This window comes from Bombyx mandarina, chromosome 02 (assembly GCF_030267445.1).
Source record: "Bombyx mandarina strain Sakado chromosome 02, ASM3026744v2".
Classification (NCBI taxonomy): Eukaryota; Metazoa; Arthropoda; class Insecta; order Lepidoptera; family Bombycidae; genus Bombyx; species Bombyx mandarina.
The window spans coordinates 1,843,065-2,096,179 of NC_143209.1; the positions used below are offsets into that span (position 1 = coordinate 1,843,065).

A 253,115-nucleotide genomic window follows, 5' to 3' on the forward strand; every position below is an offset into this window, starting at 1 on the left:
AGGCAAAGGGCTTAGCCCATACAGCCTTATAGTAAACCTATATGCTGCCAAACGAAAGAGTTGCCTGTGACTTGAACAACAAATAAAAAAATAATAGCTAATGCTTATAATTCACAGACTTTTTAGTTTATTTTTGTTCAATTAAATATTTATATATTGTTATAATAATTATTACTTAATACCATGAATTATTGAATATCTTTAGATATGAATGATTCCATTGGTAAAAATATCAATGGCCTACCATTACTCTATTCTTATTATAATAATATATGATGAGAGTTTTGGCAGCAATCCGAGTGAAGCGTCACTTGAAGTTTTATTTTAATGTTTTTTTAATAGTTTATTGTGATGATAATATATAAATTGGGTGTTGTTTTGTGTATTAAACGTCAATAATCGTTGTTCACGATTAACGACATAAAAAAATATAACTACGACAGATTAGGCTGTATAGGCTACTCTCTTTGCCTGCTTATTGGCGAATTTAAAAACAACAACAACAATATCGTTGCCGACTTCCGGATTTCATTTCATTTTATTATTATTATGAGGATATAATAATAATAAAATGTATGTAAGGGCTTATTTCTAGCAACATTAACCACAATTAACTTATTTAATACTGTAAATAATGATGAGAGCGATTATTGATTTCGAAGAAAACAATTAACAACTTAATTTTAGCTGCAGAAAAAAACAGATTTCTCTTAAACCCGGATGAGAATATAAAAATCGTTTTCTGAATATGAAACGATATTTCTTGGTCTATCAAATTAAGTTAAAACCATCATGACACGACAACTTTTTTTAGGGGCCCAAACGCCCATAGAAAATGGGCATTGTCCTTTGCCAAATTATAATTGTTATATTATCACCAAACTTGGCAATTTAATAATTATCCTAATTCCGCTGAATTGATTTCGTAACCCGGAAGGCTAGTTTACGCCGCTAATTGTAAAGTCTTGTAGATAATCTGTCATCGAAGAATATACAGCGTCATCTCTTTTAAATAAACAAATTGCATTTAGCTTTTGTTATTTATGTACACGGTTCACAGTACGGTACTCAGACAATCGAGACTAAATACTAATTACATAAGATTACATACATAAATATATTCGGCATTCTGATTATTTTTTAAATCAAAATTTTATTTTCAGTCCATCGCAGCACAGTGTTTGCAATTTGGAGAATGTGACTGCCAGAGAATCTCAAATCGACAACAGTCGAATGATATATTAATGCTAACAAATACAGTTGAAGACGGAAGACGCGTGCTATACGACAACAATAATCATATTAAAATCAATTTTCCGGAATATTTATTGCGAAGACTTATAAAGAACATAAATTCTATGGCCAATGACAACGGCAATATGAAAACCATCGGTTCTGATATAGCAGTGATTAATGAACCTTATATAAACAGGTATAGAGATGCTATTGAACCTAGCGATATGAATTCATTAAGTCGTTTCGTAAAGCAAACTGAAGTAACAGATATAGGAATACCTAAAGTAACTCAAAATCATTACGACAATGAACGCTTAATTCTTAATAGTTTGAGAGAAAACAATTATAATAATCTTAATAATGGTAATAACAGAGTTTCAGATGAAAATATTCAAGCTAGTTTTTTGAATGCAATCCCAGAATATTCCAAGCTGTTTATCACAAATTACGAATTAAACGGAAAACCAAATGTCAATCAACAGATTTTGGGACCAAACAATCATAATAACGATCCTTTGAATTACGTTCCAAGTGTTAATACTCCATTTGTAAATTACGTAGAAAATAGCAATAGAGTTCCTAGAGAATTCCAGCGAAATCGCAACGATTTAACTGGCAAGCTGATAATCGATGCTTCAGCTGGCAACAAACCAGTGTATGATGTACCAGCTACTGGAATGGCTGTTGCAAACGAAGCCGTAATTATGAATAGTAAAAATCTGACTCCAATGCTTGGAAATTTTAAGTATCAACCTCTTAATTTTGATGACACATTCAACAACGCTCATAACAGTCCGCGTTACATAAAAGATATATCAAATATGAACGTAAATTTCATACCTAACATATTTTTGGAGACTGCAGATGAATCAAGCATATTTGATGAATCGAGTCTAATGAATACGCCTCACATCAACACGTTGAATTTGGGCAAGTATGGAAGTTTGCCGATCATAAATGGACTCCCGGTTGCTGGTATAACCGAAACAGTGACATTACTAAATGCTTTGTAATTGTTTAAAAAGATTGAATCTGTCGACTGCTTGTATAAAATATGTATGTGATTAAATGAGTATTTAAATTTTGTTGATTTTTTTAAAGCAACATTTTTAGATCAAAGCTACTTAAGTAATTGATTGATTGAAGCTCAGTAGCTTTCGTCGTGTGTTTGTAGCTCACTCCCTTATTTCCCTCAGACACAGCATAAATCTACTGTTTGTTTAATAGAAAATAACCCTCAGATATGGCCCATTGAGTTTCTCTCCGGATGTTCTCAGTGGGTAGCGTTTCTGATCCTTTGGTAGATTCTGCGAAGCACTGCTCTTGCCAGGCCTAGTGTTAGCAACTTGTCAGGTTATAGCCCCATGAGCTTACGTATTCGCTCGATGAAGCTGGCATAGTCCCCAGAGACTACCAACATATGTAGGAAAAAATCCCTTATTTCTATTGTGTTCAGGAACATTGCAGAAGAATATAGTGAATAATTTCTTTTTATTTCCAATAGAATTATGATTAAATTGAAATCAATCGAACGACATCAGTAGAATGTGCCAAAATATATTCTTTTAGAAGACTATAAGCAAATGAAATTTTTTTTTTTCTCAATTAATTACTATAATCTATGGTTTACGGTAAATAATTCAAGCAAACAGGCCATGAGCATCCATCTAAATAAATATCTAATATTGAAAACGCAATTAGTGATCGCTTATGGCTATTCCACGAACGCTATCTTATTTATAATAAAATATAAATCTTCAGTTTTGGCTCTCTCTGATTATTATAATTATTAGATGAGTTTCAAAAGTATTATAATAAACTAGCGACCCGCCTTCGCTTCGCTTCGGAAACTGTAGTTTATTATTGATTTCTCCACTATTTAATGGATGTTATTATACATATAAGCCTTCCTCTTTAATAACTCTATCTATTTAAAAAAACCGCATCAAAATCCGTTGCGTAGTTTTAAAGATTTAAGCATACATAGGGACAGAGAAAGCGACTTTGTTTTATACTATGTAGTAATATTAAAAAAAGGCTTACTTAGTAAAACTGGTTGGGAAAGTGAAGGGTTTGATATCAATGCAAGTAGTCCATTCCAGACCCAAGATTCAGCGTTGATGATTTCATCACTCAATACATTAGCTTTAGGTGTTACAGCATGATTATGTGGGTGGAGTTTTCGTTGAAACATGCAATCCCAATCATTCGCTGTTACGTGGTCACGTCAATAGTAACATTGTAACAGAATGAAGTAAGTAAGAAGAAAGACACGTCAATTGATAACCTGAAAAATTGGGTTATTCTAATTTAGTAGAGACCAAAGGATGAAAATAATGTGTTATAAAATTAAGAATTGTATTCAATCATAGAATCCTTCATGATAATAAGCGCATTTTTCAGTGTTCTGATAACGCATTTTTGTTTCCATTTAAAAATGTATTATTCGCTACATCTATCCTGCTCTATCTAATAAAGAGCAAACGAAACAGACACAAGGAAGTAATGTTTTTTTTTGCTCCTTAAACATTTTTTTGATTGTATATTTTCCAAAATGTCACGTTTCATTTTTTATTGAATCATAAATTAGTATTAAGCTAATGGTTTTGCTTGTTGATTAATTACCGTCTACGAACAAAGAAATGATTTTTTTTACTCATTTACTAAATTTGGACCGGTGTTAAGTGGTTACTGGAGCCCATAGAGATCTACAAAGTAAATGCGCCACACACCTTGAGATATAAGTTCCAAGGTCTCAATATAGTTACAGCGGCTGCCCGACCCTTCAAACCGAATATATATTATAGTAATGAATGGAGAAGAACTGCTGCCCCACCCTTCAAACCGAAAGTCATTACTACTTCACGGCAGAAATAGGCGGGGCGGTGGTACCTACCTGTGCGGACTCACAAGATATCCTACCACCAGTAAACAGTAAGATAGTTACACAGTACATGTATCTACATAGAAGAGATAGTGAAATGGAATGATAATCGGTTTTTAGGGGTTTAACATTGACCTCATGTATAGAGTTGCCGGATTTACGTTGGGCGTTGAGAACTTAGCATTGGGCATGGTACGGGTAGTTAGCTACGATCAACTACTGCTGACGAACAAACACAGCCGCTGAATCGTTTTAAATAGATTCAATTTTTAAAAAGATATTCGAGAATAAAACTATCAAGCCATATGGGTAATTAAGAAATATTATAAATAACTAATTTAAATGGGTCACGTATTTCATTCAAATGTATACTCAGAGATGCACGTACTCCAAAATGTTTCTAATCGTTTTAATTCTGCTAAAGGAAATCGTTGTGACTCAGGTATGTATCATATTTTCTTTATCTTTTTTGTTCTTAAGTAAGAAAAAAAGAAGAAGTAATCACTAAATTTAGTTTGGTACCCTGAAGTGAAGTGAGTAATGAAGCCTCTGGATCCAGTACCATTAGTGTTGCTGCTCCTTTTAAGACAAGGTAAGGGATACTTGCTTGGTTGTAGAAATAAACAGAACATCGAATAGCAAAATAAATCGCTCCAGCAATAAGTGGGTGTTAATTTCCAACCTGCCAAGTTGCTGCCATAATAGAAGTAGTATTTATTCGGTGAATCTGCCAATGGCCTTTTTTGACATCGATTGGTAGAGATATGCTGGTGCTGTTTTAGGCAAAACCATTCGTTCGGATTGTCGATAATCCTATTCTCACGGATCGTTTGGAACCTCTGGGTCTGCGGAGGGACTTCGGTTCCCTCTGTATTCTGTACCGTATGTTCCATGGGGAGTGCTCTGAGGAATTGTTCGAGATGATACCGGCATCTCGTTTTTACCATCGCACCGCCCGCCACCGGAGTAGAGTTCATCCATACTACCTGGAGCCACTGCGGTCATCCACAGTGCGTTTCCAGAGATCTTTTTTGCCACTTACCATCCGGCTATGGAATGAGCTCCCCTCCACGGTGTTTCCCGAACGCTATAATATATAATAATAATGTTTTTATTGCAAGTAACCATGACTCATATAAATTGTTAATAAGACTTAGACCTATGTTAGTAGTTATATTTACATCACAATGAATTACTGTCGTAACATCCCATGGGAGATGGCACCACAGCGACCCATGTATACACAGTCCAGCCTGCTTGCGATCATGTTCAGGATACTGTTGGAGCTGGCCCTCACTCTGCTTACCAGAGATGCACACCTCTTACGCATGGTAGCGTAAAAACAATCTATGTGCGCGTCTGCAAACATCCCTGATGCGCTACAAAAGCGGGGCAGCACCACCAGCACCCTAAACGCGTTATTATATTGAACATGGAGAGCGTTGTACGATCTTTGAGTATATCTTTGAGTATATATATAATCCTTCTTCAAACGAGGCTTGTGGAGAGTATTAAGCGGTAGGCAGCGGCTTGGCTCTGCCCTTGGCATTGCTGAAGTCCATGGGCGACGGTAACCACTCACCATCAGGTGGGCCGTATGCTCGTCTGCCTACAAGGGCAATAAAAAAAAATATTTTCAAAACCTTGTACACTATCGATTTTGCTTTGTTTCACTTACTTGCAATTTCTCCACAGCAAACAGAGACGGCCGTTGATGACGGAGACGTGGCAGTGGTCGCCGAAGATTCGGTTAAAGACGAAGTGATCAAGAAAGCCTCTGTACCTAAAACTGTATCGTTTTCCGGTCGCGCACACGCCAAAGGAAGTGTCAGAATCGTCACTCATTTTGGTAACTAAAACTGTTAGATACATAACTCGAAATATTCTGCATAAATCCGATTTAAGCTTTCGTATTGTCTAGAATGTGTCCGTTGCCCATTATGCATTAAGTGGCTCTCAGGGTCTACAGACATTTCGACTTAAAATGCGGTCGACGACCAATTTTCGGGCCATTCCGATTTCTGTACAAACATTGCAATAGTTTTGTAGCCAGTGAAATAGAAATGAACTGTATCAAATTAACAGTCAATAATAATTTATTTATTTTTGTCTAGGACCAAACTACGGAAGAAAACCGTGGCCTTTTTTCATGAGAACTGGCCCGCTACCACGCTACATAAACTCGCCGTACATATGGCCGTTACGTGTAATTGAAATCCAACCCCAACCTTGTTACCGGCCATTCCGGATGCAACGGTTCGGGCCAAAATTTGCACCGTTTTTCGATTTCGTGCCAAGAAGGACGATGTGGCAGCGTTCCGTGGCAATACCGATGTTGAACGTGCCACGTTATCAATGTGTTCCGAGATTGCAAAATCTGAAAGGAGATGATACTACGGATGACTGATTGGCATCATTTGGCGGCAATCTTGATATTGGTCATAACTTAACATAACCGCTTTTATATATATATAAAACAATATAAATAGGCTATATATACTATTTCCTTTTTTTATGGCTTAGATGGGTGGACAAGCTCACAGCTAACCTGATGTTAAGTGGTTACGGGAGCCCATAGACATCTACAACGTAAATGCGCCACCCACCTGATCGACACCGGCAAAATACTTGCAACATAAGTAGATAACAATATTCAATTACTAAGTTAAAAGCAAATATTTGGGCGTTTTAGTAGGACCGCTTTTTAATACGAAATTTAGAACTAATTTCATAAAATGTTCCACTTAATCTCAAGAATGTGGATCAATTGTCAGCAGCCATCAATAGTGTCCCATTTAGAGAAGTATGGGAAAACACAATTCACCATATACAATTGGTCTCATCCTAGAATCATTGTCTTTTTGCACTTCAACGGGTGGTTAGTTCACCGCCTATCTGGTGTTAAGTGGTTACTGGAGCCCATCGACATCAACAATGTAAATGCTGCCACCCAGTTTGAGACAAGATTTCTAAGTCTCAGTTAGTGGCTATCCCACACTTTAAGCTGAAACTGCTTCACGGCAAAAATAGGCAGGGTAGTGGTTCCTACTAGGGCGGACTCATTAGACGCCCTAAAACCACTAATAAAGCTTAAGACGGTTCTGCTAAGAATTTTTGTTGCTCTGAAATAAGAGCTATCATAGAAATTTTGTATCTTATATTTGGTGGTTTCTTAAGAAGTCTTATCAACGGTAAAACTTCTGTTCCAACCTCTCTTTACCACTTCGGTAATGGTTTAATCCATTCTGCATTAAAAAAAAACATCGACCTTAATCACTGACACCACAAGACTTAGATTCATATGATATATTTTTATTACGTTTCCTCTTTTGTTTTGTTGTGGATATTATTTCTTGCAAATAAGTGCAAAAAGTGCTATCGATTTTCTTTTTGCAAAAGATTATGTTCACCAATCGGTTCCAAGGAAAAAAATCGGCTGTCAAACAAGGGAGTAAAATGTAGTGAACTGTTTCTTTATATATATACCTATTTATATTTAAGGGTTATTGGAAATATGAAGTAACTCTGCTAGTAAATTTCAGATTAGATTAAAAGTAATAGATTTTGTCGTAGAAACTTTTAAAATATCTAGTTTTCATGATTTTTAATTTACAATAAAAAGTTGTTCGTTTCTGGATTTTTCGAGAGAGCATCAGTTAAATTGTGAACATAATATCATAGTTTCATGATTGTCTTCATATTTTCTTCTCGCCGACAGGTGGTAACCTTTATTATGGTTACGTCATCTATCCAGTAACCCTGTACAGACAAAAATGTAACATTATTATCTTACCATTAAAAAACATCTTATTTTATTTTAGCACCTTAAAGATATTGTTTATTTAGCAGCTGTTATTCATAGGCATTTTCTTCTTAACCTTCTTTCTCATTATGTGTGGTCAGAGCAGCATGTCTTCTTATCATGCTGCATAGGGTCTTGGCATTACCTACCTCGATCGGTCACCTACCATTCAAGCCTCCTTGTGTTATATCTCCAGTGGCGTATCCACTGTGACGTGCCATTGGGCTTTTTCTCTTTCTTTTTTTGTTTCTTCTTTTACTTCATCTTTTTTTGTTCTACGCATTCCGTTTTAACTTTATAAAATATATAACATAAAAATTTACATTTTTCAAATACTAAATTATGAAAATTTTAATCATTTCATTCATTTTTCAGTATTTTCATAGAAAAGTCAAAATTACAGTTGTAATCCATACGGACTGGAGCATAAACGATTTCAGATCTGAAATATGACATTTTACAAAAAATTGGTCTCTCTAGAATACTGGATTGTTTAGATCTGTTTTAATTTTAATTGAGCCTAAACGGTCTCTAGTTGACAGTGACGTCATTGTTCACGTGCTTAATACTTAAATTTACATAAACTCATACTTAAACGTTAAAAAGTTTTCAGTATTAAGCATTTGATTATGTTTGTCACTAAATGTATTAATATAAACACAATTGGACAGCTATATTATTAATGCAACGCCTTTCACCTTTTACTGGTGGTAGAACCTTTTGTGAGTCCACCACCCTGTCTATTTCTGCCGTAAAACAGTGATGCGTTTCGGTTTGAAAGGTAGGGCAGCCGATGTAACTAGACACTAGGCTGAGACCTTTTTTTTTCTCGTCCCCTGACTACACTATTCTCAGGGTACTTTTTCACCCTTACCTAATTCACCCTTACCTAACTATTTACAACTATCTTTCTTAACTTAAATAATTTTTTCAATGCCCTTTATTTTTGTGAGTGAGTACTAAAGTACTCATTTGAGTTATTTAAAGTTATTTTGCATACATTTTCTACTGGAACCTTGGAACTCATGTCTCAAGGTGGGTGGCGCATTTACGTTGTGGATGTCTATGGGCTCCAGTAACCACTTAACACCAGGTGAGCCGTGAGCTCGTCCACCCATCTATGCATTAAAAAAAACAATGAAGCATGTTGCAATTATCCGGGACGAACAGAAATGTTTCTATCACTTTTTGGTTTTAAAAAACTATTAGTTTAATTCTAAGTCCGTTGGTACATAAATCACCAACTAGCAGATACATTATTGTATTTATTATAGTAGATCTAGACGGTGTTACTCGGATCATATATTTTACTGTACTAAAAATATCCGATGTGTTAATTTTATTATAGATTATAATATTTTTTTTTTTTTTTTTTTTTTATTGCCTTTGTAGGCAGACGGGCATACGGCCCACCTGATGGTGAGTGGTTACCGTCGCCCATGGACTTCAGCAATGCCAGGGGCAGAGCCAAGCCGCTGCCTACCAAATATACTATCAGTAACGTGTTTGTAATGTAACATATTTAGTATAGATTTTGAGATATCGTTATAAATTATGACAATGGTAAATGTATTCAGCTATCAAACTCTAATTAAAAATAGAGATTTAGGAAAGTAATTAAAAAAAAAAATTAAAAAGGAAAAAAAAAACATTTGTAAAAAAAATTAGGCAATACTAAATACTGATTTGGACTTTACAATTGATAGTAATATCATGACCGAGTGATTATTTGTTGGTTCCGTGTTTCACTCTGAGCAGTTGCAAGTAGTACTCATTTTTACATGAAACATTTGAAATTCACTTATCCTTTTTAGGGTTATACTTTATTACTACACTTTTGCGAATCCCTTAAGCTCATAGCGAATGGACGCGTCGTGTGCTCTTTCCCTCCACGCGGGGGGTTACAGTAAATTAGCAGATGAAAGGGGGTGGGTTTTCAGAAATGCAATTTTTTTTATTGCTTAGTTGGGTGGACGAGCTCACAGCCCACCTGGTGTTAAGTGGTTACTGGAGCCCATCGACATCTACAACGTAAATGCGCCACCCACCTTGAGATATAAGTTCTAAGGTCTCAAGTATAGTTAAAACGCCTGCCCCACCATTCAAACCGAAACGCATTACTGCTTCACGGCAGAAATAGGCAGGGTAGTAGTACCTACCCGCGCGGACTCACAAGAGGTCCTACCTCCAGAAAAAATATCTGCAACTCCCTTGTAATCATCGTTGTAGCGTCTAAACTGCTTCAGGGATAGATCTGGGAGAGGTTGACGGAGCAACCGTGGACAGCATCGTCACTAGAAACATTGTCACCCTACTTGAAGACTTTTTGAACTATCATTCATTCTTTTGCCGTTTTTATTATTAACTAGCGGCCCGCTCCGGCTCCGCTCGGGTCTTTAACAAAACATTTCAACGATATTTGACGTTTTTTATTTTTTTAAATAAAAGAGAACACTTACTGCGGCATAACTATAATAGTAAGACATACGCTGTTGCTATACTTTTTGTAAATAATAATGTGTTCTACCAAGTCGTAATACATTATTTTATTCTATCATGAATAGTTTTCGCAGGGCATGCGACGTTAAGAATATTTTAGGTAATTTTTTTACACCTTGGGTTACATTATTATAGTTTAAGTAAGGATCCCTAAATTTTTTTCAAAAAATATTGTAGCCTATATCACTCGGGAATAGTATAGCTTTCAAACAGTGAAATATTTTTTCTAATCGGTTACAATACAAACAAACAAACAAATCTTCTTCTTTGTAATATTAGTATAGAGTATAGATAAACAAATAAAGTATTTATAGTTACTCTTATATCTGTTTTTTATTGTACAACATGGCGTACGCATCTACTCAACGTGTAATGTAATTCGTGGTCATAATAGACGACGAATCAATAACGAACCGGGTGCATTCCTAGCAGATTTATCTGTTGATTGACTGTTGACGCGTATAAGAAAACTGAACCAAAGAATGTAGCTAAAAAGCGATTAACCACATATTTTCTTTTTTTTTTTATAGCTTAGATGGGTGGACGAGCTCACAGCCCACCTGGTGTTAAGTGGTTACTGGAGCCCATAGACATCTACAACGTAAATGCGCCACCCACCTTGAGATATAAGTTCTAAGGTCTCAGTATAGTTACAACGGCTACCCCACCCTTCAAACCGAAACGCATTACTGCTTCACGGCAGAAATAGGCAGGGCGGTGGTACCTAGCCGTGCGGACTCTCAATAGGTCCTACCACCAGTGATACCGCAAATTATAATTTTGCGGGTTTGATTTTTATTACACGATGTTACTCCTTCACCGTGGAAGTCAATCGTGAACATTTGTTAAGTACGTATTTCATTCGAAAAATTAGTACCCGCCTGCGGGATTCGAACACCGGTGCATCGCAACAACGAACGCACCGGACGTCTTATCCTTTAGGCCACGACGACTTCAAATACCACATATGACGTCATACGATGTTCGATAGTGATTGGCTGATCATTTTAAGACGAAATCTCTTTTATTTGCCTGCTTACCTACCTATTGTGAGATTGGGAATAGTTTTAGGTCCCTATTATTTACATACCGACGCTTGAAAGGCAAACGTGACTAAGCGACAATGCGTGAACTTTACAGTAGACTAATTTAAAGTTGAAATACCTGAAAACAAAATTTATTTAAACGAATCTAGCTGTCGTAGAATCTGGCTAGTAGCTGTAGGGTTGAAATGATATTAATAGACCTAGAAATATATATTTTTGCGCATCGAATATGGTTATTGCCTATCATTTATGTACAAAGCAGTTATTGTCGCTTAGTCATGTTTGCCTTTCGAGTGTCGATACATTTTTTGTAGAGATACGACAAAGGAAAGATCTTCGACCAAGCCCAAGATATTGTTCAGTAATCGAAGGACCGGAACATCTACTGCTGCAGTATTAAATTTTATTTTTCTTCCCTGCCTATTCGCTGGCAATTTAAAGGTATTTGCTGGTAAGGGTTATTCTCAGGGCCGGATTTAGGGGAGGGCGATCGGGGCAAAAGCCCCGGGGCCTCCACAAACGGGGGGCCCCCACAATAGAGACTGGAAATGTTTTCTTTCAAATGATGACAAGTTCCTTCTCATGTTGCTCTAAGTTTTGGCAATTTTTTTATGATTCCCTCCTTGGGAATGCTTTTGTTGACCTTGGGCTGAGGTTTTATTGGCTTTGGTCTGGCTTTGGCTCTTAGTCGCCTTCTACGACACCCATGAGCTAAGTTTGGGTTGGAGGTATTCTTAGGCGCCCACCACACGCTTTTTTGTGTGAAAGACGATATGGGTAAGAGGAGAGTGAGCGAAGAAATGGTATATGATAGAAGAGTATGGAAGGAGAAAACATGTTGCACCGACCCCAGGTGACTGGGAGAAGGGCAGGATAATGATGCTGACAAGTAAACACTAGTAAACATCTCTTCATTCCTTCGAAATTAAATTTTAGATAATTCTTATCTTCGATTATATTTATGTGTGTTTGCTAAATACTAGAGAGAGAGTAACGTTAAATACGAGAATCTACGTGAGTTCACAGTAAATTTTTTATTGTAAAACTAGACTGAAAAAAATTGTTCTATTTATTTAGGAAACATTTGAAGGCCAGTGGTCCTCCGCCTCTGTTGCCCTGAGGCCAGACCTCTAAATCCGGCCCTGGCTATTCTCGCTACGCTGTGACTGGTAGGTGAGCTCAAGTACGTCAACCTGAAAGAATGTGCTCACACTGGCCCTAACAAGAGCAGTGCTTTGCAGAACCTACTAGTGAATCGGTATCGCGACCCACTGAGAAGTGGGTTGTGCCTATGCGTCTACAATGCGTCTACATCAATTCGATCATGCTGCTACACATCATTGTGCTCTGTATCAGCAAGCATTGCAGTAATGCTTCAATGCGTAACATGTTCTCATCCGTACTAGATTACCTAATTTTGGATTCAGCTAATAAAGAACGAAGCCCAGGAAGTATTTTTCCTGATAGTACTCTTGATATACTCGAAATTGGAAAATCCACGAGCACCTGGAAATCCCAACCATATTTGATGGTGTTACTGGTGGTAGGACCTCTTGTGAGTCCGCGCGCGTAGGTACCACCACCCTGCCTATTTCTGCCGTGAAGCAGTAACGCGTTTCGATTTGAAGGGTAGGGCAGCCGTAACTATACTGAGACCTTAGAACTTGTATCTCAAGGTGGGTGGCGCATTTACGTCGTAAATGTCTATGGGCTCCAGTAACCACTTAACACCAGGTGGGCTGTGAGCTCGTTCACCCATCTAAGCAATAAAAAAAAAGTTAAACGATACTCAGCCATCTTTAAGAACCATTTGACAGCTCACCAAACCCGTTGTCCGGTATACTCTTGCAGCCAAATCCGATTAGACTCAAGAGAGCCGACGTGCTACCCTACTAAGGTGAGACGGAGCATTGGCTCTGCCCCTCCAAACCATAACCTCTTGAAACACATCTGTCAGAGTCATGGCGACTGACTGCAGGTGTTACAGTAGAAAAAGAAAAAAACAATTTTGAAGCAAGCGATTGATAAAAGGGAAATCTTGAACGCGGTCATTTTAAAGACATTTTTTTTATATTTTTGATGTAAGTCGCAAAAATTATAATTTGTGTAATTACTGGTGGTAGGACGTCTTGTGAGTCGGCACAGGTAGGTACCACCACCACTCTGCCTATTTCTGCCGTGTAGCCGTTGTACTGTTAAAAGTGAGACCTTAGATCTCATGTCTCAAGGTTTTACGTTGTAGATGTCCATGGGCTCCAGTAACTAATTTAACACCAGGTGGGCGGTGAGCTCGTTCACCTATCTAAGCAACAAAAAAAATTGAGACTTCCACTCGATTTAACGACCGTCCACGTAATACCAGACTTACACTGAAACAGACTGCACAGAAAAATACATAAAAAAAAACAGCGACAATATCTCACTAAGTTTATCGCACAGAGCTACCATGCAATCTCATCTTTCTTCCGCAAAATGATAAAGAATAAATGATAATAAATTCGTATTGAAATTACTCAAGAACGTCACGTCTCATTACAACGACGATTATAAAAGAAATCATTACGTTTCTTTTTCTTCAAACTTTCAATTGTTTATTAATATGGGTGGTCTTCGTTGTGTCGTTTATTTAAGTTTAGTGCAGGTATTATAAGGCAATGAATCGAGAGATGTCTGTCTGTCTTTCTATATAAACGGTTTTAGAATTTTTTACATTCTATCTCATAATTTGCAACTTTTTCATCGCAAGCTTTTATGGTCGCTACTGTGACTATGGTTGTCTATTTCAAAGCTTAATATCGGGCCAGACTCTTATTGCAAATTGTGGGCAAATGAGTCAATAGTTATAACTGGTTTTGAAAAGTTAGTGGAGCCCTTAGACTCACTACATTACTGCCATGAGATCAAATTCTCAATTGTGTTGCTTAACTTTCACTTTTGAAACTGGGACGCCAGAGTGTTTTTACAGAAATAATCTGGAGTGCGGTATCTATAATATTCTCTACTAAGAGTAACTTTTTATAGGACCCGACTGTCTATAGTTACCAAACAATTCGTCTAAATTAATGTGTTTACAATTTCAGATCGCATTCACACAAGGCTTGAAAAATCAAAATCAACAAAACTGGATGAATTTTGGGAATCAGAATGCACAGCTGTCATTGAATCCAGTTTTAACCAGAGGATTCGGTACCGGCACCCCCATTTTTAATCAGATTGGCATGGGCAACGTACCAGGGAACATACCAAATGGAATTTCAAACGTTAATTTGGTAAATTCTATGCTAAGCAATCCGTACGCTACTAGAACTAACTTCAACTGTGCCAATATGGTCAGCAAAAATGTCAATAGCAATGGAGGCTTCATGAACAATTTAGCAAATTTCTACTCGAAAATGCCACTATCTTTACAAGATATTACCAAATCAAGCGCAATAATAGGAAGTCTAGGTGGCACTAATACTTTGAATAGTTTACAAAACGTAGCTACACAAAATTTACTTAATGCTAATTTAATGAACGTAGATTCAGTACAACCAGGCTCAGCTAATCTAGAAGGCAAGCAACTGGTGCCACTGTATGAAGCTAAATCAAACATAGTGACAGCAACAAGCACGCCTGACAACATAAACCATTTATTCAATGCAAATTTTCCGTCGGTACTTGCGTTAAAATCAAGCGCAATTGCAGGGAATGCACCCAATTCTAATGTTCTTAGCAACTTGCAAAATGTAGCTGCACATAATTTAATTAACACTAATTTAGCTAACATGGACGCAGCTCAATTTGGTCCATCTAATCTGATCCAAACAACAAATTTTCCTGACCACTTAAATAATTTATACAATAGCAATGTACCGTTGGCAATTAGGGATTTGCCAAATCAACCATTTGGGCTTCATGTTCTGGCGGATGGCTTGAATATTGGCGGGACAGTTTCAATAGCTGGCAATATGCCAATTTACGGATCAGTCGCGCTAAATGGCAACTTGCCGACAGACGGGTCCGCCATTGTGAATTACGGTTGTTCTTGATCCTAATAAGCATTTCCCTTAAATTCTAAGCTATTTAAATTATTTATGTTATGAATTAGATAGTAAAAAGTGTTTTGAAGTTGTTGTCTTTCATTTTCTTTTGTCAAACGTCGTATAAGAGCTCTTGGTTTCTAGAACCTGTTGAATTTTAGTTTCCAAGACATGTCGTTCTGCATCGTTTCAATGATAATCGTCAGGTCTAGTGTTTAGGAGGTCTGAAAGAGTACCAAGGAGTACCAGAGGGATTCCTAGTACTCCTTGGTGGTCTGAATGTACTTGGTCATTTCTCATAATAATATGTGTTTGATGGTACGGTAGGTAGCGGCTTGGCTCTGACCCTGGCATTGCTGAGTAGGTGCTGAATGGCTGCCATGGGTGTCTGCCTACACGGGGAATAAAAAAAAAGTATATAAAATATTTTAATTGCTTCACGACATTTTCTGTGGCGAAAGTAGAAACCAAATTGGTTAGTTTTATTAAACACTAGCGACCCGCCCTCGCTTCGCTCCGGAAACATTAAAACACACATGAAACTAAAAAAAAAAAAAAGTAGCCTATGTTCATCAGGGACAATGTCGGCTACTAATGGAAAAAGAATTTTTCAAATCGGTCCAGTAGTTTCGGAGCCTATTCGAAACAAACAAACAAACAAATCTTTCCTCTTTATAATATTAGTATAGATCAATTTTAAATATCAAGAAACTGTACTTGTCATATATCATATTTCATTAAAAATGTGTATTTGGTAACTAATTTACTGTCACGTAAGATTGCGCATATCATAGTATTTTAAAATGTTTCGTAATCCCGTTTATGAAATTTTCACTCGTGTATATGTTAAGTTGTCGAACATGGAGAGATAGGAAAATATTCCCATTTGAGGGGAAGTTAGGGTCCATAGAAGGAGAAAAAGGGGAAGAAATTAAAAGGGGAAATTGCGGGAAATCATGGGTAAATGGCATTTAGTGTAAATCATATTATCATAGTATAGTATCATCAGAGGCGTGGGCAGGTAGGAGGCAGGCAGGAAAAAAATCGATAAAAAGAAAAGTAAAAAATACAGCAGAATTTTTTTTGGGAGGAAGGAACCCTGAGAAGGGAAATTTGAATGGAGGCGTGGGGAAAGGCAATAATTAAAGTGGAAACACTGGCTGAGACGTGGACTCTCAGCTGATCACCACCGCATTGATGCATTCGAGATGTGGTGCCTCAGGAAGATGCTACGAATCCCGTGGACAGCATATCGGACTAATGCATCCACATTCAGATAGCTCAATATCCAAACCAGGCTCACTACCATACGCCCTAAGAGAATATTTGAGTTCTTCGGTCACATTGCCAGAAAGAGCGGTGAAAGTCCTGAAAAATTGATAGTAACTGGCAAGATTGTAGGCAAAAGATCTTGTGGCTGCAAATCCAATGGTGCGCTGGTCCGACCCAATCTGCACCACTCTGGATGCCACCGTCTACGATGCCATACACACCACCGAGAACAGAGGAAGATTGGGAAACATCATCCAAAGAAGGATAATGGGAGGAAATGGTTACGACCCTCAGACATGATGAATGCGGCGCAGGGAGGAGGATATGTTAACGCACGGGTATTAATTATTATCTGACAGAAAACTATTTAGTTATCGGTCTCATTCCAACTATGAATAGGAGTATCCAAAGTTATTTTCCGTTGATAGGCATACAACGAGGGTACCATACTTCAACGATACACATCAACAGTGGAATGTAATTATCTTTTTATTAATTTATTATAATTATGGGGTCGATGACGCTGAAGATGAAAGGAGATTGTCTTGCCTTACGGAGCATTTAATGTTTTGGAGTTTACAGCAAAAGCTCGGCAACAATAAATAGTGCTTTATAAAAATCAAACCCACAAAATTATAATTTTCGTAATTACTGGTGGTAGGACCTCTTGTGAGTCCGCACGGGTAGGTACCACCGCCCCGCCTATTTCAGTCGTGAAGCAGTAATGCGTTTCGGTTTGAAGGGTGGGGCATCCGTTGTGACTATACTGAGACCTTAAAACTATATCTCAAGGTGTGTGGCGCATTTACGTTGTAGATGTCTATGGGCTCCAGTAACCACTTAACACCAGGTAGGCTGTGAGCTCGTCCACACATCTAAGCAATAAAAAATAAATAAAAAATGTGTACTCTTAGGTTCTTGTTTTTTCTATGACTTAAAAGACCAGCTCACAACCTGGCATTTAGTGGCCACAAGAGCAGCACAATTGCATTGAGATGTGATAGAAAAATTGTACCGAATCTTCCTTACACACAACCCGGTCATTACAAGAGACTACATACATTATCTATAGTTATATATTAATACGTGAAGCAAAAACTTTGTATCCCTTTTTACGAAAATTGCGCGGACTGAGGAGTGTGAAATTTTCCACACTTATAGAGAATATAGAGAAGAAGTGCACAATGCTAATATTTTTTAAAAATAATGCATAAAAGATACATAAAATCAATAAAGAAAATATTACACACACTACTACATACCATGTATTTGACGCACACACGCATGCATACTATTTATTGTCAAACTTTTGTTCTTGACGTCTGTGGTCAAATTGAGAATAGATTAATTGTGTAGTCTTGGCAAAATCTGTGACTATAGAAGTATAATAAATAGTCTTTGATAATAGAACCCTAAAAATGTTCAAACTTATAATTTCAATTAATTATAGTCGAATTTCGACTACTACGGGTCCACTAGTTACAGGAATTATGTCACAGACGTTGAGATTTCAGGTTGCTCATTCCAAACAGACATACGAAAGCAGAACATACCAATTGAAAGCGGACAATAGTGTTTCGGGGTATTGGGAGAATACATAGCATCCAATATGTAAGGCGATTTAAAAAAAATGGGAGGGACAAATTACCTATGATCATTTGAAGACCGCCTCTGATATATATATCTAAATATGATCCTACAGACATTACACACCCAGAGATAGGTTTCTAAAAAATCAATCATACATTTGTTTCAATGAAGTCGTCGTGGCCTAAAGGATAAGACGTCCGGTGCATTCGTGTGTAGCGATGCAACGGTGTTCGTATCTCGCAGGCGGGTACCAATTTTTCTAATGAAATACGTAATTAACAAATGTTCACGATTGATTTCCACGGTGAAGGAATAACGTCGTGTAATAAAAATCAAACCCGCAAAATTATAATTTGCGTAATTACTGGTGGTAGGACCTCTTGTCCGCACGAGTAGGTACCACCAGCCCGCCTATTTCTGCCGTGAAGCAGTAATGCGTTTCGGTTTGAAGGGTGGAGTAGCCGTTGTAACTATACTGAGACCTGAGAACTTATATCTCAAGGTGGGTGGCGCATTTGTAGGTGTCTATGGGCTCCAGTAAGCACTTAACACCAGGTGGGCTGTGAGCTCGTCTACCCATCTAAGCAATAAATAAAATAAATAAAAAAAGGAAATTCCAAACGCCGCTTATAGCTATTTATAAATTTAAGAATAATTAATAATTCGAATTTGAAATTGATAATTTGAAAAGTATTGTTAGCTCCAAACCTGTATGTCACGTCAATACATGCCCAAAGTGTGAATCAAATCTACAACCCTAGGCCCAGTTGTCAGTGCTTGGTTAAAAGTCTGACAGATTTAAATCCGCAAGCAGGTGTTTTGGCGTTAAGGCAATGGCACGAAGGACCATCATTTGTCAAAGTATCGAGCAATATACTGCACGGTCACTAAATGTAAGATAAGGAGTCTTTAATATAATTATCTGAACGCTGATGCAAGAGGTAAAATATTTGCGATATATCATTTAGTAAGACTGTTTTAAAACCGATCTGTACTGATAATAATTATAATTTACAAAATCATTTTTATGTTGTGCGCGAACGTTGTAGATTCGGTCATCTAGATAATCTAGGTAATAGATTAACAAACATAACCTCCTCAGAGAGGATAACCTCAAAGCAAAACAAAGAGACAAGACAATGATTTATCTGTACTAATGTCACAAAGAGGAAATATTTGTTTGTTTGTATTGAATAGGCTCCGAAACTACTGAACTGATTTGAAAAATTTGTTTGGAAGCTACACTATTCCCGAGTGACATAGGCTATAAATATGTTTTGGAAAAAATTAGGGATCTTTACTAAAGCTCCAATAATGTAACCCAAAGTGTAAAAAAAATTAGCTAAGATATTCATTACATCGCGTGCCCTGCGAAAACTATTGATGATAGAATAAAATAATGTACTACGACTTTATAGAACACATTATTATTTACAAAAAGTGTCGCAACAGCATATGTCTAACTATTATAGTTATGCCGCAATAAGTGTTCTTTTATTGAAAAAATAAGACAACGTCAAATATCGTTGAAATTTTTGTAAAAGACCCAAGCGGAGCCGGAACGGGCCGCTTGTTGAGTTAATAAAAGAAACGGGTTATTATCAATTTATTTTTTTAATATTTTATTCATTTAAAGAAAAATTAATACGCAGGACCGTTGCATCCGCAGTTGTTGGCCACGCTCACCAATCCTCCAGCCGGCACTGTACCCTCGAACATCACATACCCCACTACAGGAACGTTCCCACAGACGCCAGTGTTGCCACCCACGGGCAATTCACCCGACACGGCCACATCGCCGTAGCCAACTGGACCACCGCACGGGGCATTGCACCCCACATTTCCAGCATATGGCTGACGAACGTTGCAAGCGCAACCCACGTTTCCAAGTACCTGGCAAAGAGCGTTCTGGAAAAACATTAAAAGTGTCATACGAATTAACTTGAATATGGTTGGTTCACTTGATAAAGGTTGATAATCCTAACTCCAATAACTATATAGAGGTTATAATTTCCTTAATTTGCATAAATATATCATTGGCATCACTCCGATAACGCAGATGTCGCAGCGCCATCTAAGAATTAGGTCTAGAAACTATACTTACACGAATTTTTTTCATGGCATTATCTGGCTTGTTGGATCTCAAATGCTTTTTGAGTCGAATTTGAATCTAGACCAGACTATTCTAGATACTCAGCTATTGATTTATACAATAGTATTTATTGTACAATTTTCTTTTGTTATCACCGAATTTCGATACAAACCACAAAATATTGGATCCTAAATATCTTTGACATGTGTTATTTCAAATAAACAACAATTAGTGGAACTGCGTTAAGGTTTTTTGCTAGTGGTAGGGTATCTTGTGAGCCCGCATGGTTAGGTACCACTAACCCGCTTACTTCTGTGGGGAAGTTTTTTTTGCCCCAGTACACAGACAAGCGCACAGTCCACCCGATGGCGAATGGTAGCCGTCACTCATGGACTTCAGCAATGCCAGGAGCAGAGCCAAGCTGCAAGCTAATCTCCGCAAGTCTCGTTTGAAGAAGGACATGTCATAGCGCACGAGAAAAACCGCGGAAGAGAGCCGGATGGCACGTAGCGAAAAAGGTCTCTGGAAACGCACTGTAGTTATAATAAGTCGTAATGCGATTCGATTCGAAGGATAGGGCAGCCATTGTACTACAAAACTGATGATGTCAATAGGTTCCAGTTACCACTTAACACCAACGATAGGCATAAGCTCATCCAGTCATCTGAGCCATAAAAATGTATTAAATTGAAACTACATACCTGAGCCAAAAGACCCAACAAACACATAAGGTACCAGCGACCCATCTTGCGGACGAAAACGCTGTTGTTCAATAACATTTTTTTATCAAATCCACCTTCATTTATAGCTTCGATTGCGTAATATATAACGCGGTTATGCAAAACACATGTTACTCAGAAATTCTAACATATATTGTTTAATTAGCGATAAACAATATTGAACATTAGCAAACGATCACGAACTTGACGATAATGGAATCACAAAATTGCCATTGCTTTGTCAGTCGCGTCTTAATTGCTTTTAAGACGCTTGATTGTATGGTCAAAATAGATAATAAATAATAATAAATATTTACTAACAATCACACCACGTTAACTGGTCCCGTGATAAGTTCGTAAAGAACTTGTGTTACAGGTGCCAGATAACGGATATAAATGTAAGATTTTTATTATACACATACATATATTTAACATACATCCATAACCCTGGAAAGGACATTTATATTTATCATACAAATATCTTCTCTTGGCGGGATTCGAACCCGCGACCCCCTTGTGTAGTGACCATGTCACTTACCACTACACCAGACGGCCGTTGAATGGCTTTGAAATATTTTTAGCTAGAAAGAGCTCGCTCATAAGATTTTCTAGATTCCTAACTAATTTTGTATGTAGTAATACCATCTATTATATGCAGGACAGAAAATCAATTTATTCAAAACCTACTAAAGAATGAGAAATATCTCTATCTTTTTTTTTATTTATTTTTTATTGCTTAGCTTTGTGGACGAGCTCACAGCCCACCTGATGTTAAGTGGTTACTGGAGCCCATAGACATCTACAACGTAAATGCGCCACACACCTTGAGATATAGTTCTAAGGTCTCAGTATAGTCACAACGGCTGCCCCACCCTTCAAACCGAAACGCATTACTGCTTCACGGCAGAAATAGGCGGGGCGGTGGTACCTACCCGTGCGGACTCACAAGAGGTCCTACCACCAGTAATTACGCAAATTATAATTTTGCGGGTTTCATTTTTATTACACGATGTTATTCCTTCACCGTGGAAGTCAATCGTGAACATTTGTTGAGTACGTATTTCATTAGAAAAATTGGTACAAGCCTGCGGGATTCGAACACCGGTGCATCGCTTCAACACGAATGCACCGGACGTCTTATCCGTTAGGCCACGACGACCACTGTACTAATATATAAATCTACAGTGGTTTTTACGGATGTTCCGTTATAACTTCTGAACCATGCATCCGATTGACTTGAAGCTTGGTATCCATGTAGAAAATACATGTACTTTAGGGATAGGCTAATATTTATATGAGTCTTAGGTCTTCCTTATAATAATGACAATAAAACAATAATGTTAATTTTAAATGCCCAGCGAAGCGGGCGAGTATGGCTAGTATTTGATACTTCTGTCTGCTTTATTTATTGCGATTTTTATTAAATTATATTTTCACTTTTCAACTGGCTATTTGGTATTTGATCCTAATTTGTAATTTGATTTAATACTGTAGAGGATCTTTCATTTTTACCAAACGTCACCAGAATAGTATATTCACATGATATATGACCTCTGGGATTAGCTTCCTTTACCCATAGTGGATCGATTACTAATGTGATGTTTATTAGTAAAAGCTATCCAGGATTATACTAGACAGGAGAAGAATGCCAAAATGATGAATGAATAAGGATACCAGAGTTCTCTAACTTTAAACACGCCGAGCTACTTTTGTTTCCTAAGCCGCAACCAAGCTAATGCTACACATCCACAATATCGATGCCAATAATTTTGATCATATACATTTTTATTGCATAGAAATGTATACAGATTGAATCGTGTAATATATAATTATATAAAAATTTATGACTTTAAAACGGTATAAACGCAAAAACAATAAAACTTAACATTTAAGATCCCCTAGACTTAAGCTCATTGGAACGTTTAGTGGTTCAAGGAAGAGTAGACGGTCAACGCTCTCGCGGCCGATCATCCACAAGGTGGACAGACTTGGTTAAGTTATCTACGAAGTGTTCCCTTACTGAGTGTACACGTACCGCCACAAATAGAAAAAGATGGAGAAGTCTCTCAAAAGCCGCAACCAAACATTAAGACTTACGTAACCACGATCACTCCGCCAGGAGTGAACGGCTGAGAAGAAGAAGAAGAAAGACTTAAGTGTTTTATTTTTATTATTTATTGTTAACATAGAAGTAGAAACACAAGCATAATGTGCATCTGTGCTTGAACTAGGTGATAAAACCTGTATCTCAAGCAGCAGTGCTATTCGTACAAAGAATACAACAGCTTTACTTCACAGAAACAGAAAGTTAATAGACAAGAAATACATGTGTTGATATAAATATGTGCTGATGATGAGATAAGCCCTAAGATTAGTTTGAACTGTTTTTTGGGTTGTTTCTGTATTTTTTTACACAAATAAACAAATAGATAATAGACAAAAAGAAATTGTTAGGGCTTAACCTTAAAAATGAAGATATATTTTTTCAAACAGGTCTAGTTAGTGGTTATTGTCTTAAGTTTCAAATAGATGATGATTCAGATAGAAGCATATTAGTTAATTCTTGGTTCTGCGTGTTTGTAAAATATCGGGGTTTGAATACTGTTCTTTAATGCGGCCTTTTCATGATCATGTAATTAATCTGTATCCGTAATCTATATATTAATGCGTGAAGCAAAAACGTTGTATCCCTTTTTACGAAAATTGCGCGGACGGAGGAGTCTGAAATTTCCCACACTTATAGAGAACTAGCGATCCGCCCCCGCTTCGCTTCGGAAACATTAAATTTTATTATTGATAGGCGAAGCCCGCCATGTTGCGCGCGGTACGACAATAACTGCGGTTGACGCCGCGGGGCGAAGCTAGTCTAAAAAAAGTAGCCTAAGTTACTCCTTATATCATCAGCTACCTATTAGTGAAAGTCTCATTAAAATCGGTTCAGCCGTTCCAGAGATTAGCCGGAACAAACAGACAGAAAGACAGACAAAAATTGTAAAAAATGTTATTTTGGTGTATGTACCGTAAATATTATTCATAAGCATGTAGTAAAAAACGGTTACTACAAACAGACACTCTAATTTTATTTATGTATATAGACATAGAGAAGGAGTGCAGAACACTACACACACTATATTTGACGCACACACGCATCCATACTATTTATTTATTGTCAAACTTTTGTTCTTCACGTCTGTGGTCAAATTCAGAATAGATTAAATATTGTTTGTCTTTATTAATATTTTTCTATAGCGCAGTCTTGGCGAAATTTGTGATTATAGAAGTATAAAAGTCTTTGAAAATAGAATCATAATAGTGTACAAGCTCTTAATTTCAATTAATTATAGTCGAATTTCGAGTTCCGGGCGACCACTAGTGTTAGTAATTTCTCGCCCAACTCCAAGAAGTGGTCCTAAACACGTCATTTCGGATCCTCCCGATCCACTAACGGTGCTTTTAGGTACCTCAAGCACCGGTCATCGTTTTCGTCGAACCCTGCGCCATGTCAGGTCTGAACTCCGTGAGCTCACCTACTTCTTAGGTTACGCTGACATAGCCTCTTAAGCTTAGGTAGAAAAAAAAAACAAGAAGCTACCCAAGTTTTACCCGGATGTGTGGGTTTTTATTTATTTGTTTTTAATTGCTTAAGTCAGTGGACTAGCTCGCGGTCCACCTGATCTTAAGTGGTTACCTGAGCCCATAGACATCTACAACGTAAATGCCGCCACTTATCCTGAAATATGAGTTCTAAGGTCTCAGTATAGTACAACGGCTGCTCCACCCTTCAAACCGAAACGCATTACTGCTTCACGGCAGAAATAGGTAGGATGGTGGTACTTTCCCATGTGGACTCACAAGACGTCCTACCACCAGTAATGACGCAAATTACCATTTTGCGGGTCTGATTTTTATTATACGATTTAATCCTTCACCGTGGAAGTAAATCGTGAACAATTGTTAATTAAGTACGTATTTCATTAGAAGAATTGATACCCGCCTGCGGGATTCGAACACCGATGCATCGTTAGATACCGAACCGGACGTCTTATCCTTCAGGCCACGGCAACTTCAACGGTATTGATACTGAAATGTAACTATACTGAGATCTTAGAACTTATATCTCAAGGTGGGTGGCGCATTTACGTTGTGGATGTCTATGGGCTCCAGTAACCACTTAACACCAGGTGGGCTGTGAACTCGTCCACCCATCTAAACCAAGTCAAGTCAAGTCCTTCGTCAGGGAAGGCACTCGTGAATATTTTATGAGTACGTACCACTTTAGTAAAAATTGTTTAGTAAAAGTTGGTATCTGCATGTGAGATTTTTGAAGGCATCGCTTAATACAAGAATCCCGAGCGCCTTAGCCATTAGGTCAGCGCAACTGGACTATCCAAGAATCTCAGCTATCTTGCTTTTTATTTTTTATTTATTAAGCCTTTTATTCCATATTTTTTTTCGGGTAGAAGGCCGAACCTCCTACGAGGTCCCCGCGCAAAAAGGGCGCGCGGGGTATGTGAGACTCAACGATCTGCATGGTGTTGTGAGCAGACCGCGGGCCCAAGGATTTTAGGACCCACCCACTAAACGACTCCCCTGCACTCTTACACCCGACGTCCGATCCCCTCCGAGGTCAGAACCCGGATGAGGTAGGGGGGCTACCGCGGTCAACACTACAACCAGACGGCGCGGCTCACCCCAAGGACGCCCAGCCGACGGAGCCTTCGAGGCGAATCGAAGGCTCTGAAACGTCGGCCGTCTCGGTACGGCAGCCCGTCGGGCCGCCCAGACGGTGCCGCTGGTGTCCCGGAATACCCCGCTGGACCAGAACCAGCCTGCCGGGTCGGGACGCGATACACCGTCGACCGGTCGCTCTATTCACTCCACGGCAGCGCGCTAGAGTGCTGGTAGCGCGCCGCGCGGCCTCACCCCCTCAGGTCGCCCCTTGACCTTCACCGGGGGGAGGCCGCTAACTACAGGGGCCGGGACGTACGGGCGTATTCCCGTCTCCGGCCCCCGGCTCGATGGCGACGGATCGGTGCGGAAAGGGAAGAGCTCTCACTCTCTCGCTCCGCCGCCTCCTTCTGCGAGATGGTGGACTCGCAGAAGTCGAGCATCGCCTTCCAGGACGCGTCGCTGCCGAGCATCGTAGCCACGACGCGCGGCAGCGAGAGGTCCTCACCTATGACCGCGACGAGGGCGGCGTGTTGCTCGTCGAAACCAGAGCGATTTTTTTTTTAAATAAGTATTGATCACTGAAAGTCTATTTTCAAAAGCAAAATCTAATAATCTTTGACCTCTGTCATTTCTATCTCCATATCCATATATTCCTGTAACGATATGTTCTTCTTTTAGTGGTTGACCTATTTTTGCATTAAAATCTCCAATAATTATAAGATTTTTTGAAGATATATGAATTGCTATGTCCAAACTTCGATAAAATTCTGTTATTTCTTCTTCACTTGAAAGACTTGTGGGGGCATAGGCTTGTATAATGCTTTTAATATATCCTTGAATGTTGAGGTTAAGCAGGGCGATTCTTTCCGTGAAGCCTATAAATCGTTCAATATAAGGTTGTAAGGATTTCTTTATTAAAAAACCCACGCCGTAAAGTCCTGGCGTGTGGCCTACATAACATGATATCGTGCTCTCATATTCTTCTATTTGACAACCCATTCTCCTGACTTCTGAGAGACCAATGACGTCATACTTTATTTCTTTCAAGGTTTCTTCGAGCTCTAATAGTCTTTCATATGAAGAGAGTGTTTTCACGTTATATGTTGCTATGTATAACTTGTTTGTTGATAGATTTCCGGATTTTGGGCCAATTTCTAATTGTTTCTTTGAAGGGTAGTGGTCAATCTCTTCCACGGTGACCAGCCGGCTTGGAAGATGGTTTTCCGTGTTGTGTTTTTTATTATTTTTGTTTTTGAGAGGGTGTGCCGATTGCTATTGGTTCGGATTATGTTTTGGCAAAACTTGTTTAGTTGAATTTTTATTCGCCAAATAGTTGAAGATCCCTGCCTTGACTACATTTTCAGAACAACTAGTTGTGCCCTGTGAGGTGTTCAATGCAGGTTTGTTTTTCTTTTTTGGTTGAGTTCTAGGTGATGAATCAATGCGATTATCGGTTTCTTGAGGCGATGTCGGGAGAGATCGTTTACTCTTTCCTAATCGATTATTTATTTCTTGTTTTCCTATTATAACTATTTTATCGTATTTTAATATAGCTTTGTTACCCTTATCTCTTTCAACTTTTACTTGTTCCTGTAGCATTCTCCGTTTCTCTAGAATATGCTGTGGGTAATCTTCCTTAATGTAGTAGTTTGAATCCTTCAATAGCTTCTTTTGTTTGAGAATTTCAATTTTTCTACCAACTGTGGTCAGTGTCATAACAATAGGCCTAGGTTTCTTTGTATTTTTCCCTATTTTTCTGATTTCTTGAATTTCTTTTCGGTCTAGTTTGATTCCCAGATATTTTGATGTGAAATTAATAATTTCCGTTTCTAAATCCGAGTAAGAGTAGATTGAGTTGTGTTCTTTAATGCCAAAAAATACAATATTTCGGTTTCTTGCCTGTTTCTCCAATATATGAAGTCTTTGTTCCTGCATTTCAAATTGTTCTTCTAGGGTTTTATATTTTTGTTCAAGTTGACTTAGTTTTTCGTCTAAAATCAGATTCACATTATCCGTAACTGTTTTTGCAACTTATATACCGCTTTCCTTTATTGCGATTTTTTGGTCTTCGAGATCTTTTTGAATTAAGCGTAGGGTGGTTATTATTTCTTCCATTGTTATAATTCACTGGGATTTATGAAGCAAACGACGATTCCAAGAAAATCTTATCTTTGTTTTCAAACAGGCGGTGCCCTCTTTTGAGCACAAACAGAATTTAGGTATGAGAATGCCGGTAATTATTGACAAAATGGTTGATTATCTAAATATGTGTTTGTGTCGTCCGCTGGTAGATGGCGCTGATTACAGCAATATAACTCCGATGTTTAGTTTTTTATTTCCAAGGCTGTAATTATTAAGATTTTTCTTTTTAGGTTCACTATTCACTGTTTTTAAAATTGTATTCACTAGTTATTTGCACGTCACCGGTTATTGCCGGACCACAACAATCCACTTTGTTTTTTGAAGGTATAGCACCGGCTTCACAATGTTCGTCCAATTTTTCTATTTTTCGGTTCTTTTTTCAAGTCTACTATTCCACTAATTCTATTAAGTGTAAAGTGTCACTTTTATTCACTTTTTCAATAGTTTAGTACACTTTTTTTATTTTTAATCACTTATGAATACACAGTCGATGTAATCGTGGCACTGCTTCGCCTACCCTCTCCATCTTGTTTAGCACCTAACAAATTTGGTACACCAAAAAATAAAAAGACCAATCATTTCCTTTTGTTAGTTTAAATCATTTATTAAGTATACATATATCCCTATGATCAACATCATTCACGTTCTAATTCTCACCACTAGCAACGACTATAGCGCTTCAACAATAAATCAGCGCCATTTGATACAACATACCAAATACCACAAATATATTTTTTATTTAGATTTAGTAGACACCCCTACAACCGCAACCGCCTTTCCTAAAGCCGCCCCATAAGCCACGTGGGAAGGAAGTGAAACCAACTGGAGTCACCGAGGGAACAATAAAATCGCCAATGATCGGTGAGATAAAGCTTTCTGAAACAATGCCAACGGTGCCATCACCGCAACAGCTCGAAATGGCACCGGTCCCAGAAGTGGGAAAAGATCCATCGGTCGAGACAGCGCCCAAGAACGGCAGACTGCCAATGACGGTGACTGCTCCTTCAATGGCGTTCTCTGAAGTTACTACGAGTCCGGTAGGGGCGACAGGAGAGGAACTGGTAACGGTGAAACCGCCGCCAAAAGATGATGGGACGCCTCCGTAGCCGCAGCCGCATATTTGGCCGAGACCATGCCTGCCGAAGAGCGACAGCCCATCGTAGCCCCGACCACCAAATGGTCTGAGGAATCCATTTTTATAAAGGGCATGACCGATGCACTGGCTGGATATGGCCTGAAACATAATTGACATCAATTATAAGTTAGGAAATTTAATGATAGTGGTTTTTGAGGATATTAATCAGAAGACTTAAGGATTAACTCCTCAGCTTTTTTTTATTACTTAGATGGGTGAACGAGCTCACAGCCCACCTGGTTACTGGAGCCCATAGACATCTACAATGTAAATGCGCCACTCATTCTGAGAAATAAGTTCTAAGGTCTCAAGTATAGTTACAACGGCTGCCCTACCCTTTAGACTGAAACGCACTACTGCTTCACGGCAGAAATAGGTAGGCCGGTGGTACCTATCCTCGCGGACTCACAAGAGGTCCTACCACCAGTAACAAATCAGCTGCTTCATCTTCCTTCTACGAGAAAAGATAATGCTAATCGAGGAATACACATATTTTAATGTTTCTTTTTGCGGTTATTACTTTGACATTATCCGATAACTCAAAATATTCAGTACTAGATTAAACATAATATTTTGTAAAATTTTGAAACATATTTTGTTTTTAGTAAGACATTTAGGCTCGAAGCTTTGTTAAGCGTCCCCAGAGATCCTCATTTCTTCATTGATGCGGTTAAAAAGGAGATGATTCCAATTCACTTAAGTCCGGACTTTCTCTAACTTAACTTAATGATTCTCTATCTTAATCTCTCTCTCTCTCTCTTAATCTCTCTCTTAACGAGTCTCTAACTTAATGATTCAATATTAACAAAAGATCCTGTGTTGGTCAACTGATTCGAAATGAGTATAATCTTTCTCGGCTATAGTGAGTAAATGCGATACAATCCTTTATTTCTTCCTTCCATTCCTTTAGTTACTAACTAATACGCTCCTATCGATCTTCTTCTTACTTAAATAGTAATTCACAATTTAGGAAATGCTCGTTAAGTGAAAACAAACAAACGAATGCCCAAAAACGAGGAGCATTGGTTTTTAGAAAAGCTTTTTCTTCGTTCAAAACTTCTCTCATAAAACACGTAAGAGGTAATTGCAACTTATACTGTATAAACTTTGAAAGTTGAAAAAAGTTTCTTTTCCTCTGTGTAGCTCTTCTGATAGTAGAACTTTAAAAGTAGTCTGGGTTCAAAATATATTGGTTTTACATTATTATGTATGAATTGGTTGGAAGTGTGAAAGTAGCAGTTTGTCAGGAGAATATTTTTGTATGAACCAAATGCAGTTCCAATTTCTTGCTCATCTATCATTCTCTCTTTCTCTCAGGGATCAGATCAGATCAGAGTCTCATTTATTATTTAAAATGTTATACAAAAAAAATAAAAATAAAAACATTTCTATTAAATTAACTAACTATAATTAGTTTATGGGAACATCAACACACTCTGAATGAGGCTAAACTAAAAATTTACGTACTAAATAAATCATGTTACCTAAATAGCCACTCAATTTAAAAATTTTTTTTTTTAAACCATTCAATGTCCATATTAATTAGTTTTGACCTAAAAAGTAACAAGAAAGATTCACACTAGCATCTTGAGCATCTTGACTGCTCAGAATACGTCCTGTTACCATTTAAAGCACTTAGATCGAGCCTACCTAGCTAGCCTAGCACGAACTCACAAAGACTTATATAAATTAAAAGCTCGAGATTGAAGAAGAAAAACTTACCTGCACAAAACTGGTTAGGGCGAAGATAAAAAGTTCCTTGGCCATGTTCAATATAAAGACAATTAATACGCCTAGCTCCGCTACTTGCTTCCCCTTTTATATACTAGCCGGTTTGACACTTACCAAAGCGTTCTCATTTTAACTCGGATAAAGGCTACGTGACTTCACTTGTTGCAGTTTAAAAACATCGCAGTCATTCAAAGTTGGCTCTTACCCAAACTGAGAAAGATGTGGTGAAATTCAATCGTTTCTGTTATCTTAATGTCCGTCTTTGATTTTAAGAATAGCATTGACAAGGGAACAACCTACTGATCAGTAATGTTTTCAAATCTCGTCCCAAAAATGATATGTCATAGCTCTCAGGATACACTGACAGGAGGGCTTTTCCCAGAGCTTATTTATAAGTTTGAATAGTCCGACTTACGAGATAGCTTTACGATCATTCTAAATTTAGTAACAAACTTACGTACTTGATGCTTCATCATCGAAATTGTTCCATTAAATTCGCACTAATAGGTACATGATTCGATTTTGAACAGACGCTTATAGTATGCAGGTACTAATTAAAACACTCTATTATTCTGTAAAATGAAAAGTGAAAGAGTTGGTTAATTAATTTACTTTATATTTTTAGCATATTAAATAGGTAAGAAAGAAATCATTTATTCGCCAAGCATAGTGAAAATTAGTTATTACATAAGTTAAAAGCAGCGTGTATGCTTTGTCATTATTTGACATGCGAATTTTAGTGCAGTGCAAGATATTATAATATTATATAATTTACCATTCATTCATCCATAATTCAACCAATAATTAAAAAATCCATTTATTTTCAATGTCGTCCCTAAGAAAACCATTTATGTCATAATAATTTCCACTAATAAGATTACTTTTTAGTTTTTTCTTAAAATGAAAATCGTCTAAGTCTCTTAATTTCTTTGGTAGTTTATTAAATATCCTAACTCTCATACCTAGTATACTATTATTCTTCTTTATATTCCTTTTTGGTGCCTTAGAAACTTGATCTTTCTACTGCTAATTATTTCCAAAAATTATCAGTCTTTTAATCACTCAACAATAAATCAACACTCAACAACAACAAAGAAACGGCCTATACAAAGGCCGTTTCTTTAAGATTACAAGTACTTTCAAATTGTACTCCCAGTCTATAGCACAAAAAAATAGATACATCCATACGCAAATTCTGGTCATATCTCTTGGAACCATTGTGTCCGTCCGATAATTAATGTTGACCTTAATTGCCACCTACCAGTTCATAAACAAATCTTCCCCTACGGCGTTCCTTGAACGATTTTTCCTTTGCCCTCATAGGCAGACAAGAATACGGTTCTTCTCAATGCAATGCTTTTTGTAAATATAAAGCTTATTTTCCGTAAACAGGTTTAAGCTTTTAACGCACTTAGTAGAGATTTTCGAGACCTCATGGTGAAAGAAATGTGGTAATAGACCGGACGCTTAGTTAAATATTTTTTCATCATTTCCTCCTTGCATCGTGTTCCTCAGTGAGGAGGGTCGTGAGCTTTACGAAGACCTTTAGTTTGGACTATGTTTCTCCATTCCTTGGATGGATGGACAGTGATATTGATGCTGGAGTTCAGTTTCGCTACCCACTACGACTTATTTATTTATGGTAAAATTTGACCCGAAGATCCTATTAATTCGTCGTGCGTTCGTTAATTCATGTGTCTTTCTCCACCACGAAAGAAGTTAAGCATTCAAAGTGTTAGAAATAATATGAAGCGTCTCGCGACAACCAAAGAACATATTTAATGTATCGTATTTTATATATTTTTCGCTCGTATCGATCAAATATGAGTATATTTGTTTGTTAAAATTGACTAGACGATACTTACATCGCCGTGACTTTCTCTACACCACCTTTCGTGGACAATTTTTTTTCTACCTAAACCTTGAGAGGCCATTTCAGCGTAACCCTAACAAGTAGGTGAGCTCACGGGGCTCAAACCTGACGACGTTGCTAACACTAGCAAGAGCAGCGCTTTGCAGAATCTAACACCGGATCGGAAACGCGACCCACTGAGAAGATCCGGCGAGAAACTCAGTGGGCTGTGTCTGTGGGTTAATTTACTCGCAAGCGACGGGTTGGACGAGAAGATGGATCGGTAAGGAGTGTCTAAAGTAAACAGTACGCCAAAGCACAAAATAAAGTATGAATAAAATAAACCATCAACAAGGAATTATTTAGATGAGTTGAGTAAAAGCTTAAATGATTTGGGCCAGTCTTCAATATGTACTTAAACATGCATAATTGGTCGCAGTTTTTGTTTGTCCTGAAGTAAGGGTTGCTTAGGAGCTAAAATACACGAGAATGCGATCTAGCAACCCTTGCTTTGACTAGCAGCTTTTGAAGTCGTCGTGGCCCAATTTTTCTAATGAAATACGTACTCAACAAATGTTCACGATTGACTTCCACGGTGAAGAAATAACATCGTGTAATAAAAATGAAACCCGCAAAATTATAATTTGCGTAATTACTGGTGGTAGGACCTCTTGTGAGTCCGTGCGGGTGGGTACCACCACCCCGCCTATTTCCGCCGTGAAGCAGTAATGCGTTTCGGTTCGAAGGGTGGGGTAGGAGTTGTAACTATACTGAGACCTTAGAACTTATATCTCAAGGTGGGTGGCGCATTTACGTTGTAGATGTCTATGGGCTCCAGTAACCACTTAACATCAGGTGGGCTGTGATCTCGTCCATCCATCTAAGCAATAAAAAAAAAGCTATTAACTAATCGCGCTTCATCACTCAGAACTTCAGAACTTCTGACACTCCAACTGTTTTTTATTTATTCCTGACTATGTTTTTTGGTATTTCTAATTATCTCAGTATAAGCTAATTAATGTTTTAATTTGATCATGTTTCGTACACAATTTTCGTGGTCACCAAACTAATCTAAAGATTAAGGTATTTGTTAGTTAAAATAAACTAATTAGGTTTCAATGAGTGAAATGTATTTAAAAAAAAATTTAATGCATTTGTCAAACACGTCTCTTTTACTGTATCTGTATATAATTAAATCTATACTTAAGTTAAATGATTTTAAAAGTTATTTTTGCTAAACACATGCGTTTCGTTAAAAGTTACGTAAATGTGCATATATTCTTTAAATTTTATTAAATACATTTTTAGATATGCTCTTTTAAATATTTTTCACATCACTACATTATTGACGCTCCGTCCTAAAATCTTCTTCTTTAAATTCTTCTTGCTTACTGATGGTAGGAGTAGGATCTCTTGTGAGTCCGCACGGGTAGGTACCACTACCATGCCTATTTCTGCCGTGAAGCAGTAATTCGTTTCGGTTTGAAGAGCGGGGTAGCCGTTGTAACTATACTAAAACCTTAGAAATTATATCTCAAGGTACCCACCTTGCATTTTATGTTGTAGATGTCTATGAGCTCCAGTAACCACTTAACAACAGGTGGGCTGTGAGTTCGTCCACACATCTAGGCAATAAAAAAAATTATTTCAATTGTTTCATAAAATACTTAGAAAAGTTCTATCTATTCTTCTATATCTTTACTGTTCCATCTTAAAATTTTCGGGTAGTATATTTGTCGGCACGGTTTTAATTATTATTTTTCCCTACCTATGCTGATAGCCTTCAGCTTCTCCTTGACGTGTAGGTAAGCTCACGGGGCTCAAACCGGGTGTGTTGCTTACACTGGCTTTAGCAAGAGTAGTGCTTCGCAGAATCTACTAACGGATCGGAAACGCGACCCACTAAGTAGATCCGGCGTGAAAGTCAGTGAAGGTAGGCAGCGGCTTGGCTCGGTAGGCAGCGGCTTGGCTCTGCCCCTGGCATTGCTGAAGTCCATGGGCGACGGTAACCACTCACCATCAGGGGGGCCGTATGTTCGTCTGCCTACAAAAGCTATAATAAAAAAAAAAACTGTGTCTGTGGGTTAATTTACTCGTCGAGCCCTTCGTCGCAAGCTACGCTACGACGGGTTCCGCGAGGGCGGTGACCGGTGCTTGAGGTATATTACTGGTATATTACTGGTGGTAGGATCTTTTGTGAGTCCGCGCGGGTAGGTACCTCCGCCCTGCCTATTTCTACCGTGAAGCAGTAATGCGTTTCGGTCTGAAGGGTAGGGCAGCCATTGTGACTATACTGAGATCTTAGAACTTGTATCTCAAGGTGGGTGGCGCATTTACGTTGTAGATGTCTATGGGCTCCAGTAACCACTTAACACCAGTTGGGCTGTGAGCTCTACCACTCATTAAGCAATAAAAAAAAAGGTACCTAAAAGCACCGTTAATGGATCGGGAGGACCCGTAATGACGTGCTTAGGGCACGGTTTTAAGATAAGTATAGATAGGACCCGATTAAGAAATTTGAAATAGTATATTTAGTTTAAAATCTAAAAAGTACATTAAAGATATCAAGCGTACTAAAAAATGTACATTTATATTAAACAGGTGATCCCAGTGATGATGATGAATTTTCATCGGTCCTTGCTACGTGCCAAATTCGAAGTCCATCAGACAATTACAAAGATAAATACTTACAGATCATAGCTGGATCCAAACCTTACTCAAAAAAAAATCTATACTATAAATATGGAAGATTATTGGATTTTGATTCTGAAGATGCAATGCAGAAGTATAATTCTTATACCGATCTTGAAAAACCTCAGAATTTTAATTAATATCTAACTTTCAAAATTATTAGATTCAGCTTCAGAATTAACTGACTGCGATTCTTTTCAACTAAGTCGAATATTCCCGACATCCGAACTCAAGATAAATCGTTGTTGTAATTAATTACAAAACTGAACTTTGAAAACTGCATTTTGTAACAAAACGTGTTCGAAATAAAATAAAAAAAACACCTTTCAATTAAGAAATTTTCGTAAAACCTTATAAAATTTGGATTGGATTAAAAGGAAAATTACGAAAATAACAATCAGAGAGAGGTATAAATTTGGTTTTCTCAGTGTCTTATGTAGTATCAGCAAAACTTTGTTTTTAATACGAGATGTGTGCTATTTCTTTCATCCTACTCTTCATTCAGGCTTGCCTGATCCAAGTAAGTTTTCTTATCTATACTAATATTATAAAGAGGAAAGATTTGTTTGTTTGTTTGTTTCGAATAGGCTCCGAAACTACTGGACCGATTTGAAAAATTCTTTTTCCATTAGATGCCGACATTGTCCCTGATGAACATAGGCTACTTTTTAAAAAAAAAAATTATGTTATTTTTTTGGTTTCATGTGTGTTTTAATGTTTCCGAAGCGAAGCGAGGGCGGGTCGCTAGTACTGTTATATATCAAATCAAATCAAATCAAAAGCTGAGGCTGAGGTACACAGCACAATTGTATATTGTGCAATATATATTTAAATATACATCTTCTCTTAACAATCTGGTTCTTCATTTATTTTAATCCTACTTTTACTGATTTCACATCCGCATATCCGTGGGAAGTAATTTATTTGTCGTTGGAATATTAATTAATTAGTAGGTGCAGGTTCAAAAAGTCGTCGTGGCCTAAAGGATAAGACGTCCGATGCATTCGTATCGAGCGATGCATCGGTGTTCGAATCCCGCAGGCGGGTACCAATTTTTGTAATGAAACACGTACTTAACAAATGTTCACGATTGACTTCCACGGTGAAGGAATAACATCGTGCAATAAAAATCAAACCCGCAAAATTATAATTTGCGTAATTACTGGTGGTAGAACCTCTTGTGAGGCTCTTCTGAGGTATGTATAGGAATTAATGAAGCGACATTAAAAATAGCGAGAATAAAAACGTAAAAGCAATTTTTAATTATACCTTTAAATTATTTAAAACAATTTACGATCTCAAAATATAATTCTGTTAATTGATCTCAAAAGTCTTGCTTCTGATTTTTTAGTTGTGATTTTGTTTGTGATTAGTTTATCGTGAATTGGTCACGCTCAAATATATTATATTTAGTTATTAAAGTTTTGATTCTTCATACAGATGTATAGTATCTATAGTGTTTCCGATTGTTGTTTGAATTCTTTCACAACCAAGATCTAAGCAACGAAAATTGTTATATTTTCCTCGGATTATCTTAAAAAATATATATTCTCCTATTTCACCTTCCAAAACTACGTTAATTTATATTATAATACACACTTAGCCTTTCTGTTAGTCATAAAATGTGATAGTCGATCTAGAAGTTATATAAACAGAACACCAGTTTCTGAAGGGTAAGAAAATTCTTTGATTCTCTTATCTCTTGTCCCAAAGGCTATGGTTACTTTGTTATGTGCGTTAGCTTCGAGATCTGGAGGCTTGCAATCGTCTGATTTACCCAACATTTCGTACCGACATTACGTTCTTACGAGCTGTATGAATTAAGTAATCAAAATCTATATATTAATACGTGAAGCAAAAACTTTGTATCCCTTTTTACGAAAATTGCGCGGACGGAGGAGTATGAAATTTTCTACACTTATAGAGAATATAGAGAAGAAGTGCACAATGCTAATCTTTTTTTTAAATAATGCATAAAAGATACATTAAATCAATAAAGAAAACATTACACACACTACATACCATGTATTTGACGCACACACGCATGCATACTATTTATTTACTGTCAAAGTTTTGTTCTTGACGTCTGTGGTCAAATTGAGAATAGATTAAATATTGTTTGTCTTTGTTAATATTTTTTATAGTGTAGTCTTGGCGAAATTTGTGATTACAGAAGTATAAAGTACAATCATAATAGTGTACAAACTTACAATTCCAATTAATTTTAGCCGAATTTCGACTACTACGGGACCTCTAGTAATTATAATTAGCGGATTTTTTAAAACAGAAAATTTGGATATTTAATAAAAGAAAATGTTATTTATTTGTTTCAGAATGCTGTCGGTGTCTGTTTAGGAAAGACTGGTATTAACAATGCTGTTGCTGCACCGTTGGCTGGCGCCGCCATTGCCCCTGGTAGACTTGGCTACGAAGGCTGCGGCAGCTATGGCGGTGTTGGCGTTGGTAACATCCGCGTGGTTGGCGAGCTGCCCGTGGTCGGTATCACCTCCGTCGCTGGTCGCGTGCCCATCGTGGGTACTGTTAAATTCGAGGGCCCCGCTTGCGCTGGTGGCTGCGTAACCATTGCTGGCCAATGCACTCCCGTCTGCGGGTGCGGTCTTGCTTATTAAACCTAATATTGTTTTGGATAAAAATAAATGTTGATTGATCAGAATTTCTTTTGATGCAAATTCTCCCTTTACTTCCTTATATTTATTGAAAATTTTCTAAATCTAAAGTACTCTCCAAAGACCATGGACAGACTCTCAAAAAGATCTGAAGATCACAATATCACTCCAACTGGTCAGGGCACTGGTATTCCCCATCTGGTTGCATGGAGTTAAGATCTGGACTGTCAAAGAAAGAGAAAGAAAAAGGATCGATGCACAAGAAATATGGTGCTGGAGAAGGATGCTCCCTATATCTTGGACTGAGCATCGCACCAACGTCTCGATCCTAAAGGAACTTAACATATCTCAAAGGTCTGTCGTCAACAGTACAACAACAATCCAGGATTCTCCAATATTTTGGACACGTATCGCGACCGCCAGCAGAGTCTATCGAAAATCTTGTTGTTCAGGGAAGACTTGCTATAGAGTCAATGGTAAAATACTTCGTAGACGAAGTCCCATGCGCTGGACCGATAAAGGACCGACTATGATGATGAAAGTACTCTTGGCGTTTAGATGTGTTCACGGCGAATTATTCATTATAATCCTTTAGAGAGAGATACATTGTGTATTCATGAATCAAATAATGTGATTATTACGATGATTAGTACTGGTGGTAGAACCTCTTGTGAGTCCGCACGGGTAGGTACCACCACCCTGCCTATTTCTGTCATGAAGCAGTAATGCGTTTCGGTTTGAAGGGTGGGGCAGCCGTTGTAACTATACTGAGACCTTAGAACTTATGTCTCAAGGTGGCTGGCGCATTTACGGTGTAGATGTCTATGGGCTCCAGTAACCACCTAACACCAGGTGGGCTGTGAGCTCGTCCACACATCTAAACAATAAAAAAAAAGCTGCCAATTAGAAATAGGGTTGTCGAAATCCCGCAGGTACACATCGTTTTTTTCAAAGAACCAGATTCGCGACGGAGCTACAATATTACTATCGGGTGATGTAAATTAAAAGCCGTTGAGTTTGAAATTTGCGAAAGTACTGGTACGCATTTAACTGTTACAATTTTTTTTATTCGAAATAGTGAAGTGTTCCGTTTTGAAGGCTGAGTCAAGCCTGTTAATACACACTCGACATTTCGTCCTCAAAGTGTGTGAAAACATTCACATTGGCATTTCTATCGATTGGGTACCTTCTTTGAGATGGCTATGGGAGGAATTTGCCTACTCGGTGTTACCCGAGCTTTGAGTCTTTCTTCAAACGAGGTCTGTGCAGAGTGCGCAATGGCAGGCAACGGTATGGCTTTCGGCGCGCACTTTGAGGTACCGAAGTTTCCGTTCAGCCGGAGTGATGGAGTTCGAAGGGGCTTAGTCAATAGTCTGGGAGGCGGGTCTTTCATGGATCATGCCTTGTGGCATCTCGCGCACTTTTCCCAAGGTGCCGTCACCTAAGTGGAATTTGGAACACGTCCTTACGGATCCATCAGATCCAATAACCTTTGCGTTAGACGTCTTCAGCTCTAACACTAGGAGTAGGCTTAGGAAACCGGTAACCGTACTCGTCGAGCTCGACAAAGAGGTCGACGTGCAACCTAACCCATGCATCAGCCCGCTGAGTTTCTCGTCGGATCTTCTCAGCGGGTCGCGATTCCAATCCGGTAGTAGATTCATTCGCGAAGCAGCTGCTCTTGAATTGTTAGGCTTTCTTCGGAGGCGCTCGGGCAGTTGTTAGCAAATCCCACCCCTCCTGGCTGAGCCTTTGCTCGCCCACCTGTCCTGGTGAAACTGGAAAGGCCTCCAAGCCATCTTTCAATCATAAAAAAAGGGACTCGGAAGAGGAGGGGATATCGGTCCTACATCATCTATACCTTAAAATTACCCCGGAAAAGGTGTAGGTACGATATGAGTCGACTATTATCAAAGGCGGCAATCTGACTTTTGGACAATGATTGGTAAATCAGAAAAACGAATTATTGACTTTGTATTCCATTGGCAGTCACAAAACTCTTCGGAACGACATCTTAGATAAATAACAGGCTAACTATTAACCTTTATTTAATGCAGGTTTTGAACCGTATTCTTTGAAGGAGACGATTATATTCAAATAAATCTGTATTGACATATCAATAAAAATTTTTTGTCCAAATGTACAGATTGCCGCCTTTGATAATAGACGACTCATATATGATATTTTTTAATAAACCACATATGGAAAAGATATGCAGTTTAATATATTTCATATTTACATAATAATCCGATATCTCATATACGATGTGATATGTATGTATACGATATCTCATAACCTTAAAAATGTTTACAATAGGCCTAACACAAGAATAGTTTCGATAAAAATCCGATAACGCGAACCAATGAAATGCATTACAAATGTTTATCGTTTTGTCATATTTATTATCATGTCTACATAATCGTATGATACGCAGAGAAAAATTAAGTAATTAAGAGAACTGTGTTGTATATATATACACGATTTTATTTTAATCATAACAGAATCAAAAGCTACTCAGATATCTGTTCATCATGAAAGCATTTTGTTTGTATTATATCGCAGCCTTACTGGTCACGGTAAGTTATTTTGAAAACATACACGGAAGTTAATAGGTTTTAAGGCGTTGAGCGCGGAGGCTCCACTCTCGGCGGTCCGTGCTGGAGGCGTGGTCTCGCCGCTTGGCGGACCCGTCGGCCGGCATCCGTACCGTCGAGGCGGTCCGCCCGGTTCTCGCGGACTGGGTGGGCCGCGACCGCGGATGCCTCACCTTCCGGCTGACGCAGATGCTTACCGGCCACGGATGTTTCGGCCGGTACTTGTACAAGATAGCCGGAAGGGAACCGACGGCGCAGTGCCACCACTGCGCGGACCGCGACGAGGAAGACACAGCGGAACATACATTGGCGCGTTGCTCTGGATTCGACGAGCAACGCGCCGCCCTCGTCGCGGTCATAGGAGAGGACCTCTCGCTGCCGCGCGTCGTGGCTACGATGCTCGGCAGCGACGCGTCCTGGAAGGCGATGCTCGACTTCTGCGAGTCCACCATCTCGCAGAAGGAGGCGGCGGAGCGAGAGAGGGAGAGCTCTTCCCTTTCCGCACCGATCCGTCGCCGTCGAGCCGGGGGCCGGAGGCGGGAATACGCCCGTACGTCCCGGCCCCTGTAGGTGGCGGCCTCCCCCCGGTGAAGGTCAAGGGGCGACCTGAGGGGGTGAGGCCGCGCGGCGCGCTACCAGCACTCTAGCGCGCTGCCGTGGAGTGAATAGAGCGACCGGTCGACGGTGTATCGCGTCCCGACCCGGCAGGCTGGTTCTGGTCCAGCGGGGTATTCCGGGACACCAGCGGCACCGTCTGGGCGGCCCGACGGGCTGCCGTACCGAGACGGCCGACGTTTCAGAGCCTTCGATTCGCCTCGAAGGCTCCGTCGGCTGGGCGTCCTTGGGGTGAGCCGCGCCGTCTGGTTGTAGTGTTGACCGCGGTAGCCTCCCTACCTCATCCGGGTTCTGACCTCGGAGGGGATCGGACGTCGGGTGTAAGAGTGCAGGGGAGTCGTTTAGTGGGTGGGCTCTAAAATCCTTGGGCCCGCGGTCTGCTCACAACACCATGCAGATCGTTGAGTCTCACATACCCCGCGCGCCCTTTTGCGCGGGGACCTCGTAGGAGGTTCGGCCCTCTACCCGAAAAAAAAAAAAAAAAAAAAGGTTTTAAGGCGTTGTCAAATGACGATTCAAAATAAGCTCTACGCCGGTTCACTGGCCTGGAACTGAAGTTCAAAATCGCATATCAGAATTGATGTTGCACATGCTTACAAATAATCTTCATAACAGAGAAGAGAAGATGACATTGTACAAGTCTGTTTCGCACCAATGATATCTATCAGATAAGTTTGTCGTTCCTAGTAATTACAGTCTTGATAGATTAGTCTTGAGCGTCACATAGGTGGTAGGCAGAGGCTTGGTTCTTGGCATTGCTGACGTCCATGAGCGACGGTAACCACTCATCATTAGGTGGGCCGTATGCTCGTCGGCAATAAACGGCAAATAACGGCAATAAAAAAAAACGTAGCATTGCAGAGAGCAGACTTATTTAATTAAATAGGTACCTATCAAATGTTCACGATTGACTTCCACGGTGAAGGAGTAACATCGTGTAATAAAAATCAAACCCGCAAAATCATAATTTACGTAATAACTGGTGGTAGGACCTCTTGTGAGTCCGCACGGGTAGGTACCACAGCCCTGCTTATTTCTGCCGTGAAGCAGTAATGCGTTTCGATTTGAAGGGTGGGGCAGCCGTTGTAACTATACTGAGACTTTAGAACTTATATCTCAAGGTGGGTGATGCATTTACGTTCTAGATGTCTATGGACTCCAGTAACCACTTAACACCAGATGGGCTGTGAGCTTATTCACCCATCTAAGCAATAAAAAAAAGATCCACCCCACGATGTCCCCTCATATTTGCATGATCAAAGTCATCATAATGTAGTAATTCAAAGGACCTCCAACTGCAGACTTGATTTGGTCGGACCACCTCATGTGAGACCACAGTCTTGCACTGTCCAATCTTCATTGCACGATTAGGATGGACTAGTTATCTCATCGCAAAATGAATCCAAAGACAGTTTTCATCTGAGATTCTTCTGTAAAAATTAGATGCTCTATTATGCCGAGCTCTTGAAGTACAAGACGTGATTCGGATACTTGATCCACGAAATACTAAGCATTCTCCTTCGCCCACCTTTTATATATAGATGAGCTCAAATATACAAAAATTTCGAACAAAATAACAACATTAAGACAATTGGAAGGCCAGGCAATGACACCTGGTCAGTAAAAGACAAAGTCAGTATAAAGAGTCGGTCGGACTCTTTGTAGTAGTCCCTATGAAGTTAACTTTAGCATCTTAACTCAAAAACTTGAACTTGTATATAAATTGGATAGATCTTCTGACAATTGAATTAAATCGTAAGCAAATCTAAGTTAAATTCAATATGAGTTTTATTTCAATCGATATTTCGGAAGGCGGTAATGTGTAGTTTTGGGGATAAACGTTTTCATGCTTAAAACCCTTCCTTGATTTATTGAATAGGACTTAAAGGAATATCGGTTCTTTTTAATAGAAAAAGGCAATGCTTTCTCAGTAGATTTCGATCACAAACTGCTGGAAATTGTTTAAAAACCTTAAAATAGTTCTTAAATTTGTTTCAGGTTGCAAACGGCCAGTGTCTCGGTCGCGAACCACTCTTACCGACAGGTCTCAGTCCAGGCTGGGCCGGTTTCGATGGTTCTGTACCATTCGACTTTGGATTCGGCGGTCCAGGGATTGGCTTTAATACATTCGCACCTCCAAACGGCTTAGCTGCTTCTTATGGCGGAGGACTAACCGTTACCAGTTCCTCGCCCATTGCTCCAACAGGATTGACAGTTACTTCTGAAAATACTATCGAAGGCACGCTGTCTCTTACCGGACAGCTACCATTCTTAGGTGCTGTGTCTGCCGAAGGTAAATTCCCTTCTGTTGGCGTCGGATCTGTAACTTATGGATGTGGAGACGGTGTTATTGGTATCACCGCAGAAAACCCAGTCATTCCCTTAGCTTCAGGGTACGGAAATCTTGGTGTTCCATACAATAGCAGAGGCTATGGTCCAGTTTATTAATATTGGTTTGTTAAGTTGTCACAACTAATTTAGATTTGTAAGAATTTTGTTAATTTTTCTTAGATGACAGATAATTTAAGATACTAGTGATTATTTATAAAATATTCGTAATAAAATTTTATTTTATTTAAAAATACTTTGGTATTATTTGGTCGTATGTGATTACAAACACAGTATTCAATACTTTAAGTATTGCTTAACGAACGCAAGGTTGCAACATAACATTTTTCAAAATTCAATATAAATTTGGAAATGATTGGCAACCAATATAGGCTGATTGCTTAATCTAGTTAGTGCTCTTTGATGGTATATTCGGAGCTAATACAGATACAATACAATAATACAATTATGTTTCCAATTGATCTGAAGTCTGATGTGATTTTCCAAGTACGTTGAAAAACATCAATGAAGCTAACTGACTTGCTATAGAGTTATACTAGTAGCAATAAAAAGCTACTATACAACTGCTTCATCACACAATAAAACTCTCAACAAAACCAACAAAATGCTCTGGCTGAAGCAATAGCGACAGGGTAGCGAAGATCCTACTCTTAAAATTTTCAAAATCTTGTCTACTCTACTGCTAGCATCAAAAACAATCAGAACGGTAAAAACCTCTACTCACAAGGGTTACCCAATCCACTTTTTCAATGTTAAATATGTAGCAAGATTTATCAACTTTGTATTGGTAACCCATGTGAAGCAAGCTTTATCGTTAATACTAAGGCACGTTACAAAAACAGTTATTACAATTGAGTTCTTTAACACATTTTGTAATTGATTCCATAAGTCTAGCAAGGCCTGACGAATCTTGACTAAATTTTTGATGTAATAGTCATTTGCATATATCTTTAGCGTAATAATGATTTCGTGTCGTAAGGTATTATGTATGTGGAGTAATTTAGTAGGTTAGACCGATACTGGACGTAGCAGGAAATTTCGTATGAATTCTGCCAATGTTTCTCTCTAGCTTGGATTTTTATTAGGGTGCAGAATTTTTTCGTGGTCTGGAGATGTTTCTAGCTTAACGAGGACGTGTGGGTCAGCTCGGATTCAGGAAGGTGGGGTGAGATTTGCTAAAAAATGCCCGAGAACCTCTACATGAGGTCTAACAACTCTAGGCCAGCTGATTTGCGTACGCTTTGACTATCGGATCGGAATCACGACTCACTGTGAAGATCCGGCGAAAAACTCAGTGGGCAGATGGGTTTAATGTCACATCAAACTCTTTGTCCAGTAGACCTGTTCTTTGACTGCTCCTAGAGATAGAATTAGAACATTACGATATTGTTCCTGCTACTGCTGTCAGGGTTGTTATAGCGGCCGCCATGATCGCAGCGTTTACATATAATTTTGCGAGCTTACAAAACTAAGGCCTTATTGGCGTTGGAGTTTGAAGTTACTGATTGCTCATACGAATCCTTCTTCGTATTTTGCAACACACAACAGAAGAGTTGGGGTCGCGTTATTTTACTGGTGGTAGGACGTCTTGTAAGTCCGCACGGGTAGATACCACCACTTCTTGGTGCTTTCTGCCCTTTTTCGTATTTTGCAACACACAACAGATAAGAGTTGGGGTCGCGTTATTTTACTGGTGGCAGGACCTCTTGTGAGTCCGCACGAGTAGGTACCACCACTTCTTGGTGCTTTCTGCCGTGAAGCAGTAAAGCGTTTCAGTTTGAAGGGTGGAGCAGCCGTTGTACTGTAAAAACGGAGATCTTAGAACTTATGTCTCGAGGTGGGTGGCAGCATTTATATTGTAGATGTCTATGGGCTCCGATAACTACTTAACACCAGGTGGGCTGCGACCTCGTACACATATCTAAGAATAAATATTTGCAATATTTGTATCATCAACTACATTAAGAGAATTACTAACTAATATACAAAAAAATATACATGCGCCTTATTAAATGTTAGAAATAAGAAATAGAAGTGACGTTAATTCATTTGTATAATTTAAGCTCCTTATTCGCGGGGTATATGTTTCGCAAATAAACCGCGAACTCAGAAACCGTGAATACCTAATGGTAATTTTACATATATCGGATTACAGGGATACGTTCCTACGTGACAAAATAAAAACATACTTTATGCATAGTTGTAATAAGGTCTATTTTACTTTTTTATTAGTTCGTTTAACGATGCGCTTACAAAAGCTATTCAGTTGGATACCTACATATTGGAATCCTTTTTATCAATGTACGTATCGATTTACTGATAAGATCCTCGAACAAATTTTATTATATTTAGCCGCGAATATTTTTTTTATTTTTTTTTATTGTTTAGATGGGTGGACGAGCTCACATCCCACCTGGTGTTAAGTGGTTACTGGAGCTCATAGACATCCACAACGTAAATGCGAAACCCACCTTGAGATAGATACAAGTTCTAAGGTCTCAAGTATAGTTACAACGGCTGCCCCACCCTTCAAACCGAAACGCATTACTACTCCACGGCAGAAATAGGCAGGGTGGTGGTACCCACCCGCGCGGACTCACAAGAGGTCCTACCACCAGTAATTACGCAAATTATAATTTTGCGGGTTTCATTTTTATTACACGATGTTATTCCTTCACCGTGGAAGTCAATCGTGAACATTTGTTGAGTACGTATTTCATTAGAAAAATTGGTACCCGCCTGCGGGATTCGAACACCGGTGCATCTCTTCAACACGAATGCACCGGACGTCTTATCTGTTAGGCGGAATAGGATAGGAATATAGGAATTGGGTCGCGAATAGTGAAAATACGAATGAAGAAAGCGCCAATAAGGAGCTTTAAGTGTAATCCATTTGCTATTTGGTGGTAAATTCAGTGCGTTATTCTCTGGTGGTTGGGTGTACCGTGAGTTTGCCAAAGCGATACCTGCACTCTATATCTTCCACAACACAACCTTACTTCTCAGGTTGATAGGTGGGGCAGTCTTATACGATGCAATTGAGGCTTCAACCTCATGACTCAAAGCGGATTGGAGACGTCAATGAGCCCCCAAAACCATTTAGCGGGAAAAAAATAATAACTTATTCGTTTTATGTCTATATATAAAAATGAATTGCTGTTCGTTAGTCTCGCTAAAACTCGAGAACAACTGGACCGATTTGGCTAATTTTGGTCTTGAATTATTTGTGGAAGTCCAGAGAAGGTTTAAAAGGTAGAAAAATATGAAAATGCTCGGAATTAAATTAAAATAACAATTTTGTTTTCTCTTTGATGTGTCCCCGTGGGACGGATTCCTTTTGTTTGTTTTAAGTTTAGTTTATACAAAAGGGTATTTTATTTATCGATTGAGGCACTACGAAGCTTGCCGGGTCAGCTAGTACAAAATACAAAAGCCATAAGGTGATTTAGCAAACTAAACAATGTTACTATCTAACATCTAATAAAAATATAATCAGTCTTTAACAATAGTTTACAAGCGTTGTACTTATCACAGTTAGCTTTAGTTAATCTTAGTTAAGTAAATACCAGTACTGTACTGATATATACATACATAAATATATAGATAATAAGCACCCAGAGCAAACAAAATTGTTCATCACACAACATTTACCTGATGTGGGAATCGAACCGACGTCCTGAATATCTCAGGCAGTTTTTCCCAAACTTTCTTGCGCTATGCCCCACTGTAAAATTTCAAAAATGTTTATGCCCTTCATACATAATTATTAACAACATAAAACATTAAAAAATTGATTTGTTCACTTAAGAAATAGAAATGATTGGTTTTAGGAAGAAATCACTATAAAATTGTTATCAAAACACAGTAAGTAATATTTCAAAACATAGAATAAAAAAATTTAATTAAATTTCAAAATTTTAATACATATTTTTTATATTATTTTTATATCATTTAGACTATCTAGACATCATCATTGTTTTAAAAACATTTCAACAAGTATACCGCCCGACATTTCTAATATCTATACTAATAATATTATAAAGAGGAAAGATTTGTTTGTTTGTTTGTTTCGAATAGGCTCCGAAACTACTGGACCGATTTGAAAATTTCTTTTTCCATTAGAAGCCGACATTGTACCTGATGAACATAGGCTACTTTTTTAATTTTTTTTTAAATTTTTTTTTTTGGTTTCATGTGTGTTTTAATGTTTCCGAAGCGAAGCGAAGCGCTAGTAGAGGAGTAAAGATAGAACTCGTTAGAAGTTGTTGTGACCTAAAGGATAAGACGTCCGGTGCATTCGTGTGTAGCGATGCACCGGTGTTCGAATCCCGCAGGCGGGTACCAATTTTTCTAATGAAATACGTACTTAACAAATGTTCATGATTTTCTTCCAGTGTGAAGGAATAACATCGTGTAATAAAAATCAAACCCGCAAATCTATAATTTGCGTAATTACTGGTGGTAGGACCTCTTGTGAGCCCACACGGGTAGGTACCGCTGTCCTGCCTATTTCTGCCGCGAAGCAGTAATGCGTTTCGGCTTGAAGGGTAGGCCGTTATAATTATACTGAGATCTTATATCTCAAGGTGGATGGCGCATTTACGTTGTAGATGTCTATGGGCTCTGATAACTACTATTTTGTAACTTCTCTCTAATATCTGGAAATAGCATGCACGTGACTAGGAGAAGTATGGAAATAGTGGTGCAAGGTAGAGGGAGAAGAGGTCGACCAAAGAAGTCATGGATGGAGTGTGTGAATGACGATATGAGAGAAAGAGGAGTGAGTGTTAGAGGAGGAGTGACTCTACCGACCTCACCTAGTGGGCTAAGGTGGAGAAAGAAGAAGATTCCAACCGGTTTGCACAGGATAAAAAAAAGATGAAATTAATCGTTATTTTGGTTTACTGCTAAGTTTTAGCTTTTAAACTACACATAAATGAATACATATTTATAAAAATACTAACCATATGTTAAAGTTAAGATGGTCAGTGTCCCACATATTTAGATTATTAAATAAATAATAGTTTCAAAAAACAAAAAAAAATACGCTTTATAGTGAGGGGTAGATCTCAGGGGTATTTAAAACTATGGGTTAGTCACCAGTATCGAACTTCGAATTTTAATCTTCCTTTAACACAAACAATTTTCAATTTTATACAATAAATACATTTAGACGCGGGCGCACGCTATTCACACTCAAAACGGAAGCGCCCGGAACATAGATTATACACTGTTAAAAAGATCGACATAGATGCTAACTATGTATAGCGAGCGGGCATACAGCCGCGAGAGTGACGTACCGGTCGGTTTGCTACAGCTTTATATAAAATTCAACTAAAAAATAGAAAATAAATTTTAATAAATTTAAATTTTAATGTAAGAAAATTGTAAGAAAATAGAGTAAAAAAAAAAATTTTATTGTAAAAAAAGCGTGGGGTGTTATTAGTTATGAATATTTTTCTGACAGATATGAGTAGAAGAATTATTATTTCAATAATATCTTAAAAAGCACCCCACGCTTTTTTTGAAAGCGTGTAAAAAGAACTAATTTCGATAGAATTTATTCACGATGCATGGTAATTTTGGATTTGTTCTGTTAATTGTTCTGCAGGTGTTACTGCAGCCGCAGCCGCAGCCGCAGCCGCAACCGCATCCGGCGTAGCCTCCATAGGGGCTCCATAGAGACCGTATCCAGCGCCGTAGCCGAGCCCGCGGTCTTCGGCGATGATGCCAACGCCGCCGTCACCGCAGCCGTAGTTGATGCCACCAGCACCAACAGTGGAGAATTCGCCGACAACAGCAGCAGTTTCGAGCAAAAGTTACCGCAGACCCCGACAGTACCCTTGTGCTTGTCATCGGAAGATACACCTAAGCCAGTAGGAGTGGCAGAAGCGGTGATGAAGAAGAGACCTCATTCGTTGGAAGTTCTGAGAGCGGACGCAGAAGGATTGTCATCCAGACCCCCATTGCTGTAAATGCCGTAGCCCCAACCTCCAAAGCCACATCTACCGAGACTGGCGCCGATGCCATCTAAACCAAAACTTAAGGCAGCCTATAAAGAAATAGCGGGTGATATTAGTTAAAATACATCTATTTCATCACAACTTCGAGTATAATTAGCTTTAAATGTTACAAGAGTCCGTTCATATCACAAACACACATGCCTCCATTTTTAGAGACGAATTCGAAATCCCAATTTGATATGAGGAAGAGAAGAGTGAGTGTTGAGATGACGGCTGATAGAAGAGAATGGAATTGAAAAGTTGTGCCGACCCCACCTAGTTGGATAAGGTACAGAAAAAGAAGAAGAATTGATATAACAGCTATGTAACTTTTCGATCTGGAATGCTCGATTGCTTTGCGTCAGAAATAGGTAAAATGGTGGTACTAATCTGTGGTTGCTCAAAACAAATCTTACCACCAGTAAATAGTTAAAGAATTATAAAGATGACTAGAAATTTCATTAGAATATTCGGTAGCCCCAACCAACTGACGATTTGATTAGTCTAAGGTCTTATTCGCTTGCAATGACAGTGGTTTTAATAATATCTATGAATCCTGAAAACCAAATTGAATCTAGTTTGCTTATTGTCTTCAAACGAATTTACTGTTGAGTACAAATATCCTATCTGAATAGAAAAGAAATTTTAATAAATTTGAATTAAAAATAGTGTAAGAAAAAATGATTTTAGTGTAAAAAATTCTATTTTTTAGTTCCATTTTCTATAAAAAGCGTATTTTGTTAGTTTTTTTAAACTATTATTTGTTTTTAATTTTTTAGTTGAATTTCAATTTTTTTTTCAAATTTTTGTTTAATATTGATTTGTCATTAATCCTTAATAAGTATACCAATCCGACGTTTTGAAGGGGGTCATGTTCAAAGATTCCGTTACATACTAACATACATACGTTTGAAGCTAATAAAAGCGTATTAAAATGGACGTCTCCCAAATGTTTTTTTTATTTTTATTTTAACCTACATACTCTCTGGTAGCCTAAGGGACTATTTCAGCTACGCGCGGAAAAGTGAGTTCACGGGCTCAACCCGACAGAATTTGCTAGCAAGAGCAGTGCTACACAAAAACGGTAGCCCCAGCAGAGTCGCATCGCTTCAAAGTGTGTAACTTCAAATCGATTATCATCACAATCATTTACCAACCTGAGCAAAAGCGGAGATGCAAACGGCGATCATGAGTTTGGCGGCCATTTTGTTTGGCGGCCATTTTGTTTGGCTGTCAGACTTCAGAATGATATCATCGGTATTTCGGTCTGCTTTTATACAGAGCACTTTTGGTATCCTATCTTATAGACGTGACTTAGATGCACGAGAATAAAAAGCCTTTTTCGGAACGATGTTATCAGAAGAATAAATGTTGAAACCCATCTAGAAAATTCGAAGAAAACGTGTCGATTCAATACGAAGAGTCTAATTTCTTCATCATCGGCCCAATTATTTCAAAATCATAACGAAATCGTCCCTAAAACCAGGCATCGTTACGGTATATAACATTTGTTCTCGTAGTACTAAAATTATTCTGCATCCAGTACGCGAATACATCATCATGTCTACCTTCGCCTTCCTCGCCCTCTGCGTTCAGGCTTGCCTAATCCAAGTAAGTAAAAACTAACAAAGAATTTTCTGACTATTTCACTACAACACAAGATTTAAATTCGCTTAATCAGATACTAATCCAATGCTTTAGTCCCACCGCATCCATCCACAACAAATACTTATAAATACAGTAAAAGCTCTGTAAATATGCCGCGAGACTTTGAATATGGAAAAAAGCGCGTTTACAAAGGATATTCAGTTGGATATCACATATTGGAATCATTTTCATCAATCTGTATATACCAATGTACCGATTAGATCCGAGAATAAACAAATCCTTAGCCGCAAACATAAGTACTGGGTCGCTTTTTTTTAATCCGCCAATAGTGCAAACGCGAATGAAGGAAGCGCGAATAAGGGAGCTTTTACTGCAATCCATACCTAGGAATGATACTGCACCTTTGTAAGGGGTGGGGATAATTAACAACACTTTCATACTTTAATATCGTTTTTTATATTGTCACTAGCTTTTGTCCGCGACTCCGTCCGCGTGGAATAGTTACTTTGGCATAACGCTAAAAGTTACCCCCCACTTCATTTTCGTAGAAAGTAAAAGTATTTTTTAATTATAGAATGTGTCGTACCTATAACGAACTGGCAAGGTCGTCACCTGAGTTAGATATTTTTACTTGTAGGTTAGTTACGTTTAGAAAAATGTTCAAGGGCATCCTCCACTTTATTAATAGGTAGGTTAATGTAATTGTTTAATGTATTATATTGTGAATATTTTTTTTTTCCTTACATTATTCGTTAGATTAGTTTTTGTTATTGTGTTGTTTTGTTATAATTGTAAGGAACATTGTTATACAAATTCAGCACTATATGTCTTGTTTTGTCGTGCGCACATAACTTATGTTGCAAGCCAGATTTTGTTTCTTTTTATTTGTGTTTTTTATGTATCTTTAGCTTGTGATGTGTGTTGTGAGCCTAATAAAAAAAATAAAAAAAAGAGCTATTTAAACCTCTATTTTGAAACATTCTTTATTGGTGCTCCACTTGTATTGGCTTTACCGTGATGTTATAGCCTATAGCCTTCCTCAATAAATGGGCTATTTAACACTGAAAGATTTTTTCTAATTGGACCAGTAGTTCCTGAGAGTAGCGCATTCAAACAACGTTTGTTTGAACTCTATACTAATATTATTATTAGTATAGATTACATTATTACCGACGCGACCTTTCGAAAGCTGCACAGTTTTCGTGGTCGCTGACGATTGTCGTCCGTGTGCGTTTCCTATAAAAAAGGGTGGCAGACAGTAGGGAGAAGGTGTGGGCAGAAGCGTCGTTGTGCTTTTGGCATTGCCGGTGTCCATGGACGATGGTTATCTCTTTCTATTGGGTGGGTCATATTCCTGTCTGCTAATTGAAGCAATACAGAATGGGTATGCTCATCAAGGTTTCTTAACTGTCTCTCTGTCTGTCTTTTTTTTATCTTATCCTTAGTAATAGTTCTAATGGAATCATATTGTGAGGAATATACCAACATTTGTACCTTGGCACCGACCTTTTGACCAATTCCCAATTCATGGTATGGTTAGCATATGTGGTTAAAGGAAATTTACCTCAGATTTTATCGAAGTTTAAATCACTAGGTGTAATGTTTGCCGATCTAAACATGTGTTTGATTTTTTAGAGCGTATACGGCCAGTATTGGGGTGGTCTGGGTGGTTGCGGCTGTGGCGCTGGGTGGGGCGGCCGCGGATTCGGCTATGGAGCTGGCTGGGATGGCTTTGACGCCGGATATGTAGGCGAGTACGGAGGCACTGGAATCGGTAACGTCGCTGTTTTTGGAGAACTGCCCGTCGCCGGTATAACCGCCGTCTCTGGTCGAGTACCCATCATCGGTGCTGTGGAATTCGGAGGCCCGGCTTGCGCCGGAGGTGCTGTGTCTATCTGCGGTCACTGCGCTCCCGTCTGCGGTTGCGGTCGTGGGATCTATTAAGAACGCTTCCTATCCGAAAAACTTTCACGAATCCGACAATAGAAGGCTACGAATAAGCAGATCTAGTTTTATTTCATTACCCACTAATATACCCATACACGAAAGAACAAGTTAAAATTTAAGAAAACAATTGAATTATAAAATACATCGAAATAAAATGGGATCTTCGCGTGTCTCACGTGGGATCCTATAATCCACCCGCCTCTGCACTCTGGTCCAAGAGTCCGACCTCTCCCGATGTCAGAACCCGGGTGGGGTAAAGAAGTTATCGCGATCATCACTGCCACCAGACGCGCAACTACAAAATCCCCCAACATGATAGCTCTTTTAACATATTCCTCGTCCTAGGGTTCTGATAATTGTAATAATACATTAAGAAAGGTTCTGTAATCAATATTGAATTTACTGGTGGTGGATTAATATTATTAATCGCCCCCAAAACCAACACGATTCAGCTTATATCCACGAAGTGCTCGTGAGTTTCGGCTTAAAGAATGGGCCAGTTATTTCATAAAACAATCGAGGCTACATCTTTTTGTTTCAAGGCGGGTTTTTTATTTTCTTACTACACGATGTTATTCCTTCATGGTGGAAGTCAATCGTGGACATTTGTTAAGTACGTATTTCATTAGAAACATTGGTACTTGCCAGTGGGATTCGAGCACCGGTGCATCGCTAGATACGAATGCACCGGACGTCTTATCCTTTAGGCCACGACGACTTATGAGTGGTGGACATTCATTCACCTTTTGATGTTTAAGGGATTCGGTAAGCACAAGGACTGTAACTTTGTTCATCTGTGCAACTAAAATTGCTCGTGTCTGAATTGGCTTTTGATTGTTTTTTTTTATTACTTAGATGGGTGGACGAGCTCACAGCCCACCTGGTGCTAAGTGCTGAGACACGAAAAGATGCTGATAACAAATAAACCAAACAATACTCATATTTCTCGTTTTTTTGTTGTTCACAAAATGCTGTTTTGTGGTTGGAACTCAGCCGTATGACAAACTATTTTTTGTCCAGTTTTGGAAATATTAGAAAAAGCTGCAAGGGGTTCACCTTATCTCATTTTTTGAAAGTGGTTTATGACCAAAAAATAGTCTGCGAACCTCAGCTGTTCTAATCGAAATATGATTTGTCCTGTAACTTTGAACGAATATCTTAGAATTTTGCATACTATTTGGTATAAGTGTATTAAGGTCATATGACTGTATTATTACGGGCCGTAATTAAAACGAAGTTAATTCAGAAATAATAATTTATAATTTGATTATTCGTTGATTTTTTCAAAGCACGCGTTCTATTTAAAAGTACCCACGGCCGCAACTACAGGTAGGACCGCAATGTCCAGCTATGCAAACAGAACCGCCAGCGCAGGCTTCCCCACCGAAGCTAACAGTACCGATGACAGGCACGCGGCCTATAATAACAGTGGTACCAGCGACGGGCAACTCGCCAGCGACGCCTAAATTCCCGAAGCCTTCGCCGCCGTATTCGCCAATGTCGTATCCGCCGTCAATACCATTCCAGACAGCGCCAAGGCCGTTCCAACCGGCACCGAGTCCGTACCGACCAGCGCCGAATCCAAGACCACCCAAACCAGCTCCGCAGCCACAGCCGCCCAGAACGCCCAAGTACTGGCTGGACACGTTCTAAAACAAATGGACATGCTATGAGATTTAAAGATACTAAAAGATGTTACAGTAAACTAATTACTGGCGATAGGACCTCTTGTGAGTCCGCACGGGTAGGTACCACCACCCTGCCTATTTCTGCCGTAAAGCAGTAATGCGTTTCGGTTTGAAGGGTGGGGCAGCTGTTGTAACTATACTGAGACCTTAGAACTTATATTTCAAGGTGGGTGGCGCATTTACGTGTCTATGGGCTCCATTAACCACTTAACACCAGGTGGGCTGTGAAACGAAAACCGAATCTTTTCATTTTATTTATAGCGTCTTATTTGCAGTAAATACTTACTTGGATCAGATAAGCCTGAATGCAGATGAGAAGGAAAGCGAAGATAGACATTTTGTTTTGTTTTCTCGTCCAGATACAGAATGAAGGCTCTTTTAAGAACTAACGCTTTTATACTAGTCAGCCTAGGATCATTTTTTTTAAATTCCGTAATAGTAAATATTTAAATTACAAAACCTCTATTCTATTAAATAGGCACGTTCTATTAGAAAAAAAAAATAGTACAAAAAACGTTGATATTACATCAGTTTTCTAGATTATCTTTATTGAGCCTTACATAAGGAAGGACCTTAACAGAAAGTCACGTACCTTGAATAGGATACTTGGTAACAGTTTTGTATAAAATGCCACGGCAGAAATAGGCGGGGTGGTGGTACCTATTCATGCGGACTGACAAGCGGTTCTACCACCAGTAACTATTATTACCACCTGTAACCGCCAGCTATTACTGCCGTTACTGTATGTCGGTAATCCTAACGACCTTTCTGTCTTGGGGGGGTTTTTACTGTTCCCGAATTGGTCCACGGTCCATAGCGAAGTCAATTATCACCACTACGGACTATTTTCCCACCGATAAAGACATGACATTTAATAGCTTCAGGGAAAAACCGTGCAGTGGAATTAGTCCCAGAGCGTATTAATACGTAGAAAAAGAGATATTTCAATATTTAGAAACACATCGTCCCAGCCAATGCCTTAGAACTCCACTCCCAGGTAATATGGTGCGATTGTGAGATAGAGAGGGTTCATTTAAAATACAAATAAAAAAATGCATCTTTATTTCGCAATCTTTGTATACGTAGCTAAAAATCCTGCACAACATGAATGAACTGACCCCTGCGCTTCCCCGACCTTGGACGTCATCAATCTGACCTATCCCTTTTTATATTTACCTTACCTTACCTTTTATATATTATTAGCTGACCCGGCAGACTTCGTTTTGCCTCAATCGATAAATAAAATACCTAAACTTTTGTGTAAAATAAACTTAAAACAAACAAAAGGAGGGGGGTCCGACGGGGGGGGGGGGTGACGGTGGACACAAAAAAAGGAAAACAAAATTGTTATTTTTATTTCATTTCGAACATTTTCATATTTATCTACCTTTTAAACCTTCCTTGGACTTCCACAAATAATTCAAGACCAAAATTAGCCAAATCGGTCCAGCCGTTCTCGAGTTTTAGCGAGACTAACGAACAGCAATTCATTTTTATATATAGAGATTTAAAATCTATTTATTCTAGTTAAATGGGACAGAAGTACATGGAGACAGAGCGACCCTCATAAGTGCGAGTACTGACAAAAAATAATAAAATTTTAAGGCAATAAATGATTTGATTATTATTTACAAGTTCATCTCCTGTCTTTTTTTTATAGTTTAATTCTATATAGCTCCAAAATTATTCTTCGTAGCTCATAGGCATCAGAATGTTATAAATATTATACGCTGGATCTGTCGTACTACTTGAGATTCCAAGTGCTTTTGACTGTCATTCTATCCACACGTCCACAAACGTTTGACATAACCCCCTCCCCGGTCAAACCTCGCCAAAATGATCTATCCTGCGTTGCTTACATCCAGCAGATAGATCTTAGTGAATCTCAACAGTTTGTCAATCCACCTGGTGTCAGGACTGTCATTCGCTTCTATAAAAATATAATCATACGGGCGGGTAGTAGAAACAGAAACACAGCTTAAAGCCTGAACAGGATTTTGAGATATTTCCGCTCGAGAGGAGCTCAGATCATACAGTACTACCCAGAGTTAGATGATCAGGCACGTGTAATTTTTTTAGGTTCTCTTGAGAGCTCCCTTAAATATTTTACTTTGTATTCTCAAACACCTGGTTTGGATTCTGAAGCAAATTATTACAAAATTTACGATTTTGGAGTATCTATTTATCTATCTATCTTTCAGCCCGCAGGCATCTACTGGTGAGCATAGGCCTGCCTAAGCCTCGCTACAACGACAGTTTCTGCGCTGTCTCTTTCTTTTGTGTTTTAAACAGATCATCAGTCGACTCCTACAATCAATTCTTCTTCTTTTATTTTACAGGTTTTCTTTTGATCAGGACCCACGAATTTGGTCAAGGTGTTGCATGCACCACAGTCAGTCAAGGATTTTCCATGGCTCTCCATAAGAATTAAGCTTTAGGTTTATATTTATTATGTAACCAAACGCTACGTAATTAACACCACTCACGAACATAGCCCAAGAAGATCCGGAACAAACTTCTTAATTGATCAAACATAGCTATTATTCCGCGAATATGGCTTCAGTGTTTTTTTTTTTTTTTTTCTTTATTGCTTTAGATGTATGGAAGATATCACACCGCACCTGGCATTAAGTGGCTACTGGAGCCCACAGACATCAACAACGTAAATCCTGCCACTCATCTTGAGACACAAGTTCTAAGTCTCAGTTTTAGAGTACAACTACAGATATATGCGGTTTGTCTCATTAAAAGTTGATGATTATATAAGGATTGGCAACAACGCTTATTGTATGCCCACACCTATAGATTCCACAAACCCTTATAGTCCTGCCGCTAAATAATGCGTTCCGGCTTGAAGAGCGCGACAGTTATACTATACGATTGAGATTATAAACCTTATTTCTCAAAGGCATCAGTAACCACATAAAACCAGAGGGGCCGTCAATGCTCTGGGTGAGAGCATTATACAAAATTGATGGTCTAGACGTAACTTCATGATTACTATTGGTATAAAAGACGATGATCGCGACACATAAAACAAGCAATCATAGTTGTTCGCACATTGCTAACATTGACGTAATGTATGCACGAATTACAGATTTTTTTATTTATTTTTTGTTGTTTAGATGGGTGGACGAGCTCAAAGCCCACTTGGTGGTAGCTGGATAATGAAGCCCATAGACATCTATAACGTAAATGCGCCACCCACCTTGAGATATAAGTTCTAAGGTCTCACCTATAGTTACAAAGGCTGCCCCACCCTTCAAACCGATCCGATCCCTTCGAACCGATATGGATCATGATTGAGTGAGATATATAGGAGAGATCGTTTTAGAAGGGTAAAGAGACAGCGAATGGGTGTTGGGCATATAGTTTTATTTTTATACTAAGAAAGAATTATTAAGAAAGACGGAAAGTTTGTGTGAAGCCATCAACTGTTTTATTGGCCCAAAACGAATAGAGGATCCCACTATATCTACCATATTTTTTTTTTTTTTTTATTGCTTACGTGAGTGGACGAGCTCACAGCCCACCTGATGTTAAGTGGTTACTGGAGCCCATAGACATCTACAACGCCACCTAAACTAAATGCGCCACCCACCTTGAGATATAAGTTGTAAGGTCTCAAGTATAGTTACAACGGCTGCCCCACCCTTCAAACCGAAACGCATTACTGCTTCACGGCAGAAATAGGCACGGTGGTGGTACCTACCCGTGCGGACTCACAAGAGGTCCTACCACCAGTAATTACGCAAATTATAATTTTGCGGGCTTGATTTTTATTACACGATGTTATTCCTTCACCGTGGAAGTCAATCGTGAACAATTGTTGAGTACGTATTTCATTAGAAAAATTGGTATCCGCCTGAGATTCGAACATCGGTGCATCGCTTCAACACTTATGCATCAGACGTCTTATCCATTAGGCCACGACGACTACTACCATTCTAAAGACTTACCGATATCGATAAATGCCTAAACTAATTAGGGTATGGAATAAGGTCACTAGCAACCTGAACTCAAAAGCATGGAGATCACATGAAACCCTTAAAGCTTTTTGTGTGTTGTCAGATGAGTAATTCGTTTCTATCTAGTTGCATATTTTTATCTGGTAGTAAGGTTCTCTAGTGAGCCCGCATGGTTAGGTACTACCACCCTGCATATTACTGCTGTGAAGCAGTGATGCGAGTCGGTTTGAAGGGTGGGGGTGCCACTGTACTGTATAGCTGGGACTTAACAATCATGTCTCAAGGTGATTTGTGGCATTTACGTTGTTGTCGTCTATAGGCCTCAGTAATCATTTAGCATCAGATGGGCAGCTCGTCCACCTATGCAAGCAATAGAAAAAAAGACGGTTAGGAATATAAAAGCATAATTGTATAAAAAGTTTGTTATATTTATTTTTGACTAGTTTTGCTGTACATCTATTCATTAGACACCACCACATCCACATCCCCATCCGTTTCCAGCGTAGCTTCCGTAGCCGAGACCTTAGCCAGCGCCGTAGCCGAGACCGGCGCGGCGATGATGCCAACGGCGCCATTACCGCAGCTGTAGTTGATATCGCCAGTGCCATCAGTAGCAAACTCGCTGCCGACAACTGCAGTTCCGAGGATAGGCAGGTTGCCGCAGATGCCCACAGTTCCTTCATACGTGTTCTCGGAAGACACACCCAGGCCAGTGGTGGCAACAGAGCTGGTGACAACAGCGAGGGCTCCTCCACGGGACGCTCCGAGAGCAGAAGCAACGCTGATGTCATTGGCCAAACCGCGATACCCAAGACCACCGTAGCCACAGCCTCCGCAACCGGCACCAGCGCGACCCAGACCGAGGTACTGACCCAGAGCAGCCTGAAGTCACAAATGACATTATTCAATCTTTTAACAATACTGATATCTAGAAAACATTGATATTAAATTTTATTAACTGAACTGCTGACCTGAGCGAAAGTGGCGACGCAGACGAAGAAGATGAGCTTAGCTACCATTTTGGTTCACTGAATAACCTCGGGATGGATTCAGTGTAAGCTCCACAGCTTTTACAGAGAATACCGGGTACTGTCATATCTCACACACGTGACTTGACTGTGAAAGGTACAATAATTTTCGAAATACCATTATCTAAGAGCGGTAATAGAAAAGAATACTTTAATGTACGTGACCTATATTCGATGAAAAATAACATTTCTAAATTGTATAATTGTTATTACATAACGTTTTCGTAGTATCAGCTAACAAATGACTATAAAACAACTGAAATATGGAAGTAAAGTCATTCTGTATTCAATCGGAGTATTCTCTACAGCAACATGTCTACCTTCACATTCTTCCTGCTCTGTGTCCAGGCTTGCCTGATCCAAGTAAGTTGTTTCTTTTTAAATTTAATTTCATGTCTATGCATGCGTTGTTGTCACATTCAATTGGTTTCTGAAGATATTACCCGATATTTTGATACAGCTGTTACTTGAAGTTACTTTCTCTACTCCTCGGGAACGATAGGTTGTTCTCAGAAAGAGGCATGGCAGGTTTAGTAGTTAATTTGGACGTGGTCTACTAGACATGGCCACTAATATTCCGAGTAGACTATTATCTTGTAACATCCTGTGATCCGATAAGGTAGACACTATAATTTGAATATTTTTTAATTTTGTAGAACGTGTACAGCCAGTACTTGGGTAGTCTGGGCGGCTGCGGCTGTGGAGCTGGTCTGGGTGGCCTCGGACTGGGCTATGGAGCTGGTTGGGACGGCTACGGAATCGGATGGAATGGTCTTGGCGCTGGCTGGAATGGATTCGACGGTAGATACGGCGATGGCTGCGGCTCATACGGCGGTGAGGGTATCGGTAACGTTGGAGTCGCCGGTGAGCTGCCCGTCGGTGGTGTTACCGCTGTGGGCGGCCGCGTGCCCATCATCGGTGGTGTCGAGTTCGGAGGTCCCGCCTGCGCAGCTGGTGCCGTCTCCATCTGCGGACACTGCGCCCCCACCTGCGGATGTGGACGTGGTATTTACTAAGCGGAAATCAGTTTGATTTAAAAATCTATACAGTATGTGAAAATAAAATCTTTCTGAGACTGTATTTTGTTGTTTCTCATCCCACTCTCTATTGCCGTCTCTAAATTATGATTCTGCAAAAAAAATTCAAGACTATCTTATCAATTAAATCTAGACATAATTCAATTTACTTCTACTGCTTAAGCTGCCGTTTTCCATGACCAAGATAAATGTAAATTATTCAAAAAGTCAGAAATAATATAATGACATTAAAAAAAATAAACTAAGATTAGATTGCAGTCGTCGTGGCCTAAAGGATAAGACGTTCGGTGCATTACAGTGCATTGAAATACGTACATAACAGATGTTCACGAATGAATTCCACGGCGAAGGAATAACATCGTGTAATAAAAATGAAACCTGCAAATCCTATGTAATTTGCTTAATTACTAGTGGTAGGACGTCTTGTAAATTTGCATGGGTAGGTACCACCGCTTCGCCTATTTCTGCCGTGAAGCAGTAATGGTTTTCGGTTCGAAGGGTGGGGTAACCGTTGTAACTATACCTTAGAACTCATATCTCAAGGTGGGTGGCAGCATTTATATTGTACATGTCTATAGGCTCAGGTAATCATATTACACCAGATGGGCCGTAAGCTCGACCAAAATAAATAAATAAATAAAATAATTAATAAAATAAAATAAAAATTAATAAAATCTAATAAAAAAATTTAATTTAATTTAATTTAATTTAATTTAATTTAATTTAATTTAATTTAATTTAATTTAATTTAATTTAATTTAATTTAATTTAATTTAATTTAATTTAATTTAATTTAATTTAATTTAATTTAATTTAATTTAATTTAATTTAATTTAATTTAATTTAATTTAATTTAATTTAATTTAATTTAATTTAATTTAATTTAATCTAAGCAATAAATAAAATAATTAAGATTATATTATAAAATTAATTTAAATTTCAAATTAAAATTGTAATTCTACTTCATAATATACATACTCCGTGTATATTATGGAGTAGAATGTTGTTTAATACAGGCTGAGGTATTTTAAATTAATTCATGAAGATAATACGTCAAAGACGTCGCGTCATCATACTGTGGGTGCTGGCGGTCACTTCATATCATATGCCGATAACCATTATAATGTCAGATAGATCGCAAGCTTATTTGCAAGTCTGCCAAAACACAAAAAGTCAGCTAATACCTGTCTGGTTGCAGTGTTGGCCGCGGTAGTTCCCTTACCCAAGCCTAGTTCTGGGGTCGGGGAGGATCGGACGCTTGCAGAGATGTCGTTTAGTGGGTGGGGTCCTAAATTCCATCCCTTGGGCCCGCGGTCCGCTCCCAACATCTGCGGACCTTGCAGTTCCACATACCCCACGCGCCCCATAGACGCGAAGACCTCATAGGAGGCTCGGTGCCCGGGCGAAAAAAAGAAGCTAAATAGATATCTGACGAATGAAGCTTTAGTAGGCATATACCCGCACGCAACTAAGCGCGACTCCACATTAAATGGGGCCTACTTCATATTACCTGACATTTTGTACCGCTCAGTATTATTGTCGATTAGTTTTTGTATATAAGTGCCTGTTGTTTATTATTTTCATTCAGTGATCTTTGCTTAATTGATCTGACCAATCTATATAAAATATATAAAAATGAATTGCTGTTCGTTAGTCTCGCTAAAACTCGAGAGCGGCTGGACCGATTTGGCTAATTTTGGTCTTGAATTATTTGTGGAAGTCCAGAGAAGGTCTAAAAGGTAGGTTTAAAAGGTAGGTCTAAAAGGTAGGTATATGAAAATTAACAATTTTGTTTTTCTTTTGATGTGTCCCCCGTCGGACGGATTCCTTTTGTTTGTTTTATGTTTATTTTGTACAAAAGTTTAGGTCTTTTATTTCTCGATAGAGGAACTACGAAGTCTGCTGGGTCAGCTAGTAAAGTAATAAAAATCTCGCCATTGTTTATCTTACGTGCACTGATTCACATCAGATCTGTTTTGAACATTATTTACCGAACGGTAAACTGTAATTGGCTGAAGGCCTGGTACAACCAGCCACTTAAACGCATAGTGACTCTAATACCATCCCTTAAGAATTCTGGCTAGTTATTTCTTTATTGGCTGTATGCAGACGAGCATACGGCCCACCTGATGGTGAGTGGTTACCGTCGCCCATAGACATATACAACGTAAATGCGCCACCCACCTTGGGATATAAGCTCAAGATATCGAGTATAATTACAACGGCTGCCTCACCCTTCAAACCGAAACACATTACGGCAGAAATAGGCGGGGCGGTGGTCCTTCCGGTCGGACTCACCAGACATCCTCTCTATCACCAGTAATTATGAAAAATACATAGAATTTTGCAAGTTTGAGCTTTATTACACGATGTTATTCTTTCACCGTCGAATTCAACCGTGAACATTTAATTTTGGCAGTACGTATTTCATTAGAAAAATTAGTACCGGCCTGTGGGATTCGAACACCGGTGCATCGCTAGATACGAATGTACCGGACGTCTTATCCTTTAGGCCGCGACTACTGTAATCTGATCTTAGTTTTTTTTTTAATGTCATTATATTATTTCTGACTTTTTGAATAATTTACAATTTTTTTAGTCATGGAAAACGGGTAACTTAAGCAGTAGAAGTAAATTTAATTATGTCTAGATTTAATTGATAAGTAGTCTTTAATTTTTTTGCAGGATCACCATTTAGAGACGGCAATAGAGAGTGGGATGAGAAACAACAAAATACAGTCTCAGAAAGATTTTATTTTCACATACTGTATAGATTTTTAAATCAAACTGATTTCCACTTAGTAAATACCACGTCCACATCCGCAGGTGGGGGCGCAGTGTCCACAGATGGAGACGGCACCAGCGGCGCAGGCGGGACCTCCGAACTCGACACCACCGATGATGGGCACGCGGCCACCGACAGCGGTGACACCACCGACGGGCAGCTCACCGGCGACTCCAACGTTACCAATACCCTCACCGCCGTATGAGCCGCAGCCATCGCCGTATCTACCGTCGAATCCATTCCAGCCAGCGCCAAGACCATTCCATCCGATTCCGTAGCCATCCCAACCAGCTCCATAGCCCAGTCCGAGGCCACCCAGACCAGCTCCGCAGCCGCAGCCGCCCAGACTACCCAAGTACTGGCTGTACACGTTCTACAAAATTAAAAAATATTCAAAATATAGTGTCTACCTTATCGGATCACAGGATGTTACAAGATAATAGTCCACTCGAAATATTAATGACTATATCTAGTAGACCACGTCCAAATTAACTACTAAACCTGCCATGCCTCTTTCTGAGAACAACCTATCGTTCCCATGGAGTAGAGAAAGTAACTTCAAGTAACAGCTGTGTCAAAATATCGGTAATATCTTCAGAAACCAATTGAATGTGACAACAACTAAGTAACGCATGCATAGACATGAAATTAAATTTAATAAGCAACAACTTACTTGGATCAGGCAAGCCTGGACACAGAGCAGGAAGAATGTGAAGGTAGACATGTTACTGTAGAGAATACACCGATTGAATACAGAATGACTTTACTACCATATTTCAGTTGTTTTATAGTAATTTGTTAGCTAATACTACGAAAAAGTTATGTAATAACAATTATACAATTTAGAAATGTTATTTTTTATCGAATATAGGTCACGTACTTTTATATATTCTTTTCTATTACCGCTCTTAGATAATTGTATTTCGAAAATGATTGTACCTTTCACAGTCAAGTCACGTGTGTGAGATATGACAGTACCCGGCATTCTAAAAGTTGTGGAGCTTACACTGAATCCATTCGGAAGTCTTTCAGTGAACCAAAATGGTATCTAAGCTCATCCTCTTCGTCTGCGTCGCCATTTTTGCTCAGGTCAGCAATTCAGTCAATAAAATTTCATATCTGTGTATGAATAGAATGTGTTTCAGTTTACAGTATTGTAATAGATTAAATAATGTCATTTGTAACATCAGGCAGCTCTGGGCCAGTACCTCGGTTTGGGTCGCGCTGGTGCCGGTTGCGGTGGCTGTGGCTACGGTGATCTTGGGTATCGTGGTTTGGCCAATGACATCAGCGTTGCTTCTGCTCTCGGAGCGTCCCGTGGTGGAGCCCTCCCTGTCGTCACCAGCTCGGCCGCCCCCACCGGCCTGGGTGTGTCTTCCGAGAGCACGTATGAAGGAACCGTGGGCATCTGCGGCAACCTGCCTTTCCTCGGAATTGCAGTCGTCGGCGGTGAGTTCGCTACTGGTGGCACTGGCGATATCAACTACAACTGTGGCAATGGCGCCGTTGGCATCATCGCCAAGGACCGCGGCGCTCTTGGCTACGGCGCTGGTTACGGTCTCGGCTACGGAGGCTACGCTGGAACCGGATGTGGATGTGGTGTTTACTAATGGATAAATCTACAAATAAGACTAGCCAAACATAAATAAATATAATAAATTATATTCGAAAACACTAAGTATTTTTCTTGAATTTCAATTTATTATGAATCTAATCCAATGGATTTTATCTAACTGAAGTCGTCGCGGCCTAAAGAATAAGACGTCCGGTGCATTCGGATCTAGCGATGTAACGGTGTTCGAATGGCGGGTACCAATTTTTCTAATGAAATACGTACTTAACAAATGTTCACGATTGACTTCCACGGTGAAGGAATATCAGGAAGGAACATCATGTAATAAAAACCAAATCCGCAAAGTTATAATTTGCGTAATTACCGGTGGTAGGACCACTTGTGAGTCCGCACGGGTAGGTACCACCGCCCTGCCTATTTTTGCCGTGAAGCAGTAATGCGTTTCGGTTTGAAGGGTGGGGCAGCCGTTGTAGCGATACTTATATTTCAATGTCCTCGATCGAAATTAGTATTTAACAGATAAAATACATGAAAATTATGCTTGCCTTAGATCTCAAAAAAAAATTTCTTGCCAAAACATCGAATATTCGCTATCTTTTAGGGTTTTTTGCAATTTACTTGAAATTGAAGGCTGGACGGCCTAAACTGACTTAAAATTCGTATTCAGCGGGTCGAAAAACATGCCCGTAGATAGGTGGCGCCCGGTGTACAGATATCTTTTTTTTTTTATGTGTCGGTGTAATGATTTTATTCCCATATTTCAGTTTTATATACTGTTTTGATCCATCCAACTTGTTTACCGTTTCAAAACAGTGACTCTTGTTATTATGAAACTTTTGATTTTCTTGTATTTTGACACGTTTTGTTCCAAATTTCATCAACATTCAAGATAACCTTAATTTGAAGAAAGCTATCGTTCTGATGCATTTCAAAGTACTTTTTAATGTAGATCATATTTTTTTAGCACATAGTTCTTTATAGAAGCTGATATAAATCACAATATGGATTCACTAGAGGCCGTTCGACTATTGATGCAGGTGTAGATCTTATTAAAAATATTTTTCAGGCTTGGGAGGAATCGCATAATGCCCTTGGGGTATTCTGCGACTTATCTAAAGCTTTTGATTGTGTTGAGCATAATACATTGTTGAGGAAATTACACCATTATGGTATTAGGGGCGTTTCATTAGAACTTATTAAATCTTATTTATCCGGAAGAATCCAAAAGGTAGACGTTAAAGGAAAGAGATCTTCCGGTGTCTTACTTAATATGGGTGTTCCTCAGGGTTCCATATTGGGTCCCTTCTTATTTCTTGTGTATATCAATGATTTACCAAAGTTTATTGAAACCCGTCACGAGGTCGTATTATTCGCTGATGATACATCCTTATTGTTTAAAATTAAACGACAATTGGAAGATTATGACGATGTGAATGATGCTATCTCGCGCGTGGTACATTGGTTTAGTGTTAATAATCTGTTATTAAATAACAAAAAAACAAAATGTATAAAATTTACCACACCTAATGTTAGACAAGTAGACACTAATATCATTGTAAGTGGAGAGACACTGGAGCTTGTTGATTCGACAGTTTTTCTTGGTATAACAGTTGATTCCAGGCTGCAGTGGGGTCCTCACATATGCAAGTTAGCGAATAGACTTAGTTCTGCAGCGTTTGCGGTAAAAAAAATACGAACGTATACTGATGAAGATACGGCACGTCTAGTTTATTTCAGTTATTTTCATAGTGTTATGTCCTATGGCATTTTGCTATGGGGCAATGCTGCCGATGTCGAAACGATTTTCATCCTGCAGAAGAGGGCTATTCGTGCTATTTATAATATGCACCCGAGGGAATCCTTGAGGGACAAGTTTAAGGAAATCAAAATTCTAACTTTAGCGTCCCAATACATTTTTGAAAATTTATTGTACGTGCGTAAAAACATTGTAGAATTCCCCAGAGTCTGCGATTTGCATAATGTGAACACTAGGAACAAACATAGGCTTGCGTTGCCGGCGGCTCGAATTAAGAAAATAAGCAACTCTTTCAGGGGGCTGGGTGTACAGCTTTTCAACAAGATCCCACAAAACGTTCAACTACTACCTGTTCATAGATTTAAGAAAACTGTCAAGGAACGTTTGTGCAACAAGGCATATTATAAAGTTAAGGATTTTTTACTAGATGGCACTACGTGGGAATGAGGCGTTCGCTCCTGGCCTTTTCATTTTTCATTATTATTATTATTTATTTGAATTGTATTTTTTTGACTTGTTTTTTTGTATACTGTAAATATGTTTTCTTGTTTAAAAAAAAAGAAAATAGTTGAGAAAATACAAAAAAAAAAAAAAAAAGCCCGCTGAGTTTGTTTCGCCGGTTCTTCTCAGGACTGTGGCTTTTTTTGGAACCGGTGGTAGAGTTAACATTTTCTTTTACATTTTGACATTCAACAAGTGTGTTTTTGATGACATCCAAGTTGAAATAAATGATTTTGAATTTGAATTTGAATTTGAATTTGAATTTGAATTTGAATGAAGATATTCTGTGGTAATTCAGTGGTATAGCATAAGTCCATCCTCTTCGTCTGCGCATCTGCCCTTGCTCAAGTTAAAGCTTCTCAATGCTTATAAGCTGATCTTTATTTTGAAATGTACATCTTCACGTATCTTTAGGCAGCCGTGGGTCAATATTTTGACCGCATCGACACTGGCTTCGGTGGTTGTGACGGCAGTCGTGGTTATAGAGGTCGGGCCAACGGTCAAGGCCATCTGCGCTGCTTTCGCTCTTGGTGCTTCTAACGGAGGAGGTTTCTCCGTTGTCACCGCCTGCTGTCGGTGTTTGCGGTAGCCTGCCGTTTCTTGGTACTGCTGATTACGCCGGAGAGTTCCCCACTTATGGTGCTGGTGGTATCAACTACGGTTGCGATGACGGCGGCGTCGGCATGGCATCACCGATGAGAGAAGCATCGGCTACGCTGGTCGTCTCTGCTACGGTGCTAGATATAGTTTCAGTTATGGAGGCTACGCCGGAAACGGATGCTGATGTAGATGTGGTAGAATCTACTGATAGTATGAACTGATACTTAATTGGAATGAGAGAATATAATAAAATTGCAGCCTACACCGTAACTTTTGATTACAATGTACCAATTATTAAAGACAGGTTTTTTTTGTGTTGCTATATTTGGCTTGCTGGGTTGTCAAGTAATTCATTGCCAGAGATTTAGAAGAGCACGGCAATAATCTATTTTTTATTTAAAGATTTATTATCGCGCATTGTGATAATTTTAGCGTAGATATAATATTTTTTTATGAAGAACCCCACCACGTAACACCACGTATTCTTTTCAGATAATTTCTCCATGATAGATACACAGTGTACAGACGTAAAGGAAACCAAGCAGTGTCTAAGAAAAGAAAAAAAACTGTAAACGGGGAACACCGTCCACCTGGTGTTTAAGTGGTTACTGGAGCCCATAGACATCTACAACGTGAATGTCGCCACCCACCTTGAGATATAAGTTTTAAGGTCTCAGTATAGTTACAACAGCATCCCCTCCCCCCTCTAAACCGAAACGCATTACTGCTTCTCCTCAGAAATAAGCAAGGTGATGGTACCTACCCGTGCGGACTCACAAGAGGTCCTACCACCTACTAAATAAATAAAACACATAGAATAATGTTATTACATTAATAAATTTGATTATAGATGATGAGGTCTGATAGCCATTTGTTAATTTCAAAACTTTCACTTGTACTAATTATCTGTAAAGGCTAGCCTCATTAGAAGCATGTCAAGGTTTGCCTCAATTGATTTTGCTAAGCTAAAAAAGAATTGGAGCCATGAGGCTATGACTACTCTAAATGATAAGTATTGAAGAGACTAAGAGAGAACAGATTAGTATCTCTAGAAATTCGAACATCAAGGGCTCGTCTTATGGATATGTGTATCAATTCGATTATTTAGCTTGATTCTTATAACATGGCCAAGACGTTTGTTTTACTATTATCTTGATATATCGTTGCTTTTCAAACCGGATTTGACCACAGCTCAAGAAGCTGTCATCTATAATGACAGATCATTGCATCAAGACTTGTCGGTGATTTTAATGTTGGAAGAACTCTGAGTTCGACATTTCATTAGAGCTAGCAAAATAACACGCTACTCCAATGATCACAATTAAAACAACAGCGTATGAATCAAAATATTTTTATTGTATGCAGGTTTTATTGGTGCATGATTGGTTGGTTATTCACCAGATTTCACCATAGCCGCAGCCGCATCCGTTTCCGGCGTAGCCAAGACCGTATCCAGCGCCGTAGCCGATGCCATCATATCCGGCACCGTAGCCGAGACCACCAGCATAGCCGTTGCCTCTCTCAGCGGTGATGCCGACGAAGCCATCGCCGCAGCCGTAGAAGATACCGCCAAGACCCGCAGTGGGAAAGACGCCCTCTACTAGAGCGGAGCCTAGGAAAGGCAGGTTACCGCAGACAGCGACAGTACCTTCGTATTCGTTTTCGGACGCGACACCCAGACCAGTAGGGGCGGCAGAGGAGGTTGCTACAGGAAGGCTTCCACCTGAGAAGCCTCGGCCACATCCTCCTCCGAGACCGCCGTAGCCACCATATCCGAGCCCACCATATCCGAGTCCACCGTACCCAGGTCCTCCGTACCCAAGACCTCCGTAGCCACGTCCACCGCAGCCACAACCGATGCCCATAGCAGACTACAAATGACAGAAAACATATTGCTCTTAGTGGACAAATGAATTCATGAGAACCGTACTCCACAGATATTTCAATATCACCCTTCAGATGAAGGGTTAAAGTCTCAAAAGCACTATATCACGCTCAGCCCAACTTTCAAACTGCAACGCATGCCACAACTATCCCTGAGCGCGGTAGTGGTGTTTACTGTTGTCACTAATACCGTAGGATATAAAATTTGGGTGCTTTAATTGCTAACACATGAAGTTCCTTCATGCAAGTTGTTCGTAGGCACGTGTTAGGAGTTATTGGATACACTTAGCACCTCGCGTCTTATGTGTTAGACCGTGGACACATCTGATTAAATATAATACAGTTTTAGCATACAGAATTAGCAAAAGAACAGTGTATAAGAAAATTTACCAACCTGAGCAAGAGCTGCGATGCAGACCAAGAGAATGAGTTTAACGGCCATGTTGTTTCGCTGAATGACTACACAATGAGTTCAGTGTAAGCTATTCCTCGTTTTATACGAATATGTTTCTAATGCATCCATTATCTATTTACTATACGTGACTCACACTCATCGGAGTTGTAAACCCTTTTCACAACAGTGTTATCTAACGATGGTGAAATTGGGGCGAAAATATACAACGGTACGTGGTAATTTACACAAAAAGAAAAGTATTGTACTATCAAGAATTACTATTTCGAAAACCTAATGAAATTGTATTAAATGTAGTATAAAAAAAGGCAGTATAAATATGTAGATACTACATATTATTTGAACGTAAAATCATTCTGTAGCCAGTTCGTGAATATCATACAGCAACATGTCTTCTTTCTTCACTTTCTTCATCCTCTGCGTGCAGGCTTGCCTCATCCAAGTGAGTACCTTGGTTCTGGACTGTTTTTGCTTACGCACTACATACTCGAGTTGGCTGTGAAATTTCGGCCCAGAATATCACCACCTTACTCTCGCATTCTTCCAGTAAAGTAATTCTTCCAGTAATAAGTAGCGACTAAAGGATCCGGCGCTGAATGGGCAGAAGCGTTCTCTGTGTTATTTTACTTATTTTGTGTGATATATGTGGAGGAGCTCACAGCCCACGTGATATTTTAGAAGTCATCGTGGCCGTTCTGACGGATAAGACGTCCGGTGCATTCGTGTCGAGCGGTGTTCGAATCTCAGACGACTACCAATTTTTGTAATAAAATACGTAAAGGAATAACATCGTGTAATAAAAAATCAAACCCGCAAAGTTATAATTTGCGTAATTGCTGGTGATAGGAACTCTTCTGAGTCCACGCGGGTAGGTACCACCGCCCTGCCTATTTCTGCCATGAAGCAGTAATGCGTTTCTGTTTGAAGCCGTTGTAACTATACTGAGATCTTAGAACTTATATCTCAAGGTGGGTGGCGCATTTACGTTGTAGATGTCTATGGGCTCTAGTAACCACTTAACACTAGGTGGGCTGTGAGCTCGTCCACCCATTTAAGCAATAAAAAAAAAAAAAAACTAAGTGATTACCGGTAGCCAAAGATATCAACGTAAAATGCTGACGCTGGTGTAATTTGTTAAGAAGCTGTGACGAATAATACCGACACTAGACCACCAACAGTGAACGTGGCTGTTTAGGGGTAAACTTCCGTTTCGGGCATTGCTTAGATGCTGCACCAGTCTACCCATCACGACGACTGCTTACTATTATCATAACGTATCCATTTTTCATCGCAAATGACAATGCGGTTCGAAATCCCTTCGTTTCTTTTGCCCTTTAAGCAACAAAAGGCATACCTTAGCGCGTTCGTCGCGCTGGAGATCGTTCAGATCTTGCGGCAACCACTTATCAATTTTTTTTTACCTTACAAATTTGACGCAAATGGACCAATATTATTTTGCTGCTAAAGTTGAAAGCTGATGCTAACACAGCGTTGGCTGAGTATCGTCAGCTTCCACTTTCACCCTTAATTCTTTGTTGTTGACTTTAGATTTCGGGCGACAACAGGGTTCGTCTTTCAGATTAAAATATCCATGTCGGAATCGGTTAAAACAACAAAGGGTCATGCGTTCTTCTGCACTATTCACTCCATACACTAAGGTTGAAAGTCTCTGTGTGGCATTGCTACGGTGATGACACTCTTTCTAGATCATTACACGTATTTCTATCATGTCCATAGTGATTAGGTGGTAGATTATGAAGCGAGATAATGGATTGAAATTCAAACAGAGGTACATTTCATGTTTATAGAATGTCTACGGCCAGTACTTGGAAGGGTTAGGCGGTTGCGGCTGCGGAGCTGGTTGGAACGGCTGGAACGGACTCGGAGCAGGCTGGAATGGACTCGGTGCTGGGTGGAACGGAATCGACGGGGGATACGGCGCCCGCTGTGGCTCATATGGCGGCGAGGGAATCGGCAACGTGGGTGTTGCCGGTGAGCTGCCCGTCGCTGGTACCACCGCTATCAGTGGTCGGGTGCCCATCATCGGTGCCGTCGAGTACGGAGGTCAGGCCTGTGCCGTTGGTACCGTTTCTATCTGCGGACACTGCGCACCCATCTGCGGATGCGGCCGCAGCAGTTTCTACTAAGAAATGTCAAGTTGCCGTCAGTGAAATTGGAAAGAAAAATGATCCTAATATAATATAATAAAACAAATATTTTAATTTATTTCTTGTTTTTCTGTAAGTCCTTTCGCTTACTTTGCTAAGAAGGTTTAGTACCATTTGTGATACCGGAGCTCATTTCACAACTTGGAAACCGCCATCCATCTTGAAGCACAAGATTTAAATCTAAATTGAATAGTAGTATACCGGCTTTACCACCCTTCGAAAAGTAACGCTAGACTGCTTTATATCAGGATCAGGCAGGGTGGTGGAATCTACCTATAAGGGTAAATCCATACGCTTTATTATCAGTATTTGCGATGCTTTTCCATTTTATTACCACACCACTCTCCACTACGCCATGTAATTCTCCACTGCGTTCATGTGCAATGCGTATGCATATATTTCTTACCACATGTCAGGTTCTAAATGAACTCCTTTGCTCGGTGCTACCAGACTGCTTGCTATAAGGGGCCTTTTTCGACAACGCTACGAAAAGCGTCCTAACTGACAGCGGTTTTATTATGCCCCTGTCAACTGTGGATTTGGACATCTTGACATTAAATAACATAAAAAACTTCAGAGGTGTCAAGGGACACCCGGATGGAACGAAGTTCCTTTCGATTAATTAGTGAAGGAATTGTAATATTTTTTTAAGTTATAATAATAAATTACGGCATTATGAAGAAGAAAAAAACAATACTATGAACTAAATTACTATTGTTGAAACGCTATCTCGAGAAACTGTACTCATTACGCGGACCAATCGGATACGAGCAATGTCACGCGATAAGCGCCTACACGTTGATTGGTCAGAATGACGGATCTAAAAAGTGTCGTGACAACTTTTCGTAAGAATTTATAGCAAAAAGTGTCGTGACAACTTTTCGTAAGAATTTTTTCCGTCTAGCCCCCTTTCACAACGCGCGATAAGGAACTTCGTTCCAATATCGCTTAAACATTAAATATTGCTTTTTCACTTCCGTCTGATTCCTATGCCGAGTTAGACCCGGTAGGGTGCTTGTCTCCCAAGCTATTTATCATCTCCATCAGACCCAATAACTCTTGCATTAGACACCTTCAGCTCTAACACTAGGAGCAGGCTTAGGGATCCCGGTAAGCGTACTCGCCGTACTCGTCGAACTCGGCAAAGTGTTCGACGTGCAACCTAACCCATGTATCAGCCGACTGAGTTTCTCGCCGGATCTTCTCAGCGGGTCGCGATTCCGATCCAGTGGTAGATTCATTCGCGAATCAGCTACTCTTGAGTTCTTAGGCTTTCTTCGGAGGCGCTCGGGCAGCTATTAGCAAATCTCACCACTCCTGGCCGAGCTTTTGCTCGTCCACCTGTCCTGGTGAAACTGGAAAGGCTCCCGGGCCACCAGAAATACTTTAAACATAGAAAAAAGAGAAAAAAGACACTTGTCAGGGACTGCCGCGGTAAAGCATTTTTATCAACTTATGCAATTATAATTAGACAATAATAATTTAATATTAAAACAATAATAAAATAAGATCACTCTATATTTATAAACATTAAAAAAAAAAACATTAACTGTCCCCTTCACACTCATAAGCTAGACCGTGCGAGAGAGAGATGGACAGACTTTTCATGATGCGCATGCTGTGTGACGTCACTCCGCGCGCTTATTCACAAATACTACACAAGCGCAACGTGTGAATGTGTTGAGCTCGAGCTGCATGATAGGCGGAGTGGGGGTGTTAGGTTTTATTTTGTTACGGAATTTCTTGATTCGGTCGCCGCGCCCAAAGTCCGCGATAAAAGCTATGCAATAGCTTAATAATAATCTGCCTTTAAGATTTGAACACCGAAAAGTCATTTCATTTCATAGGAATATACACCGGGCGTTTCCATTAGGTTACGAAGTCTTGTATGTTTTCCTTATAATAATTATGTTTGGATTATGAAAAAAAAGTGTCGTGACAACTTTTCGTAAGAATTTATAGCAAAAAGTGTCGTGACAACTTTTCGTAAGAATTTTTTCCGTCTAGCCCCCTTTCACAACGCGCGATAAGGAACTTCGTTCCAATATCGCTTAAACATTAAATATTGCTTTTTCACTTCCGTCTGATTCCTATGCCGAGTTAGACCCGGTAAGGTGCTTGTCTCCCAAGCTATTTATCATCTCCATCAGACCCAATAACTCTTGCATTAGACACCTTCAGCTCTAACACTAGGAGCAGGCTTAGGGATCCCGGTAACCGTACTCGCCGTACTCGTCGAACTCGGCAAAGTGTTCGACGTGCAACCTAACCCATGTATCAGCCGACTGAGTTTCTCGCCGGATCTTCTCAGCGGGTCGCGATTCCGATCCAGTGGTAGATTCATTCGCGAATCAGCTACTCTTGAGTTCTTAGGCTTTCTTCGGAGGCGCTCGGGCAGCTATTAGCAAATCTCACCACTCCTGGCCGAGCTTTTGCTCGTCCACCTGTCCTGGTGAAACTGGAAAGGCTCCCGGGCCACCAGAAATACTTTAAACATAGAAAAAAGAGAAAAAAGACACTTGTCAGGGACTGCCGCGGTAAAGCATTTTTATCAACTTATGCAATTATAATTAGACAATAATAATTTAATATTAAAACAATAATAAAATAAGATCACTCTATATTTATAAACATTAAAAAAAAAAACATTAACTGTCCCCTTCACACTCATAAGCTAGACCGTGCGAGAGAGAGATGGACAGACTTTTCATGATGCGCATGCTGTGTGACGTCACTCCGCGCGCTTATTCACAAATACTACACAAGCGCAACGTGTGAATGTGTTGAGCTCGAGCTGCATGATAGGCGGAGTGGGGGTGTTAGGTTTTATTTTGTTACGGAATTTCTTGATTCGGTCGCCGCGCCCAAAGTCCGCGATAAAAGCTATGCAATAGCTTAATAATAATCTGCCTTTAAGATTTGAACACCGAAAAGTCATTTCATTTCATAGGAATATACACCGGGCGTTTCCATTAGGTTACGAAGTCTTGTATGTTTTCCTTATAATAATTATGTTTGGATTATGAAATCTATTGTGGTCCTTTTTGCCATCAGTTCACTCTGTAATACTAAAATAAAGATGTATGTATGTATGTAAAGTGTGTTTATTTTCATAATTCAGGGAGCTAACGAAAGGATACCTTTCTAAAATGAATAGTATCAAACTACATTTGCTGCAATTAAATTTTATTTCTCAATCAAGTCGAGTAAATTCAGCCGTAAGTCACGTTATCATATTTAGTATCCGCAGCCACATCCGCATCCGCCGTAGCCTCCATAGCCGAGACCGTAGCCGCCTCCGTAGCCCAGACCATAGCCAGCACCATAGCCGAATCCATCCTCTCGGGTGATAGCGACAACGCCATCTCCGCAGCTGTAGTTGATATCACCAATACCACCGGTGGGGAGCTCGCCAGCGACCTCAGCGGTACCAACGAAAGGTACGTTACCGCAGACACCGACGCCACCCTCGTACCTGTTCTCGGAACGTACACCTAGGCCAGTAGGAGCAGCCGAGGCAGAAGACACAACGAGACCGCCACCGGAGAAACCACCACATCCAGCGCCGAAACCCCCGAATCCGTAACCACCGTAACCCAGACCACCATAGCCCAGACCACCATAGCCCAGACCACCGTAGCCCAGACCACCGTAGCCCAGACCACCGTAGCCCAGACCACCGTAGCCCAGACCACCATAGCCCCAACCGCCACATCCGCAACCACAACCGATGCCCAAAACGGACTGTGAACAAGAATAAGGAACAATTTAATATTTACGGTTTGAGGAATTTTTTTTTTTTATTTTATTACTTAAGATTGGTGGACGAGCTCACAGACCACCTGGAGAAGTGGTTACTGGATCCCATAGATATCTAAAACGTAAATGCGCCATCCACCTTGAGACATAAGTTCTAAGGTCTCAGTATAGTTACAACAGCTGCCCACCCTTCAAACCGAAACGCATTACTGCTTCACGGCAGAAATAGACGGGGTGGGTCCTACCACCAGTAAGTATCTCATGTTTCAAATAATAAATTTACTGTAAAAAAAGCGATAATTGACAGATATGAGTAGAAGGATTACGATTTTGACATTATCTTAAAAAGGACCTCTCGCTTTTTTACAATTGATTAATTATTATTTTTTGTTGGATTTTCTATAAAAGCGTATTTTATAGTTTAATTAAACTATTGTTTATTTAATATCATGTTACAGTTAAACATCTACATGTCAATAATAAGCTATTAATTTGTACAGCGGTTGAATTACGCTTTGTTAGTATTGTGGAAGAGCTGTCATAGTCCCAACAAAACATCGCTAATTGTTGATATTATTGAATTGTTGTTGATCGCTTTTATGACAAATTTCGAGTTAATCTAACATTTTTAAGGGGAATAAAATGATGTTCAAACTTTCTGTTACATATATACATACTAACATACGTACGAAGCTAAGAAAAGCGTATTGTAAAGACGTACCTGTGCCACGAGGGCGGAGGCGCAGACGAAGAGAATGAGTTTAGCGGCCATGTTGTTTCACTGAATGACTTCAGAATGAGTTCACTTGAGCTGCTTCAGCTTTTATACACAACTATTTGCCTTATCGTTCTCGTAGAGTTTATCTTAATGAATTATTGACGTGACTTTTGACATTATTTCCCAATTTTTGCCTTCAAAATCAACATTGATTCTATGAAATTTTGAAATCCTTTCAGAAGGCTTGAATTAAACAACGATTAGTACAACGGTGCTACGTTACAAAATGTTCTGTTATCTCAAGGTGACCACGACCCTCGGCTGCTATATAAGGTGATGTTCTGTAGTTGGAAACATTCTAGATCAAGTATCTGAATACATTGCAACATGTCCACCTTCGCTTTCCTCCTCCTCTGCGCTCAGGCTTGCCTGATCCAAGTAAGTATTTCATTTATTTTCTATTTAAGGTAAATTTTACGTTCCGAAAAGTCTTCTGTAACTTTCTCGGTTGTATTTAATGTACTAGTATGCGATTCTTTTCAAAATTTTTATCTGTGTGACTGTTTTAGGACGTGTGTAAAAGTCAAGATCTATTTATTATAGACACTTTATTTGATTTTCCACCAAAATTTTATAATATTTTCTATGTAAATATTTTAGAACGTGTACGGACAGTGCCTGGGTAGAGGACTGGGAGGCTGCGGCTGTGGAGGCGGCCTGGGCGGTTACGGACTCGGCTACGGCTTGGGTGGATACGGCGGCGGATATGGCTATGGCGGATACGGCGGTGGTTACGGTAGCTATGGCGGTGAGGGCATTGGTAATGTGGGTGTCGCCGGTGAGCTGCCCGTCTGTGGTGTCACCGCTGTCGGCGGCCGCGTGCCCATCATCGGTGGTGTCGAGTTCGGAGGTCCCGCCTGCGCTGGCGGCTGCGTCTCTATCTGCGGACATTGCGCCCCTACCTGCGGCTGCGGATACGGTGGTCGCTTTTACTGATGACATCAACTGGCATGATGCAACAAGATCCTGAAATTGAAAAATAAAGATTTGCAAAGCATCAAAATCTGGTTTTAGTTTAATATGAGGTTGAAGTAGCTGTTGGCATTGTTAGTAAAACAGATTCCTGGTGGTCCCAAAAAGTTCTCGATTATCGAACATACACCGGAAGGCGCCGCGAAGGTAGGCCTCCTACAAAGTGAACAAACAACCTGGTTATGACGAAGACGCTGGCTGCAGGCATTGCATGACCCGTCACTCTAGCAAGCCTTGGGGATGACGACAAGTGTGTCTCTTCAGCACTGTGACATGTCCATTTTAATTGCGATTAAAATGTGTATAGTCTTGGCTGTACCACTGGCTTGTTCATATTCCAAGGAGATGGGTGACCGCCAACAAATCGTTTGACTGTAAATGCAATTAATAGTTTTTTCAAAGGTTTGCTGCTTCTTGCGTTAGAACTAAAAGCGTCCAATAGTATTGGCACTTGATCGAATAGATTCATCAGGCGACTTATCTAGGGCGACGACCATTACTAGTTGCTGCTAAGATCTGGTGGTAGGACCTCTTGTGAGTCCGCACGGGTAGGTACCACCGCCCTGCCTATTTCTGCCGTGAAGCAGTAATGCGTTTCGGTTTGAAGGGTGGGGTAGCCGTTGTAACTATACTGAGGCTTTAGAACTTATATCTCAAGGTGGGTGGCGCATTTACGTTGTAGATGTCTATGGGCTCCAGTAACCACATAACACCAGGTGGGCTGTGAGCTCGTCCACCCATCTAAGCAATAAAAAAAAAAAAGATCAGGGATGTAATTACGGCGTCAGGATTAGGAATTTACTTTTTCAGGTCGCTGTCTCGATGTTGATTTTATATGCTCTCTAAGTTCGAGACGCAGATTATCGTCCAAAGGATCCACGTCCCACACGTCCAATGGCACACTAACGTTTATTCTACAAATCGGATATGTAGTGTTTGTAGGGCATTTAAGTAATTAACTTTTATGGCATTTAACGCAACAAAATTCAAATTCAAATTCAAAATCATTTATTTCAACTTAGATGTCATTATAACACACTTGTTGAATGTCAAAATATAAATAACAATGTTAACTCTACCACCGGTTCCAAAATAAGCCACAGTCCTGAGAAGAACCGAACCATAGAACCGAAGAAACGATTGGGAGCTGATGTGCCTGCGTCTACAGCGGAATGAGATACGGATTAAGGTCCCCTTTTCTCACCACCTTTGCCTTATCCAGATGCTCTTGATAGGGTTAATCTTGCTTAACCACTTAAAATGTTCGAAAGATATGACCGAGGTAACAGCTGCTCCTTCAGTGCCTTTGGATAGCTGGGTCAGTGGTGACCCATGAATGTCTTTAATGTAATGACTGTACAGGGTGAGGCGAGGACGGAATCTTGCGGAATTCTACAATACTTTGGCACGCTAAGAATGTAGTTCTCTCAACTCAATATCGAAGCGAACGACACAGGCTCGACACGTTTGAAACCCATAATTTATAAATCAACCGTTGCTGTGTCAGACATGGTAACTACGCATCGTCGAAGAAAACGGTTCTGATGATTGTTGGGAGAGTCTCGTGCAGTTTACCTAAAGACACGAGGAAACTAATGGAGCGGTAGCTAGCGCGGTGGGCTTTAGGTTTCTCGGGCATCATCTAATGATTTCTGCGCCGAAACATATTGGCACTTCGTCATAGCGGCATTTTGAAGTCGTCGTGGCCTAACGAATAAGTCGTCCGGTGCATTCGTATTGAGCGATGCACCGGTGTTCGAATATCACGCGGGTACCAATTTTTCTAATGAAATACGTACTCAACAAATGTTCACGATTGATTTCCACGGTGAAGGATTTTTTTTATTGGTTGGACGAGGTTGGAGGAGCCCACCTGGTGTTAAGTGGTTACTGGAGCCCATAAACATCCACAACGTAAATGCGCCACCCACCTTGAGAAATAAGTTCTAAGGTCTCAAGTATAGTAAGAACGGCTGCACCCTTCAAACCGAAACGCATTACTGCTTCACGGCAGAAATAGGCAGGGTGGTGGTACCCACCCGCGCGGACCCACAAGAGGTCCTACCACCAGTAAAACCTTCCTGTGTTTTTTCACTACTCGAGAATTTATTTACCCCAGTCAACATCAGAATCTGTCCTACTAGCAATGCAGACTGCCGACAGCCACTTCAATCTCACGATTAAGCTAACACCAGATTTAGATGCTTGCAAAGATTTATTTTTCAATCAATTGTCAATTTTCAATGTTTATATTTCATGAGAACAGGACCTCGTTGCATCGTGCCATTTAATGTCTTCAGTAATAGGGACCACCGTATCCGCAGCCGCAGGTAGGGGCGCAATGTCCGCAGATAGAGACGCAGCCGCCAGCGCAGGCGGGACCTCCGAACTCGACACCACCGATGATGGGCACGCGGCCACCGACAGCGGTGACACCACCGACGGGCAGCACACCGGCGACACCCACATTACCGACGCCCTCGCCGCCATAGCTACCGTAACCACCACCGTATCCGCCATAGCCATATCCGCCGCCATATCCACCCAAGCCGTAGCCGAGTCCGTAGCCGCCCAGGCCGCCTCCACAGCCGCAGCCTCCCAGTCCACTACCCAGCCACTGTCCGTACACGTTCTAAAATATTTACATAGAATAATATTTTGGTGAAAAATCAAATAAAGTGTCTATACTAGATCTCGAATTTTACACACGTCCTAAAACAGTCACACAGATTAAACATTTGAAAAGAATCGCATACTACTACATTAAATACAACCGAGAAAGTTACAGAAGACTTTTCGGAACGTAAAATTTACCTTAAATAGAAAACAAATGAAATACTTACTTGGATCAGGCAAGCCTGAGCGCAGAGGAGGAGGAAAGCGAAGGTGGACATGTTGCAATGTATTCAGACACTTGATCTAGAATGTTTCCAACTACAGAACATCCACCTTATATAGCAGCCGAGGGTCGTGGTCACCTTCGGATAACAGAATTTCATAATGAAAAGTTGTGAAACTAGAGTAATCTTTACTGCGTTCAAGTATTTTTAGTTTATTTCAAAATTACACGAAAATCACTATTGATTCAGAAGGTTACAATTTGGAAATCCTCAAAAGGCACGTCAATAATTCATTATGATAAATTCTACGAGAGCGATAAGGGAAATAGTTGTGTATAAAAGCTGAAGTAGCTCAAGTGAACTCATTCTGAAGTCATTCAGTGAAACATCATGGCCGCTAAACTCATTCTCTTCGTCTGCGCCACCGCCCTCGTGGCTCAGGTACGTCTTTACAATTAAAACTTACATTTAATGTAAATTGCATTCTAATATTAAAAACTCCATAGAGCAAACAGCTGCTCGCTTTGCCGATATTTCGAATAAGTAGGTACCTAATAATAATATTAATATAATATTGAATTACTTCACATTGTTCACAGTCCGTTTTGGGCATCGGTTGTGGTTGCGGTTGTGGAGGTCGTGGCTACGGCGGTCTGGGCTATGGTGGTTTGGGCTATGGTGGTCTGGGCTACGGGGGCTATGGAGGTGGATGCGGCCGTGGTTTCAGCGGTGGTGGTCTCCCTGTAGCTACTGCCTCTGCTGCTCCCACTGGTCTGGGTGTAGCTTCTGAGAACAGGTACGAAGGTACCGTTGGTGTCTGCGGCAACCTGCCTTTCCTTGGTACTGCTGATGTCGCTGGCGAGTTCCCCACCGCCGGTACTGGTGAAATCCTCTACGGCTGCGGAAACGGTGCCGTTGGTATTACCCGCGAGGGTGGACTCGGCTATGGAGCTGGCTACGGAGGCGGCTACGGTCTTGGCTATGGAGGCTACGGAGGCGGCTACGGTCTCGGCTATGGAGGCTACGGTGGATGCGGATGTGGCTGCGGCTACTGAACAAATTGTCAACACGACGCTTGTCCTTTTATAATCTGAACACTCAAAATATATTTCACTCCAGCATCTAATTGTGTTTCAGTGTAATAATTTTGCTCCGTGGCGATATGATACAGAGATAGAATATTACTTACTGTCATTGTGGTTTAAAGGATAAGATGCCCGGGATACTCACATCAGACGATGCGACCACGCCGGTGCTCGAATATAAATTAGTATCCACATTGAACAACAGTTATAATAATTTAAAGTGGTAAATTACTAGGCTGCACTAAAAGTATCGAGAATGGAATATTTCTATTGTTCCTGTCATATTAAAATCTTTTTAATTGATAACTCCTTGGTTTTAAAAATCGAATACCATTTATTTATTTAAAAAAAGATTCTCGGTCTTGTCACGAGGTTTTGTCAAACTTGTTTAGTCGTTGAGAAAATGGAATTGACTCGAGAAAATTCAAAAGCGATGATTTCTTATGACTTTCGAAGTGGTTTAACACTTTTACACAACTTTAGACATTAGCATGAGTCAAATACAAATAATCTTGCATGAACAATTAGGTGTAAAAAAGTTGTTTTCCCGATGGATACCGCATTCGCTCTGTGAAGAGCAAAAAGCGGCTCGCGTGACTTGGTGCATCAGAACTCTCGAAAGATGCCACGCAGGATCCTCAAATGCTGTATACAACATTGTATCAGGTGATGAATCCTGGATATACGCGTACGAACCCGAAACAAAAAACCAGTCACGAGTTTGGGTGTTCGAAAATGAGTTAAAGCCAACAAAAATTGTTCGTTCACGGAGTGTTGCAAAAAAAATGGTGGCCACGTTTGTCTCCAAAACCGGCCATGTTACGACTATTCCTCTTGAGGGATAAAGAACGGTTAATGCAGAATGGTATGCTAGCATTTGTTTGCCACAGGTCGTTTCTGAACTCCGTAAAGAGAACTGCAACCGCCGCATCATCCTCCATCACGACAATGCGAGTTCTCACACCGCGCACAAAACAAAAGAGTTTTTAGAGCAAGAAAACATAGAATTATCAGACCATCCGCCGTACAGCCCCGACCTAAGCCCTAATGATTTCTATACTTTCCCTAAAATAAAGAATAAATTGCGTTGACAGAGATTTTCATCACCTGAAGAAGCTGTGAACGCCTACAAAACGGCCATTTTGGAGACCCAACTTCCGAATGGAATGATTGGTTCAACGATTGGTTCCATCGTATGGAAAAATGTGTCAAATTTCGCGGAGAATACTTCGAAAAGCAATAAATACATTTTTAAATAGTAATGTTGTGTCACTTCGTGAATTCCCGAAATTTTCAGTGCCGCCCTCGTAAAAAGAGTAATTGAACATAAATCCGAAAATTTTAGTATTATTTTATGTCTGACTTTTTGAACTACTAAACAGTATAATATGAGCTTTGTTGAATTAAAATCGAATGAAATCAAAGAAGGTTTACCATTCCATATATTCTCAGATGTTGTTGCAACAAATAATAATAGTGAGATAGTAGTCCTGTTTATTACTTTTATTGCATGCAGCAGTTTTTGTTAGTATATTCCTATCACTTAATCTCTTTGGCGGTAAATTTAGTAATGTCTCAGATTATATACCTTTTATTAGCGGTTTCAAACAAGAATTTATAACAGCACATCTTGGGGGAACGCGAAGAGTGTATTTGGGTGAATTGTTCTATTTTGTTAATTTAGTATTTCGTCAAATTTGTTAGCATTTATGGAAGTGCACAAATGACAGAAAACTAAACCAGGCCGCTGCACGCGACTTCTTGGGTTTTTTCAAAAACACCACTAAGTTTCAGTAAAAAAAAAACACCGCCTTACTGATCATTTATTTTATCTGATCTCATCTCGCTTCATTTATTTTTCCCAATTGATTGTCAAATAAGTCATAGTGATTGAAGATTTTCGTGAAAACGAAACTGGCAACAATAGAGTCGCACAAAGCCAATAGCCATGCTTAAAAAACGAAGAAGAAGAAGCTCATTAATCTTCTGCGGTATCGTAACTAGATGGCGCTATCGCTATAGTTCGCTTATCAATTGCTAAGTTATCGCACGTGATTAAAAAATCTATTAACCTAATTCAATTTTGATGGATTGTGAAAGAAAAAATTCTATTACTTTAAGGAGAAACAAAAGGTAAACACCCAACGAAACAACTTACACATTCACACTAAGACAGCCAGTCACCGTGGGGGAATAAGAACAAGAAATAGAACAAGAAAGGGATAAGAACAAGAAACTAATAGAATTAGCTATTGAAAACAATATAGTCAATTCAAAAAAATAACTTCCAATAGATGGACATGAATATCGCCAGATGGTCTGTACAGAAAGGACACAGACTGCACCTTAACGGTCAGACCCAATTTTTTGACGACTGCGACACCATCACAAATCTCAATTTTAATAGCAACCGTAGAATGCTTAGAACATATCTGAACACATCATCAGCTTTAAAACCAAGCCGGCCTTTCAAAGCGATAACAATGATAATACAAAATAAAGAAAGAATAACTACTTAGCTACGATAAAATAGAATCTCAACTCTGTGACAGAATCATCTCTAAAACATTTAAGAACGGAACAGAAATATGATACAATGCAAGAAATACTAACAGCATGACCAAATCCAATATTGAAGGCGAATCAAACATTAAGAGAAAAATACCAGAAAAATCCATCGAACTCCTAGAAAAAATATCAAAATTAATCAGTACAACAAATAAAACAAAAATAATCAGAAATGAAATAGAAATTTTAATAGCGGTCAAAAAAATGGAAACTTTGACCTCAAATGGGGAAGTGATTTTCACGTTCTGGCAGCTATAGGTTAAGTACTAATACGGAAGTACGGCCTACAAGACAGGTCATGAGTCCATCTGCCCGTGAACAGGAAATACACTGTGCCTTGAGTAATGAATGACCAATGATTTTACAAACTACGGAAAATCGGAAAATAATAGACAAAGTTTTGATGCCAAACGAACTGCTTATTACTTTGATCAGGTTATTTGGATTTCAAGCTTTTGTTATTGATTTCTTCTCATTAATAACCACCCCATCCGCAGCCGCAAGTGGGGGCGCAACGTCCGCAGATAGAGACGCAGCCGCCAGCGCAGGCGGGACCTCCGAACTCGACACCACCGATGATGGGCACGCGGCCGCCGACAGCGGTGACACCACCGACGGGCAGCACACCGGCGACACCCACATTACCGACGCCCTCGCCGCCATAGCTACCGTAACCACCGCCGTATCCGCCATAGCCATATCCACCGCCGTATCCACCCAAGCCGTAGCCAAGTCCGTAGCCGCCCAGGCCGCCTCCACAGCCGCAGCCTCCCAGATCTCTACCCAGGCACTGTCCATACACATTCTGAGATAGTTACACAGATTAAAACTTTGAAAATAATTGCATAACTACTACATCAAATAACACCGAGAAAGCTACAGAGGACATTTCGTTATGTAAAATTTACTTTCAATAGAAAATAAATGAAATACTTACTTGGATCAGGCAAGCCTGAACGCAGAGGAGGAGGAAAGCGAAGGTGGACATGTTGCAATGTATTCAGACACTTGATCTAGAATGTTTCCAACTACAGAACATCCACCTTATATAGCAGCCGAGGGTCGTGGTCACCTTAGGACAGTCTTTCTCAAAGTGGGCGATAACGCCCCCTGGGGGGCGTTTGAAACCTAGAGGGGGGCGTTAAGGGGCCGAGGAAAAAATGGGGGGCGTTGATGTGGGTTAGGGGGGCGCTGTAAAATTTGTAATTTCATTTACTTAATTTACCCATTACCGTCCAATGTCAAATAGTATAGTAAGCCTAAACAGCTCACTTATTGTAAACATTGTTTACTATTTTATTTCTATATAATAATAGGTTGGGGAAAAAGTTTCTTCGCATTTTTTAAGAACATTCACAACATTTTTTAATATAGTTTATTCGCATTTAAGTAAAGTATGTCGGTACCATTTTGTTCGATAACTTTTTGCCATCTTGTAGGTAGGGACATGATCCTATTGCTATAGAAAATTTGGGGCTTCTGATCAAAATACCGCGACAATTGGTTTTGGCAGTCCTCTCGTGATGTTAACCTGACACTGCCTAAAGAATTCTGAAGAGACCGAAACAGGTAGAAATCTGAAGGTGCAAGGTAACACCTCCCAGCCTAGCTCTCTTAATTTTTGCTGAGTGGCTAAAGATGTGTGAGGTCTAGCGTTATCGTGATGAAAAACCACACCCCTGCTGTTGATTAATTCCGGCCGCTTTCTCTCAACTTCTTGCTTTAATCTCATCAGTTGTTCGCAGTAGAGTTCAGAATCGATGGTCCTGCCTGGTGGTAACAGCTCATAATGTATAATGCCCTTCCAATCCCACCACACACACAGCATCACCTTGTTGCGAGTTATCCCGGGTTTTGCCAGAGTTGGGCACTGAAGCGCCTGAACAAGGTGCTTGCGGTGGAGGCGGCCACAGTGGCCGCGTGGGCGCCGATGCCCGCGCGTCTAGTGGACGTGGAGTTGGAGGCCGAATGGTTCCGGAGTACGATGCGTCGCGTCTGCGATGCTGCGATGCCCCGGGTCAGCGGTCGCGCTCCGCGTGGCGGTGCGTATTGGTGGACGCCCGAGATCGCGCTCCTCCGAGAGGAGTGCGTGCGGGCGCGCCGCCGAAGCGCCCGCCACCGCCGCCGCCGCCTTCGCGATGCGGACTTCGCGGAGGTGGCGACCCGCCTGCATGCCGACTGCCGTCAGAAGCAGGAGGCACTGCGGCGGGCCTTCGGCGAGGCCAAGTCTCAGAGCATGAAGACGCTCCTGGAGACGCTTGACCAAGATCCTTGGGGGCGCCCGTACCAAACGGTCCGCAAGAAATTGCGGCCGTGGGCGCTCCCGGTGACGGAACGTCTCCAGCCTCAGCAGCTGCGGGAGATTGTCTCCGGGCTGTTCCCGCGGATGGAGAGGGGCTTCGAGCCCCCTTCCATGGGCGCGCCACCACGCAGTAGCGTGAGCGGTGATGCCCCTGCTGAGGTGATCCCTCCGAGAATCTCGGAGGAGGAGGTTCGTGCGCCCGTGTCGAGGATGCGGAGGAAGGACGCGGCCCCCGGCCCTGACGGTGTTCACGGCCGGGTCTGGGATTTGGCCTTCGGTGCCCTTGGGGACCGACTCGTGCGGCTCTATGAAGCCTGCCTCGAGTCGGGACGGTTTCCGAAGCAGTGGAAGACGGGCAGACTTGTTCTGCTAAGGAAGGAGGGACGCCCCGCGGACTCACCTGCGGGATATCGTCCCATCGTGCTGCTGGACGAGGCGGGAAAATTGCTCGAGCGGGTGGTGGCCGCCCGCATCGTCCAGCATCTGACGGGGGTGGGTCCCCATCTGTCAGCGGAGCAGTTCGGATTCAGGGAGGGCCGCTCGACCATAGACGCGGTGATGCGCGTGCGTGCCCTCTCTGATGAGGCTGTCGGCCAGGGCGGGGTTGCACTGGCGGTGTCCCTTGACATCGCCAACGCGTTCAACACCTTGCCCTGGTCGGTGATCGCAGGGGCGCTGGAGTATCACGGCGTCCCTGCGTATCTCCGTCGGCTGATCGGGTCCTACCTCGAGGACAGGTCGGTCGTGTGCACCGGGCACGGTGGGGCGGTGCTCCGCTTCCCCATCCAGCGCGGTGTTCCACAGGGGTCGGTCCTTGGCCCTCTCTTGTGGAACATCGGCTACGACTGGGTCCTGCGTAGCGCCCTAAGTGCTCCTCTTCCGGGTTTGAGCGTAGTTTGTTACGCGGACGACACTTTGGTCGTGGCCCGGGGGAGGGACTTGCGAAAGTCTGCCCGTCTTTCCTGCGCGGGGGTGGCCTTCGTCATCGGCAGGATCCGAAGGCTGGGTCTGGAGGTGGCGCTCGATAAATCCCAGGCCCTGTTGTTTCACGGGGCCCGGAGAGCGCCGCCTCAGGGGGCCCACCTTGTGATCGGAGGCGTTCGCGTCGAGATCGAGGCGACCGGATTACGGTACCTCGGTCTCGTACTGGACGGTTGTTGGAGCTTCCGCACTCACTTTGACAGATTAGGTCCCCGATTGATGGCGGCCACCGGCTCGCTGAGTCGGCTGTTGCCGAACGTCGGGGGGCCTGACGTGGTGGTGCGCCGCCTCTACACGGGGGTGGTGCGGTCGATGGCACTGTACGGGGCACCTGTGTGGTGCCACTCCCTGACCCGCGACAACGTTGCGGCGTTGCGACGTCCGCAGCGCGCGATTGCGGTCAGGGCGGTACGTGAATACCGCACCGTCTCGTTCGAGGCGGCGTGCGTGCTAGCTGGGACGCCTCCCTGGAACCTGGAAGCGGAGGCGCTCGCTGCGGATTACGCGTGGCGATGCGATCTCCGCTCCAGGGGGGAGCCGCGTCCTGGCGCGGTGGAAGTTCGAGCGCGGAAGCTTTAATCTCAGCGTGCCGTGCTCGAGGCGTGGTCTCGCCGCCTGGCGGACCCCGCCTACGGGCGACGGACCGTCGAGGCGATCCGCCCGGTCCTCTCGGACTGGGTGAATCGCGACCGAGGACGTCTCACCTTCCGAGCGACGCAGGTGCTCACGGGACACGGCTGTTTCGGTCGCTACCTGCACCTCGTCGCCCGGAGGGAGCCGACGCCGAAGTGCCACCACTGCAGTGGCTGTAACGAGGACGCGGCGGAGCACACGCTCGCGTACTGCCCCGCTTTCGCGGAGCAGCGCCGCGTCCTCGTTGCAAAAATAGGACCGGACTTGTCGCTTCCGACCGTCGTGGCTACGATGCTCGGCAGCGACGAGTCCTGGCAGGCGATGCTCGACTTCTGCGAGTCCACCATCTCGCAGAAGGAGGCGGCGGAACGGGAGAGGGAGAGCTCTTCTTCCCTCTCGGCGCCGTGCCGCCGCCGTCGGGCCGGGGGTCGGAGGAGGGCGTTTGTCCAGCTCCAGCCCCTATGAGGAGGCAGTCTCCTCCCGGTGATGGTCACGGGGCGACCTAAGGGTGTTGAGGCTGCGCCGCACGCTATCGTCACTCTAGCGCGCTGGCACCAGGAGGACGGGACGGCGCGTCGGCGGCTGCGGACTGCGATGCGGTCCGCATTTTCGTCGTCGCTGTCGTCGCCGAACATACTGTTGAAGAGCAACCCGGTCGGCAGTGTATCGCGTTCCGACCCGGCAGGCTGGTTCTGGCCCAGCGGGGTATCCCGGAACACCAGCGGTACCGCCCGGGCGGCCTGGTAGGGCCGCCGTACCGCGGAGACTGACGTCGTTGGTCGTCGACTATCGCCTCGACGACCCGTCGGTCGGGCGTCCTCGGGGTGGCGCCGCGTGTCTGGTTGTAGTGTTGACCGCGGGAACCCCCCTACTCTGAACGGGTTCTGACCCCGGACGGAGATCGGACGTCGGGTGTAAGAGTGCAGGGGAGTCGTTTAGTGGGTGGGCCCTAAAATCCTTGGGCCCGCGATCTGCTCTCAACACCTGCAGATCGTTGAGTCTCACATACCCCGCGCGCCCCCTAGGCGCGGGGACCTCGTAGGAGGTTCGGCCCCCGGCCCGAAAAAAAAAAAAAAAAAAAAAGAGTTTTGCCAGAGTCTGTGAAGCCTAACCGGCCTTTGACTACAACCTTTCTCGTACGTTCTTGTCGTACGTGATCCACTTTTCATCACTAGTTATTAGCTTCTTCAAAAATGGTTCGGTTTCATTACGTCGTAATAAACAATCACAAATGAGTACATGGTTCATTACGTTTCTTTCAGTGAGCTTTTTTGTGTACCAGTTTTTTTCAAATGCGCCATAACTATTTTGTGGTCAATTCCCAGTTCTTCAGTTACGTCGCAACTACTGATATGCCGATCTTGCCCCACTTTTTCAAAAATGGCATCGATTTTATCCGTAATAGGGCGACCAGAGCGATGTGCACCTTTGACATCAAAATTTTCGGATTGAAAACGCTTAAACCAAATTTGTGCTACTCTCACAGACACTGCACTAGGTCCATAAACATCGCAATATTTTTTCACGGCTGGCGTTGCTTTTTTACCTTTTTTGTAGTAAAATTTTAAAATGTATCGAATATCTTCATTAGATTCACTCATCTTGACAGTACGAAAAATAAGTAAAATCACACATCTTCCTAATTTTAATTTGGAATTATCTTCTTTCGAACTTAAACTTTTAATGATACCAAAACCAGCCAGATACAAAAAGTATAGCCAAGGAGATTTTATTACAAGTTCATACATTTTTAAGCTATTGCATAGCTTTTATCGCGGGCCTTGAGCGCGGCGACCGAATCATGAAATTCCGTAACGAAAAAAACCTAACATCCCTCACTCCGCCTACCATGTAGCTCGCGTTCAACACATTCACACGTTGCGCTTGTGTAGTATTTGTGAATAAGCGCGTGGCGTGACGTCACACTGCATGCGCATCATGAAAAGTCTGCCCATCTCTCTCTCGCTCTTTAGCTTATGAGTATGAAGGGGACAGTTAAGGTTTTGCCTTTATTAAGGTTTAATATAGCGTGGTCTTGTTTTATTATTGTTTTAATATTAAATTATCATTGTCTAATTATAATGTCATAAGTTGATAAAAAAGCTATGCAATAGCTATACCGCCGCAGTTCCCGAGTGCCACACGTTTTTTTTTTTTTGTCAAGAGGAAATCGCCGGACTTCCGCCCTTCACTGGGGATGGAGGGCGGGGCATGTCGGAGTCGAACCGACTAAAACCTCTTGTCGCTCAACAACCAGCATCTAAACCTCGCATGAGACAGAGCTCATGAAAAGGCAAACGAGGGAAAGTGAAGCGTTTAGTGCGGAGCACATCTCTCCCATCACCCTCCCCCTCGGGACGCCGGACTGGTGGTCGTCGGCGCCACGACCACCAGCCCTCTCGGTCGGCATGCTGTCCGAAGCCCGCCTAGATGGCGCCGGTTAGAATGGTCTATCCTACGGAATACCCCGCTGGGTCAGAACCAGCGTGGGTTAAGGATAGCCGGCCTTCCATCACCCGGATGCTCATGCGTAAAACGTGTGCAGATCAGCTTGCACATCGTCTTCTTAGGCCCCCTTCGCCGGTCCCCAGGCCGACATGTGAGGGAGATCCGAAACACTCAGAGGTCCAAATTGGCTTGGGCGAGATTCGCCTCCCTGGACCCCGCTCGATGGCGGCGGGCCTGTGCATCTCTCACGCGCCCCGCCGCCTCCTTTAGCGAGATGGTGCACTCGCAGAAGTCGAGCATCGCCTTTCACGACTCGTTGTCACCGAGCATCGATGCCAGAACAGTCGTTTCCTATTTTTGCGACGAGGATACGCCGCCGCCCCTCCCATGCGGGGTAGGCGACGAGCGTATGCTCTGCCGTGTCCAAGTCGCAACCACAATGGTGGCACTCTGCCGTCGGCTCGGCTCCGATCCGATGCAGGAACTCACTGAAGCAACCATGCCCAGTGAGTACCTGCACGAGCCGGAAAGTGAGGCGTCCTCTGTCACGATTTACCCAATTCACAAGAACCGGGCGAATCGCCTCGACGGTCCTACGACCAGCCGAAGGATCGACCAGCCGCCTGGACCATGACTCCAGCACGGACCGCCGAGATTGGGCCCTCCGCGCTCTGACCACACCGGGGCTGGGACGCGCCACGCCCCGGGCATGAAGGTTAGCCCGCCACTGATAGTCAGCGGTGGGCGCCTCCACCTCCAGGACCCAAGGCGGCGTCCCAGCCAGTACACACACCGACTCGAAAGAGATGGTGCGATAACCACGGATGATCCTGACCGCGATGGTGCGTTGCGGCCGTTGCAGCAACTTCGCTACCCCCAAGGCCAGTGACTGGCCCCACGCGGGCGCCTCGTATAAGGCGCGTCACCTGGTCAGGCCTCCCGATGTTGGGAAGAAGCCGGCTTAACACGCCGGCCACCCCCAACAAACGAGGGACCATGTTCTGAAAGTGAACACGGAAAGTCCAACGACTGTCCAGATACTTCAACTGCACCCCGACCCGATACGGACGCCTCCAACCACGATATGGGCATCGACAGGTGGCACTCTCCGCGGCCTGTGGAACCACATGGCCTCGGTTTTACTGAGTGTCACGTCGAGGCCTAATTTCCTGATTTTGCCGATGACATGCGCCACCCCAGCGGTGGCAAAACGAGCAAACTCAGCAAAACTCCCCCCGGGACATGACCAGCGTGTCGTCTACGTAACAGATTAGGCTTAGGCCCGGGAGGAGGGCACCTCTCAGTACCCAGTCATACCCGATATTCCACAAAAGGGGGCCGAGCACCGACCCCTGTGGAACACCGCGCACGACCGGGAACCTGTGCACGATCCCACCGTGCTCAGTACACGTGACCGATCTGTCCTCCAAGTAGGAAGCCACCAGTCGGCGAAGGTAGGGGGGCACTCCGTGTCTTACCAGGGGCATTTTTTTTAATAAAAGAACACTTATTGCGTCATAAATATTATTATGCTGTCGCGACACTTTTTGTAAATAATAATGTTTTTTACAAAGTCGTAGTACATTATTTTATTCTATCATCAATAGTTTTCGTAGGGCACGCGACGTAAATAATATTTTAGGTAAATTTTTTTTTACACCTTGGGTTATTGGAGTTTTAGTAAGGATACCTAATTTTTTTCAAAAAAGAATATAGCCTATGTCACTCGGGAATAGTGAAGCTTCCAAATAGTGAAACAATTTTTCAAATCGGCTTAGTAGTTTCGGAGCCTATTTAATACAAACAAACAAATCTTTCCTCTTTATAATATTAGTATAGATATTAATTATTACAAACGCTGACTTAGGCGGCGGTTTTTATTTGAACCAGTTCTACATTATAAACTAAAATTCTATGAAAAATTACCCATATTTATCTATAATACGAAATTATATTAATTTATTTTTCGTAGTTTCCTTCCTTCTTGCGTCGATAATCCTCAGTGCTGAGGGTCGTGACCTCCTTTAATAACTTTCTCCTGCATCATCTTGCGCCATTCCTGCCTGTCCTCGGCTGTGTTGATAGCAACGTAGATTAAGGTATTGAGAGTGGAGCGTATTTGGTCCGACCAGCGAATTGGATTTCTGCCACTGTGCCTTCTCCCGCATACCTTGCCTGCTATCAGCAGCTTTTTCATATTGTCACCTCTCTTTCTGGCGATATGTCCAAAGATCTCGAAACTCCTCCGCGCGCATGTAGTGCGGAGGTGCATTGGAATCTTGAGCTCGGTAAGAATGGATTCGTTGGTTCTGTGTTCTGTCCAACGAATCCCGAGCATTTTCCTCCAGCACCACATCTCAAACGCGTCGATACGTTGGCGGTCGGCTTTCTTGAGGATCCAAGTCTCTGCGCCGTAGAGAAAAATGCCACCCAAACTAGGTCCATTTGGGACATAGCTCTCTTTGCCATACTGATTCGCCTTCTGAGGTCCTTTTCGGAGGATCCATTACTGGCTATGACGGAGCCCAGATAAATGAAATCCTCTACAACTTCCAGGTTTAGCTTATTCGTAGTTTAATAAGTTATTATTGTTAGTAGTATTATTTACTAGTCGAAATATAAATTTTTAATTATCTTATGATGAGAATCTTATATTAATGAGAAAGATATTCAACAAAAATAGTTTCGTTCTAATAAATTAGCATAGTAATAGTACAGTGAACTAGCAATTTATTTTGGTAATTCTGAATTTAAACAAACATATTGATGAGAAGAATTCATTTTTACTTTGCAAATTTGTAAATACAGGCTCTGTAGCAATGTACGGACATATAATATATTGAAGAAACAATAATAGCATCTACAAATATATATGTACTACGTGGTACTACATTTACTAAAATTAATACAACATTTATTAATTAAATTAATGAAATTGTGGTTTTAAAGTTTTAGGGGTGTATAAAAAATGGGGGGCGCTGAAAAATTATTGATTTTCAAAGGGGGCGGTAAAAGAAATAAGTTTGATAATCACTGCCTTAGGATAACAGAATTTCATAATGAAAAGTTGTGAAACTAGAGTAATCTTTACTGTGTTCAAGTATTTTTAGTTTATTTCAAAATTACACGAAAATCACTATTGATTCAGAAGGTTACAATTTGGAAATCCTCAAAAGTCACGTCAACAATTCATTATGATAAATTCTACGAGAGCGATAAGGGAAATAGTTGTGTATAAAAGCTGAAGTAGCTCAAGTGAACTCATTCTGAAGTCATTCAGTGAAACAACATGGCCGCTAAACTCATTCTCTTCGTCTGCGCCACCGCCCTCGTGGCACAGGTACGTCTTTACAATTAAAACTTACATTTAATGTAAATTGCATTCTAATATTAAAAACTCCATAGAGCAAACAACTGCTCGCTTTGCCGATATTTCGAATAAGTAGGTACCTAATTATAATATTAATATAATATTGAATTACTTCACATTGTTCACAGTCCGTTTTGGGCATCGGTTGTGGTTGCGGTTGGGGAGGTCGTGGCTACGGCGGTCTGGGCTATGATGGTTTGGGCTATGGAGGTCTGGGCTACGGGGGTCTTGGAGGTGGATGCGGTCGTGGTTTCAGCGGTGGTGGTCTCCCTGTAGCTACTGCCTCTGCTGCTCCCACTGGTCTGGGTGTAGCTTCCGAGAACAGGTATGAGGGTACCGTCGGTGTCTGCGGCAACCTGCCGTTCCTTGGTACTGCTGATGTCGCTGGCGAGTTCCCCACCGCCGGTATTGGTGAAATCCTCTACGGCTGCGGAAGCGGTGCCGTTGGTATTACCCGCGAGGGTGGACTCGGCTATGGAGCTGGTTATGGGGGCGGCTACGGTCTCGGCTATGGAGGCTACGGCGGATGCGGATGTGGCTGCGGCTACTGAACTAATTGTCAACACGACGCTTGTCCTTTTATAATCTGAACACTCAAAATATATTTCACTCCAGCATCTAATTGTGTTTCAGTGTAATAATTTTGCTCCGTGGCGATATGATACAGAGATAGAATATTACTTACTGTCATCGTGGTTTAAAGGATAAGATGCCCGGGATACTCGCATCAGACGATGCGACCACGCCGGTGCTCGAATATAAATTAGTATCCACATTGAACAACAGTTATAATAATTTAAAGTGGTAAATTAAAAAGAGTAATTGAACATAAATCCGAAAATTTTAGAATTATTTTATGTCTGACTTTTTGAACTACTAAACAGTATAATATGAGCTTTGTTGAATTAAAATCGAATGAAATCAAAGAAGGTTTACCATTCCATATATTCTCAGATGTTGTTGCAACAAATAATAATAGTGAGATAGTAGTCCTGTTTATTACTTTTATTGCATGCAGCAGTTTTTGTTACCATATTCCTTTCACTTAATCTCTTTGGCGGTAAATTTAGTAATGTCTCAGATTATATACCTTTTATTAGCGGTTTCAAACAAGAATTTATAACAGCACATCTTGGGGGAACGCAAAGAGTGTATTTGGGTGAATTGTTCTATTTTGTTACTTTAGTATTTCGTCAAATTTGTTAGCATTTATGGAAGTGCACAAATGACAGAAAACTAAACCAGGCCGCTGCACGGGGCTTCTCGGGTTTGACCAAAAACTCCACTCAAGTTTCAGTAAAAAAAACACCTCCTTACTGATTATTTATATTATCTGATCTCATCTTGCTTCATTTATTTTTCCCAATTGATTGTCAAATAAGTCATAGTGATTGAAGATTTTCGTGAAAACGAAACTGGCAACAATAGAGTCGCACTAAGCCCAATAGCCATGCTTAAAAAACGAAGAAGAAGAAGCTCATTAATCTTCTGCAGTATCGTAACTAGATGGCGCTATCGCTATAGTTCGATTATTAATTGCTAAGTTATCGCACGTGATTTAAAAATCTATTAACCTAATTCAATTTTGATGTATTGTGAAAGAAAAAATTCTATCATTTTAAGGAGAAACAAAAGGTAAACACCCAACGAAACAACTTACACATTCACACTAAGACAGCCAGTCACCGTGGGGGAATAAGACCAAGAAATAGAACAAGAAACGGATAAGAATAAGAAACTATTAGAATTAGCTATTGAAAACAATATAGTCAATTCAAAAAAATAACTTCCAATAGATGGACATGAATATCGCCAGATGGTCGGTACAGAAACGACACAGACTGCACCTTAACGGTCAGACCCAATTTTTTGACAACTGCGACACCATCACAAATCTCAATTTTAATAGCTACCGTAGAATGATATGTGAATACATCATCAGCTTTAAAACCAAGCCGGCCCTTCAAAGCTATAGCAATAATAATACAAAATAACGAAAGAATAACTGCTTAGCTACTATAAAATAGAATCTCAACTCTGTGACAGAATCATCTCTAAAACATTCAAGAACGCAACAAAAATATAATACGATGCAAGAAATACTAACAGCATGGCCAAATCCAATATTCAAGGCGAATCAAACATTAAGAGAAAAATACCAGAAAAATCCATTGAACTCCTAGAAAAAATATCAAAATTAATCAGTACAACAAATAAAACAAAAACATGATTGTTTTTATTGTTTTATTGATTGTGTTTGTTTCTCTGTTGAGATGAAATAGGAATTTTAATAGCGGTCAAAAAATGGAAACTTTGACCTCAAATGGGGTAGTGATTTTCACGTTCTGGCGGCTATAGGTTAAGTACTAATACGGAAGTACGGCCTATAAGACAGGTCATGAGTCCGTCTGCCCGTGAATAGGAAATACACTGTGCCTTGAGTAATGAATGACCAATGATTGTACAAACTACGGAAATTCGGAAAATAATAGACAAAGTTTTGATGCCAAGCGAACTGTTTATTACTTTGATCAGGTTATTTGGATTTCAAGCTTTTGTCATTGATTTCTTCTCATTAATAACCACCCCATCCGCAGCCGCAAGTGGGGGCGCAATGTCCGCAGATAGAGACGCAGCCGCCAGCGCAGGCGGGACCTCCGAACTCGACACCACCGATGATGGGGACGCGTCCGCCGACAGCGGTGACACCACCGACGGGCAGCACACCGGCGACACCCACATTACCGACGCCCTCGCCGCCATAGCTACCGTAACCACCACCGTATCCGCCATAGCCATATCCGCCGCCATATCCACCCAAGCCGTAGCCGAGTCCGTAGCCGCCCAGGCCGCCTCCACAGCCGCAGCCTCCCAGTCCACTACCCAGCCACTGTCCGTACACGTTCTAAAATATTTACATAGAATAATATTTTGGTGAAAAATCAAATAAAGTGTCTATACTAGATCTCGAATTTTACACACGTCCTAAAACAGTCACACAGATTAAACATTTGAAAAGAATCGCATACTACTACATTAAATACAACCGAGAAAGTTACAGAAGACTTTTCGGAACGTAAAATTTACCTTAAATAGAAAACAAATGAAATACTTACTTGGATCAGGCAAGCCTGAGCGCAGAGGAGGAGGAAAGCGAAGGTGGACATGTTGCAATGTATTCAGACACTTGATCTAGAATGTTTCCAACTACAGAACATCCACCTTATATAGCAGCCGAGGGTCGTGGTCACCTTCGGATAACAGAATTTCATAATGAAAAGTTGTGAAACTAGAGTAATCTTTACTGCGTTCAAGTATTTTTAGTTTATTTCAAAATTACACGAAAATCACTATTGATTCAGAAGGTTACAATTTGGAAATCCTCAAAAGTCACGTCAATAATTCATTATGATAAATTCTACGAGAGCGATAAGGGAAATAGTTGTGTATAAAAGCTGAAGCAGCTCAAGTGAACTCATTCTGAAGTAATTCAGTGAAACATCATGGCCGCTAAACTCATTCTCTTCGTCTGCGCCACCGCCCTCGTGGCTCAGGTACGTCTTTACAATTAAAACTTACATTTGATGTAAATTGCATTCTAATATTAAAAACTCCATAGAGTAAACAGCTGCTCGCTTTGCCGATATTTCGAATAAATAGGTACCTAAAAATAATATTAATATAATATTGAATTACTTCACATTGTTCACAGTCCGTTTTGGGCATCGGTTGTGGTTGCGGTTGTGGAGGTCGTGGCTACGGCGGTCTGGGCTATGGTGGTTTGGGCTATGGTGGTCTAGGCTACGGGGGCTATGGAGGTGGATGCGGCCGTGGTTTCAGCGGCGGTGGTCTCCCTGTAGCTACTGCCTCTGCTGCTCCCACTGGTCTGGGTGTAGCTTCTGAGAACAGGTACGAAGGTACCGTTGGTGTCTGCGGCAACCTGCCGTTCCTTGGTACTGCTGATGTCGCTGGCGAGTTCCCCACCGCCGGTATTGGTGAAATCCTCTACGGCTGCGGAAACGGTGCCGTTGGTATTACCCGCGAGGGTGGATTCGGCTATGGAGCTGGCTACGGAGGCGCTTACGGTCTCGGCTATGGAGGCTACGGAGGCGGCTACGGTCTCGGCTATGGAGGCTACGGCGGATGCGGATGTGGCTGCGGCTACTGAACAAATTGTCAACACGACGCTTGTCCTTTCATAATCTGAACACTCAAAATATATTTCACTCCAGCATCTAATTGTGTTTCAGTGTAATAATTTTGCTCCGTGGCGATATGATACAGAGATAGAATATTACTTACTGTCATCGTGGTTTAAAGGATAAGATGCCCGGGATACTCGCATCAGACGATGCGACCACGCCGGTGCTCGAATATAAATTAGTATCCACATTGAACAAAAGTTATAATAATTGAAAGTAATAAATTAAAAAGAGTAATTGAACATAAATCCGAAAATTTTTGAATTATTTTATGTCTAACTTTTTGAACTACTAAACAGTATAATATGAGCTTTTTTGAATTAAAATCGAATGAAATCAAAGAAGGTTTACTATTCCATATATTCTCAGACGTTGTTGCAACAAATAATAATAATGAGAAAGTAGTTCTGTTTATTACTTTTATTGCATGCAGCAGTTTTTGTTACCATATTCCTTTCACTTAATCTCTTTGGCGGTAAATTTAGTAATGTCTCAGATTATATACCTTTTATTAGCGGTTTCAAACAAGAATTTATAACAGCACATCTTGGGGGAACGCGAAGAGTGTATTTGGGTGAATTGTTCTATTTTGTTAATTTAGTATTTTGTCAAATTTGTTAGCATTTATGGAAGTGCACAAATGACAGAAAACTAAACCAGGCCGCTGCACGGGGCTTCTCGGGTTTGACCAAAAACTCCACTCAAGTTTCAGTAAAAAAAACACCTCCTTACTGATTATTTATTTTATCTGATCTCATCTTGCTTCATTTATTTTTCCCAATTGATTGTCAAATAAGTCATAGTGATTGAAGATTTTCGTGAAAACGAAACTGGCAACAATAGAGTCGCACTAAGCCCAATAGCCATGCTTAAAAAACGAAGAAGAAGAAACTCGTTGATCTTCTGCAGTATCGTAACTAGATGGCGCTATCGCTATAGTTCGATTATTAATCGCTAAGTTATCGCACGTGATTTAAAAATCTATTAACCTAATTCAATTTCAATGTAATTCAATTTCAATTTAAACTTTTTACTGGTGGTAGGACCTCTTGTGAGTCCGCGCGGGTGGATACCACCACCCTGCCTATTTCTGCCGTGAAGCAGTAGTGCGTATCGGTTTGAAGAGTGGGGCAGCCGTTGTAACTGTAACTATACGTGAGACCTTAGAACTTATATCTCAAGGTGGGTGGCGCATTTACGTCGTAGATGTCTATGGGCTCCAGTAACCACTTAACACCAGGTGGGCTGTGAGCTCGTCCACCCATTTAAGCAATAAAAAAAAAAAGTATTGTTAAAGAAAAAATTATATTACCTTAAGGAGAAACAAAAAGTAAACACCCAACGAAACAACTTACACATTCACACTAAGACAGCCGGTCACCGTGGGGGAATAAGAACAAGAAATAGAACAAGAAACGGATAAGAATAAGAAACTAATAGAATTAGCTATCGAAAACAATATAGTCAATTCAAAAAAATAACTTCCAATAGATGGACATGAATATCGCCAGATGGTCGGTACAGAAACGACACAGACTGCATCTTAACCATCATACCCAAAATTTTTGGATGACTGCGGCACCATCACAAATCTCAATTTTAATAGCAACCGTAGAATGCTTCGAACATATCTGAATACATCATCAGCTTTAAAACCAAGCCAGCCTTTCAAAGCGATAACAATAATAATACAAAATAACGAAAGAATAACTACTTAGCTACTATAAAATAGAATCTCAACTCTGTGACAGAATCATCTCTAGAACATTTAACAACGGAACAGAGATATGATACAATACAAGAAATACTAACAGTATGGCCAAATCCAATATTGAAGGCGAATCAAACATTAAGAGAAAAATACCAGAAAAATCCATCGAACTCCTAGAAAAAATATCAAAATTAATCAGTACCACAAATAAAACAAAAACAATCAGAGATGAAATAGGAATTTTAATAGCGGTCAAAAAAATGGAAACTTGACCTCAAATGGGGAAGTGATTTTCACGTTCTGGCGGCTATAGGTACTAATACGGAAGTACGGCCTATAAGACAGGTCATGAGTCCGTCTGCCAGTGAATAGGAAATACACTGTGCCTTGAGTAATGAATGACCAATGATTTTACAAATTACGGAAAATCGGAAAATAATAGACAAAGTTTTGATGCCAAACGAACTATTTATTACTTTGATCAGGTTATTTGGATTTCAAGCTTTGTTATTGATTTCTTCTCATTAATAACCACCCCATCCGCAGCCGCAAGTGGGGGCGCAATGTCCGCAGATAGAGACGCAGCCGCCAGCGCAGGCGGGACCTCCGAACTCGACACCACCGATGATGGGCACGCGGCCGCCGACAGCGGTGACACCACCGACGGGCAGCACACCGGCGACACCCACATTACCGACGCCCTCGCCGCCATAGCTACCGTAACCACCGCCGTATCCGCCATAGCCATAACCGCCGCCGTATCCACCCAAACCGTAGCCGAGTCCGTAGCCGCCCAGACCGCCTCCACAGCCGCAGCCTCCCAGTCCTCTACCCAGGCACTGTCCGTACACGTTCTAAAATATTTACATAGAAAATATTATAAAATTTTGGTGGAAAATCAAATAAAGTGTCTATAATAAATAGATCTTGACTTTTACACACGTCCTAAAACAGTCACACAGATAAAAATTTTGAAAAGAATCGCATACTACTACATTAAATACAACCGAGAAAGTTACAGAAGACTTTTCGGAACGTAAAATTTAATTTACCTTTAATAGAAAATAAATGAAATACTTACTTGGATCAGGCAAGCCTGAACGCAGAGGAGGAGGAAAGCGAAGGCAGACATGTTGCAATGTATTCAGACACTTGATCTAGAATGTTTTCAACTACAGAACATCCACCTTATATAGCAGCCGAGGGTCGTGGTCACCTTGAGATAACAGAACATTTTGTAACAGAGCACCGTTGTACTAATCGTTGTTTAATTCAAGCCTTCTGTAAGGATTTCAAAATTTCATAGAATCAATGTTGATTTTGAAGGCGAAAATTGGGAAATAATGTCAAAAGTCACGTCAATAATTCATTAAGATAAACTCTACGAGAACGATAAGGCAAATAGTTGTGTATAAAAGCTGAAGCAGTTCAAGTGAACTCATTCTGAAGTCATTCAGTGAAACAACATGGCCGCTAAACTCATTCTCTTCGTCTGCGCCTCCGCCCTCGTGGCACAGGTACGTCTTTACAATACGCTTTTATTAGCTTCATACGTATGTTAGTATGTACATATGTCACAGAAAGTTTGAACATCATTTTAATCCCCTTAAAAATGTTAGATTAACTCGCAATTTGTCATACTTATCAAGGACCGACAACAATTCAATAATATCAACAATTAGCGATGTTTTGTTGGGACTATGACAGCTCTTCCACAATAATAACAAAGCGTAATTCAACCGCTGTACAAATCAAATAATTAATCAATTGTAAAAAAGCGTGAGGTCATTTTAAGATAATGTCAAAATCGTAATCCTTCTACTCATATCTGTCAATTATCGCTTTTTTTACAGTAAATTTATTATTTGAAACATGAGATACTTACTGGTGGTAGGACCCACCCCGTCTATTTCTGCCGTGAAGCAGTAATGCGTTTCGGTTTGAAGGGTGGGCAGCTTTTGTAACTATACTGAGACCTTAGAACTTATGTCTCAAGGTGGATGGCGCATTTACGTTTTAGATATCTATGGGATCCAGTAACCACTTCTCCAGATGGGCTGTGAGCTCGTCCACCCATCTTAAAACAATAAAAAAAAAACGATAAATTTCCTCAAACCGTAAATATTCAATTGTTCCTTATTCTTGTTCACAGTCCGTTTTGGGCATCGGTTGTGGTTGCGGATATGGCGGTTGGGGCTATGGTGGTCTGGGCTACGGTGGTCTGGGCTACGGTGGTCTGGGCTACGGTGGTCTGGGCTACGGTGGCCTGGGCTACGGTGGTCTAGGCTATGGTGGTCTGGGTTACAGCGGTTACGGCTTCGGAGGTTTCGGCGCTGGATGTGGTGGTTTCTCCGGTGGCGGTCTCGTTGTGTCTTCTGCCTCGGCTGCTCCTACTGGCCTAGGTGTACGTTCCGAGAACAGGTACGAGGGTGGCGTCGGTGTCTGCGGTAACGTACCTTTCGTTGGTACCGCTGATGTCGCTGGCGAGCTCCCCACCGGTGGTATTGGTGATATCAACTACAGCTGCGGAGATGGCGTGGTCGCTATCACCCGAGAGGATGGATTCGGCTATGGTGCTGGCTATGGTCTGGGCTACGGAGGCGGCTACGGTCTCGGCAATGGAGGCTACGGCGGATGTGGATGTGGCTGCGGATACTAAATATGATAACATGACTTACGGCTGAATTTACTCGTCTTGATTGAGAAATAAAATTTAATTGCAGCAAATGTAGTTTGATGCTATTCATTTTATAAAGGTATCCTTTCGTTAGCTCCCTGAATTATGAAAATAAACACACTTTACATACAAAAATACAATCTATATTTTAGTATTATGGAGTGAGCTGACTAATTTGCAAAAAAGACCACAATAGATTGCAAAATTGAAACATAATTATTATAAGGAAAACATAGAAGACTTCGTAACTTAATGGAAACGCCCGGTGTATATTCCTTTGAAATGAAATGACTTTTCGGTGTTCAAATCTTACAGGCAGATTATTATTAAGCTATTGCATAGGTTTTCGCGGTTTCGCGGGCTTTGAGCGCGGCGACCGAGTCAAGAAATTCCGTAACGAAAATAAAACCTAACACCCCCACTCCATGTAGCTCGCGTTAACACATTCACACGTTGCGCTTGTGTAGTGTTTGTGAATAAGCGCACGACGTGATGTCGCACTGCATGCGCATCATGAAAAGTCTGCCCATCTCTGTCTCGCGCAGTCTAGCTTATGAGTGTGAAGGGGAAAGTTAATGTTTTGCTTTTGTTAATGTTTATACATTGTCAGATAGCGTGGTCTTATTTTATTATTGTTTTAATATTAAATTATTACTGTCTAATTGTAATTGCATAAGTTGATAAAAATGCTATGCATAAGTTGATAAAAGATGCTATGCAATAGCTTTACCGCGGCAGTCTCTGAGTTCCACACGTGTCTTTTTTTCTTTTTATATGTTTAAAGTATTTCTGGTGGCCCGGGGGCCTTTCCAGTTTCACCAAGACAGGTGGGCGAGCAACGGCTCAGCCAGGAGGGGTGAGATTTGCTAACAGCTGCCCGAGCGCCTCCGAAGAAAGCCTACTAACTCAAGAGCAGCTGCTTCGCGAATGAATCTACTACCGGATCGGAATCGCGACCCGCTGAGAAAATCCGGCTAGAAACTCAGCGGGCTGATCCATGGGTTAGGTTGCACGTCGAAAGCTTTGCCGAGTTCGACGAGTACGGCGAGTACGGCTACCGGGATCCCTAAGCCTGCTCCTAGTGTTAGAGCTGAAGGTGTCTAATGCAAGAGTTATTGGGTCTGGTGGAGATGATAAATAGCTTGGGAGACAAGCACCTTACCGGGTCTAACTCGGCATAGGAATCAGACGGAAGTGAAAAAGCGATATTTAATGTTTAAGCGATATTTATGATATTTAATGTCAAGATGTCCAAATCCACAGTTGGCATAATAAAACCTCTGTCAGTTAGGACGCTTTTCGTAGCGTTGTCGAAAAAAGGCCCCTTATAGCAGTCTGGTAACATCGAGCAAAGGAGTTAATTTAGAACCTGACATGTGGTAAGAAATATATGCATACGCATTGCACATGAACGCAGTGGAGAATTACATGGCGTAGTGGAGAGTGGTGTGGTAATAAAATGGAAAAGCATCGCAAATACTGATAATAAAGCGTATGGGTTTATCCGTATTGGTAGGTTCCACCACCTTGCCTGATCCTGATATAAAGCAGTCTAGCGTTACTTTTCGAAGGGTGGAAAAGTCAGTATACTATTCAATTGAGATTTGAATCTTGTGCTTCAAGATGGATGGCGGTTTCCAAGTTGTGAAATGAGCATGGTAGCACGTGCGATAACTAAGAAAACTGAAATATTTATTTACCACATGCAAATGGTGTTTCAATGGTATCACAAAATGGTACTAAAGCTTCCTAGCAAAGTATGCGAAAGGACTTACAGAAAGACAAGAAATAAATTAAAATATTTGTTTTATTTCATTATATTATGATCATTTTCGTTTCCATTTCTATTGAGGGCAACTTGACATTTCTTAGTAGATAGTGCTGCGGCCGCATCCACAGATGGGAGCGCAGTGTCCGCAGATAGAGACGGTACCAACGGCGCAGGCCTGACCTCCGTACTCAACAGCACCGATGATGGGCACGCGACCAATGATAGCTGTGGTACCAGCGACGGGTAGCTCACCGGCAACACCCACATTACCGATTCCCTCGCCGCCATATGAGCCACAGCCGGCACCGTATCCTCCGTCGATTCCGTTCCACCCAGCACCGAGTCCATTCCAGCCTGCTCCGAGTCCGTTCCAGCCGTTCCAACCAGCTCCGCAGCCGCAACCGCCTAACCCTCCCAAGTACTGGCCGTAGACATTCTATAAACATGAAATGTACCTCTGTTTGAATTTCAATCCAATATCTCGCTTCATAATCTATCACTGTGGACATGATAGAAATACGTGTAATGATGTAAAAATATTGTCGTCACCGTAGCAATGCCACACAGGAAAGTTTACGCCTAAACAGCCACGTTCACTGTTTGTGGTCTAGTGCCGGTATAATTCATCACAGCTTCTTAACAAATTACACCAGCGTCAGCATTTTATGTTGATGTCTTGGGCTACCGGTAATCACTTATTTTTTTATATTTTTGTATTGCTTAGATGGGTGGACGAGCTCACAGCCCACCTGGTATTAAGTGGTTACTGGATCCCATAGACATCTACAACGTTAATGCGCCACCCACCTTGAGATATAAGTTCTAAGATCTTAGTATTGTTACAACGGCTTCGAACAGAAACGCATTATTGCTTTACGGCAGAAATAGGCAGGGCGATGGTACCTATCCGCGTAGACTCACAAGAGGTCCTACCACCAGTAATTACGATTAAATTTGCGAGTTTGATTTTTTATTACACGATGTTTTATTCCTTCACCGTGGAAGTCAATCGCGAACATATGTTGAGTACGTATTTTATTCATATAAATAAATAATTCATATTAGAAAAAATGGTACCCGCCTGGGATTTGAACACCGGTGCATCGCTCAACACGAATGCACCGGACGTCTTATCCTTTAGGCCACGATGACTTCTAAAATATCACGTGGGCCAAGAGCTCCTCCACAAAGCATGTCAAGAAATAAGTAAAATAACACAGAGAACGCTTCTGCCCATTCGGCTTCGAATCCTTTATTCGCTACTTGTGACACTTACTGGAAGAATGCGAGAGTAAGGTGGTGATACTCTGGGCCGAAATTTTACAGCCAACTTGTGTATGTAGTGCGTAAGCAAAAACTTTTAAGAAACAAGGTACTCACTTGGATGAGGCAAGCCTGCACGCAGAGGATGAAGAAAGTGAAGATATTCACGAACTGGACGCAGAATGGTTTTACGTCCCAACAAAATGTAGTATCTACATATTTATACCGTTTTTTTTTATACTACATTTAATCCAATTTCATTAAGTTTTCGAAATAGTAATTCTTGATAGTACAATACTTTTCTTTTCGTGTAAATTACCACGTACCGTTGTATCTTTTCGCCCCAATTTCACCATCGTTAGATAACACTGTTGTGAAAAGGGTTTACAACTCCGATGAGTGTGAGTCACGTATAGTAAATAGATAACGGATGCATTAGAAAACTTATTTGTATAAAAGGAGGAATAGCTTACACTGAACTCATTGTGTAGTCATTCAGCGAAACAACATGACCGCTAAACTCATTCTCTTGGTCTGCATCTCAGCTCTTGCTCAGGTTGGTGAATTTTCTTATACACTGTTCTTTTGCTAATTCTGTATGCTAAAACTGTATTATATTTAATCAGATATGTCCACGGTCTAACGCATAAGACACGAGGTGCTGATCGTATCCAATAACTCCTAACACGTGCCCACGAACGACTTGCATGAAGGAACTTCAGTGTTAGCAATTAAAGCACCCAAATTTTATGACCTACGTTATTACTGACAAGAGTAAACACCACTATCGCTATCAGGGATAGTTGTAGCATGCGTTGCAGTTTGAGAGTTGATCTGAGCGTGATATAGTGCTTTTGAGACTTTAACCCTTCATCTGAAGGTTGATATTGAAATATTTGTGGGTACGGTTCTCAGCAATTCATGTTTTCTGTAATTTGTAGTCTGCTATGGGCATCGGTTGTGGCTGCGTTGGACGTGGCTACGGAGGTCTTGGGTACGGAGGACCTGGGTACGGAGGACCTGGGTATGGTGGACTCGGATATGGTGGGCTCGGATATGGTGGCTACGGCGGTCTCGGAGGAGGATGTGGCCGAGGCTTCTCAGGTGGAAGCCTTCCTGTAGCAACCTCCTCTGCCGCCCCTACTGGTCTGGGTGTCGCGTCCGAAAACGAATACGAAGGTACTGTCGCTGTCTGCGGTAACCTGCCTTTCCTAGGCTCCGCTCTAGTAGAGGGCGTCTTCCCCACTGCGGGTCTTGGCGGTATCTTCTACGGCTGCGGCGATGGCTTCGTCGGCATCACCGCTGAGAGAGGCAACGGCTATACTGGTGGTTTCGGCTACGGTTCCGGATATGATGGCATCGGCTACGGCACTGGATACGGTCTTGGCTACGCCGGAAACGGATGCGGCTGTGGCTGTGGTGGAATCTAGTGAATAACCAACCAACTAATCATGTACCGATAAAATCTGCATACAATAAATATATTTTGATTTATCCGCTGTTGTTTTAATCGTGATCATTGGAGTAACGTGTTATTTTGGTAGCTCTAACGGAATGTCAAACTCACAGCCCTTTTGAGCAATAACATCACCGGCAAGTTTTTATGCAGTGATCTGTCGTTGTGGATGACAACGTCCTGAGCTGAGGTCAAGTCGAGATTGGAAAGGTCTGACGCGACGACTAGTTAAGCATTTAGCAATTCTGTTGCAGAAGGTCTACCCTATATCCCACGTTTGTACATGTATTATTTTGTATGAATCATCTACCGTAACTAGTTTGGTTATTTATATGTTTCTTAATATAATAAGTATAGATTTCATTTTATAATAGCATATTACTTGTCTTAATGCATGGTGGTAACGAAATGATATTAGTAAGTACTATTGATAATTTTTTATCCTTGAGATTATTCTGAAAGAACTTGTCCTGTTTTATCTACCATAAATACTGGTGTTGTAGCTACAAAAGTAAAAAAGCGACCGGTAGGAGCTTGAACGTACGTTCGGAGCGATTCAACCTAGTTAAGTAAAAAGTCCATGACCTATGAAATTACACTACAAAGTTTTAACGAATACAAAATTTTATTTCCTGATATCTTTTCATCTGAATTGGGTGGTGGTGGATTGTTGTGAATTTAGTTTTGATTCATGGACGTCATCACAAAAACAATCGGTGGGCTAAATATGCCAACTGCCCCGTGACCAGAAACCGTGAGCTACGTGTGCATAGAATTATTGTGGGGACTTAAAATTCATATTCCTGTATATCCACCAATTGGAAACAATACGAGTATGAACAATAAGAACCCATCAAACACAATGAAACTAATTTTGTTGCAAGCGAATTTTATTCTTGAACCAAATCAAGGAAAATCAGTCTTAACTCATTTTAAAATATTTAGTATCCGCAGCCACATCCGCATCCACCGTAGCCTCCATAGCCGAGACCGTAGCCGCCTCCGTAGCCCAGACCATAGCCAGCACCATAGCCGAATCCATCCTCTCGGGTGATAGTGACCACGCCATCTCCGCAGCTGTAGTTGATATCACCAATACCACCGGTGGGGAACTCGCCAGCGACATCAGCGGTACCAACGAAAGGTACGTTACCGCAGACACCGACGCCACCCTCGTACCTGTTCTCGGAACGTACACCTAGGCCAGTAGGAGCAGCCGAGGCAGAAGACACAACGAGACCGCCACCGGAGAAACCACCACATCCAGCGCCGAAACCTCCGAAGCCGTAACCGCTGTAACCCAGACCACCATAGCCTAGACCACCGTAGCCCAGGCCACCGTAGCCCAGACCACCGTAGCCCAGACCACCGTAGCCCAGACCACCGTAGCCCAGACCACCATAGCCCCAACCGCCATATCCGCAACCACAACCGATGCCCAAAACGGACTGTGAACAAGAATAAGGAACAATTGAATATTTACGGTTTGAGGAAATTTATCGTTTTTTTTTTATTGTTTTAAGATGGGTGGACGAGCTCACAGCCCATCTGGAGAAGTGGTTACTGGATCCCATAGATATCTAAAACGTAAATGCGCCATCCACCTTGAGACATAAGTTCTAAGGTCTCAGTATAGTTACAAAAGCTGCCCACCCTTCAAACCGAAACGCATTACTGCTTCACGGCAGAAATAGACGGGGTGGGTCCTACCACCGTTACGTTACCGCATAATGAATTATTGACGTGACTTTTGACATTATTTCCCAATTCTCACCTTCAAACTCAACACTGATTCTCATGAAATTTTGAAATCCTCTCAGAAGGCTTGAATGAAACAAGAGATACGAAAGAGATACGACGGTGCTATGTTACAAAATTTTCTGTTATCTCAAGGTGGCCACGACCCTCGGCTGCTATATAAGGTGGATGTTCTGTACTTGGAAACATTCCAGATCAAGTATCTGAATACATTGTGGCATGTCTACCTTCGCTTATCTCATCCTCTGCGTTCAGGCTTGCCTGGTCCAAGTAAGTAACATTTTGTTTAAAAAACTCTATTATTGTTTATTTTTTTTAGTGCTTAGATGGGTGGACGAGCTCACAGCCCGCCTGGTGTTAAGTGGCTACTGGTGCCCATTGACATCTACGACGTAAATGTGCTACCCACCTTGAGATATCAGTTCTAAGGTATTAGTATAGTTACAACGGCAGCCCCGCCCTTCAAACCGAAACGCAATACTGCTTCACGACAGAAATAGGTAGGGTGGTGGTACCTACCCGTGCGGACTCACAAGAGGTCCTACCACCAGTAGAACTAAATTTTAAGTACGATTAAATTTTAAGGTCCAATAATCGTTATAGATAGGCAGTGGCTTGGCTCTGCCCCTGGCATTGCTGAAGTCCATGGGCGACGGTAAAACCCCACCATCAGGTGGGCCGTATGCTCGTCTGCCTACAAGGGCAATAAAAAAACTATAATCCGATTTAAGAAATTTGAACCAATGCAATAGATATATCTGGGAGAAAAAAACCGCGTACAGAAAAAACTCAAAGCAAAGGACAATGCCCATTTTCTATAGGCGTTTGGGCCCCTAAAAAAAGTTGTCGCGTCATGATGGTTTTAACTTATTTTGATAGACAAAGAAATATCGTTTCATATTCAGAAAACTATTTTTATATTCTCACCCAGGTTTAAGAGAAATCTGTTTTTTTCTGCAGCTAACATTAAGTTGTTAATTGTTTTTTTCGAAACAAATAATCGCTTTCATCATTATTTACAGTATTAAATAAGTCAATTGTGGTTAATGTTGCTAGAAATAAGTCCTTACGTACATTTTATTATTATTATATCCTCATAATAATAATAAAATGAAATGAAAATCCGGAAGCCGATATTGTTGTTGTTGTTTTTAAATTCGCCAATAAGCAGGCACAGAGCGTAGCTTATACAGCCTAGTCTGACGTAGTTATATTTTTTTTGTCAATAAAAAGCCGGTGTATCTCTTTTTATTGCTTTTTGGGAGTTTTGACGTCAACTCGATGAATAGCTCATTGAGTGAGCATGAATTTCCGCAGACCTTTTATCTTGAAAAAAAAAAACATTAACTGCTATGTTAGCCACAGTTTTATTCCAATGCCTCAATAATCGTGAACAACAATTATTGACATTTAACACAAAACAACGCCCAATTTATATATTATACATCACAATAAACTATTAAAAAAACATTAAAATAAAACTTCAAGTGACGCTTCACTCGGGTTGCTGCCAAAACTCTCTGATCATAATATAATATAATAAGAATAGAGTAATGGTAGGCCATTGAGATTTTTACTAATGGAATCATTAATATCTAAAAATATTAAACAAAATAACTCGTGGTTTTAAAAGTAATAATTATTATTACAATATATAAATATTGAATTGAACAAAAATAAACTAAAAAGTCTGTAAATTATAAGCATTACTTTTTTTTTTATTTGTTGTTCAAGTCACAGACAACTCTTTCGTTTGGCAGCATATAGGTTTACTATAAGGCTGTATGGGCTAAGCCCTTTGCCTATTGGCGAATTTAAAAACTATGGCACTAAGTTTCGGGATATTATGAAATAAGTAATTTATTTTTTTGTAAAACAATGCCAGGGCGAAAGAAATGTTGATACATAAACTAAACAACGTAAAAAAATAAGGCATAGTTTTTCAAGTACAAATAGTTTTGACATAAAGTTGGCCCACTTTTGGGCATTGTCCTTTCGAGCTCTATTATTGACACTATTTGATTTTCCACCAAAATGTTATTTTATGTAAAATTTGTAGAACGTGTACGGACAGTGCCTGGGTAGAGGACTGGAAGGCTGCGGCTGTGGAGGCGGCCTGGGCGGCTACGGACTCGGCTACGGCTTGGGTGGGTACGGCGGCGGATATGGCTATGGCGGATACGGCGGTGGTTGCGGTAGCTATGGCGGCGAGGGCGTCGGTAATGTGGGTGTCGCCGGTGAGCTACCCGTCCGTGGTGTCACCGCTGGCGGTGGCCGCGTGCCCATCATCGGTGGTGTCGAGTTCGGAGGTCCCGCCTGCGCCGGCGGCTGCGTCTCTCTCTGCGGACGCTGTGCTCCTACCTGCGGGTGTGGTCGTGGTAGCTACTACTAAGAAGGCATATTTTTGCTGTGTCGAAAAATTTCGATCAGGCGATAAATAAATGACTTAATTGAATATATTCTTAACTGTTTTGTTTACTGGCACATTATCGTGCTGCGAAGCTTTCTGACGCTGTCTTCTGATCTTACAAAATGGTTCGAAGTCTATATCGTTATGAAGATTTACTGCATTCCTAATTACCAAAATGACTAAATTCCTCGCAAACCGTGGCACTCCGACGATTTTCCAATAAAAATGGGATTGTGTGATGTGAAGGCTCTTAATGTGACTTCAGGCCGCATGAAAACGCTACACTTACAAAAGCCCTCACTCAAAATACTGTATTGCGATGCGACTTTGAATAAACTAAGCTGGTGCAAAATGGGAATTACTTGGAAATAAATACCAGACTTTCATGTTTACCAGATTTTATTTGAGCAAATAAGTTTATTTTATTATCATCATTATCATGTTCTACAAGTAGACGTCACCGCAACCACAACCGCATCCAACGTATTCTCCATAGCCTAAGCCGTAGCCAAGTCCACTAGCGTAGCCGAGTCCACCAGCGTAGTCAAGTCCTCCAGCGTAGCCGAGACCACCTTCAGCGGTAATGGCGACTGCTCCATCGCCGCAGCTGTAGTTGATCTCACCAATGCCTGCAGTGGGGAACTCGCCTGCGACATCAGCGGTGCCCAGGAATGGAATGTTGCCGCACACATCGACAGCGCCTTCGTATCTGTTCTCGGAAGCTATGCCGAGACCAGTAGGCGCGGCAGAGGAGGTGATGACGAATAACCCTCCTCCGTGGGAGGCTGCAAGAGAACTAGCAGCGGTGAGACCACAGCCAGCGGTGTAACCGAGGCCACGGTAGTTGAGACTCCCGCATCCACAACCATTGTTCACGCGGCCAATGTACTGACCAACTGTGGACTAAATGAGAAGTATTTTAGTTTACAAAAATCACTTTTATTTATTTATTAAACCTATACTCGATTGCTTTTGTTTATAATACAGTATATTCATTAAAAGTACAGTATATTACTAGTGGTAGGATCTCTTGTAAGTCCGCACGGGTAGGTACCACCACCCTGCCTGTTTCAGCCGTGAAGCAGTAATGCGTTTCGGTTTAAAGGGTGGGGCAGCCGTTGTAACAATTTTTTTTTTTCGGGCCTGGGCCGAACCTCCTACGAGGTCCCCGCGCATAAGAGGTGCGCGGTGTATGTGAGACTCAACGATCTGCATGGTGTTGTGAGCAGACCGCGGGCCCAAGGATTTTAGAGTCCACCCACTAAACGACTCCCCTGCACTCTTACACCCGACGTCCGGTCTCCGTCCGGGGTCAAAACCCGGTCAGAGTAGGGGGGTTCCAGCGGTCAACACTACAACCAGACACGCGGCGCCATCCCGAGGATGCCTGACCGACGGGTCGTCGAGGCGATAGTCGACGACCAACGACTTCGGTCTCCGCGGTACGGCGGCCCTAACAGACCGCCCAGGCGATGCCGCTGGTGTTCCGGGATACCCCGCTGGGCCAGAACCAGCCTGCCGGGCTGGACCGTGTTGCTCTTCCACAGTATATTCGGCGATGAGAGCGCCGACAAAAATGCGGACCGAATTGCAGTCCGCAGCCGCCAACGCGTCGTCCCGTCCTCCTGGTGCCAGCGCGCTAGAGTGACGGTAGCATGCGGCGCAGCCTCAGGTCGCCCCGTGACCATTCCCAGGGGGAAGAGACTGCCTCCTCATAGGGGCCGGAGCTGGACAAACGCCCTCCTCCGACCCCCGGCTCGGCGGCGGCGGCACGGCGCCGAGAGGGAAGAAGAGCTCTCCCTCTCCCGTTCCGCCGCCTCCTTCTGCGAGATGGTGGACTCGCAGAAATCGAGCATCGCCTGCCAGGACTCGTCGCTGTCGAGCATCGTAGCCACGACGGTTGGAAGCGACAAGTCCGGTCCTATTTTTTCAACGAGGACTCGGCGCTGCTCCGCGAAAGCGGGGCAGTACGCGAGCGTGTGCTCCGCCGTGTCCTCGTTGCAGCCACTGCAGTGGTGGCACTTCGGCGTCGGCTCCCCCCGGGCGACGAGGTGCAAGCCGTTGTAACTATACTGAGACCTTAGAACTTATATCTCAAGGTGGGTGGCGGCATTTACGTTGTAGATATCTATGGGCTCTAGTAACCACTTAACACAAGGTGAGCTGTGGGCTCGTTCACACATTTAAGCAATAAAAAAAAGATCGACCTTACCAGTAACATTATTTTAGACATATCTGTGAGTATACTATCCCAAAATGGGTATATATATAAAGCTGAAACGTGGATATAGGATCATGGGCTCGTCATATAAGAAATTAAAAAATCTTAATGTATTTACATTTAAAGAAGTACACTCACCTGAACCGCGAGAGCAGATACGGACAAGAAGAGAATAATCTTGGCTGCCATGTTGTTTTACTGAGGTATACTTGTATACGCTTTCAACTACCAAATTTCTGTTTTTATATAGTTTTGTTGCCAACCGCTATCTCTATTACGTGACAAACTAGAAACTGTGTCCCTTTATATAAAATCATTAGGTAATTTCAGTAATAATTACGTAAACACAGATATGTGATTTAGGACTAAAGCCTCAATTATTATTGAATTTGTATTTTATTTTATATTTTTAATTTGATGAGTTACTTTAGTAATTCTCTATTTTGAAGTTCGACGGTTGTGAAAATGACTAATTTTAGAATGATAGACAATATGGAATTCGTTTTTTTGATTTTTTTTTTGTATGCGGGTCGTTTCTCGCTACCCACAAGAGGGAGTGTGGAAAAAATTGGTGGCACGTGACTTTAATCTTTTTTTTTATTGCCCTTGTAGGCAGACGAGCATACGGCCCACCTGATGGTGAGTGGTTATCGTCGCCCATGGACTTCAGCAATGCCAAGGGCAGAGCCAAGCCGCTGCCCATCAAGGTGGGTGGCGCATTTACGTTGTAGATGTCTATGGGCTCCAACAATCACTTAACACCAGGTGGGCTATGAGCTCGTCCATCCGACTAAGCAATAAAAAAAAAGGTATTACGTTCTGCAAAGCGGTCGGAAATTAATTCAAACCAATTCAATCTATCATTCGGCTGGAAACAGGATAACCCATCTAAATGGATTCAACCAACGATTGGTCCTTTATGGTGTGGTTCAACAACGAATGTGTCCAGTCCCAAAAATGAGAAATTCACTTCAGATATGACAATTCGGAGAGACTGAAGAATTCGTGATTGCTTTCAAATCGAAAAGGATACATCAGATTTCAAGCTGCTGCCGTTGATAAATTAAAGATTTAGAGATTTTACTTTATATTATTATGATTTACAATTCACAATCTTTTTATGATTGAGGGATTACTGGTGGCCCGGAGATCTTTCTAGTTTCACCGGGACAGGCGGGCGAGCAAGGGCTCAACCAGAAGGGGTGAGATTTGCTAACAGCTACCCGAGCGCCTCCGAAGAAGGCCTAGCAGCTCAAGAGCAGCTGCTACGCGAATGAATATACTATCGGATCGAAATCGCGACCCGCTGAGAAGATCCAGCGAAAAAATCAGCGGGCTGATATTTAGGTTAGGTTGCACGTCGAACTCTTTGCCAAGTTTGACGATTAGGATTACCGGGGTCCTTAAGCCTAAGAGTAACTAGGTTAAGAGTAACTAGGCTGGCCGGGTCGGCGGTGACCGAGGAATATGCGCAGATTGAGTGCTGGACGTGTACTGGTTTTGCAATGTATCGGCCAGCAGTTCTGCTTGTTGGTCGTTATTGTAAGCCGTGAGTCGGCCTGAGGGGCCTACGAGGGGAGGCATAGTTACTACCGTATCCGATTTGAGAGTACGAACTAAACCATAGTAACACCGTTCTGAGGACACGAGTCCTTCTAAGATATTAGACGGGCGGAAATATTGGACTTCGACGATGCGAGGTTTTACGTCCCGTTGTTAGGGCACGAATTGGAATACGATTCTCCTCGGTAGGATACCTATTGTAGGCATGGATCGAGGCGTTTTTGCGACAAAAAGCCAAGCTAACTTATTCAATGCAGGTGCAGGCAATGGACTGGCACGATACAAAAATAATCGGTGGAAAGTCATAACATCAGAGTGGATAGAGCCAAAAGGAAAAATAATAGCAGGCAGACCGAAGAAAAGGTGGGCTGACGACATAACAGATATAGCAGGCAATGACTGGCTGATTATTTGCAATAAATAGGGACAACTAGGAAAAAAAAAACAGAGAATCCGTATCCCAAAAAACGAACTATCTTAGATTAAAAGAAAAACATATATTTATATAAACATTAACAAATGAAAACCAACATTTACATCTTGCAATATAGCATTTACTATGTTGTTTACAGTAAAATGAGGAATATAGGCTTTTTATTTTATTTTTATTTTTATTTATTTACTAGACTTGATGTAAAACTTATATTGGCGGACTTAATGGCTAAGGCATTCTCTACCAGTCAACCAAAGGTAGGTAGGTAGTGCAGAGTAAATAGTAGTATTTCTGAGTTCATGAGCCCCCTTTTTCGCTCACATATGGCGAAGACTTCCTTGAGGGTTTTGGTCTATGGGCTGAACAGGACCATATCGTCTGCATAACTAATGTTGCTTATAAAAACATCCTTAATCGAACAACCGGCTCTGCTGAGCTCAGGGACTAGGTCATCGACATAAAAGGTGAAGAGGTTCGGTGATTTTAGCCCACTCCTAACACCACATTGCAGCAACATATCCTATAGCGTCTCCGACCATACCACCACATTATCCTGATTCCCGTATCAATACTGGTTGATTGGTGTCGGTATAGTTGGTAGTGACATAAGTTCGACTGGGTAAAATACTGGTGGTAGAATCTCTGCGAATCCGTATGAGAACTATCATCTCCCTGCCTATGTCAGCCATGAAACATTAACGCAATGCGATTTGAAGAGCGAGGCAGCCATTGTATTTACAAAACTGAGATTTGGAACTCATGTCTCAAGATGGGTAAGGCGGCAGCTACGTTGTTGATGTCTATGTGCTCCCGTATACACATTACATCAGGAGGATCGTGTCGACTTGATTAAGAAATTAGAAAACGTAACATGTATTGAGGAAAATAGTTCACACGTTCAAATAATATACAATTTTGGTACTAAACACACAATGAGGATTATTACTGAATGTAGGTTTTATTGATTTTTTCACTAATATTCAGCTCAATGAGCCTCAACAACTTTGTCCGCATCCGCATTCTCCGCAGTCACCGCAGCCTCCACAGCAGCATTTACTTCCTCCACAACCTCCACAACCGCATCCGCATCCACCGCAGCTTCTACAGCAGCATTCACATCCTCCACAACCTCTACCGTCGCATCCGCATCGTCTACAGCATCCACAGCTGCCTCCGCATCCACCGCAGCCTCCGCTGCCACATCCGCACCCGCCGCAGCTTTGGGTGATACCGACGCAACTGTTTCTGCAGCCGTAGTTGATTCAACCACAATCTGAGCTGCACTTGTCGCCACAGATAACAGCAGTACCAAGGAAAGGTACTTCACCGCAGACACAGGCATCACCATTGTACCAGTTCTCGGAACATATACCAGTAGGAGCAGTCGAATGGGAACACACACGGAAACAGTTACAACAACCAGAGCCACAACCGCAGCTACAACCGATGCCCAAAACGGACTATGAACAAATGTAACAATTAAATATTTTTAAGTAATCATTTTAAATCCATTTAATTCAATTTAAAATTAAAAGACTTACCTGGACCACGAGAGCGGTGGCGACTTCAGAATGAGTTGACTCTGAACTGTGTCAGCTTTTATACCGAGCAGTTTCCTTGAAAATCCGCCTGCTTCATATCTAAATAGCATATAGACGTGACTTTGGAGATATTCTGCAGTTTTCGTCCTTCGGGCGGTGTAATCAGGAAACAATTACGGACACCTGTTTGATTATAAACTAAATTGTTATTGTTTCTCAATAGTCTCATTATAATCTTAGTTGAGAAGGCCTAGTTGCTTATTTATGTAACCTTTACCTTAATATTTTTATGTTTACCTGTTGTAATTTAATTTTGATTTTGATGTTTTTTATTTTTTATTTTTTTTTATTGCTTAGATGGGTGGACGAACTCACAGCCCACCTGTTGTTAAGTGGTTATTGGAGCCCATGGACATCTACAACGTAAATGTGCCACCCACCTTGAGATTAAGATCTCAATATAGTTACAACGGCTGCTCCACCCTTCAAACTGAAACGCATTACTGCTTCACGACAGAAACAGGTGGGGTGGTGGTATCTACCCGCGTGGACTCACAAGAGGTCCTACCACCAGTAAACTAATTATACAGTTACTTAGTGCTATTAATTATGAGAAGATTATTTAAACATTTTTACTGTCATCGACCTTGTTGATATTACAGCCACATTTCGCCTTGATATACCCATCGCGGAACACTCTGAATACAGAGAAATGAAGATTTCATTCTTAGCTTTTAATTGGACTGGTGCCTGGGTAGATGTTTGGGAGGCTGCAGCTGCGGATGCGGTGCTGCTTGCAATAGTTATGGGAACGAGAGCGTCGGTAATGTTGGTGGAGTCGGTGAGATGCCCGTGTCTGTTGTTACCGCTTTCGATGCTTGATTGTCCAAAATCGGTACTGTCGAGTGCAGAGGTCCCGCCTGCGCTAGCGGTCGTGTCTTTATCTGCAGACGTTTCGATCCTACCGGTAGCTGCAGCTGCGGATATAGATGTCGTGGCTACTGAAAAGAAAGTTGAAAGCAAAGGTCTTTGTGCAAAACAATATCGAAATTGGGCTTTCAATAAAAATGAGTTAATAATTCGTCGTAAAGCATCTATTAACAAAGTTTCCACGCTCGTTTCGCACGCACGAGCTCCCACGGCCGCTAAAATTAGCAAAGCCGCGAACGCGTCGCGACCCCGACCTCAGACTCCCGTTGCGCCCCCAGCCCGTGCCACTCCGTCGCCGCGTCCGGTGGCACAAAATAAAACCGAGACCTCTCCCCCGGTTATCCTTCAAGAGAAGGCAGCTTGGGATCGAGTTTGCCTGGCCCTTAAGGCCAAAAATATCAATTTCACGAATGCCCGTAACCTCGCGAACGGCATTCAAATTAAGGTTCAAACACCCGACGACCATAGGGCCCTCTCTTCTTACGCGCGTACGAGTAGCGCGAACTCCGCGTTGTAATACGCGGAATCCCTAAAGAGTTAGATGTAGAGCTCGTCAAGGCCGATCTGTTAGAACAGGGCTTACCAGTGAATTCTGTGCACCGTATGCACACCGGTCGCGGTAGGGAGCCATATAATATGGTTCTAGTCGCCCTCCAGCCTACCCCCGAGGGTAAGAAAATCTTCAACACGCAGACCGTCTGTAGGCTCTCCTGTATCGCCGTCGAAGCCCCCCATAAAAAAGGCACTCCTAGCCAGTGCCATAACTGTCAACTGTAGGGGCACTCTTCCCGTAACTGTCACGCGCGCCCCCAATGTGTTAAGTATTTGGGCGATCACGCCACGGCCCTCTGCGCTCGCGACCAAATAACCGCGACGGAACCGCCTAGCTGCGTCCTGTGCCGAACACAGGGTCACCCGCAAATTACCGCGGATGCCCCCGAGCCCCGAAAATAAATCGCCGCGTCGCCCGCCAAAACCGCCTCCGAGCTTCCGGCCCAGACATCAAAGCCTCGGCACCCTCTGCGTCGCAGGCTAAGCCAGCATTCGTTCCGGCGGCGATGCCCAGTGTCTCGGCCTGGGCGAAACCGCTGCCGTACACGAACACGGCTACAACTCCCTCCTCCGCGATTCGTCCCGCCCCCGCGACTCGTCCCTCTCCTGCGACTTGCCCTCCGACGGCGTCCGAAAATCTCGCTTTAGCGATCGACTTCTTTCAGTCGATCAACTTTGAGCGCGTTTACGCTTTGGGCGACGCTATTCGCGCTGCCTCCACTGTACAACACTTTATCGCCGTTGTGCAGGAATACGCCGACGTATACGCGTCACTAAATACGTAGGTCCTCCCCTCACTCCGCCGGTAATCAATGGCGTATATAAGTAGAGTAAAGCCCCTATCCGTAACGATAGGATTTTTTAACGCTTACGGTCTCGCAAATCAACGTGATCAGGTTTCTAACTTTTTGTGTGACCATCAAATTGATATATTTTTAGTGCAAGAGACCCTACTTAAGCCCGCGCGCCGTGACCCTAAAATCGCGAACTATAACATGGTCAGGAACGACAGGCTCTCTGCTCGTGGTGGTGGTACCGTCATTTACTATAGAAGAGCCCTGCATTGCGTCCCGCTCGATCCTCCCGCGCTCGCTAATATCGAATCATCAGTGTGACGAATCTCACTGACGGGACACGCGCCGATCGTTATCGCGTCCGTTTATCTTCCACCGGACAAGATCGTTCTAAGCAGTGATATCGAGGCGCTGCTCGGCATGGGAAGCTCTGTCATTCCGGCGGGCGACCTAAATTGTAAACACATTAGGTGGAACTCACACACTACAACCCCGAATGGCAGGCGGCTTGACGCGTTAGTCAATGATCTCGCCTTCGATATCGTCGCTCCGCTAACCCCGACTCACTACCCGCTAAATATCGCGCATCGCTCGGATATACTCGACATAGCGTTATTAAAAAAAGTAACTCTGCGTTTACACTCGATCGAAGTAGTTTCAGAGTTAGATTCAGACCACCGTCCCGTCGTTATGAAGCTCGGTCGCGCTCCCGATTCCGTTCCTGTCACGAGGACTGTGGTGGATTGGCACACGCTGGGCATCAGCCTGGCTAAATCTGATCCACCATCGCTCCCATTTAGCCCGGACTCTACCCCGTCTCCTCAGGATACCGCTGAAGCCATAGCCATCTTAACGTCACACATCACCTTGACATTAGATAGGTCATTGCAACAAGTTGTAGCGGAGGACTTCCTTCACCGCTTCAAATTGTCCGACGATATTAGGGAGCTCCTAAGAGCTAAGAACGCCTCAATACGCGCCTACGACAGGTATTCTACCGCGGAAAATCATATTCGAATGCGTGCCCTACAACGCGACGTAAAGTCTCGCATCGCCGAAGTCCGAGATGCCAGATGGTCTGATTTCTTAGAAAGACTCGCGCCCTCCCAAAGGTCTTACTATGGCTTTGCTCGTACTCTCAAATCGGATACGGTAGTAACTATGCCTCCCCTCGTAAGCCCCTCAGGCCGACTCACGGCTTACAATAACGACCAACAAGCAGAGCTGCTGGCCGATACATTGCAAACCCAGTGCACGCCCAGCACTCAATCCGTTGACCCTGTTCATGTAGAATTAGTAGACAATGAGGTAGAACGCAGAGCCTCCTTGCCGCCCTCGGATGCGTTACCACCCGTCACCCCGATGGAAGTTAAAGACTTGATCAAAGACCTAAGTCCTCGCAAGGCTCCCGGTTCCGACGGTATATCCAACCGCGTTATTAAACTTCTACCCGTCCAACTCATCGTGATGTTGGCATTTATTTTCAATGCCGCTATGGCAAACTGTATCTTTCCCGCGGTGTGGAAAGAAGCGGACGTTATCGGCAAACATAAAGCCGGTAAACCAAAAAATCATCCGACGAGCTACCGCCCGATTAGCCTCCTCATGTCTCTAGGCAAACTGTATGAGCGTCTGCTCTACAAACGCCTCAGAGACTTCGTCTCATCCAAGGGCATTCTCATCGATGAACAATTCGGATTTCGTACAAATCACTCATGCGTTCAACAGGTGCACCGCCTCACGGAGCACATTCTTGTGGGGCTTAATCGACTAAAACCATTATACACGGGAGCTCTCTTCTTCGACGTCGCAAAAGCGTTCGACAAAGTCTGGCACAACGGTTTGATTTTCAAACTATTCAACATGGGTGTGCCGGATAGTTTCGTGCTCGTCATAAGGGACTTCTTGTCGAACCGTTCTTTTCGATATCGAGTCGAGGGAACCCGCTCCTCCCCGCGACCTCTCACAGCTGGAGACCCGCAAAGCTCTGTCCTCTCACCCCTCCTATTTAGCTTATTCGTCAACGATATTCCCCGGTCGCCGCCGACCCATTTAGCTTTATTCGCCGACGACACGACTGTTTACTATTCCAGTAGAAACAAGTCCCTAATCGCGAAGAAGCTTCAGAGCGCAGCCCTAGCCCTAGGACATTGGTTCCGAAAATGGCGCATAGACATCAACCCAGCGGAAAGTACTGCGGTGCTATTTCAGAGGGGAAGCTCCACACGGATTCCCTCCCGGATTAAGAGAAAGAATCTCACACCCCCGATTACTCTCTTTAGACAACCCATACCCTGGGCCAGGAAGGTCAAGTACCTGGGCGTTACCCTGGATGCATCGATGACCTTCCGCCCACTTATAAAATCAGTCCGTGACCGTGCCGCATTTATTCTCGGTAGACTCTACCCCATGATCTGTAAGCGGAGTAAAATGTCCCTTCGGAACAAGGTGACACTTTTCAAAACTTGCATAAGGCCCGTCATGACTTACGCGAGTGTGGTGCTCGCTCACGCGGCCCGCACACGCATAGACACCCTCCAATCTCTACAATCCCGCTTTTGCAGGTTAGCCGTCGGAGCTCCGTGGTTCGTGAGAAACGTTGACCTACACGACGACTAGGAGCAGGCTTAGGGACCCCGGTAACCGTACTCGTCGAACTCGACAAAGAGTTCGCCGTGCAACCTAACCCATGAATCAGCTCGCTGAGTTTCTCGCCGGATCTTCTCAGCGGGTCGCGATTCCGATTCGGTAGTAGATTCATTCGCGAAACAGCTGCTCTTGAACTGTAAGGTCTCCTTCGGAGGCGCCCAGGTAGCTGTTAGCAAATCCCACCCCTCCTGGCTGAGCCTTTGCTCGCCCACCTGTCCTGGTGAAACTGGAAAGGCCTCCGGGCCACCAGCATTCCTTCAATCAATAAGAAAAAAAATAACTTGTTCATTTTAAGTGGTTAATAGCACAAATTAATTTTAACCCAATATTTTTAATACTGGTTTCATAACCTTAAGACCGGAATGGTCTAATATTGTAACGCAGAAGTCAGTAGAGTTATCCACTCTTATAGGTGATCTGCACGTGTCCCTACCACTAAAATCAGGGGTAAAACAAGGGCAAGCTTTGCGCAGTATTTGGAAGATAAAACTACATTACTGAGGCTTAAGACCGTATTAGGAAATGAATAGACTATTCAACTAGCCACACTTATTGGCTTCACTCACCACAGCCACATAGTGTCGAGTTGTCGTGATTTATAAGTACTATAAGTACTATAAGTACGCGAACATTGTACTGTTTGCGAAGAGATAGAATTTAATTGTTATGGAATAATGCCTGTCCTTGTGCATTAAATTGGAATACATCAGTTATGCCAGGGGCATACGACCAAGCTACTATCTGTATTGAAAAAATAAATTAATTCTAATAATCTATCGTTACATATTTTAACCATTCAGTTTTTTAGACTATTAGTTTTTCTGAAAAAGATTGTAAGCTCCAATTGCCTAATTAGTTATATTTGATATCAGATTTGACCGTGATTCTTCAATATATTTTCCGGCCAAGTTTTATTCAACCATAAAATATACTGGGATGTCTCATGGTTAAGTATCAACACCCCGTCCATTTCAGCCTTGACAAGTAACACATGGCTATTTAAAGGGTGGGGCAGCCATCTATACTAATATATAAATCTACAGTGGTTTTTACGGAAGTTCCGTTATAACTACTGAACCATGCATCCGATTGACTTGAAACTTGGTATTCATGTAGAAAATACATGTACTTAATGGATAGCCTAATATATATGTGAGTGTTGGGTTCCCTACACCAGTTCCGGGGGCGTTAATGATGAGAATTTTTGTGAGGGTGAGATATAATAATGTTAATTTTAAATGCCCAGCAAAGCGGACGGGTACACCTAGTTGTACTATAAAACTGAGATTGGGAACCTTTATCTCAAGACGGGTAGGGCGGCATTCACGTTGTTGATGTCTATGGACTCTGGTCAACACATAACATCAGGTGGGCCTCGTCCACCCAATTAAGCAATTAAAAGAATAAGCAATTAACACGTATTCAGGAACATTTCACACATTACAATAAAATACAATTGTGGTACTGAAAAGACAATGAGGATAATTACTGAAGGTGGGTTTTATTGATTTTTTCAATAATACATAACTCAATGAGCTTTTTAATAGACGCCACAACATGAACGTCCGCAACTGCATCCTTAGCAGCAACCGCAGCCTCCACAGCCGCATCCGCAGCCTCCACAGCCGCATCCGCAGCCTCCACAGCCGCATCCGCACCCACCGCAGCTTCTGGTGATACCGACGCAACCGTTTCCGCATCCGTAGTCGATACAACCACAACCCGAGCTGCACATGTTGCCACAGACATCAGCAGTACCAAGGAAAGGCACTTCACCGCAGACACAGACATCACCCTTGTACCTGTTCTCGGAACATATACTTAGACCAGTAGGAGCAGCCGAATTGGAACATACACGGAAATTTTCACAACATCCACAGCCACAACCTCCACAACCGCAGCCACAACCTCTACAGCCGCAGCCACAACCGGTTCCCAAAACGGACTATGAACAAATGAAAAAATTTAATATTTTTAAGTAATCATTTTAAGTCCTTTTAATTCAATTTAAAAATTAAAAGACTTACCTGAGCCACGAGGGCGGTGGCGCAGACGAAGAGAATGAGTTTAGCGGCCATGTTGCTTCACTGAATGACTTCAGAATGAGTTGACTCTGAACTACATCAGCTTTTATACCGAGCAGTTTCCTTGAAAATCCGCATGCTTCATATCTAAATAGCATAAAGACGTGACTTTGGAGATATTCTGCAGTTTTCGTCCTTCGGGCCGTGTAATAAGGAAATAATTACGAACACCTGTTTGATTAAAAACCAAACTATCATTGTTTCTCAACTGTTTGTCATTGAATTGTTTCTTATCTCAAGGTGAACATGATCCTTAGTTACTATATAAGAACGAAGTCTTGAAGCTTAGAGTATTCAAGATTAAGTGCCTGAATATCCAGCATCATGTTTACCTTCGCTATTCTCCTTCTCTGCGTTCAGGGCTGCCTGATCCCAGTAAGTTTTATTTTTTAAAAGCTTCCGAATGTAAGCAATATTTTTAACTTAATAGCAGTAGACCTCTTTTGTACCCTTTCATTGTTCTCTGATTATCATCGTAATAAAAACGAAAACATAGAGGATTTCGCAGATCTTGAGACATGAGGTCGAAATCTGATTTGTTCTGTAAGTGCTGATTTGTTCTGTAAGTAATTTAATCATTACACGATATTATAACTTCACCGTGGAAATAATTATTAAAAACGTGATGGGTACGTAAATGATATATTTATGTACGTCTACTTTTTCACTCCAATACTTTAGATACATTGTAATTGAGGTAGATACTTACTCAAATTCTACAATTGACGAAATTGGTGGGTTATGTACCGAGGAACTAAGGTGTCAATATTTAATTTTAATTTATGTGGTTGTTTTAGAATGCGTACGGTCAGTGCTGTGGCTGTGGATGCGGTAGTGGTTGCGGTTGCGGTTGCTATGGCGGCGAGGGCGACGGTAATGTGAACGTCTGCGGTGAGCTGCCCGTGTGTGGTGAAACCTGTGTTTGTGGCCGCGTGCCGATCTGCGGAGGTGTTTGCTTCAAGGGCCCTGCCTGTGCTAGTGGTTGTGTCTCTATCTGCGGACGTTGCTGCGGATGCGGGTGCGGCTGTGGAGGCTGCGGTGGATGCGGATGCGGCTGTGGAGGCTGTGGAGGCTGCGGTGGATGCGGATGCGGCTGTGGAGGCTGCGGAGGATGCGGATGCGGACGTAGATGCTGTTGCTGCTAAAAAACTCATTGAGTTATTTATTATTGAAAACATTAATAAAATCCAGATTCAATAATAATTCTCATTGTATTTTCAATACCACAATTGTATTTTATTTAAGATTGAAAGCAAACATCTTTGTGTAGTAAAAAATATCTAAACTGAGTTTTCAATAAAAGCGAAATTCATAATTCGTCTATTTTCATTAGATCTGTAGCATGTTAAAAATTCTTTGTTACGTAATATTATTATTATTATTACATTTACATTATACCTAGTCAGGTCATAAATTCTGTCACATGTTTAATGAAAAATAATTGAAACAAGTTTATTCATTATGTAACCATTCATATACCAAAATGAACTTAACAAAACATAGATTCTTATGACACTAAAGCTTATTCAATATGACCTCCGTGATTTTGAATACAGGCCTTCAATCTGCGCGGCCTGTAGTCTATCGCAGCACGAACGAGGTCCATGTCAATATCGGCGGCTGCCTTAATCAAGAATGTCTTGTGCGGGTGGTTTAATTTTACAACACTTCATTGGTGACCTCTCATACAGAACGCAATATGAGTGTGGAAAAAACAATTGCAAGTGGCAGTAGTGACCTTGGTCGTGTGGGTGTAAGGGTACCACCGTTCTACCCGGATAAACCTGCGCTCTGGTTTGCACAGCTGGAGAGCCAGTTCCTGTTGTCGAGTATCACCGCTGACTCGACAAAATTCCACTATACCTGCAGCCAGTTGGATGAAACCTACGCCTCGACAGAGGAGGGTATCATCCCCAATCCTCCAGCCAGTGGGAAGTACGAGCGACTAAAGTCAGATTTGATTAACCGTGTTTCCAAGTCCCGTGAAAAGAAAGTCCAACAACTCCTGCATCACGAGGAACTCGTTGTGTCTCAAAAGTGAGAGAGATTCAGTTCAGATATGACAATTCGGAGAGACTGAAGAATTCGTGATTGCTTTCAAATCGAAGAGGCTACATCAAATTTCAAGCTGCTGCCGTTGATAAAGTAAAGATTTAGAGATTCTACTTTAAAACAATACAATATGGGTTTACAATTCAAGATTTTAGAAGGATTACTGGTGGCCCGGAGGCCTTTCCAGTTTCACTAGGACAGGTGGGCAAGCAAGGGCTCAGCCAGAAGTGATAAGATTTGCTAACAGCTATCCGAGCTACGCTGGCGTGGCTACTGTGTGCAACTCTATAAAGCTCCCAATGAATCTACCGAAAGCCGGTTCGACTGGAAAGATCTTGAATTGGAGCCTAATATCCTGAGATCAGAGGTAACGGGTGCAATCGACCGGCTCAAATCAAAGAAGGCTCCCGGACCTGACGATATCACATCGATATCGATGACGATATCGCAGATTGAGGGCTGGACGTGTACTGGTTTTGCAATGTATTGGCCAGCAGTTCTGCTTTTTGGTCGTTATTGTAAGCCGTGAGTCGGCCTGAGGGGCCTACGAGGGGAGGCATAGTTACTACCGTATCCGATTTGAGAGTACGAGCAAAGCCATAGTAAGACCGTTGGGAGGACATGAGTCCTTCTAACATATTAGACGGACGGACATATTGGACTTCGACGATGCGAGATTTTACGTCCTATTGTAGAGCACCAATTGGAATACGATTCTCCTCGGTAGGATACCTATTGTAGGCATGGATCGAGGCGTTTTTGCGACAAAAAGCCAAGCTAACTTATGCAATGCAGGTGCAGGCAATGGACTGGCACGATACAAAAATAATCGGTGGAAAGTCATAACATCAGAGTGGATAGAGCCAAAAGGAAAAAGAATAGCAGGCAGACCGAAGAAAAGGTGGGCTGACGACATAACAGATATAGAAGGCAATGACTGGCTGATTATTTGCAATAAATAGGGACAACTAGGAAAAAAAACCAGAGAATCCGTATCCCAAAAAACGAACTATCTTAGATTAAAAGAAAAACATATATTTATATAAGTACTAACAAATGAAAACCAACATTTACATCTTGCAATATAGCATCTACTATGTTGTTTACAGTAAAATGAGGAATATAGGCTTTTTATTTTATATTTATTTTTATTTATTTACTAGACTTGATGTAAAACTTATATTGGCGGACTTAATGCCTAAGGCATTCTCTACCAGTCAACCAAAGGTAGTGCAGAGTAAATAGTAGTATATGTGAGTTTGTGAGCCCCCTTTTTCGCACACATATGGCGAAGACTTCCTTGAGGGTTTTGGTCTATGGGCTGAGCAGGACCATATCGTCTGCATAACTAATGTTGCTTATAAAAACATCCTTAATCGAACAATCGGCTCTGCTGAGCTCAGGGACTAGGTCATCGACATAAAAAGGTGAAGAGGTTCGGTGATTTTAGCCCACTCCTAACACCACATTGCAGCAACATATCCTAAAGCGTCTCCGACCATACCACCACATTATCCTGATTCCCGTATCAATACTGGTTGATTGGTGTCGGTATAGTTGGTAGTGACATAAGTTCGACTGGGTAAAATACTGGTAGTAGAATCTCTGCGAATCCGTATGAGAACTATCATCTCCCTGCCTATGTCAGCCATGAAACATTAACGCAATGCGATTTGAAGAGCGAGGCAGCCATTGTATTTACAAAACTGAGATTTGGAACTCATGTCTCAAGATGGGTAAGGCGGCAGCTACGTTGTTGATGTCTATGTGCTCCCGTATACACATTACATCAGGAGGATCGCGTCCACTTGATTAAGGAATTAGAAAACCTAACATGTATTCAGGAAAATAGTTCGCACGTTCAAATAAAATACAATTTTGTCACTAAACAGACAATGAGGATGTTTGAATTCGGAACGAAAAAGGTGTCAACGAGCGACGTCCGCTATGACGCCTTACCCCTTTTTCCATTTCCAGCCGTCAAGGGCGATACATCTGTTTCTAATTTCTTATAGTCATTAATTTTAAATTCTTTATTTTGTCACTTATAGATAAATAAAAATATCAAACTAATAATACAGTCCACTCTTATTCACTACAACGCAACATATGGTCCTTCGAGCCCGATTATTACTGAATGTAGGTTTTATTGATTTTTTCACTAATATTCAGCTCAATGAGCCTCAACATCTTTGTCCGCATCCGCATCCTCCGCAGTCACGGCAGCCTCCACAGCAGCATTCACTGCTTCCACAACCTCCACAGCCGCATCCGCATCCACCGCAGCCTCTACAACAGCATCCACATCCTCCACAACCTTCACAACCGCATCCCCATCATCCATAACCACTACCGCGGCATCCGCATCGTCTACAGCATCCACAGCCGCCTCCGCTGCCACATCCGCATCCGCCGCAGCTTTGGGTGATACCGACGCAACTGTTTCCGCAGACGTAGTCGATTCAACCGCAACCTGAGCTGCACATGTCGCCACAGATAACAGCAGTACCAAGGAAAGGCACTTCACCGTAGGCACAAACTTCACCATTGTACCGGTTCTCGGAATATATACCAGTAGGAGCAGTCGGTTGAAAACACACACGGAAACAGTCACAACCTCTACAGTCGCAGCCACAAGCGATGCTCAAAACGGACTATGAACAAAATATAAAACAATTACATATTTTTAAGTAATCATTTTTAATCCATTTAAATCAATTTAAAATTAAAAGACTTACCTGGACCACGAGGGCGGTGGCGCAGACGAAGAGAATGAGTTGACTCTGAACTGTATCAGCTTTTATACCGAGCAGTTTTCTTGAAAATCCGCTTGGTTCATATCTAAATAGCATAAAAACGTGACTTTGGAGATATTATGCAGTTTTCGTCCTTCGGGCGATCTAATAAGGAAACAATTACGAACACCTGTTTGATTAAAAACCAAACTGTAATTGTTTCTCAATAGTCTCATTATAATCTTAGTTGAGAAGGCCTAGTTGCTTATTCTTTGTTTATTTTATTTTGTTTTTTATATGTACCTGTTGTAATTTAATTTTGATATTGATGTGTATGTAATTTGATGGATTATTGCTATCTGATAAATAAATGAATTGAATTGTTTCTTATCGGTTTTGTAGAGTGTCACCTTGTTCCGAAGAGACATTTTACTCCGCTTACAGATCATAGGATAAAGACGGCCGAGAACCAAACACTTAACACATCGGGGGCGCGCAGTTGGCAGTTATGGCCCTGACTAGGAGTGCCTTTTGTATGAGGGACTTCGACGGCGACACCGGAGAGCCTGCAGACGGTCCGTATGTTAAAAATTTGCTTACCCTCGGGGTTAGGCTGGAGAGCGACTAGAACCATATTATATGGCTCCCTACCACGGCCGGTGTGCATGCGGTGCACGGAATTTACTGGTAGACCTTGTTCTAGCAGGTCAGCCTTGACGAGCTCGGCATCTAGCTCCTTCGGGATTCCGCGTATGACAACGCGGAGTTCGCGCTCCTCCTGGAGCGTATAAGTGTGGAAACTTACTTTAGTGTGGAAACTTATACGCTCCTCGCGGAGGTAACTTGAAAAGAGCCCTATGGTCGTGGGGTGTCGTTACTTTTATTTGAATCCCGTTGGCGAGATTACGGACGCTGACAAAATTGATATTTTTGGCCTTAAGGGCCAGGGAAATTCGGTCCCAAGCTACCTTCTCTTGAGGGATAATCGGGGGAGGGGTCTGAGTTTTATTTTGTACCACCAGACGCGGTGACGGTGTGGCGCGGGCAGGGGGAGCGACGGGGGTCCGAGGCCGGAGGCGCAACGCGTTTGCGGCTTTACTTACTTTAGCGGCTGCAGGAGCTCGAGACTCCGCGATGTGTATCTTACCCTTTTGTACGAGGTGAATCCGTCCGTCAATGAGACAGGGGCAATGTCGACCTCCATATCTGTGTCAGAATCGGAGGACAAGGAGGCAGGCGCGGACGACATGTGGGTGGGTGCAGGTAGTTCAGAAGTCGCGGGAGCGGCGGGCGTGACGGAGGCCGCGGACGATCGCACGGAAGGAACGGGGGCCGCGGCGGTTTTACGCGCCAGTACAGGCGACGCCGGAGCAGAGGGCACGACCGAACCCGCCGTGTACGACGCGGGAGCTTTGCGTTCGGGTACCGAGGACACGGAAGCGGCGAGCGCGACGAAATCCGCGAGAGAGTTTGCGGCGTGTTCAGCTTTGAAGGCCAGTAATTCCGTGGTTAGTTTCCGGTGTCGTAGGCGGAGAAATTCTCTAAATAGAGCTTTAGTCGACTCCCGTGCGGACTCACAAGACGTCCTACCAACAGTAATTATGCAAGTTATTCCTTCATCGTGGAAATCGATCCTAAACATTTGTTAAGTACGGATTTCATCAGAAAAATTGGCACTAGCCTGCAGGATTCAAACACCCTTGTCTCGCTACATACGAATACACCGGGCGTCTATATAAGTGCCCAGGGCGGCAAATTTTTGAAGTTAGAAAAAAAACAAATATTTGTTTATGTTTTTGGAATATATAACATCTTTTAGGGACCACAAATGTCCCCATAGCAACTATTAATATGTATGTGTGAGCAATAATTATATTGCAGTAATGCTACGTCAGTCTCGGGACTGTCGGGGCTGTCGATAGCACGTTAGGTTGTAATCCCAATATACTTTAGTCACTTAACTGAACACGTGTCCTATTAATCCTTGCCCTATATGGAGACTCAGCAATCTAATGAAGTTTCTGCAATAAATAACATATTTTAATTTTGAAAAATAAAATATGTTGTAAACTGTAAGCTTAAGTAAAATTCCAGTAATGGGGTGGATCTTTTTCCGGTGCCCAGGAGCGGCATTCAGTTTAAATCCGACCCTGAGTGTCTGGGAGGCTACAACTGCGGATGCGGAGCTGCTTGCAATAGTTATGGGGGTTAGGGCGTCGGTAATGTTGGTGGAGTCGGTGAGATGCCCGTGTCTGTTGTTACCGCTTTCGATGCTTGATTGTCACAAATCGGTACTGTGAGTGCAGAGGTCCCGCCTGCGCTAGCAGTCGTGTCTTTATCTGCGGACGTTTCGATCCTACCGGTAGCTGCAGCTGCGGATATAGATGTCGTGGCTACTGAGAAGAAAGTTGAAAGCAAAGGTCTTTGTGCAAAACAATATCTAAATTGGGCTTTCAATAAAAATGAGTTAATAATTCATCGTAAAGCATCTATTAACAAAGTTTCGCTTAACTATCTGGCAATAACATCGGTACTTGTAAATAAATGATATTAGCATAATAATTACATTTTTACTATTTTTCTTTTTTGAGCAACCCTTTTTTGAGGGCAATTGTACAACCTTGTACATTTGTGACCGGTAGCGTAAGTACTTAAAGGTGCACCGGTGTCGTCCGATATAAAAGTATGCTGTATAAATATTTCGATTGTATAGACTGCAAAACTGTGACACTGTGGATGAACGCACTGGATCTAAGTAGCAGGGATGAAGTCTAATTCAGCAGTCAGCAGATTATGAAATCATTTCAAGCAAGTCCTCAAAATATTTTCCATGGAACATAGGATACAAAAGACAGTGGAACTAAGATATCTTCATATACCCAGAGACTCAGAGTTCTAATGCAGCAGATGGGAAGATACTAGTTCATTTTAAGTGGTTAATAGCACAAATTAATTTTAACCCAATATTTTAATACTGGTTTCATAACCTTAAGACCGGAATCGTCTAGTATTGTACCGCAGAAGTCAGTAGAGTTATCCACCCATACAGGTGATCTGCACGTGTCGCTACCACTAAAATGAGGGATAAAACTAGGCCAAGCTTTGCGCAGTATTTGGAAGACAAAATTACATCGAGAACATCACGAATGAATCGAAGCCTTGAGGCTTAAGACTGTATTAGGAAATTAATAGACTATTCAATTAGCCACACTTATTGGCTTCACTCACCACAGCCACCTGGAGTCGAGTTGTCGTGATTTATAAGTACTATAAGTACGCGAACATTGTACTGTTTGCGAAGAGATGGAATTCAATTGTTATGGAATAATGCCTGTCCTTGTGCATTAAATTGGAATACATCAATTATGCCAGGGGCATACGACCAAGCTACTATCTGTATTTAACAAATAAATTAAATCTAATAATCTATCCTGACATTTAACCATTCAGTTTTTTAAACTATTAGTTTTTCTGAAAAAGATTGTAAGCTCCTATCGCCTAATTAGTTATATTTGATATCAGATTCTGATGTGACAGTGATTCTTCAAAATATTTGCCGGCCAAGTTTTATCCAACCATAAAACATACTGGAATATCTCATGGTTAAGTATCAACCCCCGTCCATTTTAGCCTTGACAAATAACACATGGCTATTTAAAGGGTGGGGCAGCCATCTATACTAATATATAAATCTACAGTGGTTTTTACGGAAGTTCCGTTATAACTACAGAATCATGCATCCCATTGACTTGAAACTTGGTATTCATGTAGAAAATACATGTACTTAATGGATAGGCTAATATTCATATGAGTGTTGGGTTCCCTACACCAGTTCCGGGGGCGTTAATGATGAGAATCTTTGTGAGGGTGAGATATAATAATGTTAATTTTAAATGCCCAGCAAAGCGGATGGTACACCTAGTTGTACTATAAAACTGAGATTGGGAACCTTTATCTCAAGACTAGTAGGGCGGCATTTACGTTGTTGATGTCTATGGGCTCCGGTCAACACGTAACGTCAGGTGGGCCTCGTCCACCCAATTAAGCAATTAAAAGAATAAGCAATTAACACGTATTAAGGAACATTTCACACGTTACAATAAAATACAATTGTGGTACTGAAAAGACAATGAGGATAATAATTACTGAAGGTGGGTTTTATTGATTTTTTCAATAATACATAACTCAATGAGCTTTTTAGTAGACGCCACAACATGAATGTCCGCAACTGCATCCTCAGCAGCAGCCGCAGCCTCCACAGCCGCATCCGCATCCACCGCAGCCTCCACAGCCGCATCCGCATCTACCGCAGCCTCCACAGCCGCATCCGCCGCAGCCTCCACAGCCGCATCCGCATCCACCGCAGCCTCCACAGCCGCATCCGCACCCGCCGCAGCTTTGGGTGATACCGACGCAACCGTCTCCGCAGCCGTAGTCGATACAACCACAGCCCGAGCTGCACATGTCGCCACAGACATCAGCAGTACCAAGGAAAGGCACTTCACCGCAGACACAGACATCACCATTGTACCTGTTCTCGGAACATATACTTAGACCAGTAGGAGCAGCCGAGTTGGAACACACACAGAAACGGTCACAACATCTAGAGCCACAACCTCCACAACCGCAGCCACAACCTCTACAGCCGCAGCCACAACCGGTGCCCAAAACGGACTATGAACAAATGAAAAAATTTAATATTTTTAAGTAATCATTTTAAGTTCAATTAATTAAATTTAAAATTAAAAGACTTACCTGAGCCACGAGGGCGATGGCGCAGACGAAGAGAATGAGTTTAGCGGCCATGTTGTTTCACTGAATGACTTCAGAATGAGTTGACTCTGAACTACATCAGCTTTTATACCGAGCAGTTTCCTTGAAAATCCGCATGCTTCATATCTAAATAGCATATAGACGTGACTTTGGAGATATTCTGCAGTTTTCGTCCTTCAGGCGATCTAATCAGGAAACAATTACGAACACCTGTTTGATTAAAAATTAAACTATCATTGTTTCTCAACTATTTGTCATTGAATTGTTTCTTATCTCAAGGTGAACATGATCCTTAGTTACTATATAAGAACGAAGTCTTGAAGCTTAAAGCATTCAAGATTAAGTGCCTGAATATCCAGCATCATGTTTACCTTCGCTATTCTCCTTCTCTGCGTTCAGGGCTGCCTGATCCAAGTAAGTTTTATTTTTTAAAAGCTTCCGAATGTAAGCAATATTTTTAACTTAATAGCAGTAGACCTCTTTTGTGCCCTTTCATTGTTCTCTGATTATCTTCGTAATAAAAACGAAAACTTAGAGGATTTTACAGATCTTGAGACATGAGGTCGAATTCTGATTTGTTCTGTAAGTGCTCCCTTCAAGCCGGAGAACAATGTTTCCTGTCCGTAGCAGCTCATAATAGGCCATGTTGCATTTAATAATCATTACACGATATTATTCCTTCACCGTGGAAATTATTATTAAAAGCGTGATGGGTACGTAAATTATATATTTATGTACGTCTACTTTTTTACTCCAATACTTTAGATACATTGTAATTGAGGTAGATACTTACTCAAATTCTACAATTGACGAAATTGGTTGGTTATGTACCGAGGAACTAAGGTGTCAATATTTAATTTTAATTTATGTGGTTGTTTTAGAATGTGTACGGTCAGTGCTGTGGCTGTGGATGCGGTAGTGGTTGCGGTTGCGGTTGCTATGGCGGCGAGGGCGACGGTAATGTGAACGTCTGCGGTGAGCTGCCCGTGTGTGGTGAAACCTGTGTCTGTGGCCGCGTGCCCATCTGCGGAGGTGTTTGCTTCAAGGGCCCTGCCTGTGCTAGTGGTTGTGTCTCTATCTGCGGACGTTGCTGCGGATGCGGGTGCGGAGGTTGCGGTGGATGCGGATGCGGCTGTGGAGGCTGCGGTGGATGTGGATGCGGCTGTGGAGGCTGCGGTGGATGCGGATGCGGCTGTGGAGGTTGCGGAGGATGCGGATGCGGACGTAGATGCTGTTGCTGCTAAAAAACTCATTGAGTTATTTATTATTGAAAAAATCAATAAAATCCAGATTCAATAATAATTCTCATTGTATTTTCAATGCCACAATGTATTTTATTTATGATTGAAAGCAAACATATTTGTGTAATAAAAAAAAACTAAACTGAGTTTTCAATAAAAGCGAAATTCATATTTCGTCTATTTTCATTAGATCTGTTGTCTTGGTCGCATCCAGCAAAGCGCTAATGCTAACAATATGCTCTAAAGAGTATGGATTACAAGTGGCCTACGTGTGTGGCCCGAGTGTCCCAAGTTGTTGAGGTATACACGCATGGCCACTTCATACTAGTTGGGATGTGAGCTCATAGACCCGTCTAAGTAATAAAAACCCCATACTCTGTCCTACACCAATAATAATAATTATGCGTTCCTTTGCAACATTTGATACTCACCATTTATATAAAACAAGTTAGTCTAGTGTCATTATCGAAGGAGCAAAGAGGGTGATACGTCTAAATGGATTTAAAGTAGCCCACGTGTGGTCCTATATGGAGATGTTCAACAACGAATAGGTCCAGTCCCAACAGTGAAAGTTTCAGTTCAGATACGACAATTCCGAAAGACTAAAAAATTCGTGGTTGCATTAAAATCAACAAAGATAGGTCCTAATTGGGAAAGGGCTGCATCAGTTTTCAAACTGCAACAGATTTAATAGAGATTCTACTTTGTAATGTTTACAATGATTTATTATGTTTTTTTTATTGCATTTGAATACACAGAACTTATTTAAAATCAGTTACCAGTTTTTTTTTTTGCTTAAATTATCTTACTGAAAGGACAGTGAAGTTTATTATTGAATGTTGATTTTATTTCATTTCTCATGCACTTAATTTAATAAGCTTTTTAGTAGATGCATCACACATCTGCATCCACTGTAACCTCCATAGCCGCATCTGTATCCTTTGCATCCACCGCAGCCTCTACAGCCGCCTCCGCAGCCGAGACCACAGCCAGCGTCATAGCCGATTCGTTGATTCGTTCGTCGAGCTGAGTAGTTGAGACTACTAGCACTAGCGGTGGGGAATTAGTTAGCGATATCAGCAGTGCCTAGGTAAGGCACGTTACCGCAGACACCAAACAACCCTCGTACACCCTGGGCAGTAGGAGCAGCCCAAGCAGAGACACTGAGACCTCCAACGGAGAATCTATCACATCCAGCGCTGAGACTCCCTAAGTCCCTCCATAGACCCAGAGGTCCCAAGCGATCCGCGAGAGCGGGACTATCGACCATCCGAACAGCCCGTTTCTGTATGGAGTCAAATTGAAGTAGCTGGTATTTGGGAGCCCCGGCCCAGAAGTGAGAGCAGTACTCCACGCGAGGCCGGACCTGCGCTTTATAAAGCGCAAGTCTCTGCCCAGGCGTGAAATACCGCTTCGCGCTGTTGAGGACTCCCAACATTTTAGAGGCCAATTTGGTTTTACCTTCCAAATGACTCCGATATTGGACATCGTTCGAAATATCGACTCCTAGAATCTTGATACTCGCAGAAAGCTGCAAGGATACTCCTTGAAATTCCGGCGCCATGACAAAAGGGTCATTCCACGCAGTGAACGCGCAAACCTGTGACTTCAATGGGTTGAACTGAACTGAATTCAATTCACCCCACTTGGAGACCCGCCCCAGAGAATTCTCCACTTCAGACACAAGTTTTAATCGCCTCTTGTGTACAACGCCTCGAGAGAGACTCTGATGGCCGATATATCGCGCATCCCCCGTGGTTTTTACGGATGTTCCGTTATAACTACTGAACCATGCATCCGATTGACTTGAAACTTGGTATCCATATAGACAATAAATGTACTTAATAGATAGGCTAATATTTAATATGAATGTTGGATTTACTACACCAGTTCCGGGGGCGTTAATGATGAGAATCTTTGTGGGGGTGAGATATAATAATGTTAATTTTAAATGCCCAGCGAAGCGGACGGGTACAGCTAGTTGTAGTATAAAATTGAGATTAGGAACTTATATCTCAAGACGGGTAGGGCGCCATTTACGTTGTTGATGTCTATGGGCTCCGGTCAACACATAACATCAGGTGAGCCTCGTCCACCCAATTAAGCAATTAAAAGAATAAGCAATTAACACGTATTAAGGAACATTTCACACGTTACAATAAAATACAATTGTGGTACTGAAAAGACAATGAGGATAATAATTACGGAAGGTGGGTTTTATTGATTTTTTCAATAATACATAACTCAATGAGCTTTTTAGTAGACGCCACAACATGAATGTCCGCAACTGCATCCTCAGCAGCAGCCGCAGCCTCCACAGCCGCATCCGCATCCACCGCAGCCTCCACAGCCGCATCCGCATCTACCGCAGCCTCCACAGCCGCATCCGCCGCAGCCTCCACAGCCGCATCCGCATCCACCGCAGCCTCCACAGCCGCATCCGCACCCGCCGCAGCTTTGGGTGATACCGACGCAACCGTCTCCGCAGCCGTAGTCGATACAACCACAACCCGAGCTGCACATGTCGCCACAGACATCAGCAGTACCAAGGAAAGGCACTTCACCGCAGACACAGACATCACCATTGTACCTGTTCTCGGAACATATACTTAGACCAGTAGGAGCAGCCGAGTTGGAACACACACAGAAACGGTCACAACATCTAGAGCCACAACCTCCACAACCGCAGCCACAACCTCTACAGCCGCAGCCACAACCGGTGCCCAAAACGGACTATGAACAAATGAAAAAATTTAATATTTTTAAGTAATCATTTTAAGTTCAATTAATTAAATTTAAAATTAAAAGACTTACCTGAGCCACGAGGGCGATGGCGCAGACGAAGAGAATGAGTTTAGCGGCCATGTTGTTTCACTGAATGACTTCAGAATGAGTTGACTCTGAACTACATCAGCTTTTATACCGAGCAGTTTCCTTGAAAATCCGCATGCTTCATATCTAAATAGCATATAGACGTGACTTTGGAGATATTCTGCAGTTTTCGTCCTTCAGACGATCTAATCAGGAAACAATTACGAACACCTGTTTGATTAAAAATTAAACTATCATTGTTTCTCAACTATTTGTCATTGAATTGTTTCTTATCTCAAGGTGAACATGATCCTTAGTTACTATATAAGAACGAAGTCTTGAAGCTTAAAGCATTCAAGATTAAGTGCCTGAATATCCAGCATCATGTTTACCTTCGCTATTCTCCTTCTCTGCGTGCAGGGCTGTCTGATCCAAGTAAGTTTTATTTTTTAAAATCTTCCGAATGTAAGCAATATTTTTAACTTAATAGCAGTAGATCTCTTTTGTGCCCTTTCATTGTTCTCTGATTATCTTCGTAATAAAAACGAAAACTTAGAGGATTTTACAGATCTTGAGACATGAGGTCGAATTCTGATTTGTTCTGTAAGTGCTCCCTTCAAGCCGGAGAACAATGTTTCCTGTCCGTAGCAGCTCATAATAGGCCATGTTGCATTTAATAATCATTACACGATATTATTCCTTCACCGTGAAAATTATTATTAAAAGCGTGATGGGTACGTAAATTATATATTTATGTACGTCTACTTTTTAACTCCAATACTTTAGATACATTGTAATTGAGGTAGATACTTACTCAAATTTTGCAATTGACGAAATTGGTTGGTTATGTACCGAGGAACTAAGGTGTCAATATTTAATTTTAATTTATGTGGTTGTTTTAGAATGTGTACGGTCAGTGCTGTGGCTGTGGATGCGGTAGTGGTTGCGGTTGCGGTTGCTATGGCGGCGAGGGCGACGGTAATGTGAACGTCTGCGGTGAGCTGCCCGTGTGTGGTGAAACCTGTGTCTGTGGCCGCGTGCCCATCTGCGGAGGTGTTTGCTTCAAGGGCCCTGCCTGTGCTAGTGGTTGTGTCTCTATCTGCGGACGTTGCTGCGGATGCGGGTGCGGAGGTTGCGGTGGATGCGGATGCGGCTGTGGAGGCTGCGGTGGATGTGGATGCGGCTGTGGAGGCTGCGGTGGATGCGGATGCGGCTGTGGAGGCTGCGGAGGATGCGGATGCGGACGTAGATGCTGTTGCTGCTAAAAAACCCATTGAGTTATTTATTATTGAAAAAATCAATAAAATCCAGATTCAATAATAATTCTCATTGTATTTTCAATGCCACAATGTATTTTATTTATGATTGAAAGCAAATATCTTTGTGAAAAAAAAAAAATCTAAATTGAGTTTTCAATAAAAGCGAGTTCATAATTCGTCTATTTTCATTAGATCTGTTGTCTTGGTCGCATCCAGCAAAGCGCTAATGCTGACAATACGCTCTAAAGAGTATGAACTACAAGTGGTCCACGTGTGTGGCCCGAGTGTCCCAAGTTGTTGAGGTATACACGCATGACCACTTCATACTAGGTGGGATGTGAGCTCATAGACCCGTCTTAGTAATAAAAAACCCCATACTCTGTCCTGCACCAATAATAATAATTATGCGTTCCTTTGCAACATTTGATAGTCACCTACACCTACACCTCTACAGCCGTCTCCGAAGCTGAGACCATAGCCAGCGTCATAGCCGATTCGTTGATTCATTCCTCGAGCCGAGTAGTTGAGACTACTAGCACTAGCGGTGGGGAATTAGTTAGCGATATCAGCAGTACCGAGGTAAGGCATGTTACCGCAGACACCGACACACCCTGGGCAGTAGGAGCAGCAAGCAGAAGACATTGAGACCCCCACCAGAGAATCTATCCCATCCAGCGCCCAGCGCTCAGACTCCCAAAGCTGTAACCGCCGTTGCCACAACCTCCACAACCGCAACCACAACCAATGCCCAAAATTGAACTGGCTGGACTGCGGAACGGTTAAGTATTTACCGCTCTATGTCCACTTATTCCAATTTTAATTTTGAAAGACTTACCTGAACCACGATGGAGGTAGCGACTTCAGAATCAGTTGACTTTGAACTGGATCAGCTTCTATACCAAGCAGTTTCCTTGAAAATTCACTAAATTCACACAATTGCTCTGTATCTAAATAGCATATAGACGTGACTTCAGAGATATTCTGGAATTTCGTCCTTCGGACGGCGTAATCAAGAAACAATTACGGACACCTGTTTGATTAAAAATCAAACTATCGTTTTTTCTCAACTGTTTCATTATAATCTTAGCTGAGAAGGCCTTTTTTTTTTTTTTTTTTTTTCGGGTTGAGGGCCGAACCTCCTACGAGGTCCCCGCGCAAAAGGGGCGCGCGGGGTATGTGAGACTCAACGATCTGCATGGTGTTGTGAGCAGACCGAAGGCCCAAGGATTTTAGGACCCACCCACTAAACGACTCCCCTGCACTCTTACACCCGACGTCCGATCCCCTCCGAGGTCAGAACCCGGATGAGGTAGGGGGGTAGTTGAGAAGGCCTTTTTTTTTTTTTTTTTTTTTTTTTTTCGGGTAGAGGGCCGAACCTCCTACGAGGTCCCCGCGCAAAAGGGGCGCGCGGGGTATGTGAGACTCAACGATCTGCATGGTGTTGTGAGCAGACCGCGGGCCCAAGGATTTTAGAGCCCACCCACTAAACGACTCCCCTGCACTCTTACACCCGACGTCCGATCCCCTCCGAGGTCAGAACCCGGATGAGGTAGGGGGGCTACCGCGGTCAACACTACACCAGACAGCGCGGCTCACCCCAACGCCCAGCCGACGGAGCCTTCGAGGCGAATCGAAGGCTCTGAAACGTCGGCCGTCTCGGTACGGCAGCCCGTCGGGCCGCCCAGACGGTGCCGCTGGTGTCCCGGAATACCCCGCTGGACCAGAACCAGCCTGCCGGGTCGGGACGCGATACACCGTCGACCGGTCGCTCTATTCACTCCACGGCAGCGCGCTAGAGTGCTGGTAGCGCGCCGCGCGGCCTCACCCCCTCAGGTCGCCCCTTGACCTTCACCGGGGGGAGGCCGCCACCTACAGGGGCCGGGACGTACGGGCGTATTCCCGCCTCCGGCCCCCGGCTCGACGGCAACGGATCGGTGCGGAAAGGGAAGAGCTCTCCCTCTCTCGCTCCGCCGCCTCCTTCTGCGAGATGGTGGACTCGCAGAAGTCGAGCATCGCCTTCCAGGACGCGTCGCTGCCGAGCATCGTAGCCACGACGCGCGGCAGCGAGAGGTCCTCTCCTATGACCGCGACGAGGGCGGCGCGCTGCTCGTCGAATCCAGAGCAACGCGCCAGCGTGTGTTCCGCTGTGTCTTCCTCGTCGCGGTCCGCGCAGTGGTGGCACTGCGCCGTCGGTTCCCTTCCGGCTATCTTGTGCAAGTACCGGCCGAAACAACCATGGCCGGTAAGCATCTGCGTTAGCCGGAAGGTGAGGCATCCGCGGTCGCGGCCCACCCAGTCCGCGAGAACCGGGCGGACCGCCTCGACGGTTCGGAGGCCGGCCGACGGGTCCGCCAAGCGGCGAGACCACGCCTCCAGCACGGACCGCCGAGAGTGGAGCCTCCGCGCTCGAACTACACCTTCGCCGGGGCGCCCTTCCCCCCTAGAGCGGAGGTCGCTACGCCACCTGTAATCGGCAGCGAGCGCCTCCGCCTCCAGGTCCCAGGGTGGCGCCCCGGCGAGCAAGCACGCCGCCTCGAAGGAGACGGTGCGGTATCCTCGGATCGCCCTGACCGCGATCGCACGCTGCGGACGTCGCAGAGCCGCGACGTTCTTGCGGGTCAGGGCGCGGCACCATACGGGAGCCCCGTATAGTGCCATCGACCGCACCACCCCCATGTAGAGGCGGCGCGCCACCTGATCGGGACCCCCGACGTTTGGAAGCAGCCGGCTCAGAGAGCCGGCCGTCGCCATCAGTCGAGGGCCCAACTTCTCAAAGTGAGCGCGGAAGTTCCACCGACTATCCAGTTCGAGGCCGAGGTACCGAAGACCGGTCACCCCAACCCCGACGCGGACGCCTCCGATCACGAGGTGGGCACCCACAGGCGGCGCTCGTCCCGGCCCGTGAAAAAGCAGGGCCTGGGTTTTATCGAGCGCCACCTCGAGCCCCAACCGTCGGATCCTAGTGACGACGTGTGCCACGCCTGCGCACGCCAGACGGGCAGACTCCCGGTAGTCCCTCCCCGGAGCCACGACCAACGTGTCGTCGGCGTAACATATTACGCTCAGCCCGGGGAGGGGACCCCGAATGACGCCCCGCAGGACCCAGTCGTAGCCGATGTTCCACAGCAGGGGGCCCAGGACAGACCCCTGCGGAACACCGCGCTCGACGGGGAAGCGGTACATCGTCCCACCGTGTCCGATGCACTGGATCGACCTGCCCTCGAGGTAGGAGCCGATCAGTCGGCGGAGGTATGCGGGGACGCCGTGATACTCCAGCGCCCCCGCGATCACCGACCAGGGCAGGGTGTTGAAGGCGTTCCTTACATCTAAGGATAGCGCCATCGCCACCCCGCCCCGGGATACGGCTTCGTCGGAGAGGGCCCGCACGCGCAGAATTGCGTCGATAGTCGAGCGGCCCTCTCTGAAGCCGTATTGCTCCGCCGAAAGATCGGGACCCGTCTCGGTCAGGTGCCGGACGATGCGGGCGGCGACGATTCTCTCGAGCATCTTGCCCGCTTCGTCCAGCAACACGATGGGGCGATAGCCCGCGGGTGAGTCCGCGGGGCGCCCGTCCTTCCGCAGAAGGACCAGTCTGCCCGTCTTCCATTTCGACGGGAACCGTCCCGACTCGAGGCACGCTTCGAAAAGCCCCCCGAGCCGGTCCCCTAGGGCCTCGAAGGCCAAGCTCCAGACCCGGCCGTGAACGCCGTCAGGGCCGGGGGCCGTGTCCTTCGCTCTCATTTTGGACACGGCCGCATGGATCTCCGCCCCCGTGATAGGGGGAGGGGGCTCCTCGGCAGCGGGAACGCTGGGGCGACGTGGAGGTGTGCCCCACGTGGCGTCCATCTGGGGGGGCTCAAAGTCCCCCCCCGCTGCCGGCGGGAAAAGCGCGGAAACTATCTCCCGCAGCTGCCGAGGCTGGAGCCGCTCGGTCACCGGGAGCGCCCACGGCTGCAGTTTCCTGCGAACCATCTTGTATGGGCGCCCCCAGGGATCTTCGTCGAGCGACTCCAGGAGAGTCTTCATGCTCTGCTTCTTGGCCTCGCCGATGGCCAGCTGCAGCGCCGTCTGCTTTTGACGACAGTCAGCGTGCAGCTGGGCCGCCGTCTCCGCGAACGCAGCGTCGCGACGACGGCGGCGGCGGTGGCGTGCGCTCCGGCGGCGCGCCCTCACGCACTCCTCACGGAGTCTCGCGATCTCGGGCGACCACCAGAACGCACCCCCACGTGGTGCTCGGGGGCCGACCCGGGGCATGGCGGCATCACAAATGTTTGCCATGGTGCCCCGGAACCAGTCGACCTCCGCATCCACGTCCGCGAGCCGCGCGGGTTTTGGCGCCCACGCAGCAACAGCGGCCGCCTCCATCAGCAACTCCTTGTTCATCCGTTTCAAGGCCCACCTGGGGAACGAACGGGGCGCACCTTGCGGGAGCTCCTCCTCGCCGCGGGCGCCCGCGGCTGACGACGACGACAAGGAGGAGGCGGAGAGCTCGAATCGGACGTATCTGTGGTCCGAGAGCGTCTCCGCCCCCTCGAGTACGCGCCAGCCGCGGGTTCGGCATGCGACGGACGGGGACGCGAACGTCACGTCCACATGAGACTGCCCGTTCCACCGCACGCAAGTCGCAACCGAACCTCTGTTTATGAGAAAGAGGCTGGTCGCGATCGCCCACTCCGAAAGGGCCTCGCCTCGCGCATCCGTGCGGGGGGAACCCCAAGCCGTGCACTTGGCATTGAAGTCCCCCGCGACGATGACAGGGCGGGACCCGAGGCGGTGTAAAAGCGCCTCGAGCCCGCCCAGAAACCGTTCGAATTCGGCGAGGCTCCTGTTCGGAGAAAAGTACGCCCCGATCACGACGGTCCCGTCGATCCTAGCCGCAACGTACCCGGGTCCCCTGGCCACCATATCCAAGGGGGTAACGCCGCGGACTGTCGTAATATAATGGCCACGGAGCCGTCGACGTCCCCGATCCAGCAGTCCTGGTCAGTGGGGACGAAATACGGCTCCGCGGCGACAGCAACATCGATTGACCACTCCGCCATGGTGTGGACGAGGAGATCCTGTGCCCTGGCGGAGTGGTTCAAATTACATTGGAGGAAGCGATGGACGCAACCCATTACGGGGCTACGTCCATCGCTCCCTCGTCTGTCCCGCCCTGCGGCTCTTCTGGTGCCGCGGCGGGAACTGACTCACCGGCTGCCCTTTTTGCAGCCGGCTTCTTTTTCTTTCCGCCCCTCCTCGTTTTTGTAGAGGAGGGGGCGGACTTGCACGCCGGGCCCCCGGCCCGGTGGTCGGCCTTCCTTTTAGCCGCGTCGCACAAGACACAGTGCGGCGCGGCTGCGGTGCAGGAGGCTGCCTTGTGCCCCGGTTGGCCGCAGCGGAAGCACAGGTCGCTGCGGTCCACTGTCGAGGGGCACTTGGCGAGGCCGTGGCCGGTGCCGAAGCACCGAAGACAACGCCACGGCCTGCTCTCCTGCAGTTGCACGTGGGCCACTACCCAGCCCACGCGCAGCCATCCTGGGCTGTCCGAAGGCCGACCCTGTGGAGGGGTGGCCAGGAGGTTCGCCGTTGCTACCGGGCAACGCGCCCACGTCGTCCGGGTTCCGGAGTACGTCGCCCGGAGCTCCCCGACTTTGACGTCGGCGAGGGCGCAGTTGCCCTGCGACGCGATGGCCGCGGCGACCTCCTCTTTCGTGGCGCACTCGTCGAGGCCCGTAATCTTCACCTCCGCCATCTTTACGGGCCGCGCGATGCGCACCACCTCGGGGTCCGGCAAGATTTCCCGCAGACGGACCGCCAGTTTTTCTGCCGCGGCGCTGGAATTCGCGCCGGGGCATTCTACCAGGCGGGCCCCGTTGGCCGTCTGCCGAACCTTAAGGCCACCCTCCACGCCGAGGGCGTCCACATTTACGCCGCCGCGCGCCTGAGTCATCACGTCGTGGTACGTGATGCCCCGTTCTTTGGCGGCCGGCAGCAGCTCCACGACTACTGCAGCCGACCGCGGGGCGCGCGGCCTCCTTCGTCCAGTTCGGCCCCTAGGCTCCGCTCGACCCTCTTGACGGGGAGCGGCGGCCGTAGGGGCGGGCTTGGGGCGCGGCACGACAGGCGCCGCAACCTTTTTGGGCCCGCGCCGCACCACCGTCGTCCAGGCCTCGTCCATGTTGGCCGGGGCTGGGGGCAGTGGGCGGGGCTGGGGGGTCGGTGCCGGTTTGGCGGCGTTGGTCCGCCCCTTCTTTTTGTTTCGGCTCCTGCCAGGCCCCGCCTTCGCAGGCTTGGACGGGGCAGGAGCGGACACCGGTTTTGATGCAGGGGCCGTGGGTGCCGGCGCCCCTACAGCCGCGGGTTTAGGTGCAGCCGCAGCGGGAGCTCGCGCGGGTGTAGCCTTCTTCTTCCCGCTGTATGCTTTTACAGCGGGCTGCAAACTCCTGCGGGGTGCCGGCACAGGCGTACTTCCGTTAGCCTCGTGAGCGAGGGGCGGTCTCGCGCGCTCCACTTTGGAGCTGCGCGCCTCCTGTATGAGGAGCTGCCGCCTCAACTCGTCCACCTCACTGAGGCCTTCCGCTTCGGGCGGAGGAGGGGCAGGGGCCGAGCTGCGTTGCCGCTCGATGAGGTCGGCAACCATGGTCCTCAACTCGGCCATGTCCACTCGCAGCTGCCCATTCTCCGCCCGAAGTTTGCCATTCTCGTTCGAGAGTTGCTCGAGGCGGGCGTGCTGCAGGGCCACTTCCTGCCGCAAGCCCGCCGTCTCCGTCGTTGTGGTGCGGTCTACCACTTCCCTCAGACGTTCTTCTAGGGTGGCCGCTCCGGATTTTAAGGCCCGCACGCAGTCACCCTTGAGTCCACCGCCGGATGTTGCCACGACTGCGGAAACTAATTTTCCGACCACCTCGAAAGCTCGGAGGGGGTCAGAGGGACCCACCTCCGTTAGGGAGCGCTCTAGGCGCTGAACCACTCCAATCTCAAATTTTTCCCGGGCCTCACGGCAGGCGGCCCTGGACTGCGCCGAGGAGGCAGCGTCCAGTCCGCAAGAGGAACTTTTTTCGAAGCCGGTGGCGGGCGACGCCGCAGCAGTCGCCGGCCCTTCCGCCAACGCCATATATTTGGCGCTGGCAGGCTCACCCTCGGACGAGTCAGACGGAGCAGAGGATGCCGGCTGTCGGGCCGACTTCCGCTTCCGCCGAGTCCGCTGTCGCGTGTCGGTGAACAGCGCCGGTGTCTCCCGCCCACTGGACGCGTCGCCCCTCGCGGAGCTCCGCGCCGAGTAGAGCGAGATAAGGCTCTCGCAGCGCTCGAGGCGCACGGTGGGGACCCTGTCCCTTACGCGACCCGTGCTGTCGCCCCCTTCTGCGTGACAGTGTGTGCCCCCCCAGAAACGGTGGGGCAGCGTGCGGCCGATCGCTCGACCGCACGGAGGGATTCTCCCCCGCGGAGCGGGAGGTACCCTCCTGGGGTATTACTTTTCTCACAGATGTCATTGTTTCATTTTTCCTTTTTTATTAACCAGGGGTCGGTCCCCTGGGGTCTGGTTGGTACCCTTGGGACTGGACTCCCTCCAGCCATTCATCCCATCGCCGGGCACCAGAGCTTAGGATTGGGGCATTTTTTAAAGAGGTTTACGTCCTCGCGGCCCCGTGCCTCGCGGCAGCGGCCCCCGTCCCCCACGCGGTGAGGATTACGGGTTGGCCGGCGGCCCGCCGAGTGCAACGAGCAACACGACAGACCACCGCCCGACGCTCAAAAGAGCAACAACGACGAAGCCACGCCGGTATACCGGTACCCCCCTCTGGAGGGCGTGCCCCTGTAGCCGAAGCCGGGGACATGGCGACCAGCGGCCGGAAGATGCGTAAGCAACGCCGGCTCACTTCTCCATCGAAAGGCAGGCCAAAAGTGGCCCACCATCACCCATGGGTTACGTCCGAAACGGGTCGGACGTGACCCGAAGAAAAACAAAAAAAAAGGGAAGAAGGGGGAAAAGAGAGGGAGCCCGAGCGTCTCCAGGAGGAACACCCTTCAGCGAGTGAAGGGCGTGGAGAGCCCGCAACTCCCCTTGCTGGTTTTGGTCCGCGTCATCCGATCTCTTTCGTTGCAAAGCCTAACTAGGCTACCCTACACCTACACCTAACCTACCTCCCTAACACCTAAGAATCCTTGCAACGAAAAAGATCGGACGATACCCCTGGGAGTGGGACTGTTCCCAGAGGATCCCGTTATCCGCCACCTACGGACGCGCCCGGTGGAAGTCCAGCAAAACTCCCCCACAGACGGAGCCCCCGGCCACGCAGAGTGCGCGCCGGGGGGCCCGCCCAGGTCCCTCGGGTAGTTGAGAAGGCCTAACTACTTTTTTTTTTTTTTTTTTTCTGGTAGAGGGCCGAACCTCCTACGAGGTCCCCGCGCAAAAGGGGCGCGCGGGGTATGTGAGACTCAACGATCTGCATGGTGTTGTGAGCAGACCGCGGGCCCAAGGATTTTAGGACCCACCCACTAAACGACTCCCCTGCACTCTTACACCCGACGTCCGATCCCCTCCGAGGTCAGAACCCGGATGAGGTAGGGGGGCTACCGCGGTCAACACTACAACCAGACGGCGCGGCTCACCCCAAGGACGCCCAGCCGACGGAGCCTTCGAGGCGAATCGAAGGCTCTGAAACGTCGGCCGTCTCGGTACGGCAGCCCGTCGGGCCGCCCAGACGGTGCCGCTGGTGTCCCGGAATACCCCGCTGGACCAGAACCAGCCTGCCGGGTCGGGACGCGATACACCGTCGACCGGTCGCTCTATTCACTCCACGGCAGCGCGCTAGAGTGCTGGTAGCGCGCCGCGCAGCCTCACCCCCTCAGGTCGCCCCTTGACCTTCACCGGGGGGAGGCCGCCACCTACAGGGGCCGGGACGTACGGGCGTATTCCCGCCTCCGGCCCCCGGCTCGACGGCGACGGATCGGTGCGGAAAGGGAAGAGCTCTCCCTCTCTCGCTCCGCCGCCTCCTTCTGCGAGATGGTGGACTCGCAGAAGTCGAGCATCGCCTTCCAGGACGCGTCGCTGCCGAGCATCGTTGCCACGACGCGCGGCAGCGAGAGGTCCTCTCCAATGAACGCGACGAGGGCGGCGCGTTGCTCGTCGAATCCAGAGCAACGCGCCAGCGTGTGTTCCGCTGTATCTTCCTCGTCGCAGTCCGCGCAGTGGTGGCACTGCGCCGTCGGTTCCCTTCCGGCTATCTTGTGCAAGTACCGGCCGAAACAACCATGGCCGGTAAGCATCTGCGTTAGCCGGAAGGTGAGGCATCCGCGGTCGCGGCCCACCCAGTCCGCGAGAACCGGGCGGACCGCCTCGACGGTTCGGAGGCCGGCCGACGGGTCCGCCAAGCGGCGAGACCACGCCTCCAGCACGGAAGGCCTAACTACTTGTTTATGCTTTGTTTATTTTATTTTTCTTTTTATATTATGTACCTGTTGTAATTAAATTTTGATTTTGATGTGTACGTGGATTGATGGATTATTGTTATCTGATAAATAAATGAATTGAATTGAATTGTTTCATATCTCAAGGTGAATATGATCCTCAGTTACTGTATCGAGGGGTGTATGGCTATTTGATGTAAGCGACGTTGCAACTTTACAGGAAAGCTATTAATAGTTTAAAATATGAAAAAGCTGTCATCACCGAAAAGAACTTCTTCTGCCATTTGAATGGGTTAAACATAATTGAAGATCAGTTAAAAACATCGAATTGTTAAAACGCGCCTTTAATTACAAAGGCAAATGTTGTGTATTGGGCGAAATGTCCCGTAAACCAAATAGTCTGTGTCCCCTCGATATAAGAACGAAGTCTTGAAGCTTGAAGTATTCAAGATTCCCTAAATTCTGAGCGTTGTTACCTTCTGTGCTATCTATTCTCCTTATCTGCGTTCAGAGTTGTGAATCAGAATCCAAATATGTATAACCTTTTTTTTTTATTGTCTCTGTATGCAAACGAGCATACGGCTCACCTGATGGTAAGTGGTCACCGTCGCTCATGGACGTCAGCAATACGAGGGGCAGAACCAAGCCGCTGCGTACCATTAAGTTCTCTCTGCAAGCCTCGTTTGAGGACATGTAATAGCGCTCGGAAAACACCGTGGAGGGGAGTTCATTCCAAAGCCGGATGGTACGTGGCAGAAAAGATCTTTGGAAACGCACTGTCGATGAACGCCCACTGCGTTCCAGATAATATAGATGAACTCTGCTCCGATGGCGGGAGTTGCGATGATAAAAAGGAGATGAGGGGATCATCTCGAATAATTCCTTAGAGCATTCCCCATGGACCATACGGTATAAAACACAGAGAGAACCGAGGTCCCTCCGTAGACCCAGAGGTCCCAAGCGATCCGCGAGAGCGGGACTATCGACCATCCGAACAGCCCGTTTCTGTATGGAGTCAAATTGAAGTAGCTGGTATTTGGGAGCGCCGGCCCAGAAGTGAGAGCAGTACTCCACGCGAGGCCGGACCTGCGCTTTATAAAGCGCAAGTCTCTGCCCAGGCGTGAAATACCGCTTCGCGCTGTTGAGGACTCCCAACATTTTAGAGCCCAATTTGGTTTTACCTTCCAAATAACTCCGATATTGGACATCGTTCGAAATATCGACCCCTAGAATCCTGATACTCGCAGAAAGCTGCAGGGATACTCCTTGAAATTCCGGCGCCATGACAAAAGGGTCATTCCTCGCAGTGAACGCGCAAACCTGTGTCTTCAATGGGTTGAACTGAACTGAATTCAGTTCACCCCACTTGGAGACCCGCCCTAGAGAATTCTCCACTTCAGACACAAGTTTAATCGCCTCTCGTGTACAACGCTTCGAGAGAGACTCTGATGGCCGATATATCGCGCATCCCCCGTGGTTTTTACGGATGTTCCGTTATAACTACTGAAATATGCATCCGATTGACTTGAAACTTGGTATCCATATAGACAATACATGTATACAATACATATTATTTAATATGAGTGTTGGATTTACTACACCAGTTCCGGGGGCGTTCATGATGAGAATCTTTGTGGGGGTGAGATATAATAATGTTAATTTTTAATGCCCAGCGAAGCGGACGGGTACAGCTAGTTGTAGTATAAAATTGAGATTAGGAACTCATATCTCAAGACGGGTAGGGCGGCATTTACGTTGTTGATGTCTATGGGCTCCGGTCAACACATAACATCAGGTGAGCCTCGTCCACCCAATTAAGCAATTAAAAGAATAAGCAATTAACACGTATTCAGGAACATTTCACACGTTACAATAAAATACAATTGTGGTACTGAAAAGACAATGAGGATAATTACTGAAGGTGGGTTTTATTGATTTTTTCAATAATACATAACTCAATGAGCTTTTTAGTAGACGCCACAACATGAATGTTCGCAACTGCATCCTCAGCAGCAGCCGCAGCCTCCACAGCCGCATCCGCATCTACCACAGCCTCCACAGCCGCATCCGCATCCACCGCAGCCTCCACAGCCGCATCCGCCGCAGCCTCCACAGCCGCATCCGCATCCACCGCAGCCTCCACAGCCGCATCCGCACCCGCCGCAGCTTTGGGTGATACCGATGCAATCGTCTCCGCAGCCGTAGTCGATACAACCACAACCCGAGCTGCACATGTCGCCACAGACATCAGCAGTACCAAGGAAAGGCACTTCACCGCAGACACAGACATCACCATTGTACCTGTTCTCGGAACATATACTTAGACCAGTAGGAGCAGCCGAGTTGGAGCACACACAGAAGCGGTCACAACATCTAGAGCCACAACCTCCACAACCGCAGCCACAACCTCTACAGCCGCAGCCACAACCGGTGCCCAAAACGGACTATGAACAAATGAAAAAATTAAATATTTTTAAGTAATCATTTTAAGTTCAATTAATTAAATTTAAAATTAAAAGACTTACCTGAGCCACGAGGGCGATGGCGCAGACGAAGAGAATGAGTTTAGCGGCCATGTTGTTTCACTGAATGACTTCAGAATGAGTTGACTCTGAACTACATCAGCTTTTATACCGAGCAGTTTCCTTGAAAATCCGCATGCTTCATATCTAAATAGCATATAGACGTGACTTTGGAGATATTCTGCAGTTTTCGTCCTTCAGGCGATCTAATCAGGAAACAATTACGAACACCTGTTTGATTAAAAATTAAACTATCATTGTTTCTCAACTATTTGTCATTGAATTGTTTCTTATCTCAAGGTGAACATGATCCTTAGTTACTATATAAGAACGAAGTCTTGAAGCTTAAAGCATTCAAGATTAAGTACATGAATATCCAGCATCATGTTTACCTTCGCTATTCTCCTTCTCTGCGTTCAGGGCTGCCTGATCCAAGTAAGTTTTATTTTTTAAAAGCTTCCGAATGTAAGCAATGTTTTTAACTTAATAGGTCAGCTGTAGACCTCTTTTTTGCCCTTTCATTGTTCTCTGATTATCTTCGTAATAAAAACGAAAACGTAGAGGATTTGACAGATCTTGAGACATGAGGTCGAATTCTGATTTGTTCTGTAAGTGCTCCCTTCAAGCCGGAGAACAATGTTTCCTGTCTGTAGCAGCTCATAATAGACCATGTTACCACTAGTAATTGTGCATTTAATAACTTCGTCATTACACGATATTATTCCTTCACCGTGGAAATTATTATTAAAAATGTGATGGGTACGTAAATGACATATATATACTTTAGATTTTACTTTTTTACTCTAATACTTTAGATACATTGTAATTGAGGCAGATACTTACTCAAATTCTACAATTGACGAAATTGGTGGATTATGTACAGAGAAACTAATGTGTCAATGTTAAATTTTAATTTATGTGGCTGTTTTAGAATGTGTACGGTCAGTGCTGTGGCTGTGGATGCGGTAGTGGTTGCGGTTGCGGTTGCTATGGCGGCGAGGGCGAAGGTAATGTGAACGTCTGCGGTGAGCTGCCCGTGTGTGGTGAAACCTGTGTCTGTGGCCGCGTGCCCATCTGCGGTAGTGTTTGCTACGGGGGCCCTGCCTGTGCTAGTGGTTGTGTCTCTATCTGCGGACGTTGCTGCGGATGCGGATGCGGCTGTGGAGGCTGCGGTGGATGCGGGTGTGGCTGTGGAGGCTGCGGAGGCTGTGGAGGCTGTGGAGGCTGCGGTGGATGCGGATGCGGCTGCGGAGGATGCGGATGCGGACGTAGATGTTGTTGCTGCTAAGATACTCATTAAGCTACTTATTATTGAAAAAATCAACAAAATCCAGATTCAAGAATAATAATTTTTATTGTATTTTCATTACCACAATTATAATTTATTTATGTTTAAAAGTAAACATCTTTGTGTAGTAAAAAAATCTAAATAGAGTTTTCAATAAAAGTGAGTTCATAATTCGTCTATTTTCATTAGATTTGTTGTCTTGGTCGCATTCAGCAAAGCGATAATAGCGGTTTTTAAACTCCGGATGCAGCTAATATGTAGATGCAGAAATACTTAACATATGTTTACGAACGACTTCTACTGTGAAGAAATGAGATTGTGTAATAAACATGAAACTCACAAAAATTGTATTTATTTATTTATTTAAATAAGTACTGCCACATCACAAACATCTAACATTGAAAATAAATTTAAACTATTCAATTTATAGCCTGATGCATGTGACAACAATGGCGTACATAGCATTGGCAATTCATCGGCTCGAAAATGGAATACAATAATAATAATAATAAAAAAAAAACACTACTATTTGTTGAAATATTAATAAAAATGTCTAAAAATGTCATGTCATATCGAAAAGAAGAAAAGAAGAAATGTTAATATAATGTCAAGTAACAACAAGTCAGTTATAGAACAAGAAATGATCAACGATTAAAGTTAAAGTTAAGGTCCCTTTTCCTTTCTTTTCCTATTCTGTCCTTAAATACACGCAACTTGTCGTGGAACACATCAAGATCGGGCATCACTGTGATAAGGGAATGATACTCATCAATTATTCTACGGAGAGGTGCCTGCCGTCCCAAATTAGATTTTACAGGTGGGGTGTAGAAAATATATTTGAGTTTCCCGCGAGGATAGGTACGGGGAACCCTTAAAGGCATGTTCTCTAGAAAGTAGCTACACTGATATTGACCGCTTACGACTTTGTGGAAAAAGGACATGTCCAATAAAAGTCTCCGTTCACGAAGAGAACACATTCGAAACCTAATTAGGCGCTCTTTGTAAGGATTTCTGTGCGAAAAACCGCTAGAATTATAAGCTAAATGCCTAGTGAACGCTCTTTGAATGCTCTCAACGCGTTGCGAGTGCACGGCATAATACGGATTCCATACAACGCTGGCGAACTCAAGATGACTGCGCACCAAGGTTTGGTAAAGCAAGATTTTGGTGCGCTGACGCCTAAATCCGCAAGAGTTACGTTTCAAAAATCCGAGCATTTGAGCTGCTTTTGTGACAGACTTGTTAATGTGCGAGGTGAATTTAAGTTGACTGTCAACTATCACGCCAAGATCTCGGATTTCGTTAACTTCTGCCAGTGCTGTACCATCAAGCTTATATTCCGTAGCAAGTTGCTTTCTTTTTCTAGTGAATTTAATGTGAAAGCATTTATTTGCGTTGAGTGTCATACTGTTACAGCGACACCATTGTAGGATCGCATCTAGGTCACTTTGCAATTGGCGACAGTCGACAACAGAAACTATGGTTTTGTATATCTTGAGGTCATCGGCAAATAGTGACACCTTACAGTGACTTACTTTATCGACTATGTCGTTAATAAAGATTATGAAAAGAAGGGGTCCCAAATGTGATCCCTGGGGCACACCGGTATCTGCAAAATAAGTTTTTGAGTTAAATCCATTTACAGACACCGACTGAGGTCTCTGTTGCAAGTAAGACTCGAACCATTTCAAAAGTGGGCCATCCACACCGAACCCATATAATTTCCTCAAAAGAATTGAATGGTTAACTCGATCAAAAGCACTGCTAAAGTCGGTGTAGATGGTGTCAACCTGCCTGCCTGAGTCAACTTCATTAGACACATTGGAAATATAAGGGACCAAGTTAGTGACGATTGAGCGACCACGTCTAAAACCGTGCTGTGAATCCGAGATGCTACTGTCCACAAGCCGAAAGATTACAGGATAGACAATCGATTCAAATAGTTTAGAGAAGCAAGACAGGATGGAAATAGGGCGATAGTTTTTAACGTCAGAATTTTCTCCTTTCTTAAAGACTGGTACAATGCGCGCTTTTTTCCACTCGGGCGGAAATGTCCCATCCGCTAATGATCGGTTAAATATTAAGGACAGAGGCAGAGCTACAGCAGAGCCGCATCTTTTCACAAATACCGGCGGAATCCCATCTGGGCCAGCACCCTTCGCAGAGTCGATCTTTTTGATCGCTTTAAGCACCTCAATTTCTTCGATAGCCAATGAACACAACATCCGTTGTGGGGACCCGCAGCACTGAGATTCAAGCGTAAAGTTATCCGGAGGCGTTGAGCTGGGCAAGTAAATTGAGGCAAAATGTTCTGCAAAAAGATTCACAATGTCAGGGCCTGTTTTTACTACCTGATCTTTCAAGTTCATAGATGCAGGTATGGATGAGTCACTACCTCTTTTATGTTTAATAAAGCTCCAGAAAAGCTTAGGGTTTTTAGGGATATTAGCTTCGATGTTATTCCTATAATCTGAATAGCATTTATCGTACATTGCGTGGCATCTAGAGCGGAGCAGACGGTATTCAATTTCGTCTCTAGGGTTTCTGTATTTTTTGAACCATTTCCGAATTTTTTCCTTTTCTTGTAATAGTTTGATGAAGGAGGTGCTGAACCATTTAGGGAACTTAGATTTATTAAGGGTTTGTTTCGGCACATATTCTTCTAAGAGATCGTCCACTATTTTGTAAAATTTTATCAGCATTAAATCAATATTTTCACAGCCCGATAACTTTGTTTGCCAATCAACACCTTTCAGATTTTTAACTATGGATGGATAATCTGCTCTATAGAAGTTATATCTAGGCTTGCATTTGGGCTTGAGATAGACAAGTTTATTGTAGGGCAAATTCAACAGTAGATTAGGATGCTGCTTATAACATTTGCTCAGCTCGCTCGAAGGGCTCACAACATATGCATCTCAGCAGCTGGTTATAACCAAATCTAAAAACCTGTTGTCACTATTTGCAATTGCATTGACTTGAAAGAGATTGTTAATGAAAACAAAGTCAGTAATAGAATGTCCCAGAGGAGAGTTATGGTTTGAGGGTACCATATAATTACTATCCTTATGAGGGTCCCAACTAATAAAACCCAAGTTAAAATCACCTAAAATAACAAGATCATCGGCCCGATCGGCAATATTATCTGCGCTATCTAAAAAATACTTGAGAGTTTCGGTTTTAATTGTAAATTGTTAATCAAATATATAGGTAGGATCATCCTACCAGCATTGTGCCACGAAGTAGATACGCATTCCGGTGTGTAAGGGGGAGCAGTCAGTATGCAATACAATGCGATTGAAACTCGTGTCTCAAAGTGGGCAGCCGCATTAAAAAACGGCAAATCTGTCTAATAGACCGCTTCCTCGCCTTCAAAAACAAGGAACTTATCGCAATAAGCCTGTTACTCAAGAGGACCAACCGATCATCCTGCGTGTAGATACGGTGCACGTGGTCTTCAACCCCAGATTGGGTGAAGGCCTCCTCTAGTGATGTCCATTTGATTCTGTCTTCAGCTACTTTTTTCCAGTTTGGACCAGAATATTTAATATCGTCTTTCCATCTTGTTATAGGTCTACCTCTTGCTCTTTTGCCTAGGAGACCATTCCAGAAACTAACTTTTTTGGTCTATCTGTGATCAGTCAGTCATGCAACATGTCCCGCCCACTTCGATTACAATTTTTGAGCGTAACTCAGAGCGTTTGTTGCTTTCGTTATATTTCTCATTTAAGTGTGTCGTATTTTGTCCAGCTTCCTTATCTTTAGCATGCTTCGTTCAAGTCCTCTCTGACGGACGCTTATCTTTTTTCTTGTTTCAGCAGTGAATTTCTACGTTTGGCAACCATATGTCAAACATGGCAAGAGGCTTTCAGGCAAAATTCATGACTTTTGATTTAATGGCTTGTGGTAGATTTCTTTTAAAAATATCCGTAAGACCCCAGTACTTGTTCCATGTTGGTTTCATTTTTTCTCTATTTCTGTTTTTATTTTTCCTGTCAAAGCTTATAGTTGGACATAATATATTTTTCCACATATTCTAATGGTCTACTATTGACTGTTATTGGTCTTTTCAAGTTATTTATTATTGTCTTAGTATTTGTAACATTCATCTCTAATCCCACCTTTACACTAGCTAGGTGTGGGGTTTTTACCATGTTCTGTAGTTGTTAGGATGACTCGGATAGCCGAACTAGGTCATCAGCGAATCTCAGGTGGCTTAAGCAGGTGCCATTTATGTATATTCCTCGTTTGCTCCAGTCTAGCTTGTTTATGATCGCCTCGAGGACAGCTATAAATATTATATAGCTAAATATATTGGAGACAGCGGATCGCCTTGTCTTACTCCGCTTTCTATTGGGAAGCTAAGGCCTGAGGTTTTAAGTTTAATGTTACCGTTGCTGTTTTTATAAATGGATTTGATGATTTTTACATATCTTTCCTCCAATCCTTGTTCCTTGTTATGCTTTCCCAGATACTTGTATGTACTCTTACCGTATCAAAGGCTTTCTGGTAGTCGATGAATGATATTTATAGTGTTCTTTCGTATTTCTGATACTTTTCCATTATCAATTCAAGAGTATGAATGTGGTCAATCATTGAAAAACTCTTTCTGAAGACTGCTCGCTTCACCGGTTAGACGTCCTTTATATTAAGCATTAATTGTGTAACTGCAGTATTTATTATGTAAACACGGAAGACAAGTCGTCGTCAGTCTACAAGTTTGTAGTCGTCGTGGCCTAACGGATTCTTATCCAAGTGAGTACCTTGTTTCTTAAAAGTTTTTGCTTACGCACTACATACACAAGTTGGCTGTAAAATTTCGGCCCAGAATATCACCACCTTACTCTCACATTCTTCCAGTAAGTGTCACAAGTAGCGAATAAAGGATTCGAAGCCGAATGGGCAGAAGCTTTCTCTGCGTTATTTTACTTATTTCTTGACATACTTTGTGTCATATATGTGTAGGAGCTCATGGCCCACGTGATATTTTAGAAGTCATCGTGGCCTAAAGGATAAGACGTCCGGTGCATTCGTGTTGAAGCGATGCACCGGTGTTCGAATCCCGCAGGCGTGTACCAATTTTTCTAATGAAATACGTACTCAACAAATGTTCACGATTGACTTCCACGGTGAAGGAATAACATCGTGCAATAAAAAAGAAACCCGCAAAATTATAATTTGCGTAATTACTGGTGGTAGGACCTCTTGTGAGTCCGCGCGGGTGGGTACCACCACCCTGCCTATTTCTGCCGTGAAGCAGTAATGCGTTTCGGTTTGAAGGGTGGGGCAGCCGTTGTAACTGTGGCGGGTAGCCATCATACAACGCAAGATAATTGACAGATGCCTGAATCTCGCTTACGACATTTTCAAGTTAAGCTCGCATATATACAAGTTCCGAACAACAACGTACGGACCGTCGGTCTACCGAGCAATATCATCCGCTCAGTGGAAGATCTTCCCTTTGTCGTTAATCAGCTCCAAACTGGTCACCTGCGACGAGATGTGAACATGCAACCTTCTGATTCATCTTCAGCACATCAAGAACTTCGGCTACCACAATCCCCGCATTCTCGCAGATAAAAGCACGTCGTTGACAGTCGTCCCACAGCAAGCCAGCATCGCAGCCTCAACAGGACTATCGCAGCCGACTCACCGCGCTTCCTGGTCCTACGGCACGCAACTTCACTGCCTCATCACGCCGCTACAGTTCATCGCAGCCCACGTCCGGATCATCAATGCTTGGGGTCACACATCTCCGGCGTGGAAGCTCTGCATCACATGGACTACGCATGACACGCTCGCAACATTCAAGCTCAGTCTCGACTCACCGCAGAATTCGAGCAGCACTGGCGACATTCACGCAGCATTCAGCTCAGTTTCGACTCACTGCAAACTTCGAGCAGCACTGGCGACAAGCACGCAGCATTCAAGCTCAGCCTCGACTCACCGCAGGCTTCGAGCAGCACTGGCCCTTGCAAGCTAATCTCAGCACGGACAACGTTAATTAAAAATGACACGACCTCCAGTCTCGGAGGGGAGTGATGTGGCGGGCAGCTATCATACAACGCAAGATAATTGACAGATGCCTGAATCTCGCTTACGACATTTTCAAGTTAAGCTCGCATATATACAAGTTCCGAACAACAGCATTCGGACCGTCGGTCTACCGAGCAATATCACCCGCTCGGTGGAAGATCTTCCCTTTGTCGTTAAGCTTCCCAAATAACTATAGTTGAGACCTTAGAACTTGTATCTCAAGGTGGGTGGCGCATTAACGTTGTGGATGTCTATGGGCTCCAGTAACCACTTAACACCAGCTGGGCTGTGAGCTCGTCCACCCATCTAAACAATAACAAAAAAAAAAACTAAAACAAGCTTCTAAGTTTGGGAAGAGGTATCATTTCAGAATAATAAGCAATTTGTTTAACAAAAGAACAAGTGTCTTCAACAATCAGACATTACCCGGCTAATTTTTTAATTTTTTATTGAAGTGTTACTATTGGCTCGGGTGCCTTTTCAGTTTCACCAGGACAGGTGGACGAGCAAAAGCTCAGCCAGGGTGGTGGGATAAGCTTACAGCTGCCCGAATGCCTCCGAAGGAGACCTAACACTCGGGAGCAACTGTTTCGCGAATGAATCTACTACCAGATCGGAATCGCGACCCGCTGAGAAGATCCGGCGGGAAACTCAGCGGGCTGATGAATGGATTAGGTTGCACGTCGAACTCTTTGCCGAGTTCGATGAGTACGTTTACCGGAGTCCCTGAGCCTGCTCCTAGTGTTACAGCTAAAGGTGTCTAGTGTAAAAGCTATTGGATCTGATGGATCCGTAAAGACGTGTCTTGGGCGTCGACGGTGACTGGCTCCTGCGTGATCAGGATTCGGGGAGAGTCAGCAGCGGCAACGAAAAGGCGATTATCCTGACGCATAGCCTGATCGAAGTAACGTTCCGATGCTGACTAGTTCATGTGTTTTCGGATTGATTCGAGGCCCAGGTCATCGACTTACTTGCGGGACTCCAGCTAAGAGCGATCGCAGGGAGGGGCGGGTTCCTTCGACTCGATATCGAAAAAAGCGGTTCGACAAAAAGTCCCCTAGGCTTAGGGACCTCGATAACCGTACTCGTCGAACTCGACAAATCTTTATTATCTAATCAAAATCTAGTACAACACGACCCTTACGGCATACGACCCTTTTTTTCTTCACTGATCTATGATTCTGACAAAAACTGAAAGTTTTATCACAGTCGCCCGATGTTTCGTTATAGTGACCTATAATTACTGTACTATTTGAGAATTCATAGAATTCAGTTGTTATGGAATGATACCTGTTATTGTGCATCAAATCGAGATACATCAACTATGCCAGGGCATAATAAAGCTACTATCTGAATTTTATAAATAAATTAAATCTGGCAATCTGTTCTGACATTTATACATTCAAATATCTTGAAAATTTTATAAAGCTTCTATTGTTAAATTATATTCGATATCAGATGTGACCGTGTCGCTACAATATATTTGACAGCCACGTTTCTTTCAACCAAGAAACATACTGGCGTCTCTGAGCCCTCGTGGTTAAATATCAACACCCCGCCTGTTTCTGCCTTAACAAGTAACGCATGGCTATTTAAAGGATGGGGCATCCATTGTACTATAAAACTGAGATTGGGAACTCATTTCTCAAGACGGGTAGGGTGACATTACCGTTGTTGATTGATGTCTATGAGCTCCAGTAAACATATAACATCTCGTCCACTCAATTAAGCATTGAAAAACCTAACACGTATTCAGGAACATTTCACACATTAGAATAGAATTCAATTGCGGTACTGAAAAGACAATGAGGATAACTACTAAATGTGGGTTTTTATTGATTTTTTTAATAATACATAACTCAATGAGCTTTTTAGTAGACGCCACAACATAAACGTCTGACACCACATCCTCAGCAGCAACCGCAGCCTCCACAGCCACATCTGCGTCCTCCACAACATCCACAGCCGCATCCGCATCCACCGCAGCCTCCACACCCACATCCACATCCACCGCAGCCTCCGCAGCCACATCCGCATCCGCCACAGCTTTGGGTGATACCGATGCAATCGTCTCCGCAGCCGTAGTCGATACAACCACAACCCGAGCTGCACATGTCGCCGCAGACATCGGCAGTACCAAGGAAAGGCACTTCACCGCAGACACAGACATCACCATTGTACCTGTTCTCGGAACATATACTTAGACCAGTAGGAGCAGCAGAGTTGGAACGGACACAGAAACGGTCACAACATCCAGAGCCACAACCTCCACAACCGCAGCCACAACCTCTACAGCCGCAGCCGCAACCGGTGCCCAAAACGGACTATGAAATAAAAAAAAAACAATTAAATATTTTTAAGTAATCATTTTAAGTCCATTTAATTTAATTTAAAAATTAAAAGACTTACCTGGGCCACGAGGGCGATGGCGCAGACGAAGAGAATGAGTTTAGCGGCCATGTTGTTTCACTGAATGACTTCAGAATGAGTTGACTCTGAAGTACATCAGCTTTTATACCGAGCAGTTTCCTTGAAAATCCACCTGCTTCATATCTAAATAGCATATAGACGTGACTTTGGAGATATTCTGCAGTTTTCGTCCTTCGGGTGGTGTAATCAGGAAACAATTACGAACACCTGTTTGATTAAAAACCAAACTATCATTGTTTCTCTACTGTTTGTCATTGAATTGTTTCTTATCTCAAGGTGAACATGATCCTTAGTTACTATATAAGAACGAAGTCTTGAAGCTTAAAGCATTCAACATTAAGCGCCTGAATATCCAGCATCATGTTTACCTTCGCTCTTCTCCTTCTCTGCGCCCAGGGCTGTCTGATCCAAGTAAGTTTTATTTTTTAAAAGCTTCCGAATGTAAGCATTTTTTTTTAATTTTAAATCGGTATACCTTTTTTGTACCTGTTCATTGTTCTCTGATTATCATCGTATTAAAAACAAAAACATACAGGATTTCATAAATCTTGAGACATGAGGTCGACTTCTGATATTGTGTTCTCTAAGTGCTCCGTTCAAGCCGGAGAACAATGTTTCCTGCCCGTATCAGTTCTCTGTAGACCATGCTACCGCTAATAATTACGTGTATGTTAATAATCATCACACTATATTGTGCCTTCACTTTGGAAGCTGCTATTAAAAAACCTGATGGGTACATATGAGATACATTTTTGTGACATACGTACATATGTACGGTTACTCTTTAACTCCACTACTTTAAATACATTGTAACTGAGGTAGATACTTACATTAATTCTACAATTGACGAAACTGGTGCGTTATGTACAGAGGAACTAAGGTGTCACTGTTTAATTTTAATTTATGTGGTTGTTTTAGAATGCGTACGGTCAGTGCTGTGGCTGTGGATGCGGTAGTGGTTGCGGTTGCGGTTGCTATGGCGGCGAGGGCGACGGTAATGTGAACGTCTGCGGTGAACTGCCCGTGTGTGGTGAAACCTGTGTCTGTGGCCGCGTGCCCATCTGCGGTAGTGTTTGCTACGGGGGCCCTGCCTGTGCTAGTGGCTGTGTCTCTATCTGTGGACGTTGCTGCGGATGCGGATGCGGCGATGGAGGCTGTGGATGCTGTGGAGGCTGTGGAGGCTGCGGAGGCTGTGGATGCTGTGGAGGCTGTGGAGGCTGCGGAGGCTGTGGAGGCTGCGGAGGCTGCGGTGGATGCGGATGCGGCTGCGGAGGATGCGGATGCGGCTGCGGAGGATGCGGATGCGGACGTAGATGTTGTTGCTGCTAAGATACTCTATAAGTTATTTATTATTGAAAAAATCAACAAAACTCAGATTCAATAATATTTTTTATTGTATTTTCATTACCACAATTTTATTTTATTTATGTTTGAAAGTAAACATCTTTGTGTAGTAAAAAAAATCTAAATAGAGTTTTTAATAAAAGCGAGTTCATAATTCGGCTATTTTCATTAGATCTGTTGTCTTGGTAGCATTCGGCAAAGCGATAATAGCGGTTTTTAAACTCCGGATGCAGCTAATACATATGTAGATGCAGAAATACTTAACATGAGTTGACGAACGACTTCTACTATGAAGAAATGAGATCGTGTAATAAACATGAAACTCACAAAAATTGTAAATTTGTAGTCAAATATATAGGTAGGATCATCCTACCAGCATTGTGCTACGAAGTAGATACGTATTCTGGTATGTGGGGGGAGCAGCCAATATGCAATACAATACAATTGAGACTCGTGTCTCAAAGTGGGCAGCCGCAATAAAAAACGGCAAATCTGTCTAATAGACCGCTCACTCGCCTTGAAAAACAAGGAACTTATCGCCATAAGCCTGTAACTCAAGAGGACCAACCGATCATCCTGCGTGTAGATACGGTGCACGTGGTCTTCAACCCCAGATTGGGTGAAGGTCTCCTCTAGTGATGTCCATTTGATTCTGTCTTCAGCTACTTTTTTCCAGTTTGGACCAGAATATTTAATATCGTCTTTCCATCTTGTTATAGGTCTACCTCTTGCTCTTTTGCCTAGGAGACCATTCCAGAAACTAACTTTTTTGGTCTATCTGTGATCAGTCAGTCATGCAACATGTCCCGCCCACTTCGATTACAATTTTTGAGCGTAACTCAGAGCGTTTGTTGCTTTCGTTATATTTCTCATTTAAGTGTGTCGTATTTTGTCCAGCTTCCTTATCTTTAGCATGCTTCGTTCAAGTCCTCTCATTCATGACTTTTGATTTAATGGCTTGTGGTAGATTTCTTTTAAAAATATCCGTAAGACCCCAGTACTTGTTCCATGTTGGTTTAATTTTTTCTCTATTTCTGTTTTTATTTTTCCTGTCAAAACTTATAGTTGGACATAATATATTTTTCCACATATTCTAATGGTCTACTATTGACTGTTATTGGTCTTTTCAAGCTATTTATTATTGTCTTAGTCTTTGTAACATTCATCTCTAATCCCACCTTTACACTAGCTAGGTGTGGGGTTTCTACCATGTTCTGTAGTTGTTAGGATGACTCGGATAACCGAACTAGATCATCAGCGAATCTCAGGTGGCTTAAGCAGGTGCCATTTATGTATATTCCTCGTTTGCTCCAGTCTGGCTTGTTTACGATCGCCTCGAGGACAGCTATAAATATTATTGGAGACAGCGGATCGCCTTGTCTTACTCCCCTTTCTATTGGGAAGCTAGGGCCTGAGGTTTTAAGTTTAATGTTACCGTTGCTGTTTTTATAAATAGATTTGATGATTTTTACATATCTTTCCTTCAACCCTTGATCCTTTAAGCTTTCCCAGATACGTGTATGTCTTACTGTATCAAAAGTTTTCTGGTAGTCGATGAATGATATTTATAGTGTTCTTTCGTATTTCTGATACTTTTCCATTATCAATTCAAGAGTATGAATGTGGTCAATCGTTGAAAGACCCTTTCTGAAGACTGTTTGCTTCACCGGTTAGATGTCCTTTATATTAAGCATTAATTGTGTAACTGCAGTATTTATTATGTAAACATGGAAGACAAAAACAAGTTTCTAAGTTTGGGAAGAGGTATAATTTCAGAATAATAAGCAATTTGTTTAATAACAGAAAAAGTGTCTTTTGAACAATCAGACATTACCCTTTTTTTTTTTTTTTTCGGGTAGAGGGCCGAACCTCTTACGAGGTCCCCGCGCATAAGGGGCGCGCGGGGACCAACGATCTGCATGGTGTTGTGAGGAGACCGCGGGCCCAAGGATTTTAGGACACACCCACTAAACGACTCCCCTGCACTCTTACACCCGACGTCCGATCCCCTCCGAGGTCAGAACCCGGATGAGGTAGCCCCCCACCGCGGTCAACACTACAACCAGACGGCGCGGCTCACCCCCTCAGGTCGCCCCTTGACCTTCACCGGGGGGAGGCCGCTACCTACAGGGGCCGGGACGTACGGGCGTATTCCCGCCTCCGGCCCCCGGCTCGACGGCGACGGATCGGTGCGGAAAGGGAAGAGCTCTCCCTCTCTCGCTCCGCCGCCTCCTTCTGCGAGATGGTGGACTCGCAGAAGTCGAGCATCGCCTTCCAGGATGCGTCGCTGCCGAGCATCGTAGCCACGACGCGCGGCAGCGAGAGGTCCTCTCCTATGACCGCGACGAGGGCAGCGCGTTGCTCGTCGAATCCAGAGCAACGCGCCAATGTATGTTCCGCTGTGTCATCCTCGTCGCGGTTAGCGCAGTGGTGGCACTGCGTCGTCGGTTCCCTTCCGGCTATTTTGAAAAGGTACCGGCCAAAACAACCATGGCCGGTCAATATTTGCGTCAGCCGGAAGGTGAGGCATCCGCGGTCGCGGCCCACCCAGTCCGCGAGAACCGGGCGGACCGCCTCGACGGTACGGAGGCCGGCCGATGGGTCCGCCAAGCGGCGAGACCACGCCTCCAGCACGGACCGCCGAGATTGGAGCCTCCGCGCTCGAACTACTCCTTCGCCGGGGCGCCCTTCCCCCCTAGAGCGAAGGTCGCTACGCCACCGGTAATCGGCAGCGAGCGCCTCCGCCTCCAGGTCCCAGGGTGGCGCCCCGGCGAGCAAGCACGCCGCCTCGAAGGAGACGGTGCGGTAGCTTCGGATCGCCCTGACCGCGATCGCGCGCTGCGGACGTCGCAGCGTCGCGACGTTCTTGCGGGTCAGGGCGTGGCACCATACGGGAGCCCCGTATAGTGCCATCGACTGCACCACCCCCATGTAGAGGCGGCGCGCCACCTGATCGAGACTCCTGACGTTTGGAAGCAGCCGGCTCAAAGAGCCGGCCGTCGCCATCAGTCGAGGGCCCAACTTCGCAAAGTGAGCGCGGAAGTTCCACCGACCATCCAGTTCAAGGCCGAGGTACCGAAGACCGGTCACCCCGACCCCGACGCGGACGCCTCCGATCACGAGGTGGGCACCCAGAGGCGGCGCTCGTCCCGGCCCGTGAAACAACAGGGCCTAGGTTTTGTCGAGCGCCCCCTCCAATCCCAGCCGTCGGATCCTTGTGACGACATGTGCCTGCGCACGCCAGACGAGCAGACTCCCGGTAGTCCCTCCCCGGAGCCACGACCAACGTGTCGTCGGCGTAACAAATTACGCTCAGCCCGGGGAGGGGACCCCGTACAACGCCCCGCAGGACCCAGTCGTAGCCGATGTTCCACAGCAGGGGGCCCAGGACAGACCCCTGCGGAACACCGCGCTCGACGGGGAAGCGGTACATCGCCCCACCGTGTCCGACGACCTGCCCTCGAGGTAGGAGCCGATCAGTCGGCGGAGGTATGCGGGGACGCCGTGATACTCCAGCGCCCCCGCGATCACCGACCAGGGCAGGGTGTTGAAGGCGTTCCTTACATCTAAGGATAACGCCATCACCACCCCACCCCGGGACACGGCTTCGTCGGAGAGGGCACGCACGCGCAGAATTGCGTCTATCGTCGAGCGGCCCTCTCTGAAGCCGTATTGTTCCGCCGAAAGATCGGGACCCGTCTCGGTTAGGTGCCGGACGATGCGGGCCGCGACGATCCTCTCGAGCATCTTGCCGGCTTCGTCTAGCAACACAATGGGGCGATAGCCCGCGGGTGAGTCCGCGGGGCGCCCGTCCTTCCGCAGAAGGACCAGTCTGCCCGTCTTCCATTTCGACGGGAACCGTCCCGACTCGAGGCACGCTTCGAAGAGCCCCCCGAGCCGGTCCCCTAGGGCCTCGAAGGCCAAGCTCCAGACCCGGCCGTGAACGCCGTCAGGGCTGGGGGCCGCGTCCTTCGCTTTCATTCTGGACACGGCCGCATGGATCTCCGCCCCCGTGATAGGGGGAGGGGGCTCCTCGGCAGCGGGAACGCTGGGGCGACGCGGAGGCGTGCCCCACGTGGCGTCCATCTGGGGGGGCTCAAAGTCCCCCCCTGCTGCCAGCGGGAAGAATGCCGCAACAATTTCCCGCAGCTGCCGAGGCTGGAGCCGCTCGGTCACCGGGAGCGCCCACGGCTGCAGTTTCCTGCGAACCATCTTGTATGGGCGCCCCCAGGGATCTTCGTCGAGCGACTCCAGGAGAGTCTTCATGCTCTGCTTCTTGGCCTCGCCGATGGCCAGCTGCAGCGCCGTCTGCTTTTGACGACAGTCAGCGTGCAGCTGGGCCGCCGTCTCCACGAACGCAGCGTCGCGACGACGGCGGCGGCGGTGGCGTGCGCTCCAGCGGCGCGCCCTCACGCACTCCTCGCGGAGTCTTGCGATCTCGGGCGACCACCAGAACGCACCCCCACGTGGTGCTCGGGGGCCGACCTGGGGCATGGCGGCATCACAAATGTTTGCCATGGTGCCCCGGAACCAGTCGACCTCCGCATCCACGTCCGCGAGCCGCCCGGGTTTTGGCGCCCACGCAGCAACAGCGGCCGCCTCCATCAGCAACTCCTTGTTCATCCGTTTCAAGGCCCACCTGGGGAACGAACGGGGCGCACCTTGCGGGAGCTCCTCCTCGCCGCGGGCGCCCACGGCTGACGACGACGACAAGGAGGAGGCGGAGAGCTCGAATCGGACGTACCTGTGGTCCGAGAGCGTCTCCGCCCCCTCGAGTACGCGCCAGCCGCGGGTGCGGCGCACGGCGGACGGGGACGCGAACGTCACGTCCACGTGAGATTCCCCGTTCCACCGCACGCTAGTCGCGACCGTGCCTCTGTTTAGGAGACAGAGGGCGGGACCCGAGGCGGTGCAAAAGCGCCTCGAGCCCGCCCAGAAACCGCTCGAACTCGGCGAGGCTCCTGTTCGGAGAAAAGTACGCCCCGATCACGACGGTCCCGTCGATCCTAGCCGCGATGTACCCGGGTCCCCTGGCCACCATATCCAAGGGGGGTAACGCCGCGGACTGTCTTAGTACGATGGCCACGGAGCCGTCGACGTCCCCGATCCAGCAGTCCTGGTCGGTGGGGACGAAGTACGGCTCCGCGGCGACAGCGACGTCGATTGACCACTCCGCCATGGTGTGGACGAGGAGATCCTGTGCCCTGGCGGAGTGGTTCAAATTATTTTGAAGGAAGCGATGGACGCAACCCATTACGGGGCTACGTCCATCGCTCCCTCGTCTGTCCCGCCCTGCGGCTCGACAACAACCGCGGCGGGAACTGACTTGCCGGCTGCCCTTATTGCAGCCTGGCTCTCTCCTCTTTTTATTTTTCTTTCCGCCCCTCCTCGTTTTGGTAGAGGAGGGGGCGGATTTACACGCCGGGCCCCCGGCCCGGTGGTCGGCCTTCCTTTTAGCCGCGTCGCACAAGACGCAGTGCGGCGCGGCTGTGGTGCAGGAGGCTGCCTTGTGCCCCGGTTGGCCGCAGCGGAAACACAGGTCGCTGCGGTCCACGGTCGAGGAGCACTTGGCGAGGCCGTGGCCGGTGCCGAAGCACCGAAGACAACGCCACGGCCTGCTCTCCTGCAGTTGCACGTGGGCCACTATCCAGCCCACGCGCAGCCATCCTGGGCTGTCCGAAGGCCGACCCTGTGGAGGGGTAGCCAGGAGGTTCGCCGTTGCTACCGGGCAACGCGCCCACGCCGTCCGGGTTCCGGAGTACGTCGCCCGGAGCTCCCCGACTTTGTCGTCGGTGAGGGCGCAGTTGCCCTGCGACGCGATGGCCGCGGCGACCTCCTCCTTCGTGGCGCACTCGTCGAGGCCCGTAATCTTCACCTCCGCCATTTTTACGGGCCGCGCGATGCGCACCACCTCGGGGTCCGGCAAGATTTCCCGCAGACGGACCGCCAGTTTTTCTGCCGCGGCGCTGGAATTCGCGCCGGGCCATTCCACTAGGCGGGCCCCGTTGGCCGTCTGCCGCACCCTCAGGCCACCCTCCACGCCGAGGGCGTCCACATTTACTCCGCCGCGCGCCTGGGTCATCACCTCGTGGTAGGTGATGCCCCTTTCTTTGCCAGTCGGCAGCAGCTCCACTACTACTGCAGCCGAACGCGGGGCGCGGCCTCCTTCGTCCAGGTCAGCCCCTCGGCTCCGTTCGACCCTCTTGGCGGGGAGCGGTGGCCGCAGGGGCGGGCTTGGGGCGCGGCGCGGCAGGCACCGCTACCTTTTTGGTCCCTCGCCGCACCACCGTCGTCCAGGCCTCGTCCATGTTGGCCGGGGATCAGACATTACTCGGCCAATCTTTTTTTTTATCGAACTGTTACTATTGGCTCGTAGGCCTTTTCAGTTTCAACAGGACAGGCGGGCGAGCAAAGTTTACAGCTTACAGCTGCCCCAGCGCTTCCGAAGGAGACCTAACACTCGGGAGCAACTGTTTCGCGAATGAATCTACTACCGGATCGGAATCACGACCCGCTGAGAAGATCCGGCGGGAAACTCAGCGGGCTGATGCATGGGTTAGGTTTCACGTCAAACTCTTTGCCGAGTTCGATGAGTACGGCTACCGAAGTCCCTGAGCCTACTCCTAGTGTTAGAGCTAAAGGCGTCTAATGTAAGAGTTATTGGATCTGGTGGATCCGTAAGGACGTGTCTAGGACGTCGACGGTGACTGGCTCCTGCGTGATCAGGATTCGGCGAGAGTCAGCAGCGACAACGATAAGGCGATTATCATGACGCTTAGCCTGATCTAAGTAACGTTCCGATGCTAATTCATGTGTTTTCGGATTGATTTGAGGCCCAGGTTACTTACAGGTCTTACTTGCGGTACTTCAGCCGTGAGCGGTCGCGGGGAGGAGCAGGTCCGTTCGACTCGATATCGAAAAGAGCGGTTCGACCAGAAGTCCCCTAGGATTAGGGACCTCGGTAACCATCCTCGTCGAACTCGACAAATCTTTATTATCTAACCAAAATTTAGTACCATGCGCGTCACTCAGAAACTTGTATGAAATCAAAGAAACCCCCATGTACTCAATGTCCGCATACGACCATTTTTCTTCTTCACTGATCTAAGATTCTGACAAAAACTGGAGGTTTTATCACAGTCGCCCAGTGTTTCGTTATAGTAAACTATAATGACTGTACTGTTTGAGAATACATAGAATTCAATTGTTAAGGAATGATGCCTGTCCTTGTGCGTCAAATCGGAATACATCAGCTATGCCAGGGGCATAATAAAGCGACTATCTGAATTTTAGCAATAAATTAAATCTGGCATTCTGTCCTGACATAATATAAACATTCAAATATTTTGAAGCTAATAGGTTTTCTGAAAATTTTATAAAGCTTCTATTGTTAAATTATATTCGATATCAGATGTGACCGTGTCGCTACAATATATTTGACAGCCACGTTTCTTCCAACCAAGAAACATACTGGTGGTAGGGCGTCTCTGAGCCCTCATGGTTAAGTATTAACACCCCGCCTGTTTCTGCCTTAAAAAGTAACGCATGTCTATTTAAAGGATGGGGCATCCATTGTACTATAAAACTGAGATTGGGAACTCATATCTCAAGAAGGGTAGGGTGCCATTAACGTTGTTGATGTCTATGAGCTCCAGCAAACATATTATAACATCTCGTCCACTCAATTAAGCATTTAAAAAATCTAACACGTACTCCGAAACATTTCACACATTAGAATAAAATACAATTGCGGTATTGAAAAGACAATGAGGATAATTACTGAATGTGGGTTTTATTGATTTTTTCAATAATACATAACTCATTGAGATTTGTAGTAGACGCCATAACATGAACGTCCGCAACCGCATCCTCAGCAGCAACCGCAGCCTCCACAGCCGCATCCACCGCAGCCTCCACAGCCGCATCCGCCGCAGCCTCCACAGCCGCATCCGCATCCACCACAGCCTCCACAGCCGCATCCGCCGCAGCCACCACAGCCGCATCCGCATCCGCCGCAGCCTCCACAGCCGCATCCGCATCCGCCGCAGCCTCCACAGCCACACCCGCATCCGCCACAGCTTTGAGTGATACCGATGCAATCGTCTCCGCAGCCGTAGTCGATACGACCACAACCCGAGCTGCACATGTCGCCACAGACATCAGCAGTACCAAGGAAAGGCACTTCACCGCAGACACAGACATCACCATTGTACCTGTTCTCGGAACATATACTTAGACCAGTAGGAGCAGCCGAGTTGGAACAGACACAGAAACGCTCACAACATCCAGAGCCACAACCTCCACATCCTCCACAACCGCAGCCACAACCTCTACAGCCGCAGCCACAACCGGTGCCCAAAACGGACTATGAACAGATGAAACAATAAAAAAATATTTTTAAGTAATAATTTTAAGTCCATTTAATTAAATTTAAATTTAAAAGACTTACCTGGGCCACGAGGGAGATGGCGCAGACGAAGAGAATGAGTTTAGCGGCCATGTTGTTTCACTGAATGACTTCAGAATGATTTGACTCTGAAGTACATCAGCTTTTATACCGAGCAGTTTCCTTGAAAATCCGCATGCTTCATATCTAAATAGCATATAGACGTGACTTTGGAGATATTCTGAACTTTTCGTCCTTCGGGGGGTGTAATAAGGAAACAATTACGAACACCTGTTTGATTATAAACCAAACTATCATTGTTTCTCAACTGTTTGTCATTGAATTGTTTCTTATCTCAAGGTGAACATGATTCTTAGTTACTATATAAGAACGAAGTCTTGAAGCTTAAAGTATTCAAGATTAAGTGCCTGAATATCCAGCATCATGTTTACCTTCGCTATTCTCCTTCTCTGCGTTCAGGGCTGTCTGATCCAAGTAAGTTTTATTTTTTAAAAGCTTCCGAATGTAAGCAATTTTTTTAAAACTTTAAATCGGTAAACCTCTTTTGCTCCATTTCATTGTTCTCTGACTATCGTCGTAACAAAAACGAAAACATAGGGGATATCATAGACCTTGAGACATGAGGTCGAACTCTGATATGTCCTCTAAGTGCTCCATTCAAGTCCGAGAGCAACGCTTCCTGCCCGTATCGGCTCATTGTAGACCATGTAACCGCTAATAATTACGTATATTTTAATAAACATCGCACGATATTATGCCTTCATCGTGGAATCTGTTATTAAAAACGTGATGGGTAGTTATGTATGAGATACACTTTTTATGACATATGTATGTACGTTAACTTTTTGATTCCACTACTTTAGATACATTGTTACTGAGGTAGATACTTACGTAAATTCTGCAATTAACAAAACTGGTGCGTTATGTACAGAGGGACTAAGGTGTCACTGTTTAATTTTAATTTGTGTGGCTGTTTTAGAATGCGTACGGTCAGTGCTGTGGCTGTGGATGCGGTAGTGGTTGCGGTTGCGGTTGCTATGGCGGCGAGGGCGACGGTAATGTGAACGTCTGCGGTGAACTGCCCGTGTGTGGTGAAACCTGTGTCTGTGGTCGCGTGCCCATCTGCGGTAGTGTTTGCTACGGGGGTCCTGCCTGTGCTAGTGGTTGTGTCTCTATCTGCGGACGTTGCTGCGGATGCGGATGCGGCTGTGGAGGCTGCGGTGGATGCGGATGTGGCTGTGGAGGCTGCGGTGGATGCGGATGTGGCTGTGGAGGCTGCGGTGGATGCGGATGCGGACGTAGATGTTGTTGCTGCTAAAAAACACACTGAGTTATTTATTATTGAAAAAATCAATAAAATCCAGATTCAATAATAATTCTGATTGTGTTTTCAATACCATAATTGTATTTTTCTTAAGTTTGAAAGCTATCATCTTTGTGTAATAAAAAAGATTTAAATAGATTTTTCAATAAAAGAGACTTCATAATTCGTCTATTTTCATTAGATCTATTATCTTGGCATCTTGGCAAAGCGATAATAGCGATTTTGAAACTCCGGATGCAGCTAATATGTATGTACATGTAGAATTACATAACAAAAGTTCACTAACGACTTCTACTGTGAAGGAATGAGATCGTGTAATAAGCATGAAACACACAAAAAACTGTACATTTGCTTAATTTTTGGACGGATGTATTCTCAACGCGAAGCTCAGCATAATGATATTGGAGCAGTAGCCGTCAATGTCCACTGTGATGCTCATGGACTTGGTATTCGACAAACAGTTCGACGAAGGCTAAGAAGCCCGTTGCACTCGTAGAAGAAATGAGATATAGTGAGTAGAGAGAGAGAAGAGTAGAGAGAGTAATAAATATGACATTCATGAAAAACTATATTTTCGTAATTAAATATTATTAATTATTATAGGTAGCATCATTCTACCAACATTGTGCCACGAAGTAGCTACGCACTCCGGTGTGAGAGGGGGAATAGTCAGTCAATACAATACAGTTGAGACTCGGGTCTCAAAGTGGGCAGCCGCAATAAGAAACGGCAAATCTGTATAATAGATAGCTTCCTCACATTGAAAAGCAAGGATCTCATCGCAAAGGGCCTTTAACTCAAAAGGACCGACCGGTCATCCTTCTTGGAGATACGGCGGACCTGGTCTTAAATAAAAACGAAACCCTGTTGGTGCTTTATGAGAGGGATACAAACACGTTAGCGCGACTGTTAACCCCGGGACGCTTATTCACACGGTCACCAAGGAATACTCAAATATCTTCCGACTTCCTAATTTCACTTTCTATATTATTTTGTTGTCAACCACTGTCTCTATTTCTTGACAAACTTGAAATGATGTCCTTGATATTAGGCAACTGCAGTATTTGTTACGTGCTAAAGCTTCTATAGTTGGGAAGAGGTATAATTTTAGATTAGTAAACAATTGGTTTATATCGCACCATTTCTAGAAAAAGGAGGCAAATTAAAAACTCGAATTTTAGAGGAACGTAAAAAAAGTCTTTCGTTTAGAAATGCTAAATCATAGCTGAAAATGTTCGAGACTTCACGGATAAAATTAAGCTGCAGATACGTCTATAATTGATTTAAAACAATATTGAGTAGCTTTCGAAATAATTTATTTTGATATCAATCTGTTACGTCTTTAATCCCAGTCAAGATATTATGATTTTAGGAATAAGTAAAGTAACCGCTTTGTTGCTACGATGTTCACAGGGATGATAGCTTCGTAATTTTACTTACGTATTTCCTGCCGACATAATTTACCTAACGTATGTATGTGTATAAAAAAAATACGCCATTGTTCCGGAAGAATTAAAATAGTAATAATATATAATCATAGTAAATAATCAATTTCATGTGTAGACAATAAGTTCTATTCTTCTTCTTCGTTGTTACACTTTTGGCAGACTGGTTGTGGTCGCCATGCTGTCAGTAATGAGATTAACAACCCAGCGCCACTCCTCCCTTCCGGCTGCGCGTCTGGTGCTTACGTGAAGAAGACAATCTATTGCAGCTTTGACCTGGTCAGTCCACCTTGTGGGAGAATCTCTGAAAAACCACCTATAATCGCTGAAAAACCCCCAAAATCCCTGACGCGCTAAACCACGGCGTCGGTCCCATCAGTACGCTAACAATAAACATACTGTATACGTTTTCTGTAAGACTTTTTAGTCTATCTTTGTATGATAGACCCACAGGCTGCATGTGTAAAAAACTGACAATTTCTCTGAAGAGTGCTGTATTCACTTGTGCGGTAAAAGGTGCACTGCGAGCCAGTATATTAGCGCTAACCGACCACCGTCTGCGCTCTTTTCCGTTGTCAACGTCATCTGTGAGCATCAAAGACTTTAATGTCCCAAATATTTAAAAGCAGATACTACTTTAAGAGCACATCCGTTTGGAGCTACATAATATTGAATGATGTATGTTTTGATCGGATTTCAATTCTGATTGATCGGTCTGATTGATCTGGACATAGCCATTGGGGAAGGCCTATGTCCAGCAGTGGGTAGATAAAGGCTGATGATGATCATGATGATGGTCTGATTGATGGGCTTGGCAGAACCATATCATTTATATTAATTTATATAAGTAATGTTGTTTATAAAAACATAATTAGCCGAACAACCGGCACTGCTGGGCTGATCCAAATAGAAGTTGAAGAGGTTCAATGATGTTAGCCCGCCCCGCCTGACACCACACTGCAATCTGTATACATCCAAAAGCGACTCCGACCATCTAACCACATTATCCTGATTCCCGTACCAGTATTTAAGTAGTGAAATAGGTTCTACTGGAAGGTCGACCATTCGACGACTTTCGCCAAAGCTTGTCATACACCACCAGAACAAGGTTTTAGGTTAGTTTAAGAAACAAGCGTGGCCAGACGTATTTTCAACGGTGTGTTGGAGAATCAGTATAGCTGCCTCAGTCAATAGCCCAGGTCTAAACTCAAACTGAGCGTCATACAACTTTACATGTTGACGCAATTGGGTCTCAATTATACTGACCAACACCTTGGCAATTATCATTGCGAGTGATACGGGTCTATAGTTGATGACCACAAACGATGCATCTTCTGTGGTCATCGAGATCCTATCAGTTTTCATTAGAGCGTCAGGCACGCAATAGTGGCTGAAACAAAGGATAAAAAAGTCCCAAACTCCATTGTCTGGTACGGAGCATTGCTGCTCGGCTTTAGGCATTGCAGCGTTTAAGTCATAATTAAACTCCACAATAAAATGATATCATTATGACACTTCGTATCTGATGTTCATGCATATAGCCGATTTACTCGCAATCTCAGTCGTGATTACATTATCTAACCAAAAGGTAGATCCATGCGCGTCGCTCGGGAATGTGTACTAATTCAAAGACACCCCGAGATACTCAATGTCCGCATACGACCATTTTTCTTCTTCACTGATCTAGGATTGTGACTAAAAACTGGAGGTTTTGTCACAGTCGCCCGATGTTTAGTTATAGTGACCTATAATTACTGTACTGTTTGCGAATAGATAGAATTCAATTGTTATAGAATGATGCCTGTCCTTGTGCGTCAAATCAGAATACATCAGCTATGCCAGGGGCATAATCAAACTTCTATCTGAATTTTAAAAATAAATTAAATCTGTCAATCTGTCCTGACATTTAAACATTGACTTCTACGGTGAAGGAATAACAAAATGTAATAAAAATCGTGTAATAAAAATCAAACACGCAAAATTATAATTTGCGTAATTACTGGTAGGACGTTTTGTGAGTTCGCACGGGTAGCTTCCACCACCCTGTCTATTTCTGTGAAGCAGTACTGCGTTCCGGTTTGAAGGGCGGGGCAGCCGTTGTAACAATATAAGACCTTAGAACTTATATCTCAAGGTGGATGGCGGCATTTACGTTGTAATTATCTATAGGCTCCAGTAACCACTCAACATCAGGTGGGCTGTGAGCTCGTCCAACCATCTAGCCAATAAAAAAATAAAATAAAATAAAAAACATCAGACGGGCCTCGTCCACGCAATTAAACAATCAAAAAAATATAGCACGTATTCAAGAACAGTTCACAACTTCCAATAAAATATATTTGTGGTACTGAAAAGACAACGACGATAAATACTGGATGAGGCTTTTATTGATTTTTTTCAATAATACATAACTCAATGAGCTTTTGAGTAGACACCACAACATGAACGTCCGCAACCGCATCCTCAGCAGCAACCGCAGCCTCCACAGCCGCATCCGCCACATCCACATCCACCGCAGCCTCCACAGCCGCATCCACATCCGCCGCAGCCTCCACAGCCGCATCCGCAGCCACCACAGCCGCAGCCTCCGCACCCACCGCAGCTTTGGGTAATACCGACGCAACCGTCTCCGCAGCCGTAGTCGATACAACCACAACCCGAGCTGCACATGTCGCCGCAGACATCAGCAGTACCAAGGAAAGGCACTTCACCGCAGACACAGACATCACCCTTGTACCTGTTCTCGGAACATATACTTAGACCAGTAGGAGCAGCAGAGTTGGAACACACACAGAAACGGTCACAACATCCAGAGCCACAACCTCCACATCCTCCACAACCGCAGCCACAACCTCTACAGCCGCAGCCACAACCAGTGCCCAAAACGGACTATGAACAAAGGAAACAATTAAATATTATTAAGTAATTACATATTTTAAGTCCATTTAATTCCATTTAAAATTAAAAGACTTACCTGGGCCACGAGGGCGATGGCACAGACGAAGAGAATGAGTTTAGCGGCCATGTTGTTTCACTGTATGACTTCAGAATGAGTTGACTCTGAACTACATCAGCTTTTATACCGAGCAGTTTCCTTGAAAATCCACCTGCTTCATACCTAAATAGCATATAGACGTGACTTTGGAGATATTCTGCAGTTTTCGTCCTTCGGGCGATCTAATCAGGAAACAATTACGAACACCTGTGTGATTAAAAACCAAACTATCATTGTTTCTCAACTGTTTGTCATTGAATTGCTTCTTATCTCAAGGTGAACATGATCCTTAGTTACTATATAAGAACGAAGTCCTGAAGCTTAAAGCATTCAAGATTAAGTGCCTGAATATCCAGCATCATGTTTACCTTCGCTATTCTCCTTCTCTGCGTTCAGGGCAGTCTGATCCAAGTAAGTTTTACTTTTTAAAATTTTCCGAATTTAAGCGATATTTTTAACTTTGATATCGGTATTCCCCTTTTGTACCCTTTCATTGTTCTCTGATTATCATCGTAATAAAAACGATAACGTAGAGGAGTTCACAGATCTTGAGACATGAGGTCTAACTCTGATTTGTTCTACAAGTGCTCCCTTCAAGCCGGAGAACAATGTTTCCTGTCTGTAGCAGCTCATAATAGACCATGTTGCATTTAATCATCATTACACGATATTATTCCTTCACCGTGGAAATTGTTGCTAAAACGGTGATGAGTACGTAAATGATACATTTATGCACGTCTACTTTTTGACTCCACTACTTTACATACATTGTAACTGAGGTAGATACTTACTCAAATTCTACAATTGATGAAATTGGTAGGCTATGTACAGAGGAACTAAGGTATCACTGTTTAATATTAATATATGTGGCTGTTTTAGACTGTGTACGGTCGGTGCTGTGGCTGTGGATGCGGTAGTGGTTGCGGTTGCGGTTGCTATGGCGGCGAGGGCGACGGTAATGTGAACGTCTGCGGTGAACTGCCCGTGTGTGGTGAAACCTGTGTCTGTGGTCGCGTGCCCATCTGCGGTGGTGTTTGCTTCAAGGGTCCTGCCTGTGCTAGTGGTTGTGTCTCTATCTGCGGACGTTGCTGCGGATGTGGATGCGGCTGTGGAGGCTGCGGATGCGGTTGTGGAGGCTGCGGAGGATGCGGATGCGGACGTAGATGTTGTTGCTGCTAAAAAACTCATTGAGTTATTTATTATTGAAAAAATTCAAAAAACCCAGATTCAATAATAATTCTTATAGTTATTTCAATGCCACAATTGTATTTGATTTAAGTTTGAAAACAAACATCTTTGTGCAATAAAAAAAATCTAAATTGAGTTTTCAACAAAAGCGAGTTTATGTTTCGTCTATTTTCATTGGATTTGTTGTCTTGGTCACATCCAGCAAAGCGATAATGGCGGCTTTTAAGCTTCGGATGCAGCTAATATGTATTTACATGCAGAAATACTTAACATGAGTTCACAAACGACTTCTACTGTAAAGAAATTAGATCGCGTCATAAACATGAAACTCACAAAAATTGTAAATTTGTAATCTATACTAATATTATAAAACTGAAGGGTTTGTTTGTTTGTTTGATTGAACGCGCTAATCTCAGGAACTACTGGTCCGATTTGTACTGAAAGTACTAAAATAACTCTATAGTTAGAGGGGTCATCAGTACTACCAGATTTAAAAAGAGGAATCACTTTACTATGTTTCATTAAGTCAGGAAATACACCACACCTAATACAATCATTAAAAATACTAACAAGATGAGGAGCAATAATGTCTATTACAGACTTCAAAACCTTTACTGATATTCCCCACAAGTCAGCTGTATTTTTTACGTTAAGGCTATTAAAACTTTTTATTATATTGCTTGAATTAATTTTCTTAAATTTGAAAATTTCATTACATTTGTTGACATGGTTATGCAATAATATTTCAGCTGCTGTGGGGGATGAATTTAGAGAAGTGGTAGTTGAAACTGGAATGTCAGCGAAAAACTTTTCAAAAGCCACAATTAGCCACATCTTCATGACTAGTTACCAATTTATCATCTATTTTTAATGAGAATTCTTGGTGGCTATTTCTGACTTTTCCACTTTCTCTACAAATGATGTTCCAAGTCACCTTTATCTTGTCAGGGGCATTTTTTATTAAATCAGTTAAACACACGGAAACAGATTCCAAAGTCTTAAAACATATCATATTTTTGTCCTGCTCAATAGAAGCAGGTATTTTTTTTGCTAAATTTATAGCTAAAATACTGTAGCGATGTTGCTACTTGTCTAAAATTTGTATCAGTTAATTATTTAAACATGTAATTTTTTTATATCCTTAAATATCTAAATTTCATTATATAACTTATATCTATTTATGTCTAATGACTGTACTGTTTGCGAATAGATAGAATTCAATTGTTATGGAATGAGACCTGTCCTTGTGCATCAATCGGAATACATCAGCTATGCCAGGGGCACAACCAAGCTACTATCTGTATTTTAGAAATAAGTTAGATCGAGCAATCTGTCCTGACATTTAAACATTCAATTTTTTGAGGCTCATAGATTTTCTGAAAATTTTGTGAAGCTTCTATTGCTATTCTATTGCTCTATCTATCTAATTATATTCGATATCAGATGTGACCGTGTCGGTTCAATATATTTGACAGCCACGTTTTTTTCAATCAAAAAATATACGATAGGGCGTCTGGGAGCCCTCATAGTTAAGTATCAACACCCCGTCCATTTCTTTTTTTTTTTTCGGGCCCTGGGCCCTCCTACGAGGTCCCCACGCCTATGGGGCGCGCGGGGTATGTGAGACTCAACGATCTGCAGGTGTTGAGAGCAGATCGCGGGCCCAAGGATTTTAGGGCCCACCCACTAAACGACTCCCCTGCACTCTTACACCCGACGTCCGATCTCCGTCCGGGGTCAGAACCCGTTCAGGGTAGGGGGGTTCCCGCGGTCAACACTACAACCAGACACGCGGCGCCAACCCCGTCCATTTCTGCCTTAACAAGTAACGCATGGCTATTTAAAGGGTGGGACAGTCATTGTACTATAAAGCTGAGATTGGGAACTCATATCTCAAGAAGGGTAGGGTGCCATTAACGTTGTTGATGTCTATGAGCTCCAGCAAACATATAACATCTCGTCCACTCAATTAAGCATTTAAAAAACCTAACACGTATTCAGGAACATTTCACACATTAGAATAAAATACAATTACGGTACTAAAAAGACAATTAAGATAATTACTGAATGTGGGTTTTATTGATTTTTTCAATAATACATAACTCATTCAGCTTTTTTTTAGACGTCACAATATGAACGTCCGCAACCACATCCTCAGCAGCAACCGCAGCCTCCACAGCCGCATCTGCATCCTCCACAACCTCCACAGCCGCATCCGCATCCACCGCAGCCTCCACAGCCGCATCCGCATCCTCCACAACCTCCACAGCCGCATCCGCATCCACCGCAGCCTCCGCAGCCTCCGCAGCCACATCCGCACCCGCCACAGCTTTGGGTGATACCGATGCAATCGTCTCCACAGCCGTAGTCGATACGACCACAACCCGAGCTGCACATGTCGCCGCAGACATCAGCAGTACCAAGGAAAGGCACTTCACCGCAGACACAGACATCACCATTGTACCTGTTCTCGGAACATATACTTAGACCAGTAGGAGCAGCAGAGTTGGAACACACACAGAAACGGTCACAACATCCAGAGCCACAACCTCCACAGCCGCAGCCACAACCTCTACAGCCGCAGCCGCAACCGGTGCCCAAAACGGACTATGAAAAAAAAACAATTATATATTTTGAAGTGATCATTTTAAGTCCATTTAATTCAATTTAAAAATTAAAAGACTTACCTGGGCCACGAGGGCGATGGCGCAGACGAAAAGAATGAGTTTAGCGGCCATGTTGTTTTACTAAATGACTTCAGAATGAGTTGACTCTGAACTACATCAGCTTTTATACCAAGCAGCTTCCTCGAAATTCTGCTTGCTTCATATCTAAATAGCATATAGACGTGACTTTGGAGATAATCTGCAGTTTTTGTCATTCGGGCGATCTAATAAGGAAACCATTACGAACACCTGTTTGATTAAAAACCAAACTATCATTGTTTTTCAACTGTTTGTCATTGAATTGTTTCTTATCTCAAGGTGAACATGATCCTTAGTTTACTATATAAGAACGAAGTCTTGAAGCTTAAAGCATTCAAGATTAAGTGCCTGAATATCCAGCATCATGTTCACCTTCGCTATTCTCCTTCTCTGCGTTCAGGGCTGCCTGATCAAAGTAAGTTTTGTTTTTTAAAAGCTTCCAAATTTAAGCAATTTTTTTTAACCTAATGTCGGTGGACCCCTTTTTGTACCTTTTCGTTGTTCCCTGATTATCTTCGTAATCAAAACTATAACGCAGGGGATTTTATGGATCTTGAGACATGAGGTCGAATTCTGATATGTTCTGTAAGTGCTCCATTCAAACCGGAGAGCAATGTTTCCTGCCCGTATCACCTCATTGTAGACCATGCTACTGCTAATAATTACGTATATTTTAATAAGCATCACACGATATTATGCCTTCACCGTGGAATCTGTTATTAAAAACGTGATGGGTAGTTATGTATGAGATACACTTTTTGTGATATACTTATGTACGTTAACATTTTGACTCCATTATTTTAGATACATTGTAACTGAGGAAGATACTTACATAAATTCTACAATTGACGAAACTGGTGGGTTATGTACAGAGGAACTAAGGTGTCACTGTTTAATTTTAATTTATGTGGTTGTTTTAGAATGCGTACGGTCAGTGCTGTGGCTGTGGATGCGGTAGTGGTTGCGGTTGCGGTTGCTATGGCGGCGAGGGCGACGGTAATGTGAACGTCTGCGGTGAACTGCCCGTGTGTGGTGAAACCTGTGTCTGTGGCCGCGTGCCCGTCTGCGGTGCTGTTTGCTTCAAGGGCCCTGCCTGTGCTAGAGGTCGTGTCTCCATTTGCGGACGTTGCGTTCCCAAATGCTGCTGCGGATGCGGCTGTGGAGGCTACGGTGGATGCGGATGCGGCTGTGGAGGTTACCGAGGATGCGGATGCGGCTGTGGAGGTTACGGAGGATGCGGATGCGGACGTAGATGCTTTTGCTGCTAAAAAACTCATCGAGTTTTTTATTATTGACAAAATCAATAAAACCCAGCTTCAGTAACAACTCTCATTGTATTTTCAATACCAAAATTGTATTTTATTTAAGTTTGAAATCATCTTCGTGTAATAAAAAAAAAAATTGAAACCGAGTTTATAATTCGTCTATTTTTATTAGATTTTTTGTATTGGTCGCATCCAGCATTGCGATTATATGGCGGTTTTGATAACGATGCTCGTGTCGGCTTAACATTCATCGTCTTCTCGCATTAAAACTGTATTTTTTTTTATTGCTTTGATGGTTGGACGAGCTCACAGCCCACCTGGTGTTAAGTGGTTACTGGAGCCCATGGACATCTACAACGTAAATGCGCCACCCACCTTGAGATATAAGTTCTAAGATCTCAGTATAGTTACAACGGCTGCCCCACCCCTCAAACCGAAACGCATTACTGCTTCACGGCAGAAATAGGCAGGGCGGTGGTACCTACCCGCACGGACTCAGAAGAGGTCCTACCACAATGTATATAATCTCAATGTTTATAATCTCAAAACTTACTAATTTTACAGGAGAGTGTTTGTAGTGGTTTAACATGTGATATTTTAATAGTAATGATCTTTGCAACGTAATTTTTTTATTTTTTACCATTTACATTATCTGTCTTTTAAAGTAAGATAAAATTGTGTATTAATTTTATTAATAGTAGTCACACAAGGTAAAAAGAAAAAGAAAAAAAAAATACATGTGTGCAATTCACACGTGGTAGAAGTGAAACCTTCCAAAATTAAAATACAATTATCCTAAACGTCTATGTAAAATTTTGTCATTAGTAAATAATTGTAAGGTAGCGCCCTCTGTGAATTGATATTTTAATTTCACGTATAATCCTAAATTAAAATTCACTACAAGAGCTTTCATACACACGTTAGTGTTAAAAAATCTCACAGATGGCGCTGTATTAAATAGTATGTATATTTATGTCTCATTCTTTGCTGGCTTCATCCTACACATTTTTGTATTTGTGTCTCTTACCTGTCGTTTTTTCCGTTGCACCCGGTTTGAAATCACAACGATTCTAAAGAAGTTTTCACTTCAAAAATAAAACTAAACTACGCTCTTTTGACAGTATTTATTAGAAAAATACTGGTGATACAAAATGATGCCGCATATTAACAAAATTTTGAATATTTTTGGAAATTGTACACTTTTAATCCGAAAAGACGACATGTAAAATGGGCAAAACCGAGTCGAGTCTTTTCTAAAGGTTTATACAGACGCCAAAGCGTATTTAACAACTATAGTAATAGCTTATCAAAGGAAAGTCGAAACCTGGGGTCAAGTCGTCGTGGCCTAAAGGATAAGATGTCCGATACGTTGGTATGTAGCGATGCAACGGTGTTCGAATCCTAAGGCAGGTACCAATTTTTTTAATGAAATACGTACTCAACAAATGTTCGCGATTGATTTCCACGGTGAAGGAATAACATCGTGTAATAAAAATGAAACCCGCAAAATTATAATTTGCGTAATTACTGGTGGTAGGACCTCTTGTGAGTCCGCACGGGTAGGTACCACCACCCTGCCTATTTCTGCCGTGAAGCAGTAATGCGTTTCGGTTTGAAGGGTGGGGCAGCCGTTGTAACTATAATTGAGACCTTAGAACTTATATCTCAAGGTGGGTGGCGCATTTACGTTGTAGATGTCTATGGGCTCCAGTAACCACTTAACAGCAGGTGGGCTGTGAGCTCGTCCACCCATGTAAGCAATAAAAAAAAAACCTGATTTTTCATCTGTTATTTAAATGATCGGAAGAAGATTTTGCTTTTTTATAGTTAAAAAAAGTACCTATTCGCTGGTAGCCTAAGGGACTATCCCAGCTACGAGCAGACATGTGTAGCTTCCAGAATCTAACACCGGGTCATAATCGCGACCCACTGAAAAGATCCGACGAGCAGCCCAGTAGGTTAAAAAATCATTTAGCAGAATACTTAATTCGTTTTAAACTTACAAAAATCCATTCATAAATCACAAGCCACAAGCTATTGACGTATTTTACTTTATTGGAACAAAAATTACTTTATTTCCATACAATCTTAATTCGGTTAGTAAAAGCCAGCGTAACCACATTCACATCCAACGCTGTTTCCATAACCAAGTCCATAGCGGATTGCGTAACCGAGTCCAGTGGGGTAGTCAAGCCCTCCTTCAGCAGTGATACCGACTGCACCATCGCCACAGCCGTAGTTGATATCGCCATGTCCAGTAGTAGGGCATTCGCCAGCGACATCAGCAGTGCCAAGGAAAGGAATGTTGCCGCAGACATTCACAGAACCCTTGTATTCGTTCTCGGAAGCTACACCAAGACCAGTAGGCGCAGCAGAGGAGGTAACGACAAAGACACCACCTCCGCGGGAAGCTGCAAGGGCCCCGGCAGCATTGATGTCGCAGCCACCAGCGAAACCGAGATCATTATAGCCTCGACCACGGTAACTCAGGCCACCGCATCCACAACCAGCACCAACACCGACACGGCCGATGTACTGGCACACTGCGAACTGTATAAGAAGTATTTTCATTAATATATTTATTTTTTATTGCTTAGATTGGTGAACGAGCTCCACAGCCGACCTGGTGTTAAGTGGTTACTGGATCTCATAGACATTTACAACGTAAATGCCGCCACCCACCTTGAGTTCTAAAATCTCAGTATAGTTACAACGGCTGCCTCACCCTTCAAATCGAAACGCATTACTGCTTCACGGCCGAAATAGGCGGGGTAGTGGTACCTACCCTTGCGGACTCACAAGACGTCCTACCACCAGTAATTAAGCAAATTATAATTTTGCGAGTTGTGATTTTTATTACAGGACGTTATTACTTCACCGTGGAAGTCAATCTTGAACACTTGATGAGTACGTAACTACTTCATTAGAAAAGTTGGTACCCGCCTGCGGGATTCGAACACCGGTGCATCGCTAGATACGAATGCACGGGACATCTTATCCTTTAGGCCGTGACGACTTCAAATTAATATTATATACTTCAATAATTAGAACTTTACTGAATTAAGTCTTACAGTTATATACTTTAACCACAAGATTATATGTAAACCGCGCTTACCTGAGTTACCAGGATGGCGGTGGACACAGACAGGATATTTTTTGCGGCCATCATATATGTTTTTGGTACTGTGGCGTTTAAGAGCGCATCCTTTTATGATGCGTAAGCCGGAACGCACGAGAGGTGGAAAAAAGAATATAGTCTGTGACGCGGGACCTTTTTACCGCCGAAAATTTAAAAACGTAAAAATAATTTATAATGTGTTTAATAACTAATATAATATAATAACTTAGAATTGTTTATGCTGCTACAACAATAAAATTTCTATTGTTTCAACTGTGGTGTTAATTACATATAACACGACTTTACGGCGAAATGAAGAAGGGACTGTATATGAATTCCCCTCAGTACTATACCAAAACGACTTCCAATTATCAACTTAGATTCTGTTTTTATACTATTCGCAGCAAATGCATTATCTATCTTACGTGACTCTCTAGTAAACGGTTTTTCTTCAAACGCTGTTTCAATCACTTTAAGGGTATTAACTTCTTCTGATGCAACCGCACGAGCTCTAATTATGCATAAATATAAGTACTTAATAATAATGTTATATGCAAGCTTAATTATTACTAATATCCGATGCAAAACACATAGTTTCGCTCGTCGTATAGGTCACGTAATAAGGTTTGGTAATAATCTATTTGTTTGTTAATCACTATTGCACAAAATAGTTCAAATAGCAAACTGAAATGAAGATGCGACAGAACCTAACCAAGATTGGGCAACCAAGATAAGATGACAAGTTAAGTAGGAAGTGCATTTTTCCTATTCTACCAAATATCCAAACTAAGCCACTGGGCCTCTCAGTCGGTGGGTAATCTGAATTGGAAATATGTTGCCGACTCCTACCCCCAGGATACTTTTCTGGGACAGAACCAGCATAGGTCATGGAATGCAGCCCGTCACAATTATACATATGACAAATGCAGAGCAGTAGCGTTCGACCATCGAAGACCATCGAGAAATCCCGGGAATTCAACAAGCCGACGTATGGTAATGGCCAAAACTTTGGGAAACCTTCTCGGCCATTGGTACCCCAAAGCACTTAATTCATCTGACGAAGCGATTCTATGAAGAAGGAATAGCTTCTCTTAGAACAGAGGCCATATTATCGCTTTACTTCCACTCTAGCGCAGGAGTTCGCCAAGGGTGTATCATATCAGCAGAGCATCATTGAGGGTACAAGACAGCGTGGTAGACTACCTTTACTATGGACCGATCACATAAAAGCAGCTCTAAGCGGTCCCGGCAATGAGTGCATAAAAAAAGGCCGCGGTACGCGAGGAATGGTAAAACATCGTTGGGCCCACGGTCTCGCAGTCGCGAACCAGTCCCACATACCCAGCGCGCCCACTAGGCGCGGGGACCTCGTAGGAGGTTCGGCCCTCGGCCCGAAAAAAAACCAAAAAAACGCGAGGAATAGTGACGTCTTGTGAAGCGCACCACCACCCGAACTAATGACTGCCACGACTCTGCCAAGAGTAAAAAGTAAAAAGAAGTAGAGCAGCTCACTAAATTGGCTTCTTGTGTCTTCCTCGCCAACTACCTGATCGGATAGACGGGACCCGAGGCGAAGCAGATAATGATAGATAATTCCACTCTTCGATATACGCGAGGCGAAGACTCAGGCCCCATCGCCTCTGCAAGATAGAATAATATTGGTGAGGGTTCCTCTAGTCTGAAATTCTGATTCTAATTGAAGCTTTCATAGAAAAGAAGAGATCGAATGGCTCACGCTAATAGCATTTGTAAAAGGTAATATTGCATATATACAAGTTTAGAGTATTCAGATCAACTGTCGACCAATAAAAAACACCTGCTCGGCGTAAGACTACACGGATGTTGATCATCCTAAGATTGAAAGTTGTCGCAACGCTTAGAACTTTAATAAAAATCCCTAACTTAGTTTATGTAACCGATACCGTAGTTACTTAATTAAGTAAATGCTTAAGTAAATAGTTTCTAGTTTGTCACGTAATTAAAATAGTGTTTGGCAACAAAACCATGTATATAAAAACAGAAATTAGGTAGTTGGAAGACATTCAATTATACCTCAGTAAAACAACATGGCAGCTAAAATTATTCTGTTCTTGTCTGTGTCTGCTCTTGTGACTCAGGTGAGTGTACTTCTTTCAATATATATTAAGATTTTTTTAATTACTTATATGACGAGCTCATGATCCTATATCCACTTTTCAGCTTTATAATATATACTAGCTTTTGCCTGCGACTTCGTCCGCATGGAATAGTTCACAAATAATGCTTTATTTTAGAACAAATTTTGGTTAGCATAAAAAACGTTATAGTGAGCCAACCTTAACATATAGACATATGCTGTCGCGGACTTTTTTTTGTTCTTTTAAAGGGGATAAATTCTGTCACACAATATTTGAGCGAAACTTTAACCGTTTCTGCAGCGCACGCAGCTGAAGCTCTCAAAAGAGAAAAAAGAACCCGATTTTGAAACATTCTTTACTGGTGCTCCGCTTGTATTGGTCTTAACGTGATGTTATTAGTAAATAATAGACACGTACGTTGCATTCACCGTTTATTGACACACTGAAGTGAATACTTACTTACAAACATAACACCTCCACCCTTCTTTACTACACATTATAAGCACAATTAATATTTATATATATATATATATATATATATATATATATATATCTTAACTAAGCGTACATAACAAACTAAAGTAAAAAAAAACAAAGAGAGGTTATAACTATATACTTAATCTATTTCCTCGAATCCATATCTAACTGGTGGCTTGCGTATTCTTACAGGACGTTCACGTTTGGGTGTCACATTTTCATTGATACTCTTACCACCAGTACTACATGCTCCCTTGTCTATCTTCACAGCGGGTCTCATAGGGCTGCCACGAATAGGCGATACAGCATCCTGTGCCGGTGCGCTATTTTTTGGTGGTGAACTACTTCTTCCCCGAATCGTTGACCACCGCCACTGTTTCCTCGCCACTTGTCATGGGAAATGATAGCGACTTACGTGATTGTGTTCTTAAGTCAAAATTTTGCGCGATCAGTTCGGGACTTATATTTTTACGAATCGACGCAAAGGTATCAACTTTATCAATATTTTTGGTAACCCTTAATTTTAGCTGATCGACGTGCCTATGATTCTCGGTTCCAAAACTAGATCGTACACAGTAATCACGACTACCTAATTGCTTGAGGATCGTCCCAGGTACCCATTTATCCAGACCTCGATAATCCCGATACCACACCTTACTGCCCGGCTCGAGTTGTCGCTGCACACCCCCTGCGTTTTGCTCGCTCCGCTCTTGTTGCGCGATAACTCGAGATTGCCTTTCTGGTTTTAAATTATCTAATCTCATACGGAGACTTCGACTCTGTAATATATTGGCTGGACTATCGCCGGTAGTTGCATGTTCTGTATTTCTGTAGGCTAATAAAAATCTACACAGAGCTGTATCTACGTTTAAATTCTGTTTTAATGCCTTTTTAATCACACGTTTACAAATTTTAACTGCATTTTCAGCGGCCCCATAGAGGCGGGATGATAGGGAGCTGAATAAATATGTTTTATGCCATTATGAATCAGAAACTTCTGAAAATCAGAGCTCGAGAAAGGCGGTCCATTGTCACTGACCGTTTGCTTTGGCAGGCCGAATTTTGACCACAAGTCCCGCAGTACCGATATAACCGCTTGTGCCGTTGTCCTCTGCATTTTAATTGCCTCTATCCATTTGGAGCATGAATCCACTACAACTAGATAAGTTACTCCACCTATGGGGCCTAAGAAGTCTAAGTGTAACCTGGATCAGGGGCGTGAGGGCCAGGGCCACGAGCGGGGCGCGTGTGTAGAAGGTGCGACTGCGACGGCAGCACAGACGGTGCAAGCGCGACATTCCGTCTCGAGCGCTTCGTCGATTCCCGGCCACCAAACGTAACTACGTGCTAGCGATTTTGTTTTCACTATGCCCATATGCGGATCATGAAGCTCCGTTATTATTTTGTTTCTGCATGAAGAGGGTATAACCACACGATGACCCCACATTATACATCCTAATTCAATATAAAGTTCGTTTTTCCTATTATAATATGGTTTTAATTCATTAATTTCTATGTCTAAGGGCCATCCGTCCCTTATATAACTTAACACGCGACTTAAGATTGGATCACTACTAGTTTGTTTTTTAAGAACATTATAATCTATTAACAGAGCTTCTGTTGAGAAGTGTAAGTAGGTTTGCTCGGGTAAGTCTGTTTCCTCGGAAGCTACATCGTTTTTTTGAGACTCGATTAACCGTGAAAGTGCATCGGTTACATTTTTATCTGTCCTAACGTATTCGATTTCAAAGTCATATGCTGATAGTTTGATGGCCCAGCGCTGCAAGCGGCTAGCTGCCGCGCTCGGGATACCTATGTTAGGCCCGAAAATGCTCACCAGAGGTTTGTGGTCGGTCCGTAGTATGAACTTTCTCCCATATAAGTATTGATGGAATTTTTCCACCGCGAAAACAATCGCCAATGCTTCCTTATGAATCTGACTGTAGTGTAATTCATGAGTAGTGAGTGCGCGTGAAGCGTATGCCACGACGCGCTCCTCACATCCTGGCCCGCGCTGCGCCAACACGGCACCCAGACCACGCGCGCTCGCATCCACAGTCAACACCGACTCCAAAGACATATCAAAATGTGCGAGTGCTTTTGTACTACACAAAAACTTTTTAACATTCAGGAAAGCAGCATTCTGTTCATTTCCCCACATTGCTTACCTTTTTTTAAAAGGGTATATAAAGGTGATAAATGTGCACTCAAATCTTGTATGAACTTCGAATAGAAGTTTACCATACCGATGAAAGATTTTAATTCTGTCACGTTATTTGGGTGTGGCATTGTTGCTATTGATTTGACTTTCTCTGGGTCTACACGAACCCCATTTTGATCTATTATGAACCCTAAATACCTCACTTCTGTTACCATGAACTCGCACTTACTCCTTTTAATTTTTAAGCCATACCTTTCTAATATATCTAATACTTCTTTTATAGACTTTAAATGACTGTCTAGGTCCTGATTTCTAATCAATATGTCATCATAGAAAACTACTACATTTGGGACATTTTTAAACATATTTACCATTAGTTTTTGAAAAATGCCTGGGCTCGAAGCTAACCCGTAGACGAGGCGGGAATATTTAAATAATCCTCTATGTGTATTGATAACCGTGTACTCGTTAGAACGTTCTGATAAGACTATTTGATTATAAGCTTGAGATAAATCAAGCTTAGTAAAAAAATTATTTCCGCTGAGATTACTGAATAAGTCCTCCATTTTTGGAACCGGAAATCTGTCGATTGCTAATACTTTGTTAAGGGTTACCTTATAGTCCGCACATATTCTCAGACCGCCGTCCGCTTTGCGTACTACGACAAGTGGCGTGGCCCAGTCGGAGTGGTCCACCGGTTTGATGACGCCGGCGGCCAGCATCGCGTCGAGCTCGGCATCGACGCGCTCGCGCAGCGCATACGGCAGGGGTCGCGCGCGGCAGTAGATAGGCACCGCATCCGGCCGCACGATTAACTCTGCTGTGCGCCCCGTATATTTACCCAATGTGCCGTCGAACAAGGATTTATGTCTAGAAACAATTTCATTAATTAATTTATTATAGTCTCGTGCGTGTTCGGTTACAAAGTTACTGTGTTGTATTTTAAAATTCGTAGGTTTTGATATTTTTATAGGAATATTCAATTCAGCTAACCATTGTCGGCCCAATAGATTAGTCGTTCCTTTGTCTATGACATACAAGTCTAACATTTTTGAAACACCTTGGTACTTCACTATAGTGCTTATAAACCCTAAAGGCCGAATGATTGAGCCATCGTAAAATTTTAAATTTAATAAGCATGCCTGTAACTTCTCCTTAGAAAAATATTTATCATAAACATTCTTGCTAATACAAGATAACGCCGATCCAGTATCGACCTCCATCTTGAGCAAGCAATTTTGGACTTTAACTTTAATACACACCGGTTTATAATTACTCAATGTCATTTGGTACATAGGCTCATTTTCTTCTCCACACCCGTCCTGTTCATTATTGAAGTTGTTGTATGTGTCATCGTTGTTTTGATCGTATAATAAGTGCAAAGGAGCCCGCTCTCGGCCTCCTCGTCCCGCACCGCGCTGCCCGCGCCACGATCGCCTGTTGCCGCCTGCACCCCGGTTCCCCCGGCGCCCGGTGCGTGGTGAACCCCCGGCTGCCTCCGCCTGGTTCTTAAGCCCTTTTTTGGGGCACATTCTTCGTAGATGGCCGGTTTCATGACATGAACTGCACACGTAGTCTTTGTATATGCAATCCTTTGCTTGGTTTCTCCTGTCTCCGCATCTTGAACATTCATTGAAGTTAATTTTGTTAATCTCCTCAATTGGCGTACGTTCCACTGCAATCGCATCCCTCTCCGCAGCTTCTAATGACAAAGCTAACGTAACTGCACGCTTATATTCTAATTTCTCCTCGGCAAATAACCTTTGCCGTATGATTTCGCTCTTTAATCCACAAACCATTTGATCACGCAGATTTTCATCCAGCGAGGAGCCGAACTCACGATTTTTTGATAATTTTTTTAATTCTGTGACGTAGTCAGCTATTGACTCATTCAGCTGCCGACGTTGTCGAAACTTGTATCTTTCCGCCAAGATTGAGGGCTTCGGTTGCAAGTGAGCTGCCAACATCGCCACGGCATTAGCATATGTTAACTGTGACGGCTTCGAAGGGCTGGCTAATGTCGATAATAAATCGTACGCTTCCTCACCCATAACGGAAATTAATGTGGGTAATTTTAAATCGTCAGTCACTTTATTCACCAAAAAGTACATTTCCAATCTCTCAACATATGAGGACCAGTTTCCACTGTTTACCGCGAATTCTTTCAACTGTCCGACCGACATTATGTTCATATAATTTTAATTAGTCCAAACAAGAAACAAACAAGCCACAAATTGATTTTTTTTTCCGCGTTCGCCACTAGTAAATAATAGACACGTACGTTGCATTCACCGTTTATTGACACACTGAAGTGAATACTTACTTACAAACATAACAGTTATCTAGCTTATAGCCTTCCTCAATAAATGGGCTATCTAACAGCTGGCTCACTATAACGTTTTTTATGCTAGCCAAATTTGTTCTAAAATAAAGCATTATTTGTGAACTATTCCACGCGGACGAAGTCGCGAGCAAAAGCTAGTAAATAAATAAAAGTGATTTTTGTAAACTAAAATACTTCTCATTTAGTCCACAGTTGGCCAGTACATCGGCCGCGTGAACAATGGTTGTGGATGCGGGAGTCTCAACTACCGTGGCTTCGGTTACACCGCTGGCTGTGACCTCAACGCTGCTGGTGCTCTTGCAGCCTCCCATGGAGGAGGGTTATTCGTCGTCACCTCCTCTGCCGCGCCTACTGGTCTCGGTATAGCTTCCGAGAACAGATACGAAGGCGCTGTCGATGTGTGCGGCAACATTCCATTCCTGGGCACCGCTGATGTCGCAGGCGAGTTCCCCACTGCGGGCATTGGTGAGATCAACTACAGGTGCGGCGATGGAGCAGTCGCCATTACCGCTGAAGGTGGTCTCGGCTACTCTGGAGGACTTGACTACACTGGTGGACTCGGCTACGCTAGTGGACTTGGCTGCGGCTTAGGCTATGGAGAATACGTTGGATGCAGTTGTGGTTGCGGTGACATCTACTAGAATGGATATTGTTATATTAATCTTGTACAAGTATGTACATTCAGGTTGTAATTTTTACAAGAAGTAAATTTTATTTTTCCGAATAAACTCTGGTATACTTTAACTGTAGAAATTATTTCTGACTAATTCCCATGTTGCTTCTGCTCAGGAGTGGTAAACCTTATTTATTTTTTTATTGCTTAGATGGATGGACGATCTAAGAGCCCACCTGATGTTAAGTGGTTACTGGAGCCCATAGACATCTACAACGTAAATGCGCCACCCACCTCGAGATATAAGTTCTAAGGTCTCAGTATAGTTACAACGGTTACCCCGCCCTTCGAACCGAAAAGCATTACTGTTTCACGGCGGAAATAAGCGGGGTGGTGGTACCTACCCGTGCGGACTCACAAGAGGTCCTACCACCAGTGATATTTAAGGATTGATTAAGGAATTTAAGGATTGACCAGATATTTAAGGATATAAAAAAATTACATGTTTAAATTAACTTATACAAATTTTAGACAAGTAGCAACATCGCTACAGTATTTTAGCTATAAATTTAGCAAAAAAAAAAAACCTTCTTCTAATGAGCAGGATAAAAATATGACATGTTTTAAGACTTTGGAATCTGTTTCCAATGTAAATTAATTAGTAAGACAAAGGAGTCACACTCTTGCAATTACAAAACCATTAATACAACAACTAGACTATACCCATCAAAAGACGTTAAGGTTTCAATTATTAACATATTCAATTTGGTGCATCCAAATTTACAAGGGGTGATGGGTAAAGAGCTAGAAATTGAAATGTTTTTAAATATACATGATATTAATGTATTCTGTGTCACTGAGCACTGGTTTAGAAACTATGAATTATTGTTTAATTTTAATGATCACCAGTTGTCAAGTTCCTCCTGCAGAGAGAACGCTATTCGTGGTGGCTCACTGATTCTCGTTAGTAAATGTTTGAAATGTAAGGAACGAAAGGATGTATTGGCCCTCTCTGTTGAGAGAATTATTGAAATTTCCTGTGTTGAGCTTGAGCACCTCATTTTCTGCGTCTACAGAGACCTCCTGATGCGTTATATAATTCTTTTGAAAATATTTTGGAATATGTATTGCTAAAGCTTTCCGTCTCTAATAAACAAATTTTTATATGTGGTGATTTTAATATTAATCTTTTAGAAAACACAAATACCACTATTAGATTCAGAACATTGCTTAAGTCATATAACCTCTCAAACTTATTTTTAGAGCCTACTAGGACAACGACCACATCGGCAACATGTTTAGATAACATATTTACAAATGTATCACCGATTAACAAAAAAAATATTAATCAGTTAACATCAGACCATAGTGGACAATTTGTGTCTTTTGAATCTAATATGAATTCTAAAGATAAAAAAACTCTTGTGATTGTTCCTAGTAATAAAAAACGAATTGAGAAGCTTAGAAATAATATTATCCAAGAACATTAAGATATTATTTATAACAAAAAACCAAATTTGTTATACCAGAATATATTTGAGAGAATTAATTTGGTCTTTACTGATGTACCTATATTTATTCCTAAAACTGTAACATTAAAAAACAAAACAGTGTTCAGCGAGTTGGCCACCAACGGAGTGTACAAAAGTAGAAAAAAGTTGTATGATCTTTACTCTGAAAAAGTTTATAATAATGATGAAACATTTCATCAATATGTCAGGAACTATTCAAAACTATTTAGAAAAGTTTGTTTAGCCGCAAAATCTTTACATTTAAGTGATTTAATAAAAAATGCCCCTGACAAGATAAAGATGACTTTGAACATCATTGGTAGAGAAAGTGGAAAAGTCAGAAATAGCCACCAAGAATTCTCATTAAATATAGATGATAATTGGTAACTGGTCGTGAAGATGCGGCTAATGCTTTTGGAAAGTTTTTCTCTGACATTCCAGTTTCAACTACTACTTCTCTAAATTCATCCCCCACAGCAGCTAAAATATTATTGCATAACCATGTCAACAAATGTAATGAAATTTTCAAATTTAAGAAAATTAATTCAAGCAATATAATAAAAAGTTTTAATAGCCTTAACGTAAAAAATACAGCTGACTTGTGGGGAATATCAGTAAAGGTTTTGAAGTCTGTAATAGACATTATTGCTCCTCATCTTGTTAGTATTTTTAATGACTGTATTAGGTGTGGTGTATTTCCTGACTTAATGAAACATAGTAAAGTGATTCCTCTTTTTAAATCTGGTAGTACTGATGACCCCTCTAGCTATAGAGTTATTTTAGTAAGTACTTTCAGTACAAATCGGACCAGTAGTTCCTGAGATTAGCGCGTTCAATCAAACAAACAAACAAACCCTTCAGTTTTATAATATTAGTATAGATTACAAATTTACAATTTTTGTGAGTTTCATGTTTATGACGCGATCTAATTTCTTTACAGTAGAAGTCGTTTGTGAACTCATGTTAAGTATTTCTGCATGTAAATACATATTAGCTGCATCCGAAGTTTAAAAGCCGCCATTATCGCTTTGCTGGATGTAACCAAGACAACAGATCCAATGAAAATAGACGAAACATAACTCGCTTTTGTTGAAAACTGAATTTAGAATTTTTTTATTGCACAAAGATGTTTGCTTTCAAACTTAAATCAAATACAATTGTGGCATTGAAAAAACTATAAGAATTATTGTTGAGTCTGGGTTTTATGAATTTTTTCAATAATAAATAACTCAATGAGTTTTTTAGCAGCAACAACATCTACGTCCGCATCCGCATCCTCCGCAGCCTCCACAGCCGCATCCGCATCCACCGCCGCATCCACATCCGCAGCAACGTCCGCAGATAGAGACACAGCCACTAGCACAGGCAGGACCCCCGTAGCAAACACTACCGCAGATGGGCACGCGACCACAGACACAGGTTTCACCACACACGGGCAGTTCACCGCAGACGTTCACATTACCGTCGCCCTCGCCGCCATAGCAACCGCAACCGCAACCACTACCGCATCCACAGCCACAGTACCGACCGTACACATTCTAAAACAGCCACATATATTAATATTAAACAGTGACACCTTAGTTCCTCTGTACATAGCCCACCAATTTCGTCAATTGTAGAATTAATGTAAGTATCTACCTCAGTTACAATGTATCTAAAGTAGTGGAGTCAAAAAGTAGACGTACATAAATTTATTATTTACGTACTCATTACGTTTTTAATAACAATTTCCACGGTGAAGGAATAATATCGTGTAATGATTATTAAATGCAACATGGTCTATTATGAGCTGCTACGGACAGGAAACGTTGTTCTCCGGCTTGAAGAGAGCACTTGCAGAACACAATATCAGAATTAGACCTCATGTCTCAAGATCTGTGAACTCCGTTATTGTTTTTATTACGATGATAATCAGAGAACAATGAAAGGGTACAAAAGGGGACTACCGATATCAAAGTTAAAAATATCGCTTAAATTCGGAAAATTTTAAAAAGTAAAACTTACTTGGATCAGACAGCCCTGAACGCAGAGAAGGAGAATAGTGAAGGTAAACATGATGCTGGATATTCAGGCACTTAATCTTGAATGCTTTAAGCTTCAGGACTTCGTTCTTATATAGTAACTAAGGATCATGTTCACCTTGAGATAAGAAACAATTCAATGACAAATAGTTGAGAAACAATGATAGTTTGGTTTTTAATCACACAGGTGTTCGTAATTGTTTCGTGATTACATCGCCCGAAGGATAAAAACTACAGAATATTTCCAAAGTCACGTCTATTTGCTATTTAGATATGAAGCATGCGGAATTTCAAGGAAACTGCTCGGTATAAAAGCTGGTGTAGTTCAGAGTCAACTCATTCTGAAGTCATTCAGTGAAACAACATGGCCGCTAAACTCATTCTCTTCGTCTGCGCCATCGCCCTCGTAGCCCAGGTAAGTCTTTTAACTTTAAATTGAATTAAATGGACTTAAATTTTATTATTACATAAAAATATTTAATTGTTTCCTTTGTTCATAGTCCGTTTTGGGCATCGGTTGTGGCTGCGGCTGTAGAGGTTGTGGCTGCGGTTGTGGAGGTTGTGGCTGTGGATGTTGTGAGCGTTTCCCTGTATGTTCCAATTCGGCTGCTCCTACTGGTCTAAGTATATGTTCCGAGAACAGGTACAATGGTGATGTCTGTGTCTGCGGTGAAGTGCCTTTCCTTGGTACTGCTGATGTCTGTGGCCAGATGTGCAGCTCGGGTTGTGGTCGTATCGACTACGGCTGCGGAAACGGTTGCGTCGGTATCACCCGAAGCTGCGGTGGGTGCGGCGGATGTGGATGCGGCTGTGGAGGCTGCGGCGGATGCGGCTGCGGAGGATGCGGCTGCTGCTGAGGATGCAGTTGCGGACGTTCGTGTTGTGGCGTCTACTAAAAAGCTCATTGAATTATTGAAAAAATCAATAAAAACCACATTCAGTAATAACCTCATTGTCTATTCAGTACCACAATTGTATTTTATTTGAACGTATGTACTATTCCTGAATACGTGTTAGGTTTTTAAAATGATTAATTGAATAGAAGAGATCCACCTTATGTTATGTATTTACTGGAGCTCATAGACACCAATAACGTAAATTCTACCACCCGCCTTGGGACAAAGTCTCAGTTTTATAATACAAATGGCTACCTCACCCTTCAACCTGTTATACATTACTGATTCAGGGCTGAAATAGACCGGGTGGTGGTCATTCTCGTATCGGCTCACAAACATTTTACCACCAGTATTTCATCCAGTGGAACTTATTTCACTACTTAAATAATGGCCCGGCAATCTGAATAACGTTGTTAGATGGTCGGGGTCGCTATGGGATGTAAAATCATCGAACCTATTTATGGATTCAGATATAAATTAAAAAATAAAACAAGTAAAGGTTATAAGGGACATGGAACTAAAATCTTTACCATCTTAAATGTCTACCTCATCTCTTCGTGGTAAACCTTGCTGACCAATGGACGAGGCTCTGGCGACCGAAACTTTGGCGGGATAACCAAACAACCACTAGGTATAGGAGGAAATAACTGTACCCGGACACATCACCTGCGGTACCTACTCCACTGGAGGGAGGCAAAGCCCCAGATAACAAACCCTTTTTTATGTCAGATGGCAACCGGTACTTTTTAATATACACTCAAAAATTCGCCAAATTTTTAGTAAATAAATGGACAGGTCACAAAATACGGTTGGATTAACCTATAGGGCATTGCCGCGATGCGACGCCCAGAAATATCGCCCTTTTTGTGTTTGAGAGATTACTGATGGCCCGGACGCCTTTTCAGTTTTACCAGGGCAGGTGGGTGAACAAGAGCTCAGCCAGGAAGGGTGGGATATGCTAACAGCTACGCGAGCGCCTCTAAAGGAGACCTAACAACTCAAGAGTAGCTTCTTCGAGAATGAATCTACTACCGGATCGGAATTGCGACCCGCTGAGAAGATCTGGGGATAAACTCAGCGGGCTGATGTTTAGGTTAGGTTGCACGTCGAACTCTTTGCCGATTTCGACGAGTACGGTTACCGGAGTCCCTACACCTAGTGTTAGAGCTTAAGGTTGTCTAATGCAAGGGTTATTGGATCTGATGGATCCGTAAGGACGTGTATAGGGCGTAAACGGTGACTGGCTCCTACTTGATCAGGATTCAGGGAGTGGTCAGCAGCGGCAACGACAAGGCGATTATCATGACACACAACTTTATTGAAGTACCGTTCCGACGCTGACTTTATGTGTATCCGGATGGATTCGAGGTCCAGGTCGTCGTCTAGGCTAACATTCCTCACTTACCACAGAGCTCCGACGGCTAGCCTGCAAAAGCGGGATTGTAGAGATTGGAGGGTGTCTATGTGTGTGCGGTCTGCGTGAGCTAACGAGGTAACACCACATTCGCGTAAGTTATGACGGGACTTATCCAAGCTTTGTAAAGTGCCACATCGTTCCAAAGGGACATTTTACACCGCTTACAGAGGATGGGGTAGAGTCTGCCGATAAGAAAAGCGGCACGGTCGCGGTCTGAAAATATCGGCTACATCTGCGAACAATATACTAAGGCTATCGAGTCATGGACGGGCTCGGCTAACGAAGTTAGGCCCGAATTGTAGCCTAAAATTCTACAGACATCTAGACATCGTTTCTAGTTTATCACGAAATAGAGATAGTGGTTGGCAACAAAATTATACAGGAAGAGAAATTAGGTAGTTGGAAGATAGTTAAGTATTCTTTGGTGTCTTTATAAGTGTACTGTGTTATTTTTATCACCAATGATCGTATTATGCGTGTAATTTTGAAAAGGCGTACCGGAGTTAACAGCCGCGCTAACGCCTTTGTATCCCTCTCATAAAACACTAACAGGGTTTTGTCTTTATTGAAGACCAGGTCCCCCGTATCTCCAAGAAGGATAACCGGTCGGTCCCTTTGAGTTAAAGGCCTATTGCGATAAATCCTTGTTTTTCAAGGCGAGGGAGCTGTCTATTAGACAGATTTGCCGTTTTTTATTCCGACTGCCCACTTTGAGACACGAGTCTCAATTGTATTGCATACTGACTGTTTCATCTTTCACAGCGGAATGCATAGCTGCTTTGTGGCACAATGATAGTAGGATGATGCTATCTACATATTTGATTACGAAAATTTACAGTTTTTTGAGTTTTTTGTTTATTACACGATCTCATTCTTTCACAGTAGAAGTAGTTCGTGAACTCATGTTAAGTATTTCTGCATCTACATATACATTAGCTTTGTCTGGGGTTTAAAATCCGCCATTATCGTTTTTCTGAATGCTACCAAGACAACAGATCTAATGAAAATAAACGAACTATGAACTCACTTTTATTGAAAACTCAATTTAGATTATTTTTATTACACAAAGATCTCAGTTATAACTTAAATAAAACAAAATTGTGCTATTGAAAATACAATGAGAATTATTATTGAATTGGGATTTTATTGATTTTTTCAATAATAAATAACTCGATGAGTTTCTTAGCAGCAACAACATCTACGTCCGCATCCGCAGCCTCCACAGCCTCCACAGCCGCATCCGCATCCACCGCCGCATCCGCATCCGCAGCAACGTCCACAGATAGAGACACAGCCACTAGCACAAGCAGGGCCCCCGTAGCAAACACTACCGCAGATGGGCACGCGGCCACAGACACAGGTTTCACCACACACGGGCAGTTCACCGCAGACTCCCACATTACCTTCGCCCTCGCCGCCATAGCAACCGCAACCGCAACCACTAACGCATCCACAGCCACAGCACCGACCGTACACATTCTAAAACAGCCACATAAATAAAAATTAAACAGTGACACGTTAGTTCCTCTGTACATAACCCACCAATTTCGTCAATTGTAGAATTAATGTAAGTATCTACCTCAGTTACAATGTACTTAAAGTAGTGGAGTCAAAGAGTAACCGTACATATGTACGTATGTCACAAAAATGTATCTAATACGTACCCATCAGGTTTTTTAATAGCAGCTTCCAAAGTGAAGGCACAATATAGTGTGATGATTATTAATATATACGTAATTATTAGCGGTAGCATGGTCTCCTATTCTTTTCAATGTGTATGGAGAATATGTAATGAGGAAAGCTTTAGATGAGTGGGAGGGGGGCATCTCAGTCGATGGCATGAAAATTAGCAATCTGAGATATGCGGACGATACCACGCTGTTCGCTTCCCCCATCTGAGAAGGAACTTGCTGACCTATTCCGTAGAGTGGAGTATGAGAGTGGTTTGGTTGGGCTTTCCGTTAATAAGTCCAAAACAAAGGTCATGATAGTGGACATGACCAGCCCGAGGGACCTGGGCGGGCCCCCCGGCGCGCACTCTGCGTGGCCGGGGGCTCCGTCTGTGGGGGAGTTTTGCTGGACTTCCACCGGGCGCGTCCGTAGGTGGCGGATAACGGGATCCTCTGGGAACAGTCCCACTCCCAGAGGTATCGTCCGGTCTTTTTCGTTGCAAGGATTCCTAGGTGTTAGGTAGGTAGGTTAGGTGTAGGGGTAGGGTAGCCTAGTTAGGCTTTGCAACGAAAGAGATCGGACGACGCGGACCAAAACCAGCAGGGGGAGTTGCGGGCTCTCCAACCCCTTCACTCGCTGAAGGGTGCTCCTCCTGGAGACGCTCGGGCTCCCTCTCTTTTCCCCTTTCTTCCCCCTTTTTTGTTTTTTCTTCGGGTCGCGTCCGACCCGTTTCGGACGTAACCCACGGGTGGTGGTGGGCCACTTTTGGCCTGCCCTTCGATGGAGAAGTGAGCCGGCGTTGCTTACGCATCTTCCGGCCGCTGGTCGCCATGTCCCCGGCTTCGGCTACAGGGGCACGCCCTCCAGAGGGGGGTACCGTTATACCGGCGTGGCGTCGTGGTTGTTGCTCTTTTGAGCGTCGGGCGGTGGTCTGTCGTGTTGCTCGTTGCACTTGGCGGGCCGCCGGCCAACCCGTAATCCTCACCGCGTGGGGGACGGGGGCCGCTGCCGCGAGGCACGGGGCCGCGAGGACGTAAACCTCTTTAAAAAATGCCCCAATCCTAAGCTCTGGTGCCCGGCGATGGGATGAATGGCTGGAGGGAGTCCAGTCCCGAGGGTACCAACCAGACCCCAGGGGACCGACCCCTGGTTAATCAAAAAGGAAACATGAAAAAAAATGGCACCTGTTCAAAATTTATTACCCCAGGAGGGTACCTCCCGCTCCGCGGGGGAGAATCCCTCCGTGCGGTCGAGCGATCGGCCGCACGCTGCCCCACCGTTTCTGGGGGGGCAAACACTGCCACGACGAAGGGGGCGACAACACGGGTCGCGTAAGGGACAGAGTCCCCACCGTGCTGCTGGAGAGGTGCGACAGCCTCATCTCACTACACTCGGCGCGAAGCTCCGTGAGGGGCGACGTGTCCAGTGGGAGGGAGACACCGGCGCTGTTTGCCGATTGTGTTCGGCAGCGGACTCGGCGGAAGCGGAAGTCGGCTCGACAGCCGGCGTCCTCCGCTCCGTCCGATTCCTCGGAGGGCGAGCCTGCCAGTGCCAAATATATGGCGTTGGCGGAAGGGCCGGCGACTGCTGCGGCGTCGCCCGCCACTGATTTTGAGAAGCCGTCGTCTTGCGGACTGGACGCTGCCTCCTCGGCGCAGTTCAGGGCCGCCTGTCGTGAGGCGAAAAATAAAAATAAAAATAGAAAAATAGAAGAGGTCGAACGCCTACAGCGATCCCTGACGGAGGTGGGTCCCTCTGACCCCCTCCGAGCTTGTAAAATAGTCGGGAAGATAGTCGCGACCATTGCGGCTAAATCCACTGGAGGCCTCAAGGGCTCAGAAGTGTCGGCCATGAAATCGGCGGCCGCCACACTCGAGGAACGGCTGCAGGACGTCGTGGACCGCACCACGACCACGGAGACGACAGGTCTGCGGCAGGAAATAGCCCTGCAGCACGCCCGCCTTGAGCAACTGGCGGAGGAAAATGGCCGACTTCGGGCGGAGAACGGACAGTTCCGCGTCGACATGGCCGAGTTGAGGACCATGGTGGCCGACCTTATAGAGCGGCAACGCAGCTCGGCCCCTGTCCCTCCTCCGCCCGAAGCGGAAGGCCTCACTGAGGTCGAGGAGCTGAGGCGGCAGCTCCTTATACAGGAGGCAAGGAGCTCGACTGTTGAGCGCGCAAGACCGCCCCTCGCTCATGAGGTGAAAAACGGAGCTCCTACACCGGCACCCCGCAGGACTGTGGCCGCTAGAACGTATAGCGGTCCTAAAAAGGGCGCGACACCCGCGGCACGTCCGGCCGCTTCGGGGACCCAAAAAGATACGGGGGCACCAAAACCCGCCCCCTCAGGAGCAAAAGTCACCGGCCAACGCAAGACTCAGAAGACTGCTCCTGCCCCGTCCCAGCCTGCGAAGGCGGGGCCCGGCAGGAGCCGGACCAAGAAGAAGGGGGGCATCAACGCTGCGAAACCGGCCCCGACTCCCCAGCCCCGCCCGCTGCCCCCGGCTCCTGCCACTATGGAAGAGGCATGGACAACGGTAGTGCGGCGTGGGCCCAAAAAGGTGGCGGCGCCTGTCGCGCCGCGCCCCAAGCCCGCCCCTGCGGCCGCCGCTCCCCGCCAAGAGGGTCGAGCGGAGCCGAGGGGCCGAAATGGACGAAGGAGGCCGCGCGCCCCGCGGTCGGCTGCAGTGGTAGTGGAGCTGCTGCCGGCCGGCAAAGAAAAAGGCATCACCTACCACGAGGTGATGACCCAGGCGCGCGGCGGCGTGGATGTGGACGCCCTCGGCGTGGAGGGGGGCATCAAGGTCCGGCAGACGGCCAACGGGGCACGTCTCATAGAGTGCCCCGGCCCGAACACCAACGCCGCGGCCGAAAAATTGGCGGCACGGCTGAGGGAAATCCTGCCGGATCCCAAGGTGGTGCGCATCGCGCGGCCCGTAAAAATGGCGGAGGTGAAAATTACGGGCCTCGACGAGTGTGCCACGAAGGAGGAGGTCGCCTCGGCCATCGCGTCGCAGGGCAACTGCGCCCTCGCCGACGTCAAAGTCGGGGAGCTCCGGGTAACCTACTCTGGTACCCGGACGGCGTGGGCGCGTTGCCCGATTGCAACGGCGACCCTCCTGGCCACCCCTCCACAGGGGCGGCCTTCCGACAGCCCAGGAAGGCTGCGCGTGGGCTGGGTAGTGGCCCACGTGCAGCTGCAGGATGCCAGGCCGTGGCGCTGTCTTCGGTGCTTCGGCACCGGCCACGGCCTCGCCAAGTGCCCCTCGACCGTGGACCGCAGCGGCTTGTGTTTCCGCTGCGGCCAACCGGGGCACAAGGCAGCCTCCTGCACCACAGCCGCGCCGCACTGCGTCTTGTACGACGCGGCCAAAAGGAAGGCCGACCACCGGGCCGGGGGCCCGGCGTGTAAATCTGCCCCCTCCTCTACAAAAACGAGGAGGGGCGGAAAGAAAAAGAAGCCGGCTGCAACAAGGGCAGCCGGCGAGTCAGTTCCCGCCGCGGCTGTTGTCGAGCCGCAGGGCGGGACAGACGAGGGAGCGATGGACGTAGCCCCGTAATGGGTTGCGTCCATCGCTTCCTCCAAAGTAATTTGAACCACTCCGCCAGGGCACAGGATCTCCTCGTCCACACCATGGCGGAGTGGTCAATCGACGTCGCTGTCGCCGCGGAGCCGTACTTCGTCCCCACCGACCAGGACTGCTGGATCGGGGACGTCGACGGCTCCGTGGCCATCGTACTTAGACAGTCCGCGGCGTTACCCCCCTTGGATATGGTGGCCAGGGGACCCGGGTACGTCGCGGCTAGGATCGACGGGACCGTCGTGATCGGGGCGTACTTTTCTCCGAACAGGAGCCTCGCCGAGTTCGAGCGGTTTCTGGGCGGGCTCGAGGTGCTCTTGCACCGCTTCGGGTCCCGCCCTGTCATCGTCGCGGGGGACCTCAATGCCAAGTGTACGGCTTGGGGCTCCCCCCGCACGGATTCGCGAGGCGAGGCTCTTTCGGAGTGGGCGATCGCGACCGGCCTCTGTCTTCTAAACAGAGGTACGGTCGCGACTTGCGTGCGGTGGAACGGGGAATCTCACGTGGACGTTACGTTCGCGTCCCCGTCCGCCGTGCGCCGCACCCGCGGCTGGCGCGTACTCGAGGGGGCGGAGACGCTCTCGGACCACAGATACGTCCGATTCGAGCTCTCTGCCTCCTCCTTGTCGTCGTCAGCCGCGGGCGCCCGCGGCGAGGAGGAGCTCCCGCAAGGTGCGCCCCGTTCGTTCCCCAGGTGGGCCTTGAAACGGATGAACAAGGAGTTGCTGATGGAGGCGGCCGCTGTTGCTGCGTGGGCGCCAAAACCCGCGCGGCTCGCGGACGTGGATGCGGAGGTCGACTGGTTCCGGGGCACCATGGCAAACATTTGTGATGCCGCCATGCCCCGGGTCGGCCCCCGAGCACCACGTGGGGGTGCGTTCTGGTGGTCGCCCGAGATCGCGAGACTCCGTGAGGAGTGCGTGAGGGCGCGCCGCCGGAGCGCACGCCACCGCCGCCGCCGTCGTCGCGACGCTACGTTCGCGGAGACGGCGGCCCGGCTGCACGCTGACTGTCGTCAAAAACAGACGGCGCTGCAGCTGGCCATCGGCGAGGCCAAGAAGCAGAGCATGAAGACTCTCCTGGAGTCGCTCGACGAAGATCCCTGGCGGGCGCCCATACAAGATGGTTCGCAGAAAACTGCAGCCGTGGGCGCTCCCGGTGACCGAGCGGCTCCAGCCTCGGCAGCTGCGGGAAATTGTTTCCGCGCTTTTCCCGCCTGCAGCGGGGGGGGACTTTGAGCCCCCCCAGATGGACGCCACGTGGGGCACGCCTCCGCGTCGCCCCAGCGTTCCCGCTGCCGAGGAGCCCCCTCCCCCTATCACGGGGGCGGAGATCCATGCGGCCGTGTCCAGAATGAGAGCGAAGGACGCGGCCCCCGGCCCTGACGGCGTTCACGGCCGGGTCTGGAGCTTGGCCTTCGAGGCCCTAGGGGACCGGCTCGGGGGGCTTTTCGAAGCGTGCCTCGAGTCGGGACGGTTCCCGTCGAAATGGAAGACGGGCAGACTGGTCCTTCTGCGGAAGGACGGGCGCCCCGCGGACTCACCCGCGGGCTATCGCCCCATCGTGTTGCTGGACGAAGCGGGCAAGATGCTCGAGAGGATCGTCGCGGCCCGCATCGTCCGGCACCTGACCGAGACGGGTCCCGATCTTTCGGCGGAGCAGTACGGCTTCAGAGAGGGCCGCTCGACTATCGACGCAATTCTGCGCGTGCGGGCCCTCTCCGATGAAGCCGTATCCCGGGGCGGGGTGGCGATGGCGTTATCCTTAGATGTAAGGAACGCCTTCAACACCCTGCCCTGGTCGGTGATCGCGGGGGCGCTGGAGTATCACGGCGTCCCCGCATACCTCCGCCGACTGATCGGCTCCTACCTCGAGGGCAGGTCGATCCAGTGCATCGGACACGGTGGGGCGATGTACCGCTTCCCCGTCGAGCGCGGTGTTCCGCAGGGGTCTGTCCTGGGCCCCCTGCTGTGGAACATCGGCTACGACTGGGTCCTGCGGGGCGTCATACGGGGTCCCCTCCCCGGGCTGAGCGTCATTTGTTACGCTGACGACACTCTGGTCGTGGCTCCGGGGAGGGACTACCGGGAGTCTGCCCGTCTGGCGTGCGCAGGCGTGGCACACGTCGTCACCAGGATCCGACGGTTGGGGCTCGAGGTAGCGCTCGACAAAACCCAGGCCCTGTTGTTTCACGGGCCGGGACGAGCGCCGCCTCTGGGTGCCCACCTCGTGATCGGAGGCGTCCGCGTAGGGGTCGGGGTGACCGGTCTTCGGTACCTCGGCCTCGAACTGGATGGTCGGTGGAACTTCCGCGCTCACTTTGCGAAGTTGGGCCCTCGACTGATGGCGACGGCCGGCTCTTTGAGCCGGCTGCTTCCAAACGTCGGGGGTCCCGATCAGGTGGCGCGCCGCCTCTACATGGGGGTGGTGCGGTCGATGGCACTATACGGCGCGCCCGTATGGTGCCACGCCCTGACCCGCCAGAACGTCGCCGCGCTGCGACGTCCGCAGCGCGCGATCGCGGTCAGGGCGATCCGAGGATACCGCACCGTCTCCTTCGAGGCGGCGTGCTTGCTCGCCGGGGCGCCACCCTGGGACCTGGAGGCGGAGGCGCTCGCTGCCGATTACCGGTGGCGTAGCGACCTCCGCTCTAGGGGGGAAGGGCGCCCCGGCGAAGGAGTAGTTCGAGCGCGGAGGCTCCAATCTCGGCGGTCCGTGCTGGAGGCGTGGTCTCGCCGCTTGGCGGACCCGTCGGCCGGCCTCCGTACCGTCGAGGCGGTCCGTCCGGTCCTCGCGGACTGGGTGGGCCGCGACCGCGGATGCCTCACCTTCCGGCTGACGCAAATGCTTACCGGCCACGGATGTTTCGGCCGGTACTTGCATAAGATAGCCGGAAGGGAACCGACGGCGCAGTGCCACCACTGCGCGGACCGCGACGAGGAAGACACAGCGGAACATACATTGGCGCGTTGCTCTGGATTCGACGAGCAACGCGCCGCCCTCGTCGCGGTCATAGGAGAGGACCTCTCGCTGCCGCGCGTCGTGGCTACGATGCTCGGCAGCGACGCGTCCTGGAAGGCGATGCTCGACTTCTGCGAGTCCACCATCTCGCAGAAGGAGGCGGCGGAGCGAGAGAGGGAGAGCTCTTCCCTTTCCGCACCGATCCGTCGCCGTCGAGCCGGGGGCCGGAGGCGGGAATACGCCCGTACGTCCCGGCCCCTGTAGGTGGCGGCCTCCCCCCGGTGAAGGTCAAGGGGCGACCTGAGGGGGTGAGGCCGCGCGGCGCGCTACCAGCACTCTAGCGCGCTGCCGTGGAGTGAATAGAGCGACCGGTCGACGGTGTATCGCGTCCCGACCCGGCAGGCTGGTTCTGGTCCAGCGGGGTATTCCGGGACACCAGCGGCACCGTCTGGGCGGCCCGACGGGCTGCCGTACCGAGACGGCCGACGTTTCAGAGCCTTCGATTCGCCTCGAAGGCTCCGTCGGCTGGGCGTCCTTGGGGTGAGCCGCGCCGTCTGGTTGTAGTGTTGACCGCGGTAGCCCCCCTACCTCATCCGGGTTCTGACCTCGGAGGGGATCGGACGTCGGGTGTAAGAGTGCAGAGGAGTCGTTTAGTGGGTGGGCTCTAAAATCCTTGGGCCCGCGGTCTGCTCACAACACCATGCAGATCGTTGAGTCTCACATACCCCGCGCGCCCCTTTTGCGCGGGGACCTCGTAGGAGGTTCGGCCCTCTACCCGGAAAAAAAAAAAAAAAAAAAAAAAGTGGACATGACCAGTCCTAAAATCCTTGGGCCCGCGGTCTGCTCACAACACCATGCAGATCGTTGAGTCTCACATACCCCGCGCGCCCCTTTTGCGCGGGGACCTCGTAGGAGGTTCGGCCCTCTACCCGAAAAAAAAAAAAAAAAAAAAGTGGACATGACCAGTCAAATCTCTAGAACTGGAGAGCTTTCAGATTTAGAATTCGTCAGCGAGTTCATATACCTCGGGTCCTTACTGACCGACCGCGGGGGCAGTGAGGGAGAGATAAGGAGGAGGACGCAGATGGCCAAAACAGCGATGACCAAGCTCAAACGAATATGGCAAAATCACAAAGTCTCTAACGTCACGAAAATGAGACTCGTCCGTACCTTAGTTTTCTCAATTTTTCTCTACGGGGCAGAGTCCTGGACAATTATCCGGACAATTATCCGAGCGCAAGAAAATAAACGCATTTGAAATGTGGTGCTGGAGACGAATGCTCCGAATTCCGTGGACGGCCAAGAGGACAAATAAATCTATCCTGGATCAGCTTCGCATCCGAGACAGGCTTTCAACAATCTGTTACCAGAGGATCTTCAGCTACTTCGGTCAGATAACTTGGACAAAGTGATTGTGACGGGCAAAGTAGAAGGAAAGAGACCCCGGGGCGATTACCTAGCCGTTGGTGTGATCAAGTAACCGCTCTAACTGGGTTGCCAGTCGCAACCGCTATTCGAGAAGCTGAGGACCGGACGCGATGGAAACAGCTCACGAGATAGGCCACGGTCAAGTTTCAGGGACACGACCTTCAGCAATGAAGAAAGCGACGAAGAAGAAGAAGCATGGTCTACAATGAGCTGATACGGGCAGGAAGCATTGTTCTCCGGCTTGAAGGGAGCACTTAGAGAGCATAATATCAGAATTCGACCTCATGTCTCAAGATGTATGAAATCCTATATGTTTTCGTTTTTTGTACGGTTATAATCAGAGAACAATGAACAGGTACAAAAGAGGTATACCGATTTAAAGTTTAAAAAAATTGCTTACATTCGGAAGCTTTTAAAAAATAAAACTTACTTGGATCAGACAGCCCTGAGCGCAGAGGAGGAGAAGAGCGAAGGTAAACATGATGCTGGATATTCAGGCACTTAATCTTGAATGCTTTAAGCTTCAAGACTTCGTTCTTATATAGTAACTAAGGATCATGTTCACCTTGAGATAAGAAACAATTCAATGACAAACAGTAGAGAAACAATGATAGTTTGGTTTTTAATCAAACAGGTGTTCGTAATTGTTTCCTGATTACATCGCCCGAAGGACAAAAACTACAGAATATTTCCAAAGTCACGTCTATATGCTATTTAGATATGAAGCATGTGGATTTTCAAGGAAACTGCTCGGTATAAAAGCTGGTGTAGTTCAGAGTCAACTCATTCTGAAGTCATTCAGTGAAACAACATGGCCGCTAAACTCATTCTCTTCGTCTGCGCCATCGCCCTCGTGGCCCAGGTAAGTCTTTTAACTTTAAATTAAATTAAATGGACTAATAATTTTATTATTACATAAAAATATTTAATTGTTTCATTTGTTCATAGTCCGTTTTGGGCACCGGTTGTGGCTGCGGCTGTAGAGGTTGTGGCTGCGGTTGTGGAGGTTGTGGCTGTGGATGTTGTGAGCGTTTCCCTGTGTGTTCCAATTCGGCTGCTCCTACTGGTCTAAGTATATGTTCCGAGAACAGGTACAATGGTGATGTCTGTGTCTGCGGTGAAGTGCCTTTCCTTGGTACTGCTGATGTCTGTGGCCAGATGTGCAGCTCGGGTTGTGGTTGTATCGACTACGGCTGCGGAAACGGTTGCGTCGGTATCACCAAAAGCTGCGGCGGGTGCGGATGCGGCTGTGGAGGCTGCGGTGGATGCGGATGCGGCTGTGGAGGCTGCGGTGGATGCGGATGCGGTTGTGGAGGTTGTGGAGGATGCAGATGCGGCTGTGGAGGCTGCGGTTGTTGCTGAGGATGTGGTTGCGGACGTTAATGTTATTGCGTCTACTACAAATCTCATTGAGCTATGTATTATTGAAAAAATCAATAAAACCCACATTCAGTAATTATCCTCATTGTCTTTTCAGTACGACGATTGTATTTTATTGGAACCTGTGAACTGTTTTTGAATATGTTTTAAATTCTTTTATTTGCTTTTTTGGGTGGACGAGGCCCACCCGATATAATTTTTTGAAGGATGGTATCCATACATTTTCCTATTCGAGAAAATGTATGGATACTATCCGTTCTTGTATCCATCACTTTTTGTGACTGGTATGGTCGGGTTAGATACTTTTTGAGCATACTTTTGAGCTGAGACGGAAAATGACACTTATGGTGCATTATTATCAGTTATTGCGTAACAAATTTGATAACTCCACTGCACTGGAATCAGTGTCGCTATATGTGCCTGATAGCTACATGCGTGGATGTGCTATTTCAATAAAGCGGCACGACACGAGAACCCTCTCATCGTGGCCGCCGGTAACTACATAGCCGATGCTGCGGACCAAATGATAAACAGTCGACGTCGGCCAAAAGACGTCACCTCCGATCCTCCCGATCCAGTAACGGTGCTTTTAGGTACCCCAAGCACCGGTCATCGTTCTTGTCGAACCCGTCGCTTGCGACGAAGAGTTCGGCGAGTAAATTAACCCACAGACACAGCTCACTGAGTTTCTCGCCGGATTTTCTCAGTAGGTCGCGTTTCCGATCCGATGGTAGATTCTGCAAAGCACGGCTCTTGCTAGGGTTCGTGTTAGCAACATCGTCAGGTTTGAGCCCCGTGAGCTCACCTACTAGCCTGGCGACGCTGACATAGTCTCTCTAGACCATTAGATTAGGTAGGAAAAAAAAGCGTGGATGTATGTGGGGAGGTGTGCGTCGCCAGCGGCAGCTTCTTAGTACCACGCACTCGCGTACGCAGCACACCACATCTTGCTGTCTCGCTGTCATCGCTACTCAATGGCTTGCTAGCCTGTGCTCTGAAAACAGATACATTCCGTGATGGTTTGCAGCTATTTATAGCTGTTACTAAAAATTACCTAAGCTAATATTATTAGTAACTTACAAATATTTTAGATATGCTGTTAATTTGTAAGAAGATTAAAATAAATTATGCATTGACCAGGGCCCATAGACATCAATAACGTAAATGTCGCCCTACCCGTCTTGAGATATGAATTCCAAATCTCGGCTTCATAATTGCTCCATCCTGTAAATTGCCATGCGTTACTTGTGAAGGCAGGAACGGACGGGGTTTTTTTTTTTTTTTAAAAAAGGAACGGACGGGGTGCTGATACTTAACCATGAGGGCTCACCGACGCCTTACCACCAATATGTTTTTTACAAACAAACAAATTAAAGAGCGGACGGTTAGCATGGTTTGGACATGTGATTCGTAGAGAGAACATACATGTGACTAGGAGATGTATGAAAATGGTAGTGCAAGATAGAGGGGGAAGAGGTCGCTCGAAGAAGACATGGATGGCGTGCGTGAATCACGATATGAAAGAGAGAGGAGTGAGTGTTGAGATGACGGCTGATGAGAATGGAAGAGAAAATTTAGTTGTACCGACCCCACCTAGTGGGATAAGGTGGAGAAAAAGAAGAAGTTTTTTTTGGTTGGAAGAAACGTGGCTATTAAATATATTGAAGCGACACGGTCACATCTGATATCGATAGGCAATAGAACCTTCACAACTTTTTCAGAAAACCTATTAGCTTCAAAAAATTTGCACATTTAAATGTCAGGACAGATTGCCAGATTCAATTTATTGCTCAAATTCAGATAGTAGCTTTATTATGCCCCTGGCATAGCTGATGTGTTCCAATTTGACGCACAAGGACAGGCATAATTCCATAACAATTGAACTCTGTCTATTCTCAAACAGTGCACTAATTATTGGTCACTATAACGAAAGACTGGGCGATTGTGATAAAACCTCCAGTTTTTGTCAGAATCTTGGATCAGTAAATGAGAAAAATGGTCGTATGCGGAGATTGAGTAACTGGGGGTGTCCTCGACATTCGTGAGTGACGCGCATGGTAATACTTCTTGTCGTACCGCTCTTTTCGATATCGAGTCGCAGGAACCCGTTCCTCCCCGCGACCGTTCACGGCTGGAGTTCCGCAAGTTAAGTCGTCGTGGCCTAAAGGATAAGACGTCCGGTGCATTCGTGTTGAAGCGATGCACCGGTGTTCGAATCCCGCAGGCGGGTACCAATTTTTCTAATGAAATACGTACTCAACAAATGTTCACGATTGACTTCCACGGTAAAGGAATAACATCGTGTAATAAAAACCAAACCCGAAAAATTATAATTTGCGTAATCACTGGTGGTAGGACCTCTTGTGAGTCCGCGCGGGTAGGTACCACCACCCCGCCTATTTCCGCCGTGAAGCAGTAATGCGTTTCGGTTCGAAGGGTGGGGTAGCCGTTGTAACTATACTGAGACCTTAGAACTTATATCTCGAGGTGGGTGGCGCATTTACGTTGTAGATGTCTATGGGCTCCAGTAACCACTTAACACCAGGTGGGCTGTGAGCTCGTCCATCCATCTAAGCAATAAAAAATAAAAAAAAAGTAAGTGGATGGCCTGTGCCTCGAATCAATCCGAAACCACATGAAGTCAGAATCGAAACTTTACTTCGATGAGGCTATGCGTCATAATAATCACCTTGTCGTTGCCGCCACCGATTACTCCCCGAATCCTGATCACGCAGGAGCTAGTCACCGTCGACGCCCTAAACACGTCCTTACGGATTCATCAGATCCAATGACCCTTAAATTAGACAACTTTAGCTCGGAGACTAGGAGTAGGGACCCCAGTAACTTTACTCGTAGAGCTCGAAAAGAGTTCGATGTGCAACCTAACTCATGCATCAGCTCGCTGAGTGTCCCGCCGGGTCTTCTCAGCGGGTCGCGATTCCGATTCGGTAGTAGATTCATTAGCGAAGCAGCTGCCCTTGAGTTGTTAGGTCTCCTTTGGAGGCGCCCGGGCAGCCGTTAGCAAATCCCACCCCTCCTGGCTGAGCCTTGCTCGCCCACCTGTCTGTTGATGGTGCGTTTGTCAATAACATCAGTTATGCAGACGACATGGTGTTGTTGAGCTCATCAATCAGGACTCTCAGAAAGCTGATTGGAATATGCGAGCATTGTCAAGTGTTTTTATTTTTAATGTATTATATGTATTATTTGAAGTAAATGAAATAGTAAAAATTATTCATAGAAACTTGTTCTTTTAATGTTTCAAAAACTCCGTCGAAGGCTTTAATAAAGTCTATGCATATAGTGTCTAATGAATCTCCATGGTCGACACCGCAAGTCAAATCTTCGACAAAAGGCATCAAGTTATTAGTTGCGGATCTTGCCTTGCTCAGTAGCACAAAATCTGTCTAAAATGCCAAGGACAAGACGGAATACAGCACAATTTCGAAAACCTCAGCAAAAACCGTTAGAATGGAGACAGGCCTATAGTTCTTCACCATGCCGGTGTCAGCACTCTTAAATAGCGGCAGTATCAGTGAGTGTTTCAACTGTGTGTTCAAAGGGAATACTCCAGAGCTCAGAAATTAAAATTTATTGAAAGTGGTGTGCTCAATACGTAAAAGCACCTGGCATTAAAAATAGACGGTATACCATCGGAACTTGCTCCCTTATTTACATCAAGTCTTGTTAACACTCGGTAGATTTGAGACTTGGTGACAGTGTAGTGTGTAAGTTAGTAGTAAGTCAGTCAGAAATATAGCGTTGTGCAATTAAGACGTGCATTTTATTATATCCCGCGAACCCCGCACACCGCATGGCGACCCTAGCCAGTCGTGCGATAAAAATCGCCGCGTGCACTTGCACAGTTATATACGCACTTGCACCGTAATATCCGTTCGATATAAACGAAATAAAATGGGAAAATCATACTCAAAACAAGAAGAAAAAGAAGTCATTATAACACAAAACGCGGCTGCTGAAGAAAATAGCGCAACAGCAATCAGGGAAGATCATATACACACAAATAACATCCTATTAGGCACCCTAGTAACCATCGTCGGGCTGGTGATTTTAATAATTCTACTTAAAAATTATAAAAAGTGCATGAAAGAGTGGATGCGCAAGGAGATACGCAATGAGATGTTCCAGAGAGTACAAGCAAGATGGACAAGGCGTGAGCAGACTAAGGCGTCCGGAGACGAGGAAGCTGCCGTCTGAATAAGTGAATTAGTGTAGTGAACAAAAAAAAAAAAGTGCCACGTAAAAGTGAAGATAAACGGTGAAATAAGTATATGGAACTAGAAATAAGCAAGATATTAGAAAAACTAGAATATATAAGAATTTGTTTAAGAAAATTAGGTCCTAAGGGAAGACAAGAAAAATCAGGTTTAGATAAAATAGAAGAAGGTAAAAATTAATATTCAAAATATAAACAAATAATATCCATAAGTAATCCCGAGTTGTCAGATGACTTGTCATGCTATTTCATCGAAATATTAGACGATAAAATAAATACATGTTTTAATAAAATATTAGAGTTCAGAATTAAAAGTTTAGAACAAACATTGCGAACAATGGCGGAAATATTTGACTTAAAAGAAGTAGGGAGCTTAATTCCAATTTTAGGTGGAAAAGAAGAGACGGTAGAAAGAATGATAGAAGGCGTCGAGATGTTGGATAAAATTTTTAAAGACGAAAAGAACAAGAATTTGTTGATTTCTTTTATTTTGAAAACTCGTTTAAATAAAACAGCTAAATTGAAAATGAAATCAAATTACAATACTATGCGGTGTGCGGGGTTCGCGGGATATAATAAAATGCACGTCTTAATTGCACAACGCTATACTTCTGACTGACTTACTACTAACTTACACACTACAACAGAAATACTTGTCAAAAAAATCATATTTGACGACTCAACAGACTCATTAAAGCTATGTATAATGGTTGGACTCTGGAGAATCCGGCAATAAAAAGATTGCAGATATTCGATCCATCGGTGCCTCAAGAGAAATTTGGCCGGGTAATGTCTGATTATTAAAAAGACACTTGTTCTTTTACTAAACCAATTGCTTATTATTCTAATTAAACCTCTTCCCAACCTTAGAAGCTTGTTGTTATCTTCCATGTTTACGTAATAAATACTGCAGTTACACAATTCGTGCTTAATATAAAGGATGTCTTTTCTAGATTGTCATGTAATAAAGATTGTCGATGCACGGACATCGACGATCGCGCGGCGCGGGCGCCAGGAGGAGGACAGCGGCGCGGGGTACCGGATTTACACTGGCTTCGTCACTTCGTGCAGCAACGCTGCCCGCGAGACTTACTTGTTTTCACCTTGTTTTACTCTTTTTATAAAACCAAATACTACAGTCCACTCTTTTATTTTATATATCACCCGTCTACCCCAGAGCAATCGTAATATGGTCCTTTAGTTTTGTTAGCTTAAAACTCACCGGAATAAAACCTGTACAACAGACTGTCGGCATTGGTTGGCCATTTAAAAACGGACGGACGTTTTACTGTTCACTACGTTAAAGCTGCAAGGAGTCGTGAATATTGGACTTCAAGGGACGGATTGTCCTGTTTACGCGGCAGTGCGGCTTTAGTTATTAAAAATATAGATTTTACCAGTGAAAATTACAATAATGCTTGGGACTTGCTATGTCAGCGGTACGACAAGGATCAGCTGTTAATACACAACCACGTTCAAGCGTTGTTTAGTGTTGCACCGTGCTCCAAAGAGTGCGATAAGTTTCTTTGTTTTTCAAGGCGAGAGAGCGGTTTATTAGACAGATTTGCCGTTTTTTATTGCGGCTGCCCACTTTGAGATACGAGTCTCAATTGTATTGTATTGCATATTGACTGCTCCGCCCCAAAATACCAGAATGCGTATCTACTTCGTGGCAGAATGCTGGTAGGATGATCCTACCTATATATTTGATTACAAATTTACAATTTTTGTAACTTTTATGTTTATTACACGATCTCATTTCTTCATAGTAGAAGTCGTTCTCAACTCATGTTAAGTATTTCTGCAAGTAAATAAATATTAGCTGCATCTGGGGCTTAAAAACCGCCATTATCGCTTTGCCGAATGCTACCAAGACAACAGATCTAATGAAAATAGACAAATTATAAAACTCGCTTTTATTGAAAGCTCTATTTAGATTTTTTTACTACACAAAGATGTTTACTTTCAGACATCAATAAAATACAATTGTGGTAATGAAAATACAATAAAAATTATTATTGAATCTGAACTTTGTTGATTTCTTCAATAATAAATAACTTATTGAGTATCTTAGCAGCAACAACATCTACGTCCGCATCCGCATCCTCCGCAGCCGCATCCGCATCTACCGCAGCCGCATCCGCATCCACCGCAGCCTCCACAGCCTCCGCAGCCTCCACAGCCTCCGCAGCCTCCACAGCCTCCACAGCATCCACAGCATCCACAGCCTCCGCAGCCTCCACAGCCTCCACAGCATCCACAGCCTCCACCGCCGCATCCGCATCCGCAGCAACGTCCACAGATAGAGACACAGCCACTAGCACAGGCAGGGCCCCCGTAGCAAACACTACCGCAGATGGGCACGCGGCCACAGACACAGGTTTCACCACACACGGGCAGCTCACCGCAGACGTCCACATTACCTTCGCCCTCGCCGCCATAGCAACCGCAACCGCAACCACTACCGCATCCACAGCCACAGCACTGACCGTACGCATTCTAAAACAGCCACATAAATTAAAATTAAACAGTGACACCTTAGTTCCTCTGTACATAACCCACCAGTTTCGTCAATTGTAGAATTTATGTAAGTATCTACTTCAGTTACAATGTATTTAAAGTAGTGGGGTCAAAGAGTAACCGTACATATGTACGTATGTCACAAAAATGTATCTCATATGTACCCATCAGGTTTTTTAATAGTAGCTTCCAAGGTGAAGGCACAAAATAGTGTGATGATTATTAATATATACGTAATTATTAGCGGTAGCATAATCTACAATGAGCTGATACGGGCAGGAAACATTGTTCTCCGGCTTGAAGGGAGCACTTAGAGAACACAATATCAGAAGTCGACCTTCTGTCTCAAGATTTATTAAATCCTGTATGTTTTTGTTTTTTTGTACGATGATAATCAGAGAGCAATAAACAGATACAAAAGAGGTATACCGATTTAAAGTTTAAAAAAATTACTTACATTTGGAAGCTTTTAAAAAATAAAACTTACTTGGATCAGACAGCCCTGAACGCAGAGAAGGAGAAGAGCGAAGGTAAACATGATGCTGGATATTCAGGCACTTAATGTTGAATGCTTTAAGCTTCAAGACTTCGTTCTTATATAGTAACTAAGGATCATGTTCACCTTGAGATAAGAAACAATTCAATGACAAACAGTTGAGAAACAATGATAGTTTGGTTTTTAATCAAACAGGTGTTCGTAATTGTTTCCTGATTACACCCCCAGAAGGACGAAAACTGCAGGATATCTCCAAAGTCACGTCTATATGCTATTTAGATATGAAGCAGGCGGATTTTCAAGGAACTGCTCGGTATAAAAGCTGATGTAGTTCAGAGTCAACTCATTCTGAAGTCATTCAGTGAAACAACATGGCCGCTAAACTCATTCTCTTCGTCTGCGCCATCGCCCTCGTGGCCCAGGTAAGTCTTTTAACTTTAAATTGAATTAAATGAACTTCTAATTTTATTATTACTTAAAAATATTTAATTGTTTCATTTGTTCATAGTCCGTTTTGGGCACCGGTTGTGGCTGCGGCTGTAGACGTTGTGGCTGCGGTTGTGGAGGTTGTGGCTGTGGATGTTGTGAGCGTTTCCCTGTGTGTTCCAATTCGGCTGCTCCTACTGGTCTAAGTATATGTTCTGAGAACAGGTACAATGGTGATGTCTGTGTCTGCGGTGAAGTGCCTTTCCTTGGTACTGCTGATGTCTGTGGCCAGATGTGCAGCTCGGGTTGTGGTTGTATCGACTACGGCTGCGGAAACGGTTGCGTCGGTATCACCCAAAGCTGCGGCGGGTGCGGATGCGGCTGTGGAGGCTGCGGTGGCTGCGGAGGCTGTGGAGGTTGTGGAGGATGCGGATGCGGCTGTGGAGGCTGCGGTTGCTGCGGAGGCTGTGGAGGTTGTGGAGGATGCAGATGCGGCTGTGGAGGCTGCGGTTGCTGTTGAGGATTCGGTTGCGGACGTTCACATTATGGCGTCTACTACAAATCTCATTGAATTATGTATTATTGAAAAAAATCAATAAAACCCACATTCAGTAATTATCCTCATTGTCTTTTCAGTACGACGATTGTATATTATTGGAACCTGTGAACTGTTTTTGAATAAGTTTTAAATTCTTTTATTTGCTTTATTGGGTGGACGAGGCCCACCCGATATTATTTTTTTATGGATGGTATCCATATATTTTTCTATTCGAGAAAATTTATGGATATTATCCGTTCTTGTATCTATCACTTTATGTGACTGGTATGGTCGGTCGGGTTAGATACTTTTTAAGCATACTTTTGATCTGAGACGGAAGATGACACTTATGATGCATTATTATCAGTTATTGCATAACAAATTTGATAACTCCACTGCACTGGAATCAGTGTCGCTATATGTGCCTGATAGCTACATGCGGGGATGTGCCATTTCAATAAAGCGACACGACACGAGAACCCTCTCATCGTGGCCGCCGGTAACTACATAGCCGATGCTGCGGACCAAATGATAAACAGTCGACGTCGGCCAAAAGACGTCATCTCTGATCCTCCCGATCCACTAACGGTGCTTTTAGGTACCCCAAGCACCGGTCATCGTTCTTGTCGAACCCGTCGCTTGCGACGAAGAGTTCGGCGAGTAAATTAACCCACAGACACAGCTCACTGAGTTTCTCGCCGGATCTTCTCAGTAGGTCGCGTTTCCGATCCGGTGGTAGATTCTGCAAAGCACGGCTCTTGCTAGGGTTCGTGTTAGCAACATCGTCAAGTTTGAGCCCCGTGAGCTCACCTACTAGTCTGGCGACGCTGACATGTTCTCTCTATACCATTAGCTTAGGTTGGAAAAAAAAGTGTGCATGTATGTGGGGAGGGGTGCGTCGCCAGTGAAGATTACGGGCCTCGACGAGTGCGCCACGAGGGAGGAGGTCGCCGCGGCCATCGCGTCGCAGGGCAACTGCGCCCTCGCCGACGTCAAAGTCGGGGAGCTCCGGGCGACGTACTCCGGAACCCGGACGGCGTGGGCGCGTTGCCCCATCGCAACGGTGAACCTCCTGGCCACCCCTCCACAGGGTCGGCCTTCGGACAGCCCAGGATGGCTGCGCGTGGGCTGGGTAGTGGCCCACGTGCAACTGCAGGAGAGCAGGCCGTGGCGTTGTCTTCGGTGCTTCGGCATCGGCCACGGCCTCGCCAAGTGCCCCTCGACCGTGGACCGCAGCAACTGTGTTTCCGCTGCGGCCAACCGGGGCACAAGGCAGCCTCCTGCACCACAGCCGTGCCGCACTGCGTCTTGTGCGACGCGGCTAAAAGGAAGGCCGACCACCGGGCCGGGGGCCCGGCGTGTAAATCCGCCCCCTCCTCTACCAAAACGAGGAGGGGCGGAAAGAAAAATAAAAAGAAGAAGGAGAGGCCGGCTGCAACAAGGGCAGCCGGCGAGTCAGTTCCCGCCGCGGCTATTGTCGAGCCGCAGGGCGGGACAGACGAGGGAGCGATGGACGTAGCCCCGTAATGGGTTGCGCAGGGGTCTGTCCTGGGCCCCCTGCTGTGGAACATCGGCTACGACTGGGTCCTGCGGGGCGTCATTCAGGGTCCCCTCCCCGGGCTGAGCGTAATTTGTTACGCCGACGACACGTTGGTCGTGGCTCCGGGGAGGGACTACCGGGAGTCTGACCGTCTGGCGTGCGCAGGCGTGGCACACGTCGTCACTAGGATCCGACGGTTGGGGCTCGAGGTGGCGCTCGACAAAACCCAGGCCCTGTTATTTCACGGGCCGGGACGAGCGCCGCCTCTGGGTGCCCACCTCGTGATCGGAGGCGTCCGCGTCGGGGTCGGGGTGACCGGTCTTCGGTACCTCGGCCTCGAACTGGACGGTCGGTGGAACTTCCGCGCTCACTTTGAGAAGTTGGGCCCTCGACTGATGGCGACGGCCGGCTCTTTGAGCCGGCTGCTTCCAAACGTCGGGGGTCCCGATCAGGTGGCGCGCCGCCTCTACATGGGGGTGGTGCGGTCGATGGCACTATACGGGGCTCCCGTATGGTGCCACGCCGTGACCCGCAAGAACGTCGCGGCGCTGCGACGTCCGCAGCGCGCGATTGCGGTCAGGGCGATCCGAGGATACCGCACCGTCTCATTCGAGGCGGCGTGCTTGCTCGCCGGGACGCCACCCTGGGACCTGGAGGCGGAGGCGCTCGCTGCCGATTACCGGTGGCGTAGCGACCTTCGCTCTAGGGGGGAAGGGCGCCCCGGCGAAGGAGTAGTTCGAGCGCGGAGGCTCCAATCTCGGCGGTCCGTGCTGGAGGCGTGGTCTCGCCGCTTGGCGGACCCGTCGGCCGGCCTCCGAACCGTCGAGGCGGTCCGCCCGGTTCTCGCGGACTGGGTGGGCCGCGACCGCGGATGCCTCACCTTCCGGCTAACGCAGATGCTTACCGGCCATGGTTGTTTCGGCCGGTACTTGCACAAGATAGCCGGAAGGGAACCGACGGCGCAGTGCCACCACTGCGCGGACCGCGACGAGGAAGATACAGCGGAACACACGCTGGCGCGTTGCTCTGGATTCGACGAGCAACGCGCCGCCCTCGTCGCGGTCATTGAAGAGGACCTCTCGCTGCCGCGCGTCGTGGCTACGATGCTCGGCAGCGACGCGTCCTGGAAGGCGATGCTCGACTTCTGCGAGTCCACCATCTCGCAGAAGGAGGCGGCGGAGCGAGAGAGGGAGAGCTCTTCCCTTTCCGCACCGATCCGTCGCCGTCGAGCCGAGGGCCGGAGGCGGGAATACGCCCGTACGTCCCGGACCCTGTAGGTGGCGGCCTCCCCCCGGTGAAGGTCAAGGGGCGACCTGAGGGGGTGAGGCCGCGCGGCGCGCTACCAGCACTCTAGCGCGCTGCCGTGGAGTGAATAGAGCGACCGGTCGACGGTGTATCGCGTCCCGACCCGGCAGGCTGGTTCTGGTCCAGCGGGGTATTCCGGGACACCAGCGGCACCGTCTGGGCGGCCCGACGGGCTGCCGTACCGAGACGGCCGACGTTTCAGAGCCTTCGATTCGCGTCGAAGGCTCCGTCGGCTGGGCGTCCTTGGGGTGAGCCGCGCCGTCTGGTTGTAGTGTTGACCGCGGTAGCCCCCCTACCTCATCCGGGTTCTGACCTCGGAGGGGATCGGACGTCGGGTGTAAGAGTGCAGGGGAGTCGTTTAGTGGGTGGGTCCTAAAATCCTTGGGCCCGCGGTCTGCTCACAACACCATGCAGATCGTTGAGTCTCACATACCCCGTGCGCCCCTTTTGCGCGGGGACCTCGTAGGAGGTTCGGCCCTCTACCCGAAAAAAAAAAAAAAAAAAAAAAAAAAAAGGGGTGCGTCGCCAGCTGCAGCTTCTTAGTACCATGCACTCGCGTACGCAGCACACCACATCTTGCTGTCTCGCTGTCATCGCTACTCAATGGCTTGCTAGCCTGTGCTCTGAAAACAGGTACATTCCATGATGGTTTGCAGCCATTTATAGCTGTTACTAAAAAATACCTAAGCTAATATTATTACTAACTTACAAATGTTTTAGATATGCTGTTAATTTGTAAGAAGACTAAAATAAATTATGCGTTGACCAGGGCCCATAGACATCAACAACGTAAATGTCGCCCTACCCGTCTTGAGATATGACTTCCAAATCTCAGTTTCATAGTTGCCCCACCCTTTATATTGCCATGCGTTACTTGTCAAGGCAGAAACGGACGGGGTGCTGATACTTAACCATGAGGGCTCACCGACGCCTTACCACCAATATGTTTTTTACAAACAAACAAATTAAAGAACGGACAGTTAGCGTGGTATGGACATGTGATGCGTAGAGAGAACATACATGTGACTAGGAGATGTATGAAAATGGTAGTGCAAGGTTGAGGGGGAAGAGGTCGACCGAAGAAGACATGGATGGCGTGCGTGAATGACGATTTGAAAGAGAGAGGAGTAAATGTTGAGATGACGGCTGATGAGAATGGAAGAGAAAATTTAGTTGTAACACCCCACCTAGTGGGATAAGGTGGAGAAAAAGATGAAGTTTTTTTGGTTGGAAGAAACGTGGCTATTAAATATATTGAAGCGACAAGGTCACATTTGATATCGATAGGCAATAGAAGCTTTACAAATTTTTCAGAAAACCTATTAGCTTCAAAAAATTTGCACATTTAAATGTCAGGACGGATCGTCAGATTTAATTTATTTCTAAAATTCAGATAGTAGCTTGATGCCCCTGGCATAGCTGATGTATTCCAATTTGACGCACAAGGACAGATATAATTCCATAACAATTGAACTCTGTCTATTCTCAAACAGTGCACTAATTATTGGTCACTATAACGAAACACTGGGCGATTATGATAAAACCTCCAGTTTTTGTCAGAATCTTGGATCAGTAAATGAGAAAAATGGTCGTATGCGGAGATTGAGCAACTGGGGGTGTCCTCGACATTCCTGAGTGACGCGCATGGTAATACTTCTTGTCGTACCGCTCTTTTCGATATCGAGTCGCAAGAACCCGTTCCTCCCCGCGACTGGTCACGGCTGGAGTCCCGCAAGTAAGTGGATGGCCTGGGCCTCGAATCAATCCGAAACCACATGAAGTCAGAATCGAAACTTTACTTCGATGAGGCTATGCGTCATAATAATCGCCTTGTCGTTACCGCCACCGATTACTCCCCGAATCCTAATCACGCAGGAGCTAGTCACCGTCGATGCCCTAAACACGTCCTTACGGATTCATCAGATCCGATAACCCTTAAATTAGATACCTTTAGCTCGGACACTAGGAATTGGGACCCCAGTAACCTTACTCGTAGAGCTCGACAAAGAGTTCGATGTGCAACCTAACTCATGCATCAGCTCGCTGAGTTTCCCGCCGGGTCTTCTCAGCGGGTCGCGATTCCGATTCGGTAGTAGATTCATTAGCGAAGCAGCTGCCCTTGAGTTGTTAGGTCTCCTTTGGAGGCGCTCGGGCAGCCGTTAACAAATCCCACCCCTCCTGGCTGATCCTTGCTCGCCCACCTGTCTGTTGACGGTGCGTTTGTCAATAACATCAGTTATGCAGACGACATGGTGTTGTTGAGCTCATCAATCAGGACTCTCCGAAAGCTGATTGGAATATGCGAGCATTGAGAAGTGTTTTTATTTTTAATGTATTATTTGAAGTAAATGAAATAGTAAAAATTGTTCATAGAAACTTGTTCTTTGATTGTTTCAAAAACTCCGTCGAAGGCCTTAATAAAGCCTATGCATATAGTGTCTAATGAATCTCCATGGTAGACACCGCGAGTCAAGTCCTCGACAAAAGGCATCAAGTTATTAGTTGTGCATCTTGCCTTGCTCAGTGGCACAAAATTTGTCTAAAATGCCAAAGACAAGACGGAATACAACACAATTTCGAAAACCTCAGCAAAAACCGTTAGAATGGAGACAGGCCTATAGTTCTTCACCGTGTCGGTGTCAGCACTCTTAAATAGCGGCGGTATCAGTGAGTGTTTCAAGTGTGTGTTCAAAGGGAATACTCCAGAACTCAGAAATTAAAATTTATTGAAAGTGGTGTGCTCAATACGTAAGAGCACCTGGCATTAAAAATAGACGGTATACCATCGGAACTTGCTCCCTTATTTACATCAAGTCTTGTTAACACTCGGTAGATTTGAGACTTGGTGACAGTGACATAAAACCAAATACTACAGTCCACTTTTTTATTTTATATATCACCGGTCTACCCCAGAGCAATCGTAACATGGTCCTTTAGTTTTGTTAGCTTAAAACTCACCGGAATAAAACCTGTACAACAAACTGTCGGCGTTGGTTGGCCATTTAAAAACGGACGGACCTTTTACTGTTCACTACGTTGAAGCTGCAAGGAGTCGTGAATATTGGACTTCGAGGGATGGATTGCATACCTGAGTGAGTTCGTTCCAATCAGACAACCTTTCTTCCTTCATATTTTTGCCGTTTAGCGCATTAAATTTTTTACCTAACGTTCGCCTCAATTTGCCAAAATAAAAACTACCCTCATCTTACAATCAAAATTCATTCATATTCTTTAATTATTATTTAATTATTCTTATTATTTCTGATTATTTGGCTTATTATAATACATTATGAGCCAACATTCTGAGGATTTAGATACTCTTATTAAGCGACGAGGTGCAATTAAAGCCAAACTTACTATTTTCAGAAATTATATTAAACCTCTTAGTAGTTTTTCTAGCTTGACCGACTTACAACGTTTTGAGTTGGAAGGACGTTATGAGCGTATTCAGGGTTTATACAACGACTTCGACAAGTTACCGACGGAGATCGAGACGTTGTTGGACGTACCCGATGACGACTTTAAATCCCGGTCTGAGTTCGAGAACCAATACCATCCTACGGTGGCACTGGCGCGAAGCCTGCTCTCAGCAACTACCAACTCAGAAGGTTCAGGTAGGGTACACACAAATGTTCGATTGCCCAAAATTGATTTGCCACATTTTGATGGTAGCGTTCAGGGTTGGCTCGAATTCAAAGATACCTACATTTCCCTCATCCATAATAATAAATGTAATGATGATATTATGAGATTTCATTACCTTCGGTCCTGTTTACGCGGCAGCGCGGCTTTAGTTATTAAAAATATAGATTTTACCAGTGAAAATTACAATAATGCTTGGGACTTGGTATGTCAGCGGTACGACAAGGATCAGCTGTTAATACACAACCATGTTCAAGCGTTGTTTAGTGTTGCACCGTGCTCCAAAGAGTGCGATAAGTTACTTGTTTTTCAAGGCGAGAGAGCGGTTTATTAGAGAAATTTGCCGTTTTTTATTGCAGCTGCCCACTTTGAGACACGAGTCTCAATTGTATTGTATTGCATATTGACTGCTCCTCCCCAACATACCAGAATGCGTATCTACTTCGTGGCAGAATACTGGTAGGATGATCCTACCTATATATTTGATTACAAATTTAAAATTTTTGTGAGTTTCATGTTTATTACACGATCTCATTTCTTCATAGTAGAAGTCGTTCGTCAACTCATGTTAAGTATTTCTGCAAGTAAATAAATATTAGCTGCATCTGGGGCTTAAAAACCGCCATTATCGCTTTGCCGAATGCTACCAAGACAACAGATCTAATGAAAATAGACAAATTATAAAACTCGCTTTTATTGAAAGCTCTATTTAGATTTTTTTACTACACAAAGATGTTTACTTTCAAACATCAATAAAATAGAATTGCGGTAATGAAAATACAATAAAAATTATTATTGAATCTGAATTTTGTTGATTTCTTCAATAATAAATAACTTATTGAGTATCTTAGCAGCAACAACATCTACGTCCGCATCCGCATCCTCCGCAGCCGCATCCGCATCCACCGCAGCCGCATCCGCATCCACCGCAGCCTCCACAGCCTCCGCAGCCTCCACAGCCTCCACAGCATCCACAGCCTCCGCAGCCTCCACAGCATCCACAGCCACCACCGCCGCATCCGCATCCGCAGCAACGTCCACAGATAGAGACACAGCCACTAGCACAAGCAGGGCCCCCGTAGCAAACACTACCGCAGATGGGCACGCGGCCACAGACACAGGTTTCACCACACACGGGCAGTTCACCGCAGACGTCCACATTACCGTCGCCCTCGCCGCCATAGCAACCGCAACCGCAACCACTACCGCATCCACAGCCACAGCACTGACCGTACGCATTCTAAAACAACCACATAAATTAAAATTAAACAACGACCCCTTAGTTCCTCAGTACATAACCCACCAGTTTCGTCAATTGTAGAATTAATATCCACAGATTCGGTAGAATCTGGCGCCAAGTTCCGTTCAAAAATCCCGTTGTAAACGGAGCGCCAGACTACCGACTGTGTTTACTGTGAGCAGAACAGTTGTTTGAGGTTGCGAAATTTTATTTAATTCTACGGTACTTCTGGTTCCTAAATTGTACATTATATCAATCACTCACAACTTTATTTTACTGATATTAACTAGTTATATCAAATACAACAATTAATCTACTTGAAATTATTAATTTTATCACCACAAACTATGGCTCGCTCAAAAATTTCGATCCTGACTTTTTTCGATGTAAAAAGTGACATGCCACAGACTATAAATATTCGAGAATGGTAATCTACGGCCGCCAGGGTGCGCTGGAATTATTCCTATTTGTAATGGATTTTATGACCTGGTAACTGAGACCTTTAAGTCATGTCTTATTTTAATTTATATTCATATTTTTATGAAAAATGATATTATGGAGTGAAATGAAATGTGATATTATGGAGTGAAATGAAATGAAGATGATTAATTTGAGACATTAATCAAATGGGATGAAATGAAATGAGATGAGATGATATGGAATGAAATATAATCTCAGTAAAATGGTGGTGGTCGTTTACTAAGATCTCAGTGGACTTTTTGGAGGAAACCGAGAAGTTACGTACAGCGTCTTTGTTTAATTTTCCCACATTTGTGCACTTTCACAGATATTAAACAGTTAATAAACCACTATTATTACACATTTAAACCCGAAGAAACACTAAATAAACAAATTAAAACAAATCACACAACTTCACACCTCGCGTTCCCGCCAAAAAGTCATTATTCCTACATAAACTGTAGCTTCAAGGGGATAGTTTGCAGTTCTTATTGAACGGTTTATACATTAAATAACGTTAATGTTGTTACTGTTAGTATTTTAGTTTAAGTACTGCCGAAGCAAGTACTGTTGTTACTGTTGGAGAAACAATTTTGTTTTGTAATGTAATACCGAAATACTTTACGAGATGGCGTTACAAAAAATCCCTTCCCAAAACTATAAAACCGTTGTGATTGTCTACGAATAATAAATAATATAATAACTAATATTTATTCGTAGGTGATTGTTTAAGATGCTATGAATATTTCGGTTTTGATTTCATCAAAATAACTTGAACTTTACTATTGAATTCCGAAGAAAATTCTAATTAAGGCTGAGTTAAGTTCAGCTTTTTATTTAAGCCTCTTACTGTAGTTTTTAAATTACATTTATGCGGATTGATGTTTCAAGGCTTTCAGATTTTAATTTTAAATTCTGAAATAATTAAGAACAGCGTCATCTACCCTTCACATTTGAAACAAAATTTAATTCGGTTTAAATTTGTAAAAGTTGATGTTGATTATTATTACACTGTAACGCAGCGTTCCGTTTCGCGGGGCAACAGCAGCCAAAGGGAATGTGACTCAGGTCCGTGCCGCGACGACCCACCCCGCGCTACCCGCGCCCGCGCATCTGTTGCATCATTCGCACCCCCAATTAGTGCGCGCCAGACTCTGAAGCGGAATACACGCGTCCCCGGTCGATACCGGAACTGACAACCCGAGAGTCTCATGCCAGTCGGGCACCTAACATTAAAACACTAATTAATTGAGCGTTTCATTAGCTTTTAAGCTGAGTGACTATTTATAATTTATTTTTATTAAGTAATAAATGAGCAAAAAATAATACTTAACAAAAAGATATGAAATCCGAACAAAAACAGTTTCACTGTAAAAAATTGCGCCAAGTCCACGTTTATAAAACTCATCTCAATAACATTTGCACTTTACAAAAAAAAGAAGACTTCAATAGCTTTCATTCTCTACAAAAATATGTGAAATACAAAAAAATACCAAGAAACCGTCATAAAGATGAAAAAATAAAAAAAAAATTGTTGAAAATTTAAAAATAAAAAAATAAAAATTTTATCGTACTTGGCGCGCGTCATTGAGTACCCCAAAATTTTTCGGAAGAATTTCAACCCGAGAAAAAAACCGTTTTGCTTTAATATACAATGAAAGTTGAAAAAGTTACCCAGGTTGTCTTTTTCGCTCTCGTTAGCGTTTTATGAGAAATTGAGACAGAACTACGGTAATTTTCAACAGCTCTCACTATATACCTATGGGCTATTATATGCCAAATCGACCACTTTTGCGTTCGACCCCTTTAGATTCAGCTGAAACTTTATTATTCTTTTCTACCCTTTGAAAAACATCTTTGAGAATTTTTTCAAATGTTTTGAAGCCAACGTATACATACGTATCGACTCGTAAGTAGTTTGTATTTGTATAAGCGAACACGAGAGGGTGTTTAGTTCAAATCATAAAAGATGAGTGGGAAATGAAAAAAATTCAAATAACATACGTATGAGATGTCGATTTTACTTAACTTTTGTAAAACTTATTATGAAATAATAATTCATTAATTACATTTATGCATTTCATAGGTTGACCTACTTATAAATTTCTAAACATTGAAAGGATGTTCATTTATCCTGAAAAATTTGGGGTACTCAATGACGCGCGCCAAGTACGATAAAATTTTTATTTTTTTATTTTTAAATTTTCAACAATTTTTTTTTTATTTTTTCATCTTTATGACGGTTTCTTGGTATTTTTTTGTATTTCACATATTTTTGTAGAGAATGAAAGCTATTGAAGTCTTCTTTTTTTTGTAAAGTGCAAATGTTATTGAGATGAGTTTTATAAACGTGGACTTGGCGCAATTTTTTACAGTGAAACTGTTTTTGTTCGGATAAGTATCTACCTCAGTTACAATGTATTTAAAGTAGTGGAGTCAAAGAGTAACCGTACATATGTACGTATGTCACAAAAATGTATCTCATATGTACCCATCAGGTTTTTTAATAGCAGCTTCCAAAGTGAAGGCACAGAGCTGCTACAGACAGGAAACATTGTTCTCCAGATTGAAGGGAGCACTTAGAGAACACAATATCAGAAGTCGACCTCATGTCTCAAGATTTATGAAATCCTGTATGTTTCTGTTTTTAGTACGATGATAATCAGAGAACAATGAACAGATACAAAAGAGGCATACCGATTTAAAGTTTAAAAAAATTACTTACATTTGGAAGCATTTAAAAAATAAAACTTACTTGGATCAGACAGCCCTGAGCGCAGAGAAGGAGAAGAGCGAAGGTAAACATGATGCTGGATATTCAGGCACTTAATCTTGAATGCTTTAAGCTTCAAGACTTCGTTCTTATATAGTAACTAAGGATCATGTTCACCTTGAGATAAGAAACAATTCAATGACAAACAGTTGAGAAACAATGATAGTTTGGTTTTTAATCAAACAGGTGTTCGTAATTGTTTCCTGATTACACCGCCCAAAGGACGAAAACTTCAGAATATCTCCAAAGTCACGTCTATATGCTATTTAGATATGAAGCATGCGGATTTTCTAGGAAACTGCTCGGTATAAAAGCTGATGTAGTTCAGAGTCAACTCATTCTGAAGTCATTCAGTGAAACAACATGGCCGCTAAACTCATTCTCTTCGTCTGCGCCACCGCCCTCGTGGCCCAGGTAAGTCTTTTAACTTTAAATTGAATTAAATGGACTTAAAATTATTACTTAAAAATATTTAATTGTTTCATTTGTTCATAGTCCGTTTTGGGCACCGGTTGTGGCTGCGGCTGTAGAGGTTGTGGCTGCGGTTGTGGAGGTTGTGGCTGTGGATGTTGTGAGCGTTTCCCTGTGTGTTCCAATTCGGCTGCTCCTACTGGTCTAAGTATATGTTCCGAGAACAGGTACAATGGTGATGTCTGTGTCTGCGGTGAAGTGCCTTTCCTTGGTACTGCTGATGTCTGTGGCAACATGTGCAGCTCGGGTTGTGGTTGTATCGACTACGGCTGCGGAAACGGTTGCGTCGGTATCACGCAAAGCTGCGGCGGGTGCGGATGCGGCTGTGGAGGCTGCGGTGGATGCGGAGGCTGTGGAGGTTGTGGAGGATGCGGATGCGGCTGTGGAGGCTGCGGTTGCTGCGGAGGCTGTGGAGGTTGTGGAGGATGCAGATGCGGCTGTGGAGGCTGCGGTTGCTGTTGAGGATGCGGTTGCGGACGTTGACATTATGGCGTCTACTACAAATCTCATTGAATTATGTATTATTGAAAAAAATCAATAAAACCCACATTCAATAATTATCCTCATTGTCTTTTCAGTACGACGATTGTATATTATTGGAACCTGTGAACTGTTTTTGAATATGTTTTAAATTCTTTTATTTGCTTTATTGGGTGGACGAGGCCCACCCGATATTATTTTTTTATGGATGGTATCCATATATTTTTCTATTCGAGAAAATTTATGGATATTATCCGTTCTTGTATCTGTCACTTTATGTGACTGGTATGGTCGGTCGGGTTAGATACTTTTTAAGCATACTTTTGACTTGAGACGGAAGATGACACTTATGGTGCATTATTATCAGTTATTGCATAACAAATTTGATAACTCCACTACACTGGAATCAGTGTCGCTATATGTGCCTGCTAGTTACATGCGTGGATGTGCCATTTCAATAAAGCGACACGACACGAGAACCCTCTCATCGTGGCCGCCGGTAACTACATAGCCGATGTTGCGGACCAAATAATAAACAGTCGACGTCGGCCAAAAGACGTCACCTCCGATCCTCCCGATCAACTAACGGTGCTTTTAGGTACCCCAAGCACCGGTCATCGTTCTTTTCGAACCCGTCGCTTGCGACGAAGAGTTCGGCGAGTAAATTAACCCACAGACACAGCTCACTGAGTCTCTTCTTGCCGGATCTTCTCAATAGGTCGCGTTTCCGATCCGATGGTAGATTCTGCAAAGCACGGCTCTTGCTGGGGTTCGTGTTAGCAACATCGTCAGGTTTGAGCCCCGTGAGCTCACCTACTAGCCTGGCGACGCTGACATAGTCTCTCTAGACCATTAGATTAGGTAGGAAAAAAAAGCGTGGATGTATGTGGGGAGGTGTGCGTTGCCAGCGGCAGCTTCTTAGTACCACGCACTCGCGTACGCAGCACACCACATCTTGCTGTCTCGCTGTCATCGCTACTCAATGGCTTGCTAGCCTGTGCTCTGAAAACAGGTACATTCCATGATGGTTTGCAGCCATTTATAGCTGTTACTAAAAAATACCTAAGCTAATATTATTAGTAACTTACAAATGTTTTAGATATGCTGTTAATTTGTAAGAAGATTAAAATAAATTATGCGTTGACCAGGGCCCATAGACATCAACAACGTAAATGTCGCTCTACCCGTCTTGTGATATGAGTTCCAAATCTCGGCTTCATAGTTGCCCCATCATGTAAATTGCCATGCGTTACTTGTTAAGGCAGAAACGGACGGGGTGCTGATACTGAACCATGAGGGTTCACCGACGCCTTACCACCAATATGTTTTTTACAAACAAACAAATTAAAGAGCGGACGGTTAGCATGGTATGGACATGTGATTCGTAGAGAGAACATACATGTGACTAGGAGATGTATGGAAATGGTAGTGCAAGGTTGAGGGGGAAGAGGTCGACCGAAGAAGACATGGATGGCGTGCGAGAATGACGATATGAAAGAGAGAGGAGGGAATGTTGAGATGACGGCTGATGAGAATGGAAGAGAAAATTTAGTTGTACCGACCCCACCTAGTGGGATAAGGTGGAGAAAAAGAAGAAGTTTTTTTTGGTTGGAAGAAACGTGGGTATTAAATATATTGAAGCGACACGGTCACATCTGATATCGATAGGCAATAGAAGCTTCACAAAATTTTCAGAAAACCTATTAGCTTCAAAAAATTTGCACATTTCAATGTCAGGACAGATCGCCAGATTTAGTTTATTTCTAAAATTCAGATAGTAGCTTGATTATGCCCCTGGCATAGCTGATTTATCCCGATTTGATGCACAATAACGGGTATCATTCCATAACCACTGAATTCTATGAATTCTCAAATAGTTCAGTAATTATAAGTCACTATAACGAAACACCGGGCGACTGTGATAGAACCTTCAGTTTTTGTCAGAATCATAGATCAGTGAAGAAGAAAAAGGGTCGTATGCCGTAAGGATCGTATCGAGTGTATGGGGTATCGACGCCCTAAGCACGTCCTTACGGATTCATCAGATCCAATAACCCTTAAATTAGACAACTTTAGCTCGGAGACTAGGAGTAGGGACCCCAGTAACTTTACTCGTAGAGCTCGACAAAGAGTTCGATGTGCAACCTAACTCATGCATCAGCTCGCTGAGTTTCCCGCCTGGTCTTCTCAGCGGGTCGCGATTCCGATTCGGTAGTAGATTCATTAGCGAAGCAGCTGCCCTTGAGTTGTTAGGTCTCCTTTGGAGGCGCTCGGGCAGCCGTTAGCAAATCCCACCCCTCCTGGCTGATCCTTGCTCGCCCACATGTCTGTTGATGGTGCGTTTGTCAATAACATCAGTTATGCAGACGACATGGTGTTGTTAAGCTCATCAATCAGGACTCTCAGAAAGCTGATTGGAATATGCGAGCATTGGGAAGTGTTTTTATTTTTAATGTATTATTTGAAGTAAATGAAATAGTAAAAATTGTTCATAGAAACTTGTTCTTTGATTGTTTCAAAAACTCCGTCGAAGGCCTTTATAAAGCCTATGCATATAGTGTCTAATGAATCTCCATGGTCGACACCGCGAGTCAAGTCCTCGACAAAAGGCATCAAGTTATTAGTTGTGGATCTTGCCTTGCTCAGTGGCACAAAATCTGTCTAAAATGCCAAAGACAAGACGGAATACAACACGATTTCGAAAACCTCAGCAAAAACCGTTAGAACGGAGACAGGATATTCGATCCATTGGTGCCTCAAGAGAAATTTGGCCGGGTAATGTCTGATTGTTCAAAAGACACTTGTTCTTTTACTAAACCAATTGCTTATTATTCTAATTAAACCTCTTCCCAACCTTAGAAGCTTGTTGTTATTTTCCATGTTTACGTAATAAATACTGCAGTTACACAATTCGTGCTTAATATAAAGGATGTCTTTTCTAGATTGTCATGTAATAAAGATTGTCGATGCACGGACATCGACGAACGCGCGGCGCGGGCGCCAGGAGGAGGACAGCGGCGCGGGGTAGCGGATTTACACCGGCTTCGTCACTTCGTGCAGCAACGCCGCCCGCGAGACTTACTTCTTTTCATCTTGTTTTACTCTTTTTATAAAACCAAATACTACAGTCCACTCTTTTATTTTATATATCACCGGTCTACCCCAATCGTAACATGGTCCTTTAGTTTTGTTAGCTTAAAACTCACCGGAATAAAACCTGTACAACAAACTGTCGGCGTTGGTTGGCCATTTAAAAACGGACGGACGTTTTACTGTTCACTACGTTGAAGCTGCAAGGAGTCGTGAATATTGGACTTCGAGGGACGGATTGCATACCTGAGTGAGTTCGTTCCAATCAGACAACCTTTATTCCTTCATATTTTTGCCGTTTAGCGCATTAAATTTTTTACCTAACTTTCGCCTCAATTTGCCAAAATAAAAACTACCCTCATCTTACAATCAAAATTCATTCATATTCTTTAATTCTTATTTAATTATTCTTATTATTTCTGATTATTTGGCTTATTATAATACATTATGAGCCAACATTCTGAGGATTTAGATACTCTTATTAAGCGACGAGGTGCAATTAAAGCCAAACTTACTATTTTCAGAAATTATATTAAACCTCTTAGTAGTTTTTCTAGCTTGACCGACTTACAACGTTTTGAGTTGGAAGGACGTTATGAGCGTATTCAGGGTTTATACAACGACTTCGACAAGTTACCGACGGAGATCGAGACGTTGTTGGACGTACCCGATGACGACTTTAAATCCCGGTCTGAGTTCGAGAACCAATACCATCCTACGGTGGCACTGGCGCGAAGCCTGCTCTCAGCAACTACCAACTCAGAAGGTTCAGGTAGGGTACACACAAATGTTCGATTGCCCAAAATTGATTTGCCACATTTTGATGGTAGCGTTCAGGGTTGGCTCGAATTCAAAGATACCTACATTTCCCTCATCCATAATAATAAATGTAATGATGATATTATGAGATTTCATTACCTTCGGTCCTGTTTACGCGGCAGCGCGGCTTTAGTTATTAAAAATATAGATTTTACCAGTGAAAATTACAATAATGCTTGGGACTTGGTATGTCAGCGGTACGACAAGGATCAGCTGTTAAACCATGTTCAAGCGTTGTTTAGTGTTGCACCGTGCTCCAAAGAGTGCGATAAGTTCCTTGTTTTTCAAGGCGAGAGAGCGGTCTATTAGACAGATTTGCCATTTTTTATTGCGGCTGCCCAGTTTGAGACACGAGTCTCAATTGTATTGTATTGCATATTGACTGCCCCCCCCCCCCCTCACATACCGGAATGCGTATCTACTTCGTGGCAGAATGCTGGTAGGATGATCCTACCTATATATTTGATTACAAATTAACAATTTTTGTGAGTTTCATGTTTATTACACGATCTCATTTCTTCATAGTAGAAGTCGTTCTCAACTCATGTTAAGTATTTCTGCAAGTAAATAAATATTAGCTGCATCTGGGGCTTAAAAACCGCCATTATCGCTTTGCCGAATGCTACCAAGACAACAGATCTAATGAAAATAGACAAATTATAAAACTCGCTTTTATTGAAAGCTCTATTTAGATTTTTTTACTACACAAAGATGTTTACTTTCAGACATCAATAAAATACAATTGTGGTAATGAAAATACAATAAAAATTATTATTGAATCTGAACTTTGTTGATTTCTTCAATAATAAATAACTTATTGAGTATCTTAGCAGCAACAACATCTACGTCCGCATCCGCATCCTCCGCAGCCGCATCCGCATCTACCGCAGCCGCATCCGCATCCACCGCAGCCTCCACAGCCTCCGCAGCCTCCACAGCCTCCGCAGCCTCCACAGCCTCCACAGCATCCACAGCCTCCGCAGCCTCCACAGCCTCCACAGCATCCACAGCCTCCACCGCCGCATCCGCATCCGCAGCAACGTCCACAGATAGAGACACAGCCACTAGCACAGGCAGGGCCCCCGTAGCAAACACTACCGCAGATGGGCACGCGGCCACAGACACAGGTTTCACCACACACGGGCAGCTCACCGCAGACGTCCACATTACCTTCGCCCTCGCCGCCATAGCAACCGCAACCGCAACCACTACCGCATCCACAGCCACAGCACTGACCGTACGCATTCTAAAACAGCCACATAAATTAAAATTAAACAGTGACACCTTAGTTCCTCTGTACATAACCCACCAGTTTCGTCAATTGTAGAATTTATGTAAGTATCTACTTCAGTTACAATGTATTTAAAGTAGTGGGGTCAAAGAGTAACCGTACATATGTACGTATGTCACAAAAATGTATCTCATGTGTACCCATCAGGTTTTTTAATAGTAGCTTCCAAGGTGAAGGCACAAAATAGTGTGATGATTATTAATATATACGTAATTATTAGCGGTAGCATAATCTACAATGAGCTGATACGGGCAGGAAACATTGTTCTCCGGCTTGAAGGGAGCACTTAGAGAACACAATATCAGAAGTCGACCTTCTGTCTCAAGATTTATTAAATCCTGTATGTTTTTGTTTTTTGTACGATGATAATCAGAGAGCAATAAACAGATACAAAAGAGGTATACCGATTTAAAGTTTAAAAAAATTACTTACATTTGGAAGCTTTTAAAAAATAAAACTTACTTGGATCAGACAGCCCTGAACGCAGAGAAGGAGAAGAGCGAAGGTAAACATGATGCTGGATATTCAGGCACTTAATGTTGAATGCTTTAAGCTTCAAGACTTCGTTCTTATATAGTAACTAAGGATCATGTTCACCTTGAGATAAGAAACAATTCAATGACAAACAGTTGAGAAACAATGATAGTTTGGTTTTTAATCAAACAGGTGTTCGTAATTGTTTCCTGATTACACCCCCAGAAGGACGAAAACTGCAGGATATCTCCAAAGTCACGTCTATATGCTATTTAGATATGAAGCAGGCGGATTTTCAAGGAACTGCTCGGTATAAAAGCTGATGTAGTTCAGAGTCAACTCATTCTGAAGTCATTCAGTGAAACAACATGGCCGCTAAACTCATTCTCTTCGTCTGCGCCATCGCCCTCGTGGCCCAGGTAAGTCTTTTAACTTTAAATTGAATTAAATGAACTTCTAATTTTATTATTACTTAAAAATATTTAATTGTTTCATTTGTTCATAGTCCGTTTTGGGCACCGGTTGTGGCTGCGGCTGTAGACGTTGTGGCTGCGGTTGTGGAGGTTGTGGCTGTGGATGTTGTGAGCGTTTCCCTGTGTGTTCCAATTCGGCTGCTCCTACTGGTCTAAGTATATGTTCTGAGAACAGGTACAATGGTGATGTCTGTGTCTGCGGTGAAGTGCCTTTCCTTGGTACTGCTGATGTCTGTGGCCAGATGTGCAGCTCGGGTTGTGGTTGTATCGACTACGGCTGCGGAAACGGTTGCGTCGGTATCACCCAAAGCTGCGGCGGGTGCGGATGCGGCTGTGGAGGCTGCGGTGGCTGCGGAGGCTGTGGAGGTTGTGGAGGATGCGGATGCGGCTGTGGAGGCTGCGGTTGCTGCGGAGGCTGTGGAGGTTGTGGAGGATGCAGATGCGGCTGTGGAGGCTGCGGTTGCTGTTGAGGATTCGGTTGCGGACGTTCACATTATGGCGTCTACTACAAATCTCATTGAATTATGTATTATTGAAAAAAATCAATAAAACCCACATTCAGTAATTATCCTCATTGTCTTTTCAGTACGACGATTGTATATTATTGGAACCTGTGAACTGTTTTTGAATAAGTTTTGAATTCTTTTATTTGCTTTATTGGGTGGACGAGGCCCACCCGATATTATTTTTTTATGGATGGTATCCATATATTTTTCTATTCGAGAAAATTTATGGATATTATTCGTTCTTGTATCTATCACTTTATGTGACTGGTATGGTCGGTCGGGTTAGATACTTTTTAAGCATACTTTTGATCTGAGACGGAAGATGACACTTATGATGCATTATTATCAGTTATTGCATAACAAATTTGATAACTCCACTGCACTGGAATCAGTGTCGCTATATGTGCCTGATAGCTACATGCGGGGATGTGCCATTTCAATAAAGCGACACGACACGAGAACCCTCTCATCGTGGCCGCCGGTAACTACATAGCCGATGCTGCGGACCAAATGATAAACAGTCGACGTCGGCCAAAAGACGTCACCTCTGATCCTCCCGATCCACTAACGGTGCTTTTAGGTACCCCAAGCACCGGTCATCGTTCTTGTCGAACCCGTCGCTTGCGACGAAGAGTTCGGCGAGTAAATTAACCCACAGACACAGCTCACTGAGTTTCTCGCCGGATCTTCTCAGTAGGTCGCGTTTCCGATCCGGTGGTAGATTCTGCAAAGCACGGCTCTTGCTAGGGTTCGTGTTAGCAACATCGTCAAGTTTGAGCCCCGTGAGCTCACCTACTAGTCTGGCGACGCTGACATGGTCTCTCTATACCATTAGCTTAGGTTGGAAAAAAAAGTGTGCATGTATGTGGGGAGGGGTGCGTCGCCAGTGAAGATTACGGGCCTCGACGAGTGCGCCACGAAGGAGGAGGTCGCCGCGGCCATCGCGTCGCAGGGCAACTGCGCCCTCGCCGACGTCAAAGTCGGGGAGCTCCGGGCGACGTACTCCGGAACCCGGACGGCGTGGGCGCGTTGCCCCATCGCAACGGCGAACCTCCTGGCCACCCCTCCACAGGGTCGGCCTTCGGACAGCCCAGGATGGCTGCGCGTGGGCTGGGTAGTGGCCCACGTGCAACTGCAGGAGAGCAGGCCGTGGCGTTGTCTTCGGTGCTTCGGCATCGGCCACGGCCTCGCCAAGTGCCCCTCGACCGTGGACCGCAGCAACCTGTGTTTCCGCTGCGGCCAACCGGGGCACAAGGCAGCCTCCTGCACCACAGCCGCGCCGCACTGCGTCTTGTGCGACGCGGCTAAAAGGAAGGCCGACCACCGGGCCGGGGGCCTGGCGTGTAAATCCGCCCCCTCCTCTACCAAAACGAGGAGGGGCGGAAAGAAAAATAAAAAGAAGAAGGAGAGGCCGGCTGCAACAAGGGCAGCCGGCGAGTCAGTTCCCGCCGCGGCTATTGTCGAGCCGCAGGGCGGGACAGACGAGGGAGCGATGGACGTAGCCCCGTAATGGGTTGCGCAGGGGTCTGTCCTGGGCCCCCTGCTGTGGAACATCGGCTACGACTGGGTCCTGCGGGGCGTCATTCGGGGTCCCCTCCCCGGGCTGAGCGTAATTTGTTACGCCGACGACACGTTGGTCGTGGCTCCGGGGAGGGACTACCGGGAGTCTGACCGTCTGGCGTGCGCAGGCGTGGCACACGTCGTCACTAGGATCCGACGGTTGGGGCTCGAGGTGGCGCTCGACAAAACCCAGGCCCTGTTATTTCACGGGCCGGGACGAGCGCCGCCTCTGGGTGCCCACCTCGTGATCGGAGGTGTCCGCGTCGGGGTCGGGGTGACCGGTCTTCGGTACCTCGGCCTCGAACTGGACGGTCGGTGGAACTTCCGCGCTCACTTTGAGAAGTTGGGCCCTCGACTGATGGCGACGGCCGGCTCTTTGAGCCGGCTGCTTCCAAACGTCGGGGGTCCCGATCAGGTGGCGCGCCGCCTCTACATGGGGGTGGTGCGGTCGATGGCACTATACGGGGCTCCCGTATGGTGCCACGCCCTGACCCGCAAGAACGTCGCGGCGCTGCGACGTCCGCAGCGCGCGATTGCGGTCAGGGCGATCCGAGGATACCGCACCGTCTCATTCGAGGCGGCGTGCTTGCTCGCCGGGACGCCACCCTGGGACCTGGAGGCGGAGGCGCTCGCTGCCGATTACCGGTGGCGTAGCGACCTTCGCTCTAGGGGGGAAGGGCGCCCCGGCGAAGGAGTAGTTCGAGCGCGGAGGCTCCAATCTCGGCGGTCCGTGCTGGAGGCGTGGTCTCGCCGCTTGGCGGACCCGTCGGCCGGCCTCCGAACCGTCGAGGCGGTCCGCCCGGTTCTCGCGGACTGGGTGGGCCGCGACCGCGGATGCCTCACCTTCCGGCTAACGCAGATGCTTACCGGCCATGGTTGTTTCGGCCGGTACTTGCACAAGATAGCCGGAAGGGAACCGACGGCGCAGTGCCACCACTGCGCGGACCGCGACGAGGAAGATACAGCGGAACACACGCTGGCGCGTTGCTCTGGATTCGACGAGCAACGCGCCGCCCTCGTCGCGGTCATTGAAGAGGCCCTCTCGCTGCCGCGCGTCGTGGCTACGATGCTCGGCAGCGACGCGTCCTGGAAGGCGATGCTCGACTTCTGCGAGTCCACCATCTCGCAGAAGGAGGCGGCGGAGCGAGAGAGGGAGAGCTCTTCCCTTTCCGCACCGATCCGTCGCCGTCGAGCCGGGGGCCGGAGGCGGGAATACGCCCGTACGTCCCGGCCCCTGTAGGTGGCGGCCTCCCCCCGGTGAAGGTCAAGGGGCGACCTGAGGGGGTGAGGCAGCGCGGCGCGCTACCAGCACTCTAGCGCGCTGCCGTGGAGTGAATAGAGCGACCGGTCGACGGTGTATCGCGTCCCGACCCGGCAGGCTGGTTCTGGTCCAGCGGGGTATTCCGGGACACCAGCGGCACCGTCTGGGCGGCCCGACGGGCTGCCGTACCGAGACGGCCGACGTTTCAGAGCCTTCGATTCGCCTCGAAGGCTCCGTCGGCTGGGCGTCCTTGGGGTGAGCCGCGCCGTCTGGTTGCAGTGTTGACCGCGGTAGCCCCCCTACCTCATCTGGGTTCTGACCTCGGAGGGGATCGGACGTCGGGTGTAAGAGTGAGGCAATAGAAGCTTCACAAAATTTTCAGAAAACCTATTAGCTTCAAAAAATTTGCACATTTCAATGTCAGGACAGATCGCCAGATTTAGTTTATTTCTAAAATTCAGATAGTAGCTTGATTATGCCCCTGGCATAGCTGATTTATCCCGATTTGATGCACAATAACGGGTATCATTCCATAACCACTGAATTCTATGAATTCTCAAATAGTTCAGTAATTATAAGTCACTATAACGAAACACCGGGCGACTGTGATAGAACCTTCAGTTTTTGTCAGAATCATAGATCAGTGAAGAAGAAAAAGGGTCGTATGCCGTAAGGATCGTATCGAGTGTATGGGGTATCGACGCCCTAAGCACGTCCTTACGGATTCATCAGATCCAATAACCCTTAAATTAGACAACTTTAGCTCGGAGACTAGGAGTAGGGACCCCAGTAACTTTACTCGTAGAGCTCGACAAAGAGTTCGATGTGCAACCTAACTCATGCATCAGCTCGCTGAGTTTCCCGCCTGGTCTTCTCAGCGGGTCGCGATTCCGATTCGGTAGTAGATTCATTAGCGAAGCAGCTGCCCTTGAGTTGTTAGGTCTCCTTTGGAGGCGCTCGGGCAGCCGTTAACAAATCCCACCCCTCCTGGCTGATCCTTGCTCGCCCACCTGTCTGTTGACGGTGCGTTTGTCAATAACATCAGTTATGCAGACGACATGGTGTTGTTGAGCTCATCAATCAGGACTCTCAGAAAGCTGATTGGAATATGCGAGCATTGAGAAGTGTTTTTATTTTTAATGTATTATTTGAAGTAAATGAAATAGTAAAAATTGTTCATAGAAACTTGTTCTTTGATTGTTTCAAAAACTCCGTCGAAGGCCTTTATAAAGCCTATGCATATAGTGTCTAATGAATCTCCATGGTCGACACCGCGAGTCAAGTCCTCGACAAAAGGCATCAAGTTATTAGTTGTGGATCTGGCCTTGCTCAGTGGCACAAAATCTGTCTAAAATGCCAAAGACAAGACGGAATATAACACGATTTCGAAAACCTCAGCAAAAACCGTTAGAACGGAGACAGGATATTCGATCCATTGGTGCCTCAAGAGAAATTTGGCCGGGTAATGTCTGATTGTTCAAAAGACACTTGTTCTTTTACTAAACCAATTGCTTATTATTCTAATTAAACCTCTTCCCAACCTTAGAAGCTTGTTGTTATTTTCCATGTTTACGTAATAAATACTGCAGTTACATAATTCGTGCTTAATATAAAGGATGTCTTTTCTAGATTGTCATGTAATAAAGATTGTCGATGCACGGACATCGACGAACGCGCGGCGCGGGCGCCAGGAGGAGGACAGCGGCGCGGGGTAGCGGATTTACACCGGCTTCGTCACTTCGTGCAGCAACGCCGCCCGCGAGACTTACTTCTTTTCATCTTGTTTTACTCTTTTTATAAAACCAAATACTACAGTCCACTCTTTTATTTTATATATCACCGGTCTACCCCAATCGTAACATGGTCCTTTAGTTTTGTTACCTTAAAACTCACCGGAATAAAACCTGTACAACAAACTGTCGGCGTTGGTTGGCCATTTAAAAACGGACGGACGTTTTACTGTTCACTACGTTGAAGCTGCAAGGAGTCGTGAATATTGGACTTCGAAGGACGGATTGCATACCTGAGTGAGTTCGTTCCAATCAGACAACCTTTATTCCTTCATATTTTTGCCGTTTAAAGCATTTAATTATTTACCTAACTTTCGCCTCAATTAGCCAAAATTAAAACTACCCTCATCTTACAATCAAAATTCATTCTTATTCTTTAATTCTTATTTAATTATTTTTATTATTTCTGATTATTTGGCTTATTATAATACATTATGAGCCAACATTCTGACGATTTAGATACTCTTATTAAGCGACATAATAAGTTTGGCATGCGAGGTGCATGCAATTAAAGCCAAACTTACTATTTTCAGAAATTATATTAAACCTCTTAGTAGTTTTTCTAGCTTGACCGACTTATAACGTTTTGAGTTGGAAGGACGTTATGAGGGTATTCAGGGCTTATACAACGACTTCGACAAGTTACAGACGGAGATCGAGACGTTGTTGGACGCACCCGATGACGACTTTAAATCCCGGTCTGAGTTCGAGAACCAATACCATCCTACGGTGGCACTGGCGCGAAGCCTGCTTTCAGCAACTACCAACTCAGAAGGTTCAGGTAGGGTACACACAAATGTTCGATTGCCCAAAATTGGTTTGCCACATTTTGATGTTAGCGTTCAGGGTTGGCTCGAATTCAAAGATACCTACATTTCCCTCATCCATAATAATAAATGTAATGATGATATTATGAGATTTCATTACCTTCGGTCCTGTTTACGCGGCAGCGCGGCTTTAGTTATTAAAAATATAGATTTTACCAGTGAAAATTACAATAATGCTTGGGACTTACTATGTCAGCGGTACGACAAGGATCAGCTGTTAATACACAACCACATTCAAGCGTTGTTTAGTGTTGCACCGTGCTCCAAAGAGTGCGATAAGTTCCTTGTTTTTCAAGGCGAAGAGCATTCCGATCCAAGCACTCGCCGCGTGCTGACGTGCTCATTGTTCGTTCGATCGCCCGACTTCGGTTCGTAGCACATCTGGCGTCCAAGTGTTTTCTCGGAAGTGACTACCTGTGCTAATTGCGTCGCACCGCCGTTTGTGAACGGGCGGACCCCTAAATTCCTGGAATTCGTTCGGCAACTTAGTGGCCCGTTTGTGAGCGGACGGTTGTGTGCCGTAATTAATCGTGATTATTATAATCTTGGGGCCTCGCCGTAAGGCGAGTTTGTTTAAAGTCCCGGGGTAGCCCCCCCTGGGCACGTGACAGTTAAAATGGAGTCCACGATCGATCTGTTCGCGGAATTCCTCCGTCTGAGGTACCCGACATTATCGGCCGAATTTTTTGAATTTAAAGCCAATCACGCCGCGAACTCAGAAGCGGTCTCCGTCGCGCCCGCCGCTCCCGTGTCCCCAATACTCGCGAGCAAAGCTCCCGCGTCGATCGCTGCGGTCTCGGTTCCATCCCTGCGCTCATCCGCAGCATACGTCGCGTCCACGCGTTCATCCGCGGCCTCCGTCGCGCCCACGCCGTCCACTGCCCCCGAGCGATCGTCCGTGGCCTCCGTCGCGACCGTCAACCACGCGCTCTCTAAAACGCCCGCCTGCGGGTCGCCCGCGCCTTCCTCTTCATCCGACTCGGAGTCGGACATGGAGGTCGATCCTTCCCCCGCCCCCTCGACTGATGGATTCACAGTAGTCCAAAAAGGTAAGAGGCGCGCTGCGGAAGCCCGAGCTCCCGCGGCCGCCAAAGTAAGCAGAGCCGCGAACGCGTCGCGCCTCCGTCCACCGACCCCCGTTGCTCCCCCTGCCCGTGCTACACCGTCGCCGCGTCCGGGAGTACAAAAGAAAATACAAACCCCTCCCCCGGTAATCCTTCAAGAGAAGGCAGCCTGGGAACGAGTTTCCCTGGCCCTTAAGGCCAAAAATATTAATTTCACGAATGCCCGTAACCTTTCGAACGGCATTCAAATTAAGGTTCAAACACCCGACGACCATAGGGCCCTCTCTTTTACCTCCGTAAGGAGCGTATAAGTTTCCATACGTATACGCTCCAGGAGGAACGCGAACTCCGTGCCGTCATACGTGGCATCCCTAAAGAGTTGGATGCCAAACTCGTCAAGGCCGACCTTCTGGAACAAGGCCTACCAGTAAATTCAGTGCACCGCATGCACACCGGCCGCGGTAGGGAACCATATAATATGGTTCTAGTCGCCCTCCAGCCTACCCCGAGGGTAAGCAAATTTTTAACATACGGACCGTCTGCAGGCTCTCCGGTATCGCCGTCGAAGCCCCCCATAAAAAAGGCACTCCTAGCCAGTGCCATAACTGTCAACTGTACGGGCATTCTTCCCGTAACTGTCACGCGCGCCCCCGATGCGTCAAGTGTTAGGCGATCACGCTACGGCCCTATGCACTCGCGATCAAAAAACCGCGACGGAACCGCCTAGCTGCGTCCTGTGTCGAACACAGGGTCACCCCGCAAATTACCGCGGATGCCCCCGAGCCCCGAAAATAAATCGCCGCGTCGCCCGCCAAAACCGCCTCCGAGCTTCCCACCCAGACATCAAAGCCTCGGCACCCTCTGTGTCGCAGGCTAAGCCAGCGTTCGTTCCGGCGCCGGTGCCCAGTGGCTCGGCCTGGGCGAGACCGCTGCCGTACACGAACACGGCTACAACTCCCTCCTCCGCGATTCGTCCCGCCCCCGCGACTCGTCCCACCCCCGCGATACGCCCCTCCCCCGCGAATTTCCCTCCGACAGCGCCCGACAATCTTGCTCTAGCGATCGACTTCTTTCAATCGATTAACTTTGAGCGCGTTAACGCTTTAGGTGACGCCATTCGCGCTGCCTCCACTGCACAACACTTCATCGCCGTTGTTCAAGAATACGCTGACGTATACGCGTCGTTAAATACGTACGTCCTCCCCTCGCTCCGCCGGTAATCAATGGCGTACATAAGTAGAATAAAGCCCCTATCCGTAACGATAGGATTTTTTAACGCTTACGGTCTCGCAAATCAACGTGATCAGGTTTGTGATTTTTTGCGTGACCATCAAATTGACATCTTTTTGATGCAGGAGACCCTGCTTAAGCCCGCGCGCCGCGACCCTAAAATCGCGAACTATAACATGGTTAGGAACGACAGGCTCACTACTCGTGGTGGTGGTACCGTCATTTACTATAGACGAGCCCTGCACTGCGTCCCACTCGACCCCCCCGCGCTTTCTAACATCGAAGCATCAGTATGCCGAATCTCACTGACTGGACACGCGCCGATCGTTATCGCGTCCGTTTATCTTCCACCGGATAAGATCGTTCTAAGCAGCGATATCGAGGCGCTGCTCGGCATGGGAAGCTCTGTCATTCTGGCGGGCGACCTTAATTGTAAACACGTCAGGTGGAACTCGCACACCACAACCCCGAATGGCAGGCGGCTTGACGCGTTAGTCGATGATCTCGCCTTCGATATCGTTGCTCCGCTAACCCCGACTCACTACCCGCTAAATATCGCGCATCGCCCGGATATACTCGACATAGCGTTATTAAAAAACGTAACTCTGCGCTTACACTCGATCGAAGTAGTTTCAGAGTTAGATTCAGACCATCGTCCCGTCGTTATGAAGCTCGGTCGCGCTCCCGATTCCGTTCCCGTCACGAGGACTGTGGTGGATTGGCACACGCTGGGAATCAGCCTGGCTGAATCTGATCCACCATCGCTCCCGTTTAGCCCGGACTCTACCCCGTCTCCTCAGGATACCGCTGAAGCCATAGACATCTTAACGTCACGCATCACCTCGACATTAGATAGGTCATCGAAGCAAGTTGTAGCGGAGGACTTCCTTCACCGCTTCAAATTGCCCGACGATATTAGGGAACTCCTTAGAGCTAAGAACGCCTCGATCCACGCCTACGATAGGTATCCTACCGTGGATAATCGTACTCGAATGCGTGCCCTACAACGCGACGTAAATTCTCGCATCGCCGAAGTCCGAGATGCCAGATGGTCTGATTTCTTAGAAAGACTCGCGCCCTCCCAAAGGTCTTACTACCGCTTAGCTCGTACTCTCAAATCGGATACGGTAGTAACTATGCCCCCCCTCGTAGGCCCCTCAGGCCAACTCGCGGCGTTAGATGATGATGAAAAAGCAGAGCTGCTGGCCGATACACTGCAAACCCAGTGCACGCCCAGCACTCAATCCATGGACCCTGTTCATGTAGAATTAGTAGACAGTGAGGTAGAACGCAGAGCCTCCTTGCCACCCTCGGATGCGTTACCACCCGTCACCCCGATGGAAGTTAAAGACTTGATCAAAGACCTACGTCCTCGCAAGGCTCCCGGTTCCGACGGTATATCTAACCGCGTTATTAAACTTCTACCCGTCCAACTCATCGTGATGTTGGCATCTATTTTCAATGCCGCTATGGCGAACTGTATCTTTCCCGCGGTGTGGAAAGAAGCGGACGTTATCGGCATACATAAACCCGGTAAACCAAAAAATCATCCGACGAGCTACCGCCCGATTAGCCTCCTCATGTCTCTAGGCAAGCTGTATGAGCGTCTGCTCTACAAACGCCTCAGAGACTTCGTCTCATCCAAGGGCATTCTCATCGATTAACAATTCGGATTCCGTACAAATCACTCATGCGTTCAACAGGTGCACCGCCTCACGGAGCACATTCTTGTGGGGCTTAATCGACCAAAACCGTTATACACGGGAGCTCTCTTCTTCGACGTCGCAAAAGCGTTCGACAAAGTCTGGCACAATGGTTTGATTTTCAAACTATTCAACATGGGCGTGCCGGATAGTCTCGTGCTCATCATACGGGACTTCTTGTCGAACCGCTCTTTTCGATATCGAGTCGAGGGAACCCGCTCCTCCCCACGACCTCTCACAGCTGGAGTCCCGCAAGGCTCTGTCCTCTCACCCCTCCTATTTAGCTTATTCGTCAACGATATTCCCTGGTCGCCGCCGACCCATTTAGCTTTATTCGCCGACGACACGACTGTTTACTATTCTAGTAGAAATAAGTCCCTAATCGCGAAGAAGCTTCAGAGCGCAGCCCTAGCCCTAGGACAGTGGTTCCGAAAATGGCGCATAGACATCAACCCAGCGAAAAGTACTGCGGTGCTATTTCAGAGGGGAAGCTCCACACGGATTTCCTCCCGTATTAGGAGGAGGAATCTCACACCCCCGATTACTCTCTTTAGTCAATCCATACCCTGGGCCAGGAAGGTCAAGTACCTGGGCGGTACCCTGGATGCATCGATGACATTCCGCCCGCATATAAAATCAGTCCGTGACCGTGCCGCGTTTATTCTCGGTAGACTCTACCCCATGATCTGTAAGCGGAGTAAAATGTCCCTTCGGAACAAGGTGACACTTTACAAAACTTGCATAAGGCCCGTCATGACTTACGCGAGTGTGGTGTTCGCTCACGCGGCCCGCACACACATAGACACCCTTCAATCCCTACAATCCCGCTTTTGTAGGTTAGCTGTCGGGGCTCCGTGGTTCGTGAGGAACGTTGACCTACACGACGACCTGGGCCTCGAATCAATTCGGAAATACATGAAGTCAGCGTCGGAACGATACTTCGATAAGGCTATGCGTCATGATAATCGCCTTATCGTTGCCGCCGCTGACTACTCCCCGAATCCTGATCATGCAGGAGCCAGTCACCGTCGACGCCCTAGACACGTCCTTACGGATCCATCAGATCCAATAACCTTTGCACTAGACGCCTTCAGCTCTAGGAGCAGGCTTAGGGACCTCGGTAACCGTACTCGTCGAACTCGACAAAGAGGTCGGCGTGCAACCTAACCCATGCATCAGCCCGCTGAGTTTCTCGCCGGATCTTCTCAGCGGGTCGCGATTCCGATCCGGTAGTAGATTCATTCGCGAAACAATTGCTCTTGAGTTGTTAGGTCTCCTTCGGATTATAAAACTCGCTTTTATTGAAAACTCTATTTAGATTTTTTTACTACACAAAGATGTTTACTTTCAAACATCAATAAAATACAATTGTGGTAATGAAAATACAATAAAAATCATTATTGAATCTGAATTTTGTTGATTTCTTCAATAATAAATAACTTATTGAGTATCTTAGCAGCAACAACATCTACGTCCGCATCCGCATCCTCCGCAGCCGCATCCGCATCCACCGCAGCCGCATCCGCATCCACCGCAGCCTCCACAGCCTCTGCAGCCTCCACAGCCTCCGCAGCCTCCACAGCCTCCACAGCATCCACAGCCTCCGCAGCCTCCACAGCCTCCACAGCATCCACAGCCTCCACCGCCGCATCCGCATCCGCAGCAACGTCCACAGATAGAGACACAGCCACTAGCACAAGCAGGGCCCCCGTAGCAAACACTACCGCAGATGGGCACGCGGCCACAGACACAGGTTTCACCACACACGGGCAGTTCACCGCAGACGTCCACATTACCGTCGCCTTCGCCGCCATAGCAACCGCAACCGCAACCACTACCGCATCCACAGCCACAGCACTGACCGTACGCATTCTAAAACAGCCACATAAATTAAAATCAAACAACGATACCTTAGTTCCTCTGTACATAACCCACAAATTTCGTCAATTGTAGAATTAATATAAGTATCTACCTCAGTTACAATGTATTTAAAGTAGTGGAGTCAAAGAGTAACCGTACATATGTACGTATGTCACAAAAATGTATCTCATACGTACCCATCAGGTTTTTTAATAGCAGCTTCCAAAGTGAAGGCACAATATAGTGTGATGATTATTAACATATACGTAATTATTAGCGGTAGCATGGTCTATTATGAGCCGATACGGACAGGAAATATTGTTCTCCTGCTTGAAGGGAGCACTTACAGAACAAATCAGAATTCGAACTCGTGTTTCAAGATCTGTGAAATCCTCTACGTTTTCGTTTTTATTACGAAGATAATCAGAGAACAATGAAAGGGCACAAAAGAGGTCTACCGCTATTAAGTTAAAAATATTGCTTACATTCGGAAGCTTTTAAAAAATAAAACTTACTTGGATCAGACAGCCCTGAACGCAGAGAAGGAGAATAGCGAAGGTAAACATGATGCTGGATATTCAGATACTTAATCTTGAATGCTTTAAGCTTCAAGACTTCGTTCTTATATAGTAACTAAGGATCATGTTCACCTTGAGATAAGAAACAATTCAATGACAAACAGTAGAGAAACAATGATAGTTTGGTTTTTAATCAAACAGGTGTTCGTAATTGTTTCCTGATTACACCTCCAGAAGGACGAAAACTGCAGAATATCTCCAAAGTCGCGTCTATATGCTATTTAGATATAAAGCAGGTGGATTTTCAAGGAAACTGCTCGGTATAAAAGCTGATGTAATTCAGAGTCAACTCATTCTGAAGTCATACAGTAAAACAACATGGCCGCTAAACTCATTCTCTTCGTCTGCGCCATCGCCCTCGTGGCCCATGTAAGTCTTTTAATTTTTAATGGAATTAAATGGACTTAAAATATGTACTTAAATACTTAATAATATTTAATTGTTTCCTTTGTTCATAGTCCGTTTTGGGCACCGGTTGTGGCTGCGGCTGTAGAGGTTGTGGCTGCGGTTGTGGCGGTTGTGGCTGTGGATATTGTGAGCGTTTCCCTGTGTGTTCCAATTCGGCTGCTCCTACTGGTCTAAGTATATGTTCCGAGAACAGGTACAATGGTGATGTCTGTGTCTGCGGTGAAGTGCCTTTCCTTGGTACCGCTGATGTCTGTGGCCAGATGTGCAGCTCGGGTTGTGGTTGTATCGACTACGGCTGCGGAAACGGTTGCGTCGGTATCACCAAAAGCTGTGGCGGGTGCGGATGCGGCTGTGGAGGCTGCGGTGGATGCGGATGCGGCTGTGGAGGTTGTGGAGGATGCAGATGCGGCTGTGGAGGCTGCGGTTGTTGCTGAGGATGTGGTTGTGGACATTAATGTTATTACGTCTACTACAAATCTCATTCAGCTATGTATTATTGAAAAAATCAATAAAACCCACATTCAGTAATTATCCTCATTGTCTTTTCAGTACGACGATTGTATTTATTGTAACCTGTGAACTGTTTTTGAATATGTTTTAAATTTTTATTTGCTTTATTGGGTGGACGAGGCCCACCCGATATTATTTTTTGAAGGATGGTATCCATACATTTTCCTATTCGAGAAAATGTATGGATACTATCCGTTCTTGTATTCATCACTTTATGTGACTGGTATGGTCGGGTTAGATAACTTTTTGAGCATACTTTTGATCTGAGACGGAAGATGACACTTATGGTGCATTATTATCAGTTATTGCATAACAAATTTGATAACTCCACTGCACTGGAATCAGTGTCACTATATGTGCCTGCTAGCTACATGCGTGGATGTGCCATTTCAATAAAGCGGCACGACACGAGAACCCTCTCATCGTGGCCGCCGGTAACTACATAGCCGATGCTGCGGACCAAATGATAAACAGTCGACGTCGGCCAAAAGACGTCACCTCCGATCCTCCCGATCCACTAACGGTGCTTTTAGGTACCCCAAGCACCGGTCATCGTTCTTGTCGAACCCGTCGCTTGCGACGAAGAGTTCGGCGAGTAAATTAACCCACAGACACAGCTCACTGAGTTTCTTGCCGGATCTTCTCAGTAGGTCGCGTTTCCGATTCGGTGGTAGATTCTGCAAAGCACGGCTCTTGCTAGGGTTCGTGTTAGCAACATCGTCAGGTTTGAGCCCCGTGAGCTCACCTACTAGCCTGGCGACGCTGACAGTCTCTCTAGACCATTAGATTAGGTAGAAAAAAAAGCGTGGATGTATGTGGGGAGGGGTGCGTCGCCACGCAGATGTTGACCGGCCATGGGTGTTTTGGCCGGTACCTCTTTAAGATAGCCGGAAGGGAACCGACGGCGCAGTGCCACCACTGCGTGGACCGCGACGAGGAAGACACAGCGGAACATACATTGGCGCGTTGCTCTGGATTCGACGAGCAACGCGCCGCCCTCGTCGCGGTCATAGGTGAGGACCTATCGCTGCCGCGCGTCGTAGCTACGATGCTTGGCAGCGACGCGTCCTGGAAGGCGATGCTCGACTTCTGCGAGTCCACCATCTCGCAGAAGGAGGCGGCGGAGCGAGAGAGGGAGAGCTCTTCCCTTTCCGCACCGATCCGTCGCCGTCGAGCCGGGGGCCGGAGGCGGGAATACGCCCGTACGTCCCGGCCCCTGTAGGTAGCGGCCTCCCCCTGGTGAAGGTCAAGGGGCGACCTGAGGGGATGAGGCCGCGCGGCGCGCTACCAGCACTCTAGCGCGCTGCCGTGGAGTGAATAGAGCGACCGGTCGACGGTGTATCGCGTCCCGACCCGGCAGGCTGGTTCTGGTCCAGCGGGGTATTCCGGGACACCAGCGGCACCGTCTGGGCGGCCCGACGGGCTGCCGTACCGAGACGGCCGACGTTTCAGAGCCTTCGATTCGCCTCGAAGGCTCCGTCGGCTGGGCGTCCTTGGGGTGAGCCGCGCCGTCTGGTTGTAGTGTTGACCGCGGTAGCTCCCCTACCTCATCCGAGTTCTGACCTCGGAGGGGATCGGAAGTCGGGTGTAAGAGTGCAGGGGAGTCGTTTAGTGGGTGGGTCCTAAAATCCTTGGGCTCGCGGTCTGCTCACAACACCATGCAGACCGTTGAGTCTCACATACCCCGCGCGCCCCTTTTGCGCGGGGACCTCGTAGGAGGTTCGGCCCTCTACCCGAAAAAAAAAAAAAAAAAAGGGGTGCGTCGCCAGCGGCAGCTTCTTAGTATCACGCACTCGCGTACGCAGCACACCACATCTTGCTGTCTCGCTGTCATCGCTACTCAATGGCTTGCTAGCCTGTGCTCTGAAAACAGGTACATTCCATGATGGTTTGCAGCCATTTATAGCTGTTACAAAAAAATACCTAAGCTAATATTATTAGTAACTTACAAATGTTTTAGATATGCTGTTAATTTGTAAGAAGATTAAAATAAATTATGCGTTGACCAGGGCCCATAGACATCAACAACGTAAATGTCGCCCTACCCGTCTTGTGATATGAGTTCCAAATCTCAGTTTCATAGTTGCCCCATCCTTTAAATTGCCATGCGTTACTTGTCAAGGCAGAAACGGACGAGGTGTTGATACTTAACCATGAGGGCTCACCGACGCCTTACCACCAATATGTTTTTTACAAACAAACAAATTAAAGAACGGACAGTTAGCGTGGTATGGACATGTGATGCGTAGAGAGAACATACATGTGACTAGGAGATGTATGAAAATGGTAGTGCAAGGTTGAGGGGGAAGAGGTCGACCGAAGAAGACATGGATGGCGTGCGTGAATGACGATATGAAAAAGAGAGGAGTGAGTGTTGAGATGACGGCTGATGAGAATGGAAGAGAAAATTTTGTTGTGCCGACCCCACCTAGTTGGATTTGACGTACAAGGACAGGCATTATTCTATAACAATTGAATTCTATCTATTCGCCAACAGTACAGTAATTATAGGTCACTATAACTAAACATCGGGCGACTGTGATAAAACCTCCAGTTTTTGTCAGAATCTTAGATCAGTGAAGAAGAAAAATGGTCGTATGCGGACATTGAGTAAACGGGGGTGTCTTTGATTGCATACACATCCTGATAATAAAGATTTGTCGAGCTCGACGAGTACGGTTACCGGGATCCCTAAGCCTAGAGGACTTCTTATCGAACCGCTATTTTCGATATCGAGTCCAAAGAATCCGCTCCTTCCCGCGACCGCTCACGGCTGGAGTCCCGCAAGTAAGCGATGACCTGGGCCTCGAATCAATTCGAAAACACATGAATTAGTCAGCATCGGAACGTTACTTCGATCAGGCTATGCATCATGATAATCGCCTTATCGTTGCCGCTGCTGACTCTCCCCGAATCATGATCACGCAGGAGCCAGTCACCGTCGACGCCCTAGACACGTCGTTGCGGATCCACCAGATCTAATAACTCTTATATTAGACGCCTTTAGCTCTATCACTGGGAGCAGGCTCAGGGACTTCGGTAGCCGTACTCATCGAACTCGGCAAATAGTTCGACGATTCCGATCCGGTAGTAGATTCATTCGCGAAACAGTTGCTCCCGAGTGTTAGGTCTCCTTCGGAGGCGTTCGGGCAGCTGTAAGCTTATCCCACCACCCTGGCTGAGCTTTTGCTCGTCCACCTGTCCTGGTGAAACTGAAAAGGCCTCCAAGCCAATAGTAACACTTCGATAAAAAATTAAAAAATTAGCCGGGTAATGTCTGATTGTTGAAGACACTTGTTCTTTTGTTAAACAAATTGCTTATTATTCTGAAATGATACCTCTTCCCAAACTTAGAAGCTTGTTGTAGTTTTTTTTATTTTTGTTATTGCTTAGATGGGTGGACGAGCTCACAGCCCACCTGGTGTTAAGTGGTTACTGGAGCCCATAGACATCCACAACGTTAATGCGCCACCCACCTTAAGATACAAGTTCTAAGGTCTCAAGTATAGTTACAACGGCTGCCCCACCCTTCAAACCGAAACGCATTACTGCTTCACGGCAGAAATAGGCAGGGTGGTGGTACCCACCCGCGTGGACTCACAAGAGGTGTCCATCACCAGTAATTACGCAAATTATAATTTTGCGGGTTTCTTTTTATTGCACGATGTTATTCCTTCACCGTGGAAGTCAATCGTGAACATTTGTTGAGTACGTATTTCATTAGAAAAATTGGTATACGCCTGCGGGATTCGAACACCGGTGCATCGCTTCAACACGAATGCACCGGATGTCTTATCCGTTAGGCCACGACGACTACAAACTTGTAGACTGACGACGACTTGTCTTCCGTGTTTACATAATAAATACTGCAGTTACACAATTAATGCTTAATATAAAGGACGTCTAACCGGTGGAGCGAGCAGTCTTCAGAACGGGTTTTTCAACGATTGACCACATTCATACTCTTGAATTGATAATGAAAAAGTATCAGAAATACGAAAGAACACTATAAATATCATTCATCGACTACCAGAAAGCCTTTGATACGGTAAGAGTACATACAAGTATCTGGGAAAGCATAACAAGGAACAAGGATTGGAGGAAAGATATGTAAAAATCATCAAATCCATTTATAAAAACAGCAACGGTAACATTAAACTTAAAACCTCAGGCCTTAGCTTCCCAATAGAAAGGGGAGTAAGACAAGGCGATCCGCTGTCTCCAATAATATTTATAGCTGTCCTCGAGGCGATCATAAACAAGCTAGACTGGAGCAAACGAGGAATATACATAAATGGCACCTGCTTAAGCCACCTGAGATTCGCTGATGACCTAGTTCGGCTATCCGAGTTATC

The 253,115-nt window shown here is 44.4% G+C and overlaps 53 protein-coding genes and 7 pseudogenes across 63 annotated transcripts in view; 29 read left to right on the forward strand and 31 right to left on the reverse strand.

Moving 5' to 3' along the window:
• The window catches only part of LOC114251147 (uncharacterized), a 3,096-nt gene extending 847 nt beyond the window's left edge, over window positions 1–2,249 (forward strand). Inside the window, exon 2 of the mRNA XM_089734430.1 lies at window positions 1,164–2,249. Coding sequence (XP_089590556.1) covers window positions 1,164–2,249 — 1,086 coding nt within the window. The remainder of the gene's footprint in view (window positions 1–1,163) is intronic.
• An 11,817-nt stretch (window positions 2,250–14,066) lies between these two features.
• LOC114251149 (uncharacterized) lies at window positions 14,067–15,498 on the forward strand. Its single transcript, XM_028185328.2, has 2 exons — window positions 14,067–14,108; window positions 14,548–15,498. Exons 1-2 carry the CDS (start codon window positions 14,067–14,069, stop codon window positions 15,496–15,498), a joined length of 993 nt encoding a protein of 330 aa, XP_028041129.2.
• Window positions 15,499–19,992: 4,494 nt separating this feature from the next.
• LOC114251151 (uncharacterized) lies at window positions 19,993–21,222 on the reverse strand. Its single transcript, XM_028185330.2, has 2 exons — window positions 21,145–21,222; window positions 19,993–20,259 (listed from the first exon to the last, which is right to left on the reverse strand). The coding sequence occupies exons 1-2, from the start codon at window positions 21,220–21,222 to the stop codon at window positions 19,993–19,995; spliced, it is 345 nt and encodes a 114-aa protein (XP_028041131.2).
• Window positions 21,223–26,334: 5,112 nt separating this feature from the next.
• LOC114251173 (uncharacterized) lies at window positions 26,335–28,121 on the reverse strand (annotated as a pseudogene).
• Window positions 28,122–28,720: 599 nt separating this feature from the next.
• LOC114251174 (chorion class CB protein PC404 pseudogene) lies at window positions 28,721–30,877 on the reverse strand (annotated as a pseudogene).
• Window positions 30,878–40,542: 9,665 nt separating this feature from the next.
• LOC114251179 (chorion class CB protein M5H4) lies at window positions 40,543–43,668 on the forward strand. The gene is made up of 2 exons (XM_028185362.2): window positions 40,543–40,587; window positions 43,219–43,668. The coding sequence occupies exons 1-2, from the start codon at window positions 40,543–40,545 to the stop codon at window positions 43,666–43,668; spliced, it is 495 nt and encodes a 164-aa protein (XP_028041163.2).
• A 7,463-nt stretch (window positions 43,669–51,131) lies between these two features.
• Window positions 51,132–53,153, forward strand: LOC114251166 (chorion class A protein L11-like). Its single transcript, XM_028185348.2, has 2 exons — window positions 51,132–51,182; window positions 52,815–53,153. Exons 1-2 carry the CDS (start codon window positions 51,132–51,134, stop codon window positions 53,121–53,123), a joined length of 360 nt encoding a protein of 119 aa, XP_028041149.2. The 3' UTR covers window positions 53,124–53,153.
• A 1,274-nt stretch (window positions 53,154–54,427) lies between these two features.
• LOC114251168 (chorion class A protein L12) lies at window positions 54,428–55,151 on the reverse strand. Its single transcript, XM_028185350.2, has 2 exons — window positions 55,101–55,151; window positions 54,428–54,775 (listed from the first exon to the last, which is right to left on the reverse strand). Exons 1-2 carry the CDS (start codon window positions 55,149–55,151, stop codon window positions 54,428–54,430), a joined length of 399 nt encoding a protein of 132 aa, XP_028041151.2.
• Window positions 55,152–59,238: 4,087 nt separating this feature from the next.
• LOC114251177 (chorion class B protein L11 pseudogene) lies at window positions 59,239–59,801 on the reverse strand (annotated as a pseudogene).
• Window positions 59,802–60,122: 321 nt separating this feature from the next.
• LOC114251162 (chorion class A protein L11) lies at window positions 60,123–60,826 on the forward strand. Its single transcript, XM_028185341.2, has 2 exons — window positions 60,123–60,173; window positions 60,467–60,826. Exons 1-2 carry the CDS (start codon window positions 60,123–60,125, stop codon window positions 60,824–60,826), a joined length of 411 nt encoding a protein of 136 aa, XP_028041142.2.
• Window positions 60,827–63,645: 2,819 nt separating this feature from the next.
• On the reverse strand, window positions 63,646–64,356 carry LOC114251163 (chorion class A protein L11-like). Its single transcript, XM_028185343.2, has 2 exons — window positions 64,306–64,356; window positions 63,646–64,005 (listed from the first exon to the last, which is right to left on the reverse strand). Exons 1-2 carry the CDS (start codon window positions 64,354–64,356, stop codon window positions 63,646–63,648), a joined length of 411 nt encoding a protein of 136 aa, XP_028041144.2.
• A 317-nt stretch (window positions 64,357–64,673) lies between these two features.
• LOC114251161 (chorion class B protein L11 pseudogene) lies at window positions 64,674–65,242 on the forward strand (annotated as a pseudogene).
• A 4,214-nt stretch (window positions 65,243–69,456) lies between these two features.
• On the reverse strand, window positions 69,457–69,929 carry LOC114251167 (chorion class B protein M2410). The gene has a single exon (XM_028185349.2). The coding sequence runs from the start codon at window positions 69,925–69,927 to the stop codon at window positions 69,457–69,459; it is 471 nt and encodes a 156-aa protein (XP_028041150.2). The 5' UTR covers window positions 69,928–69,929.
• An 817-nt stretch (window positions 69,930–70,746) lies between these two features.
• Window positions 70,747–72,505, forward strand: LOC114251178 (chorion class A protein L12). Its single transcript, XM_028185361.2, has 2 exons — window positions 70,747–70,800; window positions 72,167–72,505. Exons 1-2 carry the CDS (start codon window positions 70,747–70,749, stop codon window positions 72,503–72,505), a joined length of 393 nt encoding a protein of 130 aa, XP_028041162.2.
• Window positions 72,506–75,743: 3,238 nt separating this feature from the next.
• LOC114252174 (chorion class B protein L11-like) lies at window positions 75,744–77,063 on the reverse strand. 2 transcript variants are annotated; one of them, XM_089734686.1, is made up of 3 exons: window positions 77,007–77,063; window positions 76,179–76,270; window positions 75,744–76,103 (listed from the first exon to the last, which is right to left on the reverse strand). In XM_089734686.1, exons 1-3 carry the CDS (start codon window positions 77,055–77,057, stop codon window positions 75,764–75,766), a joined length of 483 nt encoding a protein of 160 aa, XP_089590812.1. In that variant the 5' UTR covers window positions 77,058–77,063; the 3' UTR covers window positions 75,744–75,763. The 2 variants fall into 2 exon arrangements, with proteins under 2 accessions (XP_089590812.1, XP_089590818.1); XM_089734692.1 differs by having other exon boundaries at window positions 75,744–76,270.
• Window positions 77,064–77,375: 312 nt separating this feature from the next.
• On the forward strand, window positions 77,376–78,055 carry LOC114252172 (chorion class A protein L11-like). Its single transcript, XM_028186680.2, has 2 exons — window positions 77,376–77,441; window positions 77,664–78,055. The coding sequence occupies exons 1-2, from the start codon at window positions 77,391–77,393 to the stop codon at window positions 77,997–77,999; spliced, it is 387 nt and encodes a 128-aa protein (XP_028042481.2). The 5' UTR covers window positions 77,376–77,390; the 3' UTR covers window positions 78,000–78,055.
• A 2,276-nt stretch (window positions 78,056–80,331) lies between these two features.
• Window positions 80,332–81,022, reverse strand: LOC114252171 (chorion class A protein L11-like). The gene is made up of 2 exons (XM_089733963.1): window positions 80,879–81,022; window positions 80,332–80,667 (listed from the first exon to the last, which is right to left on the reverse strand). The coding sequence occupies exons 1-2, from the start codon at window positions 80,927–80,929 to the stop codon at window positions 80,332–80,334; spliced, it is 387 nt and encodes a 128-aa protein (XP_089590089.1). The 5' UTR covers window positions 80,930–81,022.
• Window positions 81,023–81,265: 243 nt separating this feature from the next.
• On the forward strand, window positions 81,266–82,000 carry LOC114252168 (chorion class B protein L11). The gene is made up of 2 exons (XM_089733957.1): window positions 81,266–81,316; window positions 81,475–82,000. Exons 1-2 carry the CDS (start codon window positions 81,266–81,268, stop codon window positions 81,928–81,930), a joined length of 507 nt encoding a protein of 168 aa, XP_089590083.1. The 3' UTR covers window positions 81,931–82,000.
• A 3,003-nt stretch (window positions 82,001–85,003) lies between these two features.
• Window positions 85,004–85,595, reverse strand: LOC149503358 (chorion class A protein L11-like). Its single transcript, XM_089734610.1, has 2 exons — window positions 85,466–85,595; window positions 85,004–85,333 (listed from the first exon to the last, which is right to left on the reverse strand). The coding sequence occupies exons 1-2, from the start codon at window positions 85,514–85,516 to the stop codon at window positions 85,004–85,006; spliced, it is 381 nt and encodes a 126-aa protein (XP_089590736.1). The 5' UTR covers window positions 85,517–85,595.
• Window positions 85,596–94,181: 8,586 nt separating this feature from the next.
• On the forward strand, window positions 94,182–94,813 carry LOC114252165 (chorion class B protein L11-like). 2 transcript variants are annotated; one of them, XM_089734606.1, is made up of 3 exons: window positions 94,182–94,232; window positions 94,391–94,433; window positions 94,473–94,813. In XM_089734606.1, exons 1-3 carry the CDS (start codon window positions 94,182–94,184, stop codon window positions 94,811–94,813), a joined length of 435 nt encoding a protein of 144 aa, XP_089590732.1. The 2 variants fall into 2 exon arrangements, with proteins under 2 accessions (XP_089590732.1, XP_028042478.2); XM_028186677.2 differs by having other exon boundaries at window positions 94,391–94,813.
• A 1,897-nt stretch (window positions 94,814–96,710) lies between these two features.
• LOC149503359 (chorion class A protein L11-like) lies at window positions 96,711–225,498 on the reverse strand. The gene is made up of 3 exons (XM_089734702.1): window positions 225,398–225,498; window positions 97,379–97,513; window positions 96,711–97,167 (listed from the first exon to the last, which is right to left on the reverse strand). Exons 2-3 carry the CDS (start codon window positions 97,427–97,429, stop codon window positions 96,838–96,840), a joined length of 381 nt encoding a protein of 126 aa, XP_089590828.1. The 5' UTR covers window positions 97,430–97,513; window positions 225,398–225,498; the 3' UTR covers window positions 96,711–96,837.
• Window positions 97,766–98,430, forward strand: LOC149503360 (chorion class B protein L11-like). The gene is made up of 2 exons (XM_089734671.1): window positions 97,766–97,816; window positions 97,975–98,430. The coding sequence occupies exons 1-2, from the start codon at window positions 97,766–97,768 to the stop codon at window positions 98,428–98,430; spliced, it is 507 nt and encodes a 168-aa protein (XP_089590797.1).
• Window positions 100,700–225,510, reverse strand: LOC114252328 (chorion class A protein L11-like). Its single transcript, XM_089734717.1, has 3 exons — window positions 225,398–225,510; window positions 101,257–101,456; window positions 100,700–101,029 (listed from the first exon to the last, which is right to left on the reverse strand). The coding sequence occupies exons 2-3, from the start codon at window positions 101,305–101,307 to the stop codon at window positions 100,700–100,702; spliced, it is 381 nt and encodes a 126-aa protein (XP_089590843.1). The 5' UTR covers window positions 101,308–101,456; window positions 225,398–225,510.
• Window positions 101,642–102,834, forward strand: LOC149503361 (chorion class B protein L11-like). Of its 5 annotated transcripts, none has more exons than XM_089734642.1 (3): window positions 101,642–101,692; window positions 102,328–102,454; window positions 102,500–102,834. In XM_089734642.1, the coding sequence occupies exons 1-3, from the start codon at window positions 101,642–101,644 to the stop codon at window positions 102,832–102,834; spliced, it is 513 nt and encodes a 170-aa protein (XP_089590768.1). The 5 variants fall into 5 exon arrangements, with proteins under 5 accessions (XP_089590768.1, XP_089590772.1, XP_089590776.1 ...); XM_089734646.1 differs by having other exon boundaries at window positions 102,328–102,439; XM_089734650.1 differs by having other exon boundaries at window positions 102,328–102,424.
• On the reverse strand, window positions 104,721–106,242 carry LOC114252164 (chorion class A protein L12 pseudogene; annotated as a pseudogene).
• LOC114252167 (chorion class B protein L12-like) lies at window positions 106,218–107,316 on the forward strand. Its single transcript, XM_089734668.1, has 2 exons — window positions 106,218–106,442; window positions 106,828–107,316. Exons 1-2 carry the CDS (start codon window positions 106,395–106,397, stop codon window positions 107,314–107,316), a joined length of 537 nt encoding a protein of 178 aa, XP_089590794.1. The 5' UTR covers window positions 106,218–106,394.
• On the reverse strand, window positions 108,284–109,099 carry LOC149503362 (chorion class B protein B.L1 pseudogene; annotated as a pseudogene).
• LOC114252163 (chorion class A protein L11-like) lies at window positions 109,320–111,492 on the forward strand. Its single transcript, XM_089733971.1, has 2 exons — window positions 109,320–109,370; window positions 111,160–111,492. The coding sequence occupies exons 1-2, from the start codon at window positions 109,320–109,322 to the stop codon at window positions 111,490–111,492; spliced, it is 384 nt and encodes a 127-aa protein (XP_089590097.1).
• Window positions 111,955–113,920, reverse strand: LOC114252173 (chorion class B protein M2807). The gene is made up of 2 exons (XM_028186681.2): window positions 113,870–113,920; window positions 111,955–112,413 (listed from the first exon to the last, which is right to left on the reverse strand). Exons 1-2 carry the CDS (start codon window positions 113,918–113,920, stop codon window positions 111,955–111,957), a joined length of 510 nt encoding a protein of 169 aa, XP_028042482.2.
• On the reverse strand, window positions 123,734–124,271 carry LOC114242012 (chorion class high-cysteine HCB protein 12). Its single transcript, XM_028173029.2, is given in 2 exon segments — window positions 123,734–124,138; window positions 124,221–124,271. Coding segments are annotated over 2 exon segments (456 nt in total).
• On the forward strand, window positions 124,602–125,422 carry LOC149503363 (chorion class high-cysteine HCA protein 12). The gene is made up of 2 exons (XM_089733997.1): window positions 124,602–124,652; window positions 125,075–125,422. Exons 1-2 carry the CDS (start codon window positions 124,602–124,604, stop codon window positions 125,420–125,422), a joined length of 399 nt encoding a protein of 132 aa, XP_089590123.1.
• Window positions 133,301–133,870, reverse strand: LOC149503364 (chorion class high-cysteine HCB protein 13-like). Of its 2 annotated transcripts, XM_089734004.1 has the most exons (3): window positions 133,820–133,870; window positions 133,441–133,738; window positions 133,301–133,347 (listed from the first exon to the last, which is right to left on the reverse strand). In XM_089734004.1, the coding sequence occupies exons 1-3, from the start codon at window positions 133,868–133,870 to the stop codon at window positions 133,301–133,303; spliced, it is 396 nt and encodes a 131-aa protein (XP_089590130.1). The 2 variants fall into 2 exon arrangements, with proteins under 2 accessions (XP_089590130.1, XP_089590128.1); XM_089734002.1 differs by having other exon boundaries at window positions 133,301–133,738.
• LOC114241960 (chorion class high-cysteine HCA protein 12-like) lies at window positions 134,180–135,081 on the forward strand. The gene is made up of 2 exons (XM_089734014.1): window positions 134,180–134,251; window positions 134,719–135,081. Exons 1-2 carry the CDS (start codon window positions 134,201–134,203, stop codon window positions 135,079–135,081), a joined length of 414 nt encoding a protein of 137 aa, XP_089590140.1. The 5' UTR covers window positions 134,180–134,200.
• LOC114241968 (chorion class high-cysteine HCB protein 13-like) lies at window positions 137,374–137,943 on the reverse strand. 2 transcript variants are annotated; one of them, XM_089734025.1, is made up of 3 exons: window positions 137,893–137,943; window positions 137,514–137,811; window positions 137,374–137,420 (listed from the first exon to the last, which is right to left on the reverse strand). In XM_089734025.1, exons 1-3 carry the CDS (start codon window positions 137,941–137,943, stop codon window positions 137,374–137,376), a joined length of 396 nt encoding a protein of 131 aa, XP_089590151.1. The 2 variants fall into 2 exon arrangements, with proteins under 2 accessions (XP_089590151.1, XP_089590148.1); XM_089734022.1 differs by having other exon boundaries at window positions 137,374–137,811.
• Window positions 144,102–149,749, reverse strand: LOC114242317 (uncharacterized). Its single transcript, XM_089732444.1, has 3 exons — window positions 149,723–149,749; window positions 148,894–149,042; window positions 144,102–146,593 (listed from the first exon to the last, which is right to left on the reverse strand). The coding sequence occupies exons 1-3, from the start codon at window positions 149,747–149,749 to the stop codon at window positions 144,265–144,267; spliced, it is 2,505 nt and encodes an 834-aa protein (XP_089588570.1). The 3' UTR covers window positions 144,102–144,264.
• On the reverse strand, window positions 150,548–151,117 carry LOC149503365 (chorion class high-cysteine HCB protein 13-like). Its single transcript, XM_089734032.1, has 2 exons — window positions 151,067–151,117; window positions 150,548–150,985 (listed from the first exon to the last, which is right to left on the reverse strand). Exons 1-2 carry the CDS (start codon window positions 151,115–151,117, stop codon window positions 150,548–150,550), a joined length of 489 nt encoding a protein of 162 aa, XP_089590158.1.
• LOC149503366 (chorion class high-cysteine HCA protein 12-like) lies at window positions 151,448–152,351 on the forward strand. The gene is made up of 2 exons (XM_089734038.1): window positions 151,448–151,498; window positions 151,995–152,351. The coding sequence occupies exons 1-2, from the start codon at window positions 151,448–151,450 to the stop codon at window positions 152,349–152,351; spliced, it is 408 nt and encodes a 135-aa protein (XP_089590164.1).
• Window positions 152,996–155,053, reverse strand: LOC149503367 (RNA-directed DNA polymerase from mobile element jockey). The gene has a single exon (XM_089732450.1). The coding sequence runs from the start codon at window positions 155,051–155,053 to the stop codon at window positions 152,996–152,998; it is 2,058 nt and encodes a 685-aa protein (XP_089588576.1).
• Window positions 160,298–160,847, reverse strand: LOC114242013 (chorion class high-cysteine HCB protein 13-like). Its single transcript, XM_028173030.2, has 2 exons — window positions 160,797–160,847; window positions 160,298–160,711 (listed from the first exon to the last, which is right to left on the reverse strand). The coding sequence occupies exons 1-2, from the start codon at window positions 160,845–160,847 to the stop codon at window positions 160,298–160,300; spliced, it is 465 nt and encodes a 154-aa protein (XP_028028831.1).
• LOC114241987 (chorion class high-cysteine HCA protein 12-like) lies at window positions 161,178–162,146 on the forward strand. Its single transcript, XM_089734045.1, has 2 exons — window positions 161,178–161,228; window positions 161,736–162,146. Exons 1-2 carry the CDS (start codon window positions 161,178–161,180, stop codon window positions 162,144–162,146), a joined length of 462 nt encoding a protein of 153 aa, XP_089590171.1.
• LOC114241986 (chorion class high-cysteine HCB protein 13-like) lies at window positions 170,032–170,661 on the reverse strand. 2 transcript variants are annotated; one of them, XM_089734053.1, is made up of 3 exons: window positions 170,611–170,661; window positions 170,136–170,526; window positions 170,032–170,072 (listed from the first exon to the last, which is right to left on the reverse strand). In XM_089734053.1, the coding sequence occupies exons 1-3, from the start codon at window positions 170,659–170,661 to the stop codon at window positions 170,032–170,034; spliced, it is 483 nt and encodes a 160-aa protein (XP_089590179.1). The 2 variants fall into 2 exon arrangements, with proteins under 2 accessions (XP_089590179.1, XP_089590174.1); XM_089734048.1 differs by having other exon boundaries at window positions 170,032–170,526.
• LOC114241957 (chorion class high-cysteine HCA protein 12-like) lies at window positions 170,843–171,886 on the forward strand. Its single transcript, XM_089734058.1, has 2 exons — window positions 170,843–171,042; window positions 171,548–171,886. Exons 1-2 carry the CDS (start codon window positions 170,992–170,994, stop codon window positions 171,884–171,886), a joined length of 390 nt encoding a protein of 129 aa, XP_089590184.1. The 5' UTR covers window positions 170,843–170,991.
• LOC114241956 (chorion class high-cysteine HCB protein 12-like) lies at window positions 175,801–176,362 on the reverse strand. The gene is made up of 2 exons (XM_028172960.2): window positions 176,312–176,362; window positions 175,801–176,226 (listed from the first exon to the last, which is right to left on the reverse strand). The coding sequence occupies exons 1-2, from the start codon at window positions 176,360–176,362 to the stop codon at window positions 175,801–175,803; spliced, it is 477 nt and encodes a 158-aa protein (XP_028028761.2).
• On the forward strand, window positions 176,693–177,511 carry LOC114241959 (chorion class high-cysteine HCA protein 12-like). The gene is made up of 2 exons (XM_028172963.2): window positions 176,693–176,743; window positions 177,212–177,511. The coding sequence occupies exons 1-2, from the start codon at window positions 176,693–176,695 to the stop codon at window positions 177,509–177,511; spliced, it is 351 nt and encodes a 116-aa protein (XP_028028764.2).
• LOC114242002 (chorion class high-cysteine HCB protein 12-like) lies at window positions 179,675–180,258 on the reverse strand. Its single transcript, XM_028173019.2, has 2 exons — window positions 180,208–180,258; window positions 179,675–180,127 (listed from the first exon to the last, which is right to left on the reverse strand). The coding sequence occupies exons 1-2, from the start codon at window positions 180,256–180,258 to the stop codon at window positions 179,675–179,677; spliced, it is 504 nt and encodes a 167-aa protein (XP_028028820.2).
• Window positions 180,590–181,493, forward strand: LOC114241990 (chorion class high-cysteine HCA protein 12-like). The gene is made up of 2 exons (XM_028173000.2): window positions 180,590–180,640; window positions 181,146–181,493. Exons 1-2 carry the CDS (start codon window positions 180,590–180,592, stop codon window positions 181,491–181,493), a joined length of 399 nt encoding a protein of 132 aa, XP_028028801.2.
• LOC149503368 (chorion class B protein M1768 pseudogene) lies at window positions 183,588–184,656 on the reverse strand (annotated as a pseudogene).
• LOC114241989 (chorion class B protein M2807-like) lies at window positions 186,675–192,348 on the forward strand. Of its 2 annotated transcripts, none has more exons than XM_089734086.1 (2): window positions 186,675–186,731; window positions 191,893–192,348. In XM_089734086.1, exons 1-2 carry the CDS (start codon window positions 186,675–186,677, stop codon window positions 192,346–192,348), a joined length of 513 nt encoding a protein of 170 aa, XP_089590212.1. The 2 variants fall into 2 exon arrangements, with proteins under 2 accessions (XP_089590212.1, XP_028028800.2); XM_028172999.2 differs by having other exon boundaries at window positions 186,675–186,725.
• Window positions 190,134–191,699, reverse strand: LOC149503369 (uncharacterized). Its single transcript, XM_089734618.1, has 2 exons — window positions 190,626–191,699; window positions 190,134–190,233 (listed from the first exon to the last, which is right to left on the reverse strand). The coding sequence occupies exons 1-2, from the start codon at window positions 191,553–191,555 to the stop codon at window positions 190,228–190,230; spliced, it is 936 nt and encodes a 311-aa protein (XP_089590744.1). The 5' UTR covers window positions 191,556–191,699; the 3' UTR covers window positions 190,134–190,227.
• Window positions 195,073–195,886, reverse strand: LOC114241882 (chorion class high-cysteine HCA protein 12-like). Its single transcript, XM_089734092.1, has 2 exons — window positions 195,836–195,886; window positions 195,073–195,369 (listed from the first exon to the last, which is right to left on the reverse strand). The coding sequence occupies exons 1-2, from the start codon at window positions 195,884–195,886 to the stop codon at window positions 195,073–195,075; spliced, it is 348 nt and encodes a 115-aa protein (XP_089590218.1).
• On the forward strand, window positions 196,217–196,709 carry LOC114242011 (chorion class high-cysteine HCB protein 13-like). The gene is made up of 2 exons (XM_089734100.1): window positions 196,217–196,267; window positions 196,353–196,709. The coding sequence occupies exons 1-2, from the start codon at window positions 196,217–196,219 to the stop codon at window positions 196,707–196,709; spliced, it is 408 nt and encodes a 135-aa protein (XP_089590226.1).
• LOC149503370 (chorion class high-cysteine HCB protein 12-like) lies at window positions 208,621–209,171 on the forward strand. Its single transcript, XM_089734105.1, has 2 exons — window positions 208,621–208,671; window positions 208,758–209,171. Exons 1-2 carry the CDS (start codon window positions 208,621–208,623, stop codon window positions 209,169–209,171), a joined length of 465 nt encoding a protein of 154 aa, XP_089590231.1.
• Window positions 215,497–216,484, reverse strand: LOC149503371 (chorion class high-cysteine HCA protein 12-like). The gene is made up of 2 exons (XM_089734110.1): window positions 216,434–216,484; window positions 215,497–215,925 (listed from the first exon to the last, which is right to left on the reverse strand). Exons 1-2 carry the CDS (start codon window positions 216,482–216,484, stop codon window positions 215,497–215,499), a joined length of 480 nt encoding a protein of 159 aa, XP_089590236.1.
• On the forward strand, window positions 216,814–217,388 carry LOC114241958 (chorion class high-cysteine HCB protein 12-like). The gene is made up of 2 exons (XM_028172962.2): window positions 216,814–216,864; window positions 216,951–217,388. Exons 1-2 carry the CDS (start codon window positions 216,814–216,816, stop codon window positions 217,386–217,388), a joined length of 489 nt encoding a protein of 162 aa, XP_028028763.2.
• Window positions 225,511–228,728: 3,218 nt separating the features above from the next.
• On the forward strand, window positions 228,729–229,298 carry LOC114242007 (chorion class high-cysteine HCB protein 12-like). The gene is made up of 2 exons (XM_028173023.2): window positions 228,729–228,779; window positions 228,861–229,298. The coding sequence occupies exons 1-2, from the start codon at window positions 228,729–228,731 to the stop codon at window positions 229,296–229,298; spliced, it is 489 nt and encodes a 162-aa protein (XP_028028824.2).
• A 4,753-nt stretch (window positions 229,299–234,051) lies between these two features.
• Window positions 234,052–235,029, reverse strand: LOC114241877 (chorion class high-cysteine HCA protein 12-like). The gene is made up of 2 exons (XM_089734126.1): window positions 234,979–235,029; window positions 234,052–234,471 (listed from the first exon to the last, which is right to left on the reverse strand). The coding sequence occupies exons 1-2, from the start codon at window positions 235,027–235,029 to the stop codon at window positions 234,052–234,054; spliced, it is 471 nt and encodes a 156-aa protein (XP_089590252.1).
• A 329-nt stretch (window positions 235,030–235,358) lies between these two features.
• LOC149503372 (chorion class high-cysteine HCB protein 12-like) lies at window positions 235,359–235,933 on the forward strand. Its single transcript, XM_089734132.1, has 2 exons — window positions 235,359–235,409; window positions 235,496–235,933. Exons 1-2 carry the CDS (start codon window positions 235,359–235,361, stop codon window positions 235,931–235,933), a joined length of 489 nt encoding a protein of 162 aa, XP_089590258.1.
• Window positions 235,934–236,828: 895 nt separating this feature from the next.
• LOC149503373 (uncharacterized) lies at window positions 236,829–237,479 on the forward strand. The gene has a single exon (XM_089732479.1). It carries the CDS (start codon window positions 236,829–236,831, stop codon window positions 237,477–237,479), a length of 651 nt encoding a protein of 216 aa, XP_089588605.1.
• Window positions 237,480–246,856: 9,377 nt separating this feature from the next.
• LOC149503374 (chorion class high-cysteine HCA protein 12-like) lies at window positions 246,857–247,830 on the reverse strand. Its single transcript, XM_089734139.1, has 3 exons — window positions 247,780–247,830; window positions 247,048–247,276; window positions 246,857–247,014 (listed from the first exon to the last, which is right to left on the reverse strand). The coding sequence occupies exons 1-3, from the start codon at window positions 247,828–247,830 to the stop codon at window positions 246,857–246,859; spliced, it is 438 nt and encodes a 145-aa protein (XP_089590265.1).
• A 330-nt stretch (window positions 247,831–248,160) lies between these two features.
• On the forward strand, window positions 248,161–248,684 carry LOC149503375 (chorion class high-cysteine HCB protein 13-like). The gene is made up of 2 exons (XM_089734144.1): window positions 248,161–248,211; window positions 248,301–248,684. Exons 1-2 carry the CDS (start codon window positions 248,161–248,163, stop codon window positions 248,682–248,684), a joined length of 435 nt encoding a protein of 144 aa, XP_089590270.1.
• The last annotated feature ends 4,431 nt before the right edge of the window (window positions 248,685–253,115 follow it).

Bases quoted from the DNA above. Each gene is read 5' to 3' on its own strand.
- LOC114251163 (XM_028185343.2), bottom strand. From the start codon at position 64,356: ATGTCTACCTTCACATTCTTCCTGCTCTGTGTCCAGGCTTGCCTGATC. The intron at 64,006-64,305 runs GTAAGTTGTTGC...TTAATTTTGTAG, and splicing joins TCCAGGCTTGCCTGATCCAA to AACGTGTACAGCCAGTACTT.
- LOC114241958 (XM_028172962.2), top strand. From the start codon at position 216,814: ATGGCCGCTAAACTCATTCTCTTCGTCTGCGCCATCGCCCTCGTGGCC. The intron at 216,865-216,950 runs GTAAGTCTTTTA...ATTTGTTCATAG, and splicing joins CCATCGCCCTCGTGGCCCAG to TCCGTTTTGGGCACCGGTTG.
- LOC114252165 (XM_028186677.2), top strand. From the start codon at position 94,182: ATGGCCGCTAAACTCATTCTCTTCGTCTGCGCCACCGCCCTCGTGGCA. The intron at 94,233-94,390 runs GTACGTCTTTAC...CATTGTTCACAG, and splicing joins CCACCGCCCTCGTGGCACAG to TCCGTTTTGGGCATCGGTTG.
- LOC114241987 (XM_089734045.1), top strand. From the start codon at position 161,178: ATGTTTACCTTCGCTCTTCTCCTTCTCTGCGCCCAGGGCTGTCTGATC. The intron at 161,229-161,735 runs GTAAGTTTTATT...TGGTTGTTTTAG, and splicing joins CCCAGGGCTGTCTGATCCAA to AATGCGTACGGTCAGTGCTG.
- LOC114241957 (XM_089734058.1), top strand. From the start codon at position 170,992: ATGTTTACCTTCGCTATTCTCCTTCTCTGCGTTCAGGGCTGTCTGATC. The intron at 171,043-171,547 runs GTAAGTTTTATT...TGGCTGTTTTAG, and splicing joins TTCAGGGCTGTCTGATCCAA to AATGCGTACGGTCAGTGCTG.
- LOC114251162 (XM_028185341.2), top strand. From the start codon at position 60,123: ATGTCTACCTTCACATTCTTCCTGCTCTGTGTCCAGGCTTGCCTGATC. The intron at 60,174-60,466 runs GTAAGTTGTTTC...TTAATTTTGTAG, and splicing joins TCCAGGCTTGCCTGATCCAA to AACGTGTACAGCCAGTACTT.
- LOC114242007 (XM_028173023.2), top strand. From the start codon at position 228,729: ATGGCCGCTAAACTCATTCTCTTCGTCTGCGCCACCGCCCTCGTGGCC. The intron at 228,780-228,860 runs GTAAGTCTTTTA...ATTTGTTCATAG, and splicing joins CCACCGCCCTCGTGGCCCAG to TCCGTTTTGGGCACCGGTTG.
- LOC114251166 (XM_028185348.2), top strand. From the start codon at position 51,132: ATGTCTACCTTCGCCTTCCTCGCCCTCTGCGTTCAGGCTTGCCTAATC. The intron at 51,183-52,814 runs GTAAGTAAAAAC...TTGATTTTTTAG, and splicing joins TTCAGGCTTGCCTAATCCAA to AGCGTATACGGCCAGTATTG.
- LOC114252173 (XM_028186681.2), bottom strand. From the start codon at position 113,920: ATGGCAGCCAAGATTATTCTCTTCTTGTCCGTATCTGCTCTCGCGGTT. The intron at 112,414-113,869 runs GTGAGTGTACTT...CTTCTCATTTAG, and splicing joins TATCTGCTCTCGCGGTTCAG to TCCACAGTTGGTCAGTACAT.
- LOC114241960 (XM_089734014.1), top strand. From the start codon at position 134,201: ATGTTTACCTTCGCTATTCTCCTTCTCTGCGTTCAGGGCTGCCTGATC. The intron at 134,252-134,718 runs GTAAGTTTTATT...TGGTTGTTTTAG, and splicing joins TTCAGGGCTGCCTGATCCAA to AATGTGTACGGTCAGTGCTG.
- LOC149503366 (XM_089734038.1), top strand. From the start codon at position 151,448: ATGTTTACCTTCGCTATTCTCCTTCTCTGCGTTCAGGGCTGCCTGATC. The intron at 151,499-151,994 runs GTAAGTTTTATT...TGGCTGTTTTAG, and splicing joins TTCAGGGCTGCCTGATCCAA to AATGTGTACGGTCAGTGCTG.
- LOC114241882 (XM_089734092.1), bottom strand. From the start codon at position 195,886: ATGTTTACCTTCACTATTCTCCTTCTCTGCGTTCAGGGCTGTCTGATC. The intron at 195,370-195,835 runs GTAAGTTTTACT...TGGCTGTTTTAG, and splicing joins TTCAGGGCTGTCTGATCCAA to AATGTGTACGGTCGGTACTG.
- LOC149503358 (XM_089734610.1), bottom strand. From the start codon at position 85,516: ATGTCCACCTTCGCTTTCCTCCTCCTCTGCGTTCAGGCTTGCCTGATC. The intron at 85,334-85,465 runs GTAAGTATTTCA...TAACTATCTCAG, and splicing joins TTCAGGCTTGCCTGATCCAA to AATGTGTATGGACAGTGCCT.
- LOC114242013 (XM_028173030.2), bottom strand. From the start codon at position 160,847: ATGGCCGCTAAACTCATTCTCTTCGTCTGCGCCATCGCCCTCGTGGCC. The intron at 160,712-160,796 runs GTAAGTCTTTTA...TTTATTTCATAG, and splicing joins CCATCGCCCTCGTGGCCCAG to TCCGTTTTGGGCACCGGTTG.
- LOC114252171 (XM_089733963.1), bottom strand. From the start codon at position 80,929: ATGTCCACCTTCGCTTTCCTCCTCCTCTGCGCTCAGGCTTGCCTGATC. The intron at 80,668-80,878 runs GTAAGTATTTCA...TAAATATTTTAG, and splicing joins CTCAGGCTTGCCTGATCCAA to AACGTGTACGGACAGTGGCT.
- LOC114241990 (XM_028173000.2), top strand. From the start codon at position 180,590: ATGTTCACCTTCGCTATTCTCCTTCTCTGCGTTCAGGGCTGCCTGATC. The intron at 180,641-181,145 runs GTAAGTTTTGTT...TGGTTGTTTTAG, and splicing joins TTCAGGGCTGCCTGATCAAA to AATGCGTACGGTCAGTGCTG.
- LOC114242011 (XM_089734100.1), top strand. From the start codon at position 196,217: ATGGCCGCTAAACTCATTCTCTTCGTCTGCGCCATCGCCCTCGTAGCC. The intron at 196,268-196,352 runs GTAAGTCTTTTA...CTTTGTTCATAG, and splicing joins CCATCGCCCTCGTAGCCCAG to TCCGTTTTGGGCATCGGTTG.
- LOC114242002 (XM_028173019.2), bottom strand. From the start codon at position 180,258: ATGGCCGCTAAACTCATTCTTTTCGTCTGCGCCATCGCCCTCGTGGCC. The intron at 180,128-180,207 runs GTAAGTCTTTTA...TTTTTTTCATAG, and splicing joins CCATCGCCCTCGTGGCCCAG to TCCGTTTTGGGCACCGGTTG.
- LOC149503372 (XM_089734132.1), top strand. From the start codon at position 235,359: ATGGCCGCTAAACTCATTCTCTTCGTCTGCGCCATCGCCCTCGTGGCC. The intron at 235,410-235,495 runs GTAAGTCTTTTA...ATTTGTTCATAG, and splicing joins CCATCGCCCTCGTGGCCCAG to TCCGTTTTGGGCACCGGTTG.
- LOC149503365 (XM_089734032.1), bottom strand. From the start codon at position 151,117: ATGGCCGCTAAACTCATTCTCTTCGTCTGCGCCATCGCCCTCGTGGCT. The intron at 150,986-151,066 runs GTAAGTCTTTTA...ATTTGTTCATAG, and splicing joins CCATCGCCCTCGTGGCTCAG to TCCGTTTTGGGCACCGGTTG.
- LOC149503371 (XM_089734110.1), bottom strand. From the start codon at position 216,484: ATGTTTACCTTCGCTCTTCTCCTTCTCTGCGTTCAGGGCTGTCTGATC. The intron at 215,926-216,433 runs GTAAGTTTTATT...TGGCTGTTTTAG, and splicing joins TTCAGGGCTGTCTGATCCAA to AATGCGTACGGTCAGTGCTG.
- LOC114242317 (XM_089732444.1), bottom strand. From the start codon at position 149,749: ATGTCCAATATCGGAGTTATTTGGAAG. The intron at 149,043-149,722 runs GTAAAACCAAAT...CTCTGAACGCAG, and splicing joins ATATCGGAGTTATTTGGAAG to ATAAGGAGAATAGATAGCAC. The intron at 146,594-148,893 runs GTAATTAAAGGC...GTAATACCCCAG, and splicing joins AATACACAACATTTGCCTTT to GAGGGTACCTCCCGCTCCGC.
- LOC114251149 (XM_028185328.2), top strand. From the start codon at position 14,067: ATGGGTGGTCTTCGTTGTGTCGTTTATTTAAGTTTAGTGCAG. The intron at 14,109-14,547 runs GTATTATAAGGC...TTACAATTTCAG, and splicing joins TTTATTTAAGTTTAGTGCAG to ATCGCATTCACACAAGGCTT.
- LOC114241968 (XM_089734022.1), bottom strand. From the start codon at position 137,943: ATGGCCGCTAAACTCATTCTCTTCGTCTGCGCCATCGCCCTCGTGGCT. The intron at 137,812-137,892 runs GTAAGTCTTTTA...ATTTGTTCATAG, and splicing joins CCATCGCCCTCGTGGCTCAG to TCCGTTTTGGGCACCGGTTG.
- LOC114252163 (XM_089733971.1), top strand. From the start codon at position 109,320: ATGTCTACCTTCGCTTATCTCATCCTCTGCGTTCAGGCTTGCCTGGTC. The intron at 109,371-111,159 runs GTAAGTAACATT...TAAAATTTGTAG, and splicing joins TTCAGGCTTGCCTGGTCCAA to AACGTGTACGGACAGTGCCT.
- LOC149503359 (XM_089734702.1), bottom strand. From the start codon at position 97,429: ATGTCCACCTTCGCTTTCCTCCTCCTCTGCGCTCAGGCTTGCCTGATC. The intron at 97,168-97,378 runs GTAAGTATTTCA...TAAATATTTTAG, and splicing joins CTCAGGCTTGCCTGATCCAA to AACGTGTACGGACAGTGGCT.
- LOC114252168 (XM_089733957.1), top strand. From the start codon at position 81,266: ATGGCCGCTAAACTCATTCTCTTCGTCTGCGCCACCGCCCTCGTGGCT. The intron at 81,317-81,474 runs GTACGTCTTTAC...CATTGTTCACAG, and splicing joins CCACCGCCCTCGTGGCTCAG to TCCGTTTTGGGCATCGGTTG.
- LOC149503367 (XM_089732450.1), bottom strand. From the start codon at position 155,053: ATGCTGATAAAATTTTACAAAATAGTGGACGATCTCTTAGAAGAATAT.
- LOC114252174 (XM_089734692.1), bottom strand. From the start codon at position 77,057: ATGGCCGCTAAACTCATTCTCTTCGTCTGCGCCTCCGCCCTCGTGGCA. The intron at 76,271-77,006 runs GTACGTCTTTAC...TCTTGTTCACAG, and splicing joins CCTCCGCCCTCGTGGCACAG to TCCGTTTTGGGCATCGGTTG.
- LOC114251151 (XM_028185330.2), bottom strand. From the start codon at position 21,222: ATGTTATTGAACAACAGCGTTTTCGTCCGCAAGATGGGTCGCTGGTAC. The intron at 20,260-21,144 runs GTATGTAGTTTC...ATGTTTTTCCAG, and splicing joins TGTTGGGTCTTTTGGCTCAG to AACGCTCTTTGCCAGGTACT.
- LOC114251178 (XM_028185361.2), top strand. From the start codon at position 70,747: ATGTCTTCTTTCTTCACTTTCTTCATCCTCTGCGTGCAGGCTTGCCTC. The intron at 70,801-72,166 runs GTGAGTACCTTG...TCATGTTTATAG, and splicing joins TGCAGGCTTGCCTCATCCAA to AATGTCTACGGCCAGTACTT.
- LOC149503363 (XM_089733997.1), top strand. From the start codon at position 124,602: ATGTTTACCTTCGCTATTCTCCTTCTCTGCGTTCAGGGCTGCCTGATC. The intron at 124,653-125,074 runs GTAAGTTTTATT...TGGTTGTTTTAG, and splicing joins TTCAGGGCTGCCTGATCCCA to AATGCGTACGGTCAGTGCTG.
- LOC114241959 (XM_028172963.2), top strand. From the start codon at position 176,693: ATGTTTACCTTCGCTATTCTCCTTCTCTGCGTTCAGGGCAGTCTGATC. The intron at 176,744-177,211 runs GTAAGTTTTACT...TGGCTGTTTTAG, and splicing joins TTCAGGGCAGTCTGATCCAA to ACTGTGTACGGTCGGTGCTG.
- LOC114252328 (XM_089734717.1), bottom strand. From the start codon at position 101,307: ATGTCTGCCTTCGCTTTCCTCCTCCTCTGCGTTCAGGCTTGCCTGATC. The intron at 101,030-101,256 runs GTAAGTATTTCA...TAAATATTTTAG, and splicing joins TTCAGGCTTGCCTGATCCAA to AACGTGTACGGACAGTGCCT.
- LOC114241989 (XM_089734086.1), top strand. From the start codon at position 186,675: ATGGCAGCTAAAATTATTCTGTTCTTGTCTGTGTCTGCTCTTGTGACT. The intron at 186,732-191,892 runs GTACTTCTTTCA...CTTCTCATTTAG, and splicing joins CTCTTGTGACTCAGGTGAGT to TCCACAGTTGGCCAGTACAT.
- LOC149503369 (XM_089734618.1), bottom strand. From the start codon at position 191,555: ATGAACATAATGTCGGTCGGACAGTTGAAAGAATTCGCGGTAAACAGT.
- LOC114252167 (XM_089734668.1), top strand. From the start codon at position 106,395: ATGACCGCTAAACTCATTCTCTTGGTCTGCATCTCAGCTCTTGCTCAG. The intron at 106,443-106,827 runs GTTGGTGAATTT...TGTAATTTGTAG, and splicing joins GCATCTCAGCTCTTGCTCAG to TCTGCTATGGGCATCGGTTG.
- LOC149503375 (XM_089734144.1), top strand. From the start codon at position 248,161: ATGGCCGCTAAACTCATTCTCTTCGTCTGCGCCATCGCCCTCGTGGCC. The intron at 248,212-248,300 runs GTAAGTCTTTTA...CTTTGTTCATAG, and splicing joins CCATCGCCCTCGTGGCCCAT to TCCGTTTTGGGCACCGGTTG.
- LOC149503373 (XM_089732479.1), top strand. From the start codon at position 236,829: ATGTATGTGGGGAGGGGTGCGTCGCCAGTGAAGATTACGGGCCTCGAC.
- LOC149503360 (XM_089734671.1), top strand. From the start codon at position 97,766: ATGGCCGCTAAACTCATTCTCTTCGTCTGCGCCACCGCCCTCGTGGCT. The intron at 97,817-97,974 runs GTACGTCTTTAC...CATTGTTCACAG, and splicing joins CCACCGCCCTCGTGGCTCAG to TCCGTTTTGGGCATCGGTTG.
- LOC114251167 (XM_028185349.2), bottom strand. From the start codon at position 69,927: ATGGGCATCGGTTGTGGCTGCGGTGGACGTGGCTACGGAGGTCTTGGG.
- LOC114241956 (XM_028172960.2), bottom strand. From the start codon at position 176,362: ATGGCCGCTAAACTCATTCTCTTCGTCTGTGCCATCGCCCTCGTGGCC. The intron at 176,227-176,311 runs GTAAGTCTTTTA...CTTTGTTCATAG, and splicing joins CCATCGCCCTCGTGGCCCAG to TCCGTTTTGGGCACTGGTTG.
- LOC114241986 (XM_089734048.1), bottom strand. From the start codon at position 170,661: ATGGCCGCTAAACTCATTCTCTTCGTCTGCGCCATCTCCCTCGTGGCC. The intron at 170,527-170,610 runs GTAAGTCTTTTA...ATCTGTTCATAG, and splicing joins CCATCTCCCTCGTGGCCCAG to TCCGTTTTGGGCACCGGTTG.
- LOC114252172 (XM_028186680.2), top strand. From the start codon at position 77,391: ATGTCCACCTTCGCTTTCCTCCTCCTCTGCGCTCAGGCTTGCCTGATC. The intron at 77,442-77,663 runs GTAAGTATTTCA...TAAATATTTTAG, and splicing joins CTCAGGCTTGCCTGATCCAA to AACGTGTACGGACAGTGCCT.
- LOC149503370 (XM_089734105.1), top strand. From the start codon at position 208,621: ATGGCCGCTAAACTCATTCTCTTCGTCTGCGCCATCGCCCTCGTGGCC. The intron at 208,672-208,757 runs GTAAGTCTTTTA...ATTTGTTCATAG, and splicing joins CCATCGCCCTCGTGGCCCAG to TCCGTTTTGGGCACCGGTTG.
- LOC114241877 (XM_089734126.1), bottom strand. From the start codon at position 235,029: ATGTTTACCTTCGCTCTTCTCCTTCTCTGCGTTCAGGGCTGTCTGATC. The intron at 234,472-234,978 runs GTAAGTTTTATT...TGGCTGTTTTAG, and splicing joins TTCAGGGCTGTCTGATCCAA to AATGCGTACGGTCAGTGCTG.
- LOC114251168 (XM_028185350.2), bottom strand. From the start codon at position 55,151: ATGTCTATCTTCGCTTTCCTTCTCATCTGCATTCAGGCTTATCTGATC. The intron at 54,776-55,100 runs GTAAGTATTTAC...CATTTGTTTTAG, and splicing joins TTCAGGCTTATCTGATCCAA to AACGTGTCCAGCCAGTACTT.
- LOC149503364 (XM_089734002.1), bottom strand. From the start codon at position 133,870: ATGGCCGCTAAACTCATTCTCTTCGTCTGCGCCATCGCCCTCGTGGCT. The intron at 133,739-133,819 runs GTAAGTCTTTTA...ATTTGTTCATAG, and splicing joins CCATCGCCCTCGTGGCTCAG to TCCGTTTTGGGCACCGGTTG.
- LOC149503374 (XM_089734139.1), bottom strand. From the start codon at position 247,830: ATGTTTACCTTCGCTATTCTCCTTCTCTGCGTTCAGGGCTGTCTGATC. The intron at 247,277-247,779 runs GTAAGTTTTATT...TGGCTGTTTTAG, and splicing joins TTCAGGGCTGTCTGATCCAA to AATGCGTACGGTCAGTGCTG. The intron at 247,015-247,047 runs GTGGAGGCTGTG...GAGGCTGTGGAG, and splicing joins CTGCGGATGCGGATGCGGCG to GCTGCGGAGGCTGTGGATGC.
- LOC149503361 (XM_089734640.1), top strand. From the start codon at position 101,642: ATGGCCGCTAAACTCATTCTCTTCGTCTGCGCCTCCGCCCTCGTGGCA. The intron at 101,693-102,327 runs GTACGTCTTTAC...TCTTGTTCACAG, and splicing joins CCTCCGCCCTCGTGGCACAG to TCCGTTTTGGGCATCGGTTG.
- LOC114251179 (XM_028185362.2), top strand. From the start codon at position 40,543: ATGAAAGCATTTTGTTTGTATTATATCGCAGCCTTACTGGTCACG. The intron at 40,588-43,218 runs GTAAGTTATTTT...AATTTGTTTCAG, and splicing joins TCGCAGCCTTACTGGTCACG to GTTGCAAACGGCCAGTGTCT.